A 288,358-nucleotide genomic window follows, 5' to 3' on the forward strand; every position below is an offset into this window, starting at 1 on the left:
TACAATTTACTAATTAAGCAGGTAGTATGAGTCCAGGAAGGTCCCCAGATTGTGTATCCAAGATTAAAGGTGGAACTTGCTAAGATTTGGGTAGCCCAAATACCACAGCCTCCAAGCACTGAGACAGAATCTTGAAAGCTTCTTTTTCTTCTTCCATTGCATTTATATCCTACATTTCCTTTGAAAGTTCCCAGCCGTATATATATAGCAATATCATTTCATTATCCCCAAATCAACCAAAGGGTAGATTGGCCTGAGAGTGAGTGAATGGCCCAAAGGCACCAAGTAAGCAATATAAATAGGTAAAGATTTGAACCTGTATCATCTTATACCTCTACAATACCTTAATTCAGGGGTGTCAAACTGCCGGCCCATGGGCCGGACGCATCATCAGGAAACTGCGCCCACTCTATTGCTGGCAATGGAGAAAAAGCTCTGATACGTTATGCAATGTCATGTGATGTCGTGAGTTTGACATGTCTGCCTTAATTCCTTATTTTGTTCCTTACACTTTGAATGTTTTTCTTAATGAACAATGCAGCAATTTTTCTTCTCCCACATTATATTCAGATAGGACTACTGATCTAACACAGCCTGTTTCTAAGAATCATTTACCTGATCTTAGCCATATTTGTGTCTACTATAGGTAAGAACCATCACAAAATTGTAAAAGATTGTCCACATATTTGTCACAAAATAACAAACTACCAGGTTTGTCCCAAACGTGACCTACAAGGAGTCTTGTCTGTTTGATTTTTTAAAAATAATAAGGCTTTCCAGGATGAAAAAAGAGTAATTAATCTGAATATGCAGCGGCATAGATGCTTTTAAAAAAATATGTGAAAAAGTGCCATAAAAGTGGCTGCAATTCAACTTCTCTTAAGACACCAGTGTTGAATTTTGTAACATAACCATTTGTTTATTCCACAATATAAACTGCAACATTTGATACAAGCTACCAAAAAAGAAAAAGCCAAAATACAGCTGTGGGCATTACTTTACAGAGCTTTCTTGTTTCCTACATCACTAGTGTCATCAGTGATACTAGAACCTAAACATTTGCTTTCTGTACATTAACCAATGCTAAAAGCACCAACACGCTGTTTGGAATTATAATTCCAGTCACTGAAAGCAGACACAGAAGTTATTGCTCAGATAAATAAATCTAGTCTACAAAATCAAAATGAAAAAAATCTAACATTTTTAAAAATGTTCAAGAGTAAACAGGGATTTCTTCAAAAAGAGAGTTATGGGGATGTTTAGTGCACTGCTTTGCATCTAGACAGAGCTGATTTAAGTGTGCTGGTAAATTCCAAAGAGGTAATTGAATTCTATACATGAAAAGGTGCACATCTTGATGCCTTCCAAACAGGCGAAAACCCCGGACCAAAAGAGTCAGCATTTCAAACCTTAATAACCACAAACAGTTTAAAGAATAAAAATACAAAAGTGTCAAATTGTTTTAAGTCTGAAAAAATGATCCCATGAGGACAGAAGTAGCACCATTTGCAATGTGGCTTTAAAACCAGCCCAGTGGCTTTATGGAGAAAAATATCATTTTCTCTTCTACAGTCCTGAATGCTCATCAAATTATTTACTTTCAGTATGGAGAATCTTTTCTGGTACAGCTTGTACAAATATAGTCTTCTTTTTCTGCCATCTCTGGAGAAACACCCACGCACACTTGATGAAACCACTGGTTGCAGCAGCCATCACACTGGACCCAGTCCACCTAGGCAGAAAAAAATCCAGAAAAGTCCTCAGTATGTAGCATTATTATATATGTTGGTTAACAGTCAAAATTTCAACAATATATGTCATGCTATCCACCAGGCCTAGTTCTGAATACTATGTCTTAAGAAAGAGGTAGATAACTTAAGATCCTCCAACAGTATAGAAAACAAAATGCTAATTTTCTATAGATGTAACATGAACCATGTGGGAGGATTATTATTTAAGAGACTTAAATCATTCTAATGGTCTTAAAATGTGAGATATAGATTACAGATGAATGCGAGAAGAAACTTGTTGATGATAAAAGTAGCTTAACAATGAACTAGCTACCAGGATAGCTGGTTTTGCCCTTCCAACGAAAATTTGTGAACAGATGGGACAGTTGTTAAAAAATACCTTAACTCTGAATTCCTTTAATTAAGTAGGGCAATGGAATAGATATCCTTGTATTATGTATTTTTTTATTCCATTTACTCCACAAGTGTTTGTTTCAATTTACCTCATCACCTTCAGGCTGTAGGCAGTTGACAGCTGGACAAATGGCATTCTCATCTTCAGAGTCTTCCTGTTCAGAGAATGACATTTCTGAAAAAAGCAACTGACTTTCGCCGATATGCTGGATGCCAAGCAGCCCCTCTCGTTCTAATTTGCTCAGCTCCCTCAAATGAGTCAATTTCATTTTTTTCTTGTTTGGATCTATTTTTCTTACTCTTGCTCTCATCTCACTGCAGAAATTCTCTCTTTCAAAGCGTCTCTTCAGCTTCTTTTCCATAGAACAAATTCCATCTCTCTTTCCTCGACAATCATTCTATAAGAAACATATTTACATTAAATACTATGTTAACCATTTCTTATGCTTATTTTTTATGCAGCAATTCTCTGTGTACAAGAACCACATTTGTAGCAATGTACTTAACTTTGGATAATTATAAAAATAATCTGTACATTGTCTTGTTGTATAGCTTTACAATGTCTTTTTCTTAGTGTTTATGTAGGCTTGAATTAATAAAATTTTATTTTAAAAATTTGGGAAAGGGATAGTGTATTATTTGGAAAGTGTGGATTCTCCTTTTAACCAGTATTTCCACTGGTTAAAAGCCAATAACCTTTCTTTTGGCGAGAGATGTATCTTCACTATAGCAAAGTTTATGTCTCATGGAAAGCCCTGGGGCCACAAGTGGTATTTAACTTTTTCCAGTATCTCTTAATAATGGTCTATCTTGTTTATATCACCAGACACCCCTTCCTCCTCTACCTTCATAATGCTTTTGTTTGCCTGCACTGAACAATGAAATATTGGCTGGCATCTTCTAAATTCTACAGAAAAATTCTACAGGAACATGATGGTCCCTCTTCATTACAGCCACCTCCACAGAAGGTCAGGAAGCACAATGGTGCTGTTGAGGGATATATAAGAAGAGTGACATAAATCTCTGGTGGAGTCTTCCTGGTGGCTGGTAAGCATGATAAAAAGAGAAAACTAATAACAATAATGTCTGCATTAATTTAGTTCTCCTATTAAGAGTAGGAATAGTAAAAAATATTCTTAAGGAAGTATCTGTGGATCCCACTGCTCTCACAATGACATGCTGAGGAATGAGCTGAGAGCTGAAATGTACGACTGGTACAGTTCAAAAATTACCATGGATACATTGATATGTATACACTGATTAGCCACATCCACAATGCTTGTGGCACTTTTTTTTAACATTCTGGAAATGCCCTTGATTACTCTTCACTTCTTCTAGAACAAGTAAAATATTTTTTTAAAAAAACCTACTCTTCCAGAAACTGTGCCCAAGCAATGCTACAGTTTCTAAGAGTCTAGTCCAATACTTACTTTTTCACTTGTTGGTCCTACTAATGACTTTTGCTTTGTAAATAAGATCTCATATAGTTCTTGTATTTCAGGTAGTGATACTTGTAGTAATTGGGCTTCCATCAATAGCTCATTCAATTCTGTACTTATAGCTACAACAAATCCAAGATGGATTTTTTTTAATTCTCCAGAGGTGACAAAGGAAATTCATTTTACAAACACTTATATTTGTATAAAAATACACACACCTATGTACATTTATATATTGTCCATAAATATTTGATTTATGACCACAAAATCAAAAAGATTCAAAGCAATCAGCATTAAAGTGTGAATAAAAAAAATCATACAAAAAATGCCAAAATTAAACGTTAAGAAGCATTTCCAGCCATTCCTTATAAATTATCACTCAGCAGGATCACAAAACACCTTAGATATGGCCTATCCAAAAAGGGTCTAAGACAACCCGTGGCCAACTCATCAGGGTGATCTCACTGTGGCCAAATTGCCATGGGACAACTTGCCGTGGTTAATTCACCATGGGCAAACTCACCAGGGGAAAAACTCAACGTGATGTTATCTGTCACTATTTCTTTGACATTTTCATTTTTGTCCATTTCCACAAAAATGGAAATAATGTCAGAGAAACAGTTGTGGATAACATTGCATTGAGTTATCCCATGGAATTGTCCTGAGGCGAGATGTCCCATGGCAAATTGGTCGTGGTGAGTTGGCCACAGCAAGTTGGCCGTGGTGAGTTATCCCATTCTGGTCCAAAAACTAGGTCTTCAATGCTTTTCTAAGATAGAGTAAGGTAGCCAAATGGATCTCTAAAGAGAAATAGTACTCTCAGAGGCAGGAGTGTCAACAGAAAAGGCATGCCTCTTGAGATGTATTTATTTATTTTATAACTGAATAAGATGGTCCTGTTCTAAACAACTCTGGACAGTGTACAATAGAATTCATCATATAATGCATTTTAAAGCCATAAAAATTCCCAACCATTAAAAGACAAGCAAATATGCAAGAGCCAGCAGCTTCTTTAACTGGGGACACAGCCAGGTTTTCTGAGTATTTTTAACACAACCAGAGTGGGGACCAAATATATCTTGGGAGGGATAGTATTCCAAGGGCAGATGTTGTGACAAAGGTACGGTATATCCTTCCTAGCCTCCATCAGATAGGGTTATTTTACTGAAAGGGCCTGGGGCACACCCATGCTATCAGATCTTATAGGACTGTAAGAGACATGAGATATCTCATAATGTATTTAGGATTTTATACTTCAATACCAGGAAGTAAAAATACTTACTATGAAGGGGGATGCAATTTTGTCCTGTAGAAAAAGGTGAATGTAAATGCATTGATCTGTTATTCCACTCATGAGGCAATGAGAAAGATGTGGCACCAATTGTCTGTGAAACCTGATTTTTAAAAAAATTAAATATTTTTTCTTGTAATAGTCTATAAACATAAATGTCTAATAAATTGATATGTACAGTATTATTGATTAAATCAGAATTGTCTACTTCATACTTTACCTTTAGAAAGTTACATTTTTGTTCCTATTCATTTTGGAACCAAAATACGCAATACAATTTTAAAAGAAAATTAAGTCTTTACAAGAAAATCAGTAATAGCACATTTGATTAAGAAGTCAGGAATTTAACCAATTTAATTATTGTTTCCAAGTAGTTTGATGTAAAGCATAAAGCTAGAGTTATTAAACCAAGAAAATAACAAATCATTCTAAAAATAAGCAATATAGGGGAGAGAGAGGATTATCTATAGTATTTATTGTTTAATTTTAGTCTCTCTCTGTCCCTCCCTCCCTCCCTCTTCTATATAGAAGGGGGGTATTTATTCATGTGTGCCTAATGTTTTTAAGCTGCTTCAGTTGTCACTCTAATCAGTAAATAGATATATCCATTTCACAAATAAGATTAAGCTTCTAAAACAAAAAAAATGTTATAAGGATTGTGATTTGTGCAGGTATGAAGAAAATGTCTTCTACACTAAAGTTTGCCTCCACCAAAAGATATAGTGCAGAGAAAACTATAGTAAAACAACAATCAAATACATAATTAACAGAATTGAACTACATTCCCCATTATATTGAAAAGGGCCTGCCTAAACAGATATGCAATACAAATTTATAATTATATAAATGGTGTGGAAAGAGGAGTATCAATTTTTTACACCAATATCAAAACTTGAAATTATTTAATAATTTTATTAATTTACATTCAGGACAGACATGAAAAAAATTACTTTAGACCAGGCCTGCACAACATACAGCTTTCATCAAGCAGACTTTTGTAGCCCTCTAGCATTTTTTTAAAATATAAATTCACCACTACTTCCACCATTGAAATATGCTACTCAGTACCTCCAGGCCTCATTGCTACCACCAGATCCAATGCTGCTAATCTCCTAACCATAGAACAACTGACTGGCATACCAATTATTCTTTTGCAGCCTGCAATGATTTTCAATTTATTAATGTAGCCCTTTCCTCTCTACAAGTTGTACAGGCCTGTTTTACACTATGAATAATTACTTTTATGGAATCAATGGCATAAATAATCATACACTTAGATTACATTAAAAGATAATTAAACTGAGAAGACATCTATCAATAGCTATTACCAAGGATAACAATCAGGGAATAGTTAATGAAAACCAATTACTCAAGGAAGGGAGCAATATAAATTGCTTCTGCATCTTATGCATAGATATCACCACAGATCACTAGGAAAAACACTAGACAGACTTTGCTCTGAATTAGTCCTTTTTTATATTATTCTTCTTTTCCTTCTTTTTCCAAATTCCCATTCCCTCACACCCTAAGACAGTCAGCTGATTTGGTCCAAGATTGACTGAGTTTGAGATTGACTGTCTCAAGTAACATCAGAATAGCTGATTGAAGAGTATTCTGAAAGTCCAAAGTAAAGGGATGTTTATACACAGTTTCATAACAACCAAGCAGATCGGGGGAAAAAACAATCCAAGGAAAAATTATCTATTCACTTCTATATGGGAAGATTTTTGACAATGACATCAAGTAGCTGAAATCTGTAGGTAAACTGGTAAAGGGCAATATTCATGGACAAATGTACTAACAGTTAATAAATATATATATATGAATCAAGACCAAATACTTAAAATAGCTTGAAATACATCGATAGCATTTTATCTGAATAGCAATTTATCAAAATTTAATACTGTGCAACTATATTTATTATTGGATCAGGCATGTGCATCCATTTAAATACACACTATACCCATATACTGCACTGTTGAGTTACTGAGGATTTCATTTATCATCAGACAAATACGTTAAATAATTGGCCACTGTTTATTCTGAAGAAATAGAGAATCCTCACAGCTGTCAGTTCAGCTATTTGTTTCAAGAGCTACACTTCTGGTTAAGGCCTCCAGAAGGTGGCATGCAGTAGAGTCCAAGCTGTGGTTAATACCTTATTGCAAGACAGAGTGAAGCCATATTCCCTGAAGGACATGGTTGTGCACTACCTTCTTAAGAGGTCTTTTTTGAACCTTCAAGCATCTGTCATCCAGTCTCCAATCTTCCCTACTTACGGAAGGCTGCATTGATAATACGAACTCAGCTTCAGAGGACTCTAGATCAGACATGTCAAACACGCGACGTCACATGATGTCGCGCAATGTATTAGCCTTTTCGCCATTGCCAGCAATGGGGTGGGCGTGGCTTCTGGATGACGCATCCGGCCCATGGGCCAGCAGTTTGACACCCCTGCTCTAGATGAAATGAATTATCTGCACCATTTTCACTTTGTTTTCAAGCTGAGTTACAGTAATGAAACAGCACTGTTCCCTCTTATGGAAGACCACTAGAGGACTCAAGATAGGCCCTCCTGGATCTCAACAGTTTTCAAAGCCATCGACCATATTATCATTCTGGCCTGGTTTCAGGGGTTGCGGGAAGCATTATTTTCCAGTGGTTCTCTTCCTTCCTCCATGGCCAGTTCCACTTGGAATCAGAATCAGAAGAGAGAGGTCCAAGTCCTTGCTTTGTAGGATGCCTCAGAGTTCCGGTCTGTTCCTATTTAAAATCTATATGCAACTACTAGGTGAAGTCATCCATTGGCAAGAAGCTAAATATCATCAGTATAATTAATATATAATATTAATTATATATCCTAGTCTTGGTAAGACAGAATGATTTGGAGTTATGGATTTGAAGAAATATCACATTTGATTTTTGATGGGGTAGCACTCCTATGGACAGAACTGGTCTACAATTGTGGATTCTCCAAGACTCATGGCTCCTGCCTAGGAGGCAGATGAGAACTGTGAATAGCAAGCTTTTGTAAAGACCCATCTTATGCATCAATTGTGCTCATTGATGAATTGAGAAGCTTTGCTCTAAGTCACCCATGCCTTGATCATTTCTCAGTTCAATTACATTCTGCACTACATTCTGCGTGGGGCTGCCCTTGAAAGCCAACTAGAATTTACAACTGGTCCAGAACTCAGTGATGTATGCTGCTGTCCCTCAGTTTGCCCATTACCCACTGCTGTTTGAGTTGCACTGACTTCCATTTTCTTTCAAGGTACAATTCAAGGTGCTGCTTATCACAGTTAAAAATCTATACTAGCATAGTTTCAGGTTATCTGCAGTGGTGCCTCTCCTTGAGAATTATCTGCCTACTCCACTAAACAGGGTGCACACACTCCAGGTTTCTTCTCTCAAATACTGTCTTCTAGTGAGACCTAGAAAGCATATTGTCTTAATAGCAGCCCTTGCCCTACAGAAAATTATCCCACCTGAAATCTGGCAAGCCCCCTCACTTTTAGCTGTCCAGAAGGCATTATAAATGTGATTTTTCTCCCAGGGGTTGAGATAGGGTGAGGGTGGAGTCTAGTGATTGTGGTTTGTCATGTATCGAAGAATGTTGGTTTAAGGGTACTGGCAGCTGGCCTTTTTCCAGGATATTCTTAACTATTATTTTTTATGTTCTTATCATTGGTGCTATGAGCTGCCCTGAGTTATTAGTTTGGTGGAGGGAGGGAGGGAGGGAGGATGGATGTCCGTTCACTTTTTTCCCTTCAAATTCACATCACTGCAGGACTATATCTAGCTGATCAACTAACAATTTTGAAAATCACTATACATTTTTATACCTCTGTAGACCCCATATCCATCATCATTATTATTATTATTATTATTATTATTATTATTATTATTATTATTATTATTATTATTATTATTATTATTATTATTTTGTATTATTTATCTAACTAGTAAAATGCGGAAGCATCCATGCTGGTGTTCAGACAGACTTTGCTAGGATATAACTAGAATCTTACCTTATTGGTCTCCTGCAACTGGCCTGCCATGGTTTGCCATTTGCTGTACAATATCCCTGAGTCTACTTTGTCAGGTAAAAGTTTTATATTCCCTGAGGATAACATTTGTTGTGCTCTATGTTGCCAGTTCACGGTTCTCTCTATCATATACCGTAAGGCATCTCCCTCAGGCAGTCTCACCCGAATTCGCTGTAAAGAAGCCAGTAAAGGTAGAATCTTTTCTAAAGGTGGCTTTTCAGATCTATGGCAGTGAGGACAAAGCCATATACAAGGTTCCTGCAAAGTGCTGGGCACTGAAACACAGCTGGTATGGAACATTGCTCTGCACAGCTCACATTGTATCATTGGTGCTGCCGGCTCTCTCTGACAGAGACAAACTTTGATCTCTACATTCTGATCATCAGAAAAGGTTTTTTCTTCATTTATTGCTCTCAGAGAATGCAGTGCCTCCATTTCTTTTAAACGGGCTTCACCGAGCATGGCCATCTGATAACAAATTACATGAAAATTATTTAGAGACCTTAAAAAAAATCCCTAAAATGTTCAGTTACAATTTTCTATAACTCTTGCAAAAAAAGCTCTAAGGAAAATGAATTCTGTTGATTTCTCAAATCTTTTTGAAATACAGTTCACTATCTGCCATTTGGACAACTGTTAATCTTAGATGCCGAATGCAAAGCTTTACTTTTCTTCACAGACTACGTTGAAATTAAATGCATAGAAAATCTGGTTTTACTTTAGTAACTTCAAGAATATACATTAGTATTCTAAGCAAAAAAGGTGCTAATGTACAATTCTGTCTCTGAAAGAATGGAAAAAAGAAGCTTCATAAAATACCAAGCTGTTCTAAGCACATACATTCATTAAATTCTTTTCAGAATATATACATACCGCAGCTACAGTTTCCTTACACTCAGATAAAGCTCTTTCTAAATCACATAAGCTCTCAGGTTTGGTGCTCTTTTTCTTCCCATTTGGAACAGATTCTTTTGTTTTCTTTGTTTTTCTTTTAAATCCTGACGTCCCAATGTCACATCTTGGACATAACACCTGATAAAAATTAAAATTATATTTTCTTCTTTTGTATCACAATGTGTTCTGCTAAGCCTGCTCTGGAGGAATAAGGGACCATTCAATGATTATATAGAATGCATATATTATCTATTTCTAAAAGCCCTCATGCCAATTTGAACATACCCAGATTAAAATGCCAACATGCAATTTAAAGTTTGGCAGGTACTTCCAAAATTTTACAAAATAATTAATAGAACTAAGCCAGGGAGGTGGGAGTGCTTGCCTACAATACCAGTAACTGAATAGCCTGGAGTGTAGCACATTTTTTTCTTCCTCATCTACCTCCATGAGCCATGACAATGGAAAGGGAAACATTCCACAGCATTATCCATCCCAATCATCAATTAAAGTGCTTTCTTCAGTTCGCCAACATACACACACATAAAAAATAAGCATAAAAGATTCCTCATGTGAGGGCAGAAGAATTACCCTAAGATGAGATGATCTGTTAAAATAACACTATACACATGATAAGCACCCTGCCCAAAGGGTGAGACTAAACTCCCTGTATTGCATGGGCAGATGAAAATAGCACAAAAACTGAACCTTGCTTGTATTTTAAATAAGGCTTGAATTTTTACTTGGAAGTTGCTGGCTTTCTTCTTTGATGACATTTTTAATTCTTGTTAAAAAAGGGGAAAAAAGTCCAAGGAGCTGTTACATTTCAACCTGCAAGGTTTCTACTTCCATTATTGGCCAGGGCAAGCCTGAGATCTTAAAAAGAGTGTTCATCTTGTAAATCCTAGTCAAGCAGTTGACAAAACCTTAATTCTTAATTATCATTTAATTTCTATGATAGGCCTGCATAAATTTTCTACTCAAAGTAAATATGGAAATAAATTACCTCCAGTAGAGAATAGGAAGAGTCCTCAGTCAAGAAAGTATTGCTGGCACATTCTTTCCAAGCTTGAACTTCAGCTACTAAAGACTCCAGCCTTGGCAGATAATCCAGATGAACAGGAATAGAGCGACTTCTTGTAATAAGTTCTACAAGCATATCTAACACAGGCACACGTCCACCAGCCTAATAATGCAGAAATGTTACAAATATTCAGTGAAGATGATAATTACGAAGATATACAAAATGAAATCAGACATTAGATAACAGCAGTCATTTCTGCTTTTATAATGTCTTATATTACTTTTCATTGTAAGTAATAATCAACTATATTACTGCTTTTATAATTTGTTATAGCTATCAAATAGCCAAATAGAGATATGAATTTTTAAAATAAAAAGTGTTTATCTAGATTGCTGCAGAAGCCTTATAGTATACATTTTATAACGTACAAGAAGTCTTCTTTGTTGTTTTTTTAGAGGAATCATTATTCTTTTTAAGGAAACATCATTTACAGTAATATTACTGCAACTGCTTACAATCAAACATCACAGATCTGAGAAATAAAAGTATAGTCAAATTAAAGCATGAACATCACCTGCAATTATTATATTTTTCTTCCTACCTGGAGGCTCTCCACTTCCTGTAGCCAGTCTTTGGCCTTCTTTACAGCATCTTTCAGAGCTATTCCATTTGGAAGATAAGCAGGGATAACATCTATTTCTTTCACTATTGCTTCAAGACTGCTTAATGACTGTCGTGGCCTTAAAATAAAGAAAACACAGAGTTTTGTCATGCCGTACTGTTATCACTTAAAAACTAGAAAGTCAAAAAAATCTCTCCTATAAAGAAGCAACACTCCCCCCAAATAATGCCTCAGTATAATAAAAGGACAGATTCTTGCCAAGATTCAGAAAAGTGAGTAATTCTATATACAAATAAAGAGTCCCAATAAGTCATCTACTTGATACGTAAGTTTTCCATCCTTAGGTTTTTGTTGCTTCTGTATAGAAGAATATGTGAATTGTGCGAATCCTTGTCTACAAATTATTGAAACACAAGTTTCTCCCAGTAGAGAAAATTAAGCCCAAGACCTTGTTGAAGACACCTGCCTCCCAAATTCAAAGGTTTCTAAAAAAACATTAAAGTTTGAATTATACATTTATAAGTTAAAACAAGTTAAAACTTTATTGCTTTCTTCAGTGTGGCATATTATAGCGTGAACTTGTTACAAAACCATAAAACTAGCTTTATGAGTTTATGACTAGCTTTAGTCCCCAAATTTAAACTTTTTAATATTGTTGGATTGCAACTCCAATCAGTGATTACTGGACATGCCTGTTAGCAATTCAGAACTAGAAAGAGTTGGCCTATGGAAGAGCATTGATATATCAGGTTGTCTTTGCATCAGAATGGCCAGGGAAAGAGAGTATTGGAGCTGCAATCCAAAACACCTTAAACTACCAAGTTGACCCTATCGCAGGGCAATGGAAGCATCTGGCATGATGAGAATGCCTGAGGAGCACTTCCACATTGGCATTTTTGGAAAATTAGCAGGTAAGGTTGCAAATGGCGATCACATGATCACAAGGCACTGCAATCAGTCTTAATTGTGAACCAGTTGGCAAGCATCCAGATTGCAATCACATGACTGCTGGGTGCTGAAACAGCCAGAGCTTGAAGAACCAGTATTAACCATTATTAGCTTATCTCCAGCATAACTTCAAACTGTCTCTGAATGAATGGTTGTATGTTGAGGACTAACTGTACTATGTGAAACTATTTCCCTTCCTTTATTTTAAATATTATTAAGTAACTTACATTCTCAAGGTAATGTTTAAAATAATAATCAGCAATAAAATTGCTAACAAAATATTAATTATTGGTTACCAAAGAAATATAACTTTCTTGTACTAGAAATACAATTTCATCATTGTTGTTTTTAACAATAGCAGAACACATTTTTCTTCATTTTTAGTTCAGGTTGAGGAAAAAATAATAATTTAATCACTGAAAAGCAATGGGGATTTTAAGAGTTCTGAAACAGCAGGATTTATTTTCTACCTGGCTTTTATCAGGGTTCTAGCCTTGTCATCCCAGTGTTCAGACACTGTTAAAAGTTCTTGGAGCCTAGCCATTGCCTTCTCAACTGCAGGGTGAGGTGCTAGTCCAACACCAGAATCTATGAGTCTTCTCATATCATCAAGAGTAAGGGAAGTATGGTCCAAGCAAACATTTTGCACATCTTCCAACCAGCGTGCTTGTTCTAAGCGTATTCTTAATTCACTAAGCTGAGGAAGGTCAACATCAAAGTCAAAACTGACTTCTAAAAGTTCTTGTAGTTTTGAAGCACTGGGAATTTCTTCAGAGAGGACATTTTCACTGTATTTCTGAAAATCTTCTACGCGATGAAGAAGATCCTAAAATATGAAGCAGTGAGAATAAGTAAAAAAATAAAATTTTCAAACCAGAACTGTAACTATTTTTAAAATTATTTTAACAGCATTTCACATTTGATGACAAATAATGTAAATTATTTCTACAACTAAGTGACAAAAAATCAGAATGTAAGGTATGTTTTTCTCTAAATCATTTACACTACAGTCTAAATTAACAGTGTTTAAGGATTTAACAATTCTTTATTGGATTTGCAGTGGAACACCCTGGCCTGTGCCTGAATGGATCAAATGGGATAAGTCAAGAGAAAATAAAATGCAAAGAGAGTTTTTAAAGAGGTTGTATAAACAATCTGGCTTCATCATACGTCTCACTGGCTAAGGATAGGATCTCACTGAACCTGATGCAATAATTGTCACGGGGTTCTCCTAAATCATTCTGTTCAATCAGCAAATAGAGTCCATGAAATCCCTGTTAATTTATACAGTTTATGAACTGGTTTATACCAACCAGATCTACAATGATATTTACTTATTCTAATACCTGAATCTTTGAAAATATGAGAAGGTATATTTATATTTATTATTTGAAGGAAAAAAACCTAGTTTATTCCATTTATAATTCCAAGTTACCTTCAGTAGTGTTGTTTGGCTAAGGACACATGGTAAAGCATGCAGTTGTCTAACAAATAAGCGGAGTTCATTCACAGTCAGCTGATTTTGAGATTTTCCTCCTCCAGACCGGTATCTGCAATGACACAGAAATGTTTTATACTGCCAAAGGGTACATTAAATACATTCATCTTATTTCATCTTTATTTAACTAACATATTAAAAGAATACTTGCTAATATGTATTTTTCTCAAACCAGACATCCATCGAATCATAATCATGTGAATAGATTTTTATGGACCATGCTTTCTATGCTAGCAATCCAATTCTGCTGTCATGTCATCATCAATTAGAACAGGAATGCACAATATGTGATTCCTGAAAACTTTGCATACAACTCCTCAAACATCATGGCTTCCTTTGAAGACCGCACTTAGATAACAACAACAACAATAAACAACAATTGGAAGGGACCTTAGAGGTCTTCTAGTCCAACCTCCTGCTCAGGCAGGAAACCCTATACCATTTTAGACAAATGGTTGTCCAGTCTCTTCTTAAAAACTTCCAGTGTTGGAGCATTCACAGCTTTTGGAGGCAGGTTGTTCACCAAGTTCTCTGCACCAGTTCAGCTAGGCCCTGGTGTCCACTAGCCTGAGATCCTAAACCCAAGGTACTGATATAAATCACCCAAATTTTATGTGCAGTTATATTGAATGCCACATAGGGCTGCACAAATTGTACATACTATCTTACTTTAAGCTGAGGTGGTAGGAGAAGACTTAGAGATATGTGAGATATGTAAGAAGTAATTCTGATCGGTCCAATTGCAGTTAGAGAAATCCAAGACCATTGAAACATTTTATCAAATGCATAAGGCATTTTCTTTTCCAAAGCAGTGTGTGTGTGTGTGTGTGTGTGTGTGTGTGTGTGTGTGTACACGCGTGCAAGCACCCACACCCGCCCATCCACACATGCTGCCATGCATATAGTAGTTAAAATATCTTTCAGCAAAATGCAGTTACAAATTTTTATATTCTCCCAAGATGCTATTAAATCTATGAAGAAGGGAATGAAGTTAATTCAGTGAATTCACTGAAGACTTAAAAAAGCTTTGCATTGTTGCCTGTTGGGTGTTTAATAAGTTGCTTTCATTTGGAAAACAATTTTTAAATGGGTCTTGTTGTTGTCTTGGTCAGGATTACCAATTGGAAGCAGCAAAAGCAACATTATTCAATGTTGTATAAATACTTTGGATTAGATTAAAAGATTACTTATATGGACTTTTTTTGCCTATTCAAGACATTTTATTCATTTTGTTATCCTAACGAAGTGGCAATGCAAGAAGGAACAATGAATGGGTAGAAAGGAATAAGTAACGTTGTGGATGAATGAAATCCTCAAAAAGGTGAGAAAATTAAAAACAAAAGGTAATATATGAAGTTATGTATGCATTTGGTGGAAATTTCCTTTTTTTTCTAATATTATGCCTGATTTTTTTGGTTTACTTCTTACTCTTTTGTGCATTGCATAATGTTACTTTGAAAGGAAACTGCTCGATAGGTGTACACATAAGCAAGTTTCAGTACCAACAGTAACTGTGAGACATAGTGTTTCCAAACAAAGACCACAGGAATGTAAAACTACTCACAAAAACCATACCTTGTTTGCCTCTTGCCATTAAGGAGTTGCTGTGCAACAGAGGCACATTTCTCTGCATCCTGAGTAACTAATCGGAGATGTCGCAATAAATCATTGTCTGGAAACTTTCTTATTTCTGATTCTTCAATTAAAGCTTTGAAATTCATGAGACCTTTAGGAGGATAACAATTTTAGTTAAAAAATGTCAATTTTTATTATGACATTATTGCACATTCCTATAGCACAGAGCTATATTAGGCATCATTTCTGTACAGACAATTCTATCCATCAACTTTGAACATTTTGAGAAGGCCTGCTGAGAATCTCTTCTTGAAACATTCTTGATTGAAGTAGCAGCGTTTCTCTCTAGCAGGGTCTGGTTTATGGAATGTTATCACTAGATGCTCAGACATGTCTTTGCTTATGTTCAGGGTATCTTTCCTTTTTCAATGAGCATTTAGCCCTGTCTGGATGATTTTTATTCTGTTTATTTACTGATTTTATATGCCAACTGTTGACGGATGAGTCCTCCATATACAGAAATTTCTCATGCATCTTTATTATTTACATGATTTGCTTTTACTCCATTCTTGTACATCACCCAGTTGAAAGATAACAGATATAGTTAGCATAAATAAAAAATAATATTTATGATTGCTTATTTAGCTGTAATCTTATATATTATGACTAGGTTGTTGAAGATCAACAGAATAAACATGAATATGATTGGATAAGCAATCTCGTAATGTTTAACTACACTGGTCTACGAATTTTGGGAAATTATTGGCCTCCAAGATAAAATGTGTTAATTCTTACATATTTTGATTAGATGAATTAATAAACAGGTGGTAAAGGTGCTGGTTGGCTAACGTTTTCAAGATATTTCACAGTAAAGATTTATACACAGGCGAGTATATTTGCCTGCAAGGGAGAGGTGTCTCATGATCATGATGCCTCATAACTTCTTGACAAAGTACGGTAGAACAATGAAAATGGTACCACATGGAAGTGTATAAATTTATCTTCACTTTGAGACTAAAGATTATTATCTAACTGTAATTTATTCTTTTATTGCAAGGCACATATAACTTGGTCAGACCTATGCATCATATAGTTATTTCTGGTGGCTTGTGAAACTGTCATTGCCTAACATTTCCAAGGAACAGTTGTGTGATATTTTCCCTCAGAAGCCAGGATGTCTCAAAATTGTGTAAACAATGCAGATATCTTCTGCTACAGTTGTGTTGAGGTTACATTTGCATCTCAAAAGTGCAATATGACGACAGTGGTAAAAAGGCATACAAATTATATTTTGGATGCAAAATAGGGGATCAGGACAAGAATTAGACCTCTCATTATCATGGCTTACATGTGCAACTTATTTGCATCATTGGCTAAACAAGAAGAAAAAGTCCATGCCTTTCACAATCCCAATGTTGTGGAGGGAACCCAACAATCCTAGTAGTGACTGCTATTTTTGCATGGTTCCCCCAAATGTAAAAGGGATCTGAAGAAAGAAGAAGTGGACTGTGGAATATTCAAACATTCCATCCACACTGCGTCCTGTACCCCATGGTGAGGATTTGCCAATTTCAGATCCACCAAAATCTCACTCTCTAGACTCAGATGATGATAAAGACGATGAGCAGGATGCAGCTAATCTGGAGCCGTCTATGTCAGTGGACCCAGAGTGAACTAAATTACCTGGTCAGGGATTTGGAATTGCCTAAGAGTAAGGCAGAGCTACTGGGCTCCAGATTACAACAGTGGAACCTCTTGCAGAGTGAAAAAGCATGAAAATGTTACATGAAAAACCAATAAATGAATGGAAAGTTATGTTATTGGTATCAATAAAAAGATAAATTTATAATGATTGGTGTGGCACCATTTTCATTTCTACATCACCATTTGGTAGAAACGTTATAGAGCATAATCACACATCCCTCTCGTACTTTTTAATTATTTTGATGCAGTTTTGACCTGAAGCTGTATCTTGGAAACTGGAGCCAATTAATACTCAGGACTTAATTTTCCTTTTTAGTGACCCAATTCTGGTAAACTCTAGTTAATTTCATTTCCGTGGCTTTCTCCTTATAGACCAGTGCTACAGTGCCAAAAATATAAGAGATACATACTTTTTTTATTATTAACTTTTGCCTCTAAAGCTTCATTGACATTAGAAGCCCATTCATTGTAAGATTCTGCCCGCAGCTTAAGTGCATTCATCATTGGATACAGTTCATCCACTGTATATCGATACCTGGAGGTATTATAGAGTTCAAACAATTATTTATAAATTCTAAATAAAATATTGTGCCTTTAATAAAAATATACTGCTGCAATGCATACAACAGCATGAAATACATTACTATGCTATAATAATAATTATGTAGCTGTTGCAAAGGGCAGCAAATCTGTTATTTCTTCACCTAGTTTAGTTCTACAATGGGCTGTTTGCTTGCCTCAGTCTATAGGTTATTAAGAGTAACAAAATTTCTAATGTTATGTCAAATTTACATATTTTAATTTATAAAACTTTCTGATTGGGAAATCATGTGACAAGATACAAAATTTTGCTTTTGACCTCAATATCAAGCTTGATCCATTTCAGATAAAGTAACAAGTCTTCTGCTGGTCGAAGCTATATTAGGACATAAACAAGACATGGCTGCTGCAGATATAACCTTTGCTGAATCCTATCCAGTATTTATTTGCCTGTACTGTACTTCCTGCCTTTACCATGTTTCCCCCAACAACTCCAAGTAAAAAGATCACAGTTGTTTTTACAACAAGAGAAAGTTGTAAAAACAATCCCTGGGAGAATGGTAAAGGAAGGATTTGGCTTTTCCTTCCACCAATTCTGATTTTTTTTACATTTTCTTCTAATAAATTACAACAGTGAATTGGTGGTTCTTCCACTATCATATGTAATTTATAGTAAATTGTACTGTAAAAAGAGAATTTCATGAAACAGAATAAAGAGACAAAACACAGAAATAAGATTATGAAAAAAAATCACAATACTATAAATATAACAATTCATTTTTTTCTACTTTTTTTTTTACTAAAACCAGCTAGTTATTTATTACCTACAGACTTTGGTATAAGCCAAAAAAAACCCAAATAATTTCTTATCAGAGTCAAACAGAAAGATATTTTCAGAATATACTGGAAATACCTCTTCCCTTTCCTTTTTAAATGATTAGTTAACCAAAGATTTATGTGAGATTTATCTAAAATGCATGTGAGATTTAACTAAGATGCATGTGGGATTTATGTGCATAATATTTTAAAAAGTTTTTAAGATATTTTAAATATTTTTAGTTGTCATAATGAAGCAATACACTTACCCCATTTTATATTGATATATGGGACATGTACAGAGATCTTCTACATGATACAAGCATACTAATAAATCAGGGTTACAACTACAATAGACTGCAGACATATAGCAAGTGGTTTTACACTTTATGCACTGTCGTTCATCATCGGGCAACATTTCTAAATTCATTCTTTCTGATTCAGTAACACCCTGTAACAGACAATTCACAGAATAGCCATTATATCAATAAGGAATTATATAATCAGGGTTGGAACAGACATTCCTAATCAAATCCACATTTTGTTCACTGCAGAACTTTCAGTACAAGATAATCTTTATTATCTCCAACATTAGCCAACAGATTACATAGGTGCTTTGTATATAGGCTCAATAAGAAAACTTTTGTTTAATCCTTAGCCAAAATTGCTTTCCTTAAGTTTTCACTCTTTTTTTTTAATCCCATTTATATCCCGCCCTTCTCCGAAGACTCAGGGCGGCTTACAATTTAAAGCACAAATCAATGTGCTTAGCAATGGAGTAAAAACTCTTGCTTTTAAATCAGTGGTTCTTAATATGAACCATGCCAAATTTCTAATTTTTAGTTACGATTTTTCAGTCAACAGTGATTATAAGGGAGTTATATAAATAAATGAGACTCCAAAGGGGGCCACAAGCAAAAATAGGATAAAAACCGTACTGCAGATTGTGCTTGACTTACAACCATTCATTTGCTGTGAAGGAAACACAGTTAAAGTATGTAAAATCATGCTGCATTGGAGGAAGGAAGTCATGGCGTGCAGCACTTAAGGACTAAGAATGTGTTGTTACATGTATTCACAGATTCCAACCAGAGACCAGCAAGATAAACATGAGGCAAAGTCAAAACTATGGCAGAGAGACAGAGCAGCCACTGATAATTCTGTTGGATCTCCAAAACAGAAGGAAGTGTAAGAAATATTGTTGCAAGTTACCCAGCTAAATAAATCAAAAAGATCAGAGGGCGGTGTTTGGTAGCCAGGCTGACTAGGATTCAGATTGACATAGTTAGACATAAGATTGTGGAAATGAAATCCATCTGATGGGGATTGGTTCAGACTTGTGGTGGCCAAGCAACTGCAGTTCAGAGCACTGGGGTGGTAAGCAGGAAGATAAAGAACTGGAAGAGAAGGGAATTTCAAGTTCAAGTTTAGATGTTGGGAGACAGTGAAAAAGGGGAAACATTTTCCCATTGTAAAAGATGGTTGGGCGATCTTGCTTTCAAACCTGAGTGATGGGACAGAGGAAAGGATATATGGGAGTGCCTTAGGATGGAGGTGCTGGTGAAAGTGTAAGATAGGAAATGTAGGTAGTATAAAGCAGCTTGTCATCTGTAGAATAAAGGCACTGTCCTACATGAGTGGAAGGGGCATACTGTTGAAGGTGTCACAGTAGGAAGTGATGTCTTATCATGCTACCCTAGGAACCTATTGATCCTGTGAATCTTGGTGAAGTGGACAGGTCTTGGAAAGACAAGGTCTCTCTCAGCCCAATCCACCTCACAGGGTTGTTGTATTTGCCAGCTTGAATTCAACAAAAAAATAACATATAGGATAAAAATTTAACAACAGAGTAACAATACTGCCCCACCTCCCATTTTTGAGGAAGATTACTGAGAATAAGGTGGAGTATCAAGTAGAAAGGTCTATAGATAAAGCAGATTTTTAAACCCTTGGCAATCAGAAATCAGAACTAGACATGTGATGGAAAGCAAATGGTCACTCTTATGAGTGATCTAGGGCAGGATTTAGATGAAGATTATGTGACTACTTCTTATGCTACTGGATCTTTCAATGGTCTTCCATATAATCACAATGTTCCTCTGTGAGGAACAGGAAAGATATTGGAAAGGTTTTACAGTTCCTAAATAGGTGGTTTGTGGGAAGAAAGGTCACATTACATCTTTGTTATAGGTTCCCAGTTTGCTGATTATTATTTATGTAGCTCTATATGAAGTGGAGGGACGTGGTGGCTCAGTGGGTTAGGACGCTGAGCTTGTCGATCAGAAGGTCGGCAGTTTGGCGGGTCGAATCCCGAGTGCCGCATAGCAGAGTGAGCGACTGTTACTCGTCCCAGCTTCTGCAAACCTGGCAGTTCGAAAGCACATCAAAATGCAAGTAGAAAAATAGGGACCACTCCGGTGGGAAGGTAACAGCGTTCCATGCGCCTTTGGCGTCTAGTCATGCCGGCCACATGACCACGGAGACGTCCTCGGACAAGCGCTGGCTCTTCGGCTTTGAAACGGAGATGAGCACCGGCCCCTAGAGTCGGAAACGACTAGCACGCATGTGCGGGGGAACCTTTACCTTTACCTTTACCTTTATATGAAGTGGGACTTGATTTTCTTCAAGGTTGCCAGTTCCAGGTAGAATTAGCCTTTCTAATGCATGAGGATACCCAAATTAGTAAGTAAATAACTTTTAAAAAATAATGCTATCTTAATGGCCAGACATTTTAAAGCTCTAGTCAAAAATAATTCATACTGCATTTATTTTTTATTTATTCAATTTAGATTTTGCCTCTTATTTGCAAAAATAATAAAGACAGGATTTAAACAAGCAAATAAATATAAACAGATGGACTGTGAGCAACTCACAGCATAAAAAAAACTAAAACGCCATAAAAAGTTAAAACACACAACAATAAACAACATGGTGAATTTGGTCAACAACAAAAATATCATGCACAAAGCCTGGGAAAAGACCGTGATCTGGAACCCCACCAGGGTCAGAGTATCTGGATCTCTAGGAGAACCTCATTCCAAAGGTTGCCTCTGTCCTCTCACTAGCTGGGATATATGAAATGAAATGGTATAGTGTCCACCACCTTGAATTGTTTATAAAAATAATAAAGGCAGAATACAAATAAATAAATAATAAAGCTATCAGTTTAAGCTTAAAATTATTTCACAATTCTACATGTACCTCCCAAAAACTTACCAGATTATGCACAGTCTCCCGTAAAGTCTTTTCATCTTCAATCATAATAGCCATATCTTTTTCAACTGTAGAAGCTACCACCACATCAAGAGTTTCTGCTTTGGCTGCCATTCGACATATCATCTCATCATGAGAAAACACACAATAGCGGTTTAATAAGCGGTAGTGCTCTACACACTGACGACCCAAAGGCAACTAAACAAGAAATGAGAGCAAATATAGTTTCTCTATGTTCTAAGGTAAGCAACATGTTATCCATTGTTGAAAGCTGTTGACTGAAGAAAATGTTAATTTAATGCAGTTCCTTAGACTAAGAATAAAAAGGCTAATAAACTCTTCTAAGATCCTATACAAATAAACAAAATGTATTTATTATACAAAGAATGTACTAAAGCTTCAATTTTGAAAATGCAATGTAAATCAAAATGATTTACAATCATTCCCAACAATTAAAAAGCTTTATATGTATACAGCGTTGTTACTTTAAACAATTTTCCTCAAAATAAGTTTTATATGCACAATAAAGAGTGCCTCTAGAATTGATGGATCAGGAAAGATGTTCAAAACAGTCATTTTTAAGGTTACATATGAGAAAGTATTTGGGGTAAAAACTGATTTCATTAAAAAGAAAATTCTGAATTTACTGGATATTTTTTCTCCGGACTGATTTTTCTAGTACATTGATTGTATATCCATCTAGTCAGCATATTTTAAACAAAATTCATATCAGAAAACTATATCCATATTGAAAAACCTACCACAAGCCATTTAGATTTTCTAAATAAAGAGATCATTATATTTACAACATACCCAGTCAACAGTGCAGAAATTAACCGCTTCAGCAAAGTTAAAACCTTGATTAAAGCCACTATGATAGGCTCTTGGAAATGTTATCACAAATTCACCAGCACACTGATTGGTTCGGTAAATCTACAACAAAATAAAGAAAGCCGACACAGGACAAAATATAACTATCACTTAATAAGTCTTGTTTTTACTTTTAAGAAACACTTTAGGAGCTCTTTTCAATAAAAAATAATATTTATTTTATCCCAGATGCTGGTGCCAACAGTTGTCAATGAGAATCATCCAACCAACCAAAAGACAGGAAATTCTAATGATTCCAGCATTATTCAAAAATACAGGTAGTCCTTGACTTACAACAATTCATTTACTGACTGTTCAAAGTTACATCACTGAAAAAATGGCTTATGACCACTTTTCATACTTACGACCATTGAAACATCCCCATGATCACATAATCAGAATTCAGATGCTTGGCAACAGACTCATATTTCTGACTGTTGCAGTGTCCTGGGATCACATGGTCATCTTTTGCAACCTTCTAATAAGCAAAGTCAATGGAGAAGCCAGACTCACTTAATGTTACTATCTTAATAATTGCAAGGATTCACTTAACAACTGTGTCAAGAAAGGTCATAAAATGGGGCAAAACTCACTTAACAGTCTCAGTTAGCAACAGAAATTTTGGGCTCAATTGTGGTTGTAAGTCGAGGACTATCTGTAAAGCGTTTATGTGCAATTAATTATAAGAAATAACAGGAGCTGAATATCTAATTTTTTTTGTACATTTTAATGCTGCTGTAATTGCCACTACTTGGTGATGACAGGAACTGTAAATCAGCTACAGTAATTAGAAATAACATCAACAACAGCAACTACAACACACAAAATAAGAAATTCATTTTCCCAAGATAAAAACCAAGAATAAATTAGGGATTTGGGATGGCTTGTCAGTTTACTAAGTGAGAACAGTATAATATAGAATATTATACTGTAGTGCAGAGGTCCCCAACGTTTTGGGTACCAGGGACCGGTTACGTGGAGAGAGGTTTTTCCGTGGACCGGAGGGGGCGTGGCTTTGTATGCTGCCTGCATCCTGCGGAATGGGTTTTCCTTGTTTGTGCGGACCAGTTGCTCGCATGCCATGACCAGGTACTGGTCCACGGCCCAGGGGTTGAGGACCCCTGCTGTAGTCTATTCTAGAGAAATATGGTACTAATATTTATTAGTTTTCTTAGGCTACATGAAGGTTTTAATAGAGGCATTTATTAATACATAGGCAAACTAACATCTGGTACACTACTGTGCAATGCACAATGTGGAGTAATTGGGTCTAACTTTGTTGTAAATTAGATCAGAACTCATTTTTTAAAACATTTCCTTTCTTCTTTTTTATATTCTGCGCTTTCTCTCTGTTTTTCCTTTCTTTTTAAATTCCATTTCTTGCATTTTCTTTTGTTTATGTTTTATCTGTTTAAGAAATCTTTAATACAAATTATATTAAAAGAGAAAAAAAATTACATTAGAACTGTCCCTCCCGTTTACCTAGCAAACCATACATAATAGAAAGGTTCTGCAATTTCTCCATATAGCATTAAACTCAGTTGTTCTTTGGGAAAAACTCAACAAAATATTGGCTTTGATCATTTTCAATTAAGTCAGTAAAAAGTAGTTACATTCCCTGTTCTATCACACCCATTTATAGAAACACCTCAATATAGGTATGTAAAAAATATGTAAAATATTCCCATGTGATAAAAATGCATTAAGATATGTATCCTACATTAGAAGTAAAAGGACAAAAACAAAAACTCAGTGACATACAGGCACACCATGAGACATTAGTGTGTTGGGATTCATAATTGTAACCAGCTGATGCAAAAGGTCTGGTTGAGATTCAAACAACTCAGGAGCCAGCTTCTTCATGACATCTTCCAGTTGTTCAGCTGCATATCCTGGGGCTCCATACCATGTTTTAGGTTCCCCCCTGCAAATAATGGAAAAAAAGTTATAGAGCATTTTTAAATTTAGAATTATAATTATGTACTATAATTAGGAAGACAAACAAGATGTATACCCAAATGAAAGATTAATAGTGCGTATGAATGTTAAAAGGAAATACTTAATTTAATGATCTATATAAATTAGGGATCTTTAAGTATCATTTTTTGCAAGCTCACCAGTGCAAATAGTTAATGGAATAACTCCAGTGATCTTCAATATGCCAGCAAAATGATGAAAAGCACATCCCCACATACAGCCAGGGCAACTTCATTCCACAAATATCTGCAGTGATGTGAGCAAGTACAGACTGTTCCATCACAGGCATATTATTCAAATTCCATCCACTATCAAGATACTCCTAGAAGCAAAAAGTAGAATCCAACCAACCATAAACCAACCAAGTAAAAGAGGCAGCAAACTTTTTAATCTGATTGTATTTTTCTAACTTGATGATAAAGAATCACTGATTTATACTTAAAACTTTATAAAATAATAGATAACATCCTTCAAGATTCAATATGTGAGCAAAACAATGGATAAAGTGATGGATGTTCAAGGATATCAAGGAAAAGGGGATACAGATGAAGGGAATAATCATTTTTTTTGACATGCTGAAAAAAATCAAAATCTTGAGATATCTCCCTATTTATTTTCCTCCTTCCCCTAATTTCAAAGCCTAGGAAGAGAAATTTTCTTTTTCTGTGTACTGTGCTGGAGCTTTGTGCTAGATACAACTTGGAAGTCAGAAGCACCTTGAAGAATTTTGTACAACACTGAGTTATTTCACTTCTTTTGGAACCTATCTGGGATAGTGAAACATGAATACCACTCTACTTTACTTGCACCCTAATAATGCTTACAATATTTTCATTTCAGCACAGTAAGAAAGTAGAGTTGGTTGGGTCGGGGGAGAAATAGAAAACTATTATTTAGTTTTGGTCTTTTAACTAATTTTTGATTTGGATCTGCCTAGACTTTGTTATAAACCTCTCAGACCTCTCAGCGGCTTTCGATACCATCGACCATGGTATCTTGCTGCGGCGTCTCAGGGGATTGGGAGTGGGAGGCACGGTTTTACAGTGGTTCTCCTCCTATCTCCAGGGACGTTCGCAGTCGGTGTTGACAGGAGGGCAGAGGTCGACCTCGAGGTCTCTCGTTTGTGGAGTTCCTCAGGGGTCGGTCCTCTCGCCTCTCCTGTTCAACATCTATATGAAACCGCTGGGTGAGATCATTCGTGGTTTTGGAGTTGGGTATCATCAGTACGCTGATGATACCCAGCTTTTTCTTTCGACCCCAAACCACCCCAGTGATGCCCTCAACGTGATGTCCCGTTGCCTGGAGGCGGTTCGGGTCTGGATGGGGAGGAACAGACTTCAACTCAACCCCGACAAGACTGAGTGGCTTTGCATACCTTCATCCCGGGTCAATTCGGATATTCCATCTCTCTCTATGGGGGGTGAACTATTACCCCCCGTAGATAGGGCTCGCAACTTGGGAGTCCTCCTAGATTCACGGCTCACCTTGGAAGATCACATAGTGGCTGTGACTAGGGGGGCTTTCGCCCAGGTTCGCCTGGTGCGCCAGTTGCGGCCCTATCTAGGCCAGGATGACTTATGCACGGTCACTCACGCGCTCGTGACCTCTCGTCTGGACTACTGCAACGCTCTCTACATGGGGCTGCCCTTGAGGACCACCCGGAGGCTCCAACTGGTACAGAATGCAGCCGCGAGAGTTGTGTTGGGAGTCTCCCGATACTCCCATGTTACACCTCTGCTCCGTGAGCTGCATTGGTTAACAGTTGTCTTCCGGGTGAGATTCAAGGTACTAGTAATGGTGTTTAAAGCCCTACATGGCAGGGGTCCGGAGTACCTTAGGGAACACCTGCTGCCGGCATCAACCTCCCTTCGCCCTGTGCGTTCCCACAGAGAGGGCCTCCTCAGGGTGCCACCGATCAGAGAATGTCGATTGGTGGCCCCCAGGGGGAGATCCTTCTCTGTGGGCGCCCCGGAGCTATGGAATCAGTTACCGGTTGAGCTCCGGATGGCGCCCGATCTTCGCTCCTTTCGCCGCGATCTAAAACATTCTTATTCGAACAAGCCGGCCTGGCCTGATGGGGGATTGGTGGGGTTTTTTACTGTTGTTTTATTGGGGTTTTAATATTGTATTGACTGTTTTTTAGTGGGCATGTATTTAATCCTTTTTTAATTTTTGTAATTCTGTATTTTTATTCTTGCCCTGTTCACCGCCCTGAGTCCTTCGGGAGAAGGGCGGTATAGAAATATTATTAAATAAATAAATAAATAAATAAATAAATAAATAAATGGGCCACAATATAAAAATTTTAAATAAAAGGTGAAATAAATAGTTTTATGGTTTTAACTTTAACGATTTTATAGTTTTGTTTTAATAAATACTGCTTTAGTAATTCAAAAGCAATATGAAAATACTGTAAACTATAAATAAAATAAAGCTGAATTTGAAAATAGTTCAAGAAACGTACTATAGTCCAATTGTTACCAATATTGTACCAACTTTCAATTCTGTTTCCAATCCTGACTGAAAGTGATATTAACCTTTACAATCCTAAGTACTTTGGATCCTTGAGAAGCTTTTAAAGCCACCCATATGCATTATTTATCTACATTCTAAAATTGTATTTAGAGTGATATTTCTGACTAGACCAAATGAAGTAAAGCAGATGGTACTAAGAGGTCTAGAGGCATGTAGCATTTGGATTCCACCAGGCAAAACTGATTTGGCTTCACTGTCAGCAGCAATTTTTCTGGGCTTGAATCGTAACCACATGGGCCTAGGAAAATACTCATTTGAGTTAAAGAAGCAGTGAAAATATGCCCCACACTGTGTTTACTTGACATTTTATCTGGTGTAATATTTCAGCACCAAGATAAGTTTTACTTTCTTCCAAGCTTTTCCAGTAGTAAAATAGTAAAAAGGTTAAGCCTTAAATGCTAATTTCTTATTTTCTTTTAAATGCCACACATCCTTCTGGGCAACCTACATTCTGAATTAGTCAAGAAACAAATTTTACCTCTTCTTCCGGTCGAAGTTTAATTTTCCCACCTCTTACAGGAAACCCACTGCCAAATTCTTTTGAGGCAATATCAGCACCATATTCCACTGTCACATCCTCTTCGATTGTACTTACAAGGCGCCAAAACTCTTTCTCCACTAATTCTGTGGGGACCATCTGAATAGAAAGCAAACAAATTACTACCAATAAATAAAACAAAAAAATGCAATGAGAATACATTGGGAACATACAGAGAGTCAAATGATATAATGTGGAGGTAAAGAAAAAATATTTAATTTGTAAGGGGTATATTCAGCAGATATTTTTACTAAAAAGTTTAACCACTAGGACAAATCAACAAGGAAACAGAACAAATAAAGGAGCCAAATAAATCCTTTCGGTGTTTATTGCTGGAATCATGCAGGTAGTCCTCACTTCATCACTATTTATTCAGCAACCCTTCAAAGTTTTGAGGCTGCTGAACAAATAGTAGTATCAGCCAATCTTTGAAGTTATGTTCACTGTGGCTCCCCAATCACATGATAAAAATTCAGGCACTTGTCAGCCTGTTGCATTTATGATCACTGTGGCAGGTCAGCTGGAGGCACAGCGTGACAGGGATAGGCAGCAGTGGCAGAGTACTGAGTGCCCCAAAGGAAAGCTATAGGAGAGAGATAGGCAGATAATGGAAGCTGAAGCAGAGCGGGGTAGGGCAGGGCAGGGCAAAAGTTTGAGATCCTTGCCTAACAAAAATGCAGTTCTCACTTAGCAAATGGAACCAGGGCTACTGGAACTGCCATAGCCAAGCAATGCCTTCACATGTTTCACTTAATAAGTGCTTTGCTTAGCAATGGAAATTCCGGGCCCAATTAGAGTAGTTAAGCAAATCTACCTGTAATGCCAGAGACTAAATCAACTCCATATTTCCCTTGCATTACTAGACAGCAACCTATGCAAAGGTTTTCCTTTTGGAAAAGACAGACCAAAGAGAGCACCTGTCATCCAAGGGCATACAACCCTCTTTAGAAAAGGAATTTTTATTTGTAAAACAATATATAATTTCAATGATGCATTATAGATGAGATAAAAGCACCCTTGAATGTAACTGGTTATTTCAACATTTTCTCACAATTAATAGAATCTTTTTTCCCATTATTATATGATGTTCATGAGTGTAACTTTTTTTGTAAGAAACAGGAAGATGAAAAAATTTCAGTATGTAAAAAGACACTAAAATATCAAGCAGAATATAAATACTTTCTGAGGCTAGATAAATTTTACAGTGAATAATTTCTGCACTAAAATGAGTCATATCTTTTTTGAAAAAATAAAACGTTAGCAGTTGAAAGTAGAGAATGGTTATGTAGGATGAAGTATTATGCTCTACATTCCATGAATATCCCCCATAATGAAATCTAAGTTACAACTAATTAAAAATATAAACATACATGTACTGGCATATTAAAATAATCTGACTTGAAGGCATCTGCCATTTCTCCAAACGTACGAAGCGTGTAGTCTCGTGCTGCCTGTTCAAAGCCAAATGCTTCTTGTGGTTTGTTGCATTCCTGTTAAACATAACAATGAATCAATTGTGTATGCAAAATACTGAACAAAATCCAACATACTATAGATTACTTGCAGTGAGATGGGCAACAAATAAATTTAATAAACAAATAAATAAATTTGCAATTCTAGAGTTTATAATATGGTCACAAAAATCAGAGACTGCAATGCTCAAATTAAAAGAGTAAAATTATGGATGATAATATTATGGGGACTATTTTTACTCTCTTTTAAAAGCACTATCACATTCATACATTTATTTAAATAATTTATATGGCAATCCATCTCACTACTGTGACTTGGGGAGGCTAACAAGAAATTAAAACCACCTCAAAAAATTTCAATTAGTTAAAAAAAATTCAACCACAATAAATCAATATATAATGTGGCATATGGCATAAGTAGATAATTCCATCTTATAATCAGTAAGAAACAACAACCAATTACCAGTGCTCCAACCAACTACCAGCGCTCCCTGACCCAAATGTACAAGGAAACAATCAGATCTTTAATGCTTACAAAGGCCAAAAGAGTCAGGAATATCCAGGGGAATGCTATTCCATAGGATAGTGCTATGATACAGAAGGCATTTCTCTTGCGCCCCACTTGAAAGTATAGCTTAATAGAAAGGACCTGTACAAGCCCACCCTGACACTTCTGGTGAAATAGGCAGAAACAATAAATGATCCTCCAAAAGGTTCTATGCTGTACACAGCTTTGTAGATGGCAATCAGTACCTTGAATTGCATCAGCTCACTGGAAGCCAATGGAGTTCACGGAGTAATATTATGAAAGTACTGTGAAATACTCAAAACTGTCTGTACTGCCACATTCTAAATGAGTTACACCTCCTAAATGATCCCCAAGGACAACTTCCATGTTGACCACATTACAGTACTCCAAATGAGTGCTGACAAAGATATGAGGGGGGCGAAAGCCCTAATAAGCAGGCATATACATAGAATGAAGGCTATTGCTAAGCACATTGGTTTGTGCTTAAATTGTAAGCCGCCCTGAGTCTTCGGAGAAGGGCGGGATATAAATGGGATTAAAATAAATAAATAAATTGGGACTTCCATTCCAGAAACAAATACGATCAACAAAGAGGATGAATCTGTGCTTCTTAACTATACCTGCCATCTGCTACTTGAACAGGAACCAGTAACTCTTAAGAAAAATGCAAACTGCTAACCAACACTGGCTAGGAAGACTACCCTATTCCTTTAAGGATGGAAAATCTCCACATTTAGAAGGCTTTAGGACCTACAGCCATTTGGTCTTGCCCCAGGATTCAGTCAAAACGTATTCTTCTCCATCTAGGCTGCCACAGCCTCTAACACAGGTAAAGAATCCTAAAGGCATCAGTTGGACAACCCTAGGCAGAGATGAATTAGCTACCTGTTCCTGGGTGAGCTGCTGATACCTCATCCAGCAGCTTCATGTACCTGCTAACTTGGATCAGGAAGAGTACAGAGTCCTGAGTCAACCTACAGAGCAGGGGTACTGGACTTAATCCTCCCCCATCCCAATTGGAATCAATTAACTGAATAATTAACTATGGACAGATTGGCTCTCATAGTGGTGAGAAAAATTACCTACCTATTAAACAGAGTTATGGGGAAGTAAAAAAGTGAGATGCCTTACTCACGTCTAAAATAAGAGTGTCAAATCAAAGAAAAACTTATTTTTGTTTCATACAATATATTTTTAATACTGATAACTTATCTTTTTTAAAAAAAGCTAAAACTCTATTACCTGAGCTAGACACTGGGGACATCTCCAATCTCCCTTGGGAACATCTTGAAGAGGTGGTATCAAGCAAAAAGTATGATAACTGTCATCACAACCATCACATAGGAGCAGACGATCTTCATCGTTTCCACTGCCACATAATAGGCATACATACAAATCCACCTATTAAAAGAAAGTTGTGGTAAGAAAATATTCTGATATTTAAAATTTTATTCTACCATTCACAATAAGAAAACCAGACTAAAATGAGTATATAAACATCTCATATTTATATTAGAACTTATTTAGTTGTTTTTACTGAACAACATGCAGTGGATACAGAAAGTCTACACACCCATTAAAATACCATGTTTTGTGATGTAAAAAAATCAGACCAAAACAAATCACTTCAGAATTTTATTCTACCTTTAATATAACATAAAAGTTGTATAATTCAACTGAAAAACAAAATAAAACCTTTTAGGGGGCGAAATAAAAAAACTAGAATAATGTGGCTGCAAAGTGTGAGATATGGCTATGTTCAGAATTAACAATTACATTCTAACTGACTGTGGGTATTACTCAGTATCCACCTACCATTAATTAAAGTGACTCTGATCAAGCCCATATAAAGTTCAGCTATTCTACAAAGATTTTTCTGACATTTACTTAGTTGCCTCTTACAAGAAAAGCCATGGTTTGCAAATAGCTTACAAATCAAAGGGATCTCATTGTTGGAATGTATCACTGAGAAAAATTTCCAAGACATTGGATATACCATGGAACACAGTAAAGACAGTCATCCATAAGCAGAGAAAATATGGCATAACAATGACATTACCAAGGACCGGATGTCCCTCCAAAATTGATGGAAAAAAAACAGGAAAAGTGTTCTGAGAGGCTGCTAAGAGGCCTACAGCAATATTAAAGGAGCTGCAGGAAATTCTGGCAAGTACTGGTTGTGTGCTACATGTGACAACAATCTCCTGTATTCTTCATAAGTCTGGGATGTGGAGTAGTATGACAAGATGGAAGCCTTTTCTACAAAGAGAAACATCCAAGCCCAGCTACATTTTGCAAAAACTTTCAAGGCTGACAAAAGCATGTGGGAAAATGTGTTATGATCTGATGAGACCAAGGTTGAACTTTTTGGGTGTAATTCCCAAAAGTATGTCATAGTCAATAAAAGAGTAGGAAAAGCAATACTGGGATACAATCCTCAAAATGACAGAATGATCTCAGTTCGAATCCAAGGCAAACCATTGAATATCACAGTAGTCCAAGTCTATGCCCCAACCACCAGTGCTGAAGAGGATGAAATTGACCGGTTCTATGAAGCCCTACAGCACCTTATAGAACTAACACCAAAAAATGATGTCCTTATCATCATGGGGGATTGGAATGCTAAAGTAGGAAGCCAAAAGATAACTGGAATAACAGGCAAGTTTGGCCTTGGAGTACAAAATGAAGCAGGGCACAGGCTGATAGAATTTTGTCAAGAGAATACGATGGTCATAGCAAACACTCTTTTCCAACAACCCAAGAGACGGCTCTACACATGGACATCACCAGACGGTCAACACAGAAATCAGATTGACTATATGCTCTGCAGCCAAAGATAGAGAAGCTCTATACAGTCAGTAAAAACAAGACCAGGAGCTGACTGTGGCTCAGACCATGAGCTTCTCCTTGCAAAGTTTAGGCTTAAACTGAAGAAAGCAGGGAAAAGCACTAGGCCACTCAGGTATGAATTAAATCATATCCCTGTCGAATATATAGTAGAGGTGACAAATAGATTTAAGGAATTAGATCTGATAGACAGAGTGCCTGAAGAACTATGGACAGAGGTTCGCGACATTGTACAACAGGTAGCAACCAAAACCATCCCAAAGAAAAAGAAATGCAAGAAAGCAAAATGGCTGTCTGAGGAAGCTTTGCAAATAGCTGAGGAAAGGAGGGAAGCGAAAGGCAAGGGAGAAAAAGAAAGATACGCCCAATTGAATGCAGAATTCCAGAGAATAGCTAGAAGAGATAAGAATGCCTTCTTAAATGAACAGTGCAAAGAAATAGAAGAAAATAATAGAATAGGGAGGACCAGAGATCTTTTCAAGAAAATTGGAGAGATGAAGGGAACGTTTAATGCAAAAATGGGCATGATAAAGGACCAAAATGGCAGGGACCTAACAGAGGCAGAAGAGATTAAGAAGAGGTGGCAAAATTACACAGAAGAACTATACAAGAATGAGCTTAACGTCCCAGATAATCACAATGAGGTGGTCACTGACCTCGAGCCAGACATCCTAGAATGTGAAGTGAAGTGGGCCTTAGAAAAGCTGAGCAACAACAAAGCTAGTGGAGGTGACAGTATTCCAGCTGAGCTATTCAAAATCTTAAAAGACAATTCAGTAAAAGTGCTACACTCAATTTGCCAGCAAATTTGGAAAACTCAACAGTGGCCACAGGATTGGAAAAGATCAGTTTACATTCCAATTCCAAAGAAAGGCAGTGCCAAAGAATGTTCAAACTATCGCACCATTGCACTCATTTCTCATGCTAGCAAAGTCATGCTTAAAATCCTACAAGCTAGACTTCAGCAGTATGTGGATCGAGAACTACCAGAAGTACAGGCAGGATTTCGAAGAGGCAGAGGAACTAGAGATCAAATTGCCAGCATACGCTGGATCATGGAGAAAGCTAGAGAGTTCCAGAAAAACATCTACTTCTGCTTCATTGACTATGCTAAAGCCTTTGATTGTGTGGATCATAACAAACTGTGGCAAGTTCTTAAAGAGATGGGAGTACCAGACCATCTTATTTGTCTCTTGAGAAACCTATATGCGGGTCAAGAAGCAACAGTGAGAACTGGACATGGAACCACTGATTGGTTCAAAATTGGGAAAGGAGTCCGGCAAGGCTGTATACTGTCGCCCTGCCTATTTAACTTATATGCAGAGCACATCATGAGAAAGGCAGGGCTAGATGAATCAAAAGTTGGAATTAAGATTGCTGGGAGAAATATCAACAACCTCAGATATGCAGATGATACCACTCTAATGGCAGAAAGTGAAGAGGAACTAATGAGCCTCTTGTTGCGGGTGAAGAAGGAGAGTGCAAAAGTTGGGTTGAAACTTAACATTAAGAAAACCAAGATCATGGCATCTGGCCCTCTCAATTCCTGGCAAATAGATGGGGAAGAAATGGAGGTAGTGACAGATTTTATTTTCCTGGGCTCCAAGATCACTGCAGATGGGGACTGTAGCCAAGAAATTAAAAGACGCTTGCTCCTGGGGAGGAAAGCCATGGCAAATCTAGACAGCACACTAAAAAGCAGAGACATCACCCTGTCAACAAAAGTGCGTATAGTCAAGGCTATGGTCTTCCCAGTTGCAATGTATGGCAGTGAAAGTTGGACCATAAGAAAGGCTGAGCGCCAAAGAATTGAGGCCTTTGAACTATGGTGCTGGAGAAGACTCTTGCGAGTCCCTTGGACTGCAAGGCGATCAAACCGGTCAGTCCTAGAGGAGATCAATCCTGACTGCTCTTTAGAAGGCCAGATCCTGAAGCTAAAACTCAAATACTTTGGCCACCTAATGAGAAGGAAGGACTCACTGGAGAAGAGCCTAATGCTGGGAAAGATCGAGGGCAATAGAAGAAGGGGACGACAGAGAATGAGGTGGCTGGATGGAGTCACTGAAGCAGTAGGCGTGAGCTTAAATGGACTCCAGAAGATGGTAGAGGACAGGAAGGCCTGGAGGAATGTTGTCCATAGGGTTGCGAGGGGTCGGACACGACTTCGCAGCTAACAACAACAACAATGTTTTGCTCAAAAACAACATTGCACATCACCAAAAGTATACCATACCCACAGTGAAGCAAGGTGATGGCAGCATTATGCTTTGGGGCTGCTTTTCTTCAGCTGGAACTGGGGCCTTTAATCAAGGTGAAGGGAGTTATGAGCAGTTCCAAATAACAGACAATTTTGGCACAAAACCTTCAGGCAACTAAAATGCTAAAAATGAAGAGGATTTTCACATTTCAACACAACGATGATCCAAAGCATACCTCCAAATCAACAAAAGAATGGCTTCACCAGAAGATGGAATGGTCCTGCCAGAACCCAAGCCTAAACCAATTAAAAATCTGTGGGGTGACATGAAGAGAGCTGTGCCCAGGACATGCCCTCACAACCTGACAGATTTGGAGTGCTTTTTCAAGGAAGAGTGAGCAAAAATTCCCAAGGCAAGATGTGCCATGCTGATATGCTCCTACCCCAAAAGACTGAATGTGGTCACAACATCAAAAGATGCTTCAATAAAGTATTAGTTTAAGGGTGTGCATCTTTATGCAACCACATTCTTGTACATTTTTATTGTTATTTTCTTCCTAGATTTTAGTGTGTTTTTCAGTTGAATTGTACAGAGTATATAGTATGTTATATTAAAGGTGGAAAAAAGACTTCTGGTTTCTCATGCAGCCGCTATGAACGCCTGGGAGACTTGCTCTCTCTCCCCCGTCCAGATTTGCATCGCTGGGAAGCCCTGAAGAGGGCTGAAAGTCACCCCGAAGAGGCGACCAGCAAGGAGGGGCACTCGCTGGATCACTGGAGAGCCGCAACTCTCCCATTAGACCTGGCGATCCCTCCAAACCGGCGGATGAAAGGACCGACCATTATGGCTCGTTCTAGGCTGTGAACAGCCGAAGTTACATTTTCCACCAGGCAACTCTTAAAACAGCGCGGAAGAGACTGGGTGAGATTTACCTCTTTTACACCCTAATTACTTTCTGTACCTCCTTAAGCTGCTAAGCATTTTCCCCCCTGCGGTGAGGGAAGGGGAACTTTTGCCCTTGGCGACTAAATACACAGGGGGGTTTTAAACGTTGAAAAAGTAACTGAATCCCAATTGGAACTTTATTTCTCAAAGCATGTGGATTGAAAGATCTTTTATTTCCTGTTTTTCATTGTCTACTTCTGTTGGAAATCTGGATTCTTTCTTATAAAAAAACAAGAAAAACTGAAAAGATTTAAGACAACTTTGGACTCAAAGGGAAACTTTAAAAGGGGCCTGGCTGATTGCCCAGGGAAATAGATAAGATACATAACCTTGAGAACTTTGAAACAACAGGTGTGAAAGGCTTTGTGTTCCCTACCTAGAAAAAAACACCTCTCTTTTGGATTTTCTAAGTGCAAAGCCTTTAGCTTAAAATACCAATATAGAAGAAGACCAGGAACAAAATTTATTTATGGATGAAGATCAACAAACTCTCGCTATGTTAAAAACACTAATCCAAATTCTTACCACAACCAATGAAATACTAAGAGGCTATGTGAAGGAACAAGAGGACAGCCCAGATATGAAAGCCCAAACTTTGACTACAACTAAAGAATCATCTATACAAAATACAATAGAAAAAATGATACATTCAAGTATGATGATAGAAGAATCTATTAAACAAATATTGATATTTGAAAATCCAGAGAAGACACTGACAACTTGGAAAAAGGAAAAGGTTTCTTATACAACTCAGAAGGAACTAGAGGATCTAGAAAAAGAACAGTTGGATGAGAAGATAAACAATTCTTAACAACTAAGTCGATATAGAAGAATAAAGAGACGACCCACTACTGTAGACCTACAAGTCCTCTCAAAAAAATGGTGATCGGATGGTTTTGCCAATATCAATTAATATACATGATATTACAAGGAGATTGGTTCGATGACCCAAAAACAAGGACATGGAAGATGATTTGGCAAAGGAAAAAAGCCAGAATAAGACTCAAGAAGAATGGAGTTTCGACCATCTTACTGAAATCTGAAACAGAATGTACTTAAATAGATAAGATGTGTATGTTGAACACAAGACATTGTTATGAACTGAGATAAAGAAAAAATTTTGGTCATTAAAATTTAGCAGTATAAATATTAATAGCTAATTTGAATATTGATTTGTGCATAAAGGTCATGTAGACAAGCTAAAAACCTATTGTTGAAAGTAATAAATAGGTCTATATGGAATGTTAAAAACGAAAATTATCAGTTTAAGCAAGAGATAGCAGATACAAAGAGGAAAAGAGGAAGTATTAAATATTGAAATAAAAAGAAATTTTGATTACTACTTAAAAAAATTGAAAATTAGCAAAAAGGATATCATATTGTATCCTTAATTTGTTGACATAGAGGGTGAGAAGTTAAGTAAACGGGATGTGTATTTTGAATATTAGATTTTGTGAGGAATGGTGATAGATGAATTGGGAGTATATTAAAAATCTTGGGAATGATAAATATCAAATGTTAAATCTAAATGTTGGTGGAAATTAAAATTGAAAAATCTATTAGGTCATTGATTGTCTAAAAGATTGTATGTTAAAACAATTAGAATATGTGTAAACTAAAAACTATGGATATATGTAAGAAAGTTATTTTCTATGTGATTGACGGGATGAAACTTGTCTTTAAATCTACAAATAGACAGTATATATAAAGGGAAAAAGAGGAAATGTTTATGGTAGCAATTTGAAGTCTGTACTAATGATATCTGTATGTAATTGAGTTACTGCTACCCAGCCACCACGTTGCTTTTTAAATATGTAAATGTAATATCAGAAAATCAATAAAATTCATAAAATAAATAAATAATAAAGGTGGGGAAAATTCTGAAGTGATGCGCAGGAGACCGGACATGGCAAGTTATAGGGTCTCCTGTTTGAGAGAGGGTTAGACTAGATGACGACCTCCAAAGTCCCTTCCAACCCTATTATTCTATGTTCTACCTTGGTCTGTTTTTTTACCTCTCAAAAACATGACATTTTAACAGGAGTTTGTAGACATTTATATCCACTGTACAATATGCAACTGGATAAAAAGAACAGATGGTACTGTTGCATAGACTGAGAAATGTAACACACATGGACTGAAAGCTAGAAATGAATGAAGCTATAACAGACAATAATAAACATAATAAACAAGCCATAATAGAATGATCTTTTGTTATTTTATATATCCTATCACTCCAGAAGCATAAGAAGCAGAGTCTGATTGTAACTACTTGTTTGTTTTTGTATTTCTACCAGTCTTTCTCTTTTAAGAGAAAGAACTAACTGAATAGTGATATTAAGGGCTTTTTTTCCTTGTTAAATCAAATATACTTTGTTCTCAATTATCAAAATACAGCTTCTGAAGTAGATCTCAATAAATATGAAAGAATCTGAAAAATATTTTGAGTAATAAATATCAAATTAAACTAAAATTTCATTCAAAATAAATAAGGCAACAGTGGATCAACTTTCTAGAAAAATATGTTGTAACTGAGCACAATAGTTTAACATCAAGCAATTAGTGTTGGAACTTAAGTTTTTCTAAAATCTGAGGAATTTCAATTATCTGGATTAAATAATGTATATAACTTTTATAATTTTTAATAACTAGCATGAAAAACCCCAAATAAACATACTCACAGCATTAAAAATTTTCTTAGAACGTCCCTTTGATTTTTCTCTGTCTGCTTCCCAAAGCCACTGTTTTTTCTCAACACCTTCTCGTTTCACTATACCATGAGATTCTTTATCTGATTAAGACAAAACATTAATACTAGTCTAAGCATTTGGAAAAGAATATGCTTTGGAAAACATTTAAATGTAAATCCATTAAATAAAATTTAGTTGGAAAAACTAATTTTTATCTAATCTGCAAAAATGTACACATTAAAGAAAGGCGATTTAAAAATAAATAAATCTGAGCATAACATTTTTTTATAACAATGAAGGCCTTCCAATTTTGTAAACAAGAAAATCTTCATAAAGTTTTAATTTTTATTTAAGTGAAGGACCACATAGATCTTTGGGCAATATACACTGCTAGGCCTAGCTACAACCTGAAGGGAAAACTATGTAACAAAAATGTAGTTTTCACTTGTAAGCTTACCATTGTCAGGCTTTACTGGAGTGCTCCCCATTCTGCGCCTCAAATTATGAGTTTTGGTCTCTGTAGTTTCTTCAATCTCAGCTTTAATGTTAGTAGCCTTGTTAAAAAAAAAATAAGTTTAACATTTTTCATTTTAAAATTTGTTTACTCTTAAATTAACCTGCTGTTAGCTGATTTTATGCCAAAAATAGACTTTTCCTATATGTAATTAATGTGTCACTCTTGTGTGAGTTCAACTTTCATTGTGAATAAGAATTACACTATAATTAAACTACTTAAGACAAGTAAAAGGAAGGTGAAGAGAAAGAAAGATGGGGAGTCTGACTTTTTTTCTCAGCTGCTAGGAATTAATGCCTTCTTGCGGTAGTAATGTAATAACAATGTTGAAGAATGTTTGCATGGAGCATCCCTTAGTTCTGATTTAGCATTTCATTTCTAAGTTTAAAACATGAGAAACTACGTATGCAAGGACCTTTATAGACACTGCTCACGCACAGGACATTGAATATGCTTAAATCAAGATGGTAGTTAATTCAAAAGTACTGAACTAATATTTTAGTATGTTTTAGAACATTTATAATGAAGTGCTCTAAATCATCTGCATATTGTTAAATTACAAAATAACATTTCACACGTGATAAATCAGACCTCTAAATATCCAGAATTTTTAGTGAAGCTAATGCTAACGTCACAGATCAAAGCTTTAACTCAAAACAGTACTGAACAGTGGAAGCCACTGTTTCTAGATTTCGAAGGTTTATAAATCTGTTCAACTTCTACTCTGACACCAATATTTCTCAATTTGTTTGCCCTCTTTAAACCATATTATAAAAACTAGATCCTCTCTAATGTATTTCTATAAAGAAGTAAAACCTTGACTCTATCACTTAGACAATTTGGGAGATTTTGACATCTCCCCCTGTAGTCATCCCATTATAGTATACATTGTCATGAATTTTTTGAATCCTGCTATTTTTTTGTGTACACCACTTTGAGTGATTAAAAATGACGACGTAGAAATATTACTAATAATACCAAATTACCATATGTGATTAAGAGATCTTTACACATTGTAAAAACTAGATCCATACATTATGCTAAGCCATAATTCTTAAAATACTTTATGTTCCATAAACCATAGTTTACACATTAAAAGCCAACAGGAAACACATCATTTTATAGCTTAATATGATGCGCTCACCGAAGCACTGCAAAAAACAGCTTTCCATGTTATGACTACAATGAAAATACTCCAAATCTGGTCTCAGGTGGCCAGTGAAGTAAAACTGATCCATTATGTTCACATTAAATATTACTGCTAACAGTTTACAGTAGTTAAAAGTTGTTTCCACAAAGAAATACTGTATTATGGGAAGAATATGCTATCTCTAAGACATGGACTGGAGTTGGACCACGAATAAATTTAATTGAATAACGATAATCTTCTCAAATGTGGTTGAATTAGACTACAACAGCAGCTCTATTTGTCATCAGAACTGCAGACCTAATCTGTAAACCTAAGCGAGCATGTTCTTTAATTTCTGGCAATGGTTGAAACTTCTGTATTATGACCTCCTTACAATTATCACACATACAAAGTCAATCCTACCTCTGATTTCATGCGTTTTGCACGACGTGCAGGAGGGCAAGTTTCAGATAGTTGAACAGATTGTCTCTGAGGAATATCATGGGGTTTATATTCTTTGTCCTTTGTACCACTGGTAATATCTGGCTTCTGAAAACACTAAAAAAGCAAGCAAAAATTAATTATTTCTTTGCACTTCATATAAAATTCCCATTGGCATTAAAATTATGTTAAGTTGTTGAAAGAAACTGTTATATGATTGTATCAACTGAATTGGGATGACCACCTACAGTCATGTGAAAAAGTAGACCCTCTTTGAGTTCTATGGTTTTACGTTATCAGGATATAGTAAAAATCATCTGGTCCTTAGCAATTCTTAAAAGTAGGTAAATGTAACCTAAGATGAACAGTAACACATGCATATTACACCATGTCATTTAATTTACAAAAAGAAAGCCAAGATGAAGAAGCCATGTATGAAAATCAAAGTACACCTTTTGATTCAATACCATGTAATCATTTTCTATATGACGATATCAATCTCTCACATCATTGTGAAAGAATTTTGGCCCACTCTCCTTTACAACATTGCTTCAGTTCATAGAGGTTTGTGGGCATATATTTACGCACAGCTCTCGATGTCTTGCCACAACATTTCTGGAGGTTTGAACTTAGTTGGTGTGCTTGGGAACATTGTCCTGTTGCATTACCCAATGTTGGCCAAGCTTTAGTTGTTGAACAGATGACCTCACATTTGTCTCAAGCAACAGATGACCTCACATTTGTCTCTAGCATACTTTGGTATACAGAGGAGTTCATAGTCAACTCATCCTAAACAAGTCAAAATTATCATCCCTCTTACTACCATGCTTGATGGTTGGTATGAGATGATTGTGCTGATATGTTATGTTTGGTTACACATAGCCAAATATGGCCAAAATCTCGACTTTGGTCTCATCTGTCCAAAGGACAGTGTTCAAGAATTCTTGTGAATTGTTCAGATGCAACTTTGCAAACGTAAGCTTCCTCCTGACAACTGTTCCAAACAAATGATGTTCTTCGGTCTTTTTATAATTATAGTGTGATGAACTTTAACATTCAAACTGAGGCCTGTAGAGTGTGAGATGTAACTCTTTGATTTTTTTTCAATTTCTCTGAGCACTGCAACTGTCTGATTTTGGGGTAAATTTGCTGGGATGTCCATTCCTGAGAAGATTGGCAAATGTCCTGAATATTTTCCATTTGTGAATAATCTTCCTTACTATAGAATGATTTAAATTTTTTGGAAATGGCCTTGTAAATCTTCCCAGATTGATAGGCAGCAACAACTGCTTCTCTAAGATCATTGCTGATGTCTTTACTCTTTGGCATTGTATTAATACACACCTCAATGCTGGAGACCAGCTAATTCCTGAAACTTCTGCTTTTATATAAGTAATCATACTTGTTAATGATCAATTGATCAAGGGCACTTGATTAGCAGCACCTGGCTGCTACTTAAGTCTCTTCGTACCTATGGAAGCAGTAAGGGTGTAGCTAGTTTTTCACACATGGCTTTTCCATTTTGCCTTTCTTTTTGTAAAATAAATGACGACGTGGTGTCATGTATTGCTGTTCATTGTGTTTACCTATTTTTAAGGATCTGCTAAGGACCAGATGATTTTTACTATGTTCTAATACATAAAGAGTAGTGTACTTACTTTTTCATGTGACTGTATGTTTTAAATAAATATTGTATAGAGTGGCTCAACCTTTTTTTTCCTGAAAAAAAGGTAGCTTATTTTCAAATGCACACACACCAGACCCTAGCAGTTGGTAAACTTTACCAACACCTACCCTACTTTGCAGTTAACTGCCACATATCATTCAATATTTTTTATAGGCCTACCCTTTCTACGGTGTGCTACCAAGATTTTCCACTGCTCCCCAAATGTCTAAACACTGGTGATTTTAGGAACAGATGGTTGAGCTAAGAGATAAATAAGCGTCTTTCTCCTGTACTCTGAACCCCATTCAGGGCATCACCAACTTAGCCATTTGTATTCATGGCATATGCTGAGCATATTTGACTAAGAGGCTATCCAAAAGAGTATAATGAAAAATCTCTCCCCCTCTCCCTCTTCCCTCTCTGTGTCTCTGTGTGTGTTTGGCCTAAGGTATTGTTTCTACTACATTTTTCTGACAATGTGAAATGACTGCAGCACTGTTTCAAGCAGTAGGGTCATAAAGTATTGTTAGAGAAGAACATTTGTCAAGTATTATAGCATGCAGATACATAATAATGCATTTTATTCATTCACATTTTATTATTATCTTGATATCCAACCTTTTCTCTAATGAGCTCAAGAAAACATGTTTTCCTTTCTAGCACTTTAATTATCCTGAAGTTGAATAGCTTGTATATAATGACTGGCCCAAGTTCACCAAATAGCATTTCACAGCTGAATGGAGAATTGCATCAATTGAACCAAATGGTAAAGGTTAACAAGTATTACCAACATTTAGAAATTAGTAAAATTTAAGATACAAAAAAACCTACGCTCGTTAAGTAACAGAATTAAGAAAGTATATAGTATATCAATTGTTGATAATACACAAAATTGATTTTTCAAATCTCGTGCAAGGCTTCAAACTTTTTATAACAATTACATGATCAGACTTCTTATTTGAAATTTATAACTATAAATTAATTTCAAGCCCCTTTTCCTCAAATGCATTTTATTCACAATTGAATGGCTGAATCTCAGTTGCTTTCATTTCGATACATTGCTGAGATTCACTCACTCTAAACTGGAAGATACAGAAATATATTATTTGGTGAAGACTTTGGTCACAGCTTGGAATGAGCATGCAACTTGGACAGGATCGTATCTATGCAAACTGTGTTTGTAGCTCCTGTAGGCTTCCTTGGTTTATTGAGGAGCTGCAGAAAGTGAAGTGACACAAGGGACATCTAGATAAAGCCAACTATACAAAGGTAAGAGCCTTTATGAGGACTTATTCTGTGATGGTATGAGCATGGTCACTTCTCCACACTTATTGTGTCTGCAGATAGTCACCAGCAGCCCTGTATGATGTGAACAGGCTCCTTCTGGACAAACAAGAACTAAGGGAACCCTTACAAAGCCAATGCGAGGAATGTTTTCAGTATATCAGATAAAGTCACTCAAGCTACTCAAAGAGATGGGTGAAGTATTAACATTTTTTGAAGGAATAGGGCAATTTCAGTTTCCTGGAACAGGCACTGATGTACCCCCCTCATAAGAGTCCCCCATTGTACCCAACAGTTTTGGGCAGTATCCTCTTTGGGACAGGATTGGGTACTAGATAACTTCAAATGAAAATGATTAAAATCTTGCTTAAGGCCTTGTTTTAGCACCAATACTAGGGGTTGATCAGTACTGGGAAAGAAACTAGAGGACTATAACGATATTGATTTACCCTAGATCTCCCAACCACTTGTAATAGTGCTGACCATGTAACTTGCTGGAGTGGCTATTGATGGAAGTGAGACATAATGATATTACAATACTGCTCTTTCCTGAAGAGCTATTTGCACTATAATGGCCTGTCCCATAAAGTACTTAACTGCTATGCTTTTTTAAAAAATAAATCTACAAAATTATTGAACAAGATTATCTGCAGATATGGGACAGTATGTCATCGGCTAACAAATTAGTTGATCAATCTGAAACTGGTAAGGCACTACAGGGTCTAAATCAGTAAAAGATTGGATGAGAAACAACCCCTTAGTAAATTAAAAGGCTCATGTTCTCATGTGAAGCATTGGAAGAAACCATAGCCTGGGCTGAGTGTCACTCCTCCCTGAAAGAATAGATACATAGCCTTACATCAGCTCTCCTTAACAACAATCAAGACTAAAGGCAAACAGAAAAAAATATTCTTCTTGAGTTCAAAACAATAAGATTAGTGAAAAAATTTAAGTCAGAATTTCAGCAAGTGACTTTGCTTTCAAATATGTGACCTATACATAGGGAATTTGAAGTTTACATTCTGGCTTTCTTTTTCTGCAATGTCAGTGTTAACAGAGAGAATAGCATTTGTCTTCTGAGAAGTTGAATCATTCTGCTCATCTATTATTGTTTACTTAACAATTACAAGGCACATTATTATTGTTAGAATCCCTCTTACACCTTGGAGTGCAGGATATAGATCTAGTCTTGTCATTGAAAAGTCCACAAAATCACATTGACAGCTATGGCTTTTTCTGGATCGAAATAGACAACAGTTACTCATATCTCAATAAATTTTAAGTAAAATATGGTTTTATGCATAGACCATTAAAATAATTAAGCATCAACCGATATAAAATACTGCCATTCAGTTACCGAGCAGCACACAAATCAGAATTATTAGTCCTTGATATCTTCACTGACTGCATATTTACTCCCAAGCTTATTTCAAAGCAGTGCTGTTAATGTGAATAGATGCCTAGTGGACGCAAGCACAGGTTAGAATACATTTTGGTACGTAGCAGCCCCACCTTTACGATCCCATGAATAGGCAATACCTGAACAGGATCACAAGGTTGTGGCAGCCCTTGCTATATGACTTCCTGACAATTCAGATGCATCGCAAATTGTGTTACTTCAACTTCATCTAGTATTATAGTATGTATCTAGTTTTCTAAGCTGTGAAACAATTCTTTTAATTGATTTTAAGTTTTGTAACTGTTGTATTTGTTTTTTAAATAACCTTGTGAACCGCCCTGAGTCCTACGGGAGAAGGGCGGTATATAAATTGAATAAATAAATAAATAAATAAATTATCTGGTAATATACTGACATTCCATCATAATAACAAGCATTTGGTTTGAGATGCTTTTATACTAGGAAGGGTACAACATCGAATTCTGTTTTTATCAGTGTCAAGTGTATAAATAATGTTCCAAAACAAAGACAAATATATATTTTTAACCCTTTATATTTCCTTAAAGTCACTTTCAAGTCAAACTCAGCCCTTGGTGGATACTATGTACACATTCATGTAAATTTCTGGACAATGATGTAGAAGTACTGTAATATGCTTTTACTCTGGGACTAAATGTCGGTCTAATCCAGTGGTCCCAAACCCCGGTCCGTGGACTGGTGGGCATGCCAGAAACCTGGCCACGCAAACAAAGCCTCATCTGCAGGATGCAGGCAGCAAACGAAACCACGCTCCCTCTTGTCTGCAGAAAAACCTCTCTCCAAGGAACCAATCCCTGGTGCCCAAATGTTTGGGGGCCGCTGGTCTACTCTCTATCCCCAATACTACCTGGAAGTATCCTATCCACACACAAATCAAACCAACTCTCCTTAACTCTTTAGCCCCAGATCAGATGCTGCTGCTGAGACTATCCTCATACTATTTGCATAATATGCATTGTAATGACAGATGCAAAATATCTGCCAAACTAGATTCTTAAAAATGAAGCAAATCCCTGCCCATTTTATTGACCTTATTTACAACATTTTTATTTGCTTATAAACATCTTTCTAGTTCCTGACTCTTATGAAAGAAAACTGCTTATGATCATCGACAAACAAGTCTCTCTCCATAGGCCAGTTAACCACTTTGACTTCATGAATGGAATGATGGCACTGATGCTGTTAAAAAAAAACTACAGTATTTCACATGGAAGATACACATTAAAAAGGTACTTTACATACTCTAATAGCACAGACATTTTTATGCATGCTATTTTTGCAAATCATTACATTCTAAGGATATCAGAACAAACGAAATTATACCAGTCTGTCTACACTGATGGAAAAGAGTTCTACAAAATGCAAGATCACCTCATTTTGCCAGGTTTTAAAAATTCAATACTGAACAGAAAAAAATGGGGTAACTATTACCAAGTTAAAAAGGGCAGAAAGATGAGACAAAGATAGGCACATATATCAACAACAGAACAGGCCTTTTCAACCTTTTCAGGCATTGTACCACTTTTAGGATATGGCAATATTCGAGTACCACCAGTCGCCTAGCAGGTGGGCATGGCCTGCTCGACGCCACTCACTGGACACAGCTGATTCAAGATAGCTGGGGCGGAATGGAACAAGTTGCAGCAGCTAACTTGATGTGGGGACAACTCAGTGCCCCACAAACTGCTAGCCTCCCCAAACTGCTAGCAGCCAAGTGCTTGCGGGTGCACATACACACACCACATTCCAACTTTGGGGACCTTTATCCACAGAGGAAGGAGAAGGCCTTCTCCCCAAACGCAGGCATGAATGGCAGTTTGCTAGCTTGGAATGGGGTTTTTTTGTATGTGTGTGTCTGTGCATAGCATGCTAAAGAGATGTTCTTCTCCCAGTCCCAGACATCATTGGTGTTTCCCTGTCCGGTGCCCCCTCCCGGCAAAGCAGGAGGAGGAGGACATTTGCAGGAAGAAGTTTCCTCCGAGTCCAACTTCTGTCTTGACAGATCTCTGGAAAGCAAGAGGCGGCAGCAGGGGAGCAGCACTCCCGGGTCCTGCACAAGGAAGGCTGGCCCTTCTCAAAAGGGAATTCCCATTTCCAATTGTACTTGGTAAGGATGCTGGCTTGTTGGGGCAGCCTTCGCTCACACAGCTCCCCTGCCACCCCCTCCTCCTCTCCAGAGATCTGCAGGGGAGACAGAGATCTGGAGGGCAAGGTGCAGCCTCCATATTGGCCACTTCTACCTCTCCAAACCCTCCTTGATTAAACATGCATAAAAAGAAAACATAGTTAAATCACTAATTATAGCTTTTCATATATTTTCTGGAAAAACCACCTGTACTGATGTTAGGAAGGAAGAGCAAACCTTATTAAGGAACTCTTAACAGGAAGGGAATTGAAGACCCCCAAGGTCTTGTTCTTTCTAATCTGCCTTCCCTTTGAGCCTTTAGTTATTATTATATTATGTATTTAAGAAGAAGATCAAAGGCCTCCATAGCTCTGGATATTCACCTTAAAATCAGAACCCAGGAAAATTTAGTTAATGCATAATACCGCCCTATGAAGAATTGAAGATAATCTTTGGGCCCTGAGAGCAAGCAGGTGTCAAGTCAGAATATTAGTGGCACACCTGTCAGCAACTGGAAGTGCATAAGTCCACATATTTCCCTTCCCTGTCTCATAACTCAATCCATACATCCTTTAATTTTCAGACACATCTTTTTCTCATAAAAACCCACAAAATATACTGTAATTAGCAGGAAAAATAAATCTACCACTCCTGAATTCTTTCCCCAAAGGGGAAAGTTCACAGCCTGCAGGTTGCTAGCAAAGTCGTCAAAGAACGTAGTTATTGCTGCTAAAGGCAAGAATAAATAATAAATCAATTTTGCAGCTCTCTCCTGTTACTACATCCTCTTACCTCCAGAATGTGGCCTGGGATTGCACAAGGAGCTAGGCTAAAATCCGGTTGAGTAGTTTGCAGCCAGGTGTTCAGTACAGACCTTGCCAATGTTATTTTAATAGCCCAGGAAGGGATAGGAAAACCCGAGGAAAACTTTGCAATCAATAAACCATGGTGGACTCTGCTTATTTTGCCCTATTTTGATTCTCCTCCCCAGCAGTAGCCCATCGACGTCAGAACTGCATGGCCACAAAGATATAGGCCTTTAGCCTCCCAATCCCTGCTTAGAGAGGGATTTGCATTTCAACCAGGGTCAGGCCATATGCCCACAAAACCTAAATCCAGCAGGCCAGAAGGCAGCCCAGCCACCACGCCCACTTCATCCTGCAAAGTGCGGCTCACCCAGAGCACTTCATCCTGCTTGCTGCTATGCCGGCAGGCCTGTTGGTATCAGGACAGCTCCGAAGGAGGTAGCTGCAAGGGGGGGGAAGCAGGAGGCTTTTCAGCAGATGCCGCCAGGCTGCAAACATAGCACTACCCCTCCGCTTTCCAACCCTGAAGACCCACAGTAAAGTTGGGCAGCCTTTGAGTGCTGCTGATAAGCTGCAGATCTGATGTAGTCTCGGTTGCCGCCCCCTTCCTTGGCAGGGCGAGCCTGGAGCAGGTGGCCTTTAGTCGGGGCTGCCGGCATGGTGGTGGCCAGGAGCGCCTGCGGAGTGCCACATTGTAGGACAGAGGTACTTGCAAGTCCTGCCCCAGCTATGGCGAAGAGCAGTGACTGCGTCTGTGCCCAGGGGGTGAGAAGGAAACGGAGGAGTGCGGTGGCTGTGCTGTCTTCTGGCCCTCTGGATTCGGGGTTTTCCTTTGATTGGGTGCTGGGGTGGGCCAGCCCTTCACTGTCTCCAGGGTGGCCCTGGGCCAAATGTAAACACCCCGCAGGTAAACACCCCATATTCCTGTTCTGTTCCCCCCTCCCAGAGTACAAACAGACAAGACTAGCAAGAGTTAATTCTACAGACTTTAGTTAATTGCCTTCTGATAAGGCCTTGGCAGCAAAATGGGCTCCTTACCTCAAACTTCAGCTGGAATGAGATAACATCCAAGTAAACAGTCCAGTAGAAGATGTACAGAAGCGTTGCCAAGAATGCATACCAGGGTTTCAAACACGAAACAGAGTTCCAAAGATGTGACCAGAAGTTGCTTAAACTATTATTCGTCACAAAGTTCTTAGAGCAGCCACACACCCTTTATACCTTATGAGTTGTGGCTCAATGACTCAGCTACTCCCTGGCCCTCCTACCCAACCTACGTTGCTGCAGACGCTTGGCCCTGCGTCTTTTTTGAGGGTCTAGCCATGACTCATCTTTGCTAGACTGCTGCAGCTGTTCGAGCACCCTCCCAACCTGGCTGCTCCCCGGCTGTTCCTCTCGGCCTCCAGATGGAGATGGAGGCCTTGCCAGAGAGGAGGGCCCCGGAGAGGGAGGCCTTGCCAGTTCCTCCCCATCATCCTCAGAGTCCTCTTCCTCGGTTAGGACAGGCGCGGGGGTCGGGGCCACAACAATTCCTTTCCCCAGGCTGCACGCAGCTTCCGGAACCACCAGCCAGCTGGAGCCTGGCACGGATCCTAGGTGCTCAGCAGAGACCCGGCAACACCGTGGCTCCAGCTGGCTCTCCCAAAGGCCTGTGCTGTGTTGCTGCCGCTTCAGCTCATCCCCATGCTACACTTTTAGGCTTTTTTTACACTTTTGTTTTACAGGTGCTTTTCAATCCATCATAAGTGTACCACCTGCCAGATGCCGGCGTACCACCGGTTGAAAAGCCCTGCAACAGAAAGTCAGGAACTAGCAAGAGTACAAATTGGAGTAAAAACTCCATACAGTTCTTCTGACATAAAAAATGAAATAATAATATGCAAATTCTGATAGAATATACTTTTATCACAAGTAAGAACTTGTTCACCTCTTTACATTTCAAGAAAATATAAATGAACACTCAAGCTAATTATAAGCTTCAGCTGAGCAACCTATTCTATCAAGAAAAGGAATTCCCTGAAAATTTTTTAAACTATTTTGTTCATAATCTTTCTATTTAAAAAAAATCAGAAACACTGACAGTTTAAATCAAAAGCACACTTTAAAACTGGGAATATTTGGTGCAATTCATTTTAAGATACATATACGCTTTCATATTGTTCAAAATTAGAATTTTCTCTAATTCATTTTCAACACATTTCCTTTTCGCATTCTAGAATTTAATGTGAGAAAACCAGAGAAAACTAAATGCTTAGAATTTCTCAGAGAAAATATCAGAATCTGAGATATCAATTGCTATATCCCAATGACTGCAATTTTTCTATGTCACTAGTAAGAGCCAAAAGCATTCTTCTACTTTAATAGCTGAATATAATCCTGCTGAAATAAGGAAATATATGTTTTAACACCATAAATTTTCTTCTGTATCAAGTTTGGTAGATATAAGTGGTAATGCTAATTTAGTTTCTTTTCACCAATTCTTCTGTACCAAATTTTATTTGTATTAAAATATCATTATACTAGCATTTGCCTATATTGTATTGATCAGCAGAATCTGATCACTTATTTAAAAAATGTTTTATGATCAAAAGTAGAAGTGAACCAGATAAAAAACATTAAGATTAATTTAAATAATGATTTATTTAACGGTGTATACAATTTGAATATTTTGCATAGGAAAGGATTCAGAGAACATCCAAAATAGTTTAGAACAAAGATAGGGATGTCATTCAAAAAGTCATGTCAAACATACCTTTTCCAGAACTGCATCATCCACTAAACACATCAGTTTGGAACAAATGTCTGGTGCCTATTGCAAGAGAGAGCTTGGAGAGTTACAACTTAACGGAATTGTGACCTTGTAGATGGAGGCCACAGGTAGTCATTTGAAAATCATGTACTTTTAGAATGGCCCTTAAAAAAATACTTCAGGTTTTATTTTCAAAGACATCTGCAAAAGTAGATTTTGAGTAACACAGTAACCAAAATGGCTCTGACTTTTTAGGATGAAAATGGAAAGTTGTTTATATGTTCCCGTCACAGTAACTATGACTACATGAGGTAATGAAGAAAATGTGCACAAGACATCCCTCCAATTCTATTAGCCTCAACAGCAATAAATACATACACAAAATGATTAAATGAATTGCATATGCTAATTAGTCTAATCAGTAGGAATATAGGAAAACGATCATGACAGAATCATGAACATTATTTTTCTGGTCCAAAAGCAGACATTTTTACTGAGACAATCTTGCATTATTAACATTTCTATACTAACGAAAATGTTCAAGTTTTTTTCTAAAGACACATATTGCTTAACTGAGACTTGAATACTGAATAATGTATGCATGTTTAAATACTACATTTAGTAACTTACTGTAAAACACTGTAAGATATGAGCTGCTATAGATCTCAACTGGTTAGGATTTACAAATGTGTTTTCCCACAGTGAGGCAATTTAGTGTAAATTGACTAAATTCAGTCCACTTACAATTTTACCATCACAACAACCAGTTATAATTGGATTCACCTACTGATAGTATTGCTTCCTTTCAATTTAAAACTGTCCTTTCAATTTAAAACTGTCCTTTCAATTTAAAACTGTCTTCTATTGGGATGAGAAAGTTGCAATGAAATTGGATTTCAGTTTCCTTGTATAAACAACATGGAAACTGAATGAATCTCATGTCTTACCCCCAATTTCATTTTGCAGAGTCTAACGGATATTCTCTTTCCCATTCCCCACCATCTGGGTTCATAATGCAATATCCTTTGGTCTTAAAAGTTCAACACAACTCTTCCAAAAAATATTAAAAATATTTTGCATACACTTTTAATGTGATATATTAATATTTAATTGATTTAGTCCCTAATAATGCAAAAAACAAATCACAGCTTTATTGCCACTAGTTATTACTTCAAAGTCTTATATCTATGCACCTAAACTGAACATAATGCTATAGAGGCCCACAATAACTAGTCCTTCATTCAGAACAATAACACTATGACCATTAGAAAATATTTCTAAATACTTATTTACTATGGAAATTGTATGCACACCATACTATACTTAAATGTGTGATAATGCAAACATAGCATACAGTTTACTGACAATTTATTTTGAAAAATGTAGGTTTCCATTAAAATAGCCATTTGTAGTTAAATCAGTATTATCCAATTGTAAAAGGGAGCTAATTATTTCTTCTGCTTTTCTTTCCTTCTTCTTTTATTAAAGAAATATCAGCATATAATTAAAAAATGATTAAGAAAAAGAGTAAAGGGGGGGACATGCAGGTTAGCAGACATGCACTTTAACTCACTTTTCTAAAAGTGTATTCATTGTAACAAATCAATTATTAAAAGCCCATATATATATATACATAAATCATAGTTCCATCACATATGAGTGAATTGTGTGTGTATATGCACCTAAAGAGAGATTAAGATTAGTCATGGTTTGCATTCTTTCCATGCATTTTATTAACTATATCCATCTTTTAGGATAAGATTTCAAAATGGTCTCTAAATAAGGTAACTTATTCAATTAAAAAGTTAAAACAAAATAGCCCTATTGTTTAAAGAGCAGATAAAATCAGGCCAGCCATAAATGAAAAAGAAAGCTTAGCAAAATAAAATGCATTCAAAGTTCTTTCAAAGACTACAAGAGAGAATCGTAAACGTTTAAATGTTTTTGAAAAATGGGATTACATTAATAAGATGCTATTTTAATACTTTCTAATTTCATCAACTGTAGTTAAGATTTGATATCAGAGCTTAAGGACAAGGTTAAGTCCTTGGAAAAGTTATTAAGAAACTAGGTATCTTTCAAATAGACTGATCCCAAACAATTCAAAGATCAACACTAGCACTTTTAATTCATTCCAGAAAGGGATCATAAATAAAACTAATGCAAAATTGGAATGATGTGATCACAGGGCTTGTCAAATACTCTTGAAAGATGAATTTCATTAATATGAAGTTTCCAAGACAGCCATAAAATGGAGCACTGTCCTAATATGGTACAGACACAACTAAGCTGGCCATAAAGATTTAGTCTAAAAAACGTTATCTTTGTTTTGATAGAGAATGTTATGCTTTAACAAGAAGTTCATCAGACAACCAAAATCTGGGTCTAAACATGATTATTTCATAGAAAATCAGAACACTCAATATCCAATCAGAAGACTGCTTTTACATTTAATTCTCACATTTGAGAACAGGAAAAAGTTCTTATTCAAGTCCAAAATGATAAATGAAAACTAGCATACTGAAACACAGGTACTGTAGAATACAGGGTAAAGACCACCAGCAGCTTCAAGTTACTCCAAGCAAAAACATTCTTCTAATTGTGAGGAAGCAGTCAATTCATTCATTTTTTTTCTTTTCACGGGATAAAAATAGCCTCTATAAATTCAATTTCTTGATAAATAATGGTTGTGTTTTGGGGTCATGGAAATCTTGAAAGTTGTATAAAAATTTCCCAAACCCCACTGAATTATATATCACTTTGAGAATTCAACAGCCAGCACCAAAACTTCTAAATTATGGACAAATGTTTTATACTTTAAAGCACTGTTAGAACGTTTTAGAGCAGAATGGGAAAAAGTTTATTTAAAATCTGGACTAAAAAAGCAGAACTTACCAGAAGGCTAGCTCCAGATTGGAATAAGTTGTAAGGGTAAAGAATACGTTCATAGTGAGCACGTATATGTGATCCCACTGCTTTGCCAGGAGCAAATCCCATCTTGGAAGCTATTTTAGTCCATTTTCTGTCCTTGCAGACCAAGTCAAATCCACCTTCCTCTGCAACTAGCTATAAAAATAAAAATAGTTGTGTAGCCAATTATGTGTATGCAAGAAAACAGTGGTAAAAATACATCTAATAAGTGGCAACTAGTTTGTCTAACTATGTGGTTGTTTCCTTTATCAATAATCGATATGTTATTAATAAAAAAATTTAAAATAGTAATTTGATATACTAGAGAAAATCAATGTTTTAAGTAATCAACATATTCTCCAAAAACAGGGGTGAACTCTTCAATCTTACCACTTAATTCTGGCAAAGTGACACAAGGTATACTATTCCTTACCATTTGCTAATAGAAAACAAAAAACTGTTCTATAATCCCTAGAACAGTGATCCCCAACCTCTATGGACTGGAAGTAATGGCGGCAGTGACACTGTGGAGAGGGATGATTTTGAGCACGCAACCTAATCCCATGCATGTGCAAACAGAGCTTTTCGTGCTTGCCTACCACTTTCGCAGGCCAGTTTCCAACAGGTGTAAACCAGTAGTGGTTTGCGGACCGGGATTGGGGACCTCTGCCCTAGAATATGTCAATTTTTAAAAAACAAAGAACTAATATTTATAAAACCAATTAAAAACTGAAACGGAAACTCCCATATACAATATAAAATAAGCCTCATTTGCACCTTGTCATGGCAAAAAATAATATATGTCCCCAGTCACCCCAAGGGTGACATCATAGTCTGAATTTTGTTTCTAGAAAATGCATCTTTCAGTGGCCTTAAGAACTATTTCTAAATTTTGTCAAAAATTGTAATGCACAACTTACCCTGTTAAGCTGGAACAAATCTAGAATTTTTCTTTCTACATGTGGAATTTTCAATGTGCATCCCTGGAGTTCCCAGAACTTTGCTATCTGGTCCAGAAAATTCAGTTTCACCCTAGTCTGAGCCTATTAAAATATAAAGTGTATATATTATACAGAAGTCATGCAATTGAGATGGGAGGCCACACAAATTTAATATTTATTCTCCTATTCAAATGTCAGTGCTTCACTTAGCAGTACAAGAGAAGTATTAGATGTATTTCTAAACAGTCATATCATATCTGATACTTGAACAAGCATTTCCTGCTTAAATAGAGCTAGTATTCTAAAAAAAAAGTACAAAAATACTTCTTTAAAAAAACCTCTCATTGAAATTATCAAAAATAAAATTAGAAACTGATATACTGGGTATACAGTTACAGTTAAATTATATTTGAAAACCAGGGGGTATGTATATACTGGGTTTTTCCAGCCCTTGTACTCAAGCTTATATATTTCTAACTTATTCATTAATGATCTAGATTCTCTATCTGAAGTCCTTGCCAATGAACTGGATTCTATCACACAGAAACAAAAGAAAAATGTTTTTTTCTAATATATATGTGTTTACAGTCTATTGTTTATTATTTACTAATTAAACTAGTATTTAAATAATTTACCACATGTCCATTTTACACTACTTCCAAATTTCACACAATACCAGTAAGGAACTACTGATTTAGAGTTAGGGTGAATAATAAGGTGGACAAATTTTTGACAACTTCAAATTACTGATTAAACCAAAAAAGAGCAGCTAAGGAATTCAAATCTATATTCCTGAACTGAAAGTGGCCGCTAAAACTGCAGATTCTGGGCCCTCTGCATCAGCGTCTAGGCTGAGAGAATACCTGTGGTAGAATTTAGTCCTGATTCTCAGGAGGGAGGAGTGTGAGAGTAGCTTAGAGGGTTTGGGTGGGAGAAAAAGAATTAAAACAGCTCATTCCTAGGTTCTCAGAATATGTTTAATACTGCAAGTAGCTTGCTTCAGTTTCATAAGATTTCTGTCTGAAGGTGAGAATCAATAAAGAAAACTGCTAAAAAGAACCTCAATGTGAATTTCTTGGTTTTGGAACCTGAGTCATGAACACTGAAATATCTATATGCTGTAAAAAAATAATTTGAAAACTATTTAATTGTATTTAATTTAATTTCAAAATTCTATATGCTATGATGTATAAGAAGTTCATTATTAATGCAATTCATATTTCTGAGGTCATTACCTCTAATTCATTCAGCCTTTGGATTCTTGGAGTAAAATGAAGTTTATCAACATCACATGCAAATGGAGGCTGCCAGTCCTAAAGAAAAAGAAAAATAGTAAGTTTAATATGAAACTATTCTTACTGCATTTTCAGATATTTAGAAATTTAATTGAAAAAATATAATAGTACATTACATCTTACAAGTGGTATGGCAGAAAAAGATAATTTGGAAATCACAGTGATGAGGATCAAGCAAATATATTAGTGCTAACTGCCCTATCTTTGACTCCTTTTGTCTACTGGGAGCAGGTGAAGTACTAACAAAAACTCTTGTTTTATATTTTAATATTGCCTGCAATCTGGTAATTAAATGACTTTGTATTAAAATTAGCGTATCAGATTAGTTTTAAAGATAGCACAAGTAATTTTCCTTGGTTTTTGGAAAATAAAGTATTGGCTCAGTTTTAAATTCCTGATATTAAATTAAAATTAAAATTAAACCCAATCTTCTTTAGTGTTTCTGAACACTGCTACTATATGAGCTGCAAGTTCCCAGTAGACTTCTGTGTTTCAATGTACTTTAAATCCCTGCACAGCACATTGGACCAGGTTATTTGCAAAGTTATCTTTCTCTGATGGTTTTGACCTGGCCTTCCAGATCTAGCAAGGTGGACATGTTCTGGGCATTGTTGCTAAAACAATGTCACCTGATGAGTCACTGAAAGCATGCCTTCTGTGTACGGCACCTATCTGAAGAGTATGAAATATGGACAGTTCCCAATCTATTGATCTTTCGTAAGGCCATGAAGACCCAGCTCTTCCTCCAGATCAGACATGTCAAACTCGCAATGTCATGTGACATTGTGCGATGTATCGGGACTGTTTTGCCATTGCTGGCAATGGGGTGGGCACGGCTTCCATGTGACACGTCTGGCCCATGGGCCGGCAGTTTGACACTCCTGCTCCAGACAATGGAATTGGGATGTTAGTATGGGGACCCTGATAGAAATTTATGTGACTAGTGGCTCTAAAGGACAGGTAGTCCTCGACTTACAACTGTAATAGAGCCTGCCAATTATGATAGTAAGCTGTGATGGTTATAAAAACAGGTTATAATGTGACCAATACAATTTTTATGACTTTTTTTGCAGTAATGAGTCAGCAAATGCTATGGTCATTAAACAAGAGCCAGTTTGGTTTAGTGTTAAGACATCAGCTAGAAACCAGGAGACTGTGAGTTCTGGTTATGCCTTAGGCATGAAAGCTTGCTAGGTGACTTTGCACCAGTCATTCTCTCTTAGCTTAACTCATCTCATAGGACTGTTATTGTGGGAAAAATAGGAGGGAGGAGTATTTGATATGTTTTAAGTTATTCCTAAAAATAATAAAGGCAGGATAACCCCCCCACACACACACACACCTTTTATTTACTATGGGTATTTTTGCTAAATATGGAAGCAAATGCCAGTTTTCAATAAAAATATCATAAACCAGCCATGTGACCATACTGCAAACACCATTAAAAATCAAGGACTACTTGTACTGAGCTTTGATATAACTTTATTTGGTTTCTTTGTTTTACTGAAATAACTTTTTATTTTGTTGGCTGACCAGTATTTCTTTCCCAGATGGATGGCCAATATTATTGTTGTTATTAGACCTGTATTCCACCCAATTTAATGACTCTGGGTGATTCACAAAAAAGTTACAACCAAATCAATAAAATATAAAATATAGCAAGCCTAATGAAGGAGGGGTCTCACTCTTCCTTGCCAAAGACCTGGGTGAAGAGTCAGGCCTTCACAGCTCTTCTAAACAGCAACAGAGTGGGGATCATCTGGATCTTTTAGGAGACTTCTTTCTAGGGAGCAAGGCTGAACTGGACTAATAAATAATGAAATTGTTTATATATGAAAAAAAATTGCCTATGAACTACTGAAATTTATTCTAAATAAATGTTCTAAAGATTGCATCCTCTCAATTCAGGTCAATTATATACAATAGTTATATTTCAATCCTTATTCCATCAGCATAGTTAAGTGATTGAGAATGAGAAAGAATGAAGATTCATTACTAGCAGGGGATTAGAAACCGATTCAGATTTTAATCCATACATATTGTTATTCTGATTCTTTTCATAATGACATTCAGCTATTTATACTTATTTAGAATAGAGCTATTAGCAGAACAACAGAATATGGAATTTGCCACATTAATGTATAGTGGGAAGAGGTAAATGTCTTTTCAACCAGGGCTTTTCAACCAGTGACACGGGTACCACCTGTGGTACATTGGCACCTAGCAGATGGTACGCGACCATCCTAGAAAAGTGGTAGCGGGGGAGGGGAATGAGCTGAACCGGTGGCAGCACCGCACAAGCCTGAGCGAGAGACAGCTGGAGCTGCAGGGCTATCAGGGCTCAGCGGAAACACCAGGATCAGCGCCAGGCTCCAGCTGGAGGCTGGCGATTATCCTGGCGCTTCTGCTGAGCCCAGAAGAAGTGCCGATCACCTGGAATGTCGCAGAATCTCCAGGGTCTTGTGATTTACATTCAGATGCTTGGCAACTGATTCATATTTATGATGGTCACAGTGTACCAGGGTCACGTGAAGTGACCAAAACCTGCTGCAACCACCCAGCACCAGGGGGGGGGGAATAAAAACCAGACACACACACCTGCCCCACCCCCACTGCCAATCCTCAACAGAAATGCTCACAACAATGAAAACCTTGGACAAGAGAAAGAACGCCGCCGGGCAGGCAGGCAGGTGTCTTCCTTGGCTGTTGCTTGGGGGGCACTTTTTCAGTGCCATTGTAATTTCGAACAGTCACTAAGCTAACTATTGTAAGTCGAGGACTACCTGTACATCACTTTTTTCCCTTTTTTTTTGGATCATCAAGTTTTTGACACCTTGCTAGGCAACTGGTAGTACTTGGATGTTGCCATATCCTAAAAGTGGTACAATGGTGAAAAAGTTGAAAAGCCCTGGAATACACTACTGTGTTACCTCCATATGAGGTGGCTTTATTTTACAAGGTTGTCTACACAGCACAGGCAATGAGACACTCCTTAGATAAAAACAATGGAATTTGCTATTGGCTAGATGTTTCATAGCTTCTTAAAATGTCAATCATAATTTCAATGACTGAAGGATGCCTTTAGCAGCTTACTTGTAACAAGGGGAAGGCTTCTGCACATGTGCAGAAGGCTCTTCCAGTTATTACAGGGGTCCCCAACCCCTGATCTGCAGCCCACTGCTAGACTGTACCCCTTTCAGAACCAGGCTGCAGAAGTGGTGGCAGGTGTGCGCATACAATCATCCTCCCCAACTACTGCCTCCGCTGGTCCGCCAAGCCAGAAAAGTTGGAGAACGCTGAATTACTAGAACTTCTGGAAAATTATCAGAGAAAAAGCAAAACAAAGCAACATAGCTATTTTGGTGTTAAAAATGAGGGGGTAACCTTGCTTTACAAAACAGCTTCAAGCCTTCATTGAAGCCTAACATCCTTTTGAAAAACTGCATAGCTCTATAGACAAAGTATTACTATCTATCAAAGCAGATTAAAAATGCCTCATATTATAGAAAAAACAATCCAACATTGCCAGTTATATATGAATATTCTTTAAGTCTGCATCCAGCAAAAATGTGGTCCCAATCTCATATTTGTTGGGGAAGAACAAAATGCCAAAACTAAGAGTGAGGCTGATCAATGTACAAAAAGGAAGAAAAATTAAAATACTGCATGCTTGCCCATTTTTCCTAGAAATGCCTCCCACAAGATCACTTCCTTCCTTCTCATTTGGATTCATTTTTGGTTTCAGAAGTTAATCTGAAAAGAAAAACACTCAGAAAATATATTGGCAAGGAAGACTTCATGCAACAAATGCTAGTTTTCTCTATAAAATTCACCTATTATTGTTATTTTAAAAACCTCAAATGATTGAAAAGCCTGTTGTTCCTTCACCATGTTATATGGTCCCTTTGAAATACTTTTCTCACATTTTTTTCTATAATGACATAATAACCATAAATATGATCTTAGCAAAATAGGATTTTGTGAACTTATCATCTGTTAAATAAATGTTCCCTAATACAGTATGTGGTAATTTAATATCTACTTCTATGTTTATATCCTATTAATATCTTATTTCTGAAACCTCCACAAAATACGCTTTCAATTCTATACTCCAACTGCAAGCAATATTTTGCATCGCAGAGTTACACAAGTAGTCCTTGACTTATGACCAGTTGTTTATCAGTCATTAAAAGTTATGACAGATTCCCCCAAGTACTTATGGACCCGGTTCTGATGTTTTGATGACTGCCCTCATCACGTAACCACATTTTGAGTGGTTACTTCCCTCTTCTTCACACCAAAGAGAAATTTAAAGCTTTCATTACCCTCACTATCAGCAACTATGTTTTCTAAATATTTTTTCCAACCATAATCTGAGAATTATATTTTGTCACTTCATTCATGATTTATAATGTGGACCTGGTCTTTTCAGTGACAACTTCTGAACTCGCAGTAGGAAATTTGCCATCTCTTTCATAGTGAAGAAAATATGCATAATGATAAATGAAGTAACCTACCACTTCTGAAATTAGAAAGTGTGATGTAAACTCAATGAGAAATAATTGTTTTTAAAAAATAGTAGGAGATACAAATCTTAACAGTGAGCGATTCATTCACATTTCATGAGCTGTACAACTTTTCTATCAATTCTGCTTAAATCAAAAGATCAAATATGGTGCAAATAATTCCATTAAACAGCCCTTACTATTTTTTTGCCGTGTCATCAGAACATAATTGGTTACACCTAACTAGAATTACCTGATTCACAAGCTTGCTACAGCTGCATTAATTCAAGATTTAGATCTTGATTAATCAATTTGACTAACTGAATGTTACAATGTAGATGAGGAAGTATCCTATCTAAACACATAATCCTGGATGTAATAACTTAAGTCCCTAATTCTCAGAATATTCACCAATGACTATGTTAGGAAATTCTGGGAACTGAAAGCCACACATCTAGAAGGCAATATATGGAAAGCTATCCTAAGTAGAAATATGGGAGTCAGATATCATCAGAAAAATCAAACATCAGGAAAATAATCTAACATAGGACTCATTAAAGTAGGGTTTGTAAAAAATTGTTATAACTGAAAATCTCATTTCAGGAATTAATATTGCATAGACAAACTGTTTATGAAGTGCAACAAATCTGTTTGAGATTTTTATTTTGAAAACTTTTATGTTGTCTAGCATTTTGAAAAATGAATTGCAGTTCTAATAAATATAAATATTAATATAAAATAACTCCAAGTATGTCTAAATTTTCAATAATCTCTAAAATAACCTCTAAGTAAATACTACAAATGAGAACTTTGTTAATTTTAAGAGCAGAAGTTAGAAAAGAATTCATAGTTTTGAATGGTATCTACTTCTTTGCCGGAAAGGGTTATTTTCTGCCAATGAATATATGTACTGTTTATGATAATAAAGGGACCATTTTTTCCTGAGCATTTTAAATAAGATATCTCTCTAAAAACTTGCATTCTGCAGCGGATTCAGTGAGTTAAATAGTGTATAGTTTACCCAAGTCTACACTAGTACGTATTTATTAAATGTACATATGCTATCCAATGTATAATAAACATGTACTTAAATCAATGTACTTACATTTATTTCAATGTCTCAACTCTTACAATCAAACAAATTGTAAGAGTTAGGAGCAGCTAACTTTACTGAAATTAAATAATGTGGTATTTTGAGGCTATAGCCTCTAACATCAAGAATTTAAAATTGGTACAAAAGAAGTTTTAAATAACAAGAAGATGAGAAAGAGACTAGATTGTTATTTTAAACAAATGGACCAGATTTATGTCAGCATACTTTAAATTTTCCATTAGATTATATTAATAAAAAATAACAGTCAAGAATAGGGATCCATAAACATATTCTGACCAGATAAATATAATTTTAGTCTTTTCTGCCCATTATGGTAAATGAATGCTACTTATGCACAAAATGCTAGTGTGTCTCTTCAAAATGGTATACTCATTTTCTAGAAACAATTGATGCCAAATCCAGAAAAAATGTGGAGTTTAAGTATCAACAATAAATGCATCAAAACAAAAATGCCTGTGTAATTATGGTACATATTATATTCCATATACTGATCTACAAACCTGATATGTTGTCCAATATGATCTCTGTTATACACAACTAGGCTTTATTATAAAGGTGGTGTTACTTATAAAAAGAGCTTAAAATGTGAAACACATGTTCTCTGACAGTGTGAGATAACAAATTCCAAGACCAGGCATGGAAAATATTTTCTTGAAAAATATCTTTAAAAACCAATTTAGTTTTATTTTTCCACAAAACTGTACCAATTTATATGAAATGTATGTCTCTTATTTTCAGTCCATTTTCTAAAATGGACTAGATTTTATTTTTAAAATCTCACCTTGACAAAACTCCCAGTAACAGTAATTCAGAAGCCACTGTTCATCCTACTTTTTGAACTATATCTCACAAACATGTACAAATCTGTACACAACACTAGAATTTAAAGTGATTGTAAAACATGATACAGGCTTGCATAACAATCTTAAATATAGAAATTTTATCTGACTTAATAACAAATTTAAATATGGAGAAAATAATTTAGAGAATCTACAAAATATAATCTTCCATATATATTTAAATCAGAAGTTGTATATGTATGTAAGTGCTATCCCACTGTTACTTCTGAATAAACTTTACTGAACTAAGTGGATCACTGACTGTAAAAAAGATGAGTATTTTTAATTAGCAGAAGAGAAGTCCTACATACCACTTTCTCCAGTTATGTTGACTACAGTAATTAAAACTAAGAGTTATTTTCAAATGTATCCAAAACAGAACATAAAAGTTTTAACAGAATTTCTAACATTACCAAAATGTCTCAACTTCCAAATTAAATGCTGTTAAGGACGCTTACTATAATGAATATGTGCCTGAGGCCGTTTGGTCTCCTAAAAGAAGCTATCTTTATTTTTGATTGAAGGAATAGATTTCTTTTTAAAAACCAAACATGTGATTTTTTTAAATACTTCCTTCTGATCCATATTTTATCTTTTTCACCAAATTCAAATAACTGTAGTATTTGAATAACTATAACAATAAAAGAACAACAGGCTGTTTTACTCAAAGCTACACTCTTGCAGCCTGCTGTAGTGCCTGTTTATATTTTTAATGATGGAGACTTATCACCCTTTCCACTATGTTTTGTACTCTAAAATGGTGGCCATGTGTGCCTAGGATTCTAAAAGAAAAGATTTCTCCAATCTCCAATGTAATATATTTATTTTAACCTTTAAAATATGGATACCTTTATTAAAATCAAGCCAGATAGGCCCTGAATGGCCACAGAATTATTTTTATAGGTACAGAAACGAGGGAAATAAGGAAATCTTCAGCTTTAGCTCAACCACAATGCCAACATGGAGGGCAACACCCAAGCAGCTGTCTCATTTAGGTCTTTACACAATGATTGCTCAAAGTACTTATATTGAAAGCAGCAGTGTAATTCTAAGAATCTGACACAGGTTAAACTTTGACAAAGTACCTGACCAGATACAAAACTACTTTCAAAATATCCAACTTTATGAATCGGCTGTCTCTTTACAGCTATACAATTTCTCCTGAGACTACTACCTTGTAGAACTCCACATTTTTTAAAACAAAAATACCATATAGCATACATTTTCATTATTTGCCTGCAAGAAGAAAACATACATCTAGTCATGCAGGGAAGTTTTAAAACCCTTTATGAAGTTGAAAACATGTCTGAAGCTGCACACATGATGCCTACTGGTTGTTAGATCTTCTTGGGTAGAAACAAAAGCTTCAACTGCTCTTTAAAGGCAGTGCCCACTAGCGAGCCTTGGAGAAGTCATCCAGAGAAGGCCCTTTAAAAACAACCCCGAGATAAACTTCTTCCTTTGATCTAAAAACCCAGCAGCTTAGAATTGTTTAGTGTGTGAGAATGGAGGGGGTGGGGTGGGGGAGGGAGTGAGAAACGCTACAAAAGTAAGCTTTGGGTTTTTTTGCTTCCCAGGTTGTCGGCTGGACCTCACAAGGCAACTTTATTTTGACCGCAGCGGGTTGCGAGTGAGCAAGAGTTTCTCGAGTGGAGTCAGGGGCCGAAACGAGAGCGATGGGGGAAACTCGCCGGCAGCCATATTTACGGGTCTCCCACGGGGAACCGAGCCTCCAAGCCTGCTTGCATACAAGGGCGGCCAAGCGACACCCCCACTCTCTCCTCTTAGCCGAATGGGGGTAGGATGTCGGACCTACAAAAACAAGTCGACCTGAAGCACACAAAGCTTTTTAGGAGATGGGACTCCTGGGATGGCAAGGCGAGGAAGCGGCTCCCCCACCCGCTCCGTTGTTCCTCTTCACCAGCCCCCCCCCCGAAGGAAAGCCTCGAGCCGACCACGAACAGCTGGATAGTAGGGAATCCCTCTTAGGGAAGGGCGCACTTTTCCCCGTGGTGACGCGGGCATGGGACTACGGGAGGAGTGGAAGCTTCGTGCAAGGAGGAAGGGGGAGTTGGGGGAAAGTTTCAGAGTAGGCAGGGACGGGGACGCCCGGCGACCGAGTTCAATGAAAGCCTGGGAGGACGGGGGAGGTACTTGGGGGTCTCGGGAGGAGCTCGTCGAAAGGGGGCGAGTGGCCCGGGGGACGACCCCCCCTCCCATTTTCACGTACGGCTTCACACACACACACACACACACCCCTCCAATGCCTGTTTGGGATGGGAGCAAGAGAACCACCCTCTCCAGCGGGGGTCGTCGAGGTTTACTCACCGGTGGCGGCCGCACCTTGCAGATCCCGGTCCGCTCGGCAATGGGCCGGATCTTGTGGATAAAGCCGAAAGGGTCGGCAAATTCTTCCCAGGTGGGCTCGAAAACAGGGCACTCTGGCGGCGGCAGGAACTCGGCCATGGCCGGCAGGACGGACACCTCCGACTCGGGTAACCGTTCCGAACAATCCCCCAACAGCCAAAGCGTCGATGAACACCTCTAGAATGGACGATGCGCCTCCGCGCAAAAGGGAGGGAGGAGGAAAAAGAGTCCGCGGATGAGGACGCTCTATGAGAAGTTTCTCCCCCCCCCCGCGCTTTTTCTTAGGGGCTGACGTTCACTCTCGCCGCATGGGGTGCCAAGCCCTCCTTCTCCTTCTCACCCCTTTGTTTGTGGGTCGGGAGACGGGCGGCAAGAGTCTTCCAAAGCGGTTAACAGAAAACGGGGCTGTATTCTCCCACTTGCTGAAGGGCTCTTCCCCCCTCGGCTACTCTGACTGGAGTTTAGGGCCTATTGGGCCCGCAGGATCGCAGTTTGACGGGAAGGAAAGGCTCCCGGCCTCGGTACCGTGGCTCCACGGCAACTAATTGGGAAGGAGGGCCAGGCTTAAAAGCCCAATGGCAAACAGTCTCCCATTGTTCGAATTGATGCAGTCAAGCCAGTTTCTACTAAACGTGGTTAACTTTAGTTGGTATAAATATATATACTACCAGTCGAGGATGCATGGGACTATGAAGAGTAGGCCCTTGGCTTAAATTGCTGTGAGAAATTGCTTAAGAAAACGGGTGTGTCTTGGCCTGGCTGTACAACTCTTGCAGCCATGTGTACAACTGATTCATTCCATACTCTACTCATTCATTCCATACTCTACTCATTCCATACTCCATACTTAATTTATGCTTGCCCTGTTACCTCTCCCCACCCCCACCCCCACCCCCATAGCTATAAAATCAACCTGAGTAGCTATTTTGGTATGAATAAGGCCATTTTGTATGTTTGAGCTATTGAGATTCTCTAGTTATAGTAAAACACGACACATGAAAACAAAATAAGCCTCCTGCCGAAGTCTGAGACATAGTTTTCCCTTTAAAAGCAAATTTCTGCCACACACACCCTCTTGATCTTTCAGTCCAAACACAATACTGTGAGATGAAGAAATATCATAGAAAGCTAAATTTGTTTTATTATGCTATTGTTGAACTGAATAGCACTTTTTTAATCAAGTTTTAAGTTTCAGGTGGGCATGAGTAGTGATCAGGACATCGATTTTAGTGAAATCTTTTTTGCAAATAAAACTTGTTAGTATGGTAACAAGGTACATGTCTGATGCAAGAGAACAATGCACACAAAGAGGGACTGGATTGATGTATTTGTAACTCTAAAGAAAATTTGGCATTATGAAAAAGAAGCATCCCAATAAGTAGAGTACATGAAACTATCAATAATCTTTTCAAAACTGCTTGCATTACATTAATATTGGGAACAGCATCGCAGTAAGGAACTTAATTTTTTTGTATAGTCTACAGTTGTATTTCAGAATGGAGACTGGAGTGAGGCCAAAAAAGGTAAGCCAAATTTTCTCTTACAATAATTGTAGTTTTTAATCTCTTTATTAATCCAGCATAACTTAACTCGATTCTGCTTGTTTGGCAATAAAGTCTACTGAATTCAGTGGCATTTATTTCCAAATAAGACTTGAAAATACTGCATAATGCATGTTCAAAGATTCTGGTAATTGTTTTACTTTGAAATTTTGCTTAATGATTTGTTGTTGTTGTTGTTGTTGTTGTTGTTAGCTGCGAAGTCGTGTCCGAATGATTTGTTACTTGTAAACATTGGCCCATGAAATCTACTATGATAAATTTACTTTATGTCTTAACCTTGGCTTCTTAAACAATATGCAAAATAACATAGGTTTAGATTGGTTCCAAAAGAATGGTGAGATTCTAATATTGGAGAGGCAAATGTGCATATAAAAAGAATTCAATATTATTTTAAAGGAAAAACATGCTTAGAATCATGGACTTTAACACAAAGCAGAATCATTTGTTGTTTCGGAGGTAAATTGAATATAGCAATTTTGTATATAAAAAAGTACTAAAGCTGTGACTTCTCTTAGAACTTAAGGGCAATTTTGTTATAAATATATTAAGATTACGTTTAGTTTGAACAAAAATATCTAAGCTTAAGCTTCTTATAAACTTAAGTAATTTCTTCGTATAGACCTGCTTGCTGTATATAATAATAATAATAAAACTTTGGGATTTGTCTTCGTTCCAGAAACCTATTATGGGATTGTTGCGATGCTAGAGTTCCTCCAACGGAAGATCAACTCGAGACCTCTAAACTAACGAGCTGCACGCAGCGAACGCAAGCACATAGGTCTCTACTCTCTAATCCACCTTCGCCTTTATGATCTATGTTTACATGTGCGGAGCGATCTTTCACAGCTGACAGCCATCTCAATGCCGGCACTTCTTTTTTTAAAGAGCCTCTCTATTCTCTCGGATAGGCCAAAAGCTTGGAGGACGTCATAAGGGGAGGGAGGCTGAGCTGTTTCATTGTCTGCGCCTGGTGCTGTGCAGTGGGGAAAGCCTTCTTTTCCAGTGTAAATCACTGCACGAGGAGGGAGGGTGGAGTGTAAACTGGAGATCTGCTCTATGTGTGTCTTTCAAGCCTGTATAGAAGAATCGAAGCTCTTCAGTACGGGCAATGGGCAGATCACTGGAGTGTCCAGGACAATGGAAATTAGTGATTGGGAAGAAGAGGACGATCCGAGTAATCATTAAAAACCGATGCTGCGACTCCAATTTAAAAGGGGTTTACTTTGATCTTCTACTAAGATGAAAGATATATATATTTCTTAGAGTGCAAATGCGTGTGGAGGATTAGAGCTTTAGCATCGGGGACTATAATCTATCCGCTTAACCTGGAAACAAACCCCAATTAAATCTGTCTAATTTACTTCTGAGCAGCTATTAATAGGGGATGCTATGTTAAATGTGCCCCGTTCCTGGACAGAAAGAGCTGTCACTTTTTAACATACTTTTCCTTTTGCCAATGAGGCTTCTCGCAATATCAATACAACTTTGGACACTCCATATTATGCAGGGTGCACTTAAACTCCGACTAAACTTTTTAACCAAGTTTTAGCTCCAAAAGTAGGTCATATTTTCACAGTGTCAAGAATTCTCTCCCTCTCCCTACCTCATTCCATCGATGTTTAAGCCTTACTCATTAGCAGAATTTTTCAAGAAGAAATGGGTTGTAGTTTTGGAATTATTCCAAAAACTTTTACAGAAATAGGTTTCTTCCGGCGCGCTCTCCCCCGCCGCTGTAAATTATATGAAGACTTCTGGCGTTAATCATCGTCGACCGTTTTGCACTTTGGAGGGTGGGGGGGGGGAAGATGTTTACAAACAAAAGTTCAAACCATCTCCCCCAATATCACCCAGCAATCCTTCGAATCTTGACATGCAATCAATTTAATCTTTACCTTCCGCCCTCCCTAACAACTATGCCTCTGATTCAGTTTCACACAAAGCTCAAGGGATCCAGTGTGAGAGATAAAATACAAGATAACCGACCCTATAACTTAAGGCTTTGTCCAAATCACTTTACCAACTAGCGTGGTACGTGGCGTCTAAGCTCTTATCCTGCTATAACCCCACCCCACTCTTTATTCTGTTACTGGCAAACTATGGTGAAGGCGGGATGGACAGCGATGGAGGTAATGTCACTTGGTTCATACTGCTCTTCCGTGACCAGAACTTTACACTCGGGTTAGCATCCTTCGGCTCTTGACCGGTACGTCGGCCCATTCGAAGACAATTAGCAGAACAAAAGGACAATCCTCTCTTAGGTCAGATTATCAAAGGGAAGTACAGCCTACATAGGATGGGGCTAGACCCGTGGACGAAGTCCAAACGCCTCCTTTAATCAGGATCTAGCAGGGATCTCCTGTTGTACGAAGGTGGGGATGAAACAGGAGAGCCACAAATATCATGTATTACCAAGGTGTCGTGACTGACACCACCCTATCTTCGGGTACTGACCCAACAAAGAAAGGATGGGTCAAAGCACCTTGCATAGAATATAGCACCACCTGAGGGGAAAGAGGAAGAGACTTGCCTTCTAGGACCCAGGGGAGCAGCAGGCGCTGCACGTAGCGCACGTGTATTCGCTCCCGTGTTTCTGGCCCAATCTGCTCCTCCCCCGTACAAAGGGAGGAGTCGTCACTCTTTCGACACAGCCTGGATGCCGCCCCCGTTTTTATCCAACTTTTAGTTTGGGGGGGGCGGTCCAGCCAGTCCCTTTCTGCACCTCAGTTCCTAGGTATGTGATACCGTAGTAGGTTTGCAACAGCTGGTGAACCCAAGCCTTTTTTCTGCTGCGCCCGTCGGAATTCAGTATTTATAATTTGCACATCTTAAGCGCATGAGATTATATGCTATGCCCAGGGCATGGTAGAGTTCCGCCTTCTTGCCCTTTTGCCATACTGGAGAGTTAATGAGTTATGAAAGATGACAGCATACTCCCTTTTAGAGCGTGCTAAAGCTATGCAGCTGATCATCCGGAATAACGACTATAAGGGTTGAAGCAGGGAGTGGTTTTATTCTAGACTGATTAAAAACAGAAAAGGCCCAAGGGTCTAAGCAGTAGTGTACAAAAGTGTGACCACAATCCAATGCACAAATGACAATGAATCTCATAGTGTCTTAAAGCTGTGATACAGCCTAAGGAAGTCAGAGTCACACTGCCAGAAAAGCTATGGAATCCTTTTTTATTTAAAACAACAGTAATCTTCTACCTAACAACAAATTCTCATTTTATATTAGTCCTTTCTAGTACAAAAACTAATGTATATACATGACAAACAAAACCCAGTAATATAATCATGTTGCTGAAATATAAAAAAACTCAAAGGTTGGCTAGAATTTTTATATTAATATGTGAGCAATTAAAAGTTGCAGGAAATAGCAGTAGGAAACTTTCTAATTCTTTTACATATGAAATAGTCCTCACCATATTCTAAAGGGGGCATAAGAAGAAATAAGCAGGAAACATTACATTCAGACCCTAAAATTGGCTATCTGCATCACCACATTGTACAATACAATGAGTATAATATAATGAGGGTAATATTTGCACATTTATTTAATGGCATTTGCCCTCTCCCATGTTCTCTCTGGATTAAGTTAAAAAACAAACAAACAGTGTAGATAACAAAACTTTAAAAGACCTGTGTTAAAAGAGATTTGAATCTTCCCCATATTTTAACAGAGAGGTGGAAACTTCCACCTTAACATAATATTCCATAGAAAAAAACAAATTAATGGTCCTTATTTATGCATATCTGTGGGAGGTAGCTTCAAAAGGAGTCTCATTAAGGACAGAATTGCACATATATTAAAGTACCAATGTGGAGTTCTCTATTCTTTGTTTAGAGAATAAAGTTATGCTTAGTGCATTTTTTTAAATAGCCTTCCTCAGCCTGATATAGTTAGCTTATTTGAATCTGTAGCTGCCATCATTAATGTTCATTGGCACACATCTAGAAAAGTTGGTTGACTGAGGTTGGGAAGGAGCTATCAGTTTGCAACTTCAATAAACCAAAAGAAAATATAAATGTCAAAAGCATACACACATAAAAATTTTCCTCAAAGAAGGATAATAGTAAAGTATTAAACACAAAATCTTACAATTAAAAATATACAATACTGCCTTAATAATGGATTCTAAGCCAATGCAGGTAGTCCCAGTTTAATGATGGTAATTCTGCAACTCTGTTACTAAGTGAAGCAGTCATGGTGATGTCATGTCACCATGCTGCCTTATGACAACAGCAATCCCAATTGCCGTCATTAGGTGAATCACGCACAGTCGCAGCCTCCTATGGTTACATGATCAGCCTTTGTGACCTGCCAGTTTCTCCACTGACTTTATCAGAAGCTGTGTTTGTGTAACATATGAAGCCTCAGATTAGTTAACCACATTGGAATATGTATTGCTTGAACCCAGGCCCTGTGATTAATTTATGGTTCTGGCATTATGTGAATTCAAAACACTGGATTAGATGTGGTTAAGTTAATGGCAAATATTGAAACACAAATTTATTTTTAACAAAGCAATAGACCAAGTTCGTTATTTTAGAAATTCTTCAAAAATTGAAAGATTCAAGAAGTTTGGGATATAGTTTAATATAACTTTAATGTATTTAACCCTTAATTGGCTTTCAAGAATCTAATTCAGTATAGTAATAATATCTAATTAATAAAGAATTTCAAGTGGACATGTCATTGTCTAATACAGAAGTCCCCAACCTTTTGGACACCAGGGATAGGTTACTTGTAGAGAGGTTTTTCCACAGACCGAAGGGGGTGTGGTTTGAATGTTGCCTGCATCCTGTGGATGGGGTTTTCCTTGTTTGTGCGGACTGCTTGCTGGCATGCCACAGCCCAGTACTGGTCCACAGACTGGGGGTTGGAGACCCCTAGTCTAGTAGACCCTAAACAGATTTTTTTGCTTGGGGCTCCAATTTCTGGATGGTGCTTTTAGCTGTATGAAGTTCTATGCTTGGAGAATGAATCCTATTTTATATGCTTTCCAGAACTAACACAGCTTTAAGACACTATGAGATTCATTGTCATTTGTGCATTGGATTGTGGTGACACTTTTGTACACTAATTTCCAGGATCTCCAGCAGATCAGAGTGGCAACGGTTCTGTATGTCAGTAAGGTATTATTTGCAAGAGTATGGTTAAACTATAATTATTTTGCATTTTGGAGTAGTGTTTATATTTGTTTTTATTTATTATTTATTTATTCAATTTCTATAGCCACCTATTCAGTCAAGGACTCTGGGCTTAATAATTCCAAAATTATAAAACAAAATAAAACATTTTAAAGCATTTTAAAAAAACAATTAAAAACATCCAAAATAAATATACATAGCAACCAAGATGGGTCCAGTTAACAATAAAGCCAAGACATGGGGCCCTTATCACATTCAGCACCCCAGGCTTGGGAACACAACTGGATTTTTAAAGCCTCACAAAAGGTGGACAGGTTTTGGGCCAGTCTAATCTCTAAGGGGAGGATATTCCACAGAGCAGGGGCTAGTGCACAAAAGGCCCATCTTTTAATTCCTGCAGCTGACACTCATTGGCTGACAGAATCCGCAGCATGTCCAATCTGCTAGATCAAATTGAACGGGTAGAGACTCTTAGAAAAAAACAGTCCCTCAGGCAACCTGGTCCCAAGCCATATAAGACTTTAAAGGTGAACATGTAACACCTTGAATTGGAACTGGAATTACGTATCAGTACAGTCCCCTAACTACATCTGTGGTGCAGAGCTTTGTCGGTCCCACTAGATGGTGGTATACAAGGACATTGTTTCATTACACAGTTAAGAGTTAGAACCTGAATTAGAGAAACCAGAACAACATAAAGCTACGTAATTCCCATTATTCATTTAGAGCATCTTACATAGTTAGCCTATCAGTGTGTCAATAGAGCAGTAAAGAGGACAAGGTTTATATTCAACAATGGCACATGACATTAAAATAATATAGTCATATTGGGTTATGGTTTTTATTGTTGTATATTGTATATTTGTAAACCACCCAGAGTGACTAAATTTTCTAAATAAAATAAATGAATAAATGTCACTAATGCGGAAATGATCAAACTAAGTTTAGAGACAGGATGATTCTTATAATTCAAGATTTTATTCATTCATTTACTAATAGACATACAAATTGTTGCTGCAGCAGCAAGGATCATATCTAAAATGCAATAAGCCATTCATAGATGTTTTAGCAACACTTGGATTTGGGCAATTATTTCTGTTGGCTATCTATAATATAGTTACCCTTGAAAAATGTAACATGGGTTTTCAGTGTTTACACATATGCAGCCATAAATAATCTGTATTTTTGTTCTAGTCTTTCCTGTAACCATTTTTTCTTTAAAGGGACCGCTTCTTCATTCCCTTTTAGAGTCAATAGGTTACCTTTTTTGGAAGATTTTAAAAGTGTGAACTGATTTTTCATATGACCGAAATAATTTTCTGTTATCTTTGTAATTTTCACAAAATGCTTATTCTGCTTTGGCAGTAAAATAGAAGTACCTATATCAAATATTCTTGACATCTTCTATACTCTATACTTCTATAGAAACTTGTATTATTTCCTCATATAAATTACCTGCTGTTGGTTTGGTGATAATTGGGAGGGGGCTGTTTTATTTTTTAAGGGTTTTTGGCCAGCAATCTGCTAGATTAAGCTTTGTGATATTATCAGTTACATTGTCAGCTGCTCTAATGCCTCGAAATGCAGTTTTATCTGCTAAAATTGGCAAAATAATAATTGTCACCTACTAATGTTTATTAATATTAAAGTCAGGAATATAGGGTCGGTGTCATGGTTCCAATGAATAAGACAAATCAAATAAATTGCAGGCATTTTATTTATCTAAAAAGTCTTAGTAATGAAACGAAACATCGGCACTCATGGAGGGATGCCAGAATCTGAAATCTCCTCCCCCACAAACCCATCGTAACACACACACAATCCCCGCCCTTATCTACATGTCATAAATCACATTATCCAATTAGTTTCACATATGAGGTCTCCCCCCCATTCTGTACGTGGGCTTCTTATCTTCTCAAAATAGACGTTAGAAAAATTCCCTCCCTTCAAGATTCAAAGTGAAGCAGTTTAAACAAAAGGCTGTCTCTTACATTGTCAGTTGGCTTGAGAATTTGATAGCCTTACATCAGTAATAGGTTTTCCTGAATGCAAATGAAAAATGTATTAAATCATCAGCTTTTGAAGAAGAAAGTTGCTTTGGCATGGCTGCAGAAATTTGGAAGTCGATATTTGCTCTGCTTAAATGTTGGGAAGGGAAATCTTTTCTGTGCAGTTTTTCATTAATATTCACTTAAGTCCTGCCTGAAAATATTATTTACAATTTCACTCGAACTTGAGGAATTAATTTACTTCCTAAACCATTTAAACAGAGAGAAAAAAACATATGAGGTCAAAGTAAATATTTAATGACCTGAAGCCACATTGTAATGTTTTCTATTCACTTTTGTTGAATATAAATCACATTTAATGGATGAAATCGGCAATGAGGAGGATAATTTCTGGAGATTAGATGCTCATCTATATCAGAGGTATAACATGGCAGGGGATCAGAGAAGAGTGATAGACCCTAGACACCGACTGATTTCATAATACACACTAAACTACAAACTATCCATCCATAATTGAATCATAATTCAATCTGGGTCAGTGGTTCATTGTTAAGCATATCATACAAATACACTAAAAATTAACTGAGTAAACTGTTGGTAAATATACTGTGGAAATAGTATGTACAGAACAAGAAGAAACTTAGTCAATTTTGTTGTGCTATTGTAATTGGTGGCAATAGCTGTATGAAATGAAAGGGTCAAAGTAATGAACATAGATCAGTCCATATTGGATACAAATTTATTAAATGTGTAACTTTGGGAGCATTAGTATGATTAACACCTAAGCCATGACAAAACATAACTCTAAATGAAAGCGAAGATTAAATGCTTAACAAAAGAAGGAATACAGAGATGCAAAATAATTCTGTTAAGGCTTTCTCTTCTGGTTTTTAAAAAAGCCTTTTAAGCCCATGAAGACTAACATAAAACAAGTCTCTAAACAACTAATGCCTAGTAAATAAATTCAAACAAAATGGAATTCCAGAACACTATAAAGTCAAGCCAGCTATATCTCATTTACTGTACTTCTTCAGTGGTTTGTTATGAGCATACCATGGTGCTCTGAATATTTTAGCCTTTCTTTTTTTTCTGTTGTTACCTCTGCCAGCTCTAGCAAGGAGATGCTATCCCACTGTATTCTCTTTTCTATATAGCCCCTAGCTGACAATATTTCTATAGACTGCATTGTACTTAGAAGCCAAAAAAAACACATCTTTCCTCAAGGTGAGTCTACTGTCATCAGGTCAGTAGTGAATTGTACTTAGTTTTTTGTAAGATGTATTTATTGTCTTCCTCTTTGTAGCAGAGTTTAATGAAATATTTAAATATTTAAATGCATTAATTTGCAAATAAGAGTGAGATAAATAAAACTATTGCACTTGAACTGGTATAATTGTATTATGATGTTTTAAATAATAGCATTATGTCCGCAGAGTTTCTCAAGCTTTAGGAAAAAATAAGATATTGCCATTGGACAGGAAAATCTTGTGGCATAAGGAACAGTAAGGTAATGAATAAGCTTTGCAGTCTACCATTCATTTTATAAACCTTTATCTTGCAAACCTTTGATGCAGTGGAGGAAACCATTTCTCTACCATTGGGAAAATAAAGTTCATCTATTCCTGGAATTTACTTTCCATATATGGAATAGGAGAAATACAATTTCATCCTTTAAGCAGCAAATATTTATTTTTATAAATAAGTCAAGGTGGTGAACATACCTTTCCTAACAGTGAAAACAATCAACCAGTGGAACAGCTTGCCTTCAGAAATTGTGGACACTCCAACACTGAAGGCTTTTAAGAAGACAATGGACAGCCACTTCTCTGAAATGGTAAAGGTTCTGCTGCTTGAACAGGTGGTTGGACTAGAAGACCTCCAAGGTCCCTTCCAATTCTATTATTCTGTACTTCTTTATCCTGTTTCCCCTACAACAACAATCCTGTGAAGTAGGTTAGGCTAAGTCTTTGGCTGGCCCAAAGTCACCCAGTCACATTTCATACCTGCATTCAATAAAGGATGAAATTTTAACATTTCTGACAATATTCTCTCAGAGAGAATACAGTATTTGGCCTTATATGGAAAGTTAATTTCAACTCCCCTTCTGGCCTAAGGGTTATACCCAGGAATGTTCATTTTAAGGTTTGATCAGTATCCTGTTTCATGAAAGCAAATATGATATTAATAGTTCTGTACCGAAAAGCTTGAAATATGCTGTGGTGAGCAGAACTGTTTTCATGCCCCAAACTCTCCCACAAGCTCCAAACTTGTCTTTAGAAGGATCTGACTGTGGTAATGACTGCTTCAATACTGTACCACCTTAATGTATAATCCAGCTGGATAGAAATCTGTTCATGCAGCAAATACCTGCCAGAAGTATTTGGTGGCTCAGAAATGTAAAGAAGCATATTCAGTGCAAGATTAAAGGAGAATAAACTAGAGCCGCACATATGAAACACTTATGCAAGACCTTAAAAGCATTTGAAGATTTTTTTTATGTCTTTTGAGCTAAGTACTTAACAGAGCAGCATATATTTAAAATGGGTGGCTTCATGGATTGTAATTAAATTATATTTTAAAAATTAATAGTATGTATTTAAAAGTAAAAATATAAACAGTTTTTAAAGACAGTGTGCTCCAAGAGAATTGGTGTAATGGTAGATATTTAATCAAAGATATAAATATGAACTTGCCACAAATGTCAAGGACAGAATCTCCATTGCTACTTATTTAAAATAAAGTTACATACTGAAAATACAGTTCATTTATTTTGGAAAGGTAGCAGAAGAATTGGTGCAAAATTCATTGACTTGAATCAAGTCTTAGTCAAGTCTGGAATTTATCTAATAAAATCCATAGGGAAAACAAGTTAATTGCTAGGGTTTTTTTTTCTTATGTAGCTGAATTCATATGTGTCAGTAAACAACTGTGTGTTGTTTTTTTAAAATTTTAACATGATGTAAAAATCCATTCATTCCAGTTTGTAATAATGCACAATATAAATCCTGTACTTACATATTATGATATTCCTCAAACCAGCATTGAATAAGTAATACTAACACTGAACTGTACTCCCCCAAGAAGGTGAAATATATGTTACAGCATACTTCAACCTGGTATCTCCAGATGATTTAGTTCAAGCTGCTTGATAGTGAGATGGGCAACATATAAACTTAACAAACAAACCCAACAACTTTAAGATGTGTGGACTTCAACTCCCAGAATTCCCCAGCCACATCTTAATGTGGTTGAAGTTGAAAAACATTGATTTAGATCATCACTCCAAGTCAGCCTAGCCCAGAGGTAGGCAACCTCGGCTCTTTTATGACTCATGGACTTCAACTCCCAGAATTCCTGAGTCAGCATGGCTGACTCAGGAATTCTGGGAGTTGAAGTCCATGAGTCATAAAAGAGCCGAGGTTGCCTACCCCTGGCCTAGCCAAAGGCTGTGTTGACTGAAGATGGGGAAATAGAACTCCAACACATAATGAAAAACCAGACTGGAGTCAACTGTTCCATTGAATCCATTCTGCTCAGTGCTTCCACTGAAAACTTTGTAAATAAGAACTTGACCTATTTTCAGAAGTATTGTAAGTGTGTTAGTTGGTTGGTTTTTGCCAAGAACAACTTGTGACTGGAAAGTGACATATTTAAAAAAGCTCTCTCTGCTCTGGGCAATGACAAAGAAAATAGATAATGCAGACGGCATTCCCCCCCCCATACTATCAATCACTGCTAGGTGAAATGTAGGGCAAATGTTCACCAATCACCACAAGTATTTTCCTGAATGCAAAAGTAAAATTAAATTTGGGTTATTGCTATTCTTGTTTATTACTTGATCTATGCTATTTTTTTTAAAAAAAGGCAAGACTAGCTCAACAAAACAATAATGGTCAGATTCACTAGACACTAGACATAACATGAAATAGCTACCAGTGACAGGAACTTGCAGTTTGTCTAACCAGATTCTTTTTTACAGACAGACTTCCCTTCCCCCATCTGCACTTCAAAGGAAGAGCCATCCTTAAAAAACAGGGCACAATGTAAACCCAAAGGGCTAATCCCATTTAAGCACCCCTTTGCAAAATATACTCATTTACAGTTGACATTCATCAGACCTCAGCAGAAAATTAGACCGAGAACAGCATGAAAATAGCACATACTAAAAGAATAATAATCAGGTTTAACAGGTTTTTGCAGGACACTATTTAAATGTGGGTGGAGGAGTGAGAATTTGCTATAATATAATGTCTAAAGACAAGATTTCATAGTTAAGTACAGTTAAAACACCACAATAAGCACCTTACTGTAAATCCATTAAGATGAGGGTAATAAATGTCATTAAATGCAAAATAAAAAAAAATATTTTCACCCATTGTAAATTTGTCTCTTTCACAAAAGATGTTTCACAATGTGGGCAAGACTTTTATTCTTGAAGTCTTCCAAAGGTTGAGCATAAGTGCTGGTGACTAAATTAACTAATTATTTGTTTTCTTTACAAGAATAAAGTTTTTGCTACAGGTAGCAACTAAGCCCAAATTTCTGTGGCTAAGCAAGATCTGGCTTCCCCATTCCTTTTGCTAGTCGGGTCGCAAAAGGTGATCACATGACACTACAACTGTCATAAATATGAACCAGCTGTCAATTGTCCAAATTTTAATCATGTGACCATGGGGATGCTGCAATGGTCATGTGAACAACTTTTAAAAAGCTTCTAGCATGTCTTAACAGTTGAGATTTCTTGGTGCGTTCCCGTCCCAGTACTACCATAACTTCTGTTCAGTTTTGAGAACAGTCAAGGCTAACAAATACAGCTGGCTTGTGACGAGGTTAATAAAGAGGGTACTCTTATTTTATTTTACCCGTGCTCATTTGAGTACGGGGATAATCAGATTCATTTTAAATTATTCAAATTCAGATCCTGGATATCTGCTACATTTTAAAACATTAAAAAAGCGATCTGTATTACAGAATCCTCAATCCATTAAATTACCCTTTGGTTGGATCCCCTTTAGGACCTGTTGGTGATGTAGTAGTATGGAAATAATGTGAATAGATAATGTAACCTAGGCTGATAAGAACCTAGTCTGGGGCTTACAAGTTGGCAGGGTACCGGTCACCTATTTGCCTCATGTAACTGAGAGCATAACTGACCTTGTGCTTTATGGCAGACATGGTAGGTACTTCCCCCAGCAACCATTTGAAAGCTCTCCAAATTTCCTACCTCCCTAAGCTGGCAGTATCTGACTGAGCATTCACTGGCATCATGAACATCCAGCAAACCTTTTAATGGTCAGATTCTGACTTATTAGCTAAAGAGGTTATTCAAGGAAAACATACATGCAAGTTGTATGCTTTGCATAATTTATATAAAAATTGAATTTTTGTCACCGTTGAGTGTTCCAGTTAGTGCTTATTCCCAAGGGCAGCCTTCCCACAAATTGGCTGTTTTCCCCCTATCTGGTTCCTAATAGGCTTTAGGCAGTGATTTAGGACACTTCATTGCATCTCTACCTGGCTGTGAAGGTGGAATTATGTAGCTAGGTGTCATCTGCATATTAATACCTTAATCTTAATTAGCAGTGGGCTAATGCCTCCTTAAGTAACACCAGCTGCCTGCAATTAGTGCAGGTTCGAGTCCCACCAGGCTCAAGGTTGACTCAGCCTTCCATCCTTCCGAGGTAGGTAAAATGAGGACCCAGATTGTTGGGGGCAATTAAGCTGACTTTGTAATAATGCCGCTTGGGGTGTGTGTGAAAGCCCTAATAAGCAGGCATATACATGGAATGAAGGCTACTGCTAAGCTTGTAAGCCGCCCTGAGTCTTCGGAGAAGGGCGGGATATAAATGGAATTAAAATAAAATAAATAAAAATAATCTAGATTATATGTCCTCACACCCAGCAGTTTCAGATGGACGTTAAAAGAGGAAAATAGTTCATTTGGGATTACAGATATGGACTATTTAATAGACATGTAACAGGCAGGAATAGAATGCTATGAATTATAATTTCTGTCCTTACCATTTAATATTTGGTCTGAAAGACTGAAAACTAGTTTTGTTCTTACAACAATGGAAAACATACAAATAAAACATTTACTCAATTACTTCTTTATCTTCCATTCCTGGAGTTCAGAGAAGCATCGATTGATATTCCCAGGCTTTGTTTCACACCTGCTACTTTATATATCCAAATGCCAGAACAAGAAGTCTTAAGTGGGCTCATCCCTGGAGATGGTTGGTGTCATCACCGATTAATTTTTCTATCATTCCACCTTATAAGCCTCTTAATTCAAAAAGAGATGCATAATCTATGGTTCAAAGGCTGCAACTATTCCCAAATTCTCTTTTTAGAGAATGACATGAAACTGAATGGTACATAAGATAATGTGAAGTGGAGCTTATATGCCAGGCTCTCTAGCAGGCTAGTGATATATGGGGAAAGTGTTCATTTTTGGATTAGATAAAAGTCTGTAAAATATAAGTTTGAATTATGTAAATTTTGGTGTGAGTAGTTATGTATAAAGGATACTTATGACATTCTTTTAAGAATATGTTTTTGTATGCAAGCAATATTAAAATAGTAAAAAAGATGGATTTTTTTTAGTAAAAAATGAAATTTTACTGTATGCAAATAGAGTGAAAATGTCTTGTTTTAAGAACATGCTATATTGAGACTACTCTATATTGATATGCAAGATCATTTTATTTGTATCCCAGCTAAAAGTTTTAGTGCTTGCATCAACAACTGATAAAATTTCTTTGGTTATAAGAATTTATTCCAAGCACTTTATCATGGAATGCTAAATGTTTACATTTGAGATGTAAAATGCATTTTCTTGGTAATACAGGCAAAGTAGCAAATGGTAACAGCCTCACAATATTTAATGAGTTTTAATACTCTTCGCCTTCATCTTCACCATCCAAGGAGTCAGTGCCGACTTCTTCATAATCCTTTTCAAGTGCAGCCAAATCTTCTCGGGCCTCAGAAAATTCTCCTTCCTCCATTCCTTCTCCTACATACCAGTGGACAAAAGCACGCTTGGCGTACATCAAGTCAAACTTGTGATCCAGACGGGCCCAAGCTTCGGCGATGGCTGTGGTATTGCTGAGCATACAGACTGCACGTTGGACTTTGGCCAAGTCACCACCAGGAACTACTGTTGGGGGCTGGTAATTAATACCCACCTAGAAAGTTTAAATAAATAAATATTGTCAGGCTTTCCTACATCAAAGTAGTATGTAACATTTCTACATCTGCACATCAGAATCTGTTGCATTTACATACAGAACAGAAATCCTATATTGTTCTGTGCTTAAGCAGCACCAAACTGGATCTGTATAATTTTTAAAGTATTGCCTTTTTAATAGAAAAAAATGAAATAAAGCAAGTCTAATTATTTGCATTTGTCAGAAAATATCTGAACATTATCCCCCAAAGCATTCTGCTGTTAAAGAGAGTTCAATTTGCATAATTCTGCACGCAGTTTCTCCTGTAACAGATATATAGCATCTTACCTATTAGAACTATGAACAAAACTCTTCAGCTACTATATGCCCTTAAATAACTGCACTGTAAATCATGATGCTGTTTATACCATTTTAAAGTTGCACGTTTCTACTACATTTATTCAGAAATCTACACATTTAGACAAGATGCCATTCCCAATGTTGTTGTTGTTAGATGCGAAGTCGTGTCCGACCCATCGCGACCCTATGGACAATGTTCCTCCAGGCCTTCCTGTCCTCTACCATCTTCTGGAGTCCATCTAAGCTCACGCCTACTGCTTCAGTGACTCCATCCAGCCACCTCATTCTCTGTCGTCCCTTTCTTCTATTGCCCTCAATCTTTCCCAGCATTAGGCTCTTCTCCAGTGAGTCCTTCCTTCTCATTAGGTGGACAAAGTATTTGAGTTTTAGCTTCAGGATCTGGCCTTCTAAAGAGCAGTCAGGGTTGATCTCCTCTAGGACTGACCGGTTTGATCGCCTTGCAGTCCAAGGAACTCGCAGGAGTCTTCTCCAGCACCATAGTTCAAAGGCTTCAATTCTTTGGCGCTCAGCCTTTCTTATGGTCCAGCTTTCACTGCCATACATTGCAACTGGGAAGACCATAGCCTTGACTATACGCACTTTTGTTGACAGGGTAATGTCTCTGCTTTTTAGTGTGCTGTCTAGATTTGCCATGGCTTTCCTCCCAAGGAACAAGCATCTTTTAATTTCTTGGCTACAGTCCCCATCTGCAGTGATCTTGGAGCCCAGGAAAATAAAATCTGTCAGATATCAGCAATACCTACCTTAAAGCCAGTAGGACACCAATCAACAAATTGAATGGTACGCTTTGTTTTAATGGCAGCAATAGCAGCATTGACATCCTTGGGGACAACATCTCCACGATACAACATACAACAGGCCATGTACTTGCCATGGCGAGGATCACACTTCACCATCTGATTGGATGGCTCAAAACAAGCATTGGTGATCTCAGAGACAGAGAGTTGCTCATGATAGGCTTTCTCTGCTGAAATAATAGGGGAATATGTGACTAGGGGAAAATGAATTCTGGGATAAGGCACCAGGTTTGTCTGGAACTCTGTCAGATCCACATTTAAGGCACCATCAAATCTGAGAGAAGCAGTGATGGATGATACAATCTGACCAATGAGACGGTTGAGATTGGTGTATGTTGGGCGTTCAATGTCTAGATTCCTTCGGCAAATATCATAGATGGCTTCATTGTCAACCATGAAGGCACAATCAGAATGTTCAAGAGTAGTGTGCGTAGTTAATATGGAGTTATATGGCTCAACAACAGCAGTTGAAACTTGAGGAGCTGGATATATGGCAAATTCGAGTTTTGATTTCTTTCCATAGTCAACTGAAAGGCGTTCCATCAACAGAGAAGTAAAACCTGAACCAGTGCCTCCTCCAAAACTGTGGAAGATCAGGAATCCTTGCAAACCAGTGCACTGATCTGCCTGAAAGAAAAATATGCACGTTACATTCCAACAGTACAATCAAGATTTATGTCTTACTTGTTTGCCTTTCTTTCTTATATTCTATAAAGTATCAAGAATTTCCAGTTATTATTCTGATCTGTAAAGAAATTCAGAAAAGAAAGGAAGTTTGTATCCAGCACTGACTCTCAGCAAGATGTAACATTTTTTCCTAGACACCCTGTTCTAAGTGGACAGTCTGCAGCCTTATAACCCTCAGATTAATCTCAAAAGTGATCTCAGTTTAGACTTTGGCCAACACTGGTTTGACTCTTGTCTCCAGGAAGAGGAAGATATGTCAGAAAAGAAGAGTGAAGAAAAAGTCAAAAAGAAAAAATGAACAGAACAGAAAAATGAGTGGTTCCAACAACTTTTGGCTCTAGGATTGCTCTAACTGATTTTCACTGAAAGAATATGACATTAGGAAGTGTTGCTCACGAGTACCCCAAATCACGAAAAGAAATAAACTGAGGTGTCCTTGCTCTCCGAGCTTAGTTGTTCCACCTGGCTGCTCTATTGCCTGTTGGCTTGGTAATGGTGCCCCCAAAATACACCCCACAAATAGGCTCAGTGATCATTGCCTTGTCTTCACTTAGCAGGTTGTCCTTGATTGTCATCGCCAGTTTGTTGCACAATCAGGGTTATACTGATATGACAATTGTGTTCGGGAGCCCAGCCTTTCCTATGGATAGGAAGGGAGGAGATTGGGAAGGAACAGCACCTCTGCCACCCTACCAGTCACTGCTTACCTAGCCATATAGGTGCATCTATTATTGCAACTGGGCAGAGAAGCCTTCCAGAATGCCTGTGGTAAGTGCATCACGTTAGCTTCTTCATTTCAGCCAATGACATTTTTCTTAATGTTGGAAAAAGCTTTATATTCCAGCCCTTGGGTCAATAAGCTAATCCTCCTATAGCACTTAGAACGTGTGCTTTAAATCTGATCTATGCTCAAGCTAAATCTCATTGTATGTTTGACAGGGTAAAAACATTAGGACATACCAGCTTCCTGATCCGCTCCAATACAAGGTCGATTATTTCTTTCCCCACAGTATAGTGACCTCTTGCATAATTATTAGCAGCATCTTCCTTGCCAGAAATCAACTGTTCAGGATGGAAGAGTTGCTTATACGTCCCATTCCGTACTTCATCTGCAATAGAATACATACGTTATTCTACAGTGAAAATCTAGAAAATGTATTGTTCATATTCTACTTCCTCACTGGTTCAGAGTATGACTGTTTAAACTATAACCTCTCACTAATACCTAAGATTACACTACCTAAAATTATAAGAAATAAGGCATTAGAAATGATATCCTGCAGACGTTTGAAGTCCCGAAAAACTCTTTAAAATGGTTTTAATTTCCCTTCCAAGCAATTCCCAGTCTTCTGTAAATAATCCCTTTTATATTCACAAATCAGTACATGTTTTAGATTTGATAAGGAAATACAGATTATATATTTCAGCCATTTATAATATTTTTATTTTTCCCTTCATAGAAATATTGGTTTCTGGTTTCAAAACTATAGATGTATTTTAAATCACAAATATTTAGTGTACTGATTTTTAAAAAATGAATTTAGTTTTTCAAATTTTTATCATGAAAGATTAAGCTTTAAAAATTATCATTTAATTTTAAGACTCTCTTGAATAAGATTGATTTTGCTTGCTATTTGGGATTTCCTCTCTGGGGGATAGCGGGATATAAGCTTATTGAAAGAACATATAAATATTCTTATTTCCTAGTTGCAGATATTAACCTATATCTTAACTGGACATTTAATAGGAATATGATTCATTGTGCCAAGTACTCCAAAAGTTACAAACTAATCATGAGAATACACAGTAGCAGAGGGCACAGAGAAACACTATCTGATTTTTCAAGAGTTATGAAGTATCAAAAGCTAAATAAAATAAAGCAGATTAGTTATACATTTGGAAATACTGTGCTTTGATCCAACTATACAGTAGGGGTAACACGCTTCTATAACTTCCTTTATAAAGTCCAGAAGGCAACATATAAAACAGGAGGTTTTTACGTCTTAAACCTCTGTTAAACTACTTCCACATTTCTCCCTTTTACTGCAGCCATGTAAGCCATATTTACCTATGACTGCTGGTTCCAAATCCACAAACACAGCGCGAGGAACATGCTTTCCTGCCCCCGTCTCGCTGAAGAAGGTGTTGAATGAGTCATCTCCACCACCAATTGTTTTGTCACTTGGCATTGTGCCATTAGGTTGAATGCCATGTTCCAAGCAGTACAACTCCCAACATGCATTGCCAATTTGCACACCGGCTTGACCAACATGGATCGAAATGCACTCACGCTATGGAGAGAGACAGACAAGAAATTAATAAGGTTTCATCCTCCTTTACCATAAACTGAAAGGCAAAGTGCCAGCTAATTCACTAAAGGGAAAATAGGTTGCTGTCAGCTTCTCTTGAATTTAAGAGATAGCCTGTCTTTTAAGGAGTTATCAATTCCTTGAAACTTTACATCAATGCTAGAATAAGGCTCCACTATATACTTCATATTCGATGAAAACATTAACTTTCATTTTATAAAATAGGCCTTAATTGTTTTGAAACAGTTGGTTATAAATATAGGAAATAATGTCCCAGAATTTTGGTCAGCCTTGTGAAAGCTTCAGGGTGGAAAAAGCTATAATACAGGTAGTCCTTGACTTATGACCTTAATTGAGGCTGGAATTACAGTTGTAAGTTGTAGTCGTAAAGCTGGTCACCATGTGACCGATTTTACAATCTTGTCTGCACTGTTTGTTGAGTGAGCACTGGGGTCATTAAGTGAAAGTTTTTACCAGAAACCAAAAATGAATGCCAGAAACCAGAAAAAACCCCCTACAAAAATCATGTGACCAAGGGATGCTGCAGATGGCCATAAATGTGAGTCAGTCAAAAAGACCCAAAATGTGATCAGTTTTGTGCTTTTTTGAGGGACAGCCATCAAAATTTTAAAAATGGGTTATAAGTAGCTCTGAAGAGGTCCATCATAACTTTAAATTAAACAAGGTCTACCTGCGAGTGTAGGTAAACTTTATGACCTGGGCATCATAAATAATCTGGCCAGGTAATAAGTATCTGCAAAATCCTAAGTTTTCAGCAAAGTGATGATAGCAGCAATATGCTGGAAATCTCACCCCCTTTATGTGTCAGACAGGACAACCTATGTTCTTTTCATCATTTGCTATACCCAGTGCCTCTCCGTGAAAGAAAAGATATACTTTGTAAAGATAAAAAAGATGAAGCCATTTACTCCCTCAAGTCATAGGGAAAAACTATTTCCACTATGTTTAGAGGCCTTGAACTGATACCTCTTTACCATGTCCACCCACCCTTCTTATAGGCATACAGTATTTGCACCGGAAAAAGAAAGCAGATCGCTTGAATCTTGTAGAGGCACAGTGTTATTCATTTGATTTTCTGCTAAATGGGTGCAAATGTTGGGGCCAAACATTTGGTAAAAAAAAATAGCTCCTCTCTAATATTGACAGTTGTTTGGCTAAGGGTTTTCAAAATTCCAAGGGTGCCCATCATCCAAAAAATGGAATAGAGTAAAAAAGTTGCATCCATCTATCTAGCAGTACATCTCCTGGTGATCGGTTCTTGACTGCATCAATGTCCAGAGGACTATAAAAGTGGAATAATTTGTGGCTGTGCATAGGATCCTTCTTTAGTCATCAATTCATGCTTTGTGTAATTGTCATTAAAGGCAAGAGCTTAAATACCTGTAGATATAAATCCATTTTAACTACCAGTATGTTCAGAAATGTCTGTTAGAGAAGAATTTTGATTTTAGTTTATTAGGCTTAGGATTCTAAGTTAGGATTTGTCTAACTTTTTCACTAGGCTGCAATATGAAATTATATTTGATGAAATCAGTGTAACAAAAATAATGGTTACAATCTTAACAGAAAAATCTTGGAATAATTTTAAAAATTAAAAATCTGATCTACAATTCAGGGAGAAACAAAATGAAAATAAAAAGGATAAATTACATAAGCCGTAGGAACTGTGAGCCAAATTGCATTGTGAAAAACAATTTTAGGAGATTTGGTCATCGAGTGCTGAAATATCAGGAGAGAAAAAAATGGAGGCAGCCATCTTATTTAGAACTTTTCCACCATTTTATGTCAATGCACAAAGTTGCATTGTACAAAGTTGAAGGACAAAACTCAAACGGCCAGAAATGTTTCTATCAGTTCCGAGTTTACAGAGAGGGGCCTCCTACAGAAAAATACTGGCTGGCAACAGTCATTAAACCTCGCGGAACTTAAAAAACAGAGCCGGGTACGAGGGTGGCGAATCAAAGTTTCTTTCGCATCCCTTCCGCCCTTTTTTTTTTCTTCCTCAAACAAAGAGTAGTTTTTCTTTGGGAGAGCAGCTGTAATTAAGTCTGCCCGGGTCTCGGCTTTCCCAACTCTTAATTCCTCTCGATTTCTGAATATACACGCAGTCCTTGAACACGTATATTTCAAAAGCTTAATACAAGAGCCTCATAAGAGGAGAGACTCCCAGTAAAACGTAACTCGACCCCACGACCAAGACCGCGCTCTGAAGTGGTGGCGGCGCTACTGTTGTTCGCTGCCTTCTCTCTTTTGAAAACCTGGGGCACTGATATCGGGAAAGGAGCATTAGCGGAAGACGAGTGCACTTCTTGGGCCGGGGTGTGAGTGTGTGTGGGGGGGGAGGCATCATGTTTGGGGAAAGCCAGAGGCTCTCTGCTTCCGGAAAGCCACTCTGCCAAGCCTTTTCCTTCATTAGGACCTCTTCGCTACCCAGCCCCAGGCCCCCTTCTTCGGAGCAAAGCTTGTCCAGGCTGTCAACAGGGACCCCCACCCACCCACCCCAAGTTCAGGACGTGCCTGTTCTTGCCAGCGATCTGGCCTAGAAAGCGGAGTAAGTCAGTTTTTAAAAAAAAGAAAAACTTTTGGTAAAGGGGGCGTTTGCCGATTACATAACGCCCCACCAGTGGCCATACGGACGCTTAACTAGCCACATCCCTGGAAAACTATCCCACAGCAAAAGCCCTTTTGGCTCTTACCATTTTTTTCCGGCAGGTTACGGCTCTCCGAAGCTATGGGTGCTCTGGCGACAACAGACGCGCTACGGGTCTGAGCAGCACCGCGAAAACAGCTGCTCCGCTCTGCGGGCAGCCTTTATATAGAGACCCCAAACGAGCGCTTTTCTCCTGGCAGGGCATTGGACAGCGCCGCCGCCTCCTCCTCGTGCCTCCTCCTCGCGCGCTGTTGAGTCGGAAGCGAAAGCGGGGAAAGCAGCCTTCTCCTCCTCATTGGGTAACCACTACGAATTTATCCGTTCGCGGGCGGCCATAGGGTAATTCGTAATGGGGCAAAGTCAAGAAAAAGTTCCCGCCGAATGCAAGCGGCCGAGGTCGTCTCTCTTTCTTCCCGCGTCGGATCTGCTCGCGTTCCTCTGTGCCAAGTTCGGATCTGCCTAAGCTTGTATGGAAGCGCGAGACGCAGATGCGCTATGTCGCCGGTGTTGAGTGGCTGGCTTCTGCCTGTTGATGTCCCGCAGAAGAAGGCGGCCTTTCGATTTTCGCACCGTTCTCCCGAGAGCATTTTCGTGAATCTACTGGGTTGGATGAAAAATGCAGAGAGCCGAAGTGAAGAAAAAAAAAACGAAGCCTCCATACAGCTCAATTCTCCATTCTTTGGGGGTGGGGGTGGGCATGGAAGGAAATAGGGACTAGGAAGAGCCAAAAGCTGGATTTTGGTTGTCAACGTGGCAAACGTGGGAAAGTTAAACCCAGATCAAAGGAAAACAGCTTTCAGGAAAAACTGTCTTAGTGGCTCTTTTGGGGCACTCCTGGGATCTGATGAACATTTAACTTGTAATAGAATGCTTAAAAATACTATATGTCATATTTCAGAGTTTTAGCTGATGCTAAATTTAAATAATATACCTTGTGTGTTTAATCCTGGACCTATTTGTGGCCGGCAAATTTATCACATTTAAGGGGATTTCTAAAAAATAGAAATCTGGTGACATCTTTTCCAATTAGCATATTATTAAAAACGTGGATTTATACACAGTATAAATGTAAAAAATAAAATCTTTGGAAACGATTTTTCTGTTGGAAAAGGTATTATTAGACTCCTGATATTTTTGGCATTGTAGACTAACATGGAGGACTTCTGAAGATACCTCTACACTGGCTGGATAATTAAATAGCTATAAAAAGCTGCTCTGTCCAGTGTGCCACACTTCTATTGCCTCGTCTGATTTCAAAAAGTTAAGTGGGACCAAGGCCAGTTAGGTTCAGTTGGTCGATCAAGAAATCCCAGATCTAGACTGGTAAGTCGAAACATTCTGGAAGGAGACACAATGGCAAACCATTTCTGTAGGTTCTCAAGAAAACTACATGAATGTATCCATTAAGTCTCCAAAAATAAAGCCCAACTTGAAAATGACTTTACTCTTTAGGGTCAAATGATATAAGCAGAGATGTTTGATGGGACTTTGTATAATCAGAATCTAATTTTAGTCAACAGTTCTCCATTTCTCATAAGATTAAACACTTGATTTTATCTGAGTTCAGAGGGAACAGCTTTTGGTAACATTTAACTGTCTGAGGCTGTTTCTCTGGTCAATAACATTTAAATTGTAAAATAGTCTTTTCTGCCTGATTCTCTCCTGATTAGAACTGTAGTTGTTAACAAACATAGCTCTTATTAGTAAGGGATTGTTAATTAGTCCAATTACATTGTAACAACATCTACCTTATTCTATAGAATTGATGGCGTTTTTCTATGATCTTTGAGTTTAGTATTAGCATTAGATCCTCCCATGCTATGCAGCATAGTGGGCAGCAAGGATTCTCCAGTATTTTCAGTTTTGGATGAGTACTTCAGTATCTTCCCATGTCATGTTTGAAATCTTTACGTCATCAATGAACATTCTTTGCCATGTATTTCGAGGGTGCCCTCTTGATGATTTGGTATGGGGAGGGGGAAGGTTTCGACTCATTGCCATCTTGGGAATTCGATTGTTCTCCATACGGAGTATATGACATGCAAGTGTCAAGCACTGGGAAAATCAGAAGATTCAGGCAATTCAAATGAGTATAAAGATTTAATGCAAGCTTAAGCTCTCTACAAGAATCTGACCAACTAACAGTCAAGGGAAATGAGGCGATAGGAAAAGCATTCAAGGTGGGCTGGATTTAGATCTCTTGCAGGCGCGCAGGGACTCATGACCTATGACACTTTTGACCCCTCCCAAAGGCTCAACCTAGTCATCTACAGCACGTTGGAGTCTTCTGTGTGCAACAATGTTATGTAATTTGCAGGAGAAACTGTTTTGGAGCACTTCTTTGTTAATAAAGTTCTCAAAATGGTGAATCTTATTAATATTTGCTGATGCTTTCCAGGTCCCACTGACATAAATGGCTGTCAGGATCACTATAGAAGTGAGCAAATGGAATTTGAGTTTCAGTGATAAAGATGATGAGGACCAGATTTTATTCATTCTCTGGAAAACACCCGTTCCTTTTCCAATGCGGCACTTGAAGTCTGTCTTTGCATCTCCATTTCATGCTATTACAGTATCCAAATAGGTGAACTTTCTATATCCTGAAGTTACTGTGATCCAAGTGTGATTCCTCGTGTTCGTGCAGTGGAGCTTCCATGCATGATTTTTGATTTCTTGGCACTTATCCTGAGGCCAATTCTGGTTGCTTCTTCATCGAAGGCAGTTGTCACTCGTAATTTCATCTCGTCTTGCTCAAGTATGGCAATATCATCTTTTGAGTTGCTGCAACTATATATAGATTATATTTATAATTTTTAATTTTTAGAAGATATAAAAATAGGTCCATGTATGCTTTGGGGGGAAAAAAGTGGCAACTGGAAGAAATGTGTTAACATTAATGAGAAACATCATTTTTCAGCTCAGACAAAAGCTGAAAAAAATGCAGGCTGTACTAAATGAATAGCATTTAGCATCCTCTAAGGACCTCATGACAGAGCCAGCTCCACGGCCTCTGTCTTGGGTATGCATCCACAAGATTTTTCCCCCTTTCAGTTTATGTAAAAAAAGGAAACAAAATGCTGTAATCAGTGAGATATTTTAGATCACTTTCCACAATTTGGAACTTTTCAGATGTATTGGCATTATAATAGTTCCAGTTAACATTGTCAAGGAATTTTGGGAGACACATTGTAGTTCCAACACACACAGAGGATGCCAGGTTGAGAAAAGCTGCATTAAGTTTGGGATATTTCCAAATCTCTCAGAGCCACGTTCTCATTTGCAGTACTGTAGTCCATCAGGTTTATACAGAGGAATCAGTCTGTATGAGCTTATTCTCGTGAAGAATTCTGCTCATCTTCTATCAATAGTTTGCAAAAGAACTGAACTGGGTTGGGTATGTACATGACAGAGATGAGAAAGATTGGAAGGAGGTTTACTCCCTGCTGTAATTACTGTACATGATTTGTTTAGTAACTGGTAAGACAGGCTAATCAAGAGAAAATAGGGATCATTTCACATTCTTGAATAAGTTAGGTAAGAATGAGGAACTTTAAGCATCCACATATCTGGTCAGTAAAATTCTGGGAAAATTACTTATTGTACCAACCTCCTAGTGTTGGGGTTGGGCATTAAATCCCTAAAAGATTTGAGATCTGACTGTCCAAGGGACTGCCTCTCTCATAAACACTGGCCTTAAGATTTGGTGTGAGATACCCCACTGTCTGAAGCTTGTCATCCTATGCATAGGAGAGAGGCTATGTGTTGCTCACAAACTATGGAATATGCTTCCTTGAAAGTTGGGTTTGGCTGCAGAACTCTCAAGTACATATGATTAGCTGGAGTTCTGCAACCCAGATATAATCGCTCTGATTTTAGTATCAATATTATTTAGTTTTTAAATTTTTATTGTACTTTTTTTTAAAAAACAACATTCTTAAACACCTTGATGCTTCTTTGAGCGCAAAGCATGGGTATAAATAAATAAATCTCATAGCAACGGCTTTGGGGGCCATTGGGTGAAAGACAAAAATGAATTTCAAACAGCAAGGTAACTATACTACAAAGTAAGCTTTAGGGCCTTACTTCAGATGTGGTATTTGGTTGTATGTATAGATTTCTCATATGGGTAGATGATTACAGGACTTGTTTTTGGCTATCTACTTTATTACACATGCATTAGTGCAAACTGTATTTGCCACGCTAAATAGGCACATACCGGTATTAATATATGGTCTACTTTTGCTCTAGCAATCAAGAAGAACTAAGTTAGTGATGCTGGGATCACTTCTAACATGCTGCAACATGGACTTTATACTTTCACTAGGTTGTATCCTACTCAAACACAATGACGCTGGGCCAATCCGAACCTGGCTACTATCAATATCAATAGTAAATAATTCATTGCTTTTTCCCCATTAAATTTCAATTTAAAAATAAAAAAAACCATGAGAACAGTTGGTAAGACTGGATTTTTTGATAATTTCTAATGAGATAAATTTTGTAACATTGTGATTGTGTAAGCTAACAAAGTTCACTAAATTATGTTAACATTTCATATGTAGTGTTCTGAATTTTATTTCTCAAAGAGAAGAATCTTGGGATAATATCAAGAAATTATTTTGGGATGTTTTCTACTGTCTTACAGGGAAAGAATGGGTGTGTTTACATATAGTTTGTACTTTCAGATTTCAGAGTTTCAGGGATGTACAGCATGTTTGCCAGAATATGTAGTAGTTTTGGAAGGGAGGGGGCTGGTGCAGGAATAATTCTCAATCACCCGTGAAATTATCTGAGAAATCATTAAAGGATGAAGATTGAAAATTTGACTCAATCATTTGCAAAAATGTTTTACAATTCAGGTCAGGATGACGCTTTTAAGGGAAATATTTGGCTTTTGGAATGAATGCAAGGTTGAAATTCATGTAGAGATCTTGTATGCTACCTAGTCATTAAGGAGGTGTTCCAACATGTGAAAAGGAATTTGTTTATGAGAAGAGATGTATTAGAGCTACAATTAGTAACACATATGGTGGGAGCTTTTATACTCAGAACAGCTGTCTTCCCTGAGGAAATGTTTCATCAGTAGAGAGTTGCAATATACGCTTTCAATAATTGGACTGCTCTGTTTCAGTGAAACAAATTATAAACATTATAAGACTTGGTGCCAACAAAATAGGAGGCCCAATCTAGACTACTGAGAAAGTCCAAATATTTATATTAAGAATACTTCTATAATGCATTATCAAGTTATGACATTTCTTTTAATTCCTTAGGAAAAGGAGAACTTCTTCCTTCTTTCCTTCCTTCTCCTAACCCAGTACTTGCCTGAAAAAAATTCCTGTTGAAAATCCATAGTAGCAACATATGGGAAAGAAAATGCAAACTGAATATGGTTCATTAAAAGTAGAGCCAACAACCACAGCAGAATGAAGAGCCAGTGAGTAGACCAGCTCTTCATAATTCTTCTCCAGACAAGGAAATGACCTGAGAATATTCCATACAGTGATTCCTGGTGAGCAGACCATAAGATAGCAGTCTATGGCAGGTTTGGAATTCTGGGAGACAAAGGAATTACCTTGACCCGTACCAATCGGGCTTCAGACCCGGGTACAGCACAGAGACGGCATTGGTCGCGCTGGTGAATGATCTCTGGCGGGCTCAGGACAGGGGTTGCTCCTCTGTCCTAGTCCTATTAGATCTCTCAGCGGCTTTTGATACCATCGACTATGGTATCCTACTGCGGCGTCTCAGGGGGTTGGGAGTGGGAGGCACTGTTTTGCGGTGGTTCTCCTATCTCCTGGGCCGCTCGCAGTCGGTGTTGACGGGAGGGCAGAGATCCGCCCCAAGGCCTCTCGTTTGTGGAGTTCCTCAGGGGTTGGTTCTCTCTCCCCTCCTGTTCAACATCTATATGAAGCCGCTGGGCGAGATCATTCGTGGTTTCGGGGTGGGGTATCATCAGTATGCTGATGATACCCAACTTTTTTTCTCCACCCCGAACCAACCCAGCGATGCCCTCGCCGTGATATCCTGTTGCCTGGAAGGCGGACTGGGTCTGGATGGGGAGAAACAGGCTTCGTCTCAATCCTGCCAAGACTGAGTGGCTGTGCGTACCGGCATCTCGGGTTAACCAGTCCATTCCACCTTTAATGATGGGGGGTGAGGTGTTACCCCCCATTGATAGGGCTCGCAACTTGGGTGTCCTCCTGGATTCGCAGCTCAGTTTTGAAGATCATATAGGAGCCGTGACCAGGGGGGCCTTTGCCCAGGTTCACCTGGTGCGCCAATTGCGGCCCTATCTGGACCGAGATGCCCTACGCACAGTCACTCATGCGCTCGTGACCTCCCGGTTGGACTACTGCAACGCTCTCTACATGGGGCTGCCCTTGAGGACCACTCGGAGGCTTCAGCTGGTGCAGAATGCAGCCGCGCGAGTTGTGATGGGGGTTTCCCGACACTCCCATGTAACACCTCTGCTCCGCGAGCTGCATTGGCTTCCGGTTGCCCTCCGGGTGAGATTCAAGGTGCTGGTGATGACCTATAAAGCCCTAAATGGCTTGGGTCTGGGATATTTGAGGGAACACCTGCTGCCGGCATCAAGCTCCCTTCGTCCTGTGCGCTCCCACAGGGAGGGCCTTCTCAGGGTGCCGCCGGCAAAAGATTGCCGGTGGGTAACACCCAGGGGGAGGGCCTTTTCTGTGGGTGCGCCTGTCCTTTGGAATCAGCTGCCCGTAGAGCTCAGGACTGCCCCTGACCTTCGTTCATTCCGCCGGGACCTGAAGACCTGGCTCTTTGAGCTTTCTGGCCAGGACTGAGAATTTTAATTTTATTTTTATTTTAATTGGGTTTTAATTGGAGTTTAACAGGGGTTTTATTTTATTCAAGGACTAAATTTAATTATTTTAGTAGTTCTTAACTTTTGTAATTTGTATTGTTATTTTAAATACCTTGTGAACCGCCCTGAGTCCTATGGGAGAAGGGCGGTATATAAGTCTAATAAACATAAACATCTATATAAGTCTAATAAACATAAACATCTTGCTCAAACCACAGTAGGTGACTTCAAAAGAACCTTGGGTTTGTGCACTTCCTTTTTAAATCAGTTTTGGAAATGGCTTTTTAATTGCTTTTCAGATATTAAGAACATTTGGATCAACAAATCTGAAAACACCAGATGGGCTTCCTTCAATCCTTAGTGAAAGAGGTTTCAAATACAAGTTTAAGGATTTAATTTTTTATGACGTAAACAGCAAAAGGTTAATAAGAGCTTTGATTTTGAAAAGTTATAAACAAACCAGGGGTCCATATGGATTTGAAATAAGAATGTGCAATTAATTACGAGAATCCTTCTAATGGGAAACTGCTTTTGTTTTGAATTCATAAAAAAATGATAGGACAGCTCTTTGAAGGTTGGACACTAACAGGAACTAGAAGGAAGTTAAGATTATGACTAAAGGAGAAGAACACTTAAATTTGATTGATATTGAATGCAAAAATGAGCAAAACATTTTAACACTGGACATACTAAAGCATAGTTTTGAACAAATGGACCCAGAAGTTAATTTTAAAGTATCTGCCTGTATAGATACAGTGTTTAGATCAGAGGTCTTCAAACATGCCCCTTTTACGACTTGTGGACTTCAACTCCCAGAATTCCTCAGCCAGCATGCCTGGCTGAGGAATTCTGGGAGTTGAAGTCCACAAGTCGTAAAAGGGGCAAGTTTGAAGACCCCTGGTTTAGATGTTATGAAAGAGGTACGTGTTTTACTGGACAAGACTGAGACTGATCTGAAAGTGGATTTTAAAATGATAGGCAAAAAGAATGATATGGAAAATAATGGTATGCTTCACATAGAGAAGAAACTGGCAATTTCTTAATAATTCAAAAGTATATATACATAACAAAGAGTGACCTGAATAATTTTCCTATTTGGATTTACAAAGAGGAAGAATTTTGAAGAATTTTGGGGGATAAAAATGAAAAGAAATCAAGATTTAGGACATTTTTTGAAGAGACTAAAGACCAAGATTGTTAAGAGGAAGGAATATAAATTCAGTTTGCTGTATTTGATTGCGGTTAAAATAGATATTTTGTTATTTAAAAGGGTATCACACAGAGGTTCAAGATCCGTTTCTTCTGTTGTACAGGTATCAGAATAATAATCTTTAATTGTAGGAAGATGAATTTCAATTTTATGCAAGAATAATACTAACAGCAATTTGACAGTTAACCAATTACTAAAGTAGATAAGAGGGTTCCCCTTCACTGAGTATATTTGAACAGAGACGGGACAGCTATCTATCAAGAACCATTTTCATTTGGATTTATCAGCAGGAGGTTGCGTAGTTTAAATGGCCCCTTCCAATGCTATCATATCGTATAGGAAGGTAATTAGAACTTTAAGATGCTTATCATGCCTATATTGGTGTCATATCCATTTGTCTTTCTTTAATCTGTCTAACTCAAAAACTGCAGGCTTTGACTGTGGGTGATTCAACTTCATGAATACAGCATCTAGTAAAAGAACCTTCAAATTCACTGGGTTGTCCTTGAGATAAAAAAAGAGAGACTTAAATGCATCTGAGCCTAAGGATTTGTTTTCAGATGTTCTCAAGACGTAACTGTAGTATTCACACATAATTTTCTTTCTAGAGCAAATTTAGAATAAAGACCAAATAACATCTCTTTATTTAAAATTGTAAACTGCAATGTTTACCTTGAATTTAGGGGATTTTCATCTCTCTTCTAAGAGGTTTTTATCTTTAATGTAAATTTATAGTATGTATTTTACACATTATACCAGCAGAGAAGAATTAATTTAATTCCACTATCCCAAAGGTGTTTTTTCCAAAAGGCAACTGGACTTTCTTGGGGTTTTTTCTTTGAAAATATTGTGCTTCTCATCCAAGAACTTCTTGAGTTCTGAATTGAAAAAAAATGAAAAAACCAGCAAACAAACAAGAAAGTCCAATTGTCTTTTGGAAAAAAACAATTTTGGGACAACCATGATTTGGATGATTGAGAATCTCCATAGATATAATTCCACCACCATATTATTGACTTAGGAACAAGCATCTCTTAAACATCTTTCCTCCAAGGAAATAAAGTTATTCTAACTGTAAATATATTTCAAAAAATCTGCTATTTTAATTTGTTCTAATTAATTTCTGATTTGTTCGTTTAGGATCTTGCAAGATGACTGCTTTGTTACAGGAGGAATGTTCATTTGTTATTCATTATACAATATTTGATTTAATGTTATTGTGCAAGTTTCAAATATTTTTACTCCAAAGTATTGCAGAAAAGAACTAAGTTGATAATATTTTCCACATTAAAAAATAGGACTGGTGTCATTTAATGATCTCATTTGTAATTGAATTGCTATAGAATATACTGCAAAAATTATGGTCATTAGATGGCAGCGTTCTGAGCACTTTTAAAGAAGCATTTTTAAAATTTTAAGACATTTTTAGAAAGCTATTATCACAATAGGAAGGCCAGTATGCAGCCATTTAAAAATGTGAAAATAACAAAAATGAACATAAAAATAATTATCCCTGTTCAAAAGCACTGTATTATCATTTTGTGAATTGTTTTCTTTATAAAATTAGTGTACTGTCTTTTCCTAGAATTTGCTTTATTTAAAAAAAACTGCAAAAAGCATTGAAGTATGGCTGTTTCCTCCTTTAGCCAGCTTGCAATATCACCCCCATACATTATGTAAGAAAGAGGTTTGTATGCTTGAAGTGTTTACAGGATTTAAGCTTTTTTTAAAAAAACACAAACACAAGACCAAGATATCTCTGGTTGCACTGCACTTCCAGACAGTGGAAACTGCCATGGTGCTAGCAAGAGATGTACATGTAGGAAGAGGAAACTTCCTTTCCTCTTTAAAACTTCTCATTTGCATCTGACACATATGACAAAATTCCTCTTACTGCTTCATGTATGCTACAATTTAGTTCATTCTGTAAGTTTGGTTTGCCATGTGGACTGAGATGGTGTATCAAATTAATTCCTCTTCTTTTAAAGTATTAAGATTTATTGCAAAAAGTCTGAAACATGCTTTTGTCAAGCAGAAAAATGTGATATATAATTGATTTCTGTTTCAAAATTCGGGCCAAGGATCATTTTTTAAATAGTAAGGTAAAGGTAAAGGTTCCCCCACACATGCGTGCTAGTCGTTTCCGACTCTAGGGGCCGGTGCTCATCTCCGTTTCAAAGCCGAAGAGCCAGCGCTTGTCCGAGGACGTCTCCATGGTCATGTGGCTGGCATGACTAGACACCAAAGGCGCACGGAGCGCTGTTACCTTCCCACCGTAGTGGTCCCTATTTTTCTACTTGCATTTTTATGTGCTTTCGAACTGCTAGGTTGGCAAAGGCTGGGACGAGTAACAGATGCTTGGGATTCGACCCGCCAAACTGCCAACCTTCTGATCGACTAGCTCAGCATCCTAACCCACTGAGCCACCGCGTTTTAAATAGTAGATTTACACAATATACTAAACCATTATTTATTCTAGTTTGGCATGTTTGGTGAACCTACTGAGACAGCATAACATGAAAAATATTCCTTGAGGATACTCTATGTATTAATTTATCTGGAGCAATATTTAAGATGACAGCCATAACAAAAATGTTGCTACTTGTAATATTAGGGATTTAACAAAGCCTTTTTAATTTTTGCAGAGCTAGTATAAGATCCCCCAGTAAGTACCTTCCCATTCGTAGAATATTGGTGCCACCATGTGGTAGACATTTAACATGGAAATATCACCAGGCTCTATGCAGCAAAAAGAAACATTTCATTCTGTCAAATTGTTTCCCAGCCTGTATTCAGATGCATCACAATGTGCAATGACAGCTGAATTATCCAGCAGAACCCAGAAAGTCATTTTTTGAAATATCTAGCTCAATATTTTCTTTATTGAATTGGGCTTGATCTCCAGCTAGCTGATAATGTGAAAATGACATCCAAGTGCAAAATTAGACACAATACCAGTCCCTTACAGTCATCATTCACCTATGGAAGCTGTGTATTCCTACCCTGTACATAATTGGTACCTATAGCGTTTAGAAACCATAAACGTAGCCTGAAGAATGGCTTATGTAACAAAGCTACTCCTGCAGTGAAACTGAACTCACTGAAGTTCATTGTCAGTGTTGTGTACCACTGATCTTTATTCCTGACTAACCAAACTTTTATACAGATATCCAGAGATGAAAAACCTATACATGTACAATTCACGAACATGAATTGATGTATGGTTGGAGTGGGAGCATTATGAACCCCAATAAATTTGAATCAAAGAAAAACAAGCCTCAGCTAACGTTATTTCTTTAAATTAACACAGAGAAACCAGAATCACTGTAGCATTTTAACAGCATTCATGTCATACTTAGCATGGTTAAGATTAAGCTTTAAACATGCCCTCTGCCTGGGAGTTGTTCATCCTATGAAGAGCATGTAGCTAATAAGCTGACCATCTTTCACACAGCCTATTTTTATTTATTGAAATTCAGAGGCAGCCCAAGTCCAAATGACCCTGGACGTTTTACAATTAAAACTAAAAGGAATTATAAAACTGAACAAAAAAGAAGCAGGCATATTGCCAGACAGTACAATATAATAAAGGCAACTGATTGGTTCAATATCCACCGTACTCCCAAGTCTTGGGGAACACTCTAAACTTGACATCTAAATGAAGGGTTTGGTACACTATAGAAGCCAGAGAACAAAACATGGCTTAATTCTATTTTCCTCTAGATCAGGGGTGTCAAATTCACCACGTCACATGTGTCAAGACTCCCCCCCCCCTCAGAGCTGGGGTGGGTGTGGCTTCCACGTGACGCATCTGGCCTGTGGGCCGGCAGTTTGACACCCCTGTTCTAGACAGAGGAAAAATAAAGGACCCACATTCAGATAGTATTCTTAACTAGACTAAAGGATTGCTCGGTGATGCATTGACCATATCATTGCCAAGAGCAACAGTAATGAGTTGTATTACAGTAACTGTAGAAAAAAGATCAATAATGGAGGTTCTATTCAGAAAATGTAAGATTACATCTATTAGAGTGAACCCTTTTTCATTAGCCATTGGTACTTCCAATATAAACAATACATACATTAAAATGCATGATTTCAATTCAATTAAAAATTCAGTTTCAATTTTCCATTATTACTTCCTGCAGTTTGACTATTTTTATATTTAAGATGACCTGTAACTAATGACTGACTTTTAATTAACAATGATCTTGAAGTGAAAATTCAGTTATTTGTAAACATTAGATATCGGTAAACATTCAAAATCACAAATGTTTACTCTTTTATCTAGAACAGAGCAGAAAGCCATAAATCACAATATTGTATGTTCCCTTCTCCCAAAAAATCAGAAGCCTTATTCCCTGTTGTATTACACACTTATTTTTCAGAGAACAAAATTCTGAATATCTTTCCTTTTTTACTAAGGAAATTGAATTGCCACTTTGCATGGAACTGTGTGTTTCAAAGTATATGCATATAATTGGATATTATTAAATATCAGTACAAATTTGGTCAGGTCCAAAAGAGGTGCAACTGAACAAACAATATAAGCAAATATTTCAATTGATGCATCTGAAAAGGGCATTTCATTTGTGCCAGTTTCAAGCCAGCATACGGAGGCCATGAACTTGGAAAGTTATTTAGAATGTGGTGTAATGAGGTGACTAGGAGCCACTTTTGGTCAACTATGAGCATTTCATTCATGAGAAACACGGTCCAAGGCCACATAAAAACTCTTTTTATCATCCAAGCAGTGCCAGCCAATAGGACCAATTTCACAGTCTGCGCAGATCAGGAACTTTACATTTCCAACATCCTTGGTGAAACCAACATTTTCAAAAGAAAACATGTCCTCAACTAGCCAGTGTTCCTGCAAAACATCTCCTTCTAGGTCACTGTTTGTCACCAAAGCAGTCTTCTTCTTCATAGCAGGAAGAAAGAGCTGTCAAATAACAAAACAAGCTTGTTATTGCTGAGCCAAAGTAGGAGAGACAAGAACATTGGAGTTAGATGGGGAGGCTTGGTTTAAGTTTCTACTTAATCACATCATTTGCAGTGTGCCTTTAGGACAAACCAACCAATACTTCTGCATTATTGAGAGTGAGAAATGAGGAGACCCCAAAGCCAGCTAGTCTGGGATACAATTATGAAAGCAGCCACATAAAGAAGAGCCTTGGTGGAGCAGTGGGCTAATGCCTCCTTAAGTAACACCCAGCTGCCTGCAATTAGTGCAGGTTCGCATCCCACCAGGCTCAAGGTTGACTCAGCCTTCCATCCTTCCGAGGTAGATAAAATGAGGACCCAGATTGTTGGGGGCAATAAGCTGACTTTGTAATAATGCCACTTGGTGTGTGTGTGTGAAAGCCCTAATAAGCAGGCATATACATAGAATGAAGGCTACTGCTAAGCTTGTAAGCCGCCCTGAGTCTTCGGAGAAGGGCAGGATATAAATGGAATTTAAAAAAAAAATAACTAGCATAGTGGAGAAGGGAGCTCCAGAGTGGTGTCAAATACAAAACTGGCAAGAGGAGGTATTCAGTTGCTGCTAGATTCCTCTAGTCTGAGTCCCTAGGGAGAAGGGCGGTATATAAATTAAATAAAACATAAACATAAAACATAAACATCCTTGATTTAATTGCAGGCATATTTCATTACCATGACAAAGTACTCCATGCATCTCACTCAACTATAGATTGGAAGGCCAGGGAGAGAAGGAATGTCTTTCTGAGGCTGGAAGTTACAAGGGGGAGGAGAGCTTCTTAACTGGCGACCACCACCGGCTACAGCACAGCGGCGGGCCGAACACGCCCTACCTCTCTGCGGGTGAAGGTTGCAGCTCCGGGCAAAAGGACGCGGGAGCCGCAGCGCTGGCAAAGAACGGCTTTGCGGTTCCGCCCACTCGCGCACACAAGCTCCTCCGGTCCCAGCGCAGCCACCTCCATCGCCGAACTGGGCGCCGCCATCCTTACGCAGGCGCAATAGAGCAAGGGAGGAGAAGTCTTCACGGCGGCGTTTCTCGACTTCAGCAACTTTAAACTGTGGACTTCAACTCTCCACCCAACTATGGCATTCTGGGAGTTGAAGTCCACAAGCTGAACGACGCTGACGACAGGAAATGTTGCTCTTACCCTTAAAGGCGGGATCAGGTTGCCCTCCTGTCCACCGCGTTTCTGAAAGTGGGAGCGGCTACTTTAATGGGGGAAAGTGTGGGTTGGAGAGCTTTCCAGGTGCCTCTGCTGTGCTTACCGCTGGAGTCCTGCCTACATCAGATTTCAAGTGAACAATCAAGGATCACAACATAGCATCTGACCCAGGAAGAGATTAAAAAGTAAAACTAGGTACTAGACTCGAGATACCGGCTGGTTCAGGGGTAGGCAACCTCGGCTCTTTTATGACTCATGGACTTCAACTCCCAGAATTCCTGAGCCAGCCATGCTGGCTCAGGAATTCTGGGAGTTGAAGTCCATGAGTTATAAAAGAGCCGAGGTTACCTACCCCTGGGCTAGTTTGATTCAATTCCGAAAATGACAGGGCTTCGACTTGAGGACCCCACTTTACGTTGTGGCTACAGCTATACATAGGTTTAGTATCTATTAGGTGACCGTGGCAGCTCATAGACATAGTAAAAAGTGTGGCCAAACATTTCTGCATCAGTTATTAATTAGAAGTTCACTTCAGCATAGACGGTAATTTTCCATAAGATCCCATGAAAATGTCGCCTTCGCTTTGGAAAGAGCAAGCTACAACTACTGATCCTGACATCCGGGTGATAACAGAAAACGGTTCATTATGCCAATTCAATATGGTTGTACATACCGAAGGAGTGCTAAACATCTTCAAAACAAATGGTTTTAATTCTTAGTATTTTTATCAACGTGCGAATGGACTCACTGCATGTCTGTTATGCTGTAGCCTTCTCTTTTGCGCTTTCAGTATTATCATGAAGAGTATTGTCATGTCTCATAAGTCTCCAAACTTTTACTCTAACTACCAAAAGCAAATTAACAAATTATGCACCAAATTTGAGAGCTCATAAACATTAAATTATGCAGATAACTAATAAAATCCAGGAATTCTATAGATGTAGCTTAGATCAGGGGTCCCTAACCCCCGGTCCATGGACCAGTAATGGGCCGTAGCATGCCAGTAACTGGTCTGCACAAACAAGCAAAGCCCCATCCATGGGATGCAGGCAGCACACAAAACCACACCCCTTCTGGTCTGCGGAAAAACCTCTCCACGGAGACGGCATTGGTCGTGCTGGTGAATGATCTCTGGCGGGCTCGGGACGGGTCCTATTAGATCTCTCAGCGGCTTTTGATACCATCGACCATGGTATCCTATTGCGGCGTCTTAGGGGGTTGGGAGTGGGAGGCACCGTTTTACGGTGGTTCTCCTCCTATCTCCTGGGCCGCTCGCAGTCGGTGTTGACGGGAGGGCAGAGATCCACCCTGAGGCCTCTTGTTTGTGGAGTTCCTTAGGGGTCGGTTGTCTCGCCCCTCCTGTTCAACATCTACATGAAGCCGCTGGGTGAGATCATTCGCGGTTTCGGGGTGGGGTATCATCAGTACGCTGATGATACCCAACTTTTTCTTTCCACCCCGAACCAACCCAGCGATGCCCTCGCCGTGATGTCCCGTTGCCTGGAGGCGGTCCAGGTCTGGATGGGGAGAAACAGGCTTTGTCTCAACCCTGCCAAGACTGAGTGGCTGTGCATATCGGCATCTCGGGTGAACCAGACCATTCCATCTTTAACGATGGGGGGGTGAGGTGTTACCCCCCGTTGATAGGGCTCGCAACTTGACTCCTTGACTCCCGGCTCAATTTGAAGACCGTATAGGAGCCGTGACCAGGGGGGCTTTTGCCCAGGTTCGCCTGGTGCCCCAGTTGCGACCCTACCTGGACCGAGATGCCCTACGCACAGTCACTCATGCGCTCGTGACCTCCCGTTTAGACTACTGCAGCGCTCTCTACATGGGGCTGCCCTTGAGGACCACTCGGAGGCTTCAGCTGGTGCAGAATGCAGCCGCACGAGTTGTGATGGGGGTTTCCCGATACCCCTATGTAACACCTCTATTCCACGAGCTGCATTGGCTTCCGGTTGCCCTCCGGGTGAGATTCAAGGTGCTGGTAATGACCTATAAAGCCCTAAATGGCTTGGGTCCAGGATATCTGAGGGAACACCTGCTGCCAGCATCAAGCTCCCTTCGTCCAGTGCGCTCCCACAGGGAGGGTCTTCTCAGGGTGCCGCCGGTAAAAGATTGCTGGCGGGTAACACCCAGGGGGAGGGCCTTCTCAGTGGGTTCGCCTGCCCTCTGGAACCAGCTGCCCGTGGAGCTGAGGACTGCCCCCGACCTCCGTTCATTCCGCCGGGACCTGAAGACCTGGCTCTTCGAGCTCTCTGGCCCAGGCTGAGAATTTTAATTTTAATTTTAATTGGGGGCTTTTACCTTTTCAGGGACTGTTGTAATTTTTTTAATCGTTTTTAACTTTTGTATTTCTTGTTTTAATTACCCTGTAAACCGCCCTGAGTCCTTCGGGAAAGGGCGGTATACAAATCTAAATAAATAAATAAATAAATAAATAAATAAATAAATAAATAAATCGGTCCCTGGTGCCCAAAAGGTTGGGGACCTCTGGCTTAGATAGTAGCTGTCTTAATCTTTTCATGAGGCTTAGTCTGAAAACTATTATATGAAATTAGTTATTTTCTAGTTGTAAAAACCTGTACTTCAATAACATTGACTTTTAACTAATAACCACAACAGTATTAGTTTACATCTATTTTCACAATAAAATCCCTTCTATATTAATGAGAGTGATAAAGGTTTCAGTTTTATCTTTTTTAAAATATGGCAATATGATTAATGTTAGTGTCTCTTAAAGAAATAAAACACAAATTCAAAACCGAGAAGGCCAGGAAAATTTTAAATCACTATTATGTAATCATAGTTGCTGTTGGAAACCTAGGTAAGCCTTCAAAGAGTTATATATGATATGCTCTTGGCAATATTATATTTAGGCTTTTTTAAATCAGTGACACGTAAAAATGCACTATTATTTAATATAATAGTGCAAGTATAATCAATATATATGGAGATATCAAATATTTGAACCAGCCATCCTTTTATTAAAAAATACATATGAAAGGAATCAAACACTAGTGTGATAGGTCAGGATTTTTAAATCAATGTTATTTGAAAGTGCATAATTAGTCTATTGTACCCCCATCCCCAAAACAAGAAGTCACCCACACCCAAGAAAATAAATACATTCATCCCTTGGTTCCTGATTGGATAACACACACAAAGCCTCAGTAGATTTATGGGAGAAAATGCCAAGATCACACTGAAAGCCAAAGACATAACTGAGGATGGAGGAACATTATCCACAGGGTTATGTTTCCACCAGCAATGTGACTTGTCTTCACGTATCTAATACAAGCTGCATTATATATCAGAGGCATATTAAGGAGATAGGGAGCTGGGAATCTTAGGTGCCACCACAGAGGAATGACTTGAGCAAGTCAATAGTTCCAGTTTGCTTTGGAGATGATTATTCAAAAATCCTTAGTGGATTAAGAAGGAAGTTAACTTTTCTGGCTGAAGCATCAGAAATACAGAATAACAAAACTGAAATGCAAAAAATGTGTACTGACATTCATTCTGGACATATACACTGCAATCTCTTTACAGGCATCTCTTCAACCTTATTTGCAGTGCAGCTTGAAGGTGATCACTGTACCTTTGGGAGTGTCTTATGATTCAAAGTGATCAACTCATAGTGCGTGGGCACATCCAATCCCTAAAAAGTACCTTGGAGAAAGGTTTTCTTCAAAAGCACATATTATTTATAAATAATTGCCGCATTCAAGATGCCAAGAACATCCTTCATTGTTCTGCTACTGGCAAGTTTGTAGCTTAGACGTCATATGTAAACATAAACCTGGTGGTTGCTTAAGCACTAGCACATAATTTTTTTTCTCTAGTGCATATTGATTCTAGCTTCTGGTATTTTAAAAAATATTTAAAGATGTAGTGCTGTCTGCTTGCTTGCCTATTGTTCTTCCCAGCAGACATGGCTGCATATCCCAGTAGCTAATTTTCCTCTATGTCTGCCCCTTGCCCCATGTTATGTATTGCATATGTAAAATTCGTATATCAATATACAGAATCTTTCATTTTCATAGATCAGTTGGTGCCTGATTGCTTTCCAGAAGGAATTTGGGCAAGCTGGTGCAGAATCTGAAAAAAATATCCAAAAAAAGTTTGGTCTGCTCATACGATGTTCACCAGGATATTTGGTATATGAAAATATTCAGGAACAAACCGAACTTTGGATGTGCTCAAAACTCAATGAGTACGTGCTGATGATTAGAGACCACTGAGATGACCAACTTAATTTTAGATATTCAGCAGGCCAGGAGGCAGACATTCTTGCAGCTCTGATAATTCATTTTTACAGGGTTAGTCTACACAAGCATGCAGTTCATCCATTGTCAAGTCAAAGTGCATTGTGTCTGGGTTTTTCTTCAAACCAGAATCAGTAGATTTGTTGATGTTTTGCAGCATAGTCCAGATATTAAAAGTGACTTAATTCACAGCTACAAGATGAATAATTCCAAGTCAGTCAATGCTTTTTCTGGTAATTGTTCCATGGAAGTGCTCTCGCAAGCCTTTCCTAAAGTCACTTCTCCCGTAGCACACAAACGCCAGCATCACAACGTTGGGTTCCCAGTGATGTCACCACTTCCCAGTTGTCAATGATAGGATCATAGCATTCAATACTGCTCAGGAGTGAGTTTCCATCATACCTGCATACAATAGAGATTTACAAATGAAACCTTGCTGTGGTCCAGATTTTTGGAATCAGAACTGTCACAATACATTTGTCAGAGGAAAGTAAAGCTCTTCTCAGAGCTTTTTAAAACTATTCAGAAATTAGCATAAGGCAAAGCTTGCTATACAGTTGAGTTACAAGTTCTTTTAATGACCATTCAAAGTTACAACATCACTGAAAAAAGTGACTTATGACCATTTTTCAAATTTAAACCGTTGCAGCATCCCCATGGTCATGTGATCAAAATTTGGATGCTTGGCAGCTAGTTCATATTTATGACATTTGCAGTGTCCCTGGGTCATGTGATCCCCTTTTATGACCTTCTGACAAGCAAAGTCAATGGAGAAGCCAGATTCACTTAACAACTGTGGCAAGAAGTCGTAAAATGGGGCAAAACTCACTTAACAAATATCTTAGCAACAGAAATTTTGGGCTCAATTGTGGTCATAAGTCGAGGACTACCTGTATCTATTTTTACTCTTACTCTTACTATACAATAGACCAATTTCCATCTTACATTTTTATAGGAAATTTAGGACAAGGGCAAGTGCATATATAATCTGGGTATGGAACCAGAATGCAGTCATTTTATATACAGTAAACTGTTGGTTTTGTCAACATGACACAGACATAGAACAGCCTTATTTTTTAACATCTTTGGTTTCAAACCTACATCATAATGAGGTAGATATTAAAAGTCATCTAAAATGTTCCCCTCCAGGTGCAACATTTTCACAGATTGTATCACTTTTAGGACATGACAATATTCGAGTACCATCAGTGCTTAGCAAGGTGTCAAAAATGTGATGACTAAAAAGGGGGGGGATTTTGGGTTTTAGTGATTAGATTGGCTTGTTGTTATAGAAATAGTTTATACTATTATGGAAAAGTAAAAAGTTGAGGTTCAGTGTTAATGCTTCATTCTACTGCAACAGAAGTCGGAAGTCAATGCCTTTTCTTTTTCCCTACTCCCCCTCAATTTTCTCCCCCTTCTCCTCCCCACTGTGTCCTATTTGCTTTTGTATTTTATTCTATAATCTAATAAAATGTTACAAACCATAAAAAAGTACCGGTTTTAATTTGTTTGGTGACAGTTCCTTTGCTGAATCACTTTCCCTTTGCACTGATAAATATATGACAAATTTATCCATATTTATTAATATGCACCACTACTTTGGCGGTCAACTGGGTAGTCGGCCCTTCTTCCTCTCTCCCTCTCCTCCCTCTTTTTCCTCCCTGCCTGCTGGGTTCTCCTTCCACAGCCTCTTCTCTGTCCCCTTTTTTCCCTGTTGTCTTTTTTTCCTTCTCCTGCCAAAGCCTGCTCCTTTTATATCCTCTTCTCTCTCCCTCCCTCCTCTCCTCTTTGATGCACCTCCAGCTGACTTCTCTCCGTAAGGGTTCTCTGTCTTTTTCTGTCCCCTTCTCTTTCCCCCATTGTCTTTTTTTTCTCTCCCTTTCCCGTCAAAACCTTTTATATCCTCCACTCTCTCCTCCTCCTTTTCTCTTCCGTGCACCTCCAGCTACGCGCTGCTTCTGGAAGCACCAATCAACTGGAGCCCGGCACCAATCCTGGACGCTCAGCAGAGCCCTGGCAACACTGCAGCTCCAGCTGGTTCTCCCACAGGCCCATGCAGTGCTGCCGCCGCTTTAGCCAATCCCCCCACTACACTTTTAAACTTTTTTTTACAGTGTTTTCCAACCCACTGTATGCATACCACCTGCCAGTGCAACGGGCTGAAAAGCACTGATCTAAGTAACTTGGAGCAAGAAATACACAGGCAAACAAACAGCATGTGATTGGCCTGTGAAATACACCATATAAACAAAGGTATAGCTTCCATCAAAGCAGAAATGACTTTAAAGGGTTTGAATAAGATAACAGATCATGTATGCACACAGTATCTAATTATATCCAAAATAAATGGTATCTAGAGGGGTATAGAAGATGTAGGCTATAATTCCATAAAACAAAACAAATCTCGGGGGTACCTAGTACATTTAAGGATCATAAATGTTAGTTCCACAAGCATTATCTGCTTACCCAGCTATGGCATAAAGCCTTCCACGGAGCACTGTTGCCCCCACATAACAGCGAGGTGTTGTCATACTTGTTACTGTTGTCCAAGAGTCTGTACGGATGTTATAAGCTTCCACAGAGGAGAGATGCGATGTTCCATCAAACCCTCCAACCACATATATGTGGTCATTCAGCAAGGCTACTCCAGCTCCTGCAAGAAGTAATGAAATCTGATAGCAAAGTAGATGAATTCCTTCCGTTAGACATACCTGGAGGATTATAGGAAACTGCATAGTCTGCTTTTGGTAAGACATGCTAACCTCTATCTTTGTTCAAAAAAATCAACTAGGTGACTTGGGGGCAATTATTCTCTTAGCCCAACCCACCTCACAGGGTGGTTGTTGTGGGCAAAATAGGAAGCAGGAGTATAAAGTTTGTTTGCTGCCCTAAACTATATAATACAAAGTAGAATAAAAGCCTAGTAATAACAACTGCATATGCCCTCACTCTTAACTACTTTCTTTAATATTCGTAATTACTACTGAAAGTTTAAATTAATAGTAAATTAATTTGTGGTGATGTTGTTTCAGGATGTCCAAGGAAGTGCACATATAAAATGTCTACTAAACATAATAGAGTGAGAAACAATGTGGTTTATGTTGTAAAGATAGAGAAGAGATTTTGGAAAAACCTGATCACTGGTAAGCTTGGGGAATTCTAGCTCCATAGTTAAATGTATTTTTTAAAAACATTTTCAGGAAGGCTGCCCGAGGAAAACACTTTTGCTCAACAGATACCGTCTACTAAATGTGTCTGACTGGATCTCTATAAAATAATGTATACATTTTACAGAAAGATGTAGACTTTTATTTTATCTCTTTCTCTTAGATTTATTCTATCTAGAAAGCATTTAGATTTTGTTCCATAATTCCATAACCCAATCAGAAATCTCACCTGAGCGTTTAGTAGCCATTGGAGTCACATTGGTCCAATGCCCTGTATGGGGATCATATCGCTCCACGGAATTTAAGATGTTTAGACCATCATACCCACCTAAACGCATACACAACAGAAAATAAAATAAGTCTCTCTATTTCTTTTATATTCAGACTCAGAATAAAGAAAACCCATAAAAAGCAAAAAGATCCATAGTGGGGAAGAAAAAAAAAAGAAACACAGATTTGTAACCATACTGATTGTTCAGCAATAGTATACAGAGGTCCTAAATTACACTCCTAGCTTTTTATTATTTGGATGCTGAAAAAATAAATTCTACAAATATCAGCCTTAAACCCAAAAGGCCTTTACTCCGTTACGATATCAGGCTGTCCTTAAAAGCTGAAATAGGTGACTGCACTGATTAAAGAAAAAAAATACCAATACTTTTATTGCCACGTGGAAACCGCTTCTAGATTTTGTGCTTGAGATGGGGAAAAAAAATGAAAATTTGACTGTGGGCTTTACCAATTAGATAGATTTGATGTTATTGAAATGGCTAGTTTATATTATTTTGTAAAAGTAAAAAGTTGAGGTTTGAAGTTGCTACTTTATTGCACCAAAGGGAGTCAGTAGTCAATGCCTTTTTTTCCTCCCTTTTCTACTCCCTTTTCCCTTCTCCATCTTTTCTGCTATTTCCTTTGTATTTCAATTGTATCACATATTATAAACTAATAAAACTTTGTATGAAAAAAAGGCTGATGTAGGAAGATTCCTTTCCTGGAGAGAAAATGCCCCTTGCCACTGGAGACTACAGACCATGTGTCTCAAGACACAGAACTACAGAACATGGTCTCTCCAGTGCTTGTACTACAGAGACATTTGCACTAGCCTCATCTTACCATTATTAAATAAATATACAGGCACACAAGACAATTTTACACCACCCTGTTGTTTTCAGCTACCAACCCTGTTACAACATACTATGTTTCTGGTTCTGTGTGACAGCGTTCAAAATTCATTGGATAATTATCTGCACTATAAACTACATTTAATAAGCACCTAATCTACAATATTAACTTTGTAATCTAATTTAGTTTTCCACATATTAACCTTTATGCTCTCCTATACCCATCTAATGCTATTCCTTACTTTAGACTCTTGCTCTTTCTATATACCTTTAGTTTTTAATTACCTATCTTTTATATCTTATAGCCAACAACTGTACCCCCCAGCCTCCTTCCTTATATTGGTCTACGGCCATAATAGAGATTTGATTTACAAATGCCAGCCTTGGACATATACTACATAGTGAATAGTGTTATACTTTGCTGCATAATTATTCTAATTGCCTGGACATAAGGGCTGCTGTAGTGCCAATTTATAGTATCTAGGCATACTTGTTGAGCAAAGGTTACTCTAGAAGGCTTGAATTATTTTCTTCATTCATAAGGTATCAGAATATATTAGCTTTAGTGTTCCAGGAAAAATGATGGAGGTTCATTTTAATTTCATAAAACCTAGTTCAACTAGACTTTAATTTGTTACAAATAAACTTCTTAGATTTGGAACATCTCTTTTTCTAGATGAAATTATATTACAATGCTGATAATTTTTTAAATATCTAATAGTTTAGGGCAATTTTTTCTTATACAGTGTCTTGATATTCAAATGCTTTGAAGTTCATCAAATTTGGTACTCAGTGCATTTTGATATGAAAATTTTGTCTCAGCACTTTTGTCCTGGAACCAATTAACAATGAATACCAAGGTGCTACTGTATCTCTTATATGCACAAATATTAAGGAATTGATGAAATTCTGACAATTCCTAAGCTTTATCTTGTAGTACCCCTTTTACAGTTACAATTTTGAGATACTGGAATTTTGAAGGGCACTCCAGGTAAAAATATTTTCATACTTGATATATTACATACAAGAGAAAATCTGTAGATGCCGGAGTATGTTTGATTAACACTTAATACTAGGACATCCAAATGGGAGGGGTTTTTTACATACCAAGGCAATAGATAATATTATTGGCCACAACCAGTCCTGCACCTTCACGAGCTGTCTGCATATCTCCCAACATACTCCACTGATCAATATTTGGATCATATCTTTCCATACTGGTATGGCGTCTGCTTCCATCAAAACCTCCAGAAACATAGATCATATCTATAACAGAGCAAACTGGAGTCAGCTATTTCACGAGAAAGGTTTTTCTTTATCACAATTTTTCTAGAATTTTCTTATTAAATTATATGTATTACTGTTTTACTTTATTTCCAAAGCACCCCATAGCATATCAAATGAAATATAGAAATTTATAATAAGAATAGAATAGAGCTGGAAGGGACCTTGGAGATCTTCTAGTCCACCCCCCTGCTCAAGCAGGAGAACCTATACCATCTCAGACAAGTGACTGTCTAGTCTCTTCTTAAAAATCCAAAAATCTGTTTCACTGGTTAATTGTCCTCACTGTCAGGAAGTTTCTCCTAAATTCCAGGTTGCTTCTCTGTTTGGTCAGTTTCCAACCATTGTTTCTTGTCCTGCCCTCTGGTGCGCTTTGGTGAATAACGTGACCCCCTCTTCTTTGTGGCAGCCCCTCAAATACTGGAATACTGCTATCATGTCACCCCATTTCTTCTTTTCTTTAGACTAGCCAAACCCAGGTCCTACAGCCGTTCTCGTATGTTTTAGTCTCCAGGCCTTTGATCATCTTAGTTGCTCTTCTCTGAATTTTTTCCAGACTCAACATCTTTTTTGTGATCTGGTGACCAACAATGATTGCAATATTCCAGATGTGGTCTTACTAGGGTTTTACAAAGCAGTACTAATACATTGTGTGTTCATGATTTTATACAAGTACAAATGATCAAAGCAAGGGTGAACTACCAAAGGGAGTAAATATTACATCAGGCATGTGCATTTTCTACTGGCTTAGAAATCAAGCTAAGAAATTTGGAAATTTCATTGCCATGTTGAGGATCACATGCAAAAGTAGATGGGGCTGGGATACTTTTTAATGTTTATAAAAGATGAAATAGAACATTTTGACCATTAAGCTCCCTTCTCCAAACTTTAACATTTCTGGTTCCATGTCTCTGGAGAAAGAAATTAGTAATGCTGGTGGGTTGCACTCTTCAAAGCTCTGTATTAAACTAATTAACTCCTCAAAATTAACTTTTGTGAAATTAAATCCCTAAATCAGGAGGACCAATTCTTGTATACACAAGTGATTGGTTCTCTAGCTTCAAAAATTCTGTCCTAGTTTCTTTAGGATATACAAATTGAAAATTGCAGAAAAAGGCAAAAAGTGTATTTAGGACAGATAAACAGACCGAGGTGTACGTATTTTGAAAATTATTTAAAAGAAAATGGTAAAAAAAGTTCATACACGATAAAAGATACTGAACATTCATTTCAATCTCTCATTCAAAATGAAATTAGACTTGCTCTTTGCATGCGTAACTGAATCATTTTTTAAAAAATATGCACGTCAAATATAGCAACGTATGGCAAACAGAGAAATCTATACAAACATTTTCCATCCCCCATTCCTGCCATGTATTCATTCTCTTGTGGGAGGTTGGGTTATTACTTTGGTTAATTATTATTGTTGGTAATATTAATTACCAACACCCTACCAGAGAAGCTGTGTAAGAACTCCATTTAGAGAAGCACAAGCATACTCCAGCAACACTTAACAGCAGAAAAAGCAAACAGATAATCTGTACAACATCTTCCAACAAAATGAATATTCATTCAACTTCATCAAAAAGTGCCTGACCACTCAAGCCAATATAGCACAACCAACTCAAGTTGTATAAAGGACAACAATGCCATACATCAAAAATCTCAGAAACCAACCACAGACCATTGCAACCACATGGAATCAACATAACACACAAGCCAACTAAAGCCTCAGAAAAAAGAAAGTAAACCAAAAGACCCAGCAGGTTCAGAAGAAAAAACAGGAGTAATCTACAACGTACAGTGTAAAGACCGCAAGAGCCACCATGTAGGACAAACAGGCAGAAGACTAGCAGAACAGATCAATGAACCCCAACTAGCAATCAGAAGACATGATTGAAAGCTCTTTAATTTCACAACATATGAACAGACTTAACCATAGTTTCAACTGGGAAACTGTGACAATCCTAGATGAAGCCACATTAAAAAATGCTAGAAAATTTCTGCAAGCCTGGCACTCAGACAAATTGCCCATCAATTGATACATAAACAACATCTAGCACTGCAAAAGAAACAGTCAACAAGCCAAAAAAGGGAACAAAAAGACCAAAACACCTCCACACCGGTAATCAACAGACAGATGAGCAAATTAACACCATGATTAATGTTAGACCAACAATCAAGAAGTAAACAATACCCCAATCAAGGAACTTCCAAACAAGCTAACAGTGAATAGCCCAACCAAGAACCACCAAGACCACTCCCACCAACACTGACAGGGTAAAGACACCAGAATATAAATTGAGAGCAAATCCCAGATCCTTACTAGCACTGATGATGTTACCTAGTTTGGATAATGAATTGTCTGCAAGAAAACAACCAAGCTCAGAGAGCACCATTCATCATTAAATATTTTCCACACGTGGATTTTTTCCAAGAATAATCATTAGTTAGTTGTTTTTCAATACATACCTCCTAGAGTTGTGGCCCCTGCTAGACCCCGTCGAACATTCATTGGAGCTACAGAGTACCAAATGCTATCTTCATCAGAAGTATAATCTAAGCATTCCACAGAGCTCAAACGTGAACGGCCGTCATAGCCACCTATCACATATATCCGGTCATGCAAGGAAACTGTAGCAACATAGCGTCTTTTGCGGCTGATGCTCTATGTAAGTTAAAAGACAGAAAATAGAATCCAATTTTTTTTATTGAAAAGTTTTACAGTACATTTTATTTTTAACAAAACAAAACAAAACCCCTCCCAACCCCCTCCCCTCTTCCCAACCCTCCCCAACACCTCCCTCCCTCCCCCTCCCCGACTTCCCAGAGCTAAATACAAGGTATAAAAGTAAAAACAATCATAATCTACCATATGCAAACAACAATAAACTATTAAATCTATCGCACTTTAACTCTTATAAAATGACTACAAGCAATATAAGTATCACATCAATACTTATTCAAATGCTAAATGAAACTTTTTAGTCCCATATTTATTCTGGATGTAATCAATCCATTTTTTCCACTCCACAATATATCTCTGTTGCGAATGGTCTTTCAAATACGCTGAGATCTTTGCCATTTCCGCCAGGTTGGAAACTTTTAAAGTCCATTCTTCTATAGTCGGCAGTTCTTCCTTCTTCCAATATTTCCCTACTAAAATTCTTGCTGCCGTAATTAAATTCAACATCAACTTAGTGTCCACAACAGTAGTGTCAGTAGTAATACCCAGTAAAAACAATTGCGGACAAAACTTTATCCTTTTCTTAAAAGAGTCCAATTTTTGTATCTAAAAAGAAATTGACACTAACAATTTTCTAAGGCTAGAATGCAGAATTGGGAAGAAAAAAATGTAAACTGTATCCAACACAGAGAAGATTCTGCAATTATAATGGACTAATGTGACATGGTTTATATATATGTGTCCAGTTCATCTGCAACAATAATACTCAAATTTCCCATGCTTGCCTCTTCAAAAAGGAACACAAATATGCTTTTCTCAGCATAAAATAAACCGGATCTTTATGGCCGCAATGAAATTCTGGAGAATTTTAATTCAGAGAGAAGAAGAAATGTCTTATAAAAACCAGGAAAATGTCTTCTATGTAACTTTGAAAATATAATAAAGCAATATTTTGTTTGGGATATTCTTAAATCCTGATGTAGCAATCTTACACACAATATGGTTTTCTCAGTATTCCTTAAATAGTTTTGGAAGCAAATTTTAGAATTTTAGAAATGTGAGAAGGTGGTTTGCTTAGCACTGTCATTCCATTAACAAATGCTGAGATAAAAACCAACAACTGTATGACCGTGACTCTGTTCCTGTCTCTACCCATCTGTGTAACAATCCATTCACCTAGCAGTATACTACTGTGTTACTTCCATGAGTAGTATATAGACAGGAAGAGAGTTATCTTCTACTCTTCACAAATAGGGTGTTCCAGTTTTATACCCATTCCTACATGGAGATTTCTAGAAAAACATACTGATAAAAGTTCTTCCTCTGATAGATTTCTTTTTTATCTATTCAAACATTACTGGTGGAAAGCAACTAGAGAAAGAACACTGTGAAATTAGAAGCATTGGGCAAGGAAAAAATTCTTTGCATGATGCTTCTTTGCATTAAACTTCATCCTGCCAAAGAAATTTTGCTTTTTTTTTAAAGGAAAAATGCTCTAGGAATCTTAGATTAATAAATTATATGCAAGCAGACACCTAATGTTTCATATACATAAATAGCATGTTGTTGTTTTAAACATATATGATGAAGCAGATAATTACATACTGGTAGGAAGCTCCATTCTTGCGTTTTGGGGTCATATTTCTCCACCACATCAATGGGAGACTGTTGACTTCCAAACCCCCCAATTACTAAGAGAACTTCATTGGCACCTAAATGAAAGGGACCATCATAATGTACACATCAGTAAGCTTTACAAATAAAAATGGAATAAAATTTTTAAATAACTTTTAAAATAAACTGAAAGCCAGTGGGGCATACTACCAAAGGAACTGGACTAGAAGTGGGAAGATTTAGGATTTAGCATTTCCCTTAGGCACAAAACCACCTGGATAAACTTGGCCTAGTCACTTACTCTTGTTCCTGACCAAGGTCAGGGAAAAGCAAGCTGAAAACCACCCTCACTGTTGCATTATGCGCTGAAAACTTTATATGCAAGCTATGTTACAGCAGTACGAAATAAGTGAACACTGCAACCAAGCAGGATAAATGCAAAGACAATAACATTCTGAATAAAGAAGTACAAAATCACTATCATATTCAAATACTTTTTCCTGAAGGAAACAAGATGCTGGCATAGAAACCAGGAAAATGAGTTCTAGTCCCATCTTAGATATGGAAACCAGCTGGGTGACCTTAGACTAGTCCCCTAAAGTCTGTTATTGTGGCTGTTATTGTGGAGAAAGTAGGAGGAGGAAGGAGTGTTATATATATTTGCTGCCTTGAGTTATCTATAAAAATAATAAAGGTGGGACAAATCATCTAAAGTAAAAAAAATAGCATAAGGTTCTCAGGGTATTTTATACTAGAGCTGTGCAGCACTTCAGTTGAGTACAAAATCATATGATAACTATCTACAACTGCTTAACAGCATCTTTTCCTACAGTAGGATACATGGTTGCCTTTTGCAGCTGCTATGCAGTTCTGACAAAAGGAAAAGCTCAGCTGCTTTTTTTTGTATATATTTTTAGTACCAAAGTTAAAATACAACCCCCCCAAGAAAAACAACCCCCCGAAACAAAGCAAAACTAAACAAGACAAGGAAAAAGAATACATAAAAAACATGCCCATAAATTGTCTCCCCTAATTGAATACTGATATATTTCAACAATAGTGGTTTCCCTCCCTTGTGTGAAATTGGCCCACAATTTATAAACTTCTACAACTCTGTTTACCCAGCCAATTTGACCTGCTATCTGTTTACTCTAAAAAAGAACAGTAAACCCAAGAGCAAATTTAAACTTCAAAGGTCTCTGTAACTGCGAATGGCTGCTATACAGATTTTGCAACTGAGACAGGCAGTCCTCAGGCTATGATGGCAATTGGGACCAGAATTTTCGTTGCTAAGCGATATGGTTGTCAGATGACTGCACTGCTTAGCAACAGCAATCCTCGCAGTCCTGGTTGCAGTCATAACCCAAAGTCTGTACAGGTTGTAAGAGGTTCTCATGTGACTGGAGTCCTAGGGAAGCAAACCAGAGTTGCAGGCAGTTGGATGACTGCTAAGGGTAGACACTACTGAGTGCAAATGGGGACTATGGGCAGACCATTGCTATGAAATGTAATTGAGCCAGCAGAGGCCACTCTGTAGTGTGGGTGTGTGGACACTGCGAAGTACGAGATTCTTGAGATCTCGTATTCCATAGTATGGAATACTCCTTGGGAGAAAACGCAATAACAGCAACCATGGTTCAGCGCCTCTGAAATTCTGAATGGTCATTGAACAAGTGGTTATAACTCTAGGACTATCTTTACTACAAGAGCATATCTGAAGCATCTTTCTACACTCAGAACTGAACTGCTGCATGTCCTTACCTCTTTTCTAATTGAATTCAGACCTGGGCCTGGGACAGGCTACACTGGTCATTTTTACTGATGGCTCACAATGGGATGTGGGGGTGAGGAATTGTGTCCCTTCTCGTCCTGCCAAATCCCTCAGTGGTATTTAATACCATTGATCACAATATATTTTTGAACCACCTGCAAGAGTTGGTGATCGGAGTCACTTTTCTACATTAATTGTGGCTTCTCCCTGAATGGATAATGGTGAAGCTGGAGAAAAGGTGCCCTGAGGCATAGTCCTCTCTTCCCCATCTTATTCAACATCTGTATGTAGCCTCTGAAACAGGTCACCCATTGATTTGGTATTAGGTATCATCAATATGCTGATTACACCCAGCTTTACTTCATAATCTCTAGCTGAACAGTGCCTGGAGACTGTAAGGCACACACCCCGCCCCCCAATCTTTTGGGCATCGAAAAACTCTCTCTGTGGAGAGTGTGTTTTCTGTGGATCGGAGGGGGATGGTTTTACATGCTGCTTGCATCCTGCAGATGGGGCTTTGCTTGTTTGCACATCCCAGTTGCTGACATGCCATGGACATGCTGGTCCATGGACTAGGGGACCCCTGCTCTAAGGAACTGGATAGAGTGAAACAGACAGCAACTGAATTCTAGTGAGATCATGTTGATTTTAGTTCAGAAATTTTCTGGTGTCATGGATCTTCCTAATGGGTACTGAAGGTAATGGTGCTCAATCGGAGATTTCCCTTCAACTTACAGCTCCTGCAAAACAGTGGTTGGAAGCTGCAATTGGGAGAGCCTTTAGCCAGATTAGTGGAATCAACAGTTGTACCCTTTCCTAAACCTAGAGGCACTGAAGACAGAAACTCATACTGATGTCATCTCTCAGACTATGGCAATTCACTTTAGATGGTCCAACCTATGACTCATAGAGAATACAGTGGCCTGCTTCTGACCAGTATTTAGCCAGCTTAGAATAACAGCACCAATTGTAACTAGATGAACTAGTTAGTTGCAGCTTTTTATGCCCAATACATGGTCCTGATGATCATTAATAAAACCCTTTTTATTTTGGGACCTTGTTAACCTTTGGAACTATCTTCTTCATGTAGATTCTGCCTTATTCATATCCTGGTCCAGTTACTCACCCTGAAAAAAAATCAGGGAGTTTGATCTTGGAGATTGATTTTCTCAGTAACAGCCCACTCCTTTTGGAATCTCTTTTCCCCGATATTAGATGTACCCTACCCTGATTATATTTTGGGAGATGATGAAATACGTTTATAGTTTTACAGTTTTTTGTAGTTATTTACTATTTATTGATTTTACAGACTCATTTTATGATTTTATCTTATATGCTGTAAGCTGTCTGGAATCGGAAGAGAAGGAAGCACATAAGCATTAGCAAACAAAAAGTAATTAACACATACTCCTAAACATTTATTTAAGAACTATGTAGTTGAGTAATGAACTATGTTTATATTAATACTGAAATCTCCTATCTTCTTAAAATTCTTCACCAAGAAAATTGTAATATTTCACTGAACAATTTTGTTCAGATTTTCCACTACTCCCCTTACTTGAAAGCTATACTGTATGGAATTGTTAAGCATATTAATCCCTGTTATAATCAAACACTAGAATATAGCAATGCATTTCTTTTATATGTTCAATAGCTAATAATATGTTAACAATATTGTATTTTAAATGTTAATTGTTTTTTCCCTTCTTTAATAATGTGGTAACAAAAATCAAGCAATCATTAAATACACAACTGAAAGGCAATTCAACTGCCATGAAACAAATTGTCCTTTCTTTTCCAAAATTATTATGCTAATTATTCTTGCTAACCTGAGCCACATAATTGTGAGACATTTTCTGACAATCTGACTTTATTCTGCAGCTGTGCATTTGCTTCCTAGCTATGTTCTATACTGGCTTTTGGTGAGCTCATTCTATTGTATTCAGTTAATTGCTTCACTTAGAAAGATAATTTTGAGGTTACATTATATTTTAGTAGTAACCAGTGTAATTTCTTCTAATTAGTTTACAAATAGGTATTTCGTTTCCGGGCCGCAGACCGTGGTGTGCGTGTGCAAATGTGCAGCCAGCTGCTTTTATAAAAACTGCGTGTGTGCGAAACCATCCCCTCTCTACCCCCACTGCTGCTGCTGCCACCTCCACCAGTCCACTGAGCTGGAAAGGTTGAGGACCGCTGATGTACAGCACCTAAAATATAACAATAGCAAGGCCAGTCATCGCTCCATCCATCTGAACTAGATAAGACACAGTATGCTGGTGACTAAGCACAAAAGCCTTATTTGTACTATTTTTCTTCAAACATCTATGTTTGGGGCTTGACGGTACATTTTCATCTCACTCCTATGAAGGTTTGTAAATTACATAAATTATGCTTAAAACATTACTTCCCCTGTATTTTGATTACTAAACAATTATTTAGCTAAATGTTTTGCTTTTATTTTTATGGAGCAAACTGGAATTCTCCTTTGAAACTCAAATTATTTCAACAAGTGATCACTTCAAAACTTTTAACGAATTAAACATTTTAAAGGATTGCTGTTCACATGGAAATATATTTCTGATTATATATATATATATATATCGGATGCTGAGCTTGTCGATCAGAAGGTCGGCAGTCTGGCGGGTCGAATCCCGAGTGCCGCATAACAGAGTGAGCACCTGTTACTCGTCCCAGCTTCTGCCAACCTAATAGTTCGAAAGCACATAAAAATGCAAGTAGAAAAATAGGAACCACTACAGTGGGAAGGTAACAGTGTTCCGTGCGCCTTTGGCGTCTAGTCATGCCGGCCACATGACCACGGAGACGTCCTTGGACAAGCACTGACTCTTCAGCTTTGAAACGGAGATGAGCACCGGCCCCTAGAGTCAGAAACAACTAGCACGCATGTGCGGGGGAACCTTTACCTTTACATATGTTAAATTGTCAGCAAAAAATAAATTTGAATACACAATGTATCGCAGTTGCGACTTGAGCCCTGTTTAACGCTCCTAGGTTAGAGCTGCAAGCCAATAAAATCATAATAATAGAACTGCAGTATAGCAAGTTCAAAAACCCAAGGTGTATCGATTAAAAACCAGCCTGACTGGTAAAAACTTTTACACACACATATATATGTATGTATATGTGTATGTGTATATATTCGAACTATTTAGCTCTCATCAGCCAGCCACACTTCTGAGATTTCTTCTTTCCCATATAGTTTGGTTTTACAGACTGATTTTATACATACAGACATACACACACACACATATAATTTGTATCCTGCCTTTATTATTTATTATTTTTTACAAATAACTCAATGTAGCAAACATATCCATCACACTTTGTTCCTCCAATTTTCCCCACAACAACAACCCGGTGAGGTGAGTTGTGCTAAGAGTGGTCCAAAGTCTATCATGGCTAAGGTGGGATTTGACTCATGGTCTTCTGCTTTCCAGCATAGTGCCTTTACCACTAGACCAAACTGGCTCTCCAAAAAGAGTCTGATTATTTATTTTCAATAACTATTTAATTAATTTGAATCAGAAGAATACAATTCTAGACTCTGAGGGTAGTAGGTCAAACACAGAATATCTAATTTTCCTTAGCATTTTGTATTCATATAAGACAAACAGCTCTGAATAAGATACAGCATGTCCTTTGGGAAGATATATATAAAATCTTTAACTTTTTAAGCCCAGTATCTTTTGCAGCAGTGTTAACATAATACTATGAATCTACTAAGCCCTAAACCTGGCAACTGACAAAAGACAATAAACATAAGAATGGAATGTGACATTTCTTTCTTCTTGAATGTTGATTTGACTCTTTTGCCACTTACCAAGACGTGCTCGGGTTCTGGGGCCTTGCATTTGGCTCCTGAGTTCAGGTCTCAAATGAAACTTTTTAGCTTCATCTACAAGGTCTCTGCACTGTAAACTGCATCGGATAAAAGGCTGGGGAAATATAACAAGACTATATAATTTTTACAATATATACAAGTTTGCAATACCACAGAGGTACACTGCCTTATGAAAACAACAAAAAGAAAAACATTTGTATTTATACTAAAAACAGTATTTGTAAAAGAATAATTAGACCTATATAGACATACAAAAATTTGTGTTGTGGTAGCAGAAGGAACCCATTTTAGAGCTAAACAATTAAGCTACTATAAAATTGCTGAGTTTTAGACTATTTGTTTTATACTAATGAACCATCTGTATCACAAGCACTAATCCTGATCAAACCATCTTGGTGAAAGACACTTCTGAAGGACAGTTGCAGTACCCAAAACATGAGGAAAAGTCACTTTTATTCAGAGTATTTAAAAGAAGCCCTGATTTGTTTGTATTGGTCTGCTTTTAGTTCACCTGAAAAATGATACTGCAAAGTTGGGAAAAAAGCAATAAAAAATATCTGAGGAACTGCAATAACTCTCCCAAAGAAATGTTATCTGAGGTTTCTTTAATATAGACCAGGGGTAGGCAACCTTGGCTCTTTTATGACTCGTGGACTTCAGCTGCCAGAATTCCTGAGCCAGCTGGCTCACGAATTCTGGGAGTTGAAGTCCACGAGTCATAAAAGAGCCAAGGTTGCCTACCCCTGATATAGACCCAAGGGAAGTAATGCCTGACCAATATAAATTGCACATGGTATGGAAAACATGGAACGAAGCTTCCCTCCCCCACTCAGTATTAGAACACAGTGGCATCCATTGAAACCTGAACCAATAAAAATGTGCTAAATTCAGGAATCCATGGGGGAGGGGAGGGGAATGCCTAACAAAGTATGTATTTTGATGTGAATTTACCGTATATACTTGAGTATAAGCCGACTCGAGTATAAGCCGAGACCCCCAATTTCACCCCCAAAAACTGGAAAAAGTTATTGACTCGAGTATAAGCCGATCCGCCGTTCTGCAAGCCTCTGCCGCCAGCAGAGGCTCGATCCGCCATTTTGCAAGCCTGAATACACAGGAATACCCTGTGTGGCCAAGGCTCGTCGGCAGGTCTCCGTTCCTCCTGCCGACCTTTGGGGAGGTTTGGGCGCCTCCCCAAACCTCCCCAAACCTCGGCAGGTCTCCGTTCCTGTTTGGGGAGGTTTGGGCGCCTCCCCAAACCTCGGCAGGTCTCCGTTCCTCCGCGCAGACCTGCCGACCTTTGGGGAGGTTTGGGCGCCTCCCCAAACGTCCCCAAACCTCGGCAGGTCTCCGTTCCTGTTTGGGGAGGTTTGGGCGCCTCCCCAAACCTCCCCAAACCTCGGCAGGTCTCCGTTCCTCCGCGCAGACCTGCCGACGTTTGGGGAGGTTTGGGCGCCTCCCCAAACCTCCCCAAACCTCGGCAGGTCTCCGTTCCTGTTTGGGGAGGTTTGGGCGCCTCCCCAAACCTCCCCAAACCTCGGCAGGTCTCCGTTCCTCCGCGCAGACCTGCCGACGTTTGGGGAGGTTTGGGGAGGCGCCCAAACCTCCCCAAAGGTCGGCAGGAAGAACGGAGACCTGCCGAGGTTTGGGGAGGTTTGGGGAGGCGCCCAAACCTCCCCAAAGGTCGGCAGGAGGAACGGAGACCTGCCGAGGTTTGGGGAGGTTTGGGGAGGCGCCCAAACCTCCCCAAACAGGAACGGAGACCTGCCGAGGTTTGGGGACGTTTGGGGAGGCGCCCAAACCTCCCCAAAGGTCGGCAGGTCTGCGCGGAGGAACGGAGACCTGCCGAGGTTTGGGGAGGCGCCCAAACCTCCCCAAACAGGAACGGAGACCTGCCGAGGTTTGGGGACGTTTGGGGAGGCGCCCAAACCTCCCCAAAGGTCGGCAGGAGGAACGGAGACCTGCCGAGGTTTGGGGAGGCGCCCAAACCTCCCCAAAGGTCGGCAGGAGGAACGGAGACCTGCCGAGGTTTGGGGAGGCGCCCAAACCTCCCCAAACGTCGGCAGGTCTGCGCGGAGGAACGGAGACCTGCCGAGGTTTGGGGAGGCGCCCAAACCTCCCCAAACGTCGGCAAGTCTCCGTTCCTCCGCGCCCTGCCTGCCTGCTTCTTTCCGCTGCGGAAAGAAGCAGGCAGGCAAGGCGCGGAGTTTGGGGAGGTGCGCGCGCACCTCCCCAAACCTCCCCAAACTTCGGCAGGTCTCGGACGGCGGTGGCTTGGGAGAGGTGCGGGCGATCCCGGAAGCACCAAAGCCTCGGCCGCGCACAAGTCCTCGGTAAGTTTTTTTGTTGACTGGAGTATAAGCCGAAGTGGAATTTTTCAGCCCAAAAAGTGGGCTGAAAAATTCGGCTTATACTCAAGTATATACGGTAATTCCTTTTGTATTCACATGCTAGCTGTAATATAAATGCAAAATCCATAAAATGCTAGGGAATTCCTGGAAGCTTGGTATTCAGACAAATCAGTCATCAACAGACACACAGATAAACATTTATACACCATTCAAAAAAGACAACGAAAAAGCTAAGGAGGAAACAAAACACCAGAACACACCTCTTCCACCAGTCAATAAGCAGGTGTTAACACCACTTTCTAGCAATGATGATGTTACTTAAATTGGGTAATGAAATGTCTGCAAACAACTTAGCATAAATTGCCCACTGTAGCTGTATTAACCACTTCTAAAAGATGAGTAATACAGAACCTGGACCAACCTCAGTATCTATGACATCGGTGATATAGCGTGGTGTTAGAAGTGGCATGCGCACGTATTGCAAAAGCTCTGGTAAAGAGGCTTCCCGTTCCTTTTTTGAGTGCTTCACCCAATTAATAACTGCTTCAAAGACAGGCTCTTCAGAAGCGACCTGCAAGAAAAGAAGCAAAACTCACCAGACTTTTGCAAAAGATAGCGTCCTGGCAGCCCAGACACAGGCTGTACCTGTACTGTGGGAAAACTGCTTAGCAAATTATGACTGCTAGAAAAAACCCAATGATATATTACGGCATTTGTCTACCAATGAAAATCTGTAGCTTTGTCTTACAACTGTCACAAATATAAAGTGTGAACATGTGATGTATAATTCCAAGATGTCACATGATTAAAGGCAGAGGACACAGTTCCTAATATCATCACTGAATTGAGGGCTTTTTCTGCTTTTTTTTAGTCCTCTCTGAAGGGGGGGGGCAGTTTTCATTGGCAGCCTGGGAAGAAATAATAATTTCACTAATATTCTTCTTCATTTTTTTATTTTGAACCGTTCAAATAGGACTTTTAACCAGTTTGGTCTGGTGGTTAAGGCATCAAGCTAGGAACCAGGAGGCTGTGAGTTCTAATCCCACTTTAGGCATAAAAGCTGATTAGGTGAGTTTGGGTTAGGGATAATAGGAAAAGGAAGGAATATTAAGTATGTTCACCACTTTGAGTTATATATAAAAATAATAAAGGTGAGATAAAAATAAGTAATAAAAGGACCCTCCCATGTTTCCCATTAGACAAATACATTAACATAAAAAGGAAAGGATGACTAGTGTGCAAACAATCTTATATCACACTGCATTGAAAAAGCTGCTTTAAATCTATACATGATTATGTGATAGTAAAAAGAATACAAAAATCCTGTTTATACAGCTCGACAAATACATGGTTGGTTTGCATTCATCACATGTCAGTTAAATATTATTTGCCTTAAACTGCAGTAACAGATGAGTTCTTACCTGAATTTCATCGCACTTGATGAGTTTCTCCACTTCTTCTTGACTGAGGAGGATAAACTCTTCATGTTGTACTACATCTGGAAAATGCTTCTGACTAAAAACCTCTGCTGCCAGCATTAAATCAACACAATTATGCGTTTCAGCAAAATCACGAATACCCAAACAGTTAGAAGGATCCAACTGGCTTTCCAGAAATTCACAGCAAGCCTGTTTTACTCCTACAAGAAAATAAAATAATGGTTGGCACTTTGGTCAAATCATAATTCTGAAAAATTAGCTGGGAATCAAATTTAAATTAAAAGTGAAAATATGCAATATTTATTTCTATTGAACAGTAACACAGTTAGTGTAATGTTATTTTATTAATTTTCTAATTTTACAATCATGAGTACTTAATAAACGACGTGTTGTCTGGGTCCTTTGGTAATTCAGTGGTACATATTAACTTTCTCAGTCTAGTTCCAATACTACACCATCCAGTGCTTCCTTAATCTTCTCTTCTTCCAATGGTATACATTTTTCCACACTGGGCAAATACAATTCTTGTTACTGTTAATACATGTACAATTAAATATAGACATCTTCATCACATTTTTCTGGTATCATAGATAATATTGATGTCACTTTATATCTTTTGTAGCCATAATATAACTCAATTGCATTTGCACTTTCAATCAATATCCTGTTTTTCCTGCTTTTTAAAAATTTTAATTTCCCATCAATGTTCAAAATATCTCTTTCTCATAATAAATTATATTTGGGTAACCAAAAGCTTCCCTTATTCAAACCATTTTAGAATTTTCATATTTCCCATCTCATAACAAAGTATAATATTCTAGTTACAAATCCTATCCTTCTAATTATAATAATACATTTCTAACAGTTATCTATTTTCTTAACCATATTCAAACATCCGTTTAATAGTATAATATCCCATCTAATAGATCAAAACTACTATTTTCTTCAGTCTTACTCTAGCTTTCTTCCTTTGCCAAGTAACTTTCCAAGTCAGTGTATTTGAATCATCAAGTAATTCTTCCTCTGTTTTTGTATATATTGTTTGGAATGAAGAGAATTTGATTGAAGTATTTTTGGAAGAACGCTCAACCCATTTATATTCATTAAACAGCCTCCATCCTTCTCCTTCAGTTTTTCTTTTCATTTCTTGTTTGTCAGTATTCAGCATTTCTCCTAACAGCTTTATCATCTGTTTGATCAGCTCTTCTTCCTTATTCTCAAATGTGTTTTGAGATCTTGACAAGGGAGATATCTTTTCCATTTCCGATGTTATCACTGCATCTTCTAATTTTTCATTTGTCTGTATCTGTCTGTTAATTCCTTCCTTTAGGTCCTCTATCTTTGGATCCATTTCTTCTAATTTTCCTTCTTTCTAGTCATTGTCTGGATTTGTTAGGTTAGAAAATTGTTCTTTTATCTCATTTGCGTTATTTTTAGTCTCATCATGAAATAAAACAATTGTCTGTTGGACTGATTTCAACATCAAAAGAATTTCTTTCTGAGATTCATTAACATTTTTTGTTGGTAAATCAAGCTGGGGGCTTCAGAGACAAGTATTAAAGATGGTTTTTTACCATTTGTGGCTAAGTATGAAACACCCATTTTGTTTTTGTATGTAGTCTTTATAGTCCAGGAGGGTCCCTTTTTGCAGCTGCAGTCTGCAAAAGTGAAAGTTTCCGGGAACAAAGAGTCTTATCTAAGTTTCCTTTAAGCATAATAAATTGTAGTGCCATGATTCGTCACTAGATGTCATTGACACCGTCTTCCAGCTTTCCAAATCCAAGCCTATTTTATAGACTTTCAAAAATCTTTTCTAAAAAAAGTCTCAAAGGTACTTTTAATCCCCAAATTTCAAAGCTATATATCTGTATTCATTCCAAATTGATCTTGTAGTTTTCTTTATTTTCCCCCAAAGCAATTACTTCGCCGCTTTTCTTTTCTTGAGGGAAAGGGGCAAAAACTTCCCTTCCCTCTCTCATTAGGGAGGATTCTTTGCTTTGGGCATTCTTTTTTCCAGGTGAGTAGTATTAAGGTCATAAAAAGAGGATAAAGTCTCATCCAGTTCCATTCACATTGCTCAAAAATTGCTAATTAGTGCTTATCTTCAATTGACAGCAGCTTCTGACTGGCCACACGAATGTAGCCAGTCTTTCCCCCGCCGGTTTGGAGAGCTTCCTTGGATCTAGCAAGAGGGCCACCACCCCTCCACAATTGACGATGGTCCCCTCCTTCTTTGTCACCTTTCCGGGGTGACTTCTGACCCTTTTTAGGGTCCTCAATGGGGCAAAATCAAATGTGGAAGACAGAGTCCCGTCTTCCTGTGCCTGTTACGCCGTGACGCCTAACTGGAATGTTGACAAGTGTAATGTTATATTGGGTTTCAACTATAGTAAAAAAAATCTGTATCTTTACAAGCTAATATTGCTGTTTTACAGAAGACACATCTAAAGATGATGATTAATCTTTCCTTAGAGATTGGGTTGAAAAGGTGTATTATTTCAATCCGGGTAAAACAGGTGGCCATTATAAGCCATAAACACTTCTTTTTATAAGTTTAATAAGCTGTATTTGACATAAATACCACTTAATTCCAGCTTATAAAAATACTGATATAAATATGGTTATGATCAGTATTTATAGTCTGAATTTAGACTCCACTGTCATATTTTTTGACATTTTAAACACTTCTAGAATGAAAAATCACATATTATTGTACTAGGACAATCATCAATTATCTGAAAACTATTATATGGCCATTCAAAATATTCAGCATTCAGAACTAAGCAAATGGAGAAGATGGAACTTTGAAAATCAGTTGTAAGTACCACTCATTCAATGCTATTAAAACTTTGAGCAGTTGCTGAATAAGTGGTTGGTAAGCAAGGACTATACATATGTTATTTTAATTTAATACATCTTTAACTTACTAACTTTAGTATGTTTTTTTTTAATTCCATTTATATCCCGCCCTTCTCCGAAGACTCAGGGCGGCTTACAAGCTTAGCAGTAGCCTTCATTCTATGTATATGCCTGCTTATTAGGGCTTTCACACACACCCCAAGCGGCATTATTACAAAGTCAGCTTAATTGCCCCCAACAATCTGGGTCCTCATTTTACCTACCTCGGAAGGATGGAAGGCTGAGTCAACCTTGAGCCTGGTGGGATGCGAACCTGCACTAATTGCATGCAGCTGGTGTTACTTAAGGAGGCATTAGCCCACTGCTCCACCAAGGCTCTTGCAAAGTTTGCAAAGTTCTGTTCATTTTTGTAGACTGAAGATGTCTGGAGAATGCATCTGATCCTTGATTCCTGCTCTATATAATTTGTTTCTGGCATTACCTTTCAGCTGAAGTAAACAGGCTGCAGGGAGTAACTCCTGAACATTTTCTACCGTCACATGGACCGTCTCTGTATATACAAAATCCAGCAGTATTTCCATAGTTGAGGCTGTTAGCCCTTGGATATCCACATAGGGTTTATCTTTCTCTGAAAGCTACAAATTACAAATGAAGCTATGTTTAATTACAAGGATTTATATTAATGATATTTACTGGGTTATGAATACTAGTTTGGAAAACATAAGTATGGATAAGATGAAATAAGCATTCAAACTTTTCATGTAACGTAAAAATTATTATATATGCATCCTTGAAAGACTATAACAAAGACACAAATAGTGCTTTTTCTAAGGAGCTTAAGGTATTTCATTCACCATACCAATTAAGAGGAATTTCTCTTTTATATATAAACTACAACAAAATCCTCCTCCTGAAAAAAAGTTACTAGTCTACAAAATATGGTTTAAATAAAATATATTTATTGATAACATCTGTACTATTTATGGCCTAGAGAAGTAGCATTTCTAGTTTTGTTTCAGGTCACCTACAGACACATTTGGCAAAAGTAATTCACTAAGTGATAATTTACAGGCATGAATTTACAACAAATAAAAAATATTCAAGAAGTATAAGATTCCTGGAGAACTAATATCAAACAAACATTTTGCTTTTGAGAAAATAATTTAACTTTTATTCATTTTAATCTTTTTTTAATAGTACTTCAACACACCTTTTTTCTAGAGGTCTTATATGTTCAGAATTCATAACCATATAACAGAAATGCATTTTAAAATTATTTGCTTATAGATTTCAAATGCATATTAGAATTATGGTTACCAAAGCATCACATAAGAGTGCAAGTTAAGGAACCTCTGATTTAAATGATGTATTGCCATAAGAGATCAAATACTCATATTACTTGATTATATATGTTATACTATACATACAAAAATATATAAAGATGTGAAAGAGGGAAATTATGCAAAAACAAGATAAAAATGAAATTCTTAAATACCGATTCTCTATCACCATGTAGGAGAAAAGCCACTAAAGAAGATACATCAGTGCAAAACTTATGATGTTGGCCCAACTTGCACACCAGATTTAATGCTGAACTTCATATTAACCTTTGTACAAGTTGAAATATCCCTGTATATAATTAAATTGTAGGGAGAAGAAACATTGTTACCTATTCATTACATTGTATTGTCAATTATTACTCTAACAATTTAAATTTACTGGGCAACATTCAACTTTAGAAAAGCATGACTAAGATAATTATATATATATATACACATATATAAATATAAAAATATAATATGTATTTTTGAAAAAATATATACCCAAAATATGTTTGATGCGCATCTTTCCTACCTCACTTGTGAACATAGCACAAAAGTAGTCACTGCAAGCAGCTAATACAATACGATGAGCTGGAAAGTCTTTTTGTTCCACACGCAGGGTCACATCACAGAGTGTGTTACTCTTTCGCAAAGAGTTCATTGCATTAAGAATGGACTTGGCATGTGAATTAGTCATTATATCTTTAGGAGCCATAGTCTTAGCTCAGCCAACAAGAGTGTTGAGAAGGCAGGTTCAGAGTATGAATAACTGTAAAGAAAAGATTTTTTTTAGGGTGGGAGGCTACAAGTCAGTTAACAAAGTGCTACACATGTGTACTGAGTTTGATCTGTTTTCCTCTAAAGAAAGTTTAGGTATTTTTTACAATTCAGATTTAGTAGCCTATTTTCCATTTCAACGATTACAACCTTCAACACACACTTTTAAGTACTTCAGCAAATATGCCTTCCTACAGCATAAGCTTGACACTTCGTAAATGAAAAGCCAAGGCCATATCCTCCTTATAAATATAAACTTTTCCAGCTAATTCAATAAGAAGAAATTCATTCACAACTGAAGCTTTCAAATGAGCTCCTGCTGGAAAATACACCAGGGACGTTCTCGATTGAATGCAAAAAACACCCAAATTAACGAAAGGATCCTTCTGTCCCAGCCCAACCATCTATGTCAGCGAACAGATTTAGCCACCAGTGCAGATAATTTTGCCAATACTGATCTCACTAGCCCCCGGAAGGCAATATGCTTATTCTTCAACCTGAAGCCCGGCTATATAATAGCATATTCATATATAACTGCGGAGCAGGAAGAACGACTTCCCCCAAACCCTAATTAACTCCAATGTTTGTAGAAAAAGAACGCCACCTAAGGCAGAGGATTCACCTGCTCCGTTTCTTATGATTTGACCTATCTGCAGAGCCCTGCCGGATACCGGCGAGCTCTTCAAGCCATGCAATCAAAACAGGGTCCGTATTCTACTGAGCCGAGCAGGGAAAAGAACCGCCGGCGAAACATTTCTACCAAATCCATCACGGTAACATTTTCAGGAGGGGAGAAACTCCCACTTCCTCAAACCCACACGTCTCCTTCCTCTTTCACATTAGGCGCGTGCCGATTGCGTCACCATTTGCGCCGAGGCAGAGACAAAAAAAAAGGCCGATCTATTTGAACCCATGTGCAAAGAATTGCGGCGCGAGGAAGGGAGGAACAGATGGAATCTGTTTCGCCTCGGTTGCTAAGCAACCAAAAGCTTGCATTGTCGTCGCCCGCCTCGTCTGTTCAGTTCAGTGCCTTGCCGGAGGGAATGTGACTGCTTTTTTTTTTCCCTCCTCGGTTTTTAATGTTATCCTTTGCTTTATCACACTGCTTAAATAGCTTCTGGTGATACAGCAAACGCGCGCTAAACCAGCGTTTTCCAACCTTAGGAACTTGAAGATGCGTGGACTTCAACTCCCAGAATTCCCCAGCCAGCTATGCTGGCTGGGGAATTCTGGGAGTTGAACTCCACGCATCTTCAAGTTCCTAAGGTTGGGAAACGCTGCGCTAAACAAATGGTTGAAATAAAAATGGGGTGGTGGTGGTTTATATTTGATTCAGTTATTGACTCCTGGTGACTGCCTGGACTAGTAAAAACTATTCTACAGGGCCGCGTACAACATTTTGGCATACACTCATCACGTTTGGGGATAAACATTGGGAAGTACAGAAAAACCACCGGAAATAGCAAACCAAATACATCAAAAATGAATGAAATGAAATGAAATGAATGAAAAGAACAGAAAAGGACCTCTAAGGATGCAACCAAATATTTCTAGTCAAATTTTGTGCAGGCTATAAACACTTTGCACCGGCACCCTTCCTAAGGCCTCTTCTGGGAGAGCTGGCACATGATGCTTTCTTATTATTTTAATGCTACACAAAGCAATTGGGACTTTTACCTTGCTTCCCTTTCACTGAGGATTAACTGAAGCATCAGGTGCTGCCTGGAAAAGCATCACTAACTGCTCAGGTGCAGGGAGGCTAAGAGAGTATAGGTAGGTGCAAGGAATGGTGGAACCCATGTGTGGAACTTAATCATTGTCTATCCTCTGTGTCTGCAACCTGTCCCTTAGGCTAAGATCGGACATCGCTTTTATGCTCAAAGAGATAGAGGAGCCTGGAGGAGGGATTATAAGTATTGTCTTCCTATCCCATATCCATCTGTGCTTGTGATCCATCAGTTGGGCTAACAGTAGCAATTGGGCTACATTTTTAGCAAGACAATATTGTGTGTGGAAAAGGGGGTTAAACAGCCATCATGTATAAAATTCCTTGGATTGTTTAAGAAAAATGCTACACAATAGCCTTGGTGGAGCAGTGGGCTAATGCCTCCTTAAGTAACACCAACTGCCTGCAATTAGTGCAGGTTTGCATCCCACCAGGCTCAAGGTTGACTCAGCCTTCCATCCTTCCGAGGTAGGTAAAATGAGGACCCAGATTGTTGGGGGCAATTAAGCTGACTTTGTAATAATGCTGCTTGGGGTGTGTGTGAAAGCCCTAATAAGCAGGCATATACATAGAATGAAGGCTACTGCTAAGCTTGTAAGCCGCCCTGAGTCTTTGGAGAAGGGTGGGATATAAATGGAATTAAAAAAAAACATGCTCAATTCTGTTTGCTTTAGTTATCCTAGGAGATGAAAGTTTTTTTTTTTTCTGTATGAGTACTGCCCTTGTGGGAAAGCATAGGTTTTATAGCAGAATATTCATGTACAGAAAATACATTATAAAGGATAGCCAAATTGTAGCATCTAGTTAAGTACTTTCTATCAGTAAAAGAGTAAAAGATTGAAGTTAGCTAGGTGCTAGGCTTTACCTATCTCTTTAATATATTTCTTGTAGACTTAGCCCTATTTTTTCACTATGTTCCTTCACTTTCATTGCTTGACCTACCACATCATTACACTAGTATCATGAACAAAGTGCCTGTTATGTACTGGGCTTTTTGAGGGAATACCACGTGGGTTGCTGGAGCAGCTAAGGGCTCTCCAGCAACCCAGACTACAAGTCTCTTGTGCTGCAATTGGCTATCTCCAGGCAGCAATGGTTGATTCAAACCTATTGGCTGCCGCCTAGGGGCTAGACTATATATTGCGGCTGGTTGCAGCCATTTCCCCCAGTACAGTCACAGCACGAAATAAACGAGTTACCCTGTACTCCGTTTCACGTCTTCATTCCTGTGTCAAAGAACCTGCTATTTAACAGTGCAGGTTATTTTTTTCCTACAATTATAAAACTACATTTTGTTCAAATACAATTTCTTCAGTATATATTCATAAATATATGAGAATGGAATTATGTAATCAGAATCATATATTAGTTACTGATAGTATTTAGTTCTGAGGTCAGAAATGTCAAATGTACAATTGCAGATGCTAATAACATTGCTAGTTCAGTTCTTCCATCAAATCTATTTATGCTATTTGCTCTGTATACAGTTTTAAGCCGAGGTTTTTGTTTGATAAGGTCTAATAAAACTGGTACACTGTTCTGAATGTCTTTCCCAGCAGATGGCAGAATTGCCTCCTGACTAATGTTTGGATGTTTTGTTTGGGAAAGGCACAGAATTCATAGAAAAGCAACAATAAGTAAAATCTAACCTACCTGAGGCCTGGAGGAACTTTGTCCATGGGGTCGCGATGGGTCAGACAGAACTTCGCAACTAACAAAAACAAACCTACCCTTTTTGTCTAACATGAAAACTCAAAGGACAAATTAATAGTATATTCAATTGGATTTCCTCTCTTTTTCAGAACATTTTTCTGAAATATTTTCATCTGTTAACATCTACATAAGCAAATAGTATTAATATTAAAGGGCTATATGGTTGCAAACTGTTTAAATATAAACAGATGAGTCCTATGAAAAATCTTATCCTTCTAAACTAAATTTAAAAATAGTTTTTTTCTTAAAAAGTTTCAAAAAGTTTTGGATTATATTAGTTCCTTCCCACCAATAAATTTTCAAGTGACCCATAACCTTTTTTTCATTTACTCTAATTTCCCCTTTTTTTTGCAAAACGGTCAAAATGAGTTCATTGAAAAATTTGTTCACAAATATCTTTTGCAATAGCTTTTTTAATGTTTAATGTTTATACAAACATAAAAGACTAATACAAACTAAGGAAAATATAAAAAGTAAAGAAAAAAGCAGAAAAGTTGGAGATAGAAAAAAGAAAAGGAAAATATATAAAAGGTGACTTCCCCCTCCCTCCAGACAAGAATAAACAATTTGAAAAGTACAACTTAAGATCTTCTCTAATACTTCAGTTTAAAAAAAATCTTCCCATTTTTCATCCCACAAATTTATTTTTCAGGTGCCACTAAAATGTGTATTTGGGTGAAAATTTCAAAAAAGCAGACTTTGTAAACAATCTCCCTTAATAGAATGTATTATTTTATGTTAGCTTTATGTCCAAACAGATATAGATTTTCTCTAATATATTTTTATTTTTATTGATAAATTACATTGTGAAATAAAGAGAACCATGAATTTTGAATTTTGCAGTCAAAAGCTTCCAGTCACTGCAAAATAAGATACATTTATATTTAAATAAGAATTAACAAAATACTTAGAAAGTGATACTGAGATGGAGAAATAAATTAACGGGGACATCCAAATATGAAAATGTAGCAATAACTTAACATTTATACTGGTTGTATACATGTTCAGATCATGATACTTGAAAAAAGTATATCCTTGGAAGATTGGGAGTCATAGACTAGCTGAGGTTCAAGAGCCAGTTTGGTGTAGCAGTTAAGGAACCAAACTATAAACCAGGAAATCCTGAGTTCTAGGCCCACTTTAAGCACAAAGACAGCTGGATAACCTTGGGCCATTCACTCTTTCTCAATCCTAGGTAATAGGCAATAGTAAATCACTTCTAAAAATCCTTGCCAAGAACTGCAGGGACTTTTCCAGGTAGTTGACAGGAGTCAATACTGACTTAAAAGCATGCCAATACATACATGAGTGTGAAAACACACACATACACTAGACCAGACAAAGTTGAGGTCACCCCAAACTTAAATAATGCTCCAGACTTGACTAATTTGGAAGAAAGAATTTGAAAACCCAATTCTAGCAAGTTATTGGTCTTAGGTTTTTTTTAAAAAAAATATTGAATATGTTTCTTACAGACTTAACATGGTATAAACTGATGACAAATTTCTTTTTCATATCTACTGAATTTTCAAAGAATGTTAAAAAGGGTTGGTTATCTATTAACCAATGTTGGTGATACAAACATTTAAAGATATGTTAATACATGAGATTTGGTCATATCATACCTCCTGGTTTGTCCATATTCTTAATAGCCTATGAAGTTTTTATAAGAGAGTTTAGATTTAAAGACATTAAGGTTAAAATATAGCCCCAAATTTGTAATGTATTAATTATGAAAACATTTGGACCTGTCATGCTTGGAGAGAAAAAAAGTGTTACATATTCTTGGGAAGGTAATTGTGCAACAAAAACCAAAGGTTGGCTTGGTGAAATATATGCACTGTCAACCTTTGAACTGGTTCTTTATGGACAAAATGGATGTATTACCTTTTGGTCATAGACAATATTAGCATTTTTTTCCTTTTTTTGCATACTTTGTTTTATATTTGTTGTTGTATTGAAGCAACCCTTTTTATGAAAATTAATTTGGTGAAACAATTTAAAATTGACCATAATACTATTAAATATAATTTCAATTTAAATAGATATTTTCTAAGATGCTCAGAATAGTGCAGTAATGCAGTATTTGAGATCCAAAGAGGAGATTTGAAAAGAGACAATCGTGAGGTAAAATTTATTTAGAACAACTGAAGGTAGTTCAGATTCACAATGAAAGAAGTTCAGTTAAAATATATATTGAAAATGAGAAGAAAAACGTCCTAAGTAAAACAGCATGATCAAAAAGAATAGTGTTAAAGAAACTGGTAGAAGCAAGAAGGCATCTTTCAATTTCAAATAAGTCTAATTTCATTTTTTTTCATTTGTACTCATTCTTGGACAATTACTGTTCATCTTTGTTTTAGCCTATATACTTTCCTCTTTAAAAGCCATGTTAAAATTTCTATTTAAAAACATTGCATACAGCAATATTTTCAAATGATGGTCCAAAGGCTGTGTTTAAACAGCCTTCTTTATTTTAGAAGAAATAACTCTAAGACTCTAAAAATCTTGGTTGTCATTGCAACTATAATACTGTTCTCCAAACTGAAGGCAGGACAAGAAGCAACAGATGGAAACTAACCAAGGAGAGAACTAATCTAGAAGTAAGGAAAATATCCTTGCAACTAGAACAATTAATCAGATAGAACAATTGCTTTTAGAAGTTGTGGGTGCTCCATCACTGGAGATTTTAAAGAAGAAATTGGACAACCAGTTGTCTAAAATGGTATAGGGTTTCCTGCTTGAGCAGGGGGTTGGACTAGACGACCTCCAAAGTCCCTTCTGGGGGAAGTTAGCCCCCTAGAGAAGGAAATATTAAAAGGGCAGAAAAATATATGTCCTCAAAGGATCTTAAAGAGGCAGAAAAGCATGCTCAGTTTTTTTCTTATATCTCCAAGTCTCCCTCCCCCAAGCAGAAACCAGCTCTGTAAAAATGCAGATGTAAACTGTTCAGGAAGTTTGAAGCTAGAAGATAACAAAGACAAAGACACCTAAAATCTACATACCCCACCCAAACTCTAAGACAGGATATAATAGGATTAACCCACAGATGCCAAAGGACAAACCCCAACTCAGGTCAAAATACATGACTTAGGAAATACAAAGCCTCAAACAGGAACAGGAAACAACCTCAAGAGCCCCAGAGGGTCTAAAAACCCACTCCCTACATGTGCTCTCTCTTTTCTTCCAGAGCCATCTTTCTGTTTGACTCTCCTCTTCAATAAACTGCAACCTTCTTTCTAAAGCAGTCACCATGTTGTTTATTCCTGGCTTGGACTGAACCATGATGAAGACTTTTCCTTCAACACTTCCAACTCTGTTATTATGTTATCTGCTTATTAAACATCATACATTATAGAAAAACATGATGACTATTCCTTTTGTTTGTTTAGCCACTAAAATAAAAGTATGCCACCAATCTATTTTTCAAATCAGGAGAACATAGAAAGCATAGAAAATCAAAATCCACCAAATGTCTCCCTCTATATGATACAAATTGATAAGATACATATAGAAATGTATACATTCAGAAACACTTCTAACATATGCACAATAAGCAACTGAACTACATTAATTTTCTTTGTTTAATATAAAAATAACAATGTTACATGCAATTAAATTCTAACAACAAATCTGCCAGCCTTACATATTTTCAATTAATTAAATCATATTGATTTTAGTGGAGCTTACTCTTGGTTACAGTAAATGGAAATAAGACTATTGCTGCATTTCTACTCTAAAGTAAGTTCCAGTGAATTCAATGAGTTTTATATATATAGGATTGCAACTAAAAACTTATTTATTGTATGATTTATATGTTTTTCCCCAGAAGAAAATCAAAATTTCTAGTTATATTATAATATTGATAGGCAGGATTCCATCTTGAAATACATTGACATTTATTCAGTCAGTTTCCTGGATCTACTGGATTTATTTATTTTACTTTTTGTTTTGAGGTTGCCTAAAGACCTGTTTTCCTCCATGTGGTTTGAGTTATATTACAAAATATAGAGCACAGAACACTGTGACCCTGACCACAAGATAATGACACAACCAATTGATCAAGGGATGGCAGAATTTCAGTTCCTGAAACCCCATGAGCTGCTTGAACTTGGAGAAATTGTGAAAAATCTCAATATCTGAAAAAGGTGAGTTGGTTAAAAATATTTAGATTGAACATAGAATCATAATAAAAAGTACAGGTAGTCCTCGCTTAACAACCACCTATTCAGAGACTGTTGGAAGTTATGATTCTGCTGCTACCTACCTGTTGCCCCACCTGACCTTCAATATTTTCTTCCTCCCACTGCTAACAAGGCCCGCTTCATAGAGGCAGCTGCTGACCCTTAGTGAGATTGTGGGAAGCCTCCACAAGCCTTGCAAAGCCTATGTGCAGTCTACATAATGGGTTGATGGGGGGGGCAGAAGAGGTAGGCGGGGATAGAGTGCAGGGCAGCCAAAAGGATAGAAATGGTGGGGGAGATAAACAGGCAGATGGGGGGATTAAAAGCAGAGGCAAACAGGGCAGGGGAAGGAAATCATGAGGTCCTCACCTAACAACAGTGTGGTCCTCACTTAACAACTGCTACTGAGATTACTGGAAGTGCTGTTGCTAAGTGGTGTGGCACTTAATAGCCACTTAGTGATGGAAATTCCAGGCCTAATTAGGGTTGTTAACCAAAGACTGTGGTCTAGTCTTATATTAGAGGTGCACAATCTGCAGCTGACCCTCTCACCAAGTTTTTTGTGCATTCTCTAGATCTCCTCTTTAAAGTTGCCATTAAAGTGTAGTTTTAATTTGACAGAAGGGACCAATTATTGAATGTTTGAGAAGTAATACTGATAAATCTAAATAAGAGATTTGGACAATGTTAATAGAAATAGCAATGTTTGTTGTATAATAATACTGATGTTCATCTTGTCACGTCTATGAATGAAGAGCTTTAATATATTATCAAGTACACCAATATAAAGGTAATATTGTCTTCACGGTTCTGACACCATCCAAGGACAGCCTCACAGTACGTAAATGTATTGTTTCACCATCATCTGCCTTGAAGGCACAGTTAGGTGACCATTAATTGGTGTTTGGGAGTTTGGGGAGGACACGGATATGCCATTTCCCTTCTTGTCACTAGCTAGCTTGCCTCATAGTCATTTCTCTCTCTATGTTCAACCTTTTCATTAGTACTTCTTTCCAGAGTTCCTTTTACATCCATTATCTCCTCTCTATTTTTATGTCAACCTGTCGTTAGGCTTCCAACTAATTTCCCTTCCCCTATTACATCTGGAGAATGAAAGAATGTATACATTTGTGCTATCCATTTTCCCAGATACATTCTGGAATGCATCTTTGCCCTTGGAGGCGATAGATTGTTTTACCTCATAGCAGTGTCCAGAAAGGCTGAACTGGTTTTTGTTGCTTAATGGTTCTGTGTTGGGCTAAACCAGCAGCTTTTTCCCCCAACATCAGCACCAATTGTCTAATTAGAGATGCTGCAAAGCTGGCTGAGGAATTCTGGGAGTTGAAGTCCACAAATCTTAAAGTCACCAAGGTTGGGGACCTCTGCTTTAGAGATCTCAGAACAACAACTCTGAAGCTTGGCCTGAGAGAGAATGACTGGTTTATAGCCATTCTGGAACCTTTTTGGTTGAATAGAGACCTGTATCTCGCTTTTCTTGTCCATATTTAGCACTTCAGCCACAACAATATACCTGCTGAAATAGCAATGAGAATGTGGAATTGTAGTTCACACCTAGTCTACTAAAAGACAGTTGTGAAAATTGGTGATCCATGCTAAAGAGACTATGCTTCCTTCTGAATTATCCTCAAATTTATGACATTTAGCAGAACAGAAAAAAGAGCTCACTGAGCCATTCTAGAATTGTGCAAAATGTAAATATAGATGTTTTAAACTCTATGTTCAGCCAATATAAATATACAGTTTGTTCTTTTGCAGTTCATTTTAAGTTATAAAAGTGATCCGATAGTCACTTGATTCATTAAACATTACTCTGAAAAGAACTCAACTATCTTGAGACACTTCCCATATTCCCCCTCCCTTTTTTTCAGCTGATCCAATCACAGTCCATGTTGTTTTTTTCCACAACACATATTTAGGGAGTTCTTTGGCACTGACCTTCTTTTATTCTAGTTACCTGCAGATCAGCTGCCCAGGAAGGAGGCAGGGGTGAGTATATAGAAATTAGAGATGCTGTTAAAACAAAAGCAGAAAATATAGCAACATTTTCCAAAAAAATACAAGAGGAGAAATCAAAATGGTAAGGAAAATAGATAGGAAAACAGAAAAGATAATATGTGGATGATATACTCTTCAAGAGTTATCTGAATTTTATTCTGAAGTACACAACAGACACTGCGAAATAGTGAGAAGATTCTTGGATTGAACCAGTTGAGGAGTAATGCTTGGGTAACAGTACCATATATGTGGTTATTCAGCCATTCCTCTTGCAAAGGAACGCAAAGGAACTTCCATCACAACAAAGAGTAGCATGTCAGAGACGAAATGGAAGCCTTTCTTGTTTAGAATGTTAACTTTTTAGAACAGAGGGTTAGACTAGTGCCGGAATAAAGTATTTGGCATTGTGCTAAATTGAATTCTAATTGCTGCGAAGAAAATTCTTCCAGATGACATTCAACTGTAATTTGAAGCCAGCATAGATATACTGTTTGACTATTGTCAGTGGGCAAAAAAGCCCAGTGAAATACTTCCTCTGGGAATTGTAAAGGATAACATCTCAAAACCCTAAATAAGAATGAGGCTTGTGGCTTAATGGTCTTGTGTTGGGCTAAACCAGCAGCTTTTTTCCCCAACATCAGCACCAATTGTCTAATGCCCATAGATTTATCATTCGTAACAAATGTTAAATGTTCTCCCAGTAACAACAAGCCAGCTCTTTAGAGCTGAAAATCAATACCTCTTTTCTCATTTTAGTGAAGCCTGTCAAGCAGTGATTCCATTCATGCTATATTAAGATGCAAAATAATTTCCATTCTCGATTTATAACTTTAATAACTCCTATGTTTAACTTAACTGACATAAAACTTTTAGCGGATGAAGACCGTTTCTCAATTCTGTCTGTCAACAATAATGTGAGACCATATAATTTTAGGGTTACTCTCCAGCAAAACTAAGGTTAATATGTTTGATTTGACAAAGTTGTAATTATTTTGTTTATTTTCTTTGCAGAATCTAACCAAGACTGCAGTTTCAGCAGTGATGGGGAGCTTCTCAAATGGGCCTTTAGTTCTGCTCTGTTTACTGATTGCAGGATCTGCTAAGAGTAACAAAAATAAATTATTAACTTATTTAATGTTATTAAATGTACATATTAATGTGATATGTTACAAATTAATTCTTTATTTATAAAACAGTTACACTCACTCTTGTTGTTCCACTAATTAAAGCTTATTAGAATTCGGTGTTTATCTGCGTTCCTAGATCAGGGTAAGCCCTGGTTTGTTTAACCATGGTTTGTTAAGTAAGCCACAATTGGCTAAATTCACACATCCTGCAATACCCGGTGCTGGCTGGGGGATTCCACACAACTTAAAGTTGTCAAGGTTGAGAAACAATGATGTACATGTACTCCTCTTTACAACTTTAATGGAGGCTGCCCATCAAGATCATAAGTCATGACGGTCATAAAATGGGTTAGTCTTCTCAGCCTCTTATTTTACAACCCTTTTTCACTTGTTATGTGACTATAGCTCTTGTAAAGTGGCTGCCACAATCATTAGGTGAATATGTGGTTGTTAAACAAGCCAATGGTACACTGTGGGTGCAGTTCTGCCAAACACTGGAAGTGTGGGGCATTGCAAATGGCTGCAAATATGGCCATGTTGCCACCCGCCTGAAATTCAGTCATGTGACCATGCAATAGGGAGACTGTTGAGATTTAGATGCTGGGTCATAAGTAGCCCTAAGATACATCCACTGTAACTTTAAATGGTTGCTAAGTGACCAGGCATACATGGAGGACTAACTGTAGTCCATATAGAGTGTAGATGGATTAGTTCTCTAACTCAATATAAAATAATTTCATATGTATTTTATCTTTCTTGCAGAATGTTCAACTGAAGAAAAATTAAAGTACACATTTTGCAAATATTATGTGGAGATTGGACACTTTACAAGAGGCCTGAAGCCTATGACATTCTGGAAAGTGATGTGTCCTGATCAAGGTTAATAGTTTCAATAGAAGTATTCTTGTAGGTCCTCTGGAAAAGACATATTTAGCAACATTTTAAAAAGGAAATGTGAATTGAGGATTATTGCTTATAATTTAAATAAAAATGCAACACATTTATAGTGAGGAATACTATAATACATGTATTTCCTCAATTCATTGTTTAGGTGTTAATTGTCTACTGTGAAGAAGAAAATGTCCTCCCAAGAAAGATACACGTGCTTTTAATTATATCCAGAATATTAATATGTTGAAAGTCCTTTGAAAAGGAAATAATTTTCTAGGGAGCACAAAATCTGCCTGGCTCAAATACTTTAAAAGCCTTGAATTATGCATTAATCCCAAGAGAGTTAATGAAACCCAGATGAGATTAGCAAACCTGCAATATGAAGGGTAGTGGAGGTCTTCGGATTGTGATGACAATCTTTTTTTCCCCCAGGTTATTTTCCTCTTGGAGACATAGCTGTACAAAGTAGACGTACTCCTCATAATAGGGCTATAATAGTGAAGGATGAGAATAATGGCCTCCTTGGACATCCTAAAGGTTTGAGGTACTTAAACATAGAAGATATAATATACTGAACATTAATATTGTGTTTAGCAATCCTAAAAATATAATAACTTTTATGCCTGCCTGAAAAGGATAAACCAAAAAGCTTTGGCAAAGAGGCTATTGGCGTTGCCTGAAAATCTTCCCTGAGGATTCAGAGATATGAAGAATACTGTTGGAGATGGTGTCCACTGAAGTCTCCCCAGTCTTCTTTTTCCAGGCTAAACATGGCTAGTTTTGGCATAAGATTTCATTTGGAGACCTCCTACTGCCCAAATTGAAAAAGACACTGGACTAATTGGAAATGTTATGTCAAATATATTATTTATATTCAGGAATTATTTCTTTTGTCAATGCAGATAACTGCATTTCTAAAGCAATGGCATGGGCCAGAAACAATACACATACACGTAAATATGACTTGCACCAGCCATACATTGCACTTTTCACTTCTTGTATGTAAATGTTGGAATTGCACCCTATTCATTACAGTTAACAATTCTAAAAAATGATAGAAGGATGTGACTTTGACTTTTCATTTTAATGGATTTCATATCTTGAATTTTCAGAGAAATCTGGAGAAATTCAGGCAATAACAATTTTAGAGTTTTTGAGATGGATTGTGAACATGGGTTTAAAGCCTTAGGAAATGTAATTGTTAAAGGCTCCAGTCAGCTTCCTGATCGGCATAGCTACAGGTAAGTCTAGATGTCAATTTTCCTTTTTTTAGTGGTTGTTTTTTTAATTAAAATATTTTAATGATGATGAGATATTATCCATTGAGTTGCTTTGTTAAGGTCCAACTTTCACAACCATAAATAGCTACGGGGAACACAATAGTGGACTAACCTATAATTGGTTTTAACGATACCATTAAAATAATATAACAAGACTTCAATAAAGGATTGGAGAACATAATAAAGTTAACTCGGAAATTAAAAACTCAAAGATCAAACCACAATGATAGCAAACTCTATAAAAAATGTGTTAGTTGCATGTAAGTCTTCAAACTAGATTAGAAAAAGAATGTGTAGATATAAAGAAAATACATTAGAAATATAGTATAAAATACCAGAGTAAAAGTAAAAAATAAATGGTGAACATTTTGAAAAAGAAGCTGGAAATTTATTATTATTTTTTATTATTCTTACATCTATTTTTTCCTCCAAGAAATTCAAAATGGCTGCACAATTCCCTATTTTACCCATACTTATTTTACCTATTCCTGTAAAATAGATTATGATGACAGATAACTCATGAAAGCGAGATTCACATATAATGCTAACCTACACATATAATGTAAACCAAATCACAACTGGCTGGATGTGCTTAATATGCTGAGTCAAACTACTATAGTTCATAACATGAATTATAGTAGCTTGACTCATACAGCACATTTTGCTCCTAAGACCAGGGACTCTTGCAGGGAGAGGTTAACTCAACATTTTTGCTTCACAAATCTACCAGGTTTGTAGGCAAATCTTATTTTCTACACATATTTCTAATGAAGTCAAAGAACATCCTTGTTGCAGCAGTCACTATTATCTTTAGGAAGAAAAGGGCAGGCTCCTAAATTAGAGTTATCATGAATCATTTCATATGTTTTTTTGTTTCAAAACATGAGTATCTCAGCTTTGTTCAAGATTCTAGCCTTCTTGGTAATAGAAAGGTTCCTAGTAAAAAATCAATGAGTTACAGAAATTGAACCAACAATAAGAGATCTATGTAATGAAAAACAGTAGCACTCTGTGCCCTGATGAATTTAGGCTGGAATCCTAGGGTCAGCCAGGATGGAAATCTTTTCAGAATAAGTTTAAGATAGCAGGCTTCTCCACTTTCATATGTGCAGTACAGCCTTGTGTGTCAGGTAGTGCTAAGCTTACCTTATATATCCAAACATTTCTTGGTACAGCAAAGATACAAATATATAATCCATCCAGGATTGCTAAAAGTCTGAAATTAGGCACAAAGTTGCTTCACATATTCTGAAACATTCTTCTCTGGAATAGTTTCCATATACTCAGAAGCCACATATTTCCACTCATCTGTAGGCTAAATGTTATGATTTGAACTTATTTTTTAGTGTTTGTGATCATCATTCATAATTCAGAACCATTATATATGTTTGTTAACTTAATAACCTAGAACAATAATTTAGTTTAAACTAATAGTAACTACAAGTTAGAATGAATTCTGAATTTTTATTTAAGCACAACATGTAAAAACATTACAATTATGAATAAAATGAACTTTAAAAGTACATTGTAAACTGATCAATTTCTAGATGTGTCAATGAAACTATATTAGTAAGAGGAAAACTTCGTCCTATCTGGGAAGAGATTGGCCATTTAAACCGTACAAATATTGGAGTTTGGGAAGTTGCAAGGGATCCTGATGTAGCACCAGGTAAATCTATTCAGTACTTTTACTCAAATTAAGAAAAGGAAGATTATGGAGAAGTGGATCCTATATTTTGATAGACAAAGATGTTATGTACATTAGCTGCTTAAATCCTGTTTGACTGATGTCAGGTAACTTTGTTTTATATCCTGAAAATGCAATGGAACTGAGAAGGTGTAATGTTTCTGTATTTAAAATATTTTTTCTGTTTTATTTTGTGTGTAAAGACTATCTGCCCTTTTTTTTGCTTTAGTTAGTTTATTATTTCTTTTCTCTCATTATGCATATAAGCATATAGTATTTAGGAACTTCAATAGTGAGCAGCATATAAATTTAATAAATAAATAAAAACTATTCTAATCTATAAACAGATATCTGTTTATAACTACCTATAAAGACACAATACATATACATGTGAATGCTGGGAAGATATTGAGAATATACAAAGTGAATCTATTTGGCTAATTTGGAACTTGTACCAGACATAACCATTGAAGAGCTATAAAAGAGATAGTAAATTATGACAAAGGAACAGAATTTCCTTTTGTAAAATATTTTCAATAATGGAAACAGAAATTAAAAAAATGAAAATGACAAAATGCTTTTATGGAGAAACACGCATCTTCAACTTCAGTTTAGAAAATCAGTGTAGAATGCTCAGATGTCAGGACAAAACTCAGCCTGACTGGCAAGATAACAATTATAATAACAAGCCTTGGTGTTAATAGCATGGCTCATTATTATTAGAGTTCATCACACAATCAGTCATGAGATTCAATTTGGCATTTTTATCCACCTTTTGAATCCTTTCCAAGGAGTTGGGATGGGCAGATGTTTATACACTAGGACTCTGCACCAGTTTGAAAGCACCTGTGGATGTTTATGTTCTCATAATGTTAGCACTGAAGCACTGAGCTGCTTTATTTCCACTCAGCTGTCGTTGGGATCACAGATTTAACTTTTTAAAAAAAAATTGCTTTATCTTTATTTCTCCATTGAAAGTTCTTGAACCTCTTTGGGGCCTTTAGGGAATGATGACTCTGTAGATCAGGCATGTCAAAGTCGCAATGTCATGTGACGTCGTGCGACGTATTGTGACTTTTTCCCCATTGCTGGCAATGGGGTGGGCACGGTTTCGGGGTGATGCATCCAGCCAGTGTAGATGAAACAAGAAGGGTGTGAAATTGACAGGTTTTATTGGTTTTTGTTTTCCCTTTTGGCTGGCCATGAGAGAATATTTGTCCTTATGTCCAGCAGTTCATCAGCAGAAGTAAAGACAGTTGTGAATCCCATTATTTATTTATTTATTTATTTATTTGTTTAGATTTATATACCACCCTTTTCCCGAGGGACTCAGGGCGGTTTACAGGGCAGATTAATTAAACTGCTTCTAAAAGTTTGAGAAGTGAAAAAGGAGACAATGTGGAAATAACCACAGTCTGTGCTTAAATCTGAGAGCTCAGAAGCAATTACTGTGCCTACTTATATTAGCTAAGCTTCTTTGTCCCAAAATTCTAATATTTCACATTATTACAAGAGAAATATGCAGATTCTAAAAATAATTATTATCCTCTGCTTTTAGTAAAACATATTAAATCATTTTTACATCAATTATAAATGTAATTCTTATACTACATACTTAAAATTTATAATTAACTAATTATTGTGTTTAGGTGGCATACATCTGTGGACTTTTATATTTGGGAACAATCGCAATATTCATGCTAAAACTGTCTACACTTTCAATCAGAATAAAGTGATGAGCGATAAATATGCAGCTATCCAGTTGATGAGAAAGAATGACAATGGTAAGTTTGCAAGGGAGACCATTGTGTTCTACAACAACATTTGAATTGTGTGTTTATTCTTTCAGGCATAATCCTAAATAAATGTGTTACAGGGAAGAGTTTAGCTTAAGAATATTTTATTTGTGCTCTAATAACACTAAGAAGAGAGAAGTGGAAAGGTAACAAATGACAGGTCCTTGGTGCTTTCTGAGCTTGGTTGGGTTTTTTGTAGAGCCTTGGTGGAGCAGTGGGCTAATGCCTCCTTAAGTAACACCAGCTGCCTGCAATTAGTGCAGGTTCGCATCCCACCAGGCTCAAGGTTGACTCAGCCTTCCATCCTTCCGAGGTAGGTAAAATGAGGACCCAGATTGTTGGGGGCAATTAAGCTGACTTTGTAATAATGCCGCTTGGGGTGTGTGTGAAAGCCCTAACAAGCAGGCATATACATAGAATGAAGGCTACTGCTAAGCTTGTAAGCCGCCCTGAGTCTTCGGAGAAGGGCGGGATATAAATGGAATTAAAATAAAATAAAATAAATAAATTTCATTATCCAAGTAGGAAATATCATCAGTCCTAGTCAGTCACTAGCATTGATGAGTACTTCGGGAAAGGGCGGTATATAAATCTAATAAAAAATAAAAATATAAATAAAATAAATAAAATAAATCTACTTTGGGTAATAAATGTCTGCAAGAAAACAACCAAGCTCAGAGAGTACTATGGACCCCCTCATTTCAACCCTGAACTACAGATATTCTTAAAAAAAAATCCAAGTGATATGGTGTTCAGATTCAAGCCAGATATTCATAACTGATATTACTGTTAAATGGGCAGCAGATTAGGCTATTTGGTTTTATCAATAGAAAAAATATATAAGAATTAATATACTTGACAGAATTAAGACAATATTATGACAAGACAAAATTTTTTAGAAGTTGTACAGTATTATAATGGAGTCTTACTAAATCCTGTGAATATTGAATTTGTAGATAAGATGCTAAATATTGGAACAATAGCATAAATTAATGCCATTAAAATATTTTTGATACCACAATCAAAAGACAATTGACATAAAACATAATAGGAAAGATTTGGATCTGCCACCAAAAATCTACATAAAGCAAAATTAAGAATGAAAGGGAGACTAAATCTGTAATGGCTACCACCAAGTGCAATATTTATTAGTAATAAAAGACAGAACTACCATTTTATTCTAGGTGTTTTCAAGAAACATGGATTCCCAAAATTTTCAGAAATGGCCATGCTATCTGGGAATTCTGGGAGTTTGCCCATACTTTTAGAGGGCACCCAAGTTTGAGAATCCTAAGGTATAATGGTGACAATTATTGGAATAAAATAATATTCGGATCTTAATCTGGGTACTAGTGTTCTTTATTTTCAAAAGAGGATACTACATATTAATCATAAAAAATATTTATTAAGAAATTCAACATTTGAAATACTAAGGAAAATTTTAAGCAAAATTTACACAATAGCAAAATTGAATCAAGCTAATTTGATTAAAGATTTGGGAAGAAAGATCTCTGAAGAAATCTGGAGGTAGACCTGAGAAAGAGTAATCTCATGGACAACCTAAAATAGAACGTGCAGTCAAATGCTATTAAACCAGCAAAAGTCAGAATCTGCACCATTCAAAAAGCTAAGGCGAGGATGTGAGTTCATTTCTGGAAGCAGACTTATGAAGAATTAGATGCTCTTCTCAAGGCATGCACTCTGTGTCTTGGGAGTGAGGCAGGAGTTGCTTTACTCTCTGTCAGATAAATGAAGCTCTGAAAGTAGAATCACATTTAAGAGAGGGGCTAGTCTTGAAGTTCAATCCAAGATGGGGCATCCTTAAAGTTATCCTCTTCATATGAGTTTCGAATTCTTATTTTTTATTTTTTTCTGTTTTGATAAATGTTGATAAATGTTTTATCAAAACATATCAAGATATCCATATCAAGACGTACAGCATATTTTTCTCCTCATTAAACAAACTCTCTATATGTTTCTAATTAAATGTCAAAGTTCTATCCTGGAAGCTTTGGCATCAATATGTAGTAAATGAAGTTTACTTGTCTTTGCTCTGATTTAAATCAACCAGAAAAGCCTCTTTCTATAATAGTCACAATTCTAAAAAACATTAATAGAAGATTATTAGATTTTATCCCTAGTCATGCTGAACTTGTCTAGCTTGTAGCATGGATGCTTTCCATTAGTATTTTCTTTTAATAATGCCAGTTCTTAATGGGTTTTTTGGGTTGGAATCAGAAGCATCCATAGAAGAAGGGAAGCAAGAAGTCAAGAAGGTGAGTGTAACTGTGCAAAACTCCACTCTTATCTGCCTAAGGTGCACACTAAAAGAGTGAGTGGGTGGGTGGGAGTTTGATTGCATGGTTGCAAGGACAGTCCTGACTTTTGATCTTCACTTGGTAGATACTTCTGATTGTAATAATGCTATTAAATTGTCACAAGAATCTAAAGATCTGACTTCAAATTTTTATTTCAGTATGTGCTGGCTTGGAATCTATACAAACAACAGGAAGCCCTCTTGTCACTCTTATTCCTGCATCCACTGTGAGTCCTAGACCCCACATCACTGATCCAAGTAAATTTTGTAATGACAAACCTGATGGTAACTATGCTTATCCAGCAAATTCACACAAATATTATACATGCTCTAATGGGCAGACAATAGTCAAGGACTGTCCGGAAGGTTTGGTCTACAATCCCATCAAGGATACGCAGGATTGGCCAAGTGATTTGATTGTGGATGAATTTTGTAAAGACAAACCTAATGGCAATTACACTTACCGACCAGATCCATTTAAGTACTATGCTTGCTGCAGTGGGAACACTGAGCTCAAGAATTGTCCACCAGACATGATTTTTATTAACACTGAACGCCAATGTAGTTGGCCACACAGATCTTTGTAAAAATAAATATGGTGGCAATCATACATAAAAATTGTATTTGGCTAATGGATTCATGAGCTGTTCAAAAAATTTTCTCTGTAATGCGATCACTGACAATTGCATACAGGCAGGAGATATTCTTTTTAATATGTGGAATATAATAGCAACTAATTATCCTTCTTTAGATACATGCAATATAAATGCTATGGATGCATCTTGCATTGTTAGCTGAAGTGATAAAACAGCATCAAATCATTATTAAAATACAGAAAGGCAGACTGTTTTGTGGGTTTTGTATCAGTATCACTACTATTACTGCCACAGCACGTATGTTTGCCAAGCAGCTTTATGACCGTATTATAAATATACTGAAACATTTGATGAACATTATGGATTTTCCAAAGGAGAATATATTTAAGTAGGGTCCAAATTTTGTAAAAGTACCAAAACTATTTCAAAGGGATAAAGATTTAAGGGAAACCAATATATTAAACTATTTATCCATATAAATGCTACAAATACATTGGAGCAGAAGTGGGCAATTAATTTTCCCAAGGACCACATGAAAAACTGGGACTCTTGTAGAGGGCTGCCACCACTATCACTGCCCCCTGCCCCCTCTCTGCTCTTCTCCCACTGCCACCACTGCCCTGCCCCACCCCACCAAGGACCTCTCTGACACTGCAAGCTGGACAGCAGAAGGGCCAGATGTGGCCTGTGGGTCTGCATTGGAGGGACACACATAACAGTAACAGAGTTGAAAGGGACCTTGGAGGTCATCTAGTCCAACCCCCTGCTCGCACAGGAGACCTATACTATTTCTGATAAATGGCTGTCCAGTCTCTTCTTAAAAGCCTTGAGTGATGGAGCATGTGTAGAGTACAAGATTTTGAAATATTCCAGTAACTCTGCAAGGGTTTCTGTACTTGTTGCTAATACTGATGAATCTTCAAAGTAAGTGGAAAAGCCTAATTAATTCTTATGTCTGTTGATCACTTCATCTTCTTTAAATACAGCAATGACATTTATTTTTTAATCTTGGTACTGTACCATAATATTGTTCTTAGTTTGGAAGTAGAGGAAAGCAATCACTGATTGGCTTTATACCAAATATGATGATTAGACTTTTTTTCCCTCTTCATATTCCAAAGCAATCTCAAGAAAGTTATATAGGTAAATTTGGTGCGGAAAATTAGGAAACCATATGCACAAGAAATTCTCTAACAAGACCTTAAATTCTGACTCTCTTCCCATCTTTTCAATTCAACAATCATGGCTACTGATTTCTTGGTCCTGAAAATTCCTGCCGTTTCCCCCTCGTTTATAAAACAGTTTTCTCTGACATGAGAATATGCACTTCTCCAACTTTATAATTAATTTTAAAATTTATCCTTACAATTATAATTTTTAAAATGAAAGTGACAACTGCAACAAAGTTTCCAAAGGGGTTTGTGTGTGTGTGTGTGTGTGTGTGTGTGCGTGCGTGTGTGTGTGTGTGTGTGTGTGTAATTATCCAAATAAAAAGCCCTATTAGCAGAATAACAGGGTTGGAAGAGACCTTGGAGATCTTCTAGTCCAACCCCTGCCCAACATTTATAGACAGAAATTGAGAACCATCTTCCTCCTGTCTTCTTTAATTACTGGAACGTTTGAAAGGTTTTCACATAATTTGACACCATTCCTTCATTTACAGCAGCGTCACCAGCCTTTCAGGCTTTGCTAACCGGCAGGGGTGAGGAGAGGTGATAGCTCCACACAAGCAGCAGGCAAATGTACCCATGTCTGTACCCATGCACACACAGCTCCATTTTCTTTCATGGTGTTTCAGGTCATGTGTAGAGAGCTTTTTCCCACAGCCGGGTGTGCGTGTGTGTGATTTCATGGAATTTCTGGTCACGTGCAGAGTGCTTTTCTGGTGTTTCTGGTCATGTGCAGCAAGCTTTCCACTCAAAGCCAAATGGGTGATTTCATGGTGTTTCTGGTCACGTGCAGAGTGCATTTGGATGGGAAACTGCTCGCTCTCTCACCTGCCTTAGGTATGGAGCCTGTTCTTTTCAAACTTCCTTCAGCTCCAAGATGAAGACTCAATTTGCTTTTAGCTCTCCCAAAATCAAATCCTTTCATTTTATGAAGGAACCGAGATTTTTCCACCTGACATGTATGGGAAATACATATTTTATCCCAGATTTTGCTTTACCATCCCAAGGTACTACATTTTGTAAGACATTGTAGCATTTATTATCTGGAGCATGCTTCAACACATAGTACTGGTATATAAAGTACAGGAATATGATACTAACATGATCTCAAGAATCCAAGTAACAAAGCTTTGACATTCAAACTTTAACATCTACAGTACCCGGCACACTATTCACTACCTCTCCCAGTAGCAACAAGAAACATTGAAAATAATCTTAATTCTTAAAAGCCTGGTGGAAGAGGTGCCTTTAATTATTCTGCAAACAGAGAGAAAGTGCAAGCCAAGCACAACCCAGGGAGACATTCCACAGCCCGAGAGCAACACAGGTTCTCTCCTACACGTCATAAAAGCAGGTCTCTACCATGTGCCTCTCTTCGTATCTTAATAATCGCATCGGTTTGTTATACTTTAAGACGCAACAGAATAGTTTAAAACATAAGAAGAAAAGAGGGCCGAAGTCCAGAAAATAAAGTGTTTCAGACATGTGGGCCAACATGCAAGACTTGGGAAGGGAAGAAGCATAAAGCAACCCCCCCTTTTGGACACCCCAGAAATCACATCTTCTTAAGTTCAAGACAGGGAACAGCAAAAGTGAGATTTGAGGAACAGAGGAAGTACAAAACAGACACAAAACAAAAGATACACAGAGAGGGAGAGGAAAAGCTAGTGGGAGGGGAAAATCAAAAGCTAAAGAGTGAAATCTGTGTTCATGCAGAAGGGTGTAAAGAGCAATGGTGAGCACTCTTCAGGGAGAGAGCTAGACAGGTGCTAACTAGAGGCTTAGGAACAAGTTGGCATTCACAATGGGAAGTGGGCCTCCGAGGCTGATGGGCAATATGGAAAAAAGGAGGGAAGAAGGAGAAACGGCAAGAGAGAAGGTATGCAATTATGATGCAATTATAAACCTACAACCAGAAAATAAGGCCTATGGAGACATGTCCAAACAACTGTGGATGATGAGCATATGCGCTGAATACTTGGCTGTTTGGCTTAATTTTGCACTTTGACCTGGCTGGCTGGGCCAGAGCATCAAAGGATCTTGAAGCAGCCTTGTGCTCCAGACTTTCAGGGGAAAAAAAATATCTCATCTTATGTTCACTGACTGATAGATAAAGGAAGGTTTGGTCTGAGTGCAATTATGATAAAATAAGAGATTTTCTAATGATAGAGTATAAATTGCATGGTGATCCAAAGATTATTTGGGGATTCAAATGTCTTTCATTCATAGGCATCAATTTTTGAGGAATATGGGGATCTCGATCAAGAAATATTTGGCTGCAATAATGATTTTCAGGCAACTCTGAATGGAGCAAACAATTACTGGTAGAAGAAGTGGGGCAACATTGCTCTATAAACTGGATTGTGAAGGCTGAGCTGTCAAATTCTGTCCCTGGAGCTTTCCTGGACTGGTCCTTTAGAAACATTTTTAACTTTTCCCACTTACAGCCCGTTTTAAAAATAATTGTTGCCTCTTGCCAGGTTGTTATGAGTTAATGTCACTTAGCGTCCCTGAAGTTTTTCTCTTGCATACCGTTCAGTTTTGCTAGGATCGTTTAGTTTTTCATCGCGACCGAAGGTTGTTCAGAGAACTTGGAAAGGGAGAGAAACGAAGAGTTAAAGGCGCTTTCCTCAATGAGCACAGTGAGGAATTGTTGCCTTGCTTTTTCCTTCACTGCTCCCCCCACCCCACCCCCCATGCATCTCTTTGAGACGCTGAGAGAACACAAATACTGTGAGATGATCTCACGAGGACGATGTATCGTTAAGGTGCTTCCAAGTAAAAGGCATCACGCAGAGATGCAATCACATTAGCTTTATTCAATGACAGATCAAAGAGAAAGAAATACTTGGCATGAAAGCATTCATGCCTGCATGTGAGAGAGAAACAAAATAAAAGCAAGCTAGCATTACATAACTAAAACAGAAGAAGAACTAGAAGCTAAGAGTAGAATCTTAAGAGGCTAGAACTAGAAGTAGAACAAAGAGCAGCCCCTCGTGCAGAGGTATTTATGGGGGGGTCTTGGTCCCTCCCTGACCATAAAACTCTCTCGCCAATGGGGCTGTCGGGTCTGAGACCCTTGGCTCATCAGTGGAAGCAAAGAAGCCTCTTTACTCCCATCTGATGACCCTTTTGGGGAACTGCCATGGCTGGCACTAATCATCTAACAAATACCATAGTTCACCCTCACCCCCGGCTGCCGACCAAAGCAGTTTGCAACGAAAACTGCGGTCTTCGCTGATCCCCTAGCACAGGGGTCGGCAACCTCGGCTCTTTTATGACTCGTGGACTTCAACTCCCAGAATTCCTGAGCCAGCATAGCTGGCTCAGGAATTCTGGGAGTTGAAGTCCACGAGTCATAAAAGAGCCGAGGTTGCCGACCCCTGCCCTAGCAGGCCCCGCGGCTCCGACAGCCCGGGCCGGCCGGCGAGAAACAGCTCGGTTGAGCCTCCCCCCGCGGTTTGCGCTTCCCTTCTTGGGAGAAGAGGAGGCGTCCGTCCCGTCCTCCCCCCCCCGCCCGGATCCGGTTTCTCCGCGCCCGCCCCTTCCCGCAGCGTCTGCCGGGCGTCTGGAAGCCCTTCAGAAGAACGGCGATGGGGAGCTGGGCCCTGGCGTGGACGGTGCTTTGCAGCCTGCTGGCTGCAACCCTGGGTAAGGCCGGGCTGATGGCGCGCGGCGGTGAGGGAAACGGAGCGCGGCCGAGGCAGCTGAGGCGTGGATCCGGCGCTGGGCTCCCGGCAGGAGGGGAACAGGAGGGAGGCGCAGGGCCCGCTGGGTGAAGCAAACGCTAGGTCTGTCTGTGCCTGGTCAGAAGAGGGTGTGGGTGAGTGATAGTGCTTCTCTGGGCTCTTTCTGGTTGAACCCGGTTACTGTTTTGGAAACTATTTTTGCATTCCCTCTTGAAAGTAAAGGAACAACAAGGGCGCTCCTGAGCAGGTGTGAAAATACCCATCATCGCTAGAGGAATTAGGAGGGGGAAAAAAATCCTCATGATTCATCCTTCCCCTCTATCTCTGTGATTCAAGAGCGGGACGTGCGGTGTTATTTTGTTGTTTTGATGTCCGCGGAACGCTGCCGTTTTCATCTAAACACGCGTTTATTATCTCTGTCGAGCTGGTCTGCATTTTTTTCTTTAGAGGATAAGAGAGTCCGAAGGGGTTGTCGTTTGTGTCATTTGGATTGAAACCCTCAAACTGGAATATCATCCTGAAATCAATCTTGGAAACTGGAGGGCCAGAAAATAATCATCAGTTTTAAAAAGTGATACAAATAGGGGAAACTTCCGAGTGTGTTCCATTGGAGCTGTACAAAACTGTTTGTATCGCGGACTTTGGGATGGGGAGAAACGGCACTTGAGAATTACACATCAGAACTTTGTGACATTTGGCCCCACTCCTTTGAACAATGCAGACCCTTGGAAAGACTTAACAAACAGAAATGCCTGCATCTAATCATAGTTGGGTCTTTTTCCTGCCTTGTCGAAATGCTTATGGATGATGATTCTGTGTGAATTATTTTTGTCTGTGGTTAAAGAAGGATGTGAACCTGATAATTATAGGAACCCGTGGGAGTTAAATAACCTTAATTATATGAGATTTAAAAATAAAGAAGCTATTTGTAGAAAGGTGAAATTGTGTCTGGATTGAAGAGCTTATAGTGACTTAATGTTTAGAAACCAAACTTGTTGCTGTCTGCTACTCCCAAAACTGCATTGCTGATCCCTGGAAAAGTGGAGTCACCTAACCAGATACAAAGTTGTCTGATACAACGATTGTGCCAATGGTATTTTCACTGATATTAGTGTTACAGTATTATTTTTGAAGGGACGTGGTGGCTCAGTGGGTTAGGACGCTGAGCTTGTCGATCAGAAGGTTGGCAGTTTGGCGGGTCGAATCCCGAGTGCCGCGTAACAGAGTGAGCGCCTGTTACTTGTCCCAGCTTCTGCCAACCTAGCAGTTCGAAAGCACATAAAAATGCAAGTAGAAAAATAGGGACCACTACGGTGGGAAGGTAACAGCGTTCCGTGCGCCTTTGGCATCTAGTCATGCCAGCCACATGATTACAGAGACGTCCTCGGACAAGCGCTGGCTCTTCGGCTTTGAAACGGAGATTAGCACCGGCCCGTAGAGTCGGAAACGTCTAGCACGCATGTGCGGGGGAACCTTTACCTTTTTATTATTTTTGAAATGTAGAATTTTCGCACTATGGGATTCAGAATGTTCAGAAAAGACACATGCCTTTGAAAGTATAGTCTATCAACATTTATGAAAAGTTAAAAAATCAGGGAGACACCATAGAATAGTCTCCAAGTTAATGGTTTCAAAAATATGGATTTGTAGATCTGCATAAAACATCTAAAATAAATCAGGCTGAGATTGTTCTGTGAGAGACCATGGAGTGAAATATGCTAGTAATGCTAATCACTTATAAACTGAGCATGTTAATCATCCTTATGTTCATGTACATAAGAAGATGGTTTGTTTTCAGGAAGACCAACTAGCTTCTAAGGCACCTTTCTCAAACTAGTGTATTCAGGTGGTGGACTGCAACTTCTTTCATCCTCAGCCAGAAAGAACAGAGATGGACCATGTCCTAATCCTGGTATACCAGATATCCTGCCAAAAGAAAAAAGAAAGAAAGAAAAGAAATTGTGCATAAAACTTTGTGGTAAATTTCATGATGAGAAATATGTTCTCAAATATTGGTGGTGTGGAACAGCTCTAGTCCTGAAAGTGGCCTGTTCTCAGAGTATTGCTCCATACCTACTTGAGAACGTTTAATATAAACCAGTTATCCCCTAATTTTGCTAATTATGCTACTGTGGCTGAAATTGAATAAATTACTGAAAACAGATTTCTTGTTGGTTTCAATAGTTACAATAGACAGACAAAGGCTTATTTTTTATCATAAAAGAAAAAATGTGTTATGAGAAGGAGAATACTTCATTATTCAAGATACAAGGATAATAATGAGGAAAACATTTTTTTCAATTTTCTGGCAGAGAGACATTATAATTAACTTTTATATAATGTGCCTAGCCATCCCATAGTTACTTTGTTTTTAGCTGATTTGTGAATTCTGACCATTCTGGTGGTTTATGACTTAAGGTATTATGTGGCAATCTAGGTATTGCAGCATACTGCGGTTAAAAATCCTGGCTCCTGAGGAATTTGTTCCAGGCAGTGAATAATTTTGATTATGATGTAGATTCAGGCTAACATTTTCAACTGTAGAAATTTTTTTAAAAGGTACTTCAGACAAGAAAAAATCTTTAAAAAACCCCAGCTGACTTTTATCAAAGTCTCAGTTCAGATATATAACAGTACCTCTGTTAGATCTAATAACATTTTCATTAGATGAATATTATTTCCTCCCCAATAACTGTCTCTGAACCGAGGTGTCATTTTACCTTCACTAATGAGCAGAAGAAGCTGCTGAAAACGATACACAAGCAAGAGGACCAAATACCCGTCATCCTACAAAGCTTTAATACTATTCTGAATATGGAAGTTGGGTGGAAGAACCTTTGTGCAATACCCTTCTTTCTCCTTGCTTTTCCTCTTAGTCCAGTCATCTTGTTCATGTGCGTCACGCACATCCAGTTTGCATCTCCATGTAGTTACCTTTCTTTCACTTATCCTGTTTCTCCTCTTGCTGAAAGAAGAATGTGAGCGTGCATGTGTGCATACCAGCATTTTAAGTGAAAGTGGTTTATATGTGTGAGTTTTTTGTGGGGACCATTTAATATTGTAAGTGGGGTGACTAATTTTTAATTAGTAATTATTAATTCCATTAACATAAATACAGTTTTGTTCCAAAGCAGCCTTTTGGGAGGGGGATGTTGCTTCTGGAAGCCAAAGATACACACACATATCTCCTGTGACATACGGACTAATTTACTGGGTGGGAGAGAGAAATTTCAAAGATTGATTTTAGCTAGTGTTGGCAACCCTGAACAATGCAGAAGAGTTTTGTCTTTTGTTTGGAATTTTCTCCTCCTATGCTTCCTTTGAGGATAGGGTTGTTTTTTTTAAAATTTGAAATTTTGTATACAAAATGTGTTTAGAACCCTTTTCTTTTTTTGTATTTTGACAGCTGGGAATTACACTGACCTTTGTGCAGTAAAGTGCTACTTGCTTGGGTTTTGTTTTATTTTACACCATCTGTCATCATAATAACAAGTAATAAAAATAGATACAATTAGAATAAAATCTTGACATATTATAAAAACTCTAATATCCCTTTTGGCTGTAGAATGGCATCCAAAAGGACAGACTTGTAATCATTAAATGAGGTTTCCATTGCCAGAGTTAAAGTGCTTCTTGTCAGCTTCAGAGAAAGTTAGAAAATATTAATTTTGTTTTTACAGTGGGGGATGGAGGGACGGTGCTGTTGGCCCATGGTTGGTGGTGCTAATTGAGCAGACACATTCAAGGCAATTCCAAGATGTAAATTAGTGTAAATTTGGATTTTCTGAATCTGGGATAAATGAGAATTTGCTATGGATCTTTGAAGGAAAGGAAGTTCCAAAATAGTTGAATATCAGGAAATTCCAATATCAAGGAGGGGAAAAAAATGAGATATCCGCTGAGAAGATAACATTATATAGGAAGGAAGGGATTGTAGAATGAAATAGAAATTATGGCTGATGGCTGAAGTCCCACTGACTCAGTAATTACTTGATGAAGGGATTTAGCAGGCTTTATTTTTAATGCCTAAAGCTATTTATTCAGTTTGAAAGTATTTCGTATCCCATTGTCCAGTTTGGATGTACAGCAGTTCTCAAGATCCCTTGTTCATTTTTGTGCTCATTGTCAGGACTAGTGAAACCTACTTGTATCTGCAACCTGGTCTTCATCTGTGTGGTGCTGTCCATGGTGCTGACACCTGCCGTTGATTAAGACTCCTGCATTCTTTCACACAACCTGAGGGTGTTTCTTCATTGAGGCCCTGCTTGTAATGGGTATGCTGTATCTGCAAACTCTGTAAATGATATTTTATCAAGGTAGCTAGTTTCTTGGCCTTTTGATAGTGACTTTATATTCTAAAAAATTGTTGAGACAGGCTATGCAATGTTTCATTTCTGTGTCTTGTATAATTCAATTTTAATTCCCAGATAGTACATCCAACTAATACAATAGCTAATGGATGTTCTGGCTAGGGATCATAGGAGTCGAGGGCACTATCTCAGAGAAGTGGAGCTAAAGGGTTCTCTTATTGTGAGTCTATAAATACAAATACAGTACTATGTAGTCAAAGCAATAATTAAACTATTTAGCCCAGCCTTTCCTAGCTTCATGTATTCTAGATGACTTTAATTTTAATTCTCATGATTTCTAGCAGATATAGGCTGTGGTCATGCTAGAAAAAAATCCTGGACATTTTATTTATTGTTGTTGCATTTCTTAACTTACCGTTATGTTTATAACTTGCCTTTTTTGAGAGTTTAATGTTTTTGGAAACAATCCTGTGAGAGCGAATCATTGGTCAAGATTACCTGTTGAGCTCCATTATTAATTGAGAAACCTGGGTCTCTATAATTAAGTAACGTCTTAACAATGTTGGGCGTGCTGGCTATCAATCATGGAATAATTTTACTTGCAGAAGATTGCACATTTATCAAACTGTTTATTCAGGCTGAATACATCTCTGAAGATTCAAAATGAAAAAGGGAAATTAAGAAAACTGGACTAGAGAGAACTCTCATCACAAAGAGGAAGGATATAACTCAGGCAGGAATCCAGCCCTCCTGCAAATGCCCATTTTCCTCCAGAATAATTGAAGAGAAAGGAAAGTTTTTCCCAGTCCTACATACAATAAGGAGCAGATGCTTTTACTGCATTGAAGAATTAAGGGCCAGAAAATTTTAATTATTCTAATTCTGTTATGGGAAAACCTTTCCCATGCTTGGTAATATCTTTGAATAAAATATAAAAAAGTAATTAACTTCAACAATCCATAATTTAAGAAAAACCAATTACATTTCATGAGCTCATTATCTAAGGTTCAAATGGATATGAATTTATGTGTTATAGTGGCTGAAAGACAAGCACCTGCCATATAACACCCTGGGCTTAACAGTTGTTGATAAAAAAAGATGAAGTCTGGATAGTAGCACAGCGGGAGAGAGAGAAAAACTGGAGAAAATCAGAAATTACCAATATCCTGATGAATATGCATTAACATCTTTCTGCACCCAGATAGTTGACATGTCAGAAGATTAGGTTTCTGTTGCCTTGCCGTTTCATCTCTTCATTGTCAGTGGAAAGGAACTCCAGCTGCCTTCTTCCATTTTGCCTTTCTTTTAAAATGGCAAAAACACTAATAAAAACACTAATAAATCTATGTTAAAGGATTTGTTTGTTAATTGTTTCTTATAGTTGTCCAGTGCCAGGGAAAAGAAGCCTGCAGCTTTTTTCTACAGAAAGGGAGAAATGCTACTGTTTCTCTTACAGAAACAGAGAATCAAAGAAAGGAAAGGTAACATAAGACAGAAAACAAAATATGAGGTCTGCTTGTCCTCGTTCAATGACTGAATGGAGCAACTTTGTGTTTCCTCAGTATACTTCCATCTCACTTCTGAACACCAGTCATTTCATAAACATGATTCATTCCAACAGATCAAGTCTGCAAAACTCTACTATAGAGTCCCTTTAATCCAGTTAATCAAGAACCTTATATGATCAGGGGTGTCAAACTCAATTTCATTGAGGGCCGCATCAGCATTGCGGTTGCCCTCAGGGGGCCGGGTGGGTGTGGCCTGGGTGGGCATGGCCTACTGGGTGGGCGTGGCTAAAGTGTGTATGGCCTACTGGGTGGGCATGGCCAGCTCTACATCGTTCGCATGAAGGGTGCCTATGGGGGCCTGGGCAGGAGTGGGACAGATCTGAGCATCTCTGGCAGGAGGAGGGTCTCTGGGCCAGGGCCAAGGCAGTGGGGGCCGTTTCCTCACTGTTTCCAGGATGGCTTCGCGGGCTGCATGAAACCACTTCACGGGCCGGATCCGGCCCCCGGGCCTTGTGTTTGACATGTCTGGATTAGAGGAAGAGGTAGAACCCAATGTGTATATTTGAAAAAAGACACTATTTATGTTCATAATATTGTTCAGATGTAATCATAAGTAATACATTTGTGGTTGAATTTTGTTTTATATAAGCAAGGAAAGAATAGAGGTATTCTTGTATTTTAAATGCTGTATAGTGGTGAGTAGCTATCTTACTCTATAAGAAAAATACCTTCCTATGCGGGGAAATTAGTTTTAAGATTACAAATCCTGTGCAAGGTGTTTAGAATCACTGTGCTAAAATACAGCATAGTATATAATGGGTTAAAGTACTGTATTGTGTCAGATTTGGAATGTCCAAATTAAAATATCCACTTAATTATGATATTCTCTTGGAATAGACTAGCCTTCCTAACAAACTTATTTACAATGGGGTTGTCTGGAGGGTAATGAATAATACCAGACAAGTTAAGAAGAGAAAGGGACATTGGGAAAATATATGAAGGATAATAAAGGGGATGCACTGAAGTTGGGACCCAGTGCAGGCTTACTGAGTAATGGAGAGACCAAATTGGCCTACCCAATGAAGAATAGAAAAGCAGTATGGAAAGGCAAAGTGTTACTTAAAACAAAAAGAGCAGGCAAAGCATCCCACCAGGCTCAAGGTTGACTCAGCCTTCCATCCTTCCGAGGTAGGTAAAATGAGGACCCAGATTGTTGGGGGCAATTAAGCTGACTTTGTAATAATGCCGCTTGGGGTGTGTGTGAAAGCCCTAATAAGCAGGCATATACATAGAATGAAGGCTACTGCTAAGCTTGTAAGCCGCCCTGAGTCTTCGGAGAAGGGCGGGATATAAATGGAATTAAAATAAAAAATAAAAATAAATAAAAATAAGACCTGGTGATGATTAAGAGCAGGAAACTTGAAGAAAGAGACAGAGGGACAAATTCTGGCTACACAAGACTAGGCCGAATACATGCAAAGCCAGCATTGAGAAAAGAGCAACAGACAGCAAATGCTGCCTCTGCAAAGATGCTGAAGGAATAGACGACTACCTAGTTAGTGGCTGCAAGAAAATTGCACAGACTGACTACAAACAACAGCATGACAAAGTAATATCAATGATGCATTTGAATACTTGCAAGAAATACCATTTGCCTTCACGGAAGAACTGGTGGGACCACAAAGTAGACAAAATAATAGAAAGTGAAGAAGCCAAAGTCCTCTAAGACTTTAGAATTCAAGCAAACAGGCATTTGCCATATAACAGCCCAGATTTAATAAATATTGATTAACCCCTCCCCCCAAAATAAGTCTGGATAGCAGATAGCAAAACAGAAGAGAATATGAGAAAATCATCAAATATAAAGACCTGCAAATAAAAATAGAATGCCTGTGGCAATCCCAAAATATCTGAAGCACCATTTGAGCATCATTGGTATTGACAAAATCACCATCAGTCAATTGCAAAAAGCAGCTTTATTTGAAACAGCTTACATCAGCAATAACTTCAAAATTATAAAATAACAATGTCTGCCTATTCCAGGTCCATGGGAAGGATAAGAATGCCAAAACCAGTCTAAACAACTGGCTGACTGCATGACCAACCATAGTAATAATAATAATAATTTATTAATCTTCTAGGCTGCCCAACTCTTAATAACTCTGGGCCACTTGCAGCAATCAAAGGTATTATAAGCTTGTAAGCCGCCCTGAGTCTTCGGAGAAGGGCGGGATATAAATGGAATTAAAATAAAAATTAAAAAATAAATAATTATATCAATAAAAAATAAAAGATGACAAGCGCAATAAAGCGATGGGTGTCACTCTCTTGTCAAAGACATGGGTGAAGGGTCAGAATTATATACATCACTTGAACTTTTGGAAAAGAGGCATAATGTAACTGTAATCGATAAAATGGTTGCAATGTTTAGAGTGCAGGGTAAGCATTTCCAGTCATCTCAAGACAGCTGGTCGTGTTCTATCTATGGATGTCACATGTTTAAATGAAGGGGATTGAATCATAGGAATGAACTCATTTGATATTCTGAGTGGTAATAAAAAACCAGAGCCGTGACCAAACCTAAGTATGCCAGACAGGACAAGACTTTTAGTTTTATCTTTCTCTGCTTGGCTAAGTTTGACATAGCATGATCAACCTATGTATATTTTTATTCCCTTTTGACAGCATTTATAAATGCATAGTCAACTGTATTTCTAAGAAATACAGCAAGCTGAGTATGTATCCCTTATCTTTATTTTAATGATACAAGGTTTCATGTAATTCATCTTCTCTATCATTTTTTTTAAAAAATGTAACAAAATAATACAACTTTAGATAGTGGAGACAATTTACATAGTCACACCTATTACAACAATGAACATATATCTCATATTTGAATATGCTATATGTTGCATGTAATTCGCAGTCTGTTTTAATTTTGTTAGAATAAACATAATGCATTGTGGCAATAATCTACAAATTTAAGCAGCATTTATGTTGCTGTTTATACTGTATTTTTTATATAACATGGTTGCCATGATGGCCAAGGCCAATACACCCTTTTCCTTGAAGAGAAAATTGATGTGGATCAGCCCCTAGAACAGTGGTTCCCAACTTTTTCTATACCCCATACTCCTAGAACGCTTCTGATATATTCTCGCACCCCTTACAAAAGTTCAAAATGAATTATGCATATACACTATAATTTTGAAACTTGTAAACCCAAGTTTTTGCACCCCTTGGAATATCGTCTCGCACCCCTGGTTGGGAACCCCTGCTCTAGAAGGCATTGTCTTTTATACCAGCTTTTCATTTCCTTTTGTTTTGTAGAAGGCAGATACCCATACTGTCTAAGAAAATACTGAACTATGTCCCCCTGGTATACTTTAACTGTAAATATACCTGTTATAATTTCTATTCTGCTTTGAGGCATTCTGATATTTCTGGAAGCTGGCACTTTACTTTGTTACATAGCAGCTTCCTATTAAACTTTCTTTAAGAAAAATATTAAGCCTGAGAGTCTTACAACTGCCAAAGAAAATATCCATTATCATTATGTTGCCAACCTCTGCAATATTGCTTATATATATATATATCTATCTATATATATCTATCTATCTATATATATCTATATATATATCTATATATATATCTATATATATATCTATATCTATATATCTATATCTATATATCTATATATATATCTATATATATATATATATATATATATATATATATATATATATATATATCTCTATATATCTATATATATATATATATATATATATATATATATATATATATATATATATATATATATATATATATATATATATAGAGAGAGAGAGAGAGAGAGAGAGAGAGAGAGAGAGAATGATGTTTATACCCAGTGGCAGCAATCTGGGACTGTGAATGGTGTAATTTATGAGAAAGCCATAAATAATGTATGTGGAACCCCATAATTAAAAACATTTTTTTAAAAAATGGAAAAACTCACCGTTCAGTACAAAATTGTGTGAGATTTCAGGAAAAACCAAACTCTTGCAAGATTTTGGCATTCTTGCCTCATGTCCCAGAACATCTTACATGATTTTGTAAGATCTGATAATCTCACAAACATTTTTCAAGTTTAATTTTAAACTTTGGGATGGTCCTGCTATTGTGAAAGACCATGTTATTCCTAGAGGCTGTTGGGTAGGAAATTTCAGGGTGGTCCCTGTACAGTGTCCTTAGAGGGTTTCTCACTGCTTTCTATTTTCTGTGGAGTAGATAAAAGGAGTGTTTTCTTTCTCCTTCCAGTCTCGGCTGATGAAGACTGCAAGTGGTACATAGACAGAAATGGCTCCTGGCACCGTGGCATAGACTGCAACTTCCCCTCTTTCTGCTGCGGTGATTGCTACCATCGCTTCTGTTGCTTTGATTTCAGGAACCTTCTCACTGAACGGCAGCAAAAGCACTGCATGGCCTTTGGGTAAAAATATGTCACGAGCCACAGAAAGTGGTTGGAAGCATCCAGACTGTGATTGAAGACTTAGTTACCTCTGAAGTGCCAAAAGAAACAGAGCAGAGGGACATAAGCAACCCCTCCGATATATATTCTTCTTCTTATGACTGAGATACAGCTAGGAGTTCAGTTTGATCAGAGCAGAATGGAGTGGGGAGGGGAGGGGATGCTTCATCCTTTCCCAGGAGGGTGTCTTCAGTTTTCTGAAGTCAAAATTCTTCCTTTGTAGCTGTAGTAATGTTAATTGTGGCTTGAAAAAAATGTCCGTGGGGAAAGGGGTGAGCTCTCCTTTCTTCCTTGTCCTGATCAAATCCAGTTTCCCTTGCAGTTCAATTCAAATGCATGGAGCGAGCACCCAAAGTTTTCTTGAGCCACATGGTATGCAGGCCTTGATTATGGACTCCTGCCATAACCCATGATTTATAAGTCATAAAGCTTGGTTCACATAACTTGCTAAGTCAGAATCCAATTTACTCTTGCTATATAGCTTAGGATGAGAATTGATACACTAGTTGCATACTTTATAAGAGTTGAAGGTGGAGAGGCTGAAATCTCTAATTCTCATGCCAGAGAACAGCACAAATTTCCAAAGGGAAGTAAGTAACCATGTGGCTTCTGAGTTTTAACTTTTTTTTAAAGCAAGATGAGACCAACAATTAAACTGTAGACATATATATAAAGATCGTTGGGTGTTTTTAAGAAAATTTCTAACAGATAATTTTTGAAACGCAGATCTACTTACCTAAACTTTTCAAGCCTTTTTAGGAATGCTGAGTAGGAAGAGTTTCTAACACATATCTGATATATCTTCACACATTTCTTCTAACTTAGAAAAGTATTGATCAAGAATAAATGGTGGGTATTGGATATCATTTCCAAATGAGACTAAGCCTTATGGAGCTCCATAATCCTGAAAAGATTTAAAAAAAATCAAGTTTAATTAAAATGTCCTCTTCCAAAAGTTCTGGAGCGAGATCTGTGTTGGCCAACTGTCTTGTTGGTATCCTTTTGAAGGAGGTTGTGATTTTATTTTCATTTTCAATCATAATGACGATAGCAAGAATATTAAAATATTAAAGTATTGAATTTAAGTATAGTATTTTAAGTACAGTACTGAAATATTGAAATAATTTGATCTATTCCTTCAGTGGTTGCTGAAGCATAAGGTAGAGATTTTTTACATTTATAACTGGGATTTGAAACTATTTCTAATACTTTTTTAAAATTATTTTTAAGACAAGCGGATTTGTTTGTATCTTAATTAAATCTACTCCTTAGTAGGAATGTACAAATGTATTTAGGATTTCCTCTAGGTGGATTTTGAAGGGGGATATTAAACAATATCGTGGTCAAATAAATATTACCAACAAGATCCTCCTCTTCTTTCCTCTTCTACCTTCCCTCTGGGCCCAAACAGGCCACAGAAGGACTGGGGAAATATTTCTTTAAGCAGCTTTGTTAAAGTCCATCTTTGCTGCAAAAATCCACCGATCACAGAAATGTGAGAATCTGCCCAGACACTGGTTCTTTTTGTGGATCATTTCTTGGGCTGTCCATTTGACAGTCTGCATGACACCCCAATCCATCCAAGATCTCAAGAAAGCAAGAAGCCTTCAAATAATATCTGGTTGCTATTGCTACTACATATTTCTTTTAAAATTTTAAATAAATCAGGAAGAGATTCCCTGGTCACCTGCTGTATTTTTAAAAGTACTTTGCCATATTTGACAGAATTTTTTTGTTTTTTAACTGGACCCAAAGGTACCTCGTTAAGGTGGGCAGTAGAAGTGACTGGATTTTTTTTTTATTAAAGAGTTTTACAAAAACAAAATTTTACAATATATCCCCAAATCCCCCCCACCCCAAACCCGTCCACTTCCCCCCCCACTTCCCAGAGCGAAATACAGGATTATAGTTACAATAATCATATTCTAAATAAAAATTATGCATAATATACAATTAACCAAATTCATAATGTGCTTTAACTCCCCTTTGACATAACTACAAACAAAGTACCAATAACAATATCCCACTAAAGTCTACTCATAAGCTAAATGGAACTTTTTAGTCCCATATTTGTTCTGAATATAATTTATCCATCTCCTCCAAACTGAAATATATCTTTCCTGTGAATGATCTTTCAAATAAGAAGAAATCCTAGACATTTCTGCAAGATTCGAAACTTTAAACACCCATTCTTCTATAGTAGGCAAGAAGTGACTGGATTTTTGAGAATTCATCCATCCCTGTCATGTAAAGGAGCCATTAGTATCTGTTTCAGTGGCAGATTCTATAGCATGAACAATATCCACTTGTCTTTGTCTGTGTTCTGCAGGCCAAGGACCATTGCTGGCATCGCTTCAGCTGTGATTCTCTTTGTGGCCATTGTTGCCACCATTGTCTGCTGCTTCCTGTGTTCCTGCTGCTACTTGTACCAGCGACGGCATCACATGCAGACTCCTTATCAAGGTAGAAAAAGCCCTTCTGTTGTGGCCTCCTGGGAAAGATAAGAGGGGGAACTGGGAATGCTGGAGGGAGAGTTAGTTGACTGATAATGTCATAAATAGCCATTCAACCCAAGGTGGGAAGGGGAGACCTGGGGAAAAGTCTTCCAAGCAGCTTCTACTTTAATTCTCACTACATAGGAAACTGGGAATTTCCTTTTATAATTCCAGAGCCCTGTATTTTACTTCAGAGTAGCATTATCTTATGACATAATCTATATCATTCTTGTTTTCTTGATTTTGCCAGCTGTACTGGGCTTTATACCAAAATCTTCTTTCTCATAGATATAATACTATATTTGCAATTAGGCTTATGCTGCTTATATGAGCATTCTGATGGAGAATCTTTCCCAGTGTCAGGTTGGCTAGGAAATGATTGGAGCTGCAATCGAACACATCTGGGCTACAAACTAGCAAACTCGAGAAGGCTACCTTATAATATGGAGAATTTTCAATAATGTTTCTGGTGAGCTGGATTCAAAGGAGGAAAGGTGATGCACACCAGCAAGCAGATTATACCTACTGGCATCTCCTTAAATCAAACATGTCATTTCCTGGGATTGTGTTATAAGGCTGGGAAAAGATGCAGCTTTCAACAGATGTGATGCCAATGTCCATGCATGCTCCAAGTCATCTCTTCTCCTTCAAATCCAGATTGCTGCACAGATTTACTATCAATGCAGACCATGCACTCACAAAAGTTTGTCAAATCCAGGTCAGGAGATTCCACTTTCTCGTTATCCTGATCAGCCACCAGACCCTTATGCTGTGGATCCAAAAGCAGGGCCAGCATTTCATCCTGGATATGCACCTGTGTTTCCATACCCACCTACAGTTCCAGCAGCACAGTATCCTCTATATCCACCCGGGCCACCATACTACAATCCTTCAGGTGAGAAAAGAGTATAAAACTATGATAAACTTCCTATCCAGGTATGGTGCAGACATATTTAGTGTGAACTCTTGAAATGTCATTTAAGAATTATAAGAGATACTGTTAAAAAAATATCATGCACAGATGATTCACAGTATTCATTATGTCACAGGCACCAAACAAGTAGATAGAACAGTAGATAGAAGAAATTCTATCAATGCATGCTTTTGGTTAGGCAATGGTAAGCCTTAATTGAGTTTCATGTGAGAGATTTAATCTCTAGAGCATCTCTTAATTGGTAGGGGAAGGATTGATTAAAGTTGAGGATGTATTGGAATAACAGTGGAAAAGCAGGAAGGGAACATTAAGGTTAGAGGAACAAGAAGAAAGAAAAACATGGAGGTAGACTTGTCCTCTAAAACCCAAGATGGCCATGAGTAAAGCAAGGCAAAATAAGAGGCTTATCCCAATGCTACAGTAACATAAAATGTAGCAATGTAACAGAAGATATAGAAATATGACATTTCTATAGGACTTCTATCTATATCAGGGCTGCAGAGATGATGACCACTAGATGACAGCAAAGAATTTCCTTTGCTATCACCTAGAGGTTGTCTGGATTTTTACAGGCCAGAGTAACTTTATAATCCTCATATAATTAGCTCAGCTAATCTCAATGTACACATGTTGTACTTTGACAATAAAGGTTTATTATTATTATTATATATGGAGAATATCTAACCTTGAATTAGACCCAGTTTCACCTTTGGTGTTTCTGTAAAAATCTGCTTCAAGTTCAACTTAGTGTATGGCAATTTACTGGCTGCTGGTTACCTATCCAAGCACTAAAGTCTGACCTTGCTTTATTTTTAAAAGACCAGCAAAGATTGGCAAGGTGCTGCTAAGCTTATTCTAATGGTCAGTTTCTTTCTTCTGCAGCTCCCCCACCATACATCCCACCACAAGTCACACAGCCTAGTACTTGAGAAGAATCTTGGAGGACTAATCAAAAGAAGCCTTTCTCTCTGGGGCTGCTAACTCCCTTTTTACAGAACTTGTAAGGGGACTCCTACTGTCCTGAAAGTCCAGCCTCTGTCAGTATTTTCAAGTGTTTTTTTTAGTTATTCTGCATGGTAGGAAGCATTGTGACTTTTAATTCTTTTCTTCATCCTAGATACTGAATCACCTTATCCTCCTCATTTTCTATATAGTTCAGGAAGTAGCTGATTATTACAAATGCAAGTGCACAAAACTGGTGCAAGCACCATACATGTAATTTGATAATTTGCCCTCTCTCCAACCAAACTTTTCAGAGTGAGTAGGCAGCTTGCCTCCAGGGGTTGCAAAGAATTAAATGAAGCTGTCTTTCACTAAATAGCCAGGAGGGTCAATTTTAGACCCATTCTTCACAACTTCCAGGTGATGTTTTCTGTCTTAAGGAAGCCCTGAGGCCTAAGATGGATATACATATTGAAAGTTGAAAGATAGTTGGTGCTGTTCATTACATTAAGTAGATCTTGATCAGAATCTGGAAGAGAAGCTGTTTGAAAACCCATAAATATTCCCAAATAAAGCTGTAAGTGCAATTAATACATAGGAAAAGTAGATGAGCCTAGAAAGACTCGTTTAAAGATGAGAATTATAGAAGAGAAGGCACATTGTCTTTCATGCTCTACAGCACAGAATGATAAGTCCAATATCATCTGAAGATACAGATATCAAACTGCTGGGATTTCATCTGCAAGTGAAAGTACAGATTTTCTGTTTTTTCAAGAAAAGAAATGGGTGACAAAAGCGTAATTTCAATTTTCAGAGGGATTTTTAAAAATGATTTCTCTGCTGTATTGAAAAGCATTTTGAAATTTCTCTTGTGCCTTCTGGACCAATCTAATGAGAGTTAACCTTTCACCATCACATTATAATTTTCAGTATAAACTGCCCTTACAGTAATATGAGATCTCGGTATTTGAAAAGGTAAAGTAAGCATTTAAATCGGATTCTGAATTCTTTACTAATGGCAGAGGTATCTTGTGAGTTCATAAATATCTGTTAATTCACTGTAAAGAAATCATTTCCCAAGGTAAATCAAGGGGGGGGGAAGAACCTGCCAAGAACTGGCATTTCAGAATTTAAACAAGCTTCAAAATGGTTCAGCAATACTGTTAGGGAGATGCCTTGGTTAAGGCATGGTAGTTGGATAGCCATTTGGAGAAGAGTTGAGATCTTAGTCTATCCTTTCCTGGTTAGTTCCATTTCTGTACAAATCCTTCCCACCAACATCCAAATGGATTGATCTAGAGTTTCCAGCATTTCTAACACAGCCTTCCCCAATCTGGGCATTCTCCATGGTTTCTGTTTTAAATCTCAGAACTCATCAAACAGCATCTTTCACTTTTGTTTTTATGCAAATGTGAAGAGAGGGCAATATCATTTAGTATACTTGCTCTTTTTGTTACTAATCACTGCCCAAAAGTAACTGCAAGAATTTCTTTCAAATCTTACGCGAAAAAAAATGTTTTCTCCCATGGTGAGGCCCCTTTCACATGCATAAATATATGTTCTTTCATAATATTCTAACTCAGTCTAGATTCCTTTCTTTTCTCTAAGAAAGATTAGCTAGCCCCTTTACTTGTCCTGAATGCAGCCTCTCAGATTTGCCTCTGATCAATTAATTGTACTCCTGGGGCATGGGAATCCCTATTAAGAAATGGGTGCCTAATTTTTATGCAGTGTAGCCTATTTCTCCTGGAAGTCCTTGCTGTTTATTGAGGCTCTATCTGCATTTTATTATGTGCTAAATCTATCATTCTGCCGCTGGAATGTTGCAGAGAACACTGAAGTTTTCTGTTTTCTTCCTCACTATATCAGTCTGGCCATGCTAGGGCAATCTCATAGATTTCCAGAACAGAAAGTCATTTGTAGTGTAGTTTAGAAGCTGTTGCAGAATAGTACGTTTTGCACATTCCTTCTGCAAGACCCAACTTATCAGTCTGCCGCTACATCTCATTGTTCTTTCCAAACATCAACAAGATTTAGTGTGATGAGGTTGGACAGTCCCACCTATTTCTCCCCACCTGCTGAAGGGATATTAACTTTGTACCTGCCAGTGTTGCAAAGGCTGTATTTAAGTTATTTGGAGCACAGAGAAAGCCTGGGAAGCAAGACAAATGCATGATGCTTCAACCAGAGTATAAAGACAATTCCTGTGCAAGAAAATGAAAAGGCCATCATGTGCTATGATGCCTACTAACTTCATGGTTTCCAGCAGCTGGGAAGATGTGTTCACTCAGTTGAAGATGCCATGCACTGGGCATATGCCTTTTGATGTTGCACAGAGCTCTGCAAAACCAAAGTGTTTAGCAATGCTGAAGCACCACAATGTAAACATCCTCTCCATGCATTTGACCATTTCTGAATCCTGAAAGAAACTTTTGGAGGAAGAAGTCAACCGAGTCAACCCTTTTGCTCAAACCATTATTCCCACTGTATGGGAATGGCTGCTGAATTGCGGCAACAGTTGCACCGCTGTCTGTTATTCTAACCAGAATGGCAAACGTTTGCTTTGCAAAATGTTCGTTACAATGTAGATTAAAGTTGTAAATACTGATTAAGTGACTGCTATATGTGTATGCGTGTATTTCTTTTACTTCTGTAGTTAGCGGATAGATACTCCTAGAATAATTTCTGAACAGGAGAAATAAACTTTCCTTTGCCAATAATTAAGAACCTGATAAAGGAAAATGTTAATAAATGACAAAGAGAAGAGAAAGCAAGTACTTTCATTGTCTCCAATACATTGAGGAGGATATTCACAGGGAGGGGAACAAAGAGCCATAATGTTTTGAATCAATGGCAAGTACGTTTTGCTGACTCTTAAAATATAAAATTTCCTCTTAGTTTATATGCCAGGTCATCCCATCTAGTATATCTTAAATACTGAACAAAAGTCTGGTTGCCATAGAAATGGGGTTTTCTGTTTGGATCAAAAGCTTTGGTGTTCAAAAAAAGTTTCAGCTCAGTCTTAAGATTTTAATAGTTCTTTACTTGCAGAATTTCCAAATGTGATTTTGTCTTTCACTTTGGAACAGCTTTCCTAATCCTGGCTCCCTCTAAATGCATTAGACTTCAATTCCCATAATCTTTAGCTGACGTTGCGGCTGGGCAGAGATGATGGCCTTTGAGGTTAACTAGACCAGGGGTCGGCAACCTTGGCTCTTTTATGACTCGTGGACTTCAACTGCCAGAATTCCTGAGCCAGCATAGCTGGCTCAGGAATTCTGAGAGTTGAAGTCCACAAGTCATAAAAGAGCCGAGGTTGCCTACCCCTGAACTAGACTGTTCTTTCTGAAACAAAGCCATCTTTCTTGATGCAGCCTATAGAGTGACCATTGCATAGGAGGCAGGAATGCTGGGTATGTTTGCCACTTCGAGTTATATTTTAAAAGGCAGGATAATTAATAGGAATAAAAACAGACAGCAGTTGCCACCTCCGGAAAGAAACCAAAGAAACAGCAGACCACCTAGTTAGCAGACTTGACCACAAACAACACAGTATGACAAAGTACAAACTGATGTGCACTGAACATCTGCAAGAAATACCATTTGCCTTCAAGCAAGAACCGGTGGGACCGCAAAGCAGACAAAGCAACAGAAAATGAAGACGCTAAAGTCCTCCAGGGCTTTAGAATTCAAGCAGTCAGGCACCTGCCACAATAACACCAGGGTTGGAAGTCACGAACTATTTCCGCGCTCCCAGGAAAAGAGGATGGCGGGCTTCACAAAACAGCGGCCAGGAAAGAGGCAAGGCCCTCCCTGCTGCCCCATTGCAATCCGAGGCTCAGTCTTGGTGGGAAACGCTGACCCCGAGAGAGCTGCCCCAACTTCCGCGCTGCCGTTCGGCTGCCCTCGGGTGGAATGGCGTGAGCGAGCCGCCTGGGGCCCGGCCAGCGGTTCTCGTCCTCGCCGGTCGCCTCCAAATCGGCCACCGGACGTTCTGCTCGATGGCGTTGCTGCCGGCGACGCGGCGCCGAAAACCAGCTGTGCGCCCCGGAGCTGAGCCTTGTCGCTCCGGCGCAGGCCGGCCTCCTGCAGGATGAAGTTCCGACTCGGCGCCGTCCACTCGGCGGGCCCCTGTCGCCAGCCGGTTGCCTCTGTCCGGCTCCTCGCCCGACTCCGCGCCACCCGATCCCAGCCAAGCGCGCCCCGCCGGCGCAGAGGGCGAAAGCGTTGGGGGGGGGTCTTAGTGGGAAGAGACGCCGGGCCCTCCCGGCTCTTCCGGCCGCCGTTCTTTCGCCCCCTGGCGGTGGCGACCTTCTGGGAAGTCGAGGCGGGTACGGTAGCTCCAGACGCTTTGCGTCAGGGATCTTCCAACTTGGCCCTTTTATGACTTGTGGACTTCAACTCCCAGAATTCCTCAGCCAGGCATGCCTGGCTGAGGAATTCTGGGAGTTGAAGTCCACAAGTCATAAAAGGGCCAAGTTTGAAGACCCCCTGCTTTGCGTGTTGGGAGGGGTGCGGGTGCTCGCGAAAGCAAGGTCGTTTTCTCGATAATGTTAAGAGAAAGGGCCTGTTGTTGCATTCTTCTAAATCACAGGTAGGCAACCTCGGCTCTTTTATGACTCATGGACTTCAACTCCCAGAATTCCTGAGCCAGCTATGCTGGCTCAGGAAATCTGGGAGTTGGAAGTCCATGAGTCATAATAGAGCCGAGGTTGCCTACCCCTGTTCTAAATCTTAACACGGTTTGCAACCTCCCGCTCTAGTCTGCAGACGGGTCTAGGATTTCTTGGTGGTTTCCTATCCAAGTACAGGTAGTCTGCAACTTAACAACAGTTCATTAATTGACGGTTCGAAGTTACAACAGCAACTAAAAAAACCGACTTACGACCATTTTCCACTTAGACTGTTGAAGCATCCCCAGGATCATGTGATCAAAATTCAGAGGCCTGGCAACTGGTTCACAGTTATGACCGTTGCTGTGTTCCAAGGTCATGTGATCATCTTTTTTCAGCCTTCTGAAGCCAGATTCACTTTACAACCATCTTAGTAACTTATCAACTGCAGTGATTCTGTTAACAACTATTGCCGGAAAGGTAAAATGGGGCAAAAGTCACTTTAAAATGTCTCATTTAACAACAGAAATTTTGGGCTCAATTGTGGTCGTAAGTTGACTATCTGTACTAACAAGGCACAAGAGCATAATTCAGCTTAAGCTTCTGAATCAAACAAAATTGGGCTGATGCCATTATCTTAGCTGAATTTGATGGGCAGTTTTCAGTCTCTCAGTCGGAGTCTCTTCTCCCATCTTATTGGGGAAGAGTTCTGATTTTCATGGAAGAGGTAAACAGTTATATCTCTTAGTGCAGGGGTCTTCAAACTTGGCCCTTTTATGACTTGTGGACTTCAACTCCCAGAATTCCTCAGCCAGCATGCCTGGCTGAGGAATTCTGGGAGTTGAAGTCCATAAGTCATAAAAGGGCCAAGTTTGAAGACCCCTGTCTTAGTGCTTGGTTAAAATTTGCAGTAATGTTATCCCTTTGAGTGACATGTTCTGATCCTTATAATTTTGATACTGAGCCATATTTTGGAGGGGACCCTCTCCATGTGTGGGATGTTGGGACTGCAACAGCTTGTAAAATGAGATAAATAAATTTACTTGTTTGCAACCTGCTTCCTTTCTGCCCAGCGGAATGCAATCAGAGCAGGGCATCTGGCCTTGCTGTTTTCCAATAGCTGGGAAGTGCCTTCCTGACTATTAAGCAAGACATTTCTACTGCACTGGGTGCCACTGCCATGGTGACCCCATCTGAGCCAGTTGGGGAATTTTGTTATTCTTGACCAGATGGGGCAGCCAGCAGTGGAATCCAACTATGTCCTGGAAAATCCAGACATACAGTTACTCTGCCATCACAAAAGAGTCTTTAAAGCAGCTTTAAAAATGTTGTAGGTATTATAAAAAAAAAGTTATTCAGATCCAGAAAATGGCATATACAAAGATCAACCATTCCCAACCTAACCTGTACTCCAGAATGATCAAAAATTTCAGTGGGACTGATTTCCAGATGTGTATATAGCATTGCTTTCTTGAAACTATGTTAATTCCAAAGAGAGGGCTAAGACTATCCCTAAGGAAATTACAGACCTTAATAACGGATGGACTATTAAAATACCTTAAAATCATTAAATGAATTAAGCATATCTGCATAATCATGAGTCTGTCTGTTGTTTCTGAAGATACATATTACTGCAGTTAAATTTATTGTGATAATGTCTGTTTCCACAAATGAATTGTATCACACAATTGCTCTGCTTCACAGACTTCATGAGGTCCAGTGGTCAGAATCTTTCCTTGCTACGAAATATAGTGTTATTGGTTATGCCCCATCAAATACTTTTCAAGTTTTAGTGACAGCATAAAGTTTCTCCACGACAATTTGTCCCCAACTTGGTCCTTCAGGGCTTCCAATAGTACACTCATTGCTACAATGTCTATCTGCTTTGCTGCTGATCATCCTTTCCTCCTTTCTTTCCCAATATTGGAGCTATTTTCAGAGTACTGGTCTTTGTACAATATGTCCGAAGTAGGATAATTTGAGCCTGATCATTTGTTCCACCAATGAGTTGCTTTGGGTTGATTTATTTGATGATCCATTGTTTTCTTTGCTGTCCATGGTATTTGCAGGAGTCTTTTCCAACATCAAATGTTACAAATATAGGACCATATATGAAATGCCAGAGTAGTTTCCCACTGTGTTTATATTCTTTTCTCTTTCTTCCAAAGTGTGTTTGGAGGAAAAGCTGAAATACCTGCACCAAGTATTGCAGTAGTAGCACTAAGAACTACCCACTTGGAAACATTTGCGTCTTGATAATATGAGGTAAAACTCTTACCACATGAGGGCATTCTTAAACCAATGTCCCAAACTCTTTTTCATTCATTCTAGTGCTGAGTTATTACCCAAGTTGAAAAACCAACTAATAGGGAGCAAAGCACTCTTCTGGTTTAAGGCATTAGCAATTTCAGTATTCTTTCTATGTGGTCCACTTGAAATCCATTGCTTCACTCTTTCCACATAGGTTTTTCTGATCATGATTGCAAGACCCAGAGCTTTAACTCTCCCATTCTGTTTCTAATGCTTAGAACATAGACAAAGTGCCTCAAAACTTTTGCCTATCATCCAAATTCTGCTCTCGTCTCAACTAAGAAAAAGCAGTTTCTACAGAAAAGTTTTGACCTCAATAAATTGCCTCTTAGAACACTTGTTTGGAATGAAATTCTCATGATGCAGCAGAAGGCCTGGCATGGGCTTTACGCCAATTTGGCATTATTGTTTCATGCTTACAGGAAAAACTACATTGAACAACCCAGCTTCTTACCATTACTTCTCGGTACATTCTTGTGTTGTTCTTTCAGAGAGGAAGGGCACGGAGGTTGATGGAACAGTAACTCTTTACTCTGATGTAAAAGTGTACTATATGACATTATATAAAACAGAAGCCTGTTTTTCAGTCAAGACTACCAAGTATCATTATTTCAAGCTAGTATATATAATTTTTCTATAGTTGTTGTTCAGTCCTGCCTAAACTATTCAGGATTAATGGGCACTGCGCATCTAAATTAAAGTATAGCATTATCTCCAATTATATTGAAGAAGCCCAAAGTGTCGTTTGGTGCCAGATGTTTCAGCTTTACCCAAGGTACTTCTTGAAGGTAAGGAGCTATAAATGTAATGTGACAAAACGCATTGGAATAACAACTGACATTCCAGAAGACTTTTCTTCTGGTGTAAATTCTACCTGTTGTTTTTAGAGGAAGCTTGCTGTGAAGAAAGCAGGAAACTTCTCTTCTTGCAAGTACAGAGGCAAAGAAGGAGCCCCAAAGATTACTTTTCCTTCTTAGACTGATCATCAGCCTGGACTCTCACCTTAACAGCCAGATTGGCCAGACTAATAAGCAGAAGCACACACGCATGTACAAGCATGCATTCATCAGTAGGTCCACAGCGTCAAAATAGTGAACATGATCATGCTATCGAATACCACCCCTTTTCCCATGTTTATACTGTGTAACACACACATGAAAAGGGGGGTGAGGCTTTTAACCTGGGCACTTTCAGCATAGTTGTTGACTTCTCTCTGCCCTGTTGACAACCCTGATACCCATGGTAAGCAACATGACACAGTGCAGAATGTGAGTAAGACACAGTAAGCCAGACTCTACCAATTTATAACCATAAACCAAAAATACTTTCTAAGTTGTGGGAAAATGAAACTTCAGAAAATATGGCATTGTTTTCATACCATCTGTCATTTGGGTATCATGAAAGCATCAGCCTCTCCTGATTATCCATGATAATTATCTGTAGAGGATTTGCCAAATGTGGTGGAAACTTACAAAACCAGGGACATCTGTGACAGCAACAAGCCCATAGGTATTTCAATAACACATGTGTATTGGTTGGCAATCAACATACATGCACATGCAGTGAGAATGGCAGGGGAGCCACAAGAAGAATGGGAACCAATGAAGAAAAGTGGGGCTGTGAATGGCTAAGGAAGAGCTGTGTCAAACCATGTTTTTCTTCTCCTCCGGGTTGTTCTGGGCAGCTGGAAGACTTCCCACTCTTGTGAAGTGCAAAGGAATGAAGCTTTGCTTGGGCTAGTCCATGCAAAATGCCCAAATATAGACATTTCTCTGGGCTTCAGAGAAATAACTCAGCTGCCTTGGACTCAGATGGATCCTCAGTTTTGCAGTGTTGGCCAGCAACCCAGTGATCTGGCAGTCAGAGGAGGGAAAAGCTCCTTTCCTCTGGCATAATGCCCCCCCCCGACACACACACACACTCAGACCATATGGAGGATTCACATTTGCATGCAAACAGGAATGTTCCACCCCAGTGTCTTTTCTTAAAATTCTATGCACAGAACAACTCATAATCACCAGTGCTCATCTCCCGAGGAGATACACCAATTATCCTAATCAGTTTGCCCTTGTGATTTTGCCCAAGTACTGCAATTTCTACAGGGATGTAAGGAAATCTCCTATTTCATCTCTTCTATGACCATATCCTCTACAAACACTATACTGTATATACATAAAGTTTTTACTTTTTAGTTCTAATGCTAGCATTACCAGTATTGTAGTAGCTAAATTTAAAATAGCTTTAACTTAAATTAAAAGGCATCATCAAATCCTGCCTTCCTGGTTATATTATACTTTTGCATCTTATTTTTTTAAAAAAAATCTAGATATTTTATCACAATAAAAACACATACATATAAAATTCTATACTCTGGTCAGTAGTTAGAGCAACCTTTTTCTTTTCTCAGGTTTTAGAGCCAAAATGATCCAGGGAATGGAAAATCTAAAATAAGAAATCTGACTTCAGTGATCAGAACAATCATAACCCTATTACCCATTGTGAAACAGTTATAAATGTAAACAGTTGGGAGACAGGCTGGAAAATTATTCTATTGAAGAATTTTAGGCAACTACGTGGGATTAGCTCACACATCAATCAAGTTGCTCTTTCTGTACCAACTAGCACATCTAAAGGGTTTCACAGCCTCTGGGCCCAGAAGGTTTCATTACAGTCGGGCATTTTGTGAGCTTTATTAATGAAAGTGCAGGTAACGGTATACATAATACAAAATTCAATAGAAACAGTTGAAAATGGCAATAACGTCTGCAATTTGAGATCACATGCTCAAGTGGTTTGTCTCTTGATTTTCCCTCCATTATTTTTGCAAATGTGATGAAAATATAAACCTTTCTCTTCAGCAAGAATACCTTCACCTATCCTCCACCTTTTAAAAGATAATAGAAGTGTAGATAACATCTCTTCAAATATTTCACAAATGTGAATAAGAACTGCCTGTCTCTGTTCATTTGGTCAGAAAAAGAAGGCCTGTTTAGTTGTCATGATCTCCATAAGTTAGCTTGGTCATTCTTGTTGGAGATGAGGGGAATTGGGAACCAACATAACTGGGTAGGTATGCCACCTGTTTTTGAAAACAGGAAGGTCAAGACACACAATCTGGGAGAAGGAACTGTATTTTGTTAGCTATGAATTCTTGTTGCTTTCTATCACGCTGCTGAAATTCCTTCGCTGCTTTCCTTATTTGGAACTTAATTGAATACACAAGACGATGAAAAACTATAATTGTTTACACTTGCAGAGAACCCTGCATTATCTTAATTCAGATACATGTCGGCATTTTGTGTGAGCCATGAAACATGGCTCCAAGAGAATTAGATTTATCTGTTCATTTATATATTAATCTCTTAAAGTCCCTTAAATGTAAAAAATACGTTTTCCTTTACAGCCCAAGCCAGAAATTAGTTGAATTCAATACTTGGATTTAGATACAGGAAATTATTGAGCCTACCAGGAAGCTAAACTGGTTTGCTGATGGAGTTGCTCTTTCTTCATTACCCTTCATAGGGGGAAAAATAGTCCCTTTAATATTGTTGTCTATTACATTCTTCTTCAGGTCAAGTATTTGGTGCTCCCTGTCCAGTTCATGCTGTTTATGGTATCTACTCGAGTTGATCCCACAAACCTGATACCCTCTAGAAGTGTTGGGCTACACTCTCATGTTTAGGATGGCTGGTGAATGGGGAATGTGTAGCCAGCACATAACAGAAGAGCCAGATGGGGGAAGACAATGAGAGGAAAACAGATTCAACAATTTTGTAAAAACATTGCTGTCATTCTTCTATTATAACAGAACAACAGGGAAGGGAACGTAGAGATTTTCTAGTCCAATCCCCTACCCTATATCATTTCAAACAAATGGTTGTCCAATCTCTTCTTAAAAACTTCCAGTAATGGAACACCCACAACTTCTGAAGGCAAGCCATTCCACTGATTAATTGTTCTAACTGTCAAGAAATTTCTCTTTATTTCTAGGTTGATTGATTAGTTTCCATCTATTGCTTCTCATTCTGCCTTCAGGTGCTTTGGAGAATACTTTCAGGATCACTTCATACATTCCATTTGTGGTTTATTTGCTATGTCCAAACTACTTACTGGTGACTGACTTCAGTATTCTGTCAGCATCCCATCCATACCCTGATTTTATGGGTATTCCCTTCTTCAAGACGATTGAGGTTGTATACACTCATGTAATCCAACCACCATGTGATGCTAAATAGCCACATATTACCAGGAAGTATTTAACAGCTATTATGCTAAAAATATAATTCATGAAACTGAGATTCATTTGGTGGGAAAGAAGACTGAGATTGCAAGGAAAGGAAGCTGACACAGAGTGGATGGGGCACACAGCATTCTCAGTCCACATAACATGGCTTATTGATGGACATTTCAAAAACAATGTCTCTTCCTTGAGAGTGTTTCTTTCCATAAATCAGCATATTTTTAAAAAGTGTTACAAAAACCTTCTGGCCCCCAAATTTATTCCCATGTCTGTAGTAAACAAATATCTTGAGAGATATTTGACATAATCTTTTAAGTTATTGCCCACTTGATTAGGTAAAGTTCAAACTGATTCTTTGCCTCAAACCCTAAAGATGCTGTCTGAATTTTTCAAATTTGAGTTTCCAAAGTTCAGGTGATTATATATGTGGATTGCTTGCCTTTTTCATTATTTCCCACTCATAGCTAAGCTTGTTCTTTTTCTCCTACATGACTTCTAAGATTAAGTATTCTAAATTCTAAAATGAGATGGGAAACTGCTGCTTACTTCAGAGGTAGAAGCAGCAACGCCCAGAACCAGCAGTAATGCAGTCCATTCAGCTGCCTTTGCTTACAGCTACATCATGGCACCATGACAAGTCTTTAGCAATCAAAGGTGAAGCGCATACCCATTTCTTTCCACCAAGGAGCCATGGCCTATAAGAACCTGTTTTTGTTTTTTGCTATCAGAGAAATGGAATCCTTGAGATCACAGAGACATTGAACCACGAGTTTTGTCTCCACAATTTCTCCCCCACCCTCTTGCTTCAGTATAGAGTAGGCAAAACAGAACATGACATTGCCATGTCAGTAGAGCAGCAATGGGCACAAATGTGACATAGCTTCATTTAGAGTCTTCTTGTACCAACAATATGCTGGGCACCTTGTCATGATGCTGCTGTTCCAGTGTAGCTCTGTATATGTTCCTAATGGCAAGCGATTGCAGTGTTGCTGCCTGGAAATGATGAGATAAGCAGAGATACCCCAAATTCAGACTTCTTCAAGGCTAGACAAAAAACTAGACAAAAAGCTCAAATATACCATATCTGCAGACCCTTCTTTTCTAGAGAAAAATAAGTTTTGTTATTAAAAAGGACTAAAAATAAATATTACTTCTTCCTGATAACAACGCCTTTTGGCAATCCATCTAATTCTTCTGTCCAAATTAATCCCATAGAGAACACTGTTCATCTGGGACTAACACAGGGCGGGCTGTTGCTCTGTTGCATTCTTCTCATGTAAACAGTCACCCGAGAGACAAACACAGTGATTCAGCCTTGGCAATCTCCTCTGTCCAAGATTCCTCTCCCTACTATTGAAGTAACTTGGGAACCTCCACCTGCCAAAATAAGACATGAACTTAGTACAAATTCTCAAATTAGAGGCATCTAATGGAGATCCAAAGAGCAATTCAAGGTTATAGCAGTTCATCAAACAGTTGTGTATATATCCCCTCTTTCATTCTCTTCTATCATCCCTTTGTAGCTCCTTCCCATTTTAGAAAGCTTTAATTATTAAAAATCACATCTTAATTTAGATTAGTCCTGAAATAGCTTTGTCGAAAAGGGTTTGTCTGTTGAGAATGGTGTTTTTAAAGGCAGATGCTGAAACCTAAAAGATCTTGACATTATGTCTCAACTGCCATCTGTCTTATCTCCAGAAAATAGTGGCATCTGAAGAGATGATCTTAATAAGTGGGTAAACACAGATGGTACTTTAGCTATCCATAGTCCCACAGAGTTGCTAAATGGAGGCCTTTTGTGTGTGAAACTCCACCAGGAGATGTTAGTAAATACCTAAGGAATGTAGCCTTTGCAGAAACAATGAAGAAATGTTCCAATCATTAGACACAGAAATGTGAGGTCACTATGTGCAAGTAAGCATCAAAACAACTAGCCTTATCAAAAGTGGTAGCTTTATTGAACCCAGCAATAACTCAAGCGCTACCTCCCAATATGACTACCATGACTGTGTCTTGATTCACATGTAGCAGTAAACCATTGTTTCTTTTAACTGGCTTGTTGAACTATGGCCAGAGATATAAGTAAAACTATGCATAAAATATGGATTATAAACCACAAGGTTCAGTCAATGTGTAAGATTAAGCAAACCAAGCAGGCCACATTATAACTTAGTGCTGTAATGATGTACCTTTTTCAACTGCTTCTTGTTGATAGAGCGAATGGCAGCCAGAAGTTGATCTCTGGAATTCTTCTCCTGGGGAGGAAGTGCTTTCTCCACCATCTTCCTCTGAGTGGCCGGAGAAAGGGACAAGCGTAGGTTTTCATTAATCAAGGGAGGAGCAGGGGGAGGGGCTAGAGGTGGGGGTGGGGGAGGAGGAGCATCTGGGGTGCCAGCTTTCTTAGGAGAAGCTTTAGGGGAAGACCTTGGGGAGGTTTTGGGGGATGGTTTTGGAGAAATCTTTGGAGAGCCAGCTGACAAGCATCCTGCCTTTGGCACCTCAAGGAAGTCCTTTTTCTCCATCTTTTCTTGGGCCTGTTTCTGCTCTTGTAAGCGTTTCTGTCTCTGTTTGTCCATATTCCTGCTTAGCAGGTTTGTGACCGTCATGCGTGGCCCAGCTAATTCAAAGTGGTAGCCCAGTTTCAGCAATGTGGTGTTCTCTTTCAGCAACTTAGCTATCTCCATCTCAGTCTTCCCTCCACAAATATGTCTCTGATTGTGAAAGCGCAGCTCCGTCAGAGTGTTGTTCTGCAGCAGTGCACGAAAGATGGCCAGGATCCCTTTGCCTGTGATATGATTGGAATCTAGGTTTATGCTTGTCAGTGTCTTATTGGACTTTAGCATGATGGCAATGGCGAATGCAACATGATCGTCAGCATGCGTATTGGCCAGAGCAAAGACCTTGACCACTGTGTTGAATTCCAAGGCCTCAGCAAAGCGTACCAGGATCTCATTGTTGATGCACTCAGAATTGTTGATATTAACTTCTACCATCTCTGGGTCATCATTCTTGATCTTTTCCAAGGGTTCATCAAAGATGCTGGTGGCCTCATCCTCCTGGCTCTGGCTTGAAGAATTGTCTGCAGATTTAGAGGGGCTGCTATCAGGAGGCTCTTGGATTATGCCCTCTTGCTCTAAAATTGGGACATTTGTCTCTGGAATTCTTTTACTATCCTTCAAGAGTTTCTCTTCATTGTCAGCCTTTGAGCCTGGCTTTGGAGTTGAACTTATTTCTCCTGCTTTGGGGGGCTCTCTTTTATCTTCTCTCTTTGAGACTGGTTTTAAAGCTGATTTTCTTTCTCCTATTTTTTCGCATTCTTTTTTATCTTCAGTCTTTCTCTCCCACCCAGTTCCTCTCTTGTGTTCTGCTGCCCTCTCTTGCGTTCCTTTCTCTTCTACTGACCTGCTCTTTAGCAGTTTACCCCTTTCTTCCCCTCTCACTTGGCCTGTTACACTTTTATCTGCCGCCAGGGATTTTTCTTTCTCTCTGGAAAACCTTTTTTCATCCTTGCCAGTTTTCTCTTTGGCTTGTCCCATTTTGCTGTTGCTGTCTGTTTCATCCTTTCCCTTCTGATTTGCTTTCTGGACTTGTTCTTCTTTCTTCCCTTCCTTTATCAGATCAGGAGTTCTACTTTTTTTTAGATCTCTGCTGTAAGGCTCCTTATGTTTGTCTTCAAGGATCTTTGCCTCTTTCTTCTTCTCCGTTGCCTTTGCTTCCTTAAGAGTGGGGAGAACAACAGTAAATAAGGGAGAATGATCTTATCCATTGAGTTCACAGAAAAATAGACAAGATATAAATGCAGTAATAAAGATTTCGTAGAAGCAGCAGCCAGCCAATGAAAACCAGAGCTAATATTATTACCTCTTCCAAATACTAGTTAAAACTAGTTATATAGATGCCTATTTAAAATAAAAACTGCATACAACAGTGGTGTTAGCACAGAGTGACACAGCAGAAGTCTAGAATTTGAAGCAAAGTGTACCAGTTACTGCAATTGTGGGATGCTTTATGCTGACGTTCTACTCAGTTATGAATTGGGAGAAAGGTAGAAGTTGATACAGGTGGTCCTTGACCTACAGCCATGTTTAGCAACCATTTGAAATTACAACAGCACTTTAAAAAGTGTTTTATAACCAGTCCCCACACTTATAACCATCATAGCACCCCCACAGTCACATGATCAAAATCTAGGTGCTTCGCAACTGGCATGTATTTTTCAATGGTTGCAGCATCTTGGAGTCATGCGATTGCCATTTGTGACCTTCCCCGCTGTCTTCCTACAAGCAGAAGCAATGAGGGAAGCTGGATTTGCTGAATGACTGCACGATTCACTTAGTCTCAGTCATTCACTTAACAATCATAGCGAAAAGTGTCGTAAAATTGGGCACGGCTCACCTAACAATTCCTTGCTTAGCAGCAGGAATTCTGACCCCAGTTGTGGTTGTAAAATCGAGGACTACTCGTATAACTATGATGGATACCAGATGCTAAGATACTTAGGCAAGATATTTGAAAAATGGCCATGGAATGAAACCACATTCCGAGGCAGGGGGCAAACTACATGTAATGACTTTTGAGCCTGATATGCTCGTGGTGGTACATGTTCATAAAGATTACCTTTGTAGAATCTAAGATATTCTGCTTAACTAGGTTAGTTTTTGGTAAAATGCTTGGGGACAATCTTTTCTTCAATACTTTGATGGATTTAATTTAGGATGTCTGAAATGCTGCTCAAATTCATGCTGTTATTTTCCTGAGAGTGCAGAGTTTCATTGCTATGATGTAGTTTTGACCACTGTTTCTGGAATGAGGCATATTTTGGTCTCATTTCACCTTTTATGCTATGGCTTTTTAGAGTTACTTTCCCTGATTCACTTTCATTTCAAATTCTTTATCTATGGCATACGCTTTTTGTTGTTGTTAGTTGCGAAGTCGTGTCTGACCCATCGCGACCCTATGGACAATGTTCCTCCAGGCCTTCCTGTCCTCTACCATCTTCTGGAGTCCATTTAAGCTCACGCCTACTGCTTCAGTGACTCCATCCAGCCACCTCATTCTCTGTCGTCCCTTTCTTCTATTGCCCTCAATCTTTCCCAGCATACGCTACTGCACTCCTTTTAATCAACATCTTGGTTGCTTATTTTTAGAAAATGATTTGTTGTTTTGAATGAGAGGTTCATTAAATATATCCAAGTTTATTTCATTTTCTGCAGGTGTTTCCTTTAAATCTGCATTCAGCTTATATGTGTAAATAGTTGCCACAATGACAACACAGCTACTTTTGACTTGTTATTGTTTGTCTATATGCTACTGCCAGGTTTATTCACATTTGATTTCAATTCTCACTAAAACTCTACTGTAACTTTAACGTTAGTTTCCATGGATACTCTATAGCAATTTTCTACTCTTTTAAAAGTTACCGGTAAATGTCCTGAAAATCTTAGATTTGCTGAGTTTTTAAAATGTTTCTTTCAGAATTCCACAAAATAGTTGATCTCCAAATGCATCATTGAGCCCTTCATCAAATATGCCATGTTCAGAAATATTTAAACCTCAGCTGCCTATTCTCCCACTTTTTGCTTGCAGTTATGAAACTTCAAATGTTTTACAATCAATAATTTTGGAACCAAGTATTCCTGTATTGTTTTTATTAATTCTGCAAAGCTGAACTGCTTGTGTTTTTGTGGGGCTCTATAATAATAAGTTCTATTCGTCATAACAATAAGCAAAACAGCTTTTTTCCCACCAGCTATTTCTTTTGCCTCAAAAAAGTACAATTCTCTTTGTTAAAATGTCATCTATGACATCATCATGCACAATAATCTTCCCTAGACAGAGCTATCCTGCTGTGGTCTTTTCTCATTGTCTTTACTCATTGTAATCATTTAAGTGTTATTTTTCCTATGTCTATTTATTGTTTTGCTGCTCTTCCCCCCTTTATAAAGTAATGATTAAAAGGCTTTTGTTTTATAATCCTACATTGTCAATCACTATTATGTTATTGATCACACAACTGATCAATCACACACTTGATCAAACTATGCTTGTTGGACGTAGTAGTTACTAGGCTTTCTGCTGCTTTTCTGAAACCTTTAGAACTGTGTTTCTCAACATTGTTTCTTAGCAATTTGAAGATATTGCTAATATTTGGACTTCAACTCCCAGAATTTCCCTTGCTGGCTTGGGAGTTCCAGGACACCAAATCCACACAACTTAAAGAAGTTGGCAAGGCTGAGAAGTGCTGTCCTAGAGGAACTAACTCCAGTGAATCCGCAGGAATAACAAGACATACAGGCAACCAAAGATAATCAAGCAACAGTGGATGATCATGGGCCATAACTCAACACATTGTAGAAATGACGTATTTAGAGCTGAAAGGTACTCAGCACCACTTACAAAAACATACTCTCCAAAATTACAAAATTATTTATGCTGAAAGTCAATTAGTGATTTAGAGAATATTTTGTGGGCATTCCACTACTAGTCTTGGTATATATTTTCTGCAACAGTAGCTAAATAAATAAATAAATAAGCACAAAACCAGAAACTGAGTATTTTAACTGGGGAAGCCCCTGGGTTCATTTACTGTTAAAATTTAATTTTGCATCTCCCATTTTGGATTCAATATAACTGAGGAAATGTAGCCTCACAAGCTGTGTTCTATTCTGATCCTTAGACCAAACTAGAGTAGAATAGAATAGAATAGAATAGAATAGAATAGAATAGAATAGAATAGAATAGAATAGAATAGAATAATCTTTATTGTCACTGTGTAACTCACAACAAAATTAAGTGTTGTCCACAGTGCACACTATACACAATTAAAAACCAAAAATAAGAACATACCATTATATACACACATCCTTCACATTCTATTCACCATTGCGTTGCCCCTAATATTGCACTTCAATGTTGCACTATACAGTAGTATTAATATGGCTACAGCTCTGGGACAAAAACTATTTTTAAGCCTATTTGTCTTTGTTTTTATTATCCTGTACTGTCTGCCAGATGGTAATAGTTCAAAAAAAGAATTTCTGGGATGAGATCAGTCTTTAAGAATGTTTTGAGCTTTCCTGAGACAGCAGGAACTGTACAGTTCTTCCAGGGGAGGGTGGGGGTGGGAGAGGACAGCCAATAATCCTCTGGGTGATGGCAATGACCCTCTGGGGTGCTTTCCTATCTGCTACTGTGCAGTTAGCAAACCACACACAAATGCAATAGGTTAGAATGCTCTCTATGGAGCAACGGTAGAAGGTCACCAGCAATTTTTCATTCAGTTATTGTTTCCTGAGAAGTCCCAAGAAATATAATCTCTGCTGGGCCTTCTTAACCAGTGCTATAACATGAGCACTCCAGGTCAGGTCCTCCTTTATGGTAACAGCCAGAAACTTAAAGCTGGCCACCCGCTCCACATGGTCTCCACTGATCATCAGGGGCTGAATGTCTGATCTATTTCTCTTATAATCTACTATAAGCTCCTTGGTCTTAGTGGTGTTGAGAACCAAATTATTGTCTCTGTACCACAAGAGCAACTGCTCCACCTCATTCTGGTAGGCAGACTCATCCCCCTTGGAGATAAGTCCCATGACTGTTGTATCATTTGCAAATTTAACAATAATATTGTTGGGATGACTTGGGGTACAATCATAAGTGTAGAGGGTATAAAGTAGGGGGCTCAGCACATAGCCCTGTGGCAAGCCAGTATTAAGAATAAGGGCTGAAGAAATATAGTTGCCTAATCTAACCCTCTGAGAGCGGCCAGATAGGAAGCTAAAAATCCAAAGACAGATTGAATGTGAAAGACCTAGGTTGAAAAGTTTAAACACCACTGTGTATGGAAGAATTGTGTTAAACACAGAGCTAAAATCTACAAAGAGCATCCTTACTTTTAATTTAATTTTAATTTAATTTAATTTAATAACATTTATATACCGCCCTTCTCCCTGAGGACTCAGGGCGGTTCACAGGGCAGAATAAAATAGCAAATACAAACATTAAAAAAAGATTAAACAGTTGCCCTAGTTAAAAACAATAGAAGTACAATTCTAAAAACCCCAAGATAAAATTAAAAGACCAAAGATAAAACAACCCCACCGATCCCCATCAGGTTAGGCCAGCTTGTACAAACAAAAATGTCTTGAGATCGCGACGAAAGGAGCGAAGATCGGGTGCCATCCGGAGCTCTACCGGTAGCTGATTCCACAGCTCCGGAGCGCCCACAGAAAAGGATCTCCCCCTGGGGGCCACCAATCGACATTCTCTGATCGGTGGCACCCTGAGGAGGCCCTCTCTGTGGGAACGCACAGGGCGCAGGGAGCTTGATGCCGGCAGCAGATGTTCCCTGAGGTACTCCGGCCCCATGCCATGGAGGGCTTTAAACACCGTTACCAGTACCTTGAATCTCACCCGGAAGACAACTGGCAACCAATGCAGCTCACGGAGCAGAGGTGTAACGTGGGAGTATCGGGAAACTCCCAACACCACTCTCGCGGCTGCATTCTGTACCAGTTGGAGCTTCCGGGTGGTCCTCAAGGGCAGCCCCATGTAGAGAGCGTTGCAGTAGTCCAGACGAGAGGACACGAGCGCATGAGTGACCGTGCACAAATCATCCTGGCTAAGATAGGGCCGCAACTGGCGCACCAGGCGAACCTGGGCGAAGGCCCCCCTAGTCACAGCTCCTATGTGGTCTTCTAAGGTGAGCCGTGAATCTAGGAGGACTCCCAAGTTGCGAGCCCTATCTACGGGGGGTAATAGTTCACCCCCCATAGCCAGAGGTGGAATGTCCGAATAAACCCGGGATGAAGGTATGCAAAGCCACTCAGTCTTGTCGGGGTTGAGTTGAAGTCTGTTCCTCCCCATCCAGACCCGAACCGCCTCCAGGCAACGGGACATCACGTTGAGGGCATCACTGGGGTGGTTTGGGGTCGAAAAGAAAAGTTGGGTATCATCAGCGTACTGATGATACCCAACTCCAAAGCCACGAATGATCTCACCCAGCGGCTTCATGTAGATGTTGAACAGGAGAGGCGAGAGGACCGACCCCTGAGGAACTCCACAAATGAGAGACCTCGCGGTCGACCTCTGCCCCCCTGCCAACACCGACTGCGAACGTCCCAAGAGATAGGAGGAGAACCACTGTAAAACTGTGCCTCCCACTCCCAGTCCCCTGAGACGCCGCAGCAAGATACCATGGTCGATGGTATCGAAAGCCGCCGAGAGGTCTAATAGGACTAGAACAGAGAAATGCCCTCTGTTCCGAGCCCTCCAGAGATCATTCACCAGCGCGACCAATGCCGTCTCCGTGCTGTGCCCGGGCCTGAAACCCGATTGGTACGGGTCTAGATAATCCGCTTCATCCAGGACCAGAGGGAGCTGATGCGCCACCACACTCTCAACAACCTTCGCAAGAAAGCGAAGGTTGGAGACAGGACGAAAGTTGTTCAATACAGCTGGGTCCAGGGCAGGCTTCTTGAGGAGAGGCCTCACCACCGCCTCCTTCAAGACGGCGGGGAAGATACCCTCACTCAAAGAAGCCGATATAACTGCCTGGAACCAGCTGCGTGTCCTCTCCTTAGGTCCCCCGCTGCTCCAGATGAGTCAGAACAGTATGGAGAGTGATGACTGTGGCATCCTCTGTGGATCTTTTTGCTCTGTATGCAAACTGGTAACTGTCAAGTGTGTATGGGAGGCAGGACACGATGTGTCTGCAGACCAGTTTTTCAAAACACTTTATGATAATAGGGGAGAGTGCCACTGGTGTGTAATCACTGAGACTGTTAATAAAGGACTTCTTTGGTAATAGAACAGTGATGGAGGCCTTCAAACAGGATGGAATAATGGACTGGGATAGAGACCGATTAAAAATCTTGGTAAAGACCCCAGCCAACTAATCTGCGTAGTGTTTTAAGCACCCGGCTAGAAATGCCATCAGGTCCAGCAGCCTTCCTTGAGTCCACAGCTCTCATGGTACTCCTCACCTCATGCTCCTCCACAGTGAGGGGAGGGTTGTGGTGGACTAGTAGCTGTGGTACAGCTGTCTCTGATGGCTTCACTTGGCAGTGGGCAAAGAAATGATTCAGCTCCTCTGCCAATGAAGCATCCCTGTCAACAGGAGTGATGTTATTGGGTTTATAGTTGGTGATTTGTTGGATCCCCTGCCACACCTGCCTCACCTGCCTCACATCATTGTTATGAAAATGATCTTCCATCTTCCTCTTATAAATTGCCTTGGCCTGCCGAATTCCATTTTGGACTCGATATAACTGAAGAAACGCAGCCGCACAAGCTGTGTTCTATTTTGATCCTTAGTCCAAACTACTTGGGCATAAGGTACCCCCTCAAATGAGCATAATGTTCCACAACCAAAAAGAGCTGGGCCAAAATAAATAATTGGCATCAGTCAAGAATGTTGTGACTAATCGGCAGTGTGTTTTAAAATTGGAAGAATAACATGTTGATCACCTGCCAAAGACTTTATGAGCTCAAGGGGCATCACTATCAAACTCTGGAGCCTTCTGATCCTACTGTTTTACTTTGTGCATTGGTATTGCTACCTGCATGTTCTGCTTTTTACAATGGCAGCCAGAACTGTGAGCAGAAGCACAATTAAACACGCAGTATGCATCCTTTCTTTGAACAGTTTTATAAGTGGACCCCCCCTCCAAAAAAGACCAAATGAATAGACAGAGTACAACATGAGTTTAGACAGTTTGGTAAATGGGAATTGAGTCTGGCACTAGAATTACAGATCCAATCTGGGTCGATCACCAGGACCAGAAGTTTATTCTTCTGAGCTTTTAGACTTGTGCTGGTAGCCCATTCTCAAGAGGATGGACTCCACCACATGTCCAAAAGCTCAGACCAGAGATTTTGTCTTCTGAGGTTCATGAGGATGGGCTCCAACACAGGTCCGAAAGCTCAGAAGACTAAAACTCTGGTCCTGGTGACTGCCCCAGATTGGATCCTGAAACATTACCTTGGATCATGTCTGTGTCTTCATTTACTAGAATTACAGCTGTCACTGTAATATCAGCTGCTTTGGATTACATAATATAGCTTCATTTCATTTGTTTGTAAAATAAGACAGGGAAGGTGGCAAGTGCTTTTCAGAAGACTTGTTCATCAGTGTATACTGGTAATATGACTGAAAATGCAAGTTGAATAATGGAGAATTGAGAAAAATCCCCACAACTCAATAATCTTTACAGAAACATTTTTCCACACTATTTATTTACTGCATATTGCTGTGGTTCTTAAATTGTTTGACACAATTAACCTTTTCCCCCAATTTAGAATAATTCGTTTACACCCAGATTCTGTTATTTTATACAAGAGTCTCATGGTAGTCCCAGACTGGATCCTTGACTCACAAAGAAGCAATTATACATTACCCACAGGATGTGCCCAAATTAACCCCTTGGGTTAATTATTTCCTGTTTAAGAACCACTGGCATATTGTATTCATATTTCTGCAAAACTACTGTGCTGCTTAATGAACGTTAAACAAAAACTAAAATGATGAGAGGTAGTTGGAAAAGAAAGGAATGTTAAAAATTGTCAGTGTTGTCCATGAACCAGGCACATAAATTGCACAATACAAAGAGATTCATATGAACCATTATTTTGTTAAAAGAATCAGCAAATAAAGTACAAAGAGTATTTTCCATTAATGAACATACAGTATATTGTGTTTTGCTATTTCTGTTGAAAATTAGAGAGAACTCATAAGATAGTTGTTTAGGATGGATTAAACCAAATTCTATGGTCAATAAACTTGCCCTTTGGAGTGGAATTGAGGTGTATTAAAATATAACATCTAGTTGTCCAGTCCTATGTAAGAATAGCTTAGCCTAATTTCCCAGACTTACAGTATATGGATTTTCATTTTTGGCATTAGCAGGAGTCAGTGATTCTCTACCTTCTTGTTCAAGAAAATGTACAGAAAAGGCCATCTGTTCTAAACAAGTTGAAATAACAGATCACATGAGTTTGCCTTAAGCTACTGTTTATATACCGAAATAAGCAAGTTCCGTTTTTGGAAAACAAGAATTTTTGTAATTAGTTTGAGATTAGTTGGCCTTATTTGCACTGTAAATATCTAAGTTGCTCTTCATGGTTAGGAATACAAACAAACAAAATATTCCAGGGGAGACAGTATATGATCTCATTTACCTTTCAGAAGGGCTACTAGATCTGAAGTAAAACACCCAGAGGATCACTAAATATTTTTCCTCCCTTTGCTGCCACCTAATGGTTATTTACATATTTGAAGCTCAAATGTAGCCTAGTGTTACATTACACCACCATCCTTTTCTTCCTCTCATCAATTTGCAGTCCAATCCTCCTTGTCACTCAAGAAAAAAGTAAAAAGGCAGTGTTATACTTTTTATTTAGCTCTGGTTTCCTCAACCTAGTTTTCTAAAGTCACATGATACACTGGACCATAACGTTGTGGTAGGTTAATTGATTGTGTCAACAATCACCTATTAATACATACAGTTTCACCTTGACTAGCCATTCCATTGTCAGCTAACATTATCATATGGTACAATGTGTGAACCCAGAAATGTGTGTTTTTTGTTAATTAAATAATTAAGCTGCAAGGAGTCTTGGCTATTGAAGACCTGTCTTGCCATCAACATTGCATTGCCCAAAGCAAGGAAAGAAATAGTTACACGGTATTGATTCAGTATTTTTCCCCCAAGGACTTTGTCTTTTAGATTATACTGCAGCTGATTCTTCGAACTACTGTGCATCAAATTGAGGCAGGATTTATAATTAAGGGCTTTCAAATTTTAATAACAATCAGATTTTAAATAATGCTCTTCCATGACACTGAACAATCAAAATCCAGCCACTGTAATTTTTTTTCATGCTGAGAAAACCTTCTTGGAAGTTTCTGAAGCACATTTTGACTTATTTTACTTTTCTTAAATTTTGAACCTCTTTTCCCCATTATTTTAAATTTCTGGCCTATATAATTAGAATGCCTGCAAATAGTAACACTACTAGAGCAGGGGAAAGAACATAAAATTCCTCTAGAAGATGATCTGAATTAAAGTATGTTAGAACATCTTATTTCATTACCACATCACAGTGGTATCACATTGATACCACAGCCACTGTGGTATCAATACTTTTGAAAAGAATAGGATTGATATAAAATCCCTAAGAAATCTCAAACAGTAAATCAGAACTTACCCATTATGATATAAATGAAAGAAAACCCAGATAAATTGTCTAGAATTCCTTTGAGTTTAGGGGATAAAATAAATGTGCTTAAGGCTAATCTAAGAATAAGATTATATTTTGAGATGACTTCCTACATTATTTTAAATTTACAGAATACCGATACATATCAAGGCTTTCCTACGAGACTTTCATTGTACAAATTACAATTACCTTTAATGGAGTTAGTTTTCCATTTTTTCAGGTCATTTGTTCTTTTCTCTATATTTGATCACTGGCTGGTATAAGCAACTTTAGAATACAGCTTCTCTTTGGTTTCTGCTTTCCAGTTATTATTTGACCCCCTTTAAAATCCTGGCAAATATTGGGATTCATTTTTAATATCTGTACATAATTCCACAATAGTAGAATAGAGAAAGAGATGAATAGATGAATAAATGTTTTGCAAATGTAATTTTGACCTTTAAGAATATGTTCAAACTCAGCTCTTCCAATGAAGCATTAGTAGGCTGACTGATACCATTTAATCTAAATGTATATATTATTAAGTTCTTATTATGGCTGATTTTGTTTAATTTGTAATGTTTCTCTCTGTTTTAAGGGCATTTATTATAAAAGTTTTTTTTAAATCTGTTCAGCACCATTAACCACAGGGGATACTGTAGGAATTAGTAGTATACAAGTTAAATGAATAAATGAACAAATACTATTGTTCCAACAAGTTGGGTTCCTAGGCCATCTAAATACTTAAAGATTGAAGGATGCTAATCCTTGTTGCTTTTGAATCTGGTCCATTTATAAACAACCCAGAATTACAATTCTGAAGCGTTGTTCATGTTTGCAATCCTATATGTGATGCCATGTTGTGTATGCAGAAAATGTCTTCCAAGTTCACCATGTCTTATAGCTCTTGGCACAAACTTTCCATTCTTTGCCCCTGCACTTTCTTTAAAAAGAAGCAGTCCTTTAGGATTAATCACAGATGTTTTGACAAACTAAAATGGAGCTAGTTTCTCCTTACGAGAAAGCAAGGGCTGTTGGTCATTGCTGGCAATTTGCTGAACTTTACTCCACGGCAATGTTCCCTTAAAAGGAAAAGGCAACTTTGGAAATGTCTTGTTTTGGAATCTAAACAATGATGCATTAATCCTGACTTGGTCTTCTTCAAGTGCAGCCACTCTGCTGGATTTGGACCCAGAGAACAAATGATTTAGATATTATTAGCTTATACCAATAAACATATTTAAAAGAGCTGCAAAACTTTGCAGAAGTTGGAAAAGAATATAAATTATGAATTTGTTTCAAGAACTTGTTGGCAGTCAAAAGTTAATAATACCTGCTTTCTAATAAGCATGAATAAAAACTATGATTGGATTGACACATCATGCTAATCATGTTTTGCGCAGCAATGGTTTATTGAATAGGCATAAATCATGCTTTACCAATCACAGCAGCTGGGTTCATACAACCAGACCAAACTAGGACATTAGGATATAGTATGAAACTTAATCACTGATCCCAACTGATATCGCCTCTTGCAAAGGAAATACTTTAACTCTTTCCTCCAGCCATGTTTTCCAACCTTTTTTTCTTCCTCCTGAGGATGTTAAAAACAAAACAAAATACTTCATTGGTGCCAATGGATCTAAAACAAAATTCTTCCTGAGGATTTTCAAGATACTGCTAGGGGAAGTGGTTTTAAAACTTTTCCCTCTGCCCAGGGATTCCTATCATGCAAACCATACATTTCACACAGCATATAATATTTTCCTAAAGATTAGGTGTACACTGCATGATAAAGAGAGAGAGAGAGAGAAATACCCATCTATGAGAAATGCACAGTTTATCTCACAGGGCTGCGTAACTTGGCTGGAATCAGTTCATCAGCTCACCAGGGATATTTCCAGTAACTCCAGTGCAGCTCCCTTTTGCTTTAAAGCAGGGGTGTCAAACTCAATTTCATTGAGGGCCGCATCAGCATTGTGGTTGCCCTCAAGGGGCCAGGTAGGAATAGCCAGGGTGGGCGTGGCCTACTGGGTGAGCGTGGCTAGAGTGCGTATGGCCTACTGGGTGGGCGTGGCTAGCTCTGCATAGTTCGCATCAAGGGTGCCTATGGGGCCTGGGCAGGAGTGGGACAGATCTGAGGGTCTCTGGCAGAAGGAGGGTCTCTGGGCCAGGGCCAAGGCCGTGGGGGCCGTTCCCTCACTGTTTCCAGGATGGCTTCGTGGGCCACATGAAATCACTTCGCGGGCCGGATCTGGCCCCCGGGCCTTGTGTTTGACACGTCTGCTTTAAAGGGTCCAGCACTAATGCAGCAGTTCTCAAACATGTGAGTCTTAGGATCTTTTTATATTCTTAAAAAAAATGATTGAGGGCCCTAAAGAGCTTTGGATTGTGTGTGCTGTATCTATCATTCTTTCTTGTATTAGAAATTAAAACCGAGAAAATTTAAATATTTATCTGGCTCCTCAGACCAAAATCTATGAAAGAAAGTTCATACTGTATAGCCTTCAAGCAGTAATCTGCATAAATCAACTTCTTCAGTTGGGTGCTTTTCAGATTAAATATTAGCTAAACAGAGAAGAGGCTTTTAGCAAAACTGGATTTCAGGAAGAACAAAATACTGCAGTTTACGAACCTGCTCTGTGTAATGCAGTTCTGGGGAAAGCACTTGTATCTATTTCCGGTGACTTGTAGAGTCACTTCTCAACATAATGTCTGTCTAGATGGCATTGTATCTGCACTTTCTGACTTTCCTTGCAATATTTTCATTTTAAAGGTACCTATTGGTAATAAAAGCAGATAGGTGTTTTCTGTTTTGAATATCAGAGACAGCCTCCTTGGTTTTTATCTAGATGATGCCCAATACTTATTAGTTATAGGTGGTCCTCAACTTATGACTGTAATTGAGCCTGCAATTTTGGTTGTAAGTTGTGACAGTTGTAAAGTGGGTCACCATGTCACCTTGCCTGACCTTTTTTGTAGCAATCATTAACTGAATGCTGACATTGTTAAGTGAATCCATTATTTACTATGAAGTGGGTTTGCCAGAAACCAGACGTAAAGAAGAGCAAAAACGTCGTAAATACGATCACATGACTGTAGGGTGTTGCAAACTGCCATAAATGCAGACCAATTGCTGAACACCCAAAATGAAGTCATGTGATCATGGGAGGGGCAGACAATGGAAGTTCAAATTTGGATTGTAACTTCAAATGGTTGCTAAGCAAGCAGTTTTAGGTTAAGGACTAGCTGTAGTTGTAGATTTAATAGACTTACATAAAGACAAATGTGTAATTTTATCATTAAATGGTTAAAAAAACATTTGACAAGGTATGTAAACAGCATACGCTTGCTGTACTAAACAGATTCAGATTCCCCTGGAATTCTTAAAATGGATCAAGGTATTATATAAGTCACCCACATCTAAAGTAAACGTTAATGATATGTTTTCTCCTACTTTCCCACTATTTTTAGAGGACCTAGAGAAGGATGTCCACTCTTACCCTTGTTCTTTAAATTCTGCATGGAAACCTTGGCTTGTGCTATTAGACAACATAGGGAGTTCTATGGAGTAATGCATAACAGTTGAATACAAATGCAGATGACATTCTACTTGTAAATGAAATTCTTTTGTCTTTTTTTTATTTTGAAACCTCACATTACTATGGCAGTGTTGATGCAAATGATAGATGCCTTCAGTAAAATAGCAGGATACACTATTGGAACTGATGTCATTTGATGAAAATTTGCTTACCCCTTAATCCATTTAATATCAATTCCATATTTGTACAAAATTCAATAAGTATTTAGATATGTGTGTATATCAAAACTCAGTTATATGTAATAGAAATAAAATATAGAGAGAGGTTTCTTCAGACATTAATAGATGGGAATAATTAAACCTCACCCTATGGAGAAAGATGAATGCTCTCAAAATGAATATTATTCCTAGATTAATTTATACTTTGAGAAGAATTCCCATTCATATATCTGGGAAATATTTTCAGAAAATAAATTCTTTGTTTAGAAAGTTTTGATGGGGTTCTTTGATTATGAAAATATTTTTACACAAAATACAATTACCAGTTAATGAGGGAGGATTTGGTTTCTCAAATCTGAAGCTGTATTATCATGCTTGCCTATTGTCAAGTATTACATATTGAAAGCCAACAACTGGTATTAATTTTCTGATTTGGGCCTTGGGTGGACAGATGTTAGACTCTATGTACATTAAAACTCTAGTATCTCTGGAAACAATTGCATCAGTTTGGAAGATATGGAATCTATTGTTCCTCCCCCCAAAAATAATTTTTTTGGGAAAAAGATAGTGATAATGAAAAATTGGATGAAAGTGGGGATATTGACTTTGGCTCAACTGATTGATGAAGTTTTAGGATACACTGCTAGGAGATAAATATTATTTATCAGGTGTGTAAATGGCATCATTTACAGCTACAATATTTGTTAACAATATGCTTGGATCAGCAGCATTTTCAGCTTCTGAAACATCTGAAATGCTAGAAAAACTTGTTAAACCCCTTAAAACCAAAAACCTACTATTAGTTTTTTAATAAATATTTATTATCAATAAATCAATTTGATATGCAGATGCTTGGATAAAAAAATTAGAGGTTCCTATATTGCCTAGACCTAGAGTGACAATGGGAGATTATTTTAATTTCTAAAGCAAGAGTGTCAATGGACCTCAAATTACAACTTATACAACCCCAAAAAATATTTAGAATGTATTGGCTCCATATGCAACAAAAAAATAATATTTAGAATTTATTGGACTCCATGAGAAATCATGTACAAAAGGACTGGCAAAAATAGAGCCCTGGTGGTGCAGTGGTTAAAGTGCAGTATTGCAGGCAAACTCTGCCCACAGTCTGGCTTTGATCCTGACAGGGCTCCAGGTTGATTCATCCTTCCATCCTTCTGAGGTTGGTAAAACGAGGACCCACATTGTTGGGGGCAATATGCAAATAATACTTACATTGTAAACCGCCCAGAGAGCGCTGTAAAACGCTATGGGGCGGTATATAAGCCTAAATGCTATTGCTATTGCTATATGCTCTGATAATAGATCAGCTAGTACCAAATGCAAAAAGGTTATACATGTAGTGTCAGCTTTCTACATACTGCTGTCTACTTCTTTCAACTGAAAGGTGTCAACATGTCATAAAATGTTGAATGATACTCAGTTACATCCTGTAAATCATTCAGATGCTGTGATCAGGAAATATAGTATGCAGAATCCTGGATCCAATACCATGTGGAAAAGACATGCCCCACAAGCACTTTGGGGATACTATATGTGCAACATCTAGCAGCTATCTTGTTTCTTATCTTCAATAAATACCTTTTATGATTCACTGTAATAACATGCAAAGTGTACATTTAAGTATGTTGCATTTACATACAATTTGTTGCATTTACACACAAAAATAATATGTTCAGCAAAACTTGCAATTTTTGTTCCATCTGCACATGAACTGTGATAGAATAGGGCTTTGGACTTGAAACCCAGAGTTGCTACAGGGGATATAAAGGCATCTAGAACTAATTAAACCAAAATCCCTGAGCTGTAGAATAGACAGAAAAATAAAAACAAATAAAAAATTTGAAAAAAAAAGAACGGCAAACCACTTTCCTATCACTGCGAAGAAAATCAAGGGTCAAACCTGACTTGAAGGCAACTTTAACTTTTGACTAATAGCAGATTTCAGATCAATATGTTTTTGCTAGCAGTTCAGACTCCTTAGTTCTACATTTTCTTTGTGAAGCTTCCTTTTATCGCCCTTTTTACCAGACCAAGGCAATTCCCAGGCTGCAGTTGACTCATGTCTTTGGACTTTTTGGTCAGACACAATGTAACGTTGGCAACAGCAAATTAACTTTGTCTGCCAGTTCATCAAGAGTCAGAGATGCCACTGAGGCTGTTCAACATGAGAGTATAAGAAGTTGTGGAAGTCAAAAGAAACCTTTTCCTGACTCCTCTGATCTACATACCTAAAAAAGGATTTAGTTCATTCTTTGGTATCGTGATTTTTAAAATTAATGTTCTAGATCAGGGGTGTCAAACTGCCGGCCCATGGGCTGGTTGCATCATATGGAGACCATGCCCGCCCCAGCTCCAGCAATGCAAAAAATGTCGTGATACGTCACAACATGTCACGTGATGTGACGAGTTTGACACCTGTGTTCTAGATCCAACTTTAAGGCAATTCTGGCTCCCCCTTTTTATTATAAGAAAAAATGAGTACATTCAAGTGAGACCCCCAACAAATTGTCCAGGTATATTCATATCTTTGAAAAAGGGATGCTCCTGCATGGGAACATACCTATCCAGCTATGCACTCCTCCAAAATGCATAATTTCATCCATCATCTTCCTCATTTTTTTCTTTCCAAATGATACTCAGCATTCCTTGGCTTCTAATCAAGTATTTTTTTTGAGAGAGAACTACTCCCTCAATTTCCACCTCTACATCAATAGCTAGAAAGCAGCAGTGAGCAATATCAATTCTTCTGAACTGCAGAATGCAGTTAGAAGAGTGGATCCATCTGGCACAATATCTATTACTTACTATTCCTGGACTGCATTGTTGTATCTCCCAGCCCTCTACCCCCAAGTTTAAAGGACTCTGGATTTCCTTAACTGCAGTACTGTGGTGTACTGATTTGTCAGGACTCTTTAGAGCCAACTTAGACTTTTTCCCATGTCCCTTTTAAATCTACATATGTGCACTTCTGAAATGATGATCTGGTTTGCCTTTGTCACAGAGACTTTAAAAGATTCAAGAGCTATGCAATTTAAAGGTACTTCCATGTTGTTACTGCTTCCAGCCTTCAATCCTTCAAAAGCAATGTGAAACTGACCTTCAATTATCCTCACACCCCAATAGTTAACCTAGAGAACCATGCTAAGGCAAGAACAGGGTGAAGTCAGAGTTCCCACCAATGAAAAAACTACCTGCCCTGAAGCTCAGTGGAGCTGTAGTCATTCAAGAGAAAATGCATATAGAGCAACCTGAAGAGAGAGAGGCCATGATCTTAGCAGACTTTAGGGGGTCAATAAGAGATGGATAGATCTCTGGCCCTGATTATATAATCCCTAGACTTGAGACCAAGGAATTCTTAGTCCTATGGCAAGTTTTGTATCTGAAGAATACCATTTTCATACTGGAACTAAAAATAATTCTAAGATGTCTCCATAGCAGGCTGGGGATAAGACAGACTTGACATCATGAGGACATGTTCCTTAAAACTGATGAGTGGATTTACTACATGCTTGATAAGGAGGGAGATGAAGAATAGCCATACAGTACAGTTCTACTTTATGCAAGTCTTGGTCTTTCTTTCTCCAAACATTATTTTAAGCTAGTCCATTAAATAGTTACATGGAAGACAGAAAAAAAATGATGTCCACATCTCACAGTACTACTGATGACCCCAAAGCATAGTATTACCATGGACAAATTTGGATAGCATTCTTAGAAATACTTATGAGAGCTCATCTGGAAAGGATAAAAAAAGGCAAGAGAGAGACAATTATTTGCCTCCCTACATGTAATTCACAGCCTGCCTTCTCTTTGACCATATGGTGTTCTGGCTGGCACTTTGACATCTCAACGAATAGGAATTCAAGTACAGGGCAGAATAAGAATGCAGCGTTTTATTCTACTGCCTGAATTGCAGCATGGAGGTGTGCTTGTAGAAACATGGTGAAATGGCTCTACTGATGGCATTAGCAACCAATGCACTAGACTAAAATGTGGTTGGCTAATTTGTGGTTCAGTATATTTGTGCAAATCCAGATAATTGCATTAATAGTAAACCATAGTTTCATTAAGTATGGGTTACCGTGCATACAAACCATGTTCTTCATTTATATAATAGATTAAGACTTTAATAACTGAGTCATGCTGAATATCAACTGAATGACTATATGTATTTGGAATCTAGGGTGCAGGGAAAGGGAAAAGCAGTTGGATGGGAAAGTATTATTTATTATTATTAATTTATTATTATTATTAATTTAATTTCTATACCGCCCTTCTCCCGAAGGACTCAGGGCGGTGTACAGGGCAATAAAAATACAATAAAAATACAATATACAAAAGTTAAAAATAAGATTAAATAAAACTAGCCCATTACAATAAATAATTAAAAATTACTAATTAAAATACCCCAAACCCATTAGACCAGGCCGGCTTGTTCAAATAGGTAAGTTTTCAGATCACGGCAGAAAGAGCGAAAGTCAGGAGCCATCCGCCCAACCGGTAATTGATTCCAAAGGGCTGGCGTGCCCACAGAGAATGCTCTCCCCTTGGGGGCCGCCAGCCGGCACTCTCTGACCGGCGGCACCCTGAGGAGGCCCTCTCTGTGGGAGCGCACAGAACGAAGGGAAGCTGATGCCGGCAGCAGTGATCCCGTAAGTAATCCTGACCCATGCCATTTAGGGCTTTATAGGTAATCACCAGTATGAATGTTTTGTTCTTTCAGTTGCCACAGATGTCCCCAAGAAACAGCCACTGGGGTTTTGTTATATGCAAATAACAGAAATATGTAGTTTGGTATGAGGTTTATTTGCAGTTATGGCTTTTTGTATAGGCTGGCAATTTCCCACAATTACAGAATGATGCTCGCCTGAAACTGGGTTTTGACCTTTTGGTAGGAACAGAAAATAAAGGTTAACTAATGCCTTCTGAGCTGATTTTTTTTGGCTCCTTGAGTGTGAAAGTATCATAGGGACACTCATGTCTATTTTGGGTTGTTTATAGAAAGCTTACTAGGCACCTATGGTTATCTTAACATTCAGAGAAAAAGGTGACATGCTATCTGGTTAGAATACTTTTAAATATAACTTGAGTTTTGAGATTCAGGTTAGAACCTTTTTTTTTCTCTGAACAGTACAAGGTTCATCAGATTCGTGACCATATATGCTCCAGAGGTTTTATGGTTTGAACCAATTGATAACTAAAATTTTAAGCTTAGACAAATTAAGCTGGCCATAAATCCAACAGGGATTACTTGAAATAAGGAACAAAAATATATGCCTACTCCAATCTGTAGAATCTGCTTTATCTTCTACTTTGACAGCTAATTGCTTGTACTGAAAAAGCTGTCAATATTAAGTGAAAATGCATTGAGACGTATTAGAAACCAGTAGGGATGTTACTTGGTAAATGTATGTTGTCCAGGAGATACAAGAAGTCACCCACTTTTTCAGCTGTAGAGCTCATTATGATCTAGATATTGTCTTTCAGTTCAACCCACCTGATTACAGTCTTTTATTATGTATTTTGTAGATGACTCCTGTTTTTTCTTTGGCTACTGGGTCTTTGGTTTAATTTAGAGGTTTAGTTAGTTTGTGTGCTATGGTGATGCTGTGTGCTCGTAGTAGTTTGTTGTTTTTCTGAGATGTTTTTAATGTGTGTTAGTGTTATCTTTTTTCATAGCTTGTGTTGGTTGTGCTATAGAGGCTTAATGGTCAGGCACTCAATTCCTTATTTCCAGCAACTGCTATTCAGAGATATAATGTCTCTGAACCTGGCAATGCCATTTATAAATATCATGACTATTAACTGTTGATAGATCTGTTATGCCTCCGCTAATTTATATAATCCCACTTTTACAGCCTAGCTTTTGTAGGATAGACATAGGGTTGACTGTCGGCAAAGGAATCAAATTATTTGGAATAAAGAGAAATTAACATGAATTAAAAATAAGTGGCTGTGCTACAGTTTAGAAGATAGCTACATGCATGTTGAATCTCATCTTAAACTGCTTTCCTTGCTGTTATTAAAGTGTAACTTGGTACAGTATCAACATTTATCTTACATATTTCTAGTACTATTTTTCTACACTAATTACCTAGTGTATGCAAAATAATCCACATGGCTCTGAATCTGATCACAAGATTGCATTCCCTTAAGGCAATAAAATCTAGTTAATATGGTCAAGACTTCAGATTACCATGATAGCAGCTCAAATAATCAAGTGCTAATAAAACTGTCTCAGGTATTATTTCTGCTTCTTTATAACTGGTGTATATCTGTGTAAGCAATAGCATATAACTGCAGAGAATAAAAAAATGTCATTAAAGTTTCAGTCTTGATCAGGTTCATACCACTCAGGACTGATTTTAGAGCACATTCAGAAGACCAGCCTTTTCTTCACTAAGCTTACTAACTTCTTATTCGAAATGAAACAAATTGACAAATTTGTATGAAATATTAAAGTGATCAGGATGCTGTTACCCCTGTTACCATTACGTCCATACAGAATCTATAACTGAATTTTCTGGCTGAGATGTCTTAACCACCCTGTGCCAATCTGTAGGCCAGCAACAGAATACTCTACATTCAGTTTCATGCTGAAAATTAAACCCCTTCCACTTCCAAAAAATCAAATATAATAAATGTTACTAAGCTACAGGTTTTGCATCTGGCTTTCTGTTCCTGGCAAGCTGGCAAGAGCAGGAAGATGAAGTATGCCAGATGTCCCCTCCAAAGACCTATTTGGACTAGTCATTTAAAACCAGCATTGCATTGCAGTGCTGCTGCTTCTGCCGAGACAATTGCAGCTTAGAAATTCTCTATTTGCACAAAGTCTTGTAACTGCAGCAGTAAGAGGTTACATTTAAGCACAATATCTGCACAGATGTCAGATGATTGCTTATGTAAGCAAATTGGTAGCATCTTATAGAAATGCTCTCAGCCTTGAGAAAATTATTATAAAATGGGAGCTAGTGTATTAATAGCGGTTAAGGGTTGGATTGGTACTGGAAAGATTTAGATTCTAGTCCACACTTAGCACAGAAGCTGGGTGTGGGCGGTTTTGGGGCCAGTCACCTTTTTCTCAGCCCAATCTATTTTACAGGGTGGTTGTCATAGGAAAAAAATACGAGGGCAGACTACAGTGTATGCTGTGTTGAATTCCTGAAAACAAGGCGACAAACAAATAAAGTTACTTATATAGAATGTCAATTCTCTTAACAGTTTCAATTGCATTGTGCATTCTGGAACGACATAATGAACCACGAGAATGAAAAGCCATCAGTCTTTCCTTATGGAAGAATGTAGAGAACGTCTAGGATCAAGTGATTTGTTCTCCCCATATGGTGAAGAACTATGTGGTGTCATAACAAACTTGGCCCTTCTAGCCTTCCTACTGCTGCTTTCAGATGTGTTAATCCATCTGCTACTAACAAGCCCAAGGAAAAGAAAAGGAATAAACAGGATATTTTTTTTCTCTTTCTCCCTAGAGACAGAAAAAGAAGAAAGTCAGCTCAGCAATATCAATTTACTGTAAGATGATCTAAAAGAGCAGATTTACAACAGTAGAGAGTTTGACCACTGGCCAACTAGCTTTGTTTCCCACAGTTCAGCATTACAGAACAGAACTTCAGAGTAAGATAGCAATCCTCACTCAAAAAGGCCTGATGCTGAACAGTGTTTTAACGTGTTAGAAGAGATCTGTGTTTATCTTAGCTTGAGAAAGCTATATATTTTGTTATACTCTGACTCTGGATATCCTTCCCTATATAATGTAAAAAACAAAATAAGTGACATGAGGTAATTTATTTGGATCTGTTAGTCAATAGATTTCACAGATGTCCATTTTCTCAATTTGTCAAAGGGTTCTACAGTGCTTCAGCCATTAAGTGGAAGCTAATTCTTGGCCACAATGTCTAAATCTTTCATTAAGATTGAAGTACTTGTGTACTTGCATAGTAATTAAAAAGTCCTGCTCCAGAGAAAAGGTTTTATGTTGTGAGAGAAATGTAAATCCTCCATCGCATTCAAATTATCTATGAGGAAAGCATTGCATATTTTATTTTTTCTAAAATTACTTATTTCTTATTATAGCAATATTTAAAACATGCAATTATGAACTCCATTAATAAACCCATGTAGAGCCTTTGATTCCTAATTTGCAAAAATTTACTCCTGTGTCCTTTAATCTACACAGAGAATAGCTGTTCACCAACAAATAAAGCAGTCTAGTCCAAGTTGGTGCCCCCTAGAAGTATTGGGGGCACCAAATCCTTAATGCCCAGTCATCAGGCTAGATAAGATTGAAATAAAGAGAAACATGCCATAAATCTATGCAAGTCTAAAGCTTTCTGGAGGTATTTCCTATGCAAGAATCAAAGAGCTTGTGACTCACCAAAGCAAAGATAATTCACTAACCTCTGGATACTAAAAGCTTAAAGAACATATTATTACCACTGCTTCCTGAAATGGCAAAATCAAGCCACTTGCTAGCTATATACATGTCATACGTAACACATAACATACATAGCTCCAGTTCAGCTTAGCAAATTACAAGTTCTGAAGGGCAAGTGCATGGTCTACTTTGCTTCCTGCTTGTTTCCTTTTGTTTTCACCAACTTTCAAGTTCAAGATGCTTCCTGATGATCTCTAGGATGAGACAGAAAAAATGATCTTCAAGAAAGATCATTCTGCTGAAATACCATAATGTCTGTTATTATTGTCCTAACCCTCTTTCCAATCAGCCAGCAAAACAAAATAAACTGGCATGCATATTTTTTAAGTTCCCCCCTCCCATAAACATTTGAGTTGAGACAGGTTGTTAGCAAGAACTGAATTTGAAATTATCTTCCCAGTTCCTGCTAACTAGTGTTACTTTACATTTGTGTAATATACCAAATCATCGGTAAGCCTCTGTTTTTGGTTAAAGAGCTGTGGGAATGGGAAGATGGGTGTAGTGAAACTGGAAGAAGGCGTGATCCCTTTCACCAAGTATGGTAACTTAGCATATTATGCAAACATGGCAATACATCAAAGTAAAATAGAACTGTAAGGAGATAGATATGCTTTCCAAAACATGTTAACATTCTAGTAGATTTTAGAGAAATAAAGGGAAAACATTTTTACATACTGTATTTCTGATAAATGCTGAGATTTTAATATGCTTTTGGAAGAAGTCAACCAAATTGTATTCCTTGTATCATGTTTAAGGGGAAAAAATCCCCATACCATCTGCAAAGAAGTTATTCTTCCTATCCCTCTGCCAAATTTTACTTGGTGACAGCTGCATCCACTCACCCACTTGCAAGACAAGCTGGTAGAACTTTGCAGGTCTAGGCATCTATATCTGAGCCAAAGTATACAGCCCATTTCTTTTTCATCATTTGGTGTATGCATCTATTGTTGTATTCTCATTATATGTTTTCCCTTGGTTAACTCAAACATGATTTATTCAGTTAATCTGATTTCAAATAGCACTAGGCACACCAGAGGAGATTGTACAACATTTAAAATGAGGCTAATTTGTGGCTCAGCGTGTAACGCAGAGACTGCCTAAATATATACGTACGAGGGAAAGAGAAAACATGAAAAAGATATTCAAGAACTGCAATAATATTTTCAGGGATTAAATGTACAAATTTGGGGAGTGATCAAAACCAGACATTTCAGGTGCCAGAGGCTAAGCAATATCAATTAGTTGAAAGTGAAGGTTCATTCTCCAAACCTGGCAGCTTGCTGGCCATTCCTTGAAATTAAAAGATGAGCCTGTCCTGTTGGGGCTAACTTGTTAAGCTTGTGGTCAGTTTGAAGGAAGAAAGAATATATATAAACATTATGTTCAACCAATGCACTAACTAATGGTTTAACAAACCATGGCTATGAAATTATCCCAGTTTTTAAAGTTTTCATTAACATGTGGGATGAATTCAAACTATGTTAGATTTAACACTTGGTTGGCAAGTTTGTGGCTCAGAATATATACATTGACAACATATTCTGTGCTTCAAGCAAAAAACGTAAGCTGTCCTTAGATATATTTTTTTAGCTTGTTCCATTTGGACTTGTGTTCCTAATCCAGCACCTGAAGCCTCTGCTTCATTATGCTTATGGACATTTGTTGCAAGTTAAGGTTCTTGTTTCCCCATGGGATCTCTTAGTACTGGGTAGATTCAGCTCCTCCCCATCTACATTTATACTTATTGCTGGTAAGCAAGTGTGGTTGCTGCAGGCAAGACAAAGTCCTCTGATCTAGCCTCACCTCTCAAGGAACATAACACAAAGCCTGGGTTTACGTAAAAGGCTAGGTCAAAAATGTGTGGTTAATAAGCTACTGTATGGTGACTGTTTTGAAAGAATTTAGTCAACTGTAATTTATGTAGTTATCATAGGTAAACAAAATATGGTTTGGTACATTTATAAATATAGTATAGAGCTTACCTCCCATCATTCTTTGTCAGGTGGCATGACATATATCATTCTTTGTCAGGTGGCATGACATATAGACTGGGCTTGAACAAAACACTACTCTAAAATGAATTTGTCTTTTGGTATTGAACCCAGACCATGTGGAAGCTTATTTTCAGGTGGTCTGAAAATGCAAGCTATTTAGTAAACCATAATTCTATAATAAACATATTGTAGAATCACATGGGTACTTATCTCACTTTTTTCTAGACTTCAGAAGGATTGGGAATGGTATTATCACTCTACCCTATAGTTTTTTTAAACAATGGGATTCAAATGAAATGCTAAACCTCAAACAATTAAAACACATTTTGGCTTTGCATACTATGTAAACACATCCCTTGTAGTGTTTTGATGTTAGCTGCTGTAAAAGACAAAGAGAATAAAATAGTGGGTGGATTTGCTTAATAATAGTTTATTAAATGTCAGAATAGATATTTGGACATTTAGCATGCCCAAGATGCTAAACTATAAACCATGCCTTAACAAATCCTAATCATTGGGTTAACTCATGCCACCAATGATTTGTTTGATTCTGACCTAGAGTGACATATGAACCTAGTTTTGTGGTTTTCAAATCATACTTTAAGGTTTACCATTGTGGTACAAAACTACTCAAGCTTGTACAACAATTCATCATTAAAGAAAATGATGACTTTCATAAATTCTGCAATTGTGGGGTGACTTTCTCCATCTTATCTCTTGCAGCAACCAAGTTCTCAGATATTACTGGCACAGGCACAGAAGCATTAAGACTGGACTCCCAATATTAGAAAGCTAGAACAGAAACAGTTTTGGGGCTTCAGCCCAACCTAACAGGGAACAACTTTCACTTCCCTACATGAGACAATTATCTCCAACTTCAAGAAACCAAAAAAATGCTCTGTGACAGCATTTACTCATGTTAATAACGTAGTATCATTTTGACTTTACATAGTAAATGAACTTAATCATTGTGATTGACTCAGTAAACAAACAGGATGAAACAAATATGATTTCGTAGGAAGTGTAAATCCATTCACTGTTTTATTCGGTAAAACTTTAGGAAAATATTTGTGACTACGAAAAGCAATAAATATATATCTTAATGCAGCTCAGTAAACTTGATTGCACTGATCAAGTTTATGAAAAACAGGATATAGGTTGCATCTTACTATGGAAAAGCAATCTTTTCCTTTTGACTTTCTGAGTCCGTTTTCACACCGCAACCCCGCCCCCAAATGTGGTGCTTTAATTCAGCAAACTATAATTCCAGCCATAGTTTACAGCTAGCATTACTCCACCTCCCCTTATACCAGCACACCTTTCCCAAAGAGCAACTTACATCCGTTGACTCTTCCTTTGGAATAAATTTCTTTCTCTCCTTTTCAGAGTAGCTGAGTGTTTCCTCTCGATTGCACTTGCCACTCAATTGCTTGTCAGTTTTATCTCTCTGCTCGAGGCCTACCGGAATGCTCCCATCTGTATCAGATGAATCTAGCTCTTTTTCTAGCTCTTCCATCTCCTCTGGAGACAAAGTGGATAGTAAGTTGTCAATATCTGGATCTTCACTGACTTGCCGTCGGTATTTTGCTACTTTAGACATCTTGGCAGGTTGCACGTACACTGTTATATGTGTATCTATACGTATTTGTGTATATATTAAAAAGGAAGCTTAAAAAAAGTTGGGATTTCTGCAAAACCAAGTTCTTTTTTCTGGTACTGTAGAGATGTTGAAATGTTATATGTAAGAAACCAAACGCCTTTTACAGCTTGGATTATAATGACTATGCAGATGTAGAGAAACTGGCCAATGAAAAGTAACAACAGTTTAGCCAAGCAGAGCAAAGCCAATCATACAAGACAAGAGGTGGAGCTGATATCTATCAGAGGAGTTTGAAACTTGAGGACATTCCAGGGAATCTTGAAGTGCTGCATGACCAAATTTAGTCTTGAACTTTTAGGTTTTTCAAGGCAATGAAAAAAGAAGAGAAACTTGCATATTTTCTAAAAAGAAAAGCAAAACAAAATTCACTAAGCTGCTGGCTGGCTGCATGGATGCAGAAATGAAAACAAAATCTTTAAGTATGTATATCAACTGCTCACACATCTACAAACAAATGCATTTCCTTGTTGGCATGCAGTATCTTATTTCACTTCTCTTAATACTAATACAGTATGTGAAATCAGAATATGCCTGAAGCTTTCTTAATTTAATAAAATATTCAGTTGTTGAAAGCAGCATATCTTCTACTTATCTACTAAAATTACATGAGTTTTGAATTTGATATTTCTTTTGAATCTCACACAAATGATAGAAAATTATAGTTCTTATTGTGGTACAGCACGCTTTCAATGTATAAGTCATTAAACAAGGCCCCAACCCTCATCAACATGTAGTTTAAAGTTAGATAGAAAGCCCATCAGATTTTCTTTGGAATACATTTGCAGAGTTGGATTGCCTATCTACAGTTGCTAGGAAGTGGAGAGCTGAGTACAATAGGATGCATCTTCCATTTTAATCTGGGAGATTTTCAGTAAAAACAGTGTAGATTTTTCAGTCCTTCTCTGAAGTGTCCTCTGAATATGTTACATTGCTAGCAACATATAGGGACAGTAGGAATGGTAGTTTCTGAGTAGTTCTGGAACTATTACTGGAAAGTTTTTCTTCCTCAGGTTTTATTTCAAAAGCTCACTAAATGCTACAGTAGTATTATTGAAAATTGACAGGTTTTAAATTAATTTAAATTTAATTTCACAAAATGGTATTCTACCAAGGTATTGAACAAGTACTCCATTCATGAGCCTTCCAGGTGGGAAATTCTGACCAAATATTTCATATCTTTTATTATCCAAAGAATATGGAGGGTTCATACTTCTGCTTTTTCTTCAACTCATCTCCATCTTCTTTTGCCTGCTTTGTAACAACCAGTATTCATGTTGGAAGGTCAAATCTAGAAATGATGCTGTAAAACTAATACTTGCTTCATCGTTTGATATTTGCATTATGTTTTTTATTCAGATTAGTGTTTTCCAGATATGTCCAACTTCAAGTTGAGCTTGCCAATAGCATGTAGGAGATGCTTGGGGATGGATGGTGTCAGGACCCACCCCAAACCACGTCTTAGGAAGACAAAAACTCTTGGAGTCAGTTCTAGTCCGAAAGGAATCTTTACTAGGACATGCTTGGTTGTGGGAATACAAGACAGGACTTAGTATTGTTTTACAAATTGAAATTTTATAAAGGGTACCCGGTTCAACCCCCCTTCCCTCAACCCCATTTGGTCAGCCCCCATCCTTCTACTTCATGTCATCCCTTTCGTGGGGGGAAAAAAGGAACTTCGAATCTTTATGGTTATTGCCTTCTTCCTCTCCAGAATTAAAAGAAAACACAAGCCAGATACCTTCTTCTCTAACCCTCCCTTTTGACCCCCCCCCAGTTCAAAAGGTTTCCTTGGTCTTTGAAATAACCTAAGGCAGGCTGAATCCACATATGCTCCTCCTTCCTCGGGAGATGGCAGAATCCATATGGGGGGGATAATGTTTTAAACATACATTTATGAATGTGATATAAATGGATTCTGACAGATGGTTTGCATCATAATTTGCATCATAATTTATTACAGTATATCTTAATGATATTTGAAAGAAATAATAGACTAGTCTTCCTTTCTTTTTTCTTTTTTCTTTCTTTTTATATGTAATATTAATATTGCTTGTAGTTATCTTATATGAGCTAGAGAGCGATAGATTTAAGAGTTTATTGTTGTTAGCATATGGATGTTTATGATTGTTCTTTGTTTTTATACCTTGTACTTAGCTCTGGGAAGTCGGGGGGGGGAGGGGGAAATGGGGGGGAGGGGCAGGGAGGGATAGGTAGGGGTGGGGGGAGGGGGGGATTGTTAAAGATAAAATGTACTCTAAAACTTTTCAATAAAAAAAAAGAAAGAAATAATAGACTGATGTCAAAATAGAAAAATGTAATTCCAAAAATGCTGCTTATGTAATCAAAACTGGATTATGTCATTAAGAAACAATATTGAATGAACATATCAAATTATCACTGTATTAATGTATATTTACACTATTTAAAATGTTTTTTTCAAATTGCACATTATCAGGCCTTGTGAATTTTAGTACAAGCTAATAATTACCAAAGCAAAGTCAAAATACATTCTTTTTTACCTCGGTTTTTCTCCCATCTCCCTCAGACCTTTCCTAAACCTAATTTTTACAAACAATGCACTCCATCTACTGACAGTCACTATTATTACACAACATGTAAAGATGTTATTATATGATGCAAATGTAGTGCAATACTTCAACTTCAACGTGTTACTGTAAATAAAAGCCTCACTGGCCTTTAGTCCTCTACTTTGTTGAACTAGATAGATATTTGATAAGTGTTGTTACTTTGCTTTTAGGTTCAGTATTTTGGGCTTGTTCAATACAATGCTAACAAGGAAATGTGGCAATACAGTTTGTATCTTTTCTTGACAAAAACATCAGTCCAGTAGCAATTTTTCTTTTCTTTTTATTAAATGGCACAGATCTTCTTAAGCTGCAGCTTACTACATCAGATCCATGAAGTGGCTTGATTGATGTAAGATTTATATTGGAGTGAGGAGGAGGAAATTGTTAAATAATAAGGTAGATGCAATCCATCTAATATACAATCTGCATAACCAGGCTTAGGTGGTCCTCGACTTACAACAGTTCATTTAGTGACCATCCAAAGTTACAATGGCACTGAAAAAAGTGAGTTATGACCAGTTTTCACACTTATAACCGTTGAACATTCCCATGGTCATGTGATCAAAATTCAGATGCTTGACAACTGATTCATATTTATGATGGCTGCAGTGTCCTGAGGTCAGGTGATCCCCTTTTGCAAGCTTCTGACAAGCTAGATTCACTTAACAGCCATGTTACTAACTTAACAACAGCAGTGATTCACTTAACAACTGTGGCAAGAAAGGTCATAAAATGAGGCAAAACTTATTTAACAAATGGCTCACTTAGCAACAGAAATTTTGGGCTCACTTGTGGTCGTAAGTTGAGGACTACCTGTACTTTCCCTTTCTCCCTACCTCACTCCATTTAAACCTTAATGAAATTTGTTAATAAGAGGCACTGCCAGAACAGATGCTACTCTTAGTTTTTTTGCCATCATACACTACCTTGGCTCTCCTTCTACAACAGGTGTGTCAAACTGCCGACCCATGGGCAGCGTGTGTCAAAACCACGGCCACCCCATTGCCGGCAATAGAAAAAAAGTCACGATACGTTGTGACATGTCACATGACGTTGCGAGTTTGACTTCCCTGTTCTACGATAGTCTTGATTCATTTGATATACATGATCTCCAAAATAAATCCTTCGTGACATAGGTAGAAAATTTTGCACACATCCATGCTCAGGAGGAAAGCTCTTTTCCTGGTTCTCCGCTGTTCAGGCCTTGTTTTGGCATGCAAAGGATAGTCCTATTCAGTCATAAAAGATCCAATCACTGAATGCCTCCTAGGATCTTTCTCCAACATGGAGACTGCCCTTCAAATGTCATTACTGTACTGTACATTTCTTGCCTCTTGCTTTCTAGATGAGCTTTCCGTGAGTTTTGCATTATTCTCCTTGTGATGGGATTAAAATGCTATCTGGGCAATGGAAACATGGCCATATTTGGGTTTTGTAGTAGTCGTGGGCTGGTCCAATTCACATGTACAAAGAGACAGGGATCAGGACAGCAGAGGGATATAGGGGAAAGGGTGGCCAAGGGGCAGAAAGAGACAGGAGGAAGAATTTGCAGCTTTATGATTTTTTCCATCTTACACTCTTTGTTAAGCACACTGTACTGTTACAGCAGCGTTTCCCAACCTTAGGAACTTGAAGATGCGTGGACTTCAACTCCCAGAATTCCCCAGCCAGCTATGCTGGCTGGGGAATTCTGGGAGTTGAAGTCCACGCATCTTCAAGTTCCTAAGGTTGGGAAACACTGTGTTACAGTGCAGACATACCAGTGTTCCTTTAGCGCAGGGGATAGGCAACCTTGGCTCTTTTATGACTCGTGGATTTCAACTCCCAGAATTCCTGAGTCAGCACTCAGGAATTCTGGGAGTTGAAATCCACGAGTCATAAAAGAGCCAAGGTTGCCTACCCCTGCTTTAGTGCAACATCTTTATCAGTGTGGTGGGAGGTTACGTAGTCGCTAAGTAGTGTCCGTCTCTTCGTGACTCAAAGGACCACAGTACGCCGGGCTCCCTTATTTTCCACCGTCTCCCGGAGTTTGCCTAGATATCCAGTACTGTACAGCAAAGTCACTTCACCCCTTCACACGTGAGCCACACAGTCCGGAAACAGTAGGGAGTTGTCATTTAGACTCCCGATAAAAGTACTCTACCTTGACTTGTTGTTACTTTGTTTTATCCTCAGCATGTCCGTCGTCAAAATTTAAAGTATCCATCGAATATACTACCGTAAATCGATCAACGCTGATCATTTAACGGTGAGTTATTCTTTTGCTTTCCTACCCGTGAAGAGGAACTAAAGAGCCTCTTGTTGCGAGTGAAGAAGGAGAGTGCAAAACTTGGGTTGAAACTAAACATTAAGAAAACCAAGATCATGGCATCCGGCCCTCTCAATTCCTGGCAAATAGATGGGGAAGAAATGGAGATAGTGACAGATTTTATTTTCCTGGGCTCCAAGATCACTGCAGATGGGGACTGTAGCCAAGAAATTAAAAGACGCTTGCTCCTGGGGAGGAAAGCCATGGCAAATCTAGACAGCACACTAAAAGGCAGAGACATCACCCTGTCAACAAAAGTGCGTATAGTCAAGGCTATGGTCTTCCCAGTTGCAATGTATGGCAGTGAAAGCTGGACCATAAGAAAGGCTGAGCGCCAAAGAATTGAGGCCTTTGAACTATGGTGCTGGAGAAGACTCCTGCGAGTCCCTTGGACTGCAAGGCGATCAAACCGGTCAGTCCTAGAGGAGATCAACCCTGACTGCTCTTTAGAAGGCCAGATCCTGAAGTTGAAACTCAAATACTTTGTCCACCTAATGAGAAGGAAGGACTCACTGGAGAAGAGCCTCATGCTGGGAAAGGTTGAGGGCAATAGAAGAAAGGGACGACAGAGAATGAGGTGGCTGGATGGAGTCACTGAAGCAGTAGGCGTGAGCCTAGATGGACTCCAGAAGATGGTAGAGGACAGGAAGGCCTGGAGGTACGTTGTCCATAGGGTCGCGATGGGTCGGACACGACTTCGCAACTAACAACAACCCGTGACGCTAGAAAACTCCACGTTTGGTGGATTTCCCCCCCCCACCTCTTTATAGCACGGAGATCAAACCAATTTTCCTCCAGAATTTTCCTTCGGCCTGGCGTCCCTGATGCAACCGGAGGGCGGAAGGTGGGGGCGGCGCCTCAATCTCTCGGGCCGCTCAGCTCCGGAACTGGGCCTCGTGAGTTGACCCGGCCCCTTCAGGACTGGCAGCCAATGGCTGCGCCTCGCGTCGCCGTGGCCCGAAAGCCGCTTGATTCACAAGCCGGCAAGCGTCTGGGCTCTGAGCGTCACGCGGCTGTGTGGAAACCGGGACGAAGATGGAGGAATACGCGCGGGAGCCTTGGTAAGCGATAGCCGTGGCTGTGGCTCCGGCCTCTCCCTGCCTGTTTTAATCTCTCGAGCGACAGCCGGCTCCGTCCTTAATGGGGCCGCCTCGGGACCCGCGCCGTTGTCCTTTCTCCTGCCGCGGCGTGCGGCCGGTCACCTTGGGGATGTGGATTGGGCGAGTCAGCTGTTCCTTCCTCGTAGAGGGCAAGGGGACTCGGGGCATGCTCGGGGCGGGACGTCTTGCAGCCGGCGCGGCTCCTTTGACAGTTGGATCGGCAAGGGATCGGCAAGAGGCACCGTCGTCTGCGCTTCATTTAGGGTGGCCGGAACCCGGCGCCCTTTGACTGGGAAGCGACAAGAGAAGGCACGTGGGAATGAAGTGGCTGCGCCTCGGAGGCTTGGTTAGACGGCACCTGCCCTGAGATATTCCTTGCCGGTTTGGCAAACAGGAGAGTCTGTGGTCTTCAGATGCTGCAGAATTACTGTCCAGTTCCCAGCAGCTAACCAACCTGATAATGCAGAACTCTTGATCAATTCCCAGCAGCTAACCAAGGGGCCTTGTAAATCGTAACTCAGCACCTTATGTACAGTAGAGGGTATCCCCATCCCTGCTGTTAATTATAATACAGCCTGCTTGCTGATACCAGAATGTTTAATTGGAGACATGTGGTTTCCTGTCATCATACAATGATAAACCAAAAATATCAGTGGACCTGTATTAGGATATGTTGCAATGTTCTCCCCTCAGCGCTGTTATAGTGCAGGTACCACAATGTTCCTTTAGTGCATCATCTTTATCAGTGTGGTGATTATTGTGCAGTCGCTAAGTGGTGTCCATCTCTTTCTGACTCAAACGACATAGTTCACCAGGCTCCCCTATTTTTCACCGTCTCCTGGAGTTTTCCCCAAATATCCATGCGGTAGAGAAGTTCAATCAAACACATGTGTCCTTTTATACCATAGATGTTATTTGATAAAGCATGATAATCTTATTTTCTTTTTTTAAGCAACAATTCTAGGCCTTTCAGATGATTTCTGTGTTGATTTCCTTTTTCTGACAAGGTTGCGAGGTTTTGTTACCTAGTCTCAAGATTGTAGCAGTGTCCACAATGAAAAATAACCTTGAAACATATACCGTATTTTCTAGCATATAAGATGACTTTTTAACACATGAAAATCTTCTCAAAAGTTGGGGGTCGTCTTATACGCCCAGTCGCCTTATACGCCGGAAAATAGTAAATCCTCGGGAGCAGAGACGTTAGTAGAAACGGACAAATCCAGCGCTTGAGAATGGCGAAAGACGGCCTCCTCATAAATAAACCGACCAGCCCAACCGAGGCTGAGGCTCCAGCTTACCGGCGTCCTAGGGCAGCAGACCCCCTTTTTTTTTTTTTTTTGAAGGGAGCGGGAGTCAAGCGCGTGCTGAGCCACCAGCGCTCGGCGAGCACGAGAGCTCAAGGGAGCACGGGAAGCCAGGCGGAGGCTGACCTGACATGTTCGCGCGGAGCTGAGCTTCACCCGACCCTGGGAGTTCGGCTTCACGGCGTGGTGCTGTGGCCAGACCTACAGCAACACCCGCCCGGGAAGGCACAGCTCGGGAATTGCGACAGGCAGACCGCAGCGGAAAGCTGGCGCTGGGGCTTCAGCAACCCGGGGTCGCCCCTCCGCCCTGAAGTAGAAGGCGGCCTTTTGAAAAATAAATATTATAATATGTGCGGGGGTTTTCCCCTTTATTTCTTTTTCCCCTTTCTGTATACTCCAGCGATAACTTACGGTATGCAAGTGAAAGGAGGAAAAACCCCAAGTTTGCATTTTCTTGGAAAACTTTAGAAAAGCACAGCAAAATGCAGGGGAGGGTAAACGGGCTTCTCGATCTCAGTGCCACGCAGGGCTCCTTCTGGTTTCTAGTTACTTGGAAACTCGGGGCTTTCTTTGAGGGAATCTCAAACTTGCGGCGCAGGGCTGAGCCCATTTCTTTCACCACCACCACCCGCCCTCCGCCGCCCTTTTCATTAACTAACCTACGGAAAGAACCGCCTTCTTTCAGACCTGGTGCCTTCCCGAAGTGTTGGGCCACAATGCTCGTCGCTCCTGGCTGAAACACCCAGCGTGTGTGGCTGAAGTAGAAGGGGGCGCCAACGCGAGAGGAGACGAGGTTTAGGTGAGGCAGAGCAAAGCTGATCTCGAGGCCAAAAGCTCTTGATAACCCTTCACCTAATTGAGAAGCAGCCCTGACTTACCCGTATTTTCCGGCGTATAAGACTTTAACCCATGAAAATCATCTCAAAAGTTGGGGGTCGTCTTATACCCCCAGTCGTCTCATACGCCAGAAAATACGGTACTGTATTTGTCTGTTTGTTTTTGTTTTGATATTTTTGGGATGTGCATTTGTTAGCAAGGTAATAGACATAATGCATTGAAGCTGAAGTATCTGAGGAATTATTTGCTGTGATTTATCTATATTTATATTTTTAGCCCCTGGAGAATAGTGGATGATTGTGGTGGTGCTTTCACAATGGGAGCCATCGGTGGAGGCATCTTTCAAGCCGTCAAAGGATTCAGAAATTCTCCAGTGGTGAGTTAAAATAATTTCTAGAGACAAGGTTTGATTACTTTTTCTGAAATGTTTAAATATAGAGTTTTTGAAATAATGAATTCCGTGCAAATAATTTCTTATATTTTAGAATATATAAAATTATATATGTTATATTTAAATATACAATATGTAGCACATTTTTAAAAAATGCCTATTCTCATAAAATCATATAATTGGGGAAGGATCCACAAGTATCATGTAATTCAACTCCCTGCACTGTGCAGGAAAAACAATTAACCCATACTTCAGAGGTGGCTGCTCAGCCTCTTCTTAAAAACTGGAGAAAAAATTCTCCAGAGATGGAGAATTTACAGTATGTTTATTTTTATTTATTAAACAAACAAGCGCATATAGCCATTCATCTACAGAAAAAACTTTGGGCAGCAAGCAAGAATCAAAACCACAATATAATTAAAACAAAAACTACCAATTATATCCATCAATCATTCTGTGCCAATCCCTTCAGTATCTCAGCTTCAGTGCCTTGGCAAATAGGTCCCAATAGCTCTTCAGCTAGTTCATTCCATGTTGTATAGTTTATTTCATCAAGGTCCTAACCTATAAGCATCTTCTTTTGCTATGTTCATTCCCAGCTTATGCTATTCAGATCACTATTTCCTTTGGATGTAAAGACAAAGGTAAAATAGGAGTTCCTCTGCTTCTTCTTGATCATTGGTTAAGATTTCTCCCTGTGTGTTAAGCAGTGAAGCCACTGAGACTTTAGTCTTTCTCTTACTATTAACAGAATTGAGGAAGCCCATCCTGCTAGATTTTGCTTCTCTTGGTAGCCTTAGCTCATTTTCCATTTTTGCCTTCCTGATCTTATTGTTATATTTCTAAGCTGAAGTTTTGTAAACTTCCTTGATCATTAACACTTCGTTCCAATTTCGAATGAGCATCGTTCTTTAGTATCAGCCTCTTTGTGAGCTGCCTATTTAACCACATTGGCTCCTTTTAATCTAGTTTGCCTTCTCACTGATACTGTTTATGATTTAAATCCTTAATTTCTGTTTGAAAAACCATCAACATCTTTGCCTTTAAGGTCTCCTTCCTATGGTATCTTCCTTATTTCTTTTAGTTTATTAAAACAGGTTATTTCTAAAATCCATGAGCTGTTTGACCGTTTTTACCAAGTAAAAAATAACATTATGATCAATGCAAATCAAAGATTTATCAGCCATTTTTTGTTTTGACAAAATTAGTCCACAAGTATTTTAACAGCTAAAATCTCTTACCATAACCACTTTTGAGGCTTCTGTTACCTGCTTTAAATATCTTCATCTACTTCTGACTGGATGGGTAGTCTGTAAGTGACTCTTCGTAAGATACCCCTTTTGCTAGTTTGCCCTGTCCTCCTAATCCAGATGCTTTCAACACTCATGTTGCTATCACTCCAGTGGACCCATACACACAGTAGTGCTTAAAAGTTTGTGAACTCTTCTGTAGTTTCACTGTGTCTCCATAAATATGATCTCAATTTTCCACACATGTCCTAAAACCAGATAATGAGAATCCAATGAAACAAATGAATCAAAATCTTTATACTTGTTCATTTATTTATTGAGGAAAATGATCCAAAGCTACACATTTGTATGGCAAAACTAGATGAACCTGGCTTTAAGTAACTGGTGTGCTCCTCCCACTCCCTTGGGCAGCAATAACTGCAACTAAATGTTTGCAATAATACTGATTCAGTCCTGCACATCGGCTTGGAGGAAATTTAGCTCATTCCTCTTTGCAGAGCAGCTTCAACTTAGGGGTGTTGGATTTCCTTGCAGAAGCTGCCAGCTTTTAGGTCCTTCCACAACAATTCTCTAGGATTAAGGTCAGGACTTTGACTTGGCTATTACAAAACATTAAGTTTCTTCTGCTTTAATTATTTTTTGATTGTGTGACTTGTCTGTTTTGAGACATTGTCTTGCTGCCCGACCTATTTTCTCTTGAACTTCATTTCACAGATACCCTGACATTTTCTTACAGGATTTGTGAGTAAATTTGGAATTCATAGTTTCATCAACACCCTAGGTCAAAGGCAGCAAAGCTGGCCCAAACCATGATAAGGCTGCCACATTTCACAAAGATCTTATGATTTATCCACATGATCTCTTGTTGGGCAACAGTGTTCTTTTTTGAGAGGTGTCTTTCTCCTTGCAACAGTGCCATGGACAGTGATTTCTTGATGGTGTCAGTCAACATTTCCTAAGAGTATGTCATGCCTTGTTTTTGGGCTGATCTTGGTTGATCACTCCTGGGGAGGTAACAGTGGTGTTGAATTGCCTCACTTTATACATAATCTGCCTGAAAATGGACTAGTGGAGTCCAAAGTCTTTGGAAATAGTTTTGTAACATTTTCCAAACTGGTGAGCATCAACAACTATCTTTCAGAGGTCCTCAGAAATCTCCTTTATTCAATCCATGACACATTTCCACATACCTGTTTTCTGAAGATCAGACTTTAATAGTGAAATTCCAACATTATATGCTTTAAGTAAGACAGGACTTCCCACACTCACACCTGATAATCACCTATTGATTGAAACAGTTGACTCTAATTTCCCCTTCAAATAAATTGATAATCTTAGAGACTGATGCACAAATATGTAGCTTTGGATAATTTACCTCAAAAAATAAATGAAGTATAATATTTGACTTATTAACTTAATTGGGTTCTCAATCTTTCTATTAAAGTTAGTTTTTAGTACACTTACTAATTTCAATAAAGTCTGCATACCATATATTTGTCTACAAAATGGGGAATACAAAATCAGAATGATCAATTAAAATTGAAACATGAGAGCAGAGTATAACTGTATAAAACAGAGTGAAGAATTTGGAGAACTGAGGTACAACAATTTGTTTGATCATTTCTAAGCAAGTCTCTCATTTTTCTTTTCATTATTACCCCTTCTTATGTTTATTTATCACATTTGTATAGCCACCTGACTCTACAATAGTCCAACCACCATAGCTATATGTATACATAATATACACCTCACAGGTCTGTTCTTTGTGCCTCTGATAAATTGGATTCTAATCCATGAAAAATTAGTTTAGGCAGTTTAATTTGTAGCTTTAGCTTTACTTTATCTTTTATCACCCAGACTTCATATAAATGAACCAACCTAATGTAGCCTCGAGCCATTTAATCACTTTCTTGATACTTTAAATTATAGGATGGTGATGAGTAGCATTTTAGCTTAGTATATCAGTCTCAGGATCATAGCTTAAACTCTGTCGATTGTAAATTGAATAAAAACGTTTGGTATTGCTCTAATAGTGTATTTGTACTTTTTCCAGGGTGTAAACTACCGGTTGTGGGGTAGTTTGACGGCTATTAAAACCAGAGCACCACAGCTAGGAGGTAATTATTGTTGTAATTTCTTCTCTGTTTTAAAAAGAAAAGTGATAACAATTCTTGGGGGACATGGCTTTTACTTATCTTTAGCATAGTATATAACTGAAGAAGGGGGAACTATAGCTGTGCCATTAACTCCCATGTTCTTTTGACAATGAAAAGAAGGGAACAAAAGCCTATTTTCTTTTAAATCAGGAAAAACACTCATATTACATTTGTCAATATATTTTTTACTTGAGCATTTCCTTCTTAGGTGGAGAAGGGAGACCACCTCTTTCAAGTACCCGGTCTACCTAAGCAGGGAGAAAAGAACATTTGATAGTTATCTTTCAAGATTTATACTTTGAGAAACTTTTGTTGCCTGGCTAGAGAGTAGATTTCTTCTTTTCTCTCTAAGTAAGGAAATAAAGTTATTTAGAAGCATAGATCAGTACTGTCAACAAGAATCCTTGTATATTCATTTGTGAGAAAATACGTGTTCAATTCCAATGCGAGGACAAAACAGTTATCTTAAAATAGGGCAAAAGAGGGTAAAATGTTATCATTGAATATATGAACTGTGAGCTAGCTTGGCCTCAGTTCTAAACATGTCATAGGCACAAAAGCCACGTGAGTGGTTTTTGAGCCAGTTATTCTCAGCCCTAGGGGAATAACAGTGGCAAACAACTTCCAGAAAATGCATGGTCTTGTCCATATAATCACCAGGAGTCCAGAATGGCTTGAAAGAAAGAAAAAAAGTATCTTTTATTTATTAAGTGAACTTTTTTGAGGAATTAAGGAGATGCAGATTTTAAACAAATGTATTTGCCCTTTGGAATATCCCTAAGGAGCTCTGTTGGGCATTAATTATACTTCCTTTTTGTGTTAAATTCTTGAATATTTGCTGTGTTTCCCTATAACTATAAATTCTGTTTCTTTTTGAACTTAAATAAAATTTCTCTAGCTTCTTTTGCTAGAATCCAAATTTTTAAATGACCACTAAAACTTTGGTTATAAGTTCTGAATTATTTATCATTCAAATAGGTAGCTTTGCTATCTGGGGTGGTCTCTTCTCCATGATTGACTGTAGCCTGGTGAAAGCAAGAGGAAAAGAAGATCCTTGGAATTCTATTACCAGTGGTGCTTTAACAGGGGCCATTTTAGCTTCAAGAAGTAAGGACTATTGTAGAGATACTGCCTATGACAAATTGAGAATGAACATTTTTAAAAATTTCTGACAATAATTAAAATAAAAAATGATCATTTATAGTACATATTTTATTATTCTTAATTTTCTACATTAGAATTTCCTGAAAGGTTGGAGAGGGGGTTGCACCTAAAGTTTTGGAGTGATATATGTGACCTTTATGCTGCAGGATGTACATTCCTGCTATAAAGAATCTACACTGTATTTTCAGTGTTTTAGCTTTACATTCCCATTTTCACCAAGTTTTTGGAGAGAATGACCCTTTTCTTCCTTTCTAGTCCCCACTGGGTTTATTTTATTGCTATCTTTATTCTTTTGTCTTTTTTGTTTTGTATTGTTCTTTTGTTTTTAAATGTTTAGCAACTGTAAACTGTCCAACGCTAGGAGCTGGACTGTCAGGACCCACAGGATGATGACTAGATGACAGTCCTTGGGTGGTTCCTAAAAGGGATAAACTTTTTTTCCAAAATGCCGACATAAATTGCACCCCTCTATCAGATATGATGCGTTGTGGTGCCCCGTGCAATCTGTAAATATGCTGTACAAAAAGTTTCGCTAATGCTTTTGCAGTCGGGATTTTTTGGCAAGGTATGAAATGTACTTGCTTAGAGAACAGATCTGTGACAGTCCAGACTATGGTGTTTCCATTACTTTCTGGTAGTTCTACGATAAAATCCATGGCTATTTCTTTCCATGGGGCTGAGGGGTTCGCCACCGGTTGTAACAGTCCCGGCGATTTCCCTTGCAGCCTCTTAGCCATCGCGCAAATTTGACAGCTGCCCACATAGCTTTCTATGTCCTTTTTCATGGATGGCCACCAAAATTGCCTTTTAGTTAAATGTAAGGTTTTTACAAACCCAAAATATCCTGCTGATTTTGTATCATGGCACAGTTGCATGAAATTTATTCTCTGGGTGGCAGGTATGTATAGCTTCTCCCCCACCCAAGGCAGTCCATCTTTAATTGTACACACATGTCTATTTTTCTGGAACCATTCATCGCTTTCCAAAGACTTTCGAAATTTAATAAGTTATTACTACTATATGGTTGATATTTCCAACATAACATGTAATCTGGTGTATTATTATAGGATGATTTTTTAAAATTATTCTAAATCTTGTTTTTCTTTTTTTTAAAAACAACTTTTATTAGATGGACCAATTGCCATGGTTGGGTCTGCAGCTATGGGAGGAATTCTTCTAGCTTTAATTGAAGGAGCAGGTATCCTGTTAACAAGATTTGCATCTGCACAATTTCCAAACGGTAAGATAATTGCTTAGTTTAATGTGCTGTAAAACCTGATGTTTAATTCTCTTACTGAGGAACAATTTTACTTCTTTTAAAAGTTCCATTAAATATTGTGGGAGTAATTTTGATAGCAATAAATAGAAAGCATTCAAATAAAAATATTGCAGCTACTTAAAAGTATCTGCAAATTTTTAATACTTTCACATAACAGGCATCAAAAAGTTGTGTAATAGTGGTGTCATAGAGTTGTCAATTCCAGTTCTAACACATTACAGTAATTTCTGAACTGTGGTTGCCTTCCCAATTGCACGAACAATCATACCTTAAGAATTCCCATTTTCTCCCTTGACCCTAATGAAACATATTCAGTGCAGCAATGTACTGCAGAGTGTTAAATGATTGTTATTTTTTTTTATTACAGGTCCTCAGCTTTCTGATGACCCATCTCAGTTACAGGCCTCTCCCTTTGGAGACTATAGGCAGTACCAATGATTTCTTCTGTTTCTGTTGAATTTTAAAGTTTTACCTTTAAAAGAAGAAGCAAAATGCAGCCTCATTTGAAGACTTTTCATTGGATGTGTACATGTAGATGTTATTGTATTTTTCACAATATTTAAAAGATAATGAATATGAATCTATCACTGTAAATAAATATGAAATGCCTGCAAACTCCATAGATATTCCTTAACTTAAGGATCAAGCAACATATGGATCAGTGGCCTTTTTCAGTATAATACAAATCACTGGGGATATAACAACCATGTAATATTAAAACTTAAGGAATGCATTAGAAGAATATGTGCTGGTAACAGATATCTGCAGTGAGCTGCATTGTTTTCTTCCAGATAATCAGAAAGAGGTGCAAAGTAAAGAAGAAATATTTAATTTCATTTTAATTTTTTTTATAATGTTAATATACTCTCAATAGTGAGATTGAAATATTAAGACAGATCATAATAGTTCTTTACTGAATATTTAGAATAATGCATTATGTTGGCAAAAGATTCAAGGACTATTTTTGGCAAAAAATCTGTTTTTTTCTTGAGCTTTTTTAATCTTTGGAGAATAAGTCCTATATGCTGTTCACATAACAGTGGATGAAATGCTTGTGATCAGATGGTGTAATTTGCATGTCTAAAGTTCCTTACCCTATCTGCACAACAACACAATTGTCCCTCATATCAGCCTTATCTGAAACTTGTATTTAAAACTTTTGTCTGTTTTAAATGAGTTTACTATTTTTCCCAAGCAATTATACAAAGAATATAAATATATTACCTGTTTTAAGACTCAACATGAGAATGAAGTATTGCTTTAACAAGACAAAATGCTCTATGAATTTGTTAAGTAGTTTGGAAAAGTTACGGATGTGCAGCATTTCACATTACCAAGGGAAAAATATATTTCAGAATGCCTGGGGATGTTCATATAGCATCTGTTGGCAACTTGTTAAAGCAGCCATGTCTTCCTATGATTGCATGGCTGTCCTCCATAATGGTAGCATGATGTTGAGAAAAGACACACTTGGTCTGGAGTTGCTATATGCAGAACTAAATGCACACTAAAACAACTTTACTCCTAGTAAACTAAAACAGGGGTCCCCAACCCCCAGCCTGTTAGGAAACGGATTGTACAAGTGGTGGGTAAGTGAGCAAAGCTTTGTCTCCACAGATGTGGGATCTAGGTTGTGCATGAAACCATTCCCCCACCCCTGGTCCATGGAAAAATTGTCTTCCATGAAACCAGTCCCTGGTATCAGAAAGGTTGGGGACTGCTGATCTAAAGTACTGAACAGCCCTATTATAGTTCTTATTTATGTGATACTAGTTGCAAAAAACTGGCAACACAGAATAGTCTGTGAAGTTTAAATTACTGCCCTCCGAAGGCACCTATATCTTATTGTTACATTTTAAAATGCGTCTTCTGTAAGGATTCACACATAACAGCTTTCTGCATTGTCTTGAGGTAGTCAACTGTGGCTGGGCTGCACCATTTCAGATAAGCATTTAATTAAACAAAGATAAATTAATAGAGAAGACAGCTTAAACTTGTTCTCCATGTGGAAAAAATTGAAGTCTTGGGAGTTCCTATCTGTACTCTAGTACAGTCCCAGGATCTTTTGTCATTTTAATTAAGAATTGAATCTACTGTCTTGCATGGAGAATTGCATGTCAATAGTACAATGGGATTCAATAATACTGAAGATTTTTGGATAAACAATTCTAAGAAGTTAGCTCCAATAAATTGACAATTATCAAATTATTTGGGTTTTTATGTGTGTTCTATTATTGCAAATTTCTACTTAAATTAAGCCACAGTTGAGATACATGATAGGAGAGACTGTACAACCCTGCAGATATTTTTGAGATACAGTACAATTTTGATATAGTGTGGATAGCTTTTTTTACCAGCAGTACTTTAATGTAGGTTGTATTAGGATAAATTTATGGCTTATGAATACAAATAATGACTTTAGTGATTGCCTTGTACAGCTACAATAGGGATGAAAAAGTAAACTTGTGACCAATCCTCATGTTTAAGACCTTTGCAGGTCTGTAAAGTAAAGTAAAGCTAAAGTAAGATCATAAGCAAAATTGCAGTTTCACTTAGCAACCTCTTTGCTTAATGGAGCTGCTTATCCCAATTGTGGTCACTAAACAAGGACTCCTCTATCTTATTTGCATATAGGGATGCATATTTACATCCATGTAAACAAAATACATGAAGAGGATGTTTAATGGAGAATATTGGACCTCAAAATCTAAGGAGGTCAGTAACATCTATTATTTGTTTTTAGAGAACTAATTGCAAGGGTATTAGAATTATACAGAATACTCGGCATGTAAGGTGATGAGAAGGATTTAATCACACAGCCAATTAAATAAGCATTTTTGAGAAGATTCAGTGCTGGGTTAATATATTGTACCAATCTATAACTTATTTAAACTGAGTTTTTTAAAACTGAATTTAAACTTGCCAAATAAAAACAAAACTCAATGTAATTTACCACAAATATAATAGTCCTCAACTGACGGTCACAGCTCAGCTCAAACTTTCTGTTGCTAAGCAGGACAATTGTTAAGTGAGTTTTGCCTCATTTTATGACCTTTCTTGTCAGTTAAGTGAATCACCAGTTGTTAAGTTAGTAACATGGTTGTTAAGTATATCTGATTTCCCAATTGACTGCTTGTCAGAGTTGCAAAAGATAATCATATGACACTAAAACTGTCATAAATACATGCCAGTTTGCCAAGTGTCCAAATTTTGATCATGTGACCATGGGGATGTTACAACAGTCATAAGTGTGAAAAATGGACATAAGTCTTTTCCCAGTCCCATCGTAACTTCAGTCACTAAACAAATGGTTCTAAATTGAGGATTACCTGTATGTGATAAGGTGGTGAATTGCTAAGCGGCATAGTGGTTGGGCTTACAAAATTGGCTAACATGAAATAATGCTACAAAACTCTTTTCAGTTTTTGAATGTTTCACTTTTCCTCACACTTTAGGACTTCATAGAACTGGATGAACAAAAAGCTCCCAGAACTGTGCAGTTCACAAATTAATCACTTCAGATGCATTTGATCAATGGTACCAAAAGAAGCTTTTCCTTTTCCCTCCTTTCTAGCTGACTTAATTATTATTTTTAATGATGATGATAATGAAGATCATGATGCAATCTCTCACGTCTGTCCCTCTTAATATGGGGCTGTCAGCTCTGATGCTGCAAGTGTAATCGACCACTCAGGCAGTTGCTCTGAGATAACTCTATGGTCAATCATATAACCATAGAGTCCTCTAGAACTTGCAGAACTGGCCCACAAGTGTTGGCAGCTGTTCTGAGCCCTAGTTTGAACGTCCTCAGAGCAACTGCCAGAATGGCTCCTAACATCTCAGGATTTGAGCAGTGGTGTTAGCAACTTCACTATAAACATAATGGTGACAACAACAGTGGTAGGAGGGTAAGGGGGCTGTAGCAAGAGAGAGAGAACCATGGAAAATCACAAGACAGTCCTCTGAAGGCTATATTTGAATTGTGGGTAACCCCCAACAATAAATTCTCATAACATATTAATCCATGGTTAATCAGGGTTTATAATTCACCCAATTTTCCATTTTGTGAGGGCACACTGAACCACAGTATGTCTGCCATCAGAAATAATGTTTGTTAGAAAATGGCCTAAATGCCTGAAAATGATGCCCTGTTCAGTTAAGATTAATGTTGTCATCCCAAATAACTTCTGAGATAGAACTGTGTTATGATATCAGGAAGAATGAGATGGTGGGTGCTGTCTTTGTGGTTTCCTCAACCAAACCAATGCAGTGACACTCATCCCTTGTCTCCAGTCCATCTCCTTGATGACTATATTACAGTTTGTATCGGTTCTTTTGCTAATGAAATTGGCAAATTTTAGAGAAAAGAAAAATAGAACTTAGAATGTAGGAATCAACAGCCAGAAGTGTTATGTGCCAGAGAGGTGGATAAAGCAAATGTCTTTCCCTAGGCACTGTTGTATTTCCAAAAGCTTAATATTACCAGGCAGAACTTTTGACACAGACAAGATTTCTTTCTAGTCTGATTAGATGCATAATCCTTCCTTATCAAAAAAAGTGTTTTATTGTTCTAATCTTACTGTTGTACTATGCTGGAACCAATATCTAACCCAAACTACACAAAACTAGATTCATTTCCTTACATTCTGCAGTAAAAAAGGCCACATGGGAAAAGAAAGATGCCTTTTGTAAAACATTTGCTTGCTTTCTACTAGCATACACAATGTAAAAACAATCAAGCATAGAATAAATGCAATAAGTAAAATTTTGAGTAAATTCTTACAAACTAAAATCCTCCAGAGAACTGATGAGAGCTCTCTGCCAATCCACATAAATCAGTAGAGATCAGTGAACGCAGCACTTCTTTTCCAGTTCCCACCCTACCCCTTATAGCATAATTTGTTATATGCAATTACTGGTTATTCCTTGTGTAGTCTACATTCTGGTCTGGGCTTAGGGGAAGAATATTCTCATGCTTGCAACTTACCGTATATTTATCTTATTTTGGTGGATCAATCCTTTTTAGGTCTGAGAGACAGAATGCCACTGGGGTGAAGGGAGCAGCCACGGCAATAATAACGCAAGCAAATAAATAGAATTTTGTGGGGTATGGTATATCTTTTTCTTTTATTGTGACATGTTGGTAAACATGGAACTAATGATACAGCTTTTGACAACATACTAAGCTAAAATGTGGTTAGCTAAGTTCTGATTCAGTGTCATCTAAACACAGTGTTGATTTTTGTCAAATACCATTAAGTACAGTTACTGTATACACTTATGCTGCTTATCAAACAAATACCTAGTTACAAATGAATCAGAGATGTTTCTATTATAATCACCTAACAGTTCTCTCTACCTCCCCACACCCAATTAACACTGAATACATCTGCTCTTTCATATTTGAACATTTACATATCTAAAAGAACATATCACCTAAGTCTTAAGATGTACTGTACAATGATAATTTGTTAGCAATTTTTTTCTCACCTGTCTTATTTCCATTTAGGTTTTTTTAAAAAAAAAATTTAAATGAGAAAGAGAACAACAACTTCAAGCATACCTGCATTTCCAACAATTCCTCTGGATGCCACATGGACTCCAGAGGCATCAATAAGTAGGTTGCTGTAACCTATGCTTTGTATGGTTTTGTAATTAACCACAGCCACCATGACCACCATTTTGAGAGAGAGTGCCCATAATCTGCTTTCAAAATTTCAAATAAGTCTCTGGATCTAAAAAGTTGAGGAACCTTAACTTTCCCCATAAGAGAATGTTGTAACAGGCCTATATCTGATTTTTTTTCTCCCTAATTATAACATTTTCTATTTTTCAATTGTTACATTTCCTTATACATACAGTATGTCCTTCAATAATTTTATATTTGAAGCTTCTTATTCCTTTTAAAAAAGAATTAGTCTTTTTCTACAAGTTTCCACTTCCAAGTAATTACATTTACCATTGTTCTATTTAACTGCAACATAATTCAAGCCAATCATAAACTTCAAAATCTTACCTTATACTGTTTTGAACCAGAAAACAAGCAAATATTCTGCAAAACTATTTTCCAGGATACTCCATTGTATGTATAGTATAAAAGAGTCTGCTTGCTGCATTTAGTAAAGTGGTTAACTTTTTTATAATAATTTTACTAAATGTTATATAGTTAAAGAATACTAACTAAAAATATAAAATAATAAAAAGAGAAAGTGCAGGAAAGGAAAGAAAGTAAGAGAAAGAAAAGAAATATATAAGAACTGACTTCTCAGTTATATGCAATACAAACAATTTTTCTAACATAACCTTCTCTTAAAATAATAATAATAATAATAATAATAATAATAATAATAATAATAATAATAATAATAATAATAATAATAATAATAATAATAATAATTTTATTTATATACCGCCCTTCTCCCGAAGGACTCAGGGCGGTGAACAGGGCAAATGTATAAAATACAAAAATACAAAAGTTAAAAGGAATTAAACATAATGCCCAAGGTAAAAATAATAAATACAAATATTAAGAACAATAAAAAACCCAACCCATCCCCCATCAGGCCAAGCCGGCTTGTTCAAATAAATGCGTTTTCAGATCGCGTCGGAAGGAGCGACAAAAGATTTCTTCTTTCTGTAATCTCATATCATATCTACAAATCCTTAAAGTCTGGTCATTCAGTCCTGGTGAACAAAAGTCCATTAAGGGTTGGTAGAGATAACAACATACCTATTTTAACCTTGATCAAATAAACCATTTCACTTTTAACAATCTTGATCCTTAATCCCCTCAAATAATGTCCCAGAACTTGATTTATTTTCATTTTTTTCTCTGTTTCTTCTTACAAAACTCTTCAAAACATTAACAAGTCTCCTTTGTAAATTCAGTTTAGAAAAGTTAACTAGGTCACTCTTTTGGTTTGTTATTTGAGCGTCCCGTTTAATTTTTAAGAGTTCATCTGGTTTCATTTGTGTAGCATCTTTTTTTCATATAATTGTTGTAGCCTGCCATTTTTAGATCCACTTTCAGATCAATCTTAGTTCTATGTGGTAAAACTTGCTCTTCTTCCATAAAGGTAAAGGTTCCCCTGCACATGCGTGCTAGTCATTTCCGACTCTAGGGGCCGGTGCTAATCTCCGTTTCAAAGCCGAAGAGCCAGCGCTTGTCCGAGGACGTCTCCGTGGTCATGTGGCCGGCATGACTACACGCCAAAGGCGCACGGAACGCTGTTACCTTCCCACTGGAGTGGTCCCTATTTTTCTACTTGCATTTTTACGTGCTTTCAAACTGCTAGGTTGGCAGAAGCTGGGACGAGTAACAGGCGCTCAATCTGTTACGCGGCACTCGGGATTTGACCCGCCAAACTGCCGACCTTCTGATCGACAAGCTCAGCGTCCTAACCCTTTTAAAAACAGCCTATCTATAATGAAAACTTCTGGGTCACAAATATCAATCAGTACACGAAGTGTAAAATTATTTTGCTCTATCCATATTAGTAAGTCAAATTTAAATGTTCTTCTCCTTTAATTGTAACTTCACTTTCTTCTGGTTCCCTCTAGCGTCCAATTTTCAAAGTCCCATCCTATCATTTTTTAAAGAATTCAAAATAACAGTATTTTCCTATGGGGAGAATTCTTATAATGAATTTGAAAATTTTATTTCAGATGCATTAGGATCCTTGGTCCCTGTTTAACGTTCCAAAATCAATGTTCTAATGAACCTTTTATTGTTTATTAAAACTATTTTTTAAAGTCCTTGCATTTAAAACATTTAAAACCTTGCATTTAAATCCTTTTGCTAAGGATTGAAAGAAATTCACCCAATGCCCAATAAAATTTGTCATTTCAACAATTTCTAATAGCTGAAAAGCAGTTAATAAGCAATTTTTAAAAAATAGAAAAGGAAATATGCGAACTTGGGGTCCTTTTGAAGTCACCAAATGTAATGAAGATGGCTTTCATTTGTCTCCCAGAGCTCCAAATGGATGGAAAGCAAGAAGCAACTGTCTGGAACACTTATGGGTAATTTCAAGTCCTCTCCTTGTCCAGAGAGGAATTACAAAGAAATTTTAACAGAGCCAGAAGTCCCCAGTAAATAAGTTAACTTTTAATGTAGCTGTAATATGCTTTTAGAACTGCTGATCTTTATATCTCTGTGCCACTGTTAATATACAAGATTTGAAGCATACAATAAGTTTCTAAATTGCCTTTGCCCTACAATTACTAGGATTCTTCTGCAATTTTGAACTGTCAAAACATGTTAGATGTACAGTTTGCAGAAATGTCAGGTAGCATGTTCAATTTTCAGAATACCTAAATACCATCTAATTCACATAAATGTTAGCCAATTTTAAACAACCAAGCCAGTTTTAAACAATCTGAATGAATGTTCAATTAAGAACACAGGTTCAGTCTGGGCAATTTACGAACAAGGTAAGACTAATATTACCAGTATGTATCTGTTTTAAGCCTGAATGATAATAACAGTAACTCATCACATAATTCCAAAATTATGGACATAGCTGTGAGGTTTTGAGGAGCTCATAAGATAAAACTAGAGAATCTATGACTCACTGGGTCATTGTTTCAAAGATATCTCCTTAACTGAATAAAAAAACAGAATGACCAGAGGAGGGCAAAAGAACAGTGGCAGTGGGAGTGATTTCTGGAAATGATAACATGATGGTGGCAGACCATGGCAAGGTGGTGGTCCAGCAGCATGGCAGCACTAAGTGTGCCACAACTTAGCCAAATTTCAATTCCATTGGAGTCATAGATTTCAGATATTGGATGCATCTTTTAGTTAGCTCATTTGAAGGATACTGATTTAAAAATTATTGCCCTATGATACACCTTTTTGCCCAACTGAAGATTAGAAGCAAACAGACATGAGAATTTTAGTTGTGTATAGATGGAGAGAGAGAGAAAAAAGTAAAGGCAGGAGCAGTAACAACCTACTGAAATAAAGAAATGTTTAGTTTAGTTTAGTTTAGTTAGTTAAATTTTTAGGGGCTTTTTATTGAAATGCATTTTTTTCTTTATAATAGAATATTTTAGTGTGACAAGTATTAGAGATTAAGTCATATGTGACCTTGGACAGCATTTAGAACAGGGACATCAGTTTTTAGAAGTCAAATCTTACATAGGCACTTGAAAGCAAGCCTCATTATATTCAATGGTGTTTCATCCAAGGTAAATCTACACTGTATCTCAGAACAGACAATGTGGTGTCTTCCGGGAGTTTTGAACTACAATTTTCATAATCTTTCATCATTAGCCATGTTAATTAAGACTGCTGGAGCTGAAGTCTAAAGTGACTGGAAGATAATCAGCACTGCATTAGCAGTGTTACAAAGTATCTAATTTAGGTTTGCTCATCTGTATTCAGATAAAGGATGAAAGATGAATAAGATAGAGCTAAGACAAACCCATATTGATCTCCCTCTCTTTTCTCTACAGAGATTGTAGCTTATTTCTGCTGAAATCCAGACAACTCATATTAGCCTTAAAATGGATACAGTACTTTGCATGAAATACCTGATGTTTTTCTTCTGTGTTCTGGTGTTTGTAAGTATTATAGGACTGTGCTTAAAATAAATCCCCCTTCAAACCTGGCCCATTGACATAAATGAGAACTGTTTAAGCCTTGTGCATCATCTCAGGTGGATGGTCAGTTATTTCATTTGCTAAAATCTGAAATGTTTCCTTATTGTGCAGCATTCCCCAATCTTTCAGGCTTTGGGGGAGGGGGGAGAGGGGATGGTTCTGCATGAGCAAATCGAGCTGTGCATGCATGATCACCTTCTCCCCTTCTTCTGTGGCCTGGTTCTGAACGGGCTGAGGCCTGGAGGTTGGGGAGCCCTGTTACTGTGTATACAGTGAAAAAAACACAGGTATGCTTATAAATTTTAAATTCTTCTGAAATAATGAAATCCAGGAAAATTCTGATAGATTGTACTTCAGCATAAGCATTGCCCTACGTGATTAGACCCCAGCCTATCTGATCCAGCAATTTGTTGTCATAGAGGCCAACCAACAAAAGAAGGAAGCCCCACTAATTTCCAAGCAGATTGTTGTGTATGCTGGGGACTGTCAATCACAGCAAGCCACTAGGACCAACAGGTGGCGCCAGTCAAGGCTCAGATTGGCTGGTCAGCATTCGGTGGGAATTCCAGATGTCGGGATTGGTTTTGGGAATGTACCTGGCTAGGTATTTAAGGGGGCTACGGATGGGCTCCATTGTCCTTTGTTCCTGCCTGCACACAATAAAGACTGTTGCTGTGAATCCTGTCTGTTTCTGTCCATGTGGTCCTGACAATATATAACACTGGCGACGAGGATGGGATACTTTGTTGGACTCTGAACGTTACAGAGTTAATTTCTTCACTGCAAACGATTGTCAAGGACTGAGGCAGCATGTCTAAGCTCGGAAACATCTGTGAATTTGATGTTCGTTACCCAGAAGAATGGGAAGCACACCTGGGCCAGGTGGAAGGCTATTTGCTGGTAAATCGCATCATTGAAGACCACATGAAAGCTGCAGCATTGTTGTGCATCAGCGGTCCAGACGTCTATAAGATAGCTGTTGGATTGTGCACGCCAACTCAGGTCGCTGCCGTTTCCTACAATGACCTTACAGCCAAATTGAACAGACATTTTTTGCCCAAGCGGTCTGAGCTGTACTGGCGGGTACAGTTTTACCAACGGAAACAGTTACCGGGCGAGTCGGCAACCGAATACATAGCTGCGGTACGTCAAGCCTCTCATTTGTATAAATTTTCCGATTTAGAAGACCGTGTGCGGGACCAGATCGTCGTCGGTCTGCGGGATGAACGGCTGCAAGAAAAGATAATGGCAAAAACGACCATGAGTCTTCAAGATGTAATAGATGATATAATGGCTCATGAGATTACCAGCAGGAAGAATGCTTCCAGACCCAGCAGCGGTTCTAGTGGGTCCGTTCACCACGAGAGCGCTGTGGACGGTGGAAGCGAAGACACCAGGGAGGATGGAGAGATCGATGTGATTCTTCAAAAATTGGAAAAGTCACAGTTTCGGCGCGGGAACAGCAGCGGAAAACAGATTTGCCCAATTCTTCCAAGATTCAGTTTCATAGTGTTATATCTAGTTCTAGAGTTTTAAGAAGGGGAAAATATTTACTATCTAACATTCTGTGGGTGTTTTCTATAGGAAATGCACATTGTGTTGACACTTCATTGAACCTTACCATTATTTCAAAATCTCTTTCCTTGTCAGTCACTGTTAGCTTTGATTCCATTAATTTCTATGAGTAGTTATGATTTTTGGCTCTAAGGTGCATCATTTTACATTTGCTCACATTAAACAATGTCTGCCATTTGTTATTTCTTGTCATGTTATTTTCTGTTTTATGTGTGATTTTATATGTACAGGACAGGCCTAAGTAAATTCTCAAATCTTTAAAACAGCAATTCTCAATCTGGGTTCCGTAGATGAACATTGGTCTGCAAAAATTCACCAGGTGGTCTACCACAAATTCTATGAATTGACCAGCAATCTGCAGGAAGTTTGCCTGGGATTAGTTAGTCTCTTTAGACTTAAGAAAAACAGTTACCTGCTATACAATAGATAATTTCTGGGGTTTTTTCCTGAAGGGCAATAGCTAGATGTGTTGAAACACCATCTACCTGGGCTGGGATCTACAGTTAATATTCTTCCAGTGCTGCCTCTTCCCTCTGAAATAGAACCCTTGCAGCTTTACATTGCCAAAGGATTTTCCACAGAATGCTGAAATGCGAGACTTGTAATATCTGTTAAAGGTGTGCTTTGGTGTTCAGATGGCAGCCTCATAGACCTCTCAGTAATCTTGACCAAAATTAGCATCCGACCACTCTTGCCTTATGAGCCAGTCTTCTTCCCCTTGGAACTGGATTCCTAAGAGAATACTATTCTTATCTAAGTTGAGCGCCACTAGAATTTTTTAAAGAGTATTTACAGAGGACTTTATACATTGAATGATTATTCTGTGTATTTTTCAGATTGGGTCACTCTGCCTTATTACTGTGGCTATGTGGGCAATCATTGACCCTAAAAGAATTCTGGATATCCATCCCAACTATTTCTTAAAAATAGCAGCTTCTGTCATCCTCTTTGTGGGTCTACTGGTTTCATGGCTGAGCTATTTGGGCATATATGGAACTGTTACTGAAGACATACAGCTGTTGAAGAATGTAAGTAAATGGAGTTCACTGGTATTGAAAACTACATATTGATGCAAACATACAAAAGATTTGTAAGTTTGGAATTCATATTATAACTTTGAAACATTACATGCACTGACTAAGAATAATGCAGTCTGATAGTTGTTAGAGCTGTGGTTTAAACCTGTATATTTCTTCTAGATGCAGCATAAATTATTATGAGAAAAACATTTTTCTATTATTGTTATTAATAGATATCTCCTGATTAAGTTCATACATGACATCCAGTTCTAACATTTTGTATGGAAGCATTAGCATTAGATCCTCCCATGCTATTTAGCATATCGGGCAGCAAAGAATCTCTAGAATATTTGTTCTTGTGCGAGTACTGCAGCATCACCATTAGTGGGAGAAAGTGGCAAGAAGGTGACAAGCAACAGGGAGAAAGCAGAACTACTCAACTTGTTTTTTGCATTCATATTTACACAAATGGAAAAAACAGTCCAACCTATCAAAAACACTACTGTAAAAAAACATAAGAAAAACAAGTTAAGATAGGCAAGAAAATGGTAAGTGAGCACCTCTCCACCCTAGACGAGTATCAAATCACCAGGACCAGATGGACTACACCCCAAGATTCCGAAGAAACTGGCATATGTGATCTCAGAACCACTGCACTACATCTTTCAAAGATCCTGGAGCACTACCAGACAACTAGAAGAGAGCTGAAATAGTTCCCATCTTCAAAAAAGGAAAAAAAATGGATCCAGGAAACTACAGACCTATCAGCCTGACTTCAATACCTGGGAAGATCTTGGAAAAGATAATCAAGCAATGAATCATTGAACGCTTAGAGGCAAAAAAAGTCATTACCAAAAGCCCACATGGGTTTGTCAAAAACAGATCATGCCAGACAAATCTTATTGCATTCTTTGATCAGGTGACAAAATTAGTGGGCCAGAGGAATGCTGTGGATATAATTTACTCGGACTTCAGTAAGGCATTTGATAAAGTAGACCGCAACCTACTACTTGATAAGATAGAAAAATGTGGGGTAGACAGCATCACCACCAGATGGATTCATAGCTGGCTGACCAGCCATACTCAGCATGTGGTCCTCAATGGAACTGCATCTACATGGAGGGAAGTATGTAGTGGAGTGCCCCAGGGCTCTTTTCTGGGCCCAGTGCTTTTCAACATCATCAATGATTTGGATGAGGGGATAGATGGGGAACTCATCAGATATGCAGACAACACCAAGCTGGCAGGAATAACCAATACTCCAGAAGATAAGCTTAAGATACAGAAGGATCTTGATAGACTTGAACATTGGACACTATCTAACAAAATGAAATTCAATGGTGAAAAAAAAATAAGGTTGTAGATTTAGGCAAGAAAAACCAAATGCACAGGATAGTATAGGTGGTACCTTGCTCAATAGTAGCAACTGTGAAATCAAGATCATGTGAAGTGTTAATACCACTTTACAATGTCTTGGTAAGGCCACACTTAGAATACTGCATCCAGTTTTGGTCACCACAATGTAAAAGATGTTGAGACTCTAGAAAGAGCACAGAGAACAACAACAAAGATGATTAGGGGACTGGAGGCTAAAACATATAAGGAATGGTTGCTGGAATTGGGTATGTCTAGTTTAATGAAGAGAAGGATGAGGGGTGACATGATAGCAGTGTTCCAATATCTCAGGGGTTACCACAGGAAGAGGGAGTCAAGCTATTCTCCAAAGCAACTGAAGGCAGGACAAGAAGCAATGGATGGAAACTAACCAAAGAGAGAAGTAACCTAGAACTAAGGAGAAATTTCCTGACAGTTAGAACAATTAACCAGTGGAACAACCTGCCTCCAGAAGCTGTGAATGCTCCAACAATGGAAGTTTTTAAGAAGAGACTGGACAACCATTTGTCTGAAATGGTATAGGGTTTCCTGCCTGAGCAGGGGATTGGACTACTAGACCTCCAAGGTCCCTTCCAATCATCATCATCATCATCCCATGTGATGTTTAGAGTCTTTAAGTCTTCCATGAACATTCTTCAATATGTATTTTAAGGTAGTCCTCCTGGTCGTTTGGCATCAGGGCGGTGAGGGGGGTCCATCTCATTGTCATCTTGGGGATTTGATTGTTCTCCATGTGGAGAAGATAACCTGCAAACTGGAGTCTTGTGTATGTATGGAAGAGATGGGCATAATTTTGCATGTTATTTTCACTTTACAGTTCGTCATACTGGTCCTGGTGATCTCCATTTTGAAGCTTCTGATTATTATACTCCTTTATTTCTTTGCAGCAAAGGTAATAATGAGTCAGGGATTAGAGCATGTGTCTGAAATTTTTCATCTTTGTCGCTTCCTTTGTTATCCTAAAGCAGCTTTTCTATTGCTTTTAGAATTCTTTTTCTTCATACAAATATAGGTGAAACTTGAAAAATTAGAATATCGTGCAAAAGTTCATTTATTTCAGTAATGCAACTTAAAAGGGGAAATTAATATATGAGATAGACTCATTGCATGCAAAGCAAGATAGTTCAAGCCGTGATTTGTCATAATTGTGATGATTATGGCGTACAGCTCATGAAAACCCCAAATCCACAATCTCAGAAAATTAGAATATTACATGCAATCAATAAAAAAACGAGTGTACATAGAACAATATCGGACCTCTGAAAAGTATAAGCATGCATATGTACTCAGTACTTGGTTTGGGCCCCTTTTGCAGCAATTACTGCCTCAATGCGGCGTGGCATGGAAGCTATCGTCTGTGGCACTGCTGAGGTGTTATGGAAGACCAGGATGCTTCAATAGCGGCCTTCAGCTCTTCTGCATTGTTCGGTCTCATGTCTCTCAACTTTCTCTTGGCAATGCCCCATAGATTCTCTATGGGGTTCAGGTCAGGCGAGTTTGCTGGCCAATCAAGCACAGTAATCCCACGGTCATTGAACCAGGTTTTGGTGCTTTTGGCAGTGTGGGCAGGTGCCAAGTCCTGCTGGAAAATGAAGTCAGCATCCCCATAAAGCTCATCTGTGGAAGGAAGCATGAAGTGCTCCAAAATCTCCTGGTAGACAGCTGTGTTGACCCTGGACTTAATGAAGCACAGTGGACCAACACCAGCAGATGACATGGCTCCCCAAATCAACACAGACTGTGGAAACTTCACACTGGACTTCAAGCATCTTGCAGTGCGTGCCTCTCCATTCTTCCTCCAGACTCTGGGTCCTTGGTTTCCAAATGAATGCAAAAGTTGCTCTCATCAGAAACGAGGACTTTGGACCACTGAGCAACAGACCAGGTCTGTTTTTCTTTAGCCCAGGTAAGACGCTTCTGACGTTGTTTGTTGTTCAGGAGCGGCTTGACCAGAGGAATACGACATTTGAAGCCCATGTCCAGGATCCGTCTGTGTGTGGTGGCTCTTGATGCACTGACTCCAGCCTCAGTCCACTCCTTGTGAAAATCCCCAACACTTTTGAATGGCCTTTTCCTGACAATCCTCTCCAGGCTGCGGTCATCCCTGCTGCTTGTGCACCTTTTTCTTCCACACTTCCCTTCCACATAACTTTCTATTAATGTGCTTTGATACAGCACTTTGGGAACATCCAACTTCTTTTGCAATTACCTTTTGAGGCTTTCCCTCCTTATGGAGGGTGTCAATGATGGTTTTCTGCACAACTGTCAGGTCAGCAGTCTTCCCCATGATTGTGATTCCTACTGAACCAGACTGAGAGACCATTTAAAGGCTCAGGAACCCTTTGCAGGTGTTATGGCTTAATTAGTTGATTAGAGTGGGACACTTTGAGCCTAGAATATTGCACCTTTTCACAATATTCTAATTTTCTGAGATTGCAGATTTGGGGTTTTCATGAGCTGTAAGCCATAATCATCACAATTATGACAAATCACGGCTTGAACTATCTTGCTTTGCACGTAATGAGTCTATCTCATATATTAGTTTCCTCTTTTTAAGTTGCATTACTGAAATAAATGAACTTTTGCACGATATTCTAATTTTTCAAGTTTCACCTGTATCAGCTTTTTCTATGTAGACATATCTTTGAATCAATAGAATCAAACTTGCTAGAGAGGATCATATAGAAATAGATTGCTTATTGAATTTGTCATACACTGGCCTTGTGGATGAATTTTGAGAAAAAAATGCCCCTTCTTTGGTTTTCTATGTATAACAACTGGTAAAAGAATATTTTAAAAATATGATTGTTGAGATAAAACTTCACATGCTTTGACATCCCTACCATGTCTAGCATAACCACTTGAGGCTTTGTGCTTGGTAGCGAGATAAATTCTACACTTTTTTTCAGATCCGTGACACATACCTTGTAAATCAGCTGGCCCAGAAGTATGAGGGAGACAATGGCACAAATGTATACTCTAAAGCTTTAAATGGCTTCATGATCATGGTAATGCAAGATGAGCAATAGTTTTATCTTAAGGTCATGAGATTTTTTTTAGTCATGAACATTAAGAGTAAATGGTATATAACCACAACATGTAAAATCAATGTACTACATAAATAATTATATAAAAGTCTTGTATCCAATGCAATATGTTATCTCGAAAGCCTTAAAATATCATTGAAAGAGGAATTAATATAAATGTTATGACTCAGTTTGAACTCTTCATGTCATTAAATTTCTTTTATATCTAATTCAGAAAATGGCCAAGTATTGGTTATTAAAGTACACTTCCTTAACTAGATAAACTGAAATTTTTATATACTATTTTGAAAGAGATGTAAACAAATTGATGCATGTTATCATTTAGTTGAACATTTTTGAGGAAACTGGAAAGATTATACAAGGGTTTTTAATAATTAATATTACTGTAGCTTTAAATCTATTTTTCAAGAACATACAAATGGGCAACACAATAAGTTACATCTTTTTTGTTGTTAGGTCTCAGCTCAGGTATAACAACAAAATAATGAAAAGCTAAAGTCATTCTTTGGATCCATGGTACTTGAAATTATAATATGTAATAATGGATTAAAAATTACTGTAGCACAAAATAATCTGAAAGAATCCTCTAATTGATTTTTAAAACAGGAGATTTAACTCACATTTATTCTCTATTTTTAAGTTGTATCAACAAAAACTTAACAGGTCACCTCTATTTATAGAAATATATTTTGGATAGAAATACTTAATATATTTTAAAATATTGCTATCTTTAAAATTATATTTGTGTGACTACATGTAGGCTGGGCTAGGGGCTCCAACAGATCCCAGGAACAATATCTGACTTCTCTGTCCAGAAGAAGGTAGTGCTAGATAGTATGATAATATACAGAACCTTAAACTCCCAGGCCTCTGGTTGGGGAACAGAGATAGAGGAGGACACATATCACCCATAGGTGTTTGTGTGTGTGTGTGTGTGTGTGCACGCACACACACACACGCACACACACACACATGTATGCATTTCTATATATATTTGCCTTGCTGTGTAATATATAATATATATTGAAGCCATTCTTTCTTAAATTTAGTTTAGAAAAACTAAAAGATGCCTACAGAGATATTTGTTTTTCCCCCCTTCTTCCTCCCCCACCTCAGAGTAGAAAAATTGCTTAAAGAAGGAGGGGGGCTCTTTTATAGCTGTTACTACCACAAAAGTTGGAGAAATTTTGATTAAATTTTGAATAGTTGTACAGATTTTAAATGGGAGCAAGTGATCCTTCACTTACTTTACCTATAAACCATTTAGGACTTTGACTTGTTTCTTAAACATAGTGATAGCCAATAAAATTACAATATTAATTGTTAGATGGTGCACACAATGCATAAAATGGGAGTTATAACTTGTTCTTAATAAGCGTTCCTAGGGAAAAGCTTCAGTCACTAGTCTTTATCACAATATAGGCTTAATCATTCTAATTACAAATATAAAACTAGTCCAGCATCCTTAAGTACAATTACTTCTACATCTTGTTTCTTATAAGAATCAATTGATACAGAAAGAACAGAAAGAAGGATCTCCAAAGATGTATCTGTTCTAAGAAAGAAAACTAGTAAATAATGCAAACTTAAGAAAATTACCATTTCTAAATACTTTATGACCATTTACTATTACTACAGGACATTTTTACGAAATGATCAGAACATGATACTATTTATTGACAGCCTAATGCCAATACTTTTGAATTCTTGTAAACACATATTAGCAAAATAAAATAAATAATCCCAGGAACTATAAAGAGAAATGGTTGCAAAAACTCTTAGAAATTCAGATAGCAAAAAGAATCCCAAAGAAATTAGCTTAATTAAATAACTTTAGGGGACTATTTTAAGAAGTGCTTTATTGCGTGTCTGGAAAAAGTATTATTATAAGTTAAATTATAAAATACCAATTTGGGGGATTCCTGGACACGCGATAGAGGGTGTATCTATGGGTGTGAGTTTGGATATGATTTCTTATAAGGAATTACTTAGATTGGTAGGGAATGATTGGCAATTAAAGTCGTTAGGTGAGTTAAAACAAGAAAATATTGTACAGTCCTGGTTCCAGTATACTCAATTGCAAGCTAGGTGGAAGTTAGATCAGAAGGTTGGCATTACATTAACGGATGAAAATTTGGTAAAACAGATTAAAGATCAAAATCGAGCGCATATAAAGAGAATTTACAATGCTTTAATATAATTGGATTCGGAAATGGAATTAGTTAAAGATTGTATGGTAAAGTGGGCTCAAAATATTCAAGAACCAATCCCATTGGATATATGGGAGGTAATTTGGGTTAGAAATGTAAAATTTACCCAGGCCCAAAATTTAAGAGAAAACTTTTATAAAATGTTTTATAGATGGCATTTGGATCCTAAAAAGTTGTCTTGTATGTACCCTAATTTACAGGCCAAATGTTGGAGATGTGGCAGTTTGGATGCTACTTATTTTCATATGTGGTAGACTTGTAGAAATATAAAAGCTTTTTGGATTAAAATTTGGTGGAACATTCAAAAGATTTTTAAGAAAAAGATACTCCACAACTATTTTTATTGGGTGTTATTACAGATTGTGATACTAAATAAACTAATTTGATGTTGAACTTGATAACAGCTGCAAGGTTATTGGTAGGGCAATATTGGAAGAAGGATAGTTTGCCTACTATAGAAGAATGGACGTTTAAAGTGTCAAATTTAGCAGAAATGGCTAAGATTTCTGCTTATCTGAAGGATCATTCACAAGAAAGATACATTTCGGTCTGGAGAAGATGGATAGATTATATTCAGAATAAATATGGGACTAAAAAGTTCCATCTAGCCTATGAATAAATTTTAGATTGTTATTATTACTACTAGTAGTAATTACTAGTATTCCACTAGTAGTAGTGGAATTTTTATTAATTTTAATTATATGGTATTATTATTATTATTAGTATTGTTTAATAACTTGGATATTAATTTGTTTATATTTTTATTATTAGGTCTACTTTTATTTTGTTTGTATTTATGTTAAAGGAGAGTTAAAGCGCATTATGAACTTGGTTATCTATATAGTTGGTTAATGTTAATTAGATTATGATTATTATATTTGTAACCCTGTACTCAGCTCTGGGAAGTGGGGGAGGGAGAGGGGGGTGGTTTTGGGTGGGTTGGTTTTGGGGATTATATTGTAACTTTTATAAAACGTTTTAATAAAAAACTAAAAAAAATAACTTTAGGGGATTAAGATTTTATTGCTACACTTTTGTTCTTTTTTTAGTTTCAGTGTTGTGGAATTTTAGGACCTGGAGATTTTAAAAATGCTGAATTGTTCAGAGAAAAACAGCCACAAGACTTATGGCCACGTGCTTGTTGTACTCGAGCCAAGCCCCCTGCACCTGAGGAGATTCTGGATGTGAAGTTCTGTCAGGAAGGAACAGTTGGATATGTCAATAATTTGGTAAGGATGTTTGCTCAACTGCATGCTATTTAATCATCATAATCCTTAGACAGAGAGTTATACAGAGTAATTTACTGATAACAGTTAAATAGGACCTTTATTGATATAATTGCTCTCCTGCTTTGGACTCTGATAATGTAAGTAATTAGCATTTGCATTTTTAAAATTATCATACGCTTGTCTGCAAACAGAGAAAGTTGAATCTCTTAGAAAGTTAACATCTTATTCATCACTACTGACTCAAAGGCTAACACACACAACAATTATTAAGAGAGCCAATTCTGTCTAATGGTTAAGAAGCTGGATTAAGACTGGCATAATCAAAGTTCTAGATCCCACCTTAAACACAGAAACTAGCTGGGTGACCTTGGGCCAATCATTTTCTCTCAACCCTAGGAAGAAGACAATGACAAACAACTTCTGATGAGTTGCCAAGAAGACTTCATGGACTTATCCATGTAATCGCCAGGATTTAGTCAAAATTAACTTTAAAACCCCACCTCCCTAAAAGGAGTTTATGATATCACTGAAGTATCTTTGAAGGTCTATTTTAGTTGTGTGTACCAGCTTTACAACTTTACAATTGCTTTTCAGCATAAATAAATAAATTCAGTTTGAAACTACCAGTATCAAATCTCAGATAATCCAACTAGGGTACTTAAGTTGGATCCTACTTTTGTTTTAAAGGAATTATCAGGACACGCAGAGAATGGGAAACCGTTCCTCTGCTAATCAGATATATAATATAGATATATAATATAGCATAATATACATAATATAAGCCCTTCTACAAGTCAACATCTTGAGAAAGATTCATGCTGTGTATTTGGGTTACTTTTGTTAAAGTTGATGGAGAAATTTGCATAATGATTCTTTTATTTATTGCAGGGCTGCTTCCGTACAATTTCATATTTCTTTTATTGGTACACATGGACTTTTGTGGGCTGTTGTTTAGGAGTATTAGCTGCTGAGGTAGGCAAGCATGAGTCTATATGTGAAGGAAGCTCATATTTTCTTTAGGCACTCTCCTTTAGATTCAATAATATGGTTCACTTAATTTGATTTAATGTGTTAGTCTTTCCAGAAAGTCATGACTTGGTACAAACCATTGTTAACATAAATTATAGCTTCAGGTGATCAACATTTGATGTACTGTATTGGTTTTTTATTTGCTTTATACATCTTGTGAAGATTCTCCAAAAAGGATGGAGGATAAATTTATTGATTAAATAAGTTTTACTTTGGGTTTCAATCATGACCACAGAAAATTACTTCCCTTGATATATCAAAATCTCTTAGGGGAATAAAGATGTAATAAAGCAACATATAGCTGACTCTACATAAAATAGAGGAATCTTTGCAAGTATCCAAAAGAAAGAATGGGACTACACAAAAAATAATGGGGAGGGGAGCTAGGTTATTCCTAAATATTCTGATTTCTTGTTTCTTTTTTATTACATCAGGCAAAATTTTCTTCTGGAAAGAGGAAATTTGCTTCTTAAATTGATGTCATGTTCTAATTAAATAAAAACCTGAGACAGTTGGAGGTTGAACTAATATATCTATCTTGATATTTGTTTCAGATATTTGTTATGGCAACTGCATGGTACCTGCATCGTGAATTAAATGATTGATCTAGCTTGCTAATTCAGGAGAAAATTAAACATACAATATTGGGTAATTTTATTGGTATCTCATGTTTCAGTTCAAAAGAAAAGATAAAAGCTCTCTTTCAGATACTCCATAATTTGAAGGGTTCAGCTGGGGAATCATGGGTACAAGGGACCTGCAGCCCTAGTATTTCTGTGCGGGTCCTAGTTGGAACACCAGTGTCATCTACTCTGGTCCTGCCTCTATTTTTTTTTCACCTCAGTGCTTCTTTGCCAGTATGAGAAGAGAAATGCCTCTTGCTTTCAAAAGCCCTTTTTAATACATGTTGACTCACCGGAATAAATTTTATGAGACAGACTCAAAGTAAGTTGAGTTCTTATGAAGTATTTCAGCCCTGCTTTAAATGCCTTGATTTGGTATTTTAATATTTCTCATTTTAGATCATCACTGTAGATGTTTTATCTGCATTGCTATGTTTGCAGGCATTTCAGTGGCTATTAAACAGATGCTAGGTGCAAAAATGAAAAAAATGGTGACAAGAATTCAGAAAACTACTACCTGTACAGCTGGTTGGTGAAAGAAAGGGTTGTTATTCTGAGGAAAATAGGAGGAATGTGTGTTAGATATGTTCGCTGCCTTGAGTTACTTGTCCAAATATTACAGGTGAAATATATATTTAAATAAAATAATAAAATAAATTTACAGGAGAAGTTAAATTAATGACAAAGTGCAAATTTTAGAAAGTAAAATAGAAGTAATAAATAGATGGGAAAGGTTTTTAACATTGTGGCATTACAGGGACTGGGAAAAAATGATTGAGATTTACAGCAGTTCTAGAGGATCCTGGAGAAGACACCAGAGAAAAGATTGTTCAGTCTTTAACCGTTTTTGGAATGGGATGATGTGAAAAGGAAACTTGATAAAGCATACGGAATCAACATGCAGTTTGCAAAGTTAAGAAATATACCAAGGGATATTCATGTGCACTTTGTCAGGAAGAAGAGTTGAGATCATATTTTGCAGCAGTATTTTATTACCAGATTGAAGATTAATAATGCAGATGTGATAGTAGTTAAATAAATTCTGATCAGAATACTGTATAAAGAGGTTTTATTTTTTACTGACAAACTCAAATAGAAAAAAGTATAATTTTGATCTTTCAACTTTCACCCATTTCATGAATGGTTTTCAGCTGCATTTGTGCATCCAGATTTGATGCTGAAAAGCTGAGTTACAATGCAGATGCAACACCTCTTGGCAATTCATAAAAGTGGTCACAACTGTTTCCAGGGTTTGCTGCTGCAAAAGCCTCCCAGAAATAGCCATATGAGCCGGGAAAAGTTATAGCTGCTTTAGTAACTTGATGACAAGAAGTCCTTTGAGCTCTGAAGCAATTGTTTGGGATCGAGTCCAATGTTAAAAGCATTGTACAATCCTACTTTCTTGTCCAAACTCTTCAGCTTTAGATATATTCTGTAATTCAGATTCAAATATACCCTCTTCCTTTCTCTAATCTCTTTGAAATATTATTTCTTATTCCTCACCTTCACTCTGCATAATATTACTTATGCAAAAGGGGATATATGATCACTATAAATGTACAATCCAAACTGCGAGTTATACTATCATATAACTATTTCCAGGGTGTTCTTCTCCATTAGAGATCCTAATTTTCAGTACTCTGCAAAAGCTGCATTACAAATGTTAATACAAGCAGCATAGTTGTGACCTTAATTTTATTTTAGGACACTTCTATTTGCATGTTAATTGCCTATATGGGAAGTCACTGGCCACGCTAAGAATTTTCCAGTTATGCAAAAGCAAGAACAAAACAACATGGTTCTGAGATTCTGACAAGGTGAATGTCACCTTTTCCAGTAGATTAGAAAGTTTTGGTTTATATTAACTTGGCAAAAAAAAAATAAAAAAACAGAATAGACAGTATAAATTAACCAAGGGTGGTTCCATAGTAAACTCATATTAGGTGGATTAGTTACATTTTATAATAAGTTATACTTTAATAAAACTAACATGTACCATGTTACATTAGGTTATCATGTAACATAATCTGTATATTTTGTTATATTTTGATTCAAATATGCCTGAAAACAGAGTATAGAGAACAAAATCACATAATAAAAAAGGAATCCAGAATTAAAATTCAGAATATATGTTAAAATGGCAATCAATTTAGTGTATAATGATTTCCTGTAAAACTTCCAAGTTTTTAAAAATATGGATTCATCTATCCACGAGGATTTTGCAATTCTTACGAAGAGATCAAAACTGTTGTTAAATGTGTTTGTTTTTGTTTAAAGACAATTAGGAAAGCTGAATAAAATGGAGAGCTGAAAGTGCTGAATAGAATAGCTAGAACTTAAGGTTGGGTCATCAGTTGACTCAGCTGTAAAGACCTACACTACTGCTTCACTTTGAACTTGGGCCATAAATTTGCATTCCAGATGACAATGTCACAACTTATTTATTTATTATATTTTTATACCGCCCTTCTCCCGAAGGACTCAGGGCGGTGTACAGGGCAATAAATATAAAAACGGAATACAAAAGTTAAAAAACGATTAAATATTATGCCCAAGTTTAAAACAGTAATTAAAAAACATATTAAAACCCTAACCCTAACCCATCAAACCAGGTCAGATTGCTCGAATAAATAAGTCTTTAGATCGCGCCGCAAGGAGCGGAGGTCGGGGGCCATTCGGAGCTCAACCGGCAAGCGGTTCCACAGGTCTGGCACGCCCACAGAGAATGCCCTCCCCCTAGGGGCCACCAATCGACATTCTTGATCGGAGGCACCCTGAGGAGGCCCTCTCTGTGGGAGCGCACTGGACGGAGGGAAGTTGACGCCGGCCGCAGGTGTTGCCGTAGGTAATCCGGACCCATGCCATGTAGGGCTTTGTAAGTCATTACCAACACCTTGAATCTCACCCGGAGGACAACCGGCAGCCAATGCAGCTCGCGGAGCAAAGGTGTAACATGGGAGTATCGGGAGACTCCCAGCACAACTCACGCGGCTGCATTCTGCACCAGTTGGAGCCTCCGAGTGGACTTCAAGGGCAGCCCCATGTAGAGAGCATTACAGTAGTCTAGACGAGAGGTCACAAGCGCATGAGTGACTGTACGCAAGGCATCCCGGTCCAAATAGGGTCGCAACTGGCGCACCAGGCTTATGCTAATCTGAAACACCTTTTACAGTTCTTTTTTAAATAATTTTTTATTTTTCCAAAAATAAAATACAAATTACACAATGAAAAACAAATACGTAGAATAAAATAAAGAAAAGCAAGAATTACAAACAAGATACAGAAAAAGGAAAATGAAAAAAAGAAAAAAGCTGTATGCAACAAATATAAAATTAACAGTAAACCCTAGTTATTTTTCTATATGGTGACAGCTGTTTAAATTACATTCATCAGTCAGCATTTTATGTAAAACATATTATGCAATCATAATTTTAAATTAGAAAAAATCATTAAATGTGTGTCTGGACAAATTTTGTTAAAAATATCTAAAAATATTTGTTCAGCAGTGCTAAAGTGCAAATTATTGTTCATATGGTTTTAGAAAAAAGATTGCACTTCTGTAAAAATTACTTCATCTAACTGTGAACAGTTAGTTACTCACCTATTGTCCTATCATTTGCAAGACTGTGTTGCAAGGATGAAAATTGTAGAAGTGACTCATTGGCCCTACTTACTCTTATATATTTAAAACCTTACTGAAACCGCCCCCCCAAACACAAACACAATCATTTTTCTTTATGTGGCTTCTCAATTCAAGTACTAACAGTGATGGAACTAGAACAAACTATCTCTGAAATCAAAGAGCACATCCTTGAGTTTGATTTAGAAGTTAACAGATCTAAAGTTACATATTATGCTTCAAGGAACTTTTATCACATAGCCCCCATCTTTCCAAACTACCATTTAAAGATACTAAGCTTGAATAACAGAAACACAGGAAGTTGTTCTTGAAACACAGTTGGTTCCTAATACTATCAGCTGAGCTTATTTCAGCATCCTATCTCAGTGCTCCCCAGCCTTTTTGGTACCAGGGACCAGTTTTGTGGAAGACAATTTTTTCAAGAACCAGAGTGGGGTGGGGATGCAGAACACAACCTAGATCTTACACATGCATGTGCAGTTTTGCTTGCTCACCTCCAGCTATGCGGTCCAGTGTCTAACAGGCCATGGACCTGTACCAGTTTGCAGCCTGGGGGTTGGAGACCCCTGTCCTATCTCACTGTATTTTCATATAGAGCTACATTGTTGCTGGGAGAATGAAAAATAGATTGATGCAAAATAACCCTGGAAACACTCAGTTGGAAAAGGTGGGTCTCTGACAAGCAGAAGACAATGCAAGTTGTTGCTCTCTTTTGAAAAACATTGTTGGTGGGCTCTTATGCTGTAAGATAATAGATCACAAACATATCATCATTAGGACTGAAAACACAGAATTGACTTCTTCCACTGCATCCTGGATTTTTATATCTAGAAAGGATCTTGTCTGCAAGCAATGTTCTTATACTGTGAGAGATCCTGATCATTCAAATGGAGTCAGGATTTAGGCTTTATCCATATGCTTATGTTACTTATGATCAACGACTCAATCTGAGTGTTAGTTACGAAAATGTGCACACAGTCAGGGTCAGAGGTGGTACTATTCTCTAGGTTCTGCTTGTCAAAATTTCCTTTGTCAAAGTGCCCAATGGTGACGTAGTTAGCACAATGTGTTCTTGATGTATGCAATTTGTGAGTGCCCAATGCTACAACCCCATTATGGAGATAGCTATCTGGGTATTCTTGAGAGCCTGTATGGATCTGGATGCGGAAAATGGGGGCAGCCTGTTTAAAGATAAGTGTGAAGGAATTGCCAGAAGAAGGGGCCTTACCCCAAAAGTAGCCTATCACTCTACTGTAAGCCTTACGGGGTATATGACCCAAAAATGTTTCAATATCGGTTACTATATCTGCTGGGGGATTGTCAGGGAATTTAGAGAAATCCTCTTCAAAATCTTCATCTTTCAGTTTGTTTGGTGTACCACGGAAGGAGGAATAATGACCAACGTGCTGGAAAAGGGATTGCCTGACACGAATTTCCTCCTTTTGTGCAAGCAGGAGACGGAAATGCACAAAAAGCCAATCACAAGGCATCTCTTGGTAAAAGAGCATGAGGAATCGAGCAAGCTGGGGGATGTCCCTAGAATGGTAGAGCTTGGCAATGTACCCAAGTTTGGAAAATTCCAGAGTGACCCAAGAGGTGTCCTCCTCGGATGCCAGATTTCTTCTGATTACTGTGAGGAAGTGTTTGGTGCAACGGACATCATCCTCAATCATGAGGTAGTAGGTGGAGAGGTTGGATGCAAAGTTCATGAGGTAAGCGTAATCAACATTCTGTTTTGATCGAAAGCGGACCCGATCCTCAGGATCATTAAAATTCCTTTTTAGGCCTTCCAAGGGAGGGTAATACTCAAGAGGTGTGTGGATAACTACTAGGTTTCTCTGATGGAGCTGATCGGGAAAATTTCTGGCAATTTCCAACGCCATTTGAGAATTCCATTTATAATCTAGATCTGTTAAATGTACCACTACCACCATTTCCTCCAGCTCTTCTTGAGAAGATTGTTCAAAGATGGATGTCAGGGTATCCAGGAGATAGTCCACTCTCACCCGCTTGACAGAACAGAGTCCTAAAGTCAGAAACTCTGCAGTAAAAAGAAAAAATGTATACACCTTGTAAGTTTGAACCTTGCAAGTCACGTACTTATTATTCTGTATATTTTCAGTCTTAATGTAGCTGGTATATGCATCAATCAACAAGAAACCCAGGGCATTAATTAAAAATGACTGTCACTAGTTTTAGAACAAACAGGGAAAGTAATTTTGCACTGATGGAAATTATTACAAGAGATGGTAACAACTCTAGTTCTAGTAATTTTAAAATATTTAGACCAATTCCATGTCCAGATGTAGACGTAATGATTTCCTTCGTGTATGTTTGCAAAAAAATTATTTTATGCAGCAGAGGTTTTATTATGTTCTTAATGTATATCACTTTCATGCATTGCTAAATGAATTTGATTCTCTAAGTCAGCCTTTCCAACAAGACATGCTTGTTATAGGATTATGGAAATTGAATTCCTGTTATGTATGGTATAGATGGAACGTGATTGGAAATCCTGGGCCACTTAACAGAAACAAGAATCCTGCAATATAATAAATCTGTTAATTTCAAACACGTTAGGACATATTTTGCTTTTGTTTCCTTTAAATATTCCAAGAAAAAACTAGAGCTACCTGGAACATCAATGCATTTCCTTAAGATGCCTTGAAAAATTTCACTGAGTTTACAATATGCAGCTATTGGTTTGCTGGCAAAGTCAAATCAGAAACAGAGAAGGAAAAAATGGTCCTCCACAATAAAAGTACAATAAACAAGGAGCACAAACATGGGGGAGGATGAAGATGACTAAAGACCAATAGTGCATACTTCTCGTTTCCATCAGAAGTGCAGGTGGCAATGGTTCCATAAAGGCATATTTGGCCAGGTGCCCACAACATAAGACACACAACCCAGAAGTACTGCTTTATCCTTCTTAAATCAGACACTGTACCCTCTTCCTTTTATATTTCATAGGCAGTAGGAAAGACATAAAAGCCAGTTTGGTGTAGTGGTCAAGGCACTAGGCTAGAAACCAGAGACTGTGGATTCTAATCTTGCCTTAGGCACAAAGCCAGCTGGGTGACTTTTGGGCTACTTAATTTCTCTTAGCCCTATGAAGGAGGCAATGGTAAACATTTCCAAAAATGTTGCCAAGAAAACTTCAGGGACTTGTCCAAGCATCCTTCAGGAGTCAACACTGACTCAAAGGCATCACTCATACCAAAAAAGGTATAGATGAAAACTTTTAGTACATGCCTGTTCTTCTGCTTGCACCCTTTCCTCTCCTTAACTATTGTGAGATATAACCAAAATTCTGATTGCTAAAGGAGAGGGGAGACAAAATATCAAATGAACCACTGAGCTGGAAATGAGATGCACCAGCCAACTGCATCCTCTTAAGAAGAGAGTCTGAGCAATAGCAACAGCCTGTTTCCACTTGGAAACAGAAATGAGGAAGAAAGATTTACCATTACACACTCTGTTCTACTAGCTCTATTACCTGCTGGATGTCACCATGAGGCTACCACTGAGCAGAAAAGCTGCATAGTTGTCCTATCTATTGAGATAAATTGGCATGAAGATTATTGTTCTCTTGGAGTACTTTTTGATTAAAGGTAGGAAAAGTGCTTTATTTTTGCTTTAAAAATCTTAGCCATCATAAAGGCTTGCCTGTTTGGATGTCCTAAAATGAATTCCACTTATCTTTGGAGCTAGTCCTCAAAGTTACAACTGTTGCACCACCTCTATGGTCACCTTATCGCAATTCAGGCACTTGGTAACCAGCTTGCACTTACTATGGTTGCAGTGACATGATTGCTATTTGCAAACTTTCTAGCTGGCTTCCTGTAAGGAAAGTCAATTGGAGAAGCAGATTTCATTTAACGACTGCATGATATGCTTAATATCCATGGTGATTCACTTAATGCCTGTGGTAAAAATGGTTGTAAAATTGGGTCTGGTCATGTAATGACTCCTTTTATGACTGCACTAACTTACAATAGAAATTCTGGTCCCCCTTGTGGTCATACATCAAGAATTACCTGTATTTGATCTGCCTTTTGCTGGCACTTACTTTTCTGGAGTGGAGGCAAACCAGCAAGGTAGTCATAAGAGATGTTCAATGTGTTGGTGGCATTGATAAACATTCGGAGGCTATAAACGGTCCAGTGAGACACAGTATGGTGCAGACCCACTCTCTGAGCCCACTGCTGAACATCGTTCTGTGCAGAAACAGGCAATAATAGTAAATATTCACCCAATCAGTGCAGTACTTTCTATGGCTATGAAATGATTTCAGTAAAGTAGGAACTTGTCACTGTCTCTCATTGCAGTGCTGCAATATAATTATTTTTTTGATAAGAAAATCTGCCCATGCATTTGGATTTAGAAACTAAATATGGCCAACCCAAGCTTCCAAAGTTTAATAAACCTTTTTTTTTAAGAAAGAGAAACTCAAAATAATAGAGATGGAAAGGACCTTGAAGGTCTTCTAGTCAAACCTCCTGCTCAGGCAGGAAACCCCATATCACTTCAGAGAAATGGTTGTCCAATTTCTTTTTAAACTTTTTCCAAAGTTGGAGCATTCACAATTTCTGGAGAAAAGATATTCCACTGATTGTTCTAAATGTCAGGAAGTTTCTCCTTAGTTCTAGGTTGCTTGTCTCCTTGATTAGTTTCCATCTGTTGCTTCTTGTCCTGCCTTCAGGCGCTTTGGAGAATAGCTTGACTCCCTCTTCCTTGTGGCAGTCCCTGAGATACTGGAACACTGCTATCATGTCACCCCTAGTCCTTCTTTTTATTAAACTAGACATACCCAATTCCAGCAACTGTTCTTCATATGTTTTAGCCTCCAGTCCCATAATCATCTTTGTTGCTTGTTTTCTGTACTCTTTCTAGCATCTCAGGCAACCAAAATTGGAAGCAGCATTCCAAATGTGGTCTTACCAAGGCATTATAAAGTGGTATTAACACTTCACGTGATATCTTTCTTCTCTTTCTCTCTCTCTCCTTCTTCCCTCTCTCACTCCCTCACTCTCAGCAAATGTGTTATGTTACACTTACCATCGCATCCTCTTCATGGTGCCAAGAAGCCAGATTTATGATGAGTAGCAACACAAACAGAGTAAAGGCTGTTGCAAGTGATCGTTTCAGGGAACACCTCATGACACCTGACACTTTGGAAAGAAAGTGTTGGAAGCTAGTGAGTCTGCAGGCATTCAGTTCTCACCCTGTCAAGTGGGGGGGAAAAAGAGGATATTATAAACATCTTCTCAATGTCCCCACACACCACAATCATACCTGAGTCAGACACTAACTGTATTGCCAACACATCTGTATTGGAGGTAAATCAGGTCCCAAAAGTTTAACATCAGTTAATTGTAAATTGTAACATTTATCTTTGTTAGTATAAAAAATACAATTGATAAAGAAACTGGGAAATGTAAAAATGATTCAAGTCAAACATTTAATATTTATTTGTTATGTATAAGTAGGAGTGTGGGTCTATACATATGTTGTATATAGTATGTTTAGGTGTGTGTCATATATGTGTTTCACTTTGAGAGTGGGCAAATAAATTTCATTTTTGATGTGTGCCGTTGTGCCCACAGTAAAAAAAAAAGACAATAAAGGTTATCTTATCTTATCTTATGAGATTTTATTGACAGTCTTGTCAGGCAGTTTAATATTACAGAAGTGTCAAGACTATACAGAGATTGCTAGCAGATATCCTTCCAAAATTCAAGAGCTTCTTGCATCTACAAAACAGATTATTTATATAAGCCTTATCTTTGCCTTTTCTGCTGCTAGCTTTGAAATATTGAGTTTTTAGATATTTATTGCCAGGCCCTGGCAAACTCTAAAAATCTGAGGCTGCTCTGAAGGGAAAAAGCCTCTATAGGAGATCTCAGCTTTACAAAGAAGGGTATGTCAGGATATTTAGTCTGGCCAGGCAATCATTCATAAGCATATTTTGAGGGACTTTTGAAAAAATGATTCGGCTAATGAGATTTCAAATTACCAGTCCACTCAACTCACAATACTTTTAATCTAATCCTGCCAACTAAATTCCCTTTTTATGACTCTGCAGTCCCTATTCAGGGTAGAATCAGAGCGACTGTAAGGACCTGAGTGTTTACTGGCCGGATGTCCTTCCTGGATGCCTTTGCGAAGTTTGCAGGAGATATTTATTCTCCCCCCCCCCAGGAGAGAAACATCTCCCACTACCTAAGATTGAACTCTCAACCTTCCAAGTAGGAGGCAAAGGTCTTCACCATGCTCCGCTCTTCTAATACTGCCTACTGGATATCATATAATGTTAAGCTGGAAGATTCAAGATTGGCTAGAGGTTGAAATGTTAACACATTTCTCCACACGTTCAGTTTCAATCTACTACTGTGCTCTTCCTATCCATCAGATAGATAATAAATGTGTATCCTTTTCTGTTTGACAACCCTTTCAAATTAGAAATTATACCTTACTCATTACATTTGATTTTCAAGCTACTTGCAATAGTATTCCTCCCACCATACTTCTTGGCTTTTGAAGTGCACATAAATATTAGTTGCCAAAATCTTTGCAGTTATTTGTGCCCAGTGTTAAGCATTAGGGAGAATATGGGAAGCAAATGCAATTGTTATCTTTGGGGCAAATGTTCTGAAATTAATTAGCTATATCAATAAAGTATAAGTGTTAAGAAAATACCTGGTTTTATTTATTTAGTAATATAATATAGCTCTCCTCCGAAAAACTATTCAGGGGGGGGTAAGGAAAACAACATAAAGTTTAAAAACCTAAAATATAATACACCATAAAATATATTCCACCAGAGGCAAATTCATTAATCAGAACAATCAGAATGGGCAGACTCATAAATCCTCTTGACCCAATGCTTGGGAGTGGGGACTTTACCTTCAAAGCCTCATAGAATCAAGGTAAGGCTACAGCCATATGCATCTTGGGAGAGAATATTCTATAAGGAGTTAACAGAGAAGGCACATTTCCTGGATCCTGAGATGATTTTGTTTGAGAGATGGATTTAGCTAGATCTTCTATTGGTAGTGTTATTTGGAAACAGGCAGTTCTACAAATAACCAGGCCCTGGAAGGCTTAAAGCACCTTGAACTCTACTAGTGACCAGAGCAGCTCATGAATACAGGTGTTACATGGACATTTCCAGGTATCCCCATAACCACCTGCACTGCTATATTCTGAACCAACTATAGTTTCTAAGTGCAGCCCAATATAAAGTACACTGTAGTAATACAGATGAGAAGTGACCAGGGGATGAGCAATTATGAGTAGATTCTGTTGATCCAGGATTGGGTACAATTGGTACATAAGACAATTTCGCAAAAGCACTCTGAGCCAGGGCTGCTAGCTACTATCAAGAAAGACTTGTCGCTCTAGATGAAAAAGGAGTCCCTGCAGATTTTACTCTGCTAGTCGATGCCATCTATAGGGGGTGGTGCTCATCTGTTTCAAGGCCATTGAGCCAACACTCTCCAAAGCCATTTCTGCAGTCATGTGGCCAGCATGACATCACAAAGCACTGCTACCATCCCATGGAAGTAGTACCTGTTTATCTACTCAAATTTGTATGCTTTTGAACTGCTAGGTTGGTGGGAGTTAGGGCAAGGAGCTTGCCATTGTGTGGCACTTGGGTCTCGAACCTGGGCTGCTGGCTTTCCAGCCGACAAGCCCAATGTCTTAAACACCAAGCCACCACACTGCCCTAAGAGGACCCACCATACCATTAAGTCTGAATGTTAAATTCCCCTTGCTGGCTGGACATTCTGGGAGTTGAAGTCCATATATCTTCAAGTTGCCAAGGCTGAGAAACACTGCTCCAGATCCAGGATGTTTCAATATTCACAACCAGTCTTGCTACGTTTTGATCTATGTCTGTTCTTCCAATCTCATCTGACAGAACACTTGAGCAGTCAGGGGTTGAGATGTATAACTGGCAACTCAGGTACAGTGGGCAAAAGAAGCATAATTGCCAACTCCATGCTTATTGGTAACATCACCCAATGGCCTCATGTAAATGTTAAACAGGAGGGAAGAGAGAGTCAAGCCCTAAGATATCCCATACAACAACAATCTAGGACTACACCTCCTTCAGCTGTAATTGAACCAAGTAGATTTGTGATAGGCTGCATTGAGGACTGTGAGGAAATTGTGAACCCAGTCACTTGGAAATTTGATAAACTGTTTGTTTCCAGACTTCTTGAGGTTAAATCAGTCAATGTAGTTAGCAGCAGTTTAATTCTGATGAAAACATTTTTATCAGAGGGATTTCAGTACAGTATTTCAAGCCAATGCTAATTCGCTTAAACTGAACTGCTGCTGCGTTATATTGTGAGAGATCAGTGGTAAACCTAACCCTTGGTTTTCAGACAGGAAGTTAGTATTGTGATTTTGAAGGCTATTCAAAATGTTTCTCTACAGTGTTATCTCAAAGTCAAGTTCCTCTTTGAGCAGTTGTTCATCTTCTAATTTATAGGTGGCTCAGTGTGTCTGGCTATAAAAATACATGTTGAATCTAATTACATTCAAACAGATTCCATTCATTCCATCCATCCAAAAGAGACTATAAAAAAGCTGAGAAGGAAACAAAAAAGACTAGAATGCATCCTTTCCAGCAGCCAACACCAGATAAGCAGGCAATTAAGCAGAAAACAATACCCTAATCAAGGAACTATCAAGGAGAAAATACTGTATATACTGGCAGGGCAAATTACTGGATATAAAAGTAGTATAAACTGTCTCATACCAATGATTTTTCGCAGTTGGCTAATGAAATGCCTGCAAGCAAACAATCAAACTCAAAGAGCACCCAGGACTCCACCATCCAAAATAGATTCCTATAACTGGGCTTGCAACAACAGAGGAATAATTTGTTAATTGTTTTACAATAAATAATTCTGTTATTTTAATTTGAGTAGATTATTTGCTATCCCTCTGCCAAGGTAGTTAAACTGTGTTATTAGAAGAGATAAGCCAAGTTTTTAATAAAACCATATTCTACTACACACTGCAGTTAGGTACTGAGTCATATATTGTCAAACCATTAAATAGATAAAGCTCTGCAGTAAATTATCTTTCTTGGTTCAAGCAATGAATAAACACACTGCTTAAAATAATTTTATCAGCAGTAATACAAGTCAAGATGATATACCTGTATAGACAGATATTATAAGATATTGACTGCTTGTTGATGATTGATCCTATGAACAATTTCTGTGTATTATGGGTTAGAAGGTAGTTGAGTGCATTTTATTCAATATGAAGAAAATTCCTGAAGTAGAAGAAAATGAAAAACAACCCAAATTTATATTGTTCTCCATGGAAGTATGGGAAATATTAACAACAGTATGGATAAGATTTATTTTTATCTTTAGATTTTGAGTCAAATTCAATTACGGATTACTTCATGAATACAACAATGTGACAGATTTTATACAGCAGTGGCAATAAAACTTTCTCACTCCAGAAACTACTCCTATATTGAATAGCTAGGTATACAGTATATTGAAAAGCATCTGGCAGCTTCAAGTAGTGCAAAGTGCAGCATATTGAGCTGTTTTGGGTCCCAAAAGAAGGGCACATGTAACATCTCTGCTCCGTGAGCTGCACCAGTTTGCTTCTGTGTCTAATTTAAGCTGCTGATTAGGGCTTATAAAGCCCTACATGGCATTGGGCTAGGCCAGTGGTGGCGAACCTATGGCATGCGTGCCAGAGGCAGCACTCAGAGCCCTCTGTGGGCACGCTCGCCATGCCCCGGAGATGGCAACCGGGCCTCTTCAAGCAGCCGCCCACTAACTCACCAAGTTCCCATGTGGCCGGATGCATCCCGGCACGGTTGGTTTCCCTTCCCCCCCCATCCCGTCCCTCCTGGCCTCACATGCTCTCCTGGGCACGACCCACTGCATCGCCTCCTCAGCTGTTGGCCGACCATCCAGCTCACAGGCGGCTTCTTTGAACTGCTGGTGGTGGGCTGCGGAGCCCCAGAATGCGCCGGTCGAGGGGCCGGCAGGCTGTGGCTGCTGACGGACACCGTTGGCCCCCATGCGCTCACTGGCCTCTGTGTGCAGGGGCCAATGGTGTCAGGCAGCAGCCGCCCCAGCCCTTGCCTTGCCCCATGGCAATGGCACCCCCGCCCTACCTCGCCGCACCCCACAGGACAAGCCTCCTGCCTACCGTCCTGCCTGCCAGAGACCCCCTGGATTTCCTCCATCCCTGCCCACCCCCACAAGTGTCCCTCCCCACCAACAACATTGAGGTGACCACGCCCACCTTGGCCACACCTACCCACTCTGCCATGACCGCCACACCCACCCGGTACTCGGCAAGTGGGTTTTGGGTTGCAGTTTGGGCACTCGGTCTCTAAAAGGTTCGCCATCACTGGGCTAGGCTGCCTATGGAAGCGGCTTCACCCCATTACATTGGCCCAGCCCACCCAGGGAGGGAAGGTATGTTGCAGATCCCATCAATTAAAGAACTCTGGGCTGGCAGGGTCTAGGAAAAGAGCCTTCTCTGCCATTGCACCTGCCCTCTGGAATATTCTTTCCCTAGAGGTGAGGCGGCCCATTCTCTAGGTCTTCCAAAAAGGGGCCTTGCATGGGAAATCCAAAGGATCATACAATGGAGTTGGTCCAATTCTCAGACACTGCCTGGACAAGTCTCTGAATTTCTTTTGGAGATGGCTTAGCACTGCCTCCTTCCAAGAGCTGAGAGAAAGTGACTAGCCCAAGGTCATCCAGCTGGCTTTGTGCCTAAGGCCACATTAGAACTCATGGTCTCCTTGTTTCTAGCCTGATGCTATAGGCATCTGCTATTGACCAGATTTCTGGAATATGAGGATAAGAGATAGTGGGAGAAATATAAACAGTTATCAGCAGCAAATTCTGATTGGGAAAGTTGAGATGGAAGCAAGGCACAGATCCTTATTGAGTCTAATAATCTTGATGTTAAGGACGAGACATGAATGCTTAATCCTGCACAGAGTTTTCCTTGACCCATTCTGGGTACCGGTGGAAGTATCAGGGATGTATAGCTCTCAATATGTAAGTCATTGACTCACCATGTTTACTGGAACAGAAGGATATCAAATTGGATAATACAGCACAGAAATGCAAAATTCTGTTTCCTGGTTTTCCAACTGGCATGTCCCAAAGGTGCTTTTTTAAAGGCAACTAACTGTGAGAATCACCACAGACATTTTTTCAAATGGCAATATTCCCAGAAAGCAATGACAAAGATTTGTAGGAGCCTGCTAGCCAAGGAGACTTTCAGTGGTGCAAACAAAATGAATTTATTACACCATGGTTTGTTGCAGGTCTAGGGAAATATTAGAGATACCTGAAATACCATCAGTAGCAAAAAAGATTTTCTTCCCAAATATAGTATCCAGTCTGTAAAAGCAGGTCCATAAAGCCAGGCAAACCTATCTTCATGAAGACCAAAAAATGGAGGTCATAAACTAAAGGTATCCCTGAAAGTGGAAAAAAGGAATCCAATAGAGCTATGGAATTTCCACTAAGAAGCTACAGTAGGTTATTTGTGGGAGTCTAGCTAGGCATTTGATTGACTGGGCATACAATGGTATAATTATTCCTAGAAGTGCAGAAAAGACTGTGTTATAAGTGGGAAGGTGATGATTCAGGATCAGGTCACTGTCTAATCCATGAGTGGAGTTTTTCTCCATTCAGGTTATTGGGCAATTAGAAAGGTGAGATAAAAAGGAAGAGATCTTACTTGTTTCACAAACTGAACTAGTGGTATAAAACATTGGTGTTTTTCCCCCCCCAAGTTAGAGATATGAAAGTAAAAGAGGCATTTTTTGAATTCCATATTAGATATTCAGAGTCTTAAAGAGTTTCTACAGAGGTTATAGGTAAAGGTAAAGGTTCCCCTGCACATGCGTGCTAGTCGTTTCCGACTCTAGGGGCCGGTGCTCATCTCCGTTTCAAAGCCGAAGAGCCAGCGCTTGTCCGAGGACATCTCCGTGGTCATGTGGCCGGCATGACTAGACACCAAAGGCGCACGGAACGCTGTTACCTTCCCACCGGAGCGGTCCCTATTTTTCTACTTGCATTTTTACGTGCTTTCGAACTGCTAGGTTGGCAGAAGCTGGGACGAGTAACAGGCGCTCACTCTGTTACGCGGCACTTGGGATTCGACCCGCCAAACTGCCGACCTTCTGATCGACAAGCTCAGCGCCCTAACCCACTGAGCCACCGCGTCCCTTCACAGAGGTTATAGCAGATATAAAAAAAAACTCTGAACTTTATTTAGACTGTGTATATTTCCAGTCTCTGAAGCAAGAGAGAGAAATCTGATTATATAAAACTGCCCTTGATCCAATAGATATCCATGATTTATTGGTTGCGGGGAGGTGGCTTTATGGAAATTTACCTTTCTTTGAACTGAGTTTATGAATATACTCATGAAGTATATTCAGTGCCATTTTCCCTTCTCCTCTTTGCTAGGAAGGCTTTTTACTTCCCAGTCTACCCTATATCTCTGGAATTCTTTGAATAAATTCTCACACCAAATTCTCACACCAAATCAAGCCATTTTTGTAAAAGATATATAGTAGAAACCCTCAGAGAAAAGGAAATGACTGTTGACTCACAAAGGTGGAAAGAAGAGAGCAGGTTTTAAGCTTTTAACTTCTATAGAAGGAAGTATTCTGAATTGCTATTAGAGAGAGATCTGTATGCATTGGCTTCCTAATTTTCTGCAATAAATCTATTATGCTAAATTTCTTGGGCCAGTTTGGGAAGAGTTTAATTGTGATAATCTGATATGAAGCCCTGACTGGTCATTCATCAGAGTACTAGCCACAGTCCAACTTTTATCCTTTAACCCAGGAAAAATCGGGATTTGCTACACTACCGTACTGTTACTTCTTAGTATCAAGAAAACTTAAGTTAAACATTAATAACCTGCATTACAGGTTATTCTTAATCTGAAGAACCTTCAAGCAATCCCTATAAATTGGGAGCAATAGCATGATGCTGGATGCCAGATGGTCAAGATTTCAACCTCAGATTCTTATTTAAAAGGAATTTCTTGAAGTGTAGGCAGGAAACTGAATTCAGATGACATTTATGTTGACAAGTAGCCTGCACGCTTACTGGAAAGAGTTACCTCCTTCCAATCTAGTGGCCTTAGTGGATAGGAGCTCAAAGAAGTGGCATCTGATTGATTCAGCTACTTGCTACTAATACTTTCAGAAATTATTTTGAATTACTACATTACTTCAACTGTTTGATTGATTTTTATAATATATGCTAAAAGAACAACATTACCATCAGCTATAAAAAAGAGGAAGAGGAAATCACCAAAAGTCTCATCACTCACCCACTGCCTTAGGCTATTTCAAACTCTGTTGTATTTGTAAGGTTAAATACCTTAATGGTTGGACATCTTCCTATAATCATAATTAAACCTTCGTATTTTCCTATAGCTTTTGCCAAAAACAACATTAAAATATTGAGAAAAATAATGCAATCATAAGAAAAACCTCCATATACTTAATAGGGTAATATCCTTATTATACCGACTCAACATCATGTATTGCTTTGCTTGCCATCTTGCCAAATACTATATGGATTTGAACATCAGCAGTTTTTTCATTCCTACTGCCACAAATCATCTCTTAATAGTTTCATGCAGACACCGGAGAGAGACAAAACAATAAGCCAACAGCACTGTGTTCTGGAATTAGCCATCCAACAGGAATAGACTGAGTACTAAGGGATACTTCCAGTACTTAGCCCAGGCAGCCTGTTTGAGAAGGATACCATAATACAATAAATAAATAATAATAATAATAATACAGGGAAATAGAAAGACACTGAAATTTCTAAGAGGAGCAACTGAATCTCATCCACCCTGCCTGTTTCCTGATACAACCCATCTGTTCTGTTCCCCCCTCCCGGAGTACGAACAAACAGACAAGCAGGCACGACTAACAAGAGTTAATTCTACAGGCTTTAGTTAATTGCCTTCAGATAAGGCCTTGGCAGAAAAATAGGCTCATTACCTCAGCTGGAATGAGATAACGTCCAAACAAACAGTCCAGAAGCAGATGTACAGAAGCGTTGCCAAGAATTCAGACCAGGGTTTCAATCAAGAAGCAGAGTTCCAAAGATGTGACCAGAAGTTGTTTAAACTATTGTTCGTCACAAAGTTCTGAGAGCAGCCACACCCCCTTTTGTACCTTATGGGGGGTGGCTCAATGACTCAGCTGCTCCCTGGCCCTCCTACTCAACCTACGTTGCTGCAAACGCTTGGCCCTGCGTCTTTCTCGAGGGTCTAGCCATGAGTCATCTTCACTAGACTGTATTTGCTGCAGCTGCTCGAGCTCTCTCCCAGCCTGGCTACTCCCAGGCTGCTCCTCTCGGCCTTCAGATGGAGACGGAGGCCTTGCCAGAGTGGAGGGCCCCGGAGAGGGAGGCCTTGCCAGTCCCTCCCCATCATCCTCAGAGTCCTCTTCCTCGGTTAGGACAGGCGCGGGGGTCAGGGCCACAACACCATCTCAGGGGCTGACCAAGGTAGCAATTGTTGAAAACCAGGGCTTCAAGAAGTGGATACTTGAAATGGGAGTGACTTCTACTTAGTGGAATTGGACTTATACTAAATACACATGTTCAGGTTTATGCTTTTGATTAAAAAAACAGAGGGAATAATACATAGAGATTTGCTAAGGCAGAACAAAAACTCTTTCCACATGTATATGTTTTAGGCTACACTCATAAGTGGATAAAAAACTGATCCCTTTAGATTTCTTCTGCAGTTTTTTCAAATAGCTGTTTCAAAAGAACAACTCAGCTCTTGCAATGTTAATTGCTACTTGAGAAGTCCCACAAGACAACTCTTTATTACAGTCCAACATCTTTCATTTCTCAATTTAAAATCTAACACAAATATAATAAAAATATCCCATTTATAAATGAGGCAGAGGTTCCACTAGAACACAGGTCAGCAACCTGCTGCTCCGGAGCCGGTGGCAGCTCTGCAAACGGGCCGCAGCAGCTTTCCAAACCTGCAGCAGCAGGTCTCCAAACGGGTACCACCGCTGCCTGTTTGGGCGGAGGTGCGTGCGCATCTCTCCAAAGGTTTGGAGAGCTGTGCACGCACCTCTCCGAACGGGCGGCAGTTTGGAGGTCCCGGGGGTGGCTCTGGTGGCACCCGGGCTGAAGGCAGCGCCGCAACCCAGCGCCCGTCACCAGGGAGACCCGTCGCTGCCGCCACGCAGGTGCGTCCACATAAAAAAAAGTGGAACCGCACGCATGCGTGTACGCACGCGGTTCCCACTTTTTTTTATGTGTGATGGAACCGGTTCCCAGTGGCTCTTTTGCTTTTTCAGGTTGCCGACCCCTGCTCTAGAACATTCTAATAGATTCTAGAAAAAAACAGAATTTGATTATTTTGTTATGTAATATCAAGTGCTTGTCTGATAAAAGAAAATAAACATCGTAAGTTTCTGTGTTAGAAATATTGTAAAGCTGATATATGTTGAGGTTCACCCTGAGGTGTAGATGGCCCCCCCACCCTGATGCTGTTTTCAGAGGGTCTCGAAGCCCAAGCTTTGGGTGAGGGGTGACTGAAGCTCTCTTCTAGGTAGTGTGGCTTGCTTTTGGTTGTTGCCTAGTTCGTTGTTCTTGTATTACTGTACTGGTTTTTTGTGAACTGCCCAGAATTTTTGGGAGACAAGCAGTGTAAAAATTTAATAAATAAAATAAAATAAAAAACAGTTCCTCATGAAAAAGCTTACGGGGAAAAAAATGGATGCCTCCAATAGTTCTGACTGTTGTCAGTCTTCAGATACATAGTGTTATACTGCTCAATAGCCCACTAGAGAGCCCAGAGCAGATAGAAATATTTGGGCTTAAAGATTACTGTCAAATATTCAGACTGAGTCTTAACATAGCTGGCTGTTGGGTACATAGGTGATTTGTAGTTATGCATCTGGCTAGAACTGATGGATAAAATTATAATTTCCATCAGTATTTGAACATGAAAAAGTTTACTCTTCTATCGACACTCAGTAATTCTGACTCCAGTCAAAATACAGCACAAGGCGTTTGTCTTCTTGGTGGAAACAGAGCACTCAGAAATAGACACTGAAATGTTGGACTTAGCTTCAAGGTCTAATAGAGCTCCACCCAGCAATTTGACTATAAAGGGCTTCAGGACCACTGTGACAATCCTGCCTTGACTATAAAAACAATCTTAGGAAAAGGTCCTGGTCTTCAGCCAGTAAAATTCAGCAGCCAGTTAGCACCTATTTTTATTTACAGCAATTAATCTATTAATTAACACTACTGCTTGTATATCCCTAGTTGGTCAGTGAAGACCATAATCTTCCACTTTAATTATTTAATTACAGGCTAAGCCCTGAAACTAATATTGAATCTTTGGGCTCTCCTAAAGCCAAATAGGGACTAAGATAGTATTCACTAGGTTAAAAAGTTGAGCATTGGCATTAAACTGCAAAGACAACCAGGCTGAGCCCAAGGGAGGGGTCAAACCCACCATCAGTCTCAAGTTCCTTTGCACCCACAAGAGGTCTAAGTCCAGTCCACCTTGAAATCTGTTGATTCTTATCTACCACAAAATTGCTTTGACCCTTAGTAGTTCAAATTCTTGTAGAGAGAATTAGCATACAATAAACCTGATTTCCTGTACTTAACAGGAATCTCCAACATTTTATTTTTTTATAACTTTGATAACTGTCAATTGTGGAGTTCTTATGTTTATCGCACAATTTATTATATTACTGCAAATAAAGTCTGCCTGTGCTCCAATCATTTAAAAATTAGACCGTTTTTTTACAATAAAGGGAAACAGCAGTGCCAGAATTGTTTTCCCCATGTCAACATTGGATTTAAGCATTTTACCTGAAATAAGATTGGTACTGGAAATTTTAAGCCCTTTCATTTGGTTGATTTCTCAGTTGGATTGAGAATCGGCTACTAGACTGGATACAAGCTGATACTGAGAACAAACATACGAAATTTGGGAAAGAGCTGCCAAAGTTCTACTGGAATATGACATGCCAAACTACGCAGTTTTGGAATCCACAGACTAGTCGTTGATACAAGTCAGAATTCGGCTATACTCTTACTTCTGGGGTTGTAATTAGCTGGTCCTATATGCCCAGCCTTTTTTTTCTTCTTTTAAAAGGGATTTTATACTTTTATTAATTTCCAGAAGCAGAGGACTGGCTTTATATATATAAGAGTTCCTATGGAAGTTGTCCTGCTCAAATCATCTTGCAGATTAATGCGTTTAACTGCTTCCTTTTGGTAGGCTCTGAATAAGATTCTCAAAATGAGCAGTGACAGAAGTATCAGTGTCACCATCAGGATGGAGCTCTGTCCCTAAGCACTTTATTAGACTCACTAAACTACATGAGTCAACATTCAAAGTCAACAGTAGAGCCTGACAAGAAGCAATTCCCCTAGAGGGACGGTTAACAGGTCCGCTGAAAACAAATAAAAAGGCAACTTTGCTCTTGCCTTCCTTAAGAGATGTGAACAAGCACATGTCAGAAAAGTAACTTTGACGATCTAAGCTCCCAGATGAACGTTTAAACAATCAGCGGTAAACAAATGCTCTATCCCACACCAGATATTTTTAAATCTGAGATAGCAACTGTTGAAGGGAAGCTAACGTGTTTTAGAAACAGGCTGCATATTGTGGAGTTTTTTCCCGAGGTTTTGGAAGAGTAGGACTACCATGAAAACGAAAGATGGGCAAATGATCACTTACTTCGAGAAGCTGCTCCTGAATCCGGTTAACTTCCCCCAACACAAACCGGAGCGCCCCTCCGTCCCTCGGGGCTTCGTGCAATGAGCAATCCGAAAAAGAGGCGGCTTTCCCAGCGCCCCGGCGGGGAACCTCCCAGCTTCCCCCACCACAAATCCTCCTCCTCCTCCGCTCCCGGCCGAAGAAAGCGCCTTTCCGCTGTTTTGCCTTGCAGCCCCACCTCTGGCCGAGGAATGCAGACCTCGCCTTAAGGCTGCTCGATTTAATTGGATGTCATCTCAACGCAGGCACGTGTCCAGAGTCTTGAAGAGAAAATAGCGAAAAGGCCCGCGAGATTTATGCACTTCGGGGCAGAAAGAGAGCGCGGCCTATCCTGCCGCGCGGTCGGCAACGGTTGTGGCTAAGCTCGAGATGAGAGCTGGCATCTTTTGCCCAGCCCAGCCTTATTTATTTATTTATGGGATTTATATCCCGCCCTATCTCCCGAAAGGACTCAGGGCGGCTAACAACAAAACATATATTAAGTACAGAAATAAAAGATAAAGATAAAATTAAAATCATCTGTGCAATAAATTAAAATTGAAAACTAAAAATAAATTAAAAATTGTAAATATAATTAATCAAAATGCCTGTCAGTCCAGGTCAGCCTGGTGGAAAAGGAGTGTTTTGAGGCCGCGCCGAAAGGATTGGGAGATTTTGGGCCATCCGAAGTTCAGGGGGGAGCTGATTCCATAGGACTGGCGCTCCCACAGAGAAGGCCCTTTCCTCAGGAGCCCTTCGTGGCCGCGCCGAGCAAATTGTTGCTGGCTGCTGCTCGGCCGCGACGCAGCCCTTCTTACTCCGCCGGCCGGGTTCTTGTTCTTTCTCTTTCTCTCTCTCCTTCAACTCCAGTCTCCGAGGAGCCGAAAGGGGCCGTCTCCGAGGGAAACGCCGACCTTCGTCTTCCTCATTTCCTTCGTCCTCGGCGAGACCGAGATGGCGGCTCCCACTTAGCCTTGGCCCTTTTCCGCGACGCGCAGCCCGCCCGGGCACTAACATCCACTTGAGTCTCAGGGAATGTTTGACGGGAAGCCTTCCCGTTGGCCAAAACCTCCGGGCGCAGCCTTGCGCGCCTGAGGAAGAAAAAAGCTCGCTCGAAACGCGGAAAGCCGTTTCGCAGGTGGCCTGGTGGAAGCGGATGCCCCGAGGCTCCCCAGCGTTTCGCTTCTTTTTTCCTGCATGGATGAGGCATCCCGCCCCCCGCAGCTCGTTGAGCACCGCCCGCCTCTGGGCCCACCTCGCTCCAGCACCTTCTGCGCGCCGCGGCTACTCTCGTCTCTTCGCCAATTTTAAAGCAGCTTTTCCAACGGGCTTCCGGCGCGGGTACTGAAAAAACAACCCCCCCCCCCAAATTCCTGTTTCTTCTCTTTCCTCAAACGTGTGGGAAAAGGTAGAGGGGGCCATCCTTGCCAACGAACCTTCTGACTAGCCCAGGGGTAGGCAACCTCGGCTCTTTTATGACTCGTGGACTTCAACTCCCAGAATTCCTGAGCCAGCTATGCTGGCTCAGGAATTCTGGGAGTTGAAGTCCACGAGTCATAAAAGAGCCGAGGTTGCCGACCCCTGGACTAGCCTCTCCTGCGACACAGGACTCCCAGCAAGTTGTGTTCCTCCACCCATCTCTTCCCACACCTCCCGCATCTGCTCCAATAGGACTGAAATCAGTGGAGCTTAAAGGGAAAAGTTTCCTGGGGAACTATAGGAAGTGGTTTTTTCCCCCCCTCTCTTTTTATTCAGCATCTTCAATCTGGCCTGCAACTTTTGAGAGTTCCTACTTGGCAGTTCCCCTTCCATGGTAAATTGGGTAGAGTCAAAGGGACAGAGATGTGGATGCATATATAGCTCTGGTTGCCAACTCCCGTAACTGTACTCATCTTTAATTGGGATTGGGCATCACAGAGCGCCTTTTCCCCTTTACATCTTTTTGTCTGTTTGAGCCTGACTTACCGTGATGCGTTTTACCCAAGGATTGGGATTAGTAATGATGATTTATGGTGATCAACTATGATTTGACAAACCAAATTTGAAACAAACAAATGCAATATTTGTAATCTTGTATTATTTGTCCCATATATGTCTCCTCATTAAATTCTCAGGTAAATGGAATTAAGATGTGGTACAAAATCTCCAAGTGCTACAAAATGTTTCCTTGGTCATTTCCCAAAAGTTCATTTTTTGGAAAATGACCAAGGAAACATTTTGTAGCACTTGCAGATTTTGTACCACATGAAATTTTAATTTCTAAGTTTCTAATGCCAAGCAAGCCTGATTAGAGTCCCCGACCTCCTTTGGAGGGAAATCTTTTTCAAATTTGAAGTCACACAGAAAATTTAATAAACAGGTAGGAACATGCAGAGAAAATGTATGCCCTTTGCACGTAAAACATATCAGCATATATATTGTTTGGCTAAATTGTTTCTTGTTGCTTTTCTTCTAAACATTTCATTCCACTCCCAACCTCAGTGTGTTGACATCAAGATGTTAACCGGGGTGCACAGGGTAGTTCTTGCTTACTGGCACCCATGTTTCAGCTCCCATGTTATTAATGTTATCAAATTATGACATTATAAAAGAAAACCTTGCCACCAATCCTTGCATTTATGACTGTTGAAGTATCCTGTAGTCACCTGATTGTCATTTAGATACTTTCTAACAGGCACACATTTACAACCAATACAGCATCCCAAAGTCATGTGATCGACATTTGTGTGCTTTCCAGCCTGCTTGTGACAAGTAGAATTAATGGAGAACACAGATGTAAAATCATAAATTGTGGTCAAATGATATTTCAGTTAATGAGTGAATGGGAAGTGATGTTTAAGTCAAGTCACATGATTTCCAATTGTGATGCTTAGTAAAGCAATTGCTGTTACCACTTATAATCACTAAACAAGGACTACCTGTACTTGGAATTCTTCATGTTTCACCTGCCCATCACTGCTTTTATTCCTATCACCCACTCTTCTAGTTGAATTCCACTGTGCACATAATAAACACTGCACATTATTTACATTAAAATTCTGAAGCCACAGAACATACTTGCTGTAGTCTCAGTGAGACTTCCAGTCATATTGATAATCCTGTATTAAATTTATTGGCAGAGAGAAAAGAATTCACTCCAGAACATAATTGGATAAGCCTAATTGTGCATCATGCTGCATCATTCATAACAGTTTATGAAATCTTTATCTTTCCTAAATTAGGCTTCCGACTAGAGTGCTCCACCCTTGTCCTGATTTTTTCCCCAAAATCTGTTTACTTATGTGCAGTTGTCTTTAAACCTTTGAGTGATAAAATAGAATAGCTTTCAAATCATATTTGAGTCATTCAAAATACTTCTAGAATCAAGATATCAGTTATCTACCTCTGGTTTCTAATGGACATTAAACAAACTTATAGAAAAAGAAATCTCTTTTGATCGGACTTACCCTGAAAGAACTTTATATAAGACACTGGCTATTTATATATCTGCCCTGTTCACCGCCCTGAGTCCTTCGGGAGAAGGGCGGTATATAAATAATAATAATAATAATAATAATTATTATTATTATTATTATTATTATTATTATTATTATTATTATTATTATTATTATTATTATTATTATTATTTCTTTTATACCAGTCAAAAAAGGCACATGGGAAAAAAGTAATGGCTACATGCATTTGGAATAGAGTTCTCTGAACTACTGAGCCCAAAGAGGTAAATTACACTGCTTGATCTAGTTTAGAATGTATTGAAAAGGCTATGTGTCCATTCTAATTTCAGGGATCATACCTAGCGAGTGCCCCTTATGATAGTGCCCCAAATCTTTATTCTATAGCAGTGGGGCAACTGTTCTGAATTCTTTAGGAGAAACAGATTTACAGACAACCAATTTTAAAAAGCCATAATGTAATGAGAAATGCTTAATATTTAAAATAACCTTTCCCAACAAGACATTTTTCATGTTTGGAATGGATTGGAATCTAGGAACTGTAGTGCTAAAATATCTGGAGAAAGCCATTTTGGGGGAAACAACTTTGCAACAACCAGGAAAACACATTGGTAAAGTGATACAGAGTGTGGCAGAAGCAAGATACTTTTTGACACTTATTAGCAATATTACTAATTACTAACCTCTGATGTTTGCACAAGTGCATGACATGTCAAATGCCACTGGGTGTTTGACAGGAAAAAGAAAGAGAAATTTGCCCAATTTATCTCAGTGAGAAAATGTCATTGAATGCCTTTCCCCTGCTATAATAATCCCGCTAGCAAGAATAGTCTCCTGTAACAATGGAATAAAAACTATAAATTGAATGACAATTGAATAATAATAGAAGGGAAAATATGTAGCTCAGGGTTGAAAATTGTTAAGTCCTTGGTGTTCTCTGAGTGATCTTACACAGAGAGCCCCCAGGACTATAAGTAGGTTTGAGAGTTTTGTTTGGTAGGCACACTAAAGTGGAATACAACGTAACTAATGTTGCATTTTTATTGCACATTACCTGGCATATCTTAAAAGTTCTTAATTCAGTTGGCACCGTGGATCTAAACTAACATTCCTACCTTTCTTGTACAGTAATTGGAGGTGTCTACAAGATTGGAGGTGTTGCTAAAATATGCCATGAGCTCTGACCCTTTTATATATACATGTGATATCACAATGCATGTACAAAGGGGTGGAGCTTGTATTGTGACATTACTGCTATAATTTCTCCCCCTCCCCTTTATAATTTTTCCAGTAATAAAAAAAGCTAAAAGCTCCTATTTCTAAGATACATGTTTGAAATAGCAGCTATTAATGTAATTGATGTGCCAAGGAAGGCTGTTCAGAGAAACATCATCTCCTGCTTTTGGGGCACTACTATTGTAATTCTTGGTCAGATTTTATATGTAGAATATATTTTAAGCGGTATCAGTGTATAAATCAGAGTATGTGTCCTTTTGTGATTTAACAAATGACTCTAAGATTTGACTAGCATGCCATGGATCACACCTTTAAAGTAGATTTACAAGAAGTAGAAGGGAGAAGGAAACAACTAAATGTAACTTAAATTGAATAATAGAATCCTAGAGTTGGAAGGGACCTTGGAGGTCTAACCCCCCTACCCATGGCAGGAGCACTTATATCATCCCAGACAAACAGTTGTCCAATATTTTCTTGAAAACCTCAGTGATGTTGCACCCACAATTCCAGGAGCCAAGCTGTTATAATATAATTTGAATTTATTAAAATAAATTCCATTTTTAGAATGATTCATCTGAGTTATTTAGAAACAAGATAGAAAATAGAGAGCAACATTCATATGAAGTAAATAATGAAAAAAACATACACAAAACATGACCATTAAGTCTAATTTACAAATATCAGTGATTGGCAGACTGTTGCAGCTTCTTGCCATTTCATTCCACTTTCACAGGGTGTACTAGGAGTTGCTAGGATAATTGAAAGAGGCTATTTATGTGAATGCACATCATGAAAGGGATCAGATTATTAAGTAGCTCCAGAAAAAGCGTCAGATTAGAATAAAAAGCCCCAGAGTATTATAAAAGAGAAGTTTTCTTTTACCAACTCAATTACCCCTACTATGATGTTTTGTAAACTAGCCTGATTTTCAAAAACTTTAAACATGTTTTTTTCCTGCCTTATCAGAAGAAGTCTTGAAAGTCTCAGATTGGATTATATAACAAATATGCACAGTGCCAAACTTGTGAATAGGCTTAGACGTGGTGGTGCTAACAGTTTAATGCCTCTATTAGCATAACACACTTAATTTGGTCAGATGATCTAATGCTGGAATTTGCACAACATACTAAGCTTACTTAGTGTTAATATTGGTTCTATTTTTTCTGACCAAAATTTTGTTAGCTTGATTCCTATTGAGCAACCTAGAAATGGATTAATTCAGTAAGTGTATTAATTCAAATACGCAATCATTGCAGAGTGCTTCAGGGCATAACCCCGTTCCTCCCCCCCACACACACACATGTCCACGCCAGACAAGAAGGTTGTCTTATGATGTTTGGCTCAAAACATCAACCAGGACTTGTCTACCGGTTACCAAGAGTCAAATTCAGTTTGAGGAAGATTTTACATATTAACAGATTGTGCATATTATTTTTCTCATGGTTATATTCAAACCTATCCCAAGAACAACCCAAATCTTGAAAATGTTTATTATAAAGAATAAAATTCAAACTATTAATACACAAAAGGTAGTTATTACAAAAGTCTAAGCCTCCACATATGTCACTGCTTCTACGTCTACTCTGGAAAGTAGATTATAAGTTTATAAAATGCAGGGCATTTTGTTGCTTGCAGTTACAAAATGTCTCAGTTCTGCCATATGAATGCTGAAACAGGAAACTGCAGTCTAGAGGCAAAACCCAGGGAGAGTATCTTTGTTCCCCTGGGTCTTAATTAATTAAGCTCTCCCTGTAATTGGAGAAGCAGATACAAGGTGCAGACAACCCATAGATTCCTTACACTCTGCAGCAGTAACTTTCTCCTTGTATATGCCTACTATATGAAGTATTTTCCACATCAAATGCTATAATTTATATAGTTACATGTAAACAGGTAATCCAAATCACTTTATTACACTTCTATCCATATGCCAGTGTAGATAGGAATGTAAGTGACTTAATTCTAACTCCACTTGGAGGCGATGAATACAACACTGCTTTATATTAATATTATTCACAATAATTAATTTGGATCATCAAGGTCAGAGAAAAGAGCCGTAAAGAAGAAACTCGGCTCATGATCTTAAACACGTTCATACCAACTTAATTTCTTTTCTTCGTAATCATGCTTGAAGTTGTTATGTCCCTGGCTTTGGCAGAAAGTAAACTTTTTAAGGTGTGGAGCTTCTTTTTCCCCATGTGGCTCCTTCTCCACAGACCAACCTTTCCCACCCTGGTGTCTTATGGAGGTAATGACCATGCTAGCTGGGGGGGGGGGGGAATGCCAGAATCTCAATATACCTGGGGTACTCCCAGGTTAGAGAGGCATGGTTGACAAACCCTAGTCCTCAACATAGTCCTCCGGATAAAAGTTTGAGTCCAAGTTATTTGTTCCTCTCACCATATCGTTTCTGGTTCTGCAGTTGCTCCCTTGCCTCTTATACTAACTACACTATACCAAGTTCAGAAGGAAAAGAGACACTTACATGCTCAACTTTTGGGCGATGCTGGGAACATAAAAAATTGTGACTCAGCTGCCTTTGAAAAACACTTCAGTCTGTAGCACAAGAGCTGTGTGAGTTATCAGTGTAAAAGATAGCTTCATATTGCAGCCTTAGAGGTGCTCGGTTCCTTTGACTAACAAAAGAAATCAACCAACCTGAGCAGAGGAGTGGATAGAATGAATGCGGGGCTACCCAGCTATAGAGTCTCCTTTAATCAAATTGTAGTTGAGGCTTCCCTTCTCTGCCCCACTCCTGGCAGCCTCCACAGGCCATAGCCAATGCATCCTGGAAGTTGGACCAATGTAAAAAAAACCTACCGAAGGGAGTAAAACAGGGCTTCGAAATCTTGGACATATTTGCCATAATCCTGCTAAAATTAATTAAGAAAAAAAGAAGAATTTTAAGTATCTCCTTGTGAAATATTTGAATTTGGTCCAAGAAACCACATTGGTGGTTTAGAAGTGAATAGCAGAACCTTTTTTTGACATAGAAAACATTGCCTATTCCACCATAAGTGTATTTATGGAATTAGCATGCATATGTGCTAGCTATCATCTTTGACTAACATTTATTGTAAAAGCTCTGCTTCCAGGCTTAAGTCTCCCCTTCTCTGTATATGTCTCCCTCTCCCCGTTTCTTCTCCATGCCTCCACATTTGTTGCAGCAAAAACAACACAGGGAGTTTTTAAATTAACAATCCAAGGGAAAAAGCACTTTGTACCTATTTTATTTTTTTAGCTTAGCAGCATTTCTGTGAAAAGAGAAAAACCAGCAGTATTAATAATAAAATATGAAAAGGCTGTACAGGAAAGGCCAAGGAAGTTGTAAAACCTCTGTTAAGATGCCTCTTCTTGGAAACCAGCAATCAGATAATGAATTATTGTGACACAGGAAATTAAATGTATACAGAACTGGTTACACAAACATATTTTTCTGATACAGGTTTATTTAGGATTAATAAAATATGTATGAGAGATTTAATTTTACTGAAGCAGGCAAACAGGCAAATAAAATCTTATTTTATCTTTTTTTTATCTGCTCTTACTTTCATTGCCAGGACTTAGTTCTTTAGTTCTTTAGTGTGGCTCTAAGTTCTGGAAAATAAAAAAAAGCAATTTGCAGGCTGCATTCAGTCTGCCAGCATATAATTTGTTCCTCTCAAACTCTTCTAGCTTGTGGGCGGTCATAAATCTCAATATGTCTTACAAAGATTGGTGCAAATTATACCAGTGGAACTGTCCACGGTCCTACACCATGTAAGATTATGATTTCATATAGTTTTTATAACGTTAGGATCAAGTCAGCATGATCGTTCATTTTGTAATTGTCTAATACAGATCATCCTTGACTTCTTATCACTCATTTAACAATTTTGTGCTGAAAAATGCAACTTACAACCAGTCCTCACACTTATGATTATTGTAGCATCACCATGATCACATGTTCGTGATTCAGAGTCTTGGAAACTGGCATGTCTTTACAACAGTTGCAGTGTTCTGAAGTCATGTGATCTTCAGTTGTGACCTTCCCAATTGGCTTCTGACAAGCAAAGTCTACAGGGGAAGCTTGGTTTCCTTAATGATTGTGATGCAAAATTGGGCGCAATCACGTGATGATGTACTTAACAACTGCAACACTTATCGTAGCGATGGAAGTGCTGGTCCCAGTTGTGATTGTAAGTTGGGGATTATTTGTACCCAAGGGACTACAGGTTGGAGGCTGATGGCCCAGCAACTTTTCCTCCAAGCAGGCAACATTCCTTTTCTTCTCCAGATTTGCGAGAAATTCCCTATTTCAGGGCTGGGAAGATAAACTGTGATCTGCTCAAGACTGAAGATAAGCTGTTTTCACTGTTACAAAACAAATGATTTTCACTGGAACAGAAGAAAGTTTCTTATATGTGGAGAAATACTTCCTTTAAATATAGAAGGTGGTTCCATCTTTAGTAAGAATTAATATAAGCAATTTATATTGTCTTGGTCACAAAAAACAGCTTAGGAAACAAACACAAGTGCTACAGGAGGAGTCTTTGTGGTACCCAAAGCAGAACTAGATTTTGTAAAAGCTTTGTATCATACAGTATTAACCTTGCTAACTCCCAAGACTCTTTTTTCCACTATGTAGTCAAAATAGACTGTGATTAATATATTTATGTTTGTATATGTGTGTGTTGTATACACAGCATGAGAGTGGGTATCAAAATTTCATTTTCAATGTGTGCCAATGTGTACACAGAAAAAGTGACAAAGTTTATGTTATCATATATTTGTTGAATGTTGGTATACTTAATAAGTTTCATCCAACTATAAATAAACAATAGAAGTCACTTCATTAAAACTATAAAGTTATATTGTTAATCAATATAAGTCATTTAAGATTTTATTTTTCATGCAGGATAATACTTTTGCTCCCTTGTTTCAAATAGTTATAAGAAAGACATAGAGACAAAATAAATGTGGATGATTCTTTCATTCAAAGTTCCCAGACCATGGGAGATTAACTCAGAATGAGTTTCAAAATAACATATTTTCAACAATTCTCTATTTGAAATATATTCCTAAAACGGTATGTGTCAATTGAATATAATATAATGATAAAGGCATATTTGTCATGCGTGATCATGTGGCAATGTACAAAGACATGACCAATTTATTCCTTTTTCCAGGTGGACTTAATACACCAACTGAGAAAATGTAACTTGCAACCTAGGTCTTTACAATGTATTAGAAGAAAGAGGACACATAGGTATGCAGATTAACTAAAAAGTGCAAGTTATAGAAATGATTAATACAGAATAAAAGAGAGTATAGAATAAAATATTACATTCCTTTAAAATATTTTTGTATTTGATAAAATCTATTAGAAGCTTTCTGCCAACCTAGCAGTTCGAAAGCACGTAAAAATGCAAGTAGAAAAATAGGGACCACTATGGTGGGAAGGTAACAGCGTTCCGTGCGCCTTTGGCGTCTAGTCATGCCGGCCACATGACCACGGAGACGTCCTCGGACAAGCGCTGGCTCTTCGGCTTTGAAACGGAGATGAGCACCGGCCCCTAGAGTCGGAAACGACTAGCACGCATGTGCGGGGGAACCTTTACCTTTTATTAGAAGCTCAAGATTAATGTATAACTGGAGACTAGAATGAATTATATGACTTCCCAGCACAACCAAGTATCCTGGGATTATTTTAAAAAAAATGAAATCTGTGTAGCTTCACTGATAGGCCAGGTCTGCTAATCCCATGTACAAATGAAGACCAAAGTCTCGTACTGTAGATTCTTACATTTAAATCAAAATAGCTATAAAGAAATAGGTAACATACCGTATGTCAGACTCAGTGCTATAAATATTGAGAAGTGCAATGTTTGCCACAGAGCTTGTGGACAGAAGGAAACATGCTGGGCTTCTTCTAGCCACCCTTTCCCTGCCCCATCCTTTCAGCAAACTGGACTGACTGCATGAGGAGTCATCTGTGAATTGCAATAATTTTGAATTTTGACAGCCAAGACATTGTAGCTCAGGTGGAGGCTCCCAATAGGAACAATGAAGCAAGATAGAGAAGGAAGGGAAGAACTACTGTTTTCCCACCCCCTCCTCCACTGCTGCTCCTTAGTCACCTATTTTTCCAGCAGCACCTGGTGTGCTGAGAGTAAAATCCTTGTGGGCACTAGTGGTTCCTTTGGCGAGTATCCTGGCCATTGTTTTTCCTCTCCTGCTCCTGGCTTGTTAAAAGAATAAGGGAAGAAAGAAAATAGGCATCCATACCTAGAGTGCAAAAACTGAGACAGCCACTAGATTCATCAAAGAAACACATTAAAAATAATATTTCCCTGGCCCAGAAATGGTTTGCTTAATTTTTAGGCCAACCCAACAATTAGGTGTGTGTGTGGGGGCGGGAGAATTTCTGAATGGAAGGAGAATAGGATATCACCTCTGAATCTGAAGGTTAAAGATACTTTGAGCAATTGAGGTGTGGGACAACTCTCAAACTCTCATCAGGCTTAAGCTGTGCTAGCAGGAAGAAGTGGCAATGTGACTCTCTTATTCTTTTTTCTCCTAACTTCCCTCAAATGCAGCCTGGGGAAGAGGGGACTTGGCCCCTAACCCTAGGAGACTGCATATAAGAGTTTTGCCCAAAGAATTTCATTTATACTTGTGACCAATCCTCAGAGCAAAAGTCTGCAGTCTCATAGGAGTAAGAACAAGGAAATGGTAGCAAGAAGATAAACAAGGCATCTAGTGAGCTAAGGTAAGGCATAACCCAGCTGAAGGCAGGGTTACATAGTAGTATCCTCCAAATTTGTACTAGAATTATCTGAAGCTTGAGCAGGTATTGGTTGTTAAGGAGAAGTAAGTTTAAGTTAAGTAAAGAAACATACTAAATAATACAGTTTTCTAAGGCCAGTTGTTTCCAATACTCAATGTGAAGGAAAGAAAACTAGCAGAAATGGGCAATTAATAAAGAGAAGCAGGGACCCTTCTGCAAATCTCTTTAGTATCATATAGCTTGCTATGGCTATACAGAGATAGGGGACAGAAAAATTGACCGTTGGGCTCAAGTCACTTTCTCATCCTTGGACTAGATATTTCCTATAGCAATGGAATTAAGGCCTACCAGAATAGTAAACATCAACAGAAAATCATTTAGAAGTTAGATTTAGAAAAAGCATTTATGTTGTTTGGAAATAGGCTGAGAAGCTGAGGAAAGGCATGCTTTTAGTGGCATGATGGCAGAGGGAATTTAATGCAGAATTAGCAGCTTTATTCTCATTAAAAGGGGATAGTCCAGTATTTCTGCAAGTAAAACACCATACACTTCCAGTGTTTTGTAGCTCAACCAAATAATACCACTTTTGCCTATCTAGCGCAATACTGAAAGTACATTCAGTGGATGCTCTCTTTTTGTTGGCCAGTAACACAGAATTCTCTGCAAGTATCGGATAAGCTCCTTTCGGAAAGCAGACTGGGTACAAGCGTAGAGATACATGTTGATAGCAGTGTTAGTCATTTCCAGCATGGTACCAATATCTGCCATGATGTTAATGGTCTTTGAATAATCTTGCCTATCTACGCCATAGTAGGAGGTTTTTATGACGATTTGAGTCACAAACCGGGTGGTGCAGAGACAGGCAAATGTCAGTGAAACCGCAACTAAAAGGATGACTGATTTCTTCCAGTTACGAAAATGGGTTGCAGGTGGGGTTCTGTGCAAGACTGCCCAAGTGACACTGTGTACTTTGTTATTGTGGATTATCTGCCTTAGAATGAGGCTGTTTAAAGTGAAAATAATGATGTATGGAATAATGTAGATCACAGAAGTCTGAAACCACACAAGTCCTTCTACATATGCACTGGGGAGATCAGGGTTGTCTTTGCAGATGGCATGTCCTGTACCATTCTCCATTTCTGAATAGTTAGACCAGTAGTGGGGGATGGCCACAATATAACAGCAAACATGAATCACAACAATAACACAAAGTATTTTTCTAGGAGAAGAGATTTTCATCCTGAGCTTGATAGTGTTGATTGCAATGAAACGCTCAACGGTGAAAGAAACCATCAGCCAGACGGAAGTGTTAACTGCGCCATAGTTGAACACATCCCGCCAGGTGCACCAAGGATCTCTGTACCAGAATGGACTTGTGCAAAAGCACTCTACAATTATCTCAGTGCCAACCACAAGAATAAGGACCACTGTGTCAGCCAATGACATAGCCATGAGGAGGTAGCGACTGGAGGTGGAAACAAAACAAGTTTTTTGACTGAAGATCACTAATGTCATAATGTTTGCTGCAAAATAAAATAAGATGTGTTTATTCTTGTTGTTGACATCCACCAAGCATCTACTTAAGTTCAGGACCAGCATGCCAGATTATTCTCCCATGTGCTACTAAAGTTCCCTTGTTACTTATTTATTGGGTATGTTCCTATTGCATCAGCTTACTTGCTTATCAAAGGCCTTGTCACAATAAAGATTAGCACAAATGAGTAAAACTACTACTGTGCTGTTCTCTAAATCTTCCAGAACAAAATGCCAAAATCCTTCCTCTTTTTACCATGATATTCTTAACAAAAAGCTAATTTCTGATACCTGCTTACATTGTGTGGCAAGAAAAATAATTAATCATGAGCTTTTCTGCCAGTACATGCAAGATCACACAATCCAAATTACAATAAAAAAAGATAAAACAGAATTTTCAAGTGCTCAATGATTCCTTTCAGAAGTTTGGTATCAGCAGCTGGAAATTTTGTTATTGATTTCAGTAAGGATCAGAAATATGCAAGCATTCAACTCTTCCACTCCCTTTTCTTTTAAGATACTTGTGACACTATCATTATTTGATGTAAACATAGAATGCAGTTTGCATAATTAAACTGAAAATAGTCAGTGAACATACAGATTGAATTCCATTTTGGAATTAAGGTACCATTGTAATTTATAGGTAACCATTCTGGCTGTTGAGGATCCAAAAATAATGAATTTTATTCACAGGATCTTTCTGTTCTTTCCTGTCACTCAGTTATTCCTGTTCTCTTCTCTTCCCTAGATCATGTGTCCCAATCATCCTGGCTCTTGCCCTTCCAACATTGATTGTGCATTAATTTGCACCCTGTTGGTATTACCTTGCACATAACTTCCAATTTTGCAGCCTTCAACTCCTGTTGTTTCCCCTACTTACATGGAATGCCAATTATGACTAGAAGAGGGTAGAATACTTTCTTCAGTGTTGTAATCCAATAACTTGGTTTCATTGTAAAATCCAGTCCTCCTTTACAAATGCTGACAGCACCAACCCTGTCTTTACTTATGAGAGGATAGTCCTCTGCTTATCTTCCATCTACTATGCTTAATTAAACACTGAACTGATTATAGCATCTATAAATCATTGGTAAATTATTATCTAGGTGCAGATGAGATTATGCGTAAGAAAATTACCTGTGAACATAAACCTAAAGAATAAAAAGGTATACTAGCATTGTTTAATTTTAATTACCTGAATTGCATCTTTTTATAGATTCCTTATTGAATAAAAATTATTTCCCTCCCCCACAAAGTTGGTTAATTTAACTTAAGAACAGCAAAACCCATTCACTTAAAATATGAAGAAATAATATGTAAAATACTCTAGGAACATGCAAATACAATCCTATACTAGTTTCCCTATAAAGTTTGGTATAGGAGAGCCAGTTTGGTGTAGTGGAAGAAGACTTTGGATTACAAACTTTGAAACTATGAATTGTAGTCTTGCCTTAGGTAGGAAGTTGGATGGGCAAAAATACCTAATTAGAAAAAAAACAACAACCAAGCTCAGAGAGCACCAAGGATCCCCCTCACTAACTGATATGTTTAATTTGGGCTTTATATGGTAGCCTCTATGATTTGTGAACCAGTTTGCAGTTTCAAATATGAGCCCATGCATAAAGCCATGGGCTTTATTTAGCAACCTATGATTAAGTAAAATATGGTTTAGCAGATTCTATGAATCACGATGTTCTGTATGAGTCTAAAAAAGAAATACATTAGTGGTACTATACACTTTAGAAAATTATCCATGAAAAAAAATTGGCTGAAAATTCCAAATCTTCCACAAAGATTTCAAGGCATGAAGCAAAACAAACAACAAACAAACAAAAAACCTCAGGCAGAAAGTCCACTAATATTAATGGCTGAAATTAGACAAATGTGTAACCAACCTGAAAGAGGTATATTGAATATAAGAAAAGCTTTAAAAGAATGATCTGTAACTGGAACCTGTTTGAAATATTATAGGCCATTTTATACCTCCATTATCACGTAGTATATATTGTATTCTGTGATGATTCAGGCTGAGCAAAGGTAAGTTGTACAGCAAGAAGTTGTGTACAGGTGGAAAAAAGCTCTTAAGTTAGGAATGGTAGTAGAACACCTATTCATATCTCCTTTTATGCTGACTTGATTATCTGCTCTTAGTTTGCTTATCTTCTTTCTTCCTATAGCCAGAAGATCTCTTACCCAGTTATCCCTTACCTATTCTTGAAGCCATGGCCACCAAGTTGTTTTATTTCACAACTAACAACTAGGCCTTTCTTTGTTTCTAGGGGAAAACTTCATTTCTGTATGATAGGTATCAAATTCATCACATGTAAATGACAGCCAGTTTGATATTGGGATGAAGGGGTTAGCCTTCAGTACAATATCAAATCAGGAAACTGAATTCTCAGCCACCCTTAGGTATGAAAACTATTTGGGTGACTTTGGGCCAGTTACTCTCTCTCGGCCCCAACCCACCTCATACAACTTTATTTATGAAATATATTTGCTGTCCATTTTGTATCCAACTACACAGTTGTGGGGAAAACAAAAGGCTGGAATATTAGATATGTTTACTACCTTGAGTTATATATAAAAAGACAAGATAAAAATCTACTAAATAATAATTAATCTCAATCTATTTTAAACATGAAAAGTCTAACCTATTTCAATATACCTGTAAAATTCCTACTTAAGGGAATCTGCACCATTGTTTTTCCTATACAGGTAGTCCTTGCTTAAGTGACAACTGGGACTAATAACTTGGTCATTAAGCAAAGCAGTTGGTAAATGATATATGACTGTGCTTAAAGCTTCAGCTTTGCTTTGCTATACAGACGTACCAATGGAGTAGCCATGAAGATATTTTTTATCACTATTGTAACTGCAGTCTCTAAACTAAGCAGTTGTTAAATAAGGACTGCCTATATTCTGTGAAGATGTAATCAATAAGCCAGCAGTCTGAAAGTTCTTTTCCATAAATATATAATTGATGATGACAGTCTTTGGAACTAATAAACACTTTTATAGGAGTGGAACATTGGAAACATTTTTGCATGTGGAAGTGAAATGGATATCTACCCATTATGTGAACTGTGAATGTTATTAGCTACAAAGCAAGAATGTGTAATTAGAATGTCCCGTATTTGCTCAGTTTCCAGAACGTTCGCACTAAAATGGAATGGGCTGATGCGAGTATTTGGGGCTTGGTCCATATCCATATCATCAAAAACATCTTCCAATTCTAGACAATCTACTTCAAATTTCATAACCTCCTGATGTTTATATAGGCCCTTTTCTGGTGAAAATGATCATTCCAGAATTGGATCAATCTAAAACGGACCACTTTACAAAGAACAATAGAATTGGAAGGAACCTTGGTGGTCTTCTAGTCATTTCAATGGCTGTCCAAACTCTTCTTAAAAACCTCTAGTGTTGAGCACCTACAACGTCTAGTGGCGAGTGGTTCCATCGATTAGTTGTCCTAATTGTCAGGAAATTTCTCCTTAGTTCTAGGTTATTTCTCTCCTTGATTATTTTCCATCCATTACTTCCCTTTCTCCCTTCAGGGCTTTGGAGAATAGGTTGACCCCATCTTCTTTGTGGCAGCCTCTTATATATTGCAACACGTCACCAACTAATCCTTTTCATTAGACATATCCAATTCCTGCAACCGTTCATGTTTTAGTCTGCAGTCCCCTAATCATCTTTATTGTTCTTCTCTGTACCCTTTCTAGAGTTTCAACATCTTTTTATATTATGGAGACTAAAACAGGATGTAGTATTCCAAGTGTGGTCTTACCAAGGCATTATAAAGTATTAACACTTCACATAATCTTGATTCTATCCCTTTGTTAATCTAGCCTAGGATTGGATTGGGTTTTTTTGGCAGCTGCAGCACACTGCTGGCTCATATTTAAGTGATTGTCCACTAGGACTCCCAAGATCCCTCTTGCAGTTACTACTATTGAACCAGGTACCATCTATACCAATGGTGGCGAACTTATGGCATGCGTGCTTGAGGCGGCACTCAGAGCCCTCTCTGTTGGCACACACACCACCGCTGCCAGTAGCAGGTCCATCAGGCCGCCACCACTGCCCGGAGCAGGAGCCCTGCCCACCACAAAGGAGGCGAAGCAGCCGACTAGAAAGCTCAAGTAGAGATGGTAGAGCAGAGGTCACCAACCACTGTTCATTGGTGGACTGGAAGAAAAGGGAGGGGGGAAGCATTTTACATGCATGCATGCGCGCAGGGGGCCGTGAGTATGCACGCGCTGCAAATGGGGTGGGGCTAGTGCCTGCATGATACTCACTAGCCTTGCCCCGTTCTTCCATGGTGCAGCGCCTTGTATCTGCACCCTGTGGCGTGGCAGCGGCCATTTTTGTGCCTTGCAGCACTGTGGCCCATTTTTGCACCGTTTTTTGCATGCCAGAGGCGGCACTCAGAAGTGCCTCCCTGCCCCCCCCTTGAGGGCACCACAATGCTGATGTGGCCCTGGCACTGCGATAAATAAGTGAGTTTTGGGTTGCGGTTTGGGTACTTGGTCTCTAAAAGGTTTGCCATCACTGATCTACTGTATACTATACTTGTGCATTTGGCTTTTCTTGCCTAAATGTAGAACCTTACTTTTTTCACCACTGAATTTCATTTTGTTAGTAGGGCCCAGTGTTCAAGTCTGTCAAGATCCTTCTGTATCTTAAGGCTATCTTCTGGAGTATTGGCTATTCCTGCCAGCTTGGCATCATCTGCAAATTAGATTATTTCCCCATCTATCTCATTGAAGATATTGAAGAATGTTGCGCCTAAGAAAGAGCCTTGCGTACCCCACTGCATACTTCCCTCCATGTAGGAAGGGACTACATGTTGGGTGTGGTTGGTCAGCCAGTTACGAATCCATCTGGTAATGATGCTGTCAGACCTACATTTTTCTATCTTATCAAATAGTAGATTTGGTCTACTTTATCAAATCCCTTATTGAAGTAATTTATATCCACAGCATTTCTCTGGTCCACTAAGTTTGTCACTTTGTCAAAGAATGCAGTAAGATTTGTCTGGCATGATCTGTTTTTGACAAACCCATGTTTGCTTTTGGTCAGGGCTTTTCAACCTTTTCACCCATTGTACCACTTTTAGGTTATGGCAACATCCGAGTATTACGTCGCCTAGCAAAGTGTCAAAAACCCGACGACAAAAAAAAAAAAAGGAAAAAAGTGATGAAGTACAGGTAGTCCTCGACTTACAACAGTTCGCTTAGTAACTGTTTGAAGTGACAATGGCACTGAAGAGTGCCCCCCCCAAGACACAGCTGAGCAAGACACCTGCCTGCCTAGCGGCGTTCTTCTGTCCAAGGTTTTCATTGTTGTGAGCATTTCTGTTGAGGATTGGCAGTGGGGGGGGGTGGGGTGGGGTGCTGTGTTTGGTTTTTATTCCTCCCGTCTGCTGGGTGGTTGCAGCAGGTTTTGGTCACTTCACATGACCCTGGGACACTGTGACCGTCAGTTGCCAAGCATCTGAATGTAAATCACAAGACCCAGGAGATGCTGCAACATTCCAGCTGATCAGTGCCGAGCTCCAGCTGGAGCCCGGTGCTCATCCTGGCGCTTCCACTGAGCTGACAGCCCCAAAGAAGCGCTGATCCTGGCGCTTCCGCTGAGCCCTGACAGCCCTGTAGCTCCAGCCATCTCTCGCTCATGCTTGTGTGGTGCTGCCATTCCCCTCCTGCTACCACTTTTCTAGGATGGTCGCGTACCACATGGCCAGGTGCCAATGTACCACAGGTGGTGCTGGTACCACTGGTTGAAAAGCCCTGCTTTTGGTTACACATTTTTGCTGTTTTTTTTAACAAAAAGCAAAAAGGACAAATTTCATTAGCACTAAAATATTTGCAGATGAATTATTTTTCATATAATAAAATGCTTTACAAAAGTTCTTTCCAATCTTATTAGCACAAATTATTCCCCAAGAGGTGATTAAACATATACACAAATTGGCTTATCAAATGTTGTTGTTTATGGAAAAAGCACGAAATACAATTTATGATGTAAACTTGGGAATCTTCAGATGTGTGAAGAAGGAAACTGTGGATGCCACCAATCAAACAGATGCACGCTATGCACAGGGTCCATTACAACCTGCATCCCATGGTCAAATCTGGATTTCTTGCCACTCCATACCGGAGAATCATGGAATAATAATTTCACTCTGTGGTGCCGCATGTCAGTGCTCACATTAATTGTGAACTGTAAAAGAAAAAGAAAAAAGACTTCTGGAAGCTATTCAATGACTTGGATCATACAGGCTTCCTTAACTCCAAAATTGAATGGCATTTTATTCAACATTTTAAACTGATTTTGTCTGTAAATATTTTAAAAATAAATTGTATCTTTAAGCAGGTCAATATTGCTTAAGGCAATATTTGCTTTGCAAGAGCCAATCTGGGTTGGTGATACTCTGCTAGAGAGATGTTCCCTGAGGATGGGGGCTCCAGCATGAGTCTAAAAGCTCGGAAGACAAAAAACCTCTGGTCCTGGTGACCGACCCAGATTGGATCCTGCAACATTATCCTACGACATATATATTTGCCTTCACTTGTGAATATTTTTCCTGAAACATTTTACAGTAGTCTGTAATAAAATCACATGTGGTAGCTATTCCTTATTGGACTATTCAATATAGTTTTCAAAGCTGCATTTTTCTTACCTCTGCCAGCTTGAAGATTTTTCTATTTCAAAAATGCAGGCTGTCTTAGCTCCTGACAATTTATTCAGGAACTGTTCCAAGTTATGGCAATGTTGAACAAATGGTACTTATGACCAATCCCTGAAGTTATGGGGGGGAAGCCATGCTGTGATGTGTCATGTCATCATAATTCAGGCGCTTGGCAGTCTGCTCACACTTACAATTGCAGGAGCACTACCTGACTTATCTCCCCCCCCCATTGCTGTTCTTTTGGCTGCCCTATGCAGTGGCACTCCTTGGGCAGCAGCACTAGAGCCGAAAAAGAGGTCTTTGTCAGTGTCCGTCAGCTGCCACAGCCTCTGGTTCTCTACTTTAGCCTCAGCACTACTGTGGAGCTGCCTCGAGCTCTGTTCTGCAGCCAGCTGCCCAGCAGGTTTCAGAAGGCCTCACAAGTCTCCCAAAGCATTAGGACAGGGGTGTCAAACTGTTGGCCCACAGGCCAGAGGCGTCATGAGGAAACCGCGCCCACCCCATTGCCAGCAATGGGGAAAAAGCTCCGATACATCGTGCGATGTCATGTGATGCTGCGAGTTTGACATGTCTGCATGAGAATGAGCAAGCGACCAGCAGCTGGAGAAACACAACGGTCAGCTGGGTGCAGCAGAGCTTTATGGAACACTGGGTGACAGAGGAGTTAGTGGAGGCAGTTTGCACAGGGCAGAAGTGTGAGATCCTTGTCTAATGACCATATACTCTCACCTAATGACCCAAACTGGGGCTAATTACTAAGTGGTGCAGTGATATAAAGACCTGAAAATTAGCAAAGAAATCACAATACTTACCAAAGTAACTGTCATGCCCATTACTATAGGAATATATATAAAGTCAAGAGTAGTTATTTGCAACAGACAGCAGTCTTGGTCAGGATTCATGTGAACATCTGCATACCGGATAGGTGGTTGAAGTGGTTTCAAACTTTTATTCTTGAACTTGGGAGACTCAAGAGAAATATTTCATTCAATTAACCAGAAACTGATTCCATTTCTATAAACTTTCAAATTACTTGCTTGCAGAAGAGTTAGAGATCAAAGCAGAAGAATCTGTAGGTCTGTCTTTAAAGATCAGGATTAACTGACTTACATATGTTATATTTTCTCTGGAGAAATAATGTGACACTTAATAGTTTTAATATAACAAATCTTGGCTATAATGGAGATTGTCATATTTGTCAGAACACCGACCCTTGCGTTTGCTATGGATATGACTAAGAGTATAGTCTGAATGCGACAAGTGGTAGCTAGTATGATTAACAGCACACTGAATTAATTAGCAACAACCCCGATATACTTTAAGTAAACTACAAACAATATCTATAGGCTATACTGTTAGAGGAAAAAAACCTATAAGAAATATTGCACTCAAGTTTGACATTAACCCCCCACCCCTCACAATAACAATTTTTTTGCAGTTTATATCAGTTTTATTACATGCTATTTCATGCTGTTTTGTTTCTTATGAAGGGTTTTTTGGGGGGAAATGTACATTTTGTGCCACAATTTTAATAAAATGTTCCAACTTGGTAAGAATAGTACAAGCCTGATCACCAGCAAGGAAAGCGAACAGATAGGGCAGCAATGCACAAAATACTCAAATTCTCCACTATACAATATGAGCAGAATCTTTTTTTGGGACCGTAATCTAGACATGTATCTTGCCAAGCAAGATGCACTCAGTTATATGCATAAGTAGAACAATGAGTTATAAAGTAATACAAGTGTTAATTAATTAATATAAATATTTAGCTTTCGTACCTGCCTTTGGAATTTGAAGCTGAATTCCCACAGAGAAGACTGCTTGTTAATCCTTTTAGACCAGAAGAGCAGGCACTAGTTGAGCAAGAGAAAAAGAGTTGTGGCCTGTGGACATAGTGTTATACAGACATAAAGCAATAAAGCACTAGGCTTCCAACCTCTTTGGAATGAAGATCTTGGATTATTGAACATAAATGTATTAAAACAATCCAGTCTGAGGATAAGGTATCATGTTATAATTGTGCACTTACGTTCTGAACATAAATA

At 38.3% G+C, this 288,358-nt stretch overlaps 12 protein-coding genes across 19 annotated transcripts in view; 4 read left to right on the forward strand and 8 right to left on the reverse strand.

The window, feature by feature from the left end:
* Positions 1–893: 893 nt before the first annotated feature.
* Positions 894–64,676, reverse strand: KDM5B (lysine demethylase 5B). 3 transcript variants are annotated; one of them, XM_081326060.1, is made up of 28 exons: positions 64,443–64,676; positions 55,597–55,674; positions 54,341–54,463; positions 53,406–53,576; positions 50,514–50,570; positions 40,425–40,559; positions 38,816–38,912; positions 38,350–38,459; positions 30,921–31,079; positions 29,048–29,167; positions 27,618–27,776; positions 24,745–24,926; positions 24,389–24,551; positions 22,571–22,690; positions 21,761–21,955; positions 18,814–18,995; positions 17,599–17,723; positions 15,485–15,635; positions 13,847–13,961; positions 12,882–13,237; positions 11,443–11,581; positions 10,824–11,003; positions 9,797–9,955; positions 9,086–9,391; positions 4,866–4,977; positions 3,575–3,705; positions 2,234–2,542; positions 894–1,732 (listed from the first exon to the last, which is right to left on the reverse strand). In XM_081326060.1, the coding sequence occupies exons 1-28, from the start codon at positions 64,578–64,580 to the stop codon at positions 1,601–1,603; spliced, it is 4,404 nt and encodes a 1,467-aa protein (XP_081182186.1). In that variant the 5' UTR covers positions 64,581–64,676; the 3' UTR covers positions 894–1,600. The 3 variants fall into 3 exon arrangements, with proteins under 3 accessions (XP_081182186.1, XP_081182184.1, XP_081182185.1); XM_081326058.1 differs by having other exon boundaries at positions 8,906–9,391; XM_081326059.1 differs by lacking the exon at positions 50,514–50,570 and having other exon boundaries at positions 8,906–9,391.
* Positions 64,677–79,150: 14,474 nt separating this feature from the next.
* On the reverse strand, positions 79,151–87,382 carry LOC308665744 (tubulin alpha-1C chain-like). Its single transcript, XM_081323919.1, has 5 exons — positions 87,263–87,382; positions 84,305–84,527; positions 83,197–83,345; positions 81,496–82,176; positions 79,151–80,389 (listed from the first exon to the last, which is right to left on the reverse strand). The coding sequence occupies exons 1-5, from the start codon at positions 87,263–87,265 to the stop codon at positions 80,096–80,098; spliced, it is 1,350 nt and encodes a 449-aa protein (XP_081180045.1). The 5' UTR covers positions 87,266–87,382; the 3' UTR covers positions 79,151–80,095.
* Positions 87,383–98,702: 11,320 nt separating this feature from the next.
* On the reverse strand, positions 98,703–101,221 carry RABIF (RAB interacting factor; the record flags this gene model as incomplete). The annotated part of the gene is made up of 2 exons (XM_081322538.1): positions 98,703–100,200; positions 101,072–101,221. The coding sequence occupies 2 exons, from the start codon at positions 101,219–101,221 to the stop codon at positions 99,955–99,957; spliced, it is 396 nt and encodes a 131-aa protein (XP_081178664.1). The 3' UTR covers positions 98,703–99,954.
* Positions 101,222–104,379: 3,158 nt separating this feature from the next.
* KLHL12 (kelch like family member 12) lies at positions 104,380–130,736 on the reverse strand. 2 transcript variants are annotated; one of them, XM_081323355.1, is made up of 12 exons: positions 130,548–130,736; positions 129,681–129,917; positions 128,308–128,461; positions 124,950–125,167; positions 123,950–124,099; positions 121,157–121,271; positions 115,536–115,642; positions 113,717–113,912; positions 111,068–111,226; positions 109,069–109,167; positions 108,139–108,325; positions 104,380–106,071 (listed from the first exon to the last, which is right to left on the reverse strand). In XM_081323355.1, the coding sequence occupies exons 2-12, from the start codon at positions 129,861–129,863 to the stop codon at positions 105,945–105,947; spliced, it is 1,695 nt and encodes a 564-aa protein (XP_081179481.1). In that variant the 5' UTR covers positions 129,864–129,917; positions 130,548–130,736; the 3' UTR covers positions 104,380–105,944. The 2 variants fall into 2 exon arrangements, with proteins under 2 accessions (XP_081179481.1, XP_081179482.1); XM_081323356.1 differs by having other exon boundaries at positions 130,572–130,686.
* Positions 130,737–139,530: 8,794 nt separating this feature from the next.
* LOC308667009 (uncharacterized protein) lies at positions 139,531–149,298 on the forward strand. Its single transcript, XM_081326053.1, has 8 exons — positions 139,531–139,555; positions 140,576–140,669; positions 141,454–141,570; positions 142,015–142,126; positions 142,695–142,823; positions 144,410–144,531; positions 146,199–146,333; positions 148,822–149,298. Exons 2-8 carry the CDS (start codon positions 140,606–140,608, stop codon positions 149,247–149,249), a joined length of 1,107 nt encoding a protein of 368 aa, XP_081182179.1. The 5' UTR covers positions 139,531–139,555; positions 140,576–140,605; the 3' UTR covers positions 149,250–149,298.
* Positions 149,299–154,003: 4,705 nt separating this feature from the next.
* Positions 154,004–171,428, forward strand: SHISA4 (shisa family member 4). Of its 3 annotated transcripts, none has more exons than XM_081326062.1 (5): positions 154,004–154,078; positions 164,234–164,405; positions 166,774–166,907; positions 167,658–167,834; positions 168,756–171,428. In XM_081326062.1, exons 1-5 carry the CDS (start codon positions 154,021–154,023, stop codon positions 168,800–168,802), a joined length of 588 nt encoding a protein of 195 aa, XP_081182188.1. In that variant the 5' UTR covers positions 154,004–154,020; the 3' UTR covers positions 168,803–171,428. The 3 variants fall into 3 exon arrangements, with proteins under 3 accessions (XP_081182188.1, XP_081182189.1, XP_081182190.1); XM_081326063.1 differs by having other exon boundaries at positions 171,082–171,428; XM_081326064.1 differs by having other exon boundaries at positions 171,085–171,428.
* Positions 171,429–181,052: 9,624 nt separating this feature from the next.
* On the reverse strand, positions 181,053–209,245 carry LMOD1 (leiomodin 1). Its single transcript, XM_081326061.1, has 3 exons — positions 208,742–209,245; positions 182,168–183,694; positions 181,053–181,355 (listed from the first exon to the last, which is right to left on the reverse strand). Exons 1-3 carry the CDS (start codon positions 209,000–209,002, stop codon positions 181,329–181,331), a joined length of 1,815 nt encoding a protein of 604 aa, XP_081182187.1. The 5' UTR covers positions 209,003–209,245; the 3' UTR covers positions 181,053–181,328.
* A 5,671-nt stretch (positions 209,246–214,916) lies between these two features.
* Positions 214,917–224,670, forward strand: TIMM17A (translocase of inner mitochondrial membrane 17A). The gene is made up of 6 exons (XM_081322384.1): positions 214,917–215,019; positions 217,479–217,578; positions 220,897–220,960; positions 221,978–222,106; positions 223,293–223,403; positions 223,810–224,670. The coding sequence occupies exons 1-6, from the start codon at positions 214,994–214,996 to the stop codon at positions 223,878–223,880; spliced, it is 501 nt and encodes a 166-aa protein (XP_081178510.1). The 5' UTR covers positions 214,917–214,993; the 3' UTR covers positions 223,881–224,670.
* A 10,795-nt stretch (positions 224,671–235,465) lies between these two features.
* On the forward strand, positions 235,466–245,202 carry LOC308666157 (tetraspanin-18-like). Its single transcript, XM_081324737.1, has 6 exons — positions 235,466–235,651; positions 237,855–237,929; positions 239,947–240,045; positions 243,344–243,523; positions 244,412–244,495; positions 245,107–245,202. The coding sequence occupies exons 1-6, from the start codon at positions 235,490–235,492 to the stop codon at positions 245,155–245,157; spliced, it is 651 nt and encodes a 216-aa protein (XP_081180863.1). The 5' UTR covers positions 235,466–235,489; the 3' UTR covers positions 245,158–245,202.
* Positions 245,203–248,225: 3,023 nt separating this feature from the next.
* Positions 248,226–254,031, reverse strand: LOC308664722 (alpha-1,6-mannosyl-glycoprotein 4-beta-N-acetylglucosaminyltransferase-like; the record flags this gene model as incomplete). The annotated part of the gene is given in 4 exon segments (XM_081322179.1): positions 248,226–250,856; positions 252,888–253,035; positions 253,877–253,981; positions 253,984–254,031. Coding segments are annotated over 4 exon segments (1,449 nt in total). The 3' UTR covers positions 248,226–249,708.
* Positions 254,032–278,671: 24,640 nt separating this feature from the next.
* Positions 278,672–280,563, reverse strand: LOC308666546 (putative G-protein coupled receptor 139; the record flags this gene model as incomplete). Its single annotated transcript, XM_081325438.1, has 2 exons — positions 278,672–279,600; positions 280,491–280,563. The coding sequence occupies 2 exons, from the start codon at positions 280,561–280,563 to the stop codon at positions 278,672–278,674; spliced, it is 1,002 nt and encodes a 333-aa protein (XP_081181564.1).
* A 5,030-nt stretch (positions 280,564–285,593) lies between these two features.
* The window catches only part of TMEM183A (transmembrane protein 183A), an 11,869-nt gene continuing 9,104 nt past the window's right edge, over positions 285,594–288,358 (reverse strand). For 2 of the 3 annotated variants that reach the window (XM_081322617.1, XM_081322619.1), the window contains 3 exons: positions 288,092–288,166; positions 287,123–287,278; positions 285,594–285,841 (listed from right to left, as the gene is read on the reverse strand). In XM_081322617.1, the coding sequence (XP_081178743.1) occupies positions 285,659–285,841; positions 287,123–287,278; positions 288,092–288,166 (414 nt within the window). In that variant the 3' untranslated portion in view covers positions 285,594–285,658. The remainder of the gene's footprint in view (positions 285,842–287,122; positions 287,279–288,091; positions 288,167–288,358) is intronic. The other variant, XM_081322618.1, reaches the window with a different exon arrangement.

This window comes from Vipera berus (genome assembly GCF_964194415.1).
Source record: "Vipera berus genome assembly, chromosome: 3".
In the NCBI taxonomy this organism is placed as follows: Eukaryota; Metazoa; Chordata; class Lepidosauria; order Squamata; family Viperidae; genus Vipera; species Vipera berus.

What these genes read in the sequence shown, in the direction of transcription:
- SHISA4 (XM_081326062.1), top strand. Translation starts at nt 154,021, where the DNA reads ATGGGGAGCTGGGCCCTGGCGTGGACGGTGCTTTGCAGCCTGCTGGCT. An exon ending in CCTGCTGGCTGCAACCCTGG is followed by an intron (nt 154,079 to 164,233) that starts GTAAGGCCGGGC and finishes TTCTCCTTCCAG; the next exon opens with TCTCGGCTGATGAAGACTGC. An exon ending in AAGCACTGCATGGCCTTTGG is followed by an intron (nt 164,406 to 166,773) that starts GTAAAAATATGT and finishes TGTGTTCTGCAG; the next exon opens with GCCAAGGACCATTGCTGGCA.
- LMOD1 (XM_081326061.1), bottom strand. Translation starts at nt 209,002, where the DNA reads ATGTCTAAAGTAGCAAAATACCGACGGCAAGTCAGTGAAGATCCAGAT. An exon ending in CAAAGGAAGAGTCAACGGAT is followed by an intron (nt 183,695 to 208,741) that starts GTAAGTTGCTCT and finishes CCCACTCTTAAG; the next exon opens with GAAGCAAAGGCAACGGAGAA. An exon ending in ACAAGAAGCAGTTGAAAAAG is followed by an intron (nt 181,356 to 182,167) that starts GTACATCATTAC and finishes TTATTTTGGCAG; the next exon opens with GTGGAGGTTCCCAAGTTACT.
- LOC308666157 (XM_081324737.1), top strand. Translation starts at nt 235,490, where the DNA reads ATGTGGGCAATCATTGACCCTAAAAGAATTCTGGATATCCATCCCAAC. An exon ending in ACATACAGCTGTTGAAGAAT is followed by an intron (nt 235,652 to 237,854) that starts GTAAGTAAATGG and finishes TTCACTTTACAG; the next exon opens with TTCGTCATACTGGTCCTGGT. An exon ending in TTGGATATGTCAATAATTTG is followed by an intron (nt 243,524 to 244,411) that starts GTAAGGATGTTT and finishes TATTTATTGCAG; the next exon opens with GGCTGCTTCCGTACAATTTC.
- KLHL12 (XM_081323355.1), bottom strand. Translation starts at nt 129,863, where the DNA reads ATGGCTCCTAAAGATATAATGACTAATTCACATGCCAAGTCCATTCTT. An exon ending in CAGAACCCGAGCACGTCTTG is followed by an intron (nt 115,643 to 121,156) that starts GTAAGTGGCAAA and finishes CCTTTCATTTAG; the next exon opens with GTGCCAATGAAGTTCTCTTA. An exon ending in AAGAATGGAGCTTCCTACCA is followed by an intron (nt 113,913 to 115,535) that starts GTATGTAATTAT and finishes TAACTTACATAG; the next exon opens with AGCATCAGCCGCAAAAGACG.
- KDM5B (XM_081326058.1), bottom strand. Translation starts at nt 64,580, where the DNA reads ATGGCCGAGTTCCTGCCGCCGCCAGAGTGCCCTGTTTTCGAGCCCACC. An exon ending in ATTTGTTCCAGCTTAACAGG is followed by an intron (nt 53,577 to 54,340) that starts GTAAGTTGTGCA and finishes TTATTTTTATAG; the next exon opens with CTAGTTGCAGAGGAAGGTGG. An exon ending in GGGAGACTGTGCATAATCTG is followed by an intron (nt 18,996 to 21,760) that starts GTAAGTTTTTGG and finishes TGTCTGTTACAG; the next exon opens with GGTGTTACTGAATCAGAAAG.
- LOC308667009 (XM_081326053.1), top strand. Translation starts at nt 140,606, where the DNA reads ATGGGGAGCTTCTCAAATGGGCCTTTAGTTCTGCTCTGTTTACTGATT. An exon ending in GATTGCAGGATCTGCTAAGA is followed by an intron (nt 140,670 to 141,453) that starts GTAACAAAAATA and finishes TCTTTCTTGCAG; the next exon opens with AATGTTCAACTGAAGAAAAA. An exon ending in CCTGATCGGCATAGCTACAG is followed by an intron (nt 142,824 to 144,409) that starts GTAAGTCTAGAT and finishes ATCAATTTCTAG; the next exon opens with ATGTGTCAATGAAACTATAT.
- TIMM17A (XM_081322384.1), top strand. Translation starts at nt 214,994, where the DNA reads ATGGAGGAATACGCGCGGGAGCCTTG. An exon ending in GAATACGCGCGGGAGCCTTG is followed by an intron (nt 215,020 to 217,478) that starts GTAAGCGATAGC and finishes TTATATTTTTAG; the next exon opens with CCCCTGGAGAATAGTGGATG. An exon ending in ATCTGCACAATTTCCAAACG is followed by an intron (nt 223,404 to 223,809) that starts GTAAGATAATTG and finishes TTTTTATTACAG; the next exon opens with GTCCTCAGCTTTCTGATGAC.
- LOC308665744 (XM_081323919.1), bottom strand. An exon ending in TTTGGAACCAGCAGTCATAG is followed by an intron (nt 83,346 to 84,304) that starts GTAAATATGGCT and finishes ATTCTATTGCAG; the next exon opens with ATGAAGTACGGAATGGGACG. An exon ending in GGTGTCCTACTGGCTTTAAG is followed by an intron (nt 80,390 to 81,495) that starts GTAGGTATTGCT and finishes TAAACTTTCTAG; the next exon opens with GTGGGTATTAATTACCAGCC.